Source organism: Oncorhynchus clarkii, chromosome 7 (genome assembly GCF_045791955.1).
Source record: "Oncorhynchus clarkii lewisi isolate Uvic-CL-2024 chromosome 7, UVic_Ocla_1.0, whole genome shotgun sequence".
Taxonomy (NCBI): domain Eukaryota; kingdom Metazoa; phylum Chordata; class Actinopteri; order Salmoniformes; family Salmonidae; genus Oncorhynchus; species Oncorhynchus clarkii.
Window position 1 is genome coordinate 77,164,816 of NC_092153.1, and position 288,358 is coordinate 77,453,173.

The 288,358-nt window shown below is 42.6% G+C and overlaps 9 protein-coding genes across 12 annotated transcripts; 4 read left to right on the forward strand and 5 right to left on the reverse strand.

Annotated features, from left to right (window-relative positions):
• Positions 1–29,013: 29,013 nt before the first annotated feature.
• LOC139414464 (protein APCDD1-like) lies at positions 29,014–55,031 on the forward strand. Its single transcript, XM_071162378.1, has 4 exons — positions 29,014–29,530; positions 48,431–48,608; positions 50,540–51,059; positions 52,915–55,031. The coding sequence occupies exons 1-4, from the start codon at positions 29,485–29,487 to the stop codon at positions 53,695–53,697; spliced, it is 1,527 nt and encodes a 508-aa protein (XP_071018479.1). The 5' UTR covers positions 29,014–29,484; the 3' UTR covers positions 53,698–55,031.
• An 8,525-nt stretch (positions 55,032–63,556) lies between these two features.
• LOC139413870 (vesicle-associated membrane protein-associated protein B-like) lies at positions 63,557–104,762 on the reverse strand. Its single transcript, XM_071161698.1, has 6 exons — positions 104,442–104,762; positions 95,082–95,234; positions 79,731–79,834; positions 76,841–76,921; positions 66,332–66,514; positions 63,557–65,179 (listed from the first exon to the last, which is right to left on the reverse strand). Exons 1-6 carry the CDS (start codon positions 104,497–104,499, stop codon positions 65,021–65,023), a joined length of 738 nt encoding a protein of 245 aa, XP_071017799.1. The 5' UTR covers positions 104,500–104,762; the 3' UTR covers positions 63,557–65,020.
• Positions 104,763–105,566: 804 nt separating this feature from the next.
• On the reverse strand, positions 105,567–126,467 carry LOC139413871 (ras-related protein Rab-22A). Of its 3 annotated transcripts, XR_011634839.1 has the most exons (9): positions 126,135–126,454; positions 125,550–125,629; positions 123,351–123,432; positions 115,478–115,549; positions 114,871–114,977; positions 113,048–113,157; positions 111,973–112,806; positions 111,846–111,937; positions 109,537–111,810 (listed from the first exon to the last, which is right to left on the reverse strand). XR_011634839.1 is itself a non-coding variant. In XM_071161699.1 (7 exons), the coding sequence occupies exons 1-7, from the start codon at positions 126,168–126,170 to the stop codon at positions 112,706–112,708; spliced, it is 588 nt and encodes a 195-aa protein (XP_071017800.1). In that variant the 5' UTR covers positions 126,171–126,467; the 3' UTR covers positions 105,567–112,705. The 3 variants fall into 3 exon arrangements, 1 of the variants encoding a protein (XP_071017800.1); XR_011634840.1 differs by having other exon boundaries at positions 105,567–111,937; positions 112,007–112,806; XM_071161699.1 differs by having other exon boundaries at positions 105,567–112,806; positions 126,135–126,467.
• Positions 126,468–127,973: 1,506 nt separating this feature from the next.
• Positions 127,974–153,429, forward strand: LOC139413872 (serine/threonine-protein phosphatase 4 regulatory subunit 1-like). Of its 2 annotated transcripts, none has more exons than XM_071161701.1 (20): positions 127,974–128,046; positions 130,393–130,437; positions 132,624–132,753; positions 133,373–133,479; positions 133,754–133,896; positions 134,204–134,350; positions 135,562–135,666; positions 136,102–136,167; positions 138,512–138,670; positions 138,897–139,021; positions 140,867–141,306; positions 141,971–142,308; positions 143,081–143,161; positions 144,029–144,214; positions 144,753–144,914; positions 145,919–146,019; positions 147,000–147,120; positions 149,055–149,189; positions 149,510–149,651; positions 151,126–153,429. In XM_071161701.1, the coding sequence occupies exons 1-20, from the start codon at positions 128,040–128,042 to the stop codon at positions 151,269–151,271; spliced, it is 2,886 nt and encodes a 961-aa protein (XP_071017802.1). In that variant the 5' UTR covers positions 127,974–128,039; the 3' UTR covers positions 151,272–153,429. The 2 variants fall into 2 exon arrangements, with proteins under 2 accessions (XP_071017802.1, XP_071017803.1); XM_071161702.1 differs by having other exon boundaries at positions 143,081–143,134.
• Positions 153,430–157,450: 4,021 nt separating this feature from the next.
• On the forward strand, positions 157,451–161,980 carry LOC139414465 (ankyrin repeat domain-containing protein 60-like). The gene is made up of 4 exons (XM_071162379.1): positions 157,451–157,909; positions 158,189–158,319; positions 158,862–159,027; positions 161,060–161,980. Exons 1-4 carry the CDS (start codon positions 157,603–157,605, stop codon positions 161,503–161,505), a joined length of 1,050 nt encoding a protein of 349 aa, XP_071018480.1. The 5' UTR covers positions 157,451–157,602; the 3' UTR covers positions 161,506–161,980.
• A 2,190-nt stretch (positions 161,981–164,170) lies between these two features.
• LOC139414467 (protein-glutamine gamma-glutamyltransferase 2-like) lies at positions 164,171–174,742 on the forward strand. The gene is made up of 13 exons (XM_071162380.1): positions 164,171–164,249; positions 165,156–165,326; positions 166,274–166,525; positions 167,535–167,653; positions 168,111–168,239; positions 169,275–169,452; positions 169,766–169,901; positions 169,988–170,097; positions 170,277–170,519; positions 170,802–171,092; positions 171,855–172,018; positions 172,427–172,560; positions 173,962–174,742. Exons 1-13 carry the CDS (start codon positions 164,240–164,242, stop codon positions 174,137–174,139), a joined length of 2,115 nt encoding a protein of 704 aa, XP_071018481.1. The 5' UTR covers positions 164,171–164,239; the 3' UTR covers positions 174,140–174,742.
• A 14,410-nt stretch (positions 174,743–189,152) lies between these two features.
• LOC139414468 (protein-glutamine gamma-glutamyltransferase 2-like) lies at positions 189,153–206,766 on the reverse strand. Its single transcript, XM_071162381.1, has 13 exons — positions 206,704–206,766; positions 203,952–204,122; positions 202,741–202,992; positions 201,195–201,313; positions 200,705–200,833; positions 196,963–197,140; positions 196,546–196,681; positions 196,350–196,459; positions 195,930–196,172; positions 195,359–195,649; positions 192,228–192,391; positions 191,684–191,817; positions 189,153–189,771 (listed from the first exon to the last, which is right to left on the reverse strand). The coding sequence occupies exons 1-13, from the start codon at positions 206,711–206,713 to the stop codon at positions 189,597–189,599; spliced, it is 2,112 nt and encodes a 703-aa protein (XP_071018482.1). The 5' UTR covers positions 206,714–206,766; the 3' UTR covers positions 189,153–189,596.
• A 19,180-nt stretch (positions 206,767–225,946) lies between these two features.
• Positions 225,947–246,063, reverse strand: LOC139412684 (protein-glutamine gamma-glutamyltransferase 2-like). The gene is made up of 14 exons (XM_071159344.1): positions 246,034–246,063; positions 245,779–245,872; positions 240,505–240,675; positions 239,316–239,567; positions 237,897–238,015; positions 237,311–237,439; positions 234,498–234,675; positions 234,081–234,216; positions 233,885–233,994; positions 233,471–233,713; positions 232,898–233,188; positions 232,128–232,291; positions 231,585–231,718; positions 225,947–226,923 (listed from the first exon to the last, which is right to left on the reverse strand). The coding sequence occupies exons 1-14, from the start codon at positions 246,061–246,063 to the stop codon at positions 226,731–226,733; spliced, it is 2,244 nt and encodes a 747-aa protein (XP_071015445.1). The 3' UTR covers positions 225,947–226,730.
• A 28-nt stretch (positions 246,064–246,091) lies between these two features.
• Positions 246,092–248,849, reverse strand: LOC139412685 (ankyrin repeat domain-containing protein 60-like). Its single transcript, XM_071159345.1, has 5 exons — positions 248,733–248,849; positions 248,044–248,335; positions 247,645–247,775; positions 247,158–247,322; positions 246,092–246,523 (listed from the first exon to the last, which is right to left on the reverse strand). Exons 1-5 carry the CDS (start codon positions 248,847–248,849, stop codon positions 246,092–246,094), a joined length of 1,137 nt encoding a protein of 378 aa, XP_071015446.1.
• Positions 248,850–288,358: the final 39,509 nt, after the last annotated feature.

Below are 288,358 nucleotides of genomic sequence, written 5' to 3' on the forward strand. Positions count from 1 at the left end.
TTACATGTTGCGTTTATATTTATATATTAAATATATTATATTAATATTTATTTAGATTTGTGTTTAGTGTAGTATAAGGGAATGTAAATTGCCATAGCTACGTTCTTCATCTCTACCACAGATTCCCACAAGGTCTCAGACTCCAGGATGGGGAAATGCTTACAGATGAAGACAGAGTCAGAGTTGTCCATTTGCATTGTTACTTGTAATGTTAAAAATGGAAAAAAAAGACGATCCTGTTTCTCTAAATCAGCTAGCTAGACTACTACTCACCACCGCTAGAATAGATATTTTTATTTTATAAAATACGCCTACATCTTTGTTTAATCTAATTAATCCAAATATGAATCTAACAATCTTTGTAATTTTATAAGAAATGTTAATTATTTTTTAAAAGCTGCAATAAAGTTGACTAAAGGAGAAGCTCATCTTCTGTTTGTGTAATGAGTAGTAAATTCCTTCCAGTTCTCTGTCGCCAATGACTGGAACGAACTGCAAAAATCACTGAAGCTGGAGACTCATGTCTCCCTCACTAGCTTTAAGCACCAGCTGTCAGAGCAGCTCACAGATCACTGCACCTGTACATAGCCCATCTGTAAACAGCCCACCCAACTACCTCATCCCCATACTGTATGTATTTATCTTGCTCCTTTACACCCCATCATCTCTACTTGCACATTCATCTTCTGCACATCTACCATTCCAGTGTTTAATTGCTATATTGTAATTACTTCGCCACCATGGCCTATTTATTGCCTTGCCTCCCTTATCTTACCTAATTTGCACTCACTGTGTTGTTGTATGTGGGTTTAAAAAAAAAAAATTACCCCTTTTTCTCCCCAATTTCGTGGTGTCCAATTGTTGTAGTAGCTACTATCTCATACTGGCTTTATATTGGCAAGGAGGAGGACATAGCTGGATTTGTCTCGCTCTTCAATCTTGGGGGTGACTGAAGCCAAGTGGGTTGCTTAATTGATGTGGGGTATATAGTTGGTTGCATTTCCTAAAGCCTAAGTACTCCACCTTCATGTGATATGATATCACATTTTGTATTGTTTTTCTTTCAAGCATTTGGACATTATTTCTCATTCGTGTTCATGTTGATCAATCATTGTAAATGATCAAATAAATGTCAGATCAATACATACAATTGTGAACATATTGTTATTTATAATGCTAATGAAGAGGCACCAATAAATTGTCCAGCACACTTATTGTATGTGTTTTCATGTACATTCCCTGATGTCTACTCTTATAAGATGACTCAGGCTTTACTAATCATTGTGAAGTGCAACAAAAACTGCTAAATCTCCTTGGATTGATGAGGAATTTAAAAATGGTATGGTTGAGAGGGATGAGGCAAAAGGTATGGCAAATATGTCTGGCAGCCCAACCGATTGGCAAACATACTGCAAATTGAGAAATCATGTGACTAAACTAAATAAAAATAAATTATACTATGAAACAAAAATAAATGATATAAAGAATGACAGTAAAAAGCTTTGGAGCACCTTAAATGACATTTTGGGCAAAAAGGCACTCGGCTACATCATTCACTGAATCAGATGGCTCATTCATCACAAAACCCACTAATATTGCCAACTACTTTAATGATTTTAGGCATGACATGCCAGCAACAGACGCTGACACTGCACATCCAATTATATCTCATCAAGTTGAAAGACAAGCATTGTACTTTTGAATTCTGTAAAGTGAGTGTGCAACGCTTAACAAAGAGCTGCAGTTAGTTTCAGAATGGGTGGCAAGGAATAAGTTAGTCCTAAATATTTGAAAAACTTAAAGCATTGTATTTGAGACAAATCATTCACTAAACCCTAAACTTTAACTAAATATTGTAATGAATGTGAAAATTGAGTAAGTTGAGGTGACTAAATTGCTTGTAGTAACGTTGGATTCTAAACTATCATGGTCAAAACATATTGATACAACAGTAACTAAGATGGGGAGTAGTCTGTCCATAATAAAGCGTTGCTCTGCCTTCTTAACAACACTATCAACCAAGCAGGTGCTACAGGCCCTAGTTCTCGCACCTGGACTACTTTTCAGTCATGTGGTCAGGTGCCACAAAAATACTATTGTCTCAGAACAGGGCAGCATGGCTGGCCCAACCTCTTACTTCTACCCCCTCCTTTTTCGAACATTCTGTTAAAAATCGCGCAACTTTTCAGCGTCCTGCTACTCATGCCAGGAATATAGTATATGCATATGATTAGTATGTGTGGATAGAAAACACTCTGAAGTTTCTAAAACTGGTTAAATCACGGCTGTGACTATAACAGATTGTGTGTTTCATTGAAAAACGCAAGAAAAACTGCTCTCTGAAAGCTAAAAATAATTTCCATAAGTCACTTTCATGGGTTGTTAAAAGAGGACAAAATTTAATATCGACCTGCATGCAATTCATACAAATTCCACACGATGTCGTCATTTTGACGACACCATTGTCGTCATTTTCAATTGAATTTTTTGTTGGAAAATCCAAGTATCTGGCATCCGTTTCTTCCAGTCTCCACCAGGACGCTGTAAATGTGGACAATGGCAGCCATTGATTTGAAGACGAGGAGCTATTGAATATACATCGCCCTGTAATCATTTTGATAGATTATAAACGTTTACTAATACCTAAAGTTGGATTACAAAAGGATTTCGAAGTGTTTTGTGAAAGTTTATCGTCGACTTTTTTAATTTTAAAAAATGATGCAGCGTTAAAAAACGATGTTTTTTTCTGAATGACACAGCTTCCATAGAAAGCTATTTTGGGTATATATGGACCGATTTAAACGAAAAAAAGACCCAATAGTGATGTTTATGGGGCATATAGGAGTGCCAAGAAAGAAGCTCGTCAAAGGTAATGAATGTTTTATATTTTATTTCTGCGTTTTGTGCTGCGTCGGATAAGCAGAGTCTTTGTTTACGTCGCATTCAGGCATTTTCAGGTGGTGCATGCTATCAGATAATACCTTCTCATGCTTTCGCCGAAAAGCATTTTAAAAATCTGACTTGTTGGCTAGGTTCACAACGAGTGTAGCTTTAATTCAATACCCTGCTTGTGAATTTTGATCAAGGTTTGAGTTTTAACGAGTACATTTAGCATTTAGCGTAGCGCATTTGCATTTCCAGGTGCCTACTTGAGACATATGCGTCTCAAGTAGAATCAAGAAGTTAAAAGAAAACAGAGAGCTAACATTAATAATATTAATTATATGCATGGCAATCTCTCATGGCTCGAAGTGGAGGAGAGTTTGACTTCATCATTACTTGTTTTTGTAAGGAGTGTTGCACCAAGCTGTCTGTTTAAACTACTAGCCCACAGCATGCATACCCCACAAAATATGCCACCAGAGGTCTCTTCACAATCTCCAAGTCAAGAACAGACTATGGGAGGCGCACAGTACTAAATAGAGCCATGACTACATTGAACTATTCCACATCAAATAACTGATGCAAGCAGTAGAATCTGATTGGAGAAAAAAACTGGTAAAAATACACCATTTGGAACTGTGTGGACTGTGAAGAGACACACACATATTTCCAGTGCCTTGCAAAAGTATTCATCCCCCTTGGCGTTTTCCCTATTTTGTTGCATTACAACCTGTAATTTAAATGGATTTTAAATGGATTTCATGTGATAGACATACACAAAATAGTCCAAATTGGTGAAGTGAAATTTTAAAAATTACTTGTTTCAATGTATTATTTTTTTAAACGGAAAAGTGGTGCATGCATATGTGTTCACCCTCTTTGCTATAAAGACCCTAAATAAGTTCTGGTGCAACCAATTACCTTCAGATGTCACATAATTAGTTAAATAAAGTCCACCTGTGTGCAATCTAAATTTCATATTATCTGTCACATGATCTCAGTATATACACACACACACACACATGTTCTGAAAGGCCCCAGAGTCTGTAACACCACACTAAGCAAGGGACACCATGAAGACCAAGGAGCTCTCCAAACAGGTCAGGGACAACGTTGTGGAGAAGTACAGCTCAGTGTTGGGTTATAAAAAAAATTATCAGAAACTTTGACCATCTCATGGAGCACTATTAAATCCATTATTAAAAAATTTAAAGAATAAGGCACCACAACAAACCTGCCAAGAGAGGGCCGCCCACCAAAACTCACAGACCAGGCAAGGAGGGCGTTAATCAGAAAGGCAACAAAGAGACCAAAGATAACCCTGAAGGAGCTGCTAAGCGCCACAACGGAGATTGGAGCATCTGTTCATAGGACCACATTAAGCCCTATACTCCACAGAGCTAGGCTTTACTGAAGAGTGGCCAGATAAAAGCCATAGCTTAAAAATAAAAAAAATAGGCAAACACATTTGGTGTTCACCAAAAGGCATGTGGGAGACTCCCCAAACATATGGAAGAAGGTACTCTGGTCAGATGAGACTAAAATTGAGCTTTTTGCCATCAAGGAAAATGCTATGTCTGGTGCAAACCCAGCACCTCATCACCCCGAGAACACCATCCCCGCAGGGAAGCATGGGGGTGGTAGCATCATGCTGTGGGGATGTTTTTCGTCATCAGGGACTGGGAAACTGGTCAGTATTTAAGGATTGATGGATGGTGCAAAATACATGGAAATTCTTGAGGGAAACCTGTTTCAGTCTTCCAGACATTTGAGACTGGGACGGAGGTTCACCTTCCAGCAGGATAATGACCCTAAGCATACTGCTAAAGCAATACCTGAGTGGTTTAAGGGGAAACATTTACATGTATTGGAATGGTGTAGTCAAAGCCCAGACATCAATCCAATTGAGAATCTGTTGTATGACTTCAAGATTACTGTACACCGGCAGAACCCATCCAACTTGAAGGAGCTGGAGCAGTTTTGCCTTGAAGAATGGGCAAAAATCCCAGTGGCTAGATGTGCCAAACTTATAGAGACTTGCAGCTGTAATTGCTGCAAACGGTGGCTCTACAAAGTATTGACTTTGGAGGGGGGGATAGTTATGCACGCTCAAGTTTTTTTGTTGTTGTCTGATTTCTTGTTTGCATCTTCAAAGTGGTAGGCACATTGTGTAAATAAAATTATTCACCCCCCCAAAAAAATATATTCTAATTCCAGGTTGTAAAGCAACAAAATATGAAAAATGCCAGGGGGGGTGAATACTTTCGCAAGCCACTGTACAGACACATGCATACGAAACAAGCACTCTACACACACACATGTACATTGTAATATTGTTGTATGGTGGTATTATACATTTTGTATTGAAGATATGTACTGTAGTGGTAATAATGTTATGCACTGTTTTATCTTTTGTTTTGTATGTAACGTAAGCGTCTTAATGTGTTTGGACCCTTGGCAGCAGCTAATGGGGATCCCTAATAATTTTAACAATAAGTGATCTGTATTCTGTATTTAGTTACAAAACAATCTAAATGCAATTGTGTATTTCTGCCGTTTGTCTGATATCCAACAGTCTATTATCAGCTCTTGACTATGAGAGCATTTTGCAGAGAAATGGGTTGAAGCATACAATTTAGGCTCCGAATTTACCATTCCCATTGTTTACCTTGTTACCTCAAAGAGCTGTCATTCAAGGTGAGCTCATGAATATAAGCTCCCCGCCCACTCAGGTACAATGTCTTCAATTCTGAGCCTTTAATAGTGTAAAATATTATGTTTCAGTGGTTCAAAGGCTAAGGTTAAAACATTTTGAGTAATGGGTCCACCACTTGGATCAAACACACAACCTTCTGATCCAAAGTCTGGGGGCAAACCCAAACAGAATCTGCAGGGATTTTTCTATTTTCTGCAGAGATTTCTCCTGAAAATCTGTGCAAAGGTTTTTTTTTGCCTCTACTGTAGTAACAGTATTTAATTACACTGGGAACATGGTTTTATGTAACTGAATGCTTAATGCTGTGTATAAGATGACAATGAACCTACAGTTATCCTTCTACTAAAGTTTAATAAAAATACATTAAAAAAACTCTACACAGACCCTTTAAATTATAATTCTATTGGAAACGTTTCCTTATGGAAAAACATGATAGATAGAGCGTCATCAACAAAGTGCAAAGGCAAATAAAATGATGATTCCATCTACTGTATAAATACAAACACCAAATAAATAAGATGAACAATTCTCTCTCTTCATTCCATTCACCATATAAACTAACCGTTCATGAACAATTATCTAATATCTTCAAAACAAAACACGGAGCGTGGTATAGTTGGTGTCTGTGTGACTGACATGCTTTTAAGTGCTCAATGCTATTATACTTTGCAATCAACAACATTAGCATTTCTCTGTGAGGCTCCTTCTAAGCTAAGTGAACAGGCAGTTAACCCACTGTTTCTAGGTCGTCATTGAAAATAAGAATTTGTTCTTAACTGACTTGCCTAGTTAAATAAAGGTCAAATAAAATAAGATGACTAAATAACATCGGATAATGTGAGAAAAGTCTCTATACCTACACTGAGGTAATGGGGGGACACAGATGTATCGCCGCAATGTGAGCTAAGGCTGTCATCTTATCCTGACGAGCAGCCCACCAGCCCACTGCACTCACTTCTATAGCATCTGCCTTGGCGATGCCTATTTATCTGTGCCATTCTTCTGCAGACACCTGGCTCAGAGCAGGGTTGGCATGGACATAGTCCGTAATGTTCTTTCTTGCCTGGGCTGGACCTAGAACAGTTAGAACAGTTGGTGATGTGAACATGTGAAGGCAGGGGTCTCCAGAACATTCTGCAACTTGATGGAGCCACGGCAAAACTGTGATATTGTGGGCTGTTGGCACAGAGTTGTCTTCCAGCTCTGTCAGGTTAGCCACTCCACACAATGAACACTGCCTGGGCCATCAGCTGGGCCTTGTGTTCCCTCCGCAGCTCACAAAGGTCCTGGACACAATTCACCGTCTCTGGTAAGGTTGTAGTAAAGACGGTGAGCACATCCATGTACTCTGACAGATACTCCACAACACAAATCCAGGAGCCCCACCTGGTCTGCACAGCAGACAGGCACCACAGGAGAATGGCCATGTTCCAGGATGAATGCTCTCAGCTCCAGACGACGCTGGGTTGCCTCACAGAACCCATTCTTCACCAAACACAGCCTATTCACGCCCTCAAACACCTCTGGAAAAACCTCCAGCGGCAGGCTCACAAGATGGGCAAAACAGGTGACACGTCCGGAGTTTGGGAAGAGGCCCTTCAAATCAAATTGTATTGGTCACATACACATGTTTAGCAGATGTTAATGCGAATATAGTGAAATGCTTGTGCTTCTAGTTCCGACTATGCAGTAAAATCTAACAAGTAATTTAACAAATTCACAACAACTACCTTATACACACAAATGTAAAGGGATGAATAAGAATATGTACATATAAATATATGGATAAGCGATGGCTGTGCGGCATAGGCAAGACACAGTAGATGATGTAGAATACAGTATATACATATTTGATGTAGGATATGTAAATGTAGGATATGTAAATATGATTAAAGTGGTTTTAAAGTGACTAGTGATACCTTTATGTAAACATTATTAAAGTGGCATTATTTCAAGTGACTACTGATACCTTTATAGTCCATATGACACAGAGGAGCGGCCCATGGATCCCACTCCCATACTCCCCGCCTCCTGCCTTGTGGCGCCTGTAGTGTGGGAGCTGGACACGGATAATTGAGCAGGCGTTACGTGCAGAGCCCGCTCCCGTCCAGTGTCCCGCTGGGCATCTGCTGTTCGTGACCGGTTGATCTTTTGGGCCCACACGTCATCCTCCTCTGGTCATCCTGGGATCGGTCGGACAGTGCGCTGTTTGAGCGGGAGGTACTGGTGGCCTACCTTGGCTAAGGACATGAGGGTTTATGTTTCCTCCTGCTCAGTGTGCGCCCAGTGTAAGGCTCCTAGGCACCTGCCCGGTTCTCGAAGTCCTGTCCTACAGACTGCGGAGGCCTTATTTACGCACGTCTTCCGGCACTACGGGGTGCCTGAGGATATAGTGTCTGATCGAGGTCCCCAATTCACGTCCAGGGTTTGGAAGGCATTCATGGAGAGTCTGGGGGTCTCGATCAGCCTTACTTCAGCTTTTCACCCTGAGAGTAATGGGCAGGTGGAGAGAGTAAACCAGGATGTGGGCAGGTTTCTGCGGTCCTATTGCCGGGACGTGCCCTGGGCCAAGATGGCACAGAACTCGCTTTGCCACTCCTCCACTAACCTCTCTCCCTTCCAATGTGTACTGGGGTACCAGCTGGTTCTGGAACCTTGGCATCAGAGTCAGACCGAGGCTCCTGCGGTGGACAACTGGTTTAGGCACACAGAGGAGAAATGGGAAGATGTCTGTGTTCACTTTCAGTGGGCCGTGCTTCGCCAAAAAGAGAACGCAGACCGCCCCCGCAGTGAGGCCTCGGTGTTTGCACCGGGGGACCGGGTCTGGCACTCGACCCGAAACCTGCCCCTCCACCTGCCCTGCCGGAAGCTGGGTCTGCGGTTTGTGGGGCCATTTAAAGTCCTGAGGAGAGTGAACTAGGTTTGTTATAGGTTACAACTTCCCCCCGATTACCGTATTAACCTCTCATTCCATGTGTCTCTCCTCAGGCCGGTGGTGGCTGGCCCGCTCCAGGAGTCTGAGTTGCGGGAGGTTCCTCCGCCCCCTCTGGACATCGAGGGGGCCCCGGCTTACTCCGTTCGCTCCATACTGGATTTGAGGCGTCAGGCGAGGGGCCTTCAGTATCTCGTGGAGTGGGAGGGGTACGGTCCGGAGGAAAGGTGCTGGTTCCGGTCGAGGACGTGTTGGACCCTTTAATGCTGCAGGAATTCCACCGTCTTCGTCCGGATCGCCCTGCACCTCGCACTCCGGGTCATCCCCAAGGCCTGTGTCGACGCGCTGCTGGAGCCGCGCATCAAGGGGGGGTACTGTCACGACTTCCTCCGAAGTCGGTCCCTCTCCTTGTTTAGGCGACGTTCGGCGGTCGACGTCACCAGTCTTCTAGTTATCGCCGATCCACCTTTCATTTTCCATTTGTTTTGTCTTGACTTCCCACACACCTGGTTTCAATTCCATCAATTCCATGTTTGTGTATTTAACCCTCTGCTCTTCACATGCCCTTGTTTATTGTAAGTGCTTGTGCACGTTATGTCTGGGTTTTTTGTCCCATTGTATATATTGTTTTTATTCACTGTGATTTTTATCATTAAACTCCGCCGTTGTAACACAGTCTTTGTTCTCCTGCGCCTGACTTCTCTACCGCCAGTACGCACACCTTAGAGTCATTGTATATAAGAATTTGTTCTTAACTGACTTGCCTAATTAAATGAAGGTATTAAAAAAAATGGTTTATCGGCAAGTCAAATCAAATCAAATCAAATGTATTTATATAGCCCTTCGTACATCAGCTGATATCTCAAAGTGCTGTACAGAAACCCAGCCTAAAACCCCAAACAGCAAGCAATGCGGGTGTAGAAGCACGGTGGCTAGGAAAAACTCCCTAGAAAGGCCAAAAGTCCCACTGCACAATGTAAAATGTCCTAGAGGTTAAGAGTGTTGGCCCAGTAATCCCGAGCCAACTAGGTGAAAAGTCTGTTAAATCGACTAAATCAAATCAATAAGGGTGCCAAATAGTAATTAAAGACAACAGTTAAATCGGTAACTAAATCTAAAACTCAGTTGCTCCCAGTGCTGTCAAAGAAACACAACCATGCACATCAGAAATTATACCAGCAACGCCACAACTACAGCAAATCTTCCCTTCACGTTACATATACGTTGGCCTCCACTCTTCCACCACACATAGTAACGTTTGGGACAAGCTCACCGGACGCCCGGGAGTTGACAGGCTCTGTCGAACTCCCAGTAATACGTGGCCGCTGCTTCTCATCCGTACTTCGTAGCTGACTGGATTGGTAGCTGACTGGATTGGTAGCTAACTGGATTGGTAGCTAACTGGATTGGTAGCTGACTGGATTGGTAGCTGACTGGATTGGTAGCTAACTGGATTGGTAGCTGACTGGATTGGTAGCTGACTGGATTGGTAGCTGACTGGATTGGTAGCTAACTGGATTGGTAGCTAACTGGATTGGTAGCTGACTGGATTGGTAGCTGACTGGATTGGTAGCTGACTGGATTGGTAGCTAACTGGATTGGTAGCTGACTGGATTGGTAGCTGACTGGATTGGTAGCTGACTGGATTGGTAGCTAACTGGATTGGTAGCTGACTGGATTGGTAGCTGACTGGATTGGTTGCTGACTGGATTGGTAGCTGACTGGATTGGTAGCTAACTGGATTGGTAGCTGACTGGATTGGTAGCTGACTGGATTGGTTGCTGACTGGATTGGTAGCTGACTGGATTGGTAGCTGACTGGATTGGTAGCTAACTGGATTGGTAGCTGACTGGATTGGTAGCTGACTGGATTGGTAGCTGACTGGATCGGTAGCTAACTGGATCGGTAGCTGACTGGATCGGTAGCTGACTGGATTGGTTGCTGACTGGATCGGTAGCTGACTGGATTGGTTGCTGACTGGATTGGTAGCTGACTGGATTGGTAGCTAACTGGATTGGTAGCTGACTGGATTGGTAGCTGACTGGATTGGTAGCTAACTGGATTGGTAGCTGACTGGATTGGTAGCTGACTGGATTGGTAGCTGACTGGATTGGTAGCTAACTGGATTGGTAGCTGACTGGATTGGTAGCTAACTGGATTGGTAGCTGACTGGATTGGTAGCTGACTGGATTGGTAGCTGACTGGATTGGTAGCTGACTGGATTGGTAACTAACTGGATTGGTAGCTGACTGGATTGGTAGCTGACTGGATTGGTAACTAACTGGATTGGTAGCTGACTGGATTGGTAGCTGACTGGATTGGTAGCTGACTGGATTGGTAGCTGACTGGATTGGTAGCTAACTGGATTGGTAGCTGACTGGATTGGTAGCTGACTGGATTGGTAGCTGACTGGATTGGTAGCTGACTGGATTGGTAGCTAACTGGATTGGTAACTAACGGCTGTGGAAATGTAGTGTTCATCGTCTGCCAGGAGCATGGAGTGTGTGATCAATCACTGTTACCAACATTTCTAAATCCTCCTACCTAACTTCAGAGAAAAGAAAATAAATCTCATTTCTAATAGACCCTCCCACATCCCCAAAATCACTTCCAACCACTCCCCCCCAACCCTGTCCAACCTCATTGACCCTACACTTAAATCTTTCCCTCTTTTCAACATACTTACAACAATATAACATGCTCCACCATTTCATCGATCATACATTCCAGACACAAACCATTCACATGCCTGCCAACCAGATGTGATGACGAGTTCAATGTACGATGTCCTAAGCGCAATCAAGCAAACACTACCTCTTCCATCCCTAATCTGACCTTTGAATCTTGGTCCACTGACCTTTCTTTGTAGGGCATAAAAATTCCAGAGTTTGCGCTTGGGTCTCTGTCAGAATGATTCAGTCTCTTCTATTTCAAGGGAACTGCCACTGGCTGCAGGTGTATCAACTCAGGAAATCACCACGCAACCTAACTATAAGACGGGGCTCACGTCCAGGGATGAAAAGGGGGCAGGTCAAACAGAACGAAAGACACGTAACTCGCACATGCAACACATCATATCCCCCTTTTTATCAGTGGTGTAAAGTACTTAAGTAAAAATACTTTAAAGTATTGCTTAAGTAGTTTTGGGGGTATCTGTACTTTATATTACTATTTATATTTGTGACAATTTTTACTTTTAGTTCACTACATTCCTAAAGATAATAATGTACTTTTTACTCCATACATTTTCCTTGACAACCAAAAGTACTCATTAGATGTTGAATGCTTAGCAGGACAGGAAAATGATCAAATTCATGCACTTATCAACAGAATACATGGCCACCCATACTGCCTCTGGCAGACTCAAATGCATCTTTTATAAATGATGTCTGAGTGCTGGAGTGTGCCCCTGGCTATCTGTAAATTTAAAAAAATAATAATAATTAACAGGGTAGCCTAGTGGTTAGAGCGTTGGACTAGTAACTGGAAGGTTGCAAGTTCAACTCCCTGAGCTGACAAGGTAGAAATCTGTCGTTCTGCCCCTGAACAGGCAGTTAACCCTCTGTTCCTAGGCAGTCATTGAAAATAAGAATTTGTTCTTAACTTGCCTAGTAAAATAAAAAATATCCATTTTTTCTAGCACCACAGGCTTCTTTTTCTAGCTCCTTGGGTTTCTGTTGCTCCTTGGGTTTTTGTTGCTCCTTGGGTTTCTGTTGCTCCTTGGGTTTCTGTTGCTCCTTGGGTTTCTGTTGCTCCTTGGGTTTCTGTTGCTATTTGGGCTTCTGTTGCTCCTTGGGCTTCTGTTGCTCCTTGGGCTTCTGTTGCTCCTTGAGCTTCTGTTGCTCTTTGGGCCTCTGTTGCTCTTTGGTCTTCTCTGTTGCTCCTGATATTTAACATCTGTCAGGTCAGAGACCACTCAGGTAACCATCTTTCCTGGATATATCAGTTCCTCATACTTCTTTAAAAGAAGTGGTCCTCCACTGCCAATCAGCCACTGTCTTAGTTAAGGCAGGGGGATCTTCTCTAGTCCAAGGAGAGACATGGTCTACTCTACAGTCACCACTATCCATCTTCTGAAAATGTTTATTTTATGAAGAGAGTGCTATTGACTTCAGGACTTTTTATTTTGAATCAGTGTTGATGGACATTTACAGAGGTCCTCTCTTACCCATATTTGACAGAGATTGAGAGGTACTTTTTACAGGGTTGCTGGTCCAAACAACTACCTCTTCCCCTACTGTATTTATTAATTTTGTTCCTTTACACCCCATTATTTCTCTCTCTACTTTGCACATTCTTCCACTGCAAATCTACCATTCCAGTGTTTTACTTGCTATATTGTATTTACTTCGCCACCATGGCCTTTTTTGCCTTTACCTCCCTTATCTCACCTCATTTGCTCACATTGTATATAGACTTATTTTTCTACTGTATTATTGACTGTATGTTTGTTTTACTCCATGTGTAACTCTGTGTTGTTGTGTGTGTTGAACTGCTTTGCTTTATCTTGGCCAGGTCGTAAATGAGAACTTGTTCTCAACTTGCCTACCTGGTTAAATAAAGGTGAAATAAATAAATTCAAAATTTAAAAAATGTAGAACCAGAGTTAACAATACTATTGTTTGATGATTAATTATGTTTGTTGTCATTCTAGAAAACCAACTTAGCGGTGACACTCATTAGTTAGATTACATGATTGAAAAGTACTGTATTTGAGGGGAGACAGCGAAATCAGAGTAAGAGACTGTGGTGTGTGGTTTGCTATCTCCATTATCCAGAGACTGAGCAGATACCAGCAACAGACCAGAGACATGCCCCAAATGACTTGATACCCAACTCATACTCAGTTTTGTCTGTCTGTCTGTCTGTCTGTCTGTCTGTCTGTCTGTGCGTGCGTGCTCTGGTGGGGTCTCTGGAACATCAGCTCTCATCCTGCGTCCCCTAACAACATCTTGTATCACCCAACCCCAGACAAACACAGCATTCGGGAGAAAGTCAGCACAAACGAACCATGTGGTTTGAGACAAACATTTTAAGAGGTTTGTTCCGTATTGGGTTCAATGTCCAGGGTTCGTATTCACTGAGAGTAAACGTATGGAACTGTTTGCAGAAATCGACAAGTCTCTACTGGTGTCGCTACTTTGTAACATTTTGCCCACGTGATAACGTTGTACAGTAGGCAGCTAGAACAGTCAGTTGCAGAACTCGGTGAACAAATCACAACAGAACAGCACCTGCCTTATCAGCAAGATGGAGGGAGCATTTATTCAGCATTTAGTGTTAGCTGGTGCTGTAAGCATCCCTTTTGGATTGGAGACTGGCTCAGCTAGCAAGGAAACCCAATTTTCATAAATACTGGTCCTACAACTGAAAAACTCCTTAGCTAGATGTTGGATTAGGTAGTTAAGACTTGCTCAGGAAAAAAACTTCAACATTTTGCCCCTTTTCAACTTTTAAGGGGGGCTGAACTTCCTGATTTGGGGATGTGGTTGTATGTGAGTGTTTCTTGTGTGTGTCTTTGCCATTCATTCACAACAAACAAGGGCATTCGTGAGTAGTGACAGCGAGATAAGCTAATAGCGTTACTATTGAGAGAAGTTTTGAAGTTGACTGACTCGCCATCTCAAGATGATCAGCTAATTCAGTTCTATGTGTAGGCTAAAGCCTGACATCGTGACAGCAGCTAGTTAGCATACTGCAGCTGGCTAGCCTATCAAGCTAGATTATATTTCTATGTCAAATTCAATTATTCCAACATAGCAAGAACCAGTCTCTGGAATGTGTTTCCAGAGACATTGGTTCTACAACACCTTGATACGAAAGTAGCTTGCAACTTCAAGTTTCATCATGGCATGTAAATAAATGTTACAGTGGAAACGATGTCAACAACTGCGAGTTGAATGCCCGGTCTTCAGTCAACTTAGCTGTCTACACAATATTCTAGAACTGGCTAGTTTTGTCTCATCTCAAGATTCCGTTTTGAGACCACTATTGTTTTCACTATATATTTTAATGTCAACATTCACTGCTATGCAGACGACACACAGATGTACATTTCGATGAAACATGGTGAATCTCCAAAATTGCCTACAGTGGAAGCCTGTGTTTGAGTGGATGGCGGCAAATGTTTTACTTTTAAACTGGGACAAAACAGAGATGAGTTCTGGGTCCCAAGAAACAAAGAGATCTACTGTTTGATCTGACAAGGTACAGTCGTCTCAAATAAAACTGTGAAGGACCTCAGCGTTACTCTGGACCCTGATCTCTCTTTGACGAATATATCAAAAATATAGGGCAGCTTTTTTCCATCTTCGTAACATTGCAAAAATCGTAAACTTTTTGTTAACAAATTATGCAGAAAAGCTAATCCACGCTTTTGTCACTTCTAGATTAGACTACTGCAATGCTCTACTCTCTGGCTACCTGTACAAAGCACTAAATGATCTTCAGTTAATGATAACAAGTTTTGCAATGGAGCCCTTTTCGGCTGAAGAAGTAAATGAACGTTTCCAGCGCTATAGGAGCTGTATCTACTACGCTTCCTTTCGGGACAAGCTGGATCACTCAGATTTCCAATGTGACAATTGTTTTCTTGCCGAGGTTTATAGGATTGAAGTGGCTTCCTTGATCAAGCAGGTCATCAGTCTATGTAAGAAACTGGGTAAAACGCAGAGTGTAAAGTTTACAGGTGCAGTCAAAGGTGCACATTAAGAGGAGCATGCCAATCAACGATGGTCACATGTCATGAGCCATGGAAGCCGGAGACAGTGGCCTCCCGCAAAGCAGGCTACAATCCCAACGAGAGACAACCTTCATTGCTGGGGGTACCTGTGTCTGCTGTGCCTACTCTTTCACTTACGATTTCTAATTAGATGTTGGCCACCTTCCGTCCCTGCTTTGGATCAAGCGGGGCTTCTCCATCTGTCGGAGGCCTGCACCAGACGCCGGGAACTACGAGCTCAAGTTATCCTGCCTCTTGCCCCTCCTTAAAGGTTTCTCAGAATCCTGTGAAGCATACGAGTCTGGGTATTTCCTTATCCTTCTCACCAGCCGTGATTTTGGACAGCTCCATGGAAAGAAATGTCACTGTTCCTCGTGCAAAACAATGTCCTATCCTGGAGCTCAAGTAAATGCCATTACTAAGCTGCTCCCGAATGTTCTACATCATGGACATGGAAATCAATTTTATTGTAGTCTTTGTGGGCTTTAATAACATTACGAAGGGCAGCTAGGAACAGTTGAAACAGGATTTTAAAGAGCTGATTGATTTCACTAATAAAAGACCCATCATATCTGGCCCTGTGCCGTCTCTGAATTGTGGCATTGAACGCTTTAGCAGGATTCTTTCTCTTCACAACTGGCTACGTGAATATTGCAGCTCAATGTGTGTAACTTTTGTTGACAATCTTGATACATTTTGGAAATAAAACACATTTTATAAGGAGGAATCCACACAAATAATTTGGGTTCCTGGATCCTTCACAGCATTATAAGGCAGCCCTGAAAAAGTGACTGTCAGCACCAAGATATGCTAAGGTAATCAGTGACATTTACCCCGAGTGCTACTTTTCAGCTTCTGTTTTCAATACTGATAAGTGTGTTGAAAATAGTTCTCCCGTGCCTGTTAATTGACCACCCTGCAATGGCTCTGTTAATTCCAATATTGAACCTACTGATTTTGTCAATAGTTTTGACAACAGTTATCTTTTGATTTCTGACCTAAATTCCACAAATAGTTATGTTAGCTACAATAGGGATACCACTGTTAAGTCTTCTGTTAGCGGCTAAACCACAAATCCAATATGTAATGATCTGGCTCGTGTTGATACACTACTGGAATACAAAGAGCGTAAAGGTTTGAAAAAGATGCACTTAAACATGTCTAAAATGGATCGCAATAAGATCTGGCCCTTTCAAGCAGATTCAGATGTATTTTTCTTGTCAGAGACATGGGCAACAGAGAAAAGAATGGATTCTGAGATTGCTATAGATGGTTCTAGAGTATTCGGGGCAGATTGGAAGGGTAAAGGGGGCAGTGTAGCCATTTATGTAAAATATCACTTTTCTGTTTCAATGTTAGTCTGTCACCATCCCAAAGCAATTAGAAGTTTTGGCCTTGAAAGTCTCCAATTAGGAAGTAACTCTACAATAACAATCCTGGGAGTTCACCGTCCACCGTTGGCTAACAAATGTTTGCTATTAGAACTGATTGACTTCATAGCCTCCTTTTCAGCCTCTGAAGTGTTAATCATTGGGGACTTTACATTGCCTGGGGAAACCATGCCTCTGATTGTTTAAAGGATTTTTGTGTTAAATTAAATTTGACCCAGATAATTAATGAGCCCATGTGTCCAAATCTGAAGGACACTACAAAATCAACCTTGACCATCCTTATATTTACAAATACCCCAGAAAAAATATGTTGTAAGTGGGGTGGGGTGTTTTCCTTAGATATAAGCTGTCCTGTTGGATGTATCAGGGATGTGTGAATACCTAGATCCAAATCCTGTCTTATTTGAAAGAGGAATTTGAAACAGATTTTTTTTTACATGATCTCCAATGTAATGACATTGACTGTATCAAATCAAATTGTATTTGTCACATGCGCCAAATACAACCTTACCGTGAAATTCTTACTTACAAGTCCTTAACCAACAGTGCAGTTTTAAGAAAAATATGTGTTATGTAAAAAATAGATAAGTAAAAAAAATAAAAAATAAATAAATCATAAACCAAAAATAAACAAATAATTAAAGAGCAGCAGTAAAATAACAATAGCGAGGCTATACACAGGGGGTACCGGTACAGAGTCAATGCGCTGGGGGCACCGGTTAGTCAAAGTAATTGAGGTAATATGTACATGTAGGTAGAGTTAAAGTGACTATGCATAGATAATAAACAGAGAATAGCAGCAGCGTAAAAGAGGGGGTGGGGGGCAATGCAAATAGTCTGGTTAGCCTTTTGATTAGCTGTTCAGGAGTCTTATGGCTTGGGGGTAGAAGCTGTTGAGAAGCCTTTTGGACCTAGACTTAGTGCTCCGGTATCGCTTGCCGTGTGGTAGCAGGGAGAAAAGTCTATGACTAGGGTGGCTGGAGTCTTTGAACATTTTAGGGCCTTCCTCTGACACCGTCCGGTATAGAGGTCCTGGATGGCAGGAAGCTTGGCTCCATTGATGTACTGGGCCGTACGCACTACCCTCTGTAGTGCCTTGCAGTCGGAGGCCAAGCAGTTGCCATACCAGACAGTGATGCAACCAAGATCTGAGGACCCTTCAGTCTCCTGAGGGGGAATAGGTTTTGTCGTGCCCTCTTCACGACTGTCTTGGTGTGCTTGGACCATGTTCGTTTGTTGGTGATGTGGACACCAAGGAACTTGAAGCTCTCAACCTGCTCCACTACAGCCCCGTTGATGAGAATGGGGGCGTGCTCGGTCCTCCTTTTCCTGTAGTCCACAATCATCTCCTTTTGTCTTGATCATATTGAGGGAGAGGTTGTTGTCCTGGCACCACTCGGCCAGGTCTCTGACCTCCTCCTTATAGGCTGTCTCATCGTTGTCGGTGATCAGCCCTGTTGGTGATCATTGACACTGTTGTGTCATCAACAAACTTCATGAGAGTGTTGGAGTCGTGCCTGGCCATGCAGGCATGATTGAACAGGGAGTACAGGAGAGAACTGAGTGTTGAGGATCAGTGTGGCGGATGTGTTGTTACCTACCCTTACCACCTGAGGGGGCCATCAGGAAGTCCAGGATCCAGTTGCAGAGGGAGGTGTTTAGTCACAGGGTCCTTAGCTTAGAGATTAGCTTTAAGAGCACTATGGTGTTGAACGCTGAGCTGTAGTCAATGAATAGCATTCTCACATATGTGTTCCTTTTGTCCAGGTGGGAAAGGGCAGTGTGGAGTGCAATAGAGATGGCATCATCTGTGGATCTATTGGGGCGGTATGCAAATTGAAGTGGGTCTAGGATTGTTAGGGTAATGCTGTTGATGTGGGCCATGACCAGCCTTTCAAAGCACCTTATGGCTACCGATGTGAGTGCTACGGGTCGGTAGTCATTTAGGTAGGTTACCTTAGTGTTCTTGGGCAGAGGGACTGTGGTGGTCTGCTTGAAACATGTTGGTATTACAGACTCAGACAGGGAGAGGTTGAAAGTGTCAGTGAAGACACTTGCCAGTTGGTCAGCGCATGCTCGGAGTACACATCCTGGTAATTTGTCTGGCCCTGCGGTCTTGTGAATCTTGACCTGTTTAAAGGTCTTACTCACATTGGCTACGGAGAGCGTGATCACACAGTCATCCAGAACAGCTGATGCTCTCATGCATGTTTCAGTGTTACTTGCCTCAAAGCAAGCATAGAAGGCATTTAGCTCGTCTGGTAGGCTTGTGTAACTGGGTAGTTCACGGCTGTGCTTTCCTTTTATAGTCTGTAATTGTTTGCAAGTCCTGCCACATCCGACGAGCGTCGAAGCCGGTGTGGTACGATTCGATCTTAGTCCTGTATTGATGCTTTGCCTGTTTGATGGTTTATTGGAGGGAGTAGCGGGATTTCTTATAAGCTTCTGGGTTAGAGTCCCGCTCATTGAAAGCGGCAGCTTTCCCCTTCAGCTCAGTGCAGATGTTGCCTGTAATCCATGGCTTCTGGTTGGGGTATGCACGTACAGTCACTGTGGGGACAACTTCATCCATGCACTTATTGATGAAGCCAGTGACTAATGTGGTGTACTCCTCAATACTATTGGAAAAATCCCAGAACATATTTCAGTCTGTGCTCGCAAAACAGTCCTGTAGATTAGCATCTGCTTCATCTGACCACTTTCTTTTGTACTGAGTAACTAGTGCTTCCTGCTTTAGTTTTCACTTGTAAGCAGGAATGAGGAGGATAGAATATCGGTCAGATTTGCCAAATAGAGGGCGAGGGAGAGCTTTGTATGCATGATCCAGAGCTGGCTCTAAAACATTTCTCAAATGTCTTCAATGTTATTGTCGATAAGCATAATCCCTTAAAAACCATGAGAGTTAAAATTAGGTCTAACCCTTAGTTCACATCAAAGCTAGCCAAAGTTATTCACAATAGAGACACTGTCTGAGCCAAAGCTAGATTTACAGACTCAAGCCCAGATTGGCAATCATTTAGGATATTGACAAATCTATGTGTAAATCTAGTTAGAAAAGCTAAATCTGATTGTGCAGGGAATTCAGACAAGTTCTGAAAAAGTGTTAAATCTCTTAACTCTTCTTCTCCATCAAATGAATATAGTTTCTGGCACCATTACTGATCAAAATGTATATAATCAATGCATAAATGTGTATATGTTTGACTCCGTTTCTAGCCAACTCAAGTGTGGTCTGGATATTAATAGATGTACAGTTGAAGTCGGAAGTTTACATACACTTAGGTTGGAGTCATTAAAACTCATTTTTCAACCACTCCACACATTTCTTGTTAACAAACTCTAGTTTTGACAAGTCGGTTAGGACATCTACTATGTGCATGACACAAGTAATTTTTCCAACAATTGTTTACAGACAGATTATTTCACTTATAATTCACTGTATCACAATTCCAGTGGGTATGACGTTTACAAACACTAAGTTGACTGTGCCTTTAAACAGCTTTACATTTTTAAACACCAAATTCCAGAAAATGATGTCATGGCTTTAGAAGCTTCTGACAAGCTAATTGACATCATTTGAGTCAATTGGAGTTGTACCCGTGGATATCATTTCAAGGCCTACCATCAAACTCAGTGCCTCGTTGCTTGACACCATGGGAAAATACCTCAAATAAGTAATTCTCTATACTATTTTTCTGACATTTCACATTCTTAAAATAAAGTGGTGATCCTAACTGACCTAAAACAGGGAATATTTACTAGGATTAAATGTCAGGAATTGTCAAAAACTGGGTTTAAATGTATTTGGCAAAGGTGTATGCAAACTTACGATTTCAACTGTAATATGTTGAATGATACTGAAAATGTTTTCTTTCAGGCAATTCTCTGTTAAGGAAGTTAATACGTTAAGAAATCTAAACGGACATATCATTTGGAACCTGATCTGCTAAAGTGTGCAGCGACCCTCAATGTTGCCTCAGTAACTCATATTTGAAATTTGAAATCTGTGTACCTGTATGTGTTGCCACTCCATAAATGTAAACCAATCAGGGTTTAGAACAGGGCATAACACTATTATAGCCACGATATTAGTTGTGAATGACCTTGTCAATGCTTTGGATGCTAAAATGACTTGTTCTGCTTTGTTTGTAGACCTGTCTAAGGCCTTTGATATTGTTGTTCTGGGTATTCTGTTGAAGAAACTGTCATCAACGGGCCTTGGCTCTGCCACGTGTCTTTGTTTTCTGACTATCTTAGAGACAGAACTCAGGCCATTGTGTTGGATGGAGTTAAGTTGAATTTTCTTGAATTTTCTTGAGTTACATAAAGGTGTTCCACAAGGATTCATATTAAGACCTGTTCTTTTTTACGATTAACATAAATGCTATTGGTCAATCTGTTGAAAATGTTGAACTTAATTTGTATGCGCATAATACTATTGTGTATACAATTGCTCTGACTGTTGATTTAGCTGTGTGAAGGTTAACGTCAGATTTTGCAGCTGTTCAGGAAGCCCTTATGAATGTAAAGCTTGTACATAATACAGGCAAAACTAAATACATGCTGTTTTAAAAGTCTTGTAAATCTATCTCAGTTGGGTTACATCTTCACTCCTTGAATGGTAGTGTAATTGAACAAATCCCTGCATACAAATCACTTGGTATTTATGTAACAGTATAACTTTAGACCGTCCCCTCGCCCATACCCGGGCGCGAACCAGGGACCCTCTACACACATCAACAACAGTCACCCACGAAGGATCGTTACCCATCGCTCCAGAAAAGCATCGGCCCTTGCAGAGCAAGGGGAACCACTACTTCAAGGTCTCAGAGCAAGTGACGTCACCGATTGAAACGCTATTTAGCGCGCATCTTCGCTAACTAGCTAGCCGTTTCACATCCGTTACATTTAGATGAACAATGATCTATCTTTTAAGAAACATACAAATGAGCTTGTTAAGAAGCTTAAATGTAAAGGGGGTTTCTTTATATAGAAATAGGGCTTGTTTTTAATCTGGCTAGCAGGAAGCAATTGTAGAATCAACTTTTCTATTTTTCCTTGACTATTGTGATACCAACTACTGAAGTGCAACTGACTCTACTCTAGAATCCTTTGATTTGGTTTATAATAGCTCCTTTCGTTTTACTGCATCTGACATTTTTAGTACTCATCACTGCATCCTTTACCAAAAAAGTTGACTGGACCTCTTTGAAGACTTCATTATTCTCTTTTTGTTCATAAAGCCCTACTCCACAAGCTTCCAAAATACAATATCTTTGTTGAAATTTAGAATTTCAAGTTATAATGCAAGGTCACAGGGTTGGTTAACGATGATGTCTCCCTTGGTAACCACAGAGTTGGGAAAATCTGCTTTTTCATATCAGGCACCTCGTGTGTGCAATAGTCTCCAGTTGGCACTTTGTTTGGATGACATGGTGTCCCTGGGTCAATTTAGGAAATTGGTTAAGGATTTAATGGTGATAAATGTGTTTGTTTTATTTGATTGTAATGGCTGATGTGTATATTGTATATATTTTGTGTATATGTTGTGTATTTTGTATATAATTGTCTGTGTGCTAATGTGACTGTTGCTCCCGAATGAGACCTAGGACTCAATGTGTCTCCCTGTTTACATAAAAGTTCAATAAAAAAATATGGCTGCTAGAATCTTGACTAGAACCAAAAGAATGTGTTCCATTTTCCTGTGCTAGTCTCCTGTTAAGGTTAGGGCTGATTTCAATGTTTTACTGCTAACCTACAAAGCATTACATGGACTTGTTCCTGCCTATCACTCCGATTTGGTCCTGCCGTACATACCTACACGTATGGTACGGTCACAAGACGCAGGCCTCCTAATTGTACCTAGAATTTCTAAGCAAACAGCTTGGGGCAGGGCTTTTTTTCTATAGCGCTCCCTATTGTATTTTTTTATTTATTCTTAGGATCTATTTTAGTCCTCATTTGGAGTAATCTTCCAAGAGTCTTATTAAGGGGCTAAGTCACTGGCTTACTAGTGCTCTCCCAAGCCGTCCCTATGAGGGGTGCATCAAGTTGTGCCAGGCTTTTTTTTAGCTATACTCGACTTTGAGTCGCTGCAGTGATCTTCCTGTCCGGTTTTGCTCTACCTCAGGCTCGTGTGGTGGGGGAGATCTTCGTGGCTATACTCAGCCCTGTCTGATGGTAGTAAGTTGGTGCTGTTGATATCCCTCTAGTGGTGTGGGGGCTGTGCTTATCTGGCTGTGCTTGTCTGGTGTCCTGTGTGATCTTAAGTATGTTCCCTCTAATTCTCCTGTCTTTCTCTCTCTCTCTCTCTCCTCCCTCTCCCGTTGGACCTGAGCCCTAGGATCATGCCTCAGGACTACCTGGCCTGAAGACTCCTGGCTGTCAAAATCCATCAGTTTAAGCTAGAGATATAGCATGAGCTGCGTCTCAATCCACCACATCCGCACTTAAACGGTGGAAGGTGGCAGAGCTACAGCGGTGTGTGTCAGACCATGAAACATTCTGAACCATTTGAGTTGCAAACTAATATTACGTCACTTTGGAAAGGCAAGATTCCTTTCCAAAGTGTTCTCCGTTTTGCTCTACAACCCAAAAGTGTCACAGGACTCATCTTTTAATTTTATTTAACTAGGCAAGTCAGTTAAGAACAAATTCTTATTTTCAATGACAGCCTAGGAACAGTGGGTTAACTGCCTGTTCAGGGGAAGAACGACAGATTTGTACCTTGTCAGCTCGGGGATTTGAACTTGCAACCTTCCGGTTACTAGTCCAGCACTCTAACCACTACTAACCACCCTGCCGCCCCAATCTGAAGGTAACCGGAACCAGTAAAAAAAATATGGAAGTATGGAGGTCGTTTTTTGGACAAAATAGTGGGTAAATATCTGTCCAAAAACTAAAATATTTCCTGAGCTTTATTAGATCTCCTAGATATAGGAAAGACACTTCAAAACCTTATTCCTTGTGATTTATTTGTTGACTGTCAGAATAACACATTCATAAATGGCAAAACAATGTGTTTCTATGGGCTACAGTAGTAAAGGCCAAATACAAACATTTTTTTAATCAATTTTTTAAATATATTTTTTTAGACTTACATGGATCCTAAAATTCTAAATCAAATAGCTAAATGATCCATGGTATGATATCTTAAAACAATTACATGTGTCAGCTTAGAAGTTAACAAATATCAGGGCAGAAAAATGTTGTGTTATTTGAGTGACGTCACATAAATATCCTGTAAATACACAAACCGTTCCAAAGTTTGTCACTTAGACATTTGCTTGTTTTTGAAAGAAAAGCGAATTATTTTTGAACGGTAGTGAAAGTCTATCAGCTGTTGCTCATCTCAACTCTTGACTATCTATCACTATTTTCAGGCTGACACTCACTCTGGAACACGCTTGAAGAATCTATTTCACACTTTTCTCTGGCTTATTCTTCATCACAGCGATATCACAGCTTTGCTTGCCAAATTTCCCGGAGCCAATTTAAGTGTTGGCAGTCAGAATGTGTGTGTCCATGCATGCGTGTGTGTGTGTGTGTGTGGGGGGGTAAGATTGGGGACAGATGGAGGTCCTGTGGAATCCAGTTCCAGATGGAGGATTTTAATTTGATCACCCTGTTGCAGGATAACTTTCCTGCAGGTATTGTAATACTTGTAGTGTATTTAAAGTTTCCAGTTAGACATTTCAGACTTGATTTTCCCTCACGAAAAATGCATCAAAAACACAAAAATATATTTTAATTATAATCCACATAATAATTCACATTTCCTGTTGCAGCAGGATTATTTTCCTGCTGTAGCAAACTGGCTCAAATTATGATCCTACATCTGTAGCAGTGTATCTAAGTATCACCTCCAGAGACGGTGTTTGCTCATGTGTCTGTGTGTGTGTCAAAGTGTGACAGTCAATGACCAAGGGAATGTGTGAAATGGACCCGCTAACTTTTCCCCCCCTCAAGTACGGTGTGAATCTGCAGCTGGCGCACATGCCAACCTCTGGAATGCCAATTGGTGTGCAGGAGGCTAGTTTGGCATTGGTGTATACGTATGGAATGGGGCCACAAACAACGCAATGTTTGTCTAGAGCCTGGAATGGAGTGGTGGGAAAACAGGGCGTAGGGACTCAATCTGCCCCATTAGGAAACATGTGTTTTAGGACTAAATCATTATGACTAGATAGAATTCAGCTTCATATCAAACATCATACTTAGTCCCCCTTGTCCTCCTCAGTGCGGGTGGAACATAAGACCGCAACAATCTTCTACCACTAGAATCCATCTCTGGCCTCAGCTTGTGCACTTTCCCATGAGAGACCCATCTCTTTCAGCTCAGCCACCTCTGTCCTGTCCCATGAGAGACCCATCTCTTTCAGCTCAGCCACCTCCATCCTGTCCCATGAGAGACCCATCTCTTTCAGCTCAGCCACCTCTGTCCTGTCCCATGAGAGACTAATCTCTTCCAGCTCAGCCACCTCTGTCCTGTCCCATGAGAGACCCATCTCTTTCAGCTCAGCCACCTCTGTCCTGTCCCATGAGAGACCCATCTCTTTCAGCTCAGCCACCTCTGTCCTGTCCCATGAGAGACTCATCTCATCCAGCTCAGCCACCTCCATCCTGTCCCATGAGAGACTCATCTCATCCAGCTCAGCCACCTCTGTCCTGTCCCATGAGAGACTCATCTCATCCAGCTCAGCCACCTCTGTCCTGTCCCATGAGAGACCCATCTCTTCCAGCTCAGCCACCTCCATCCTGTCCCATGAGAGACTAATCTCTTCCAGCTCAGCCACCTCTGTCCTGTCCCATGAGAGACCCATCTCTTCCAGCTCAGCCACCTCTGTCCTGTCCCATGAGAGACTAATCTCTTCCAGCTCAGCCACCTCTGTCCTGTCCCATGAGAGACTAATCTCTTCCAGCTCAGCCACCTCTGTCCTGTCCCATGAGAGACCCATCTCTTCCAGCTCAGCCACTTCTGTCCTGTCCCATGAGAGACTAATCTCTTCCAGCTCAGCCACCTCTGTCCTGTCCCATGAGAGACTAATCTCTTCCAGCTCAGCCACCTCTGTCCTGTCCCATGAGAGACTAATCTCTTCCAGCTCAGCCACCTCTGTCCTGTCCCATGAGAGACTAATCTCTTCCAGCTCAGCCACCTCTGTCCTGTCCCATGAGAGACTCATCTCATCCAGCTCAGCCACCTCTGTCCTGTCCCATGAGAGACCCATCTCTTCCAGCTCAGCCACCTCTGTCCTGTCCCATGAGAGACTAATCTCTTCCAGCTCAGCCACTTCTGTCCTGTCCCATGAGAGACCCATCTCGTCCAGCTCAGCCACCTCTGTCCTGTCCCATGAGAGACCCATCTCTTCCAGCTCAGCCACCTCCATCCTGTCCCATGAGAGACTCATCTCTTCCAGCTCAGCCACCACTGTCCTGTCCCATGAGAGACCCATCTCTTCCAGCTCAGCCACCACTGTCCTGTCCCATGAGAGACCCATCTCTTTCAGCTTAGTACATCATAGAAGGTTACAACAATAGAAATATAATCATTGTATTTCTATGAGTTATACAGACCCGGTGGCAGAACCAACACTTCAGCTGGGCATTTAATTGTGTTGCCTGTTTTTTTATGATAGATATATCACTGTTTAGTATAGAGAAATGTGTGTGTGTAGGTATATGATGTTGTGGCATCGCCTAACAAAATACAGACTTTAATATGCAACGGAGAGCATCCTCTAATGTCTTTACCAATAACTCTCCACGCATCAGTAGCCATGCACTCAGGGCCAGGACACTGAGTTGGTTATGACTGTGTAATCGATTATCAGAATCTTGAATTATGAATGTTCTGTTCAACACAATAACCACACCATAACCACATAAAACAAGCAGATGCCGACCTTGACCACCACATTATGTCAAATATACTATTTTAATCCTGATAGGGATTTAGCAAGCAATATAGGCTACCAAGCAATGCACAGTCCATTCAGTCCGATGCTAGCCTGTGTACCAGTCTGTTTGTGCTATCATGCCAAATCAGTTGCAGTTGTCATGCTAACTCCCTCAGAAGTTGAACAGGTAGGTGGTCAAGCTTGCATATGGATATTCTCATTAGCTAGCAACATTTTGAAACAACACCATTATAAATATCTGCTAAACGATGTCAGGACAGGTAATAACCATCAAGCTTGGTAGTTAGCTGGGTTTAATTGGCAGCTAGGTTAGCTAGCTAGAAAAAATACACCTCAATACCTCCTCTAAAATCGTTGATTAAATCTTGCCTGGGAAGATCCTCCTTTCAAATGATATCTGATAATAATTACAAGTGAGGTAATTACATTCCATTTCACAGCTAACTTTAGGTACTACTGTCTAATACCTGTACTGTTCCAGCCTGGGTAGGTAGCCTACTAGCTAACTAGCTGACATGTTCAGTCGATCGGTGCAACAAGTACAACAACAAACAAATGAACAATACTGCTAATTTCCTATAATTTAACATTTGAACATATGACTCTGCATAAGGGAATTGGCTACATATACAAGCAAATTCTGATGATTTCAACAATATCTCAAACAACATGAACAGGTAGGCCTCCATTTTCAGCCACAAACATTTCAGGAGATTAAGGCTGGGCCAGTGACGGAGCGCTTGGAGGTCCACCCATAATGCCGGACCTGGTTATATTGCCTGTTTGAATAATACAATGTGGTGAGATGTAGATTGAGATGTACACTGTATAGAGACAGACACACGGACAGCTCAGATGGCGAGAGACAGACACACGGACAGCTCAGATGGCGAGAGACAGACACGCGGACAGCTCAGATGGCGAGAGACAGACACGCGGACAGCTCAGATGGCGAGAGACAGACACGCGGACAGCTCAGATGGCGAGAGACAGACACGCGGACAGCTCAGATGGCGAGAGACAGACACACGGACAGCTCAGATGGCGAGAGACAGACACGCGGACAGCTCAGATGGCGAGAGACAGACACGCGGACAGCTCAGATGGCGAGAGACAGACACGCGGACAGCTCAGATGAAGAGAGACAGACACACAGACAGCTCAGATGGAGAGAGATAGCAAAAAGAAGAGACAGCTGAACGATTGGGGCTATCGGACTGGAAGCAGAGTGGGCTTAAAGATGCAGCCAGGAGGAGAGATGAGAGATGAGAGGGGAGATAGAGGACCCTCCTAGCGTGCTGATGGGTGGAGAGACAGACTGAGCCCTATGGGGGCGCTGTAAGCACATGTTGGGGCTTGGAGACACGTCTGGTGCTTTTTGAAGGATCTGATTTGATACAGTATCTTAATAAAGTGGACACAGCTAGTACATGAATGAGGGAGGGAGGGAGGGAGGGAGGGAGGGAGGGAGGGACGGAGGGAGGGAGGGAGGGAGGGAGGGAGGGAGGGAGGGAGGGAGGGAGGGAGGGAGGGAGGGACGGAGGGAGGGAGGGAGGGAGGGAGGGAGGGAGGGAGGGAGGGAGGGAGGGAGGGAGGGAGGGAGGGAGGGAGGGAGGGAGGGAGGGAGGGAGAAAATGGACACAGTATGTATGATATGTTCAATAGTGTTTATTTATTTGTGTGTGCTTGTGTATGCATATGTTTGTTCATTAGTGTGTGTGTGTGCGCACGTCCTCAGGGAACCAACTGGCTGATCTGGGATCTGTCCACATCTATTACATATCTACCCCAGTCTGCCTCCTGATCCCAGAACCCTTGCCAACAACGCCCTGACAGCCCCCTTTGAAACCCCCACTTTGCCTCCGCAGTGGTCAGCAATGTCAACTTTGCTGCTTGACCACACGTAAGAGTATTAAACAGCGTGGAGGGTCTGTGTCTGTGTGTCCGTGTCTGTGTGTCCGTGTGTGTGTCCGTGTGCGTATGTCTCAGCAGTAAGGTGTGATTTGGTTGGTGTATAGTGTTGCTATGTAGCTACCACAAATTAGAGGCAAAATTATTTAAGGGAAATGGCAACAACAAAAAAACTCTTCAAACAGAGGAATTCTCTCAGGCATGAAGACACTTCCACCTCATAGATGTGTTGGGCCTTTTAGTGTTTCTCACTTGTTGTACTGTAGCCGTGTAGCTCTTGCTTTGCTCTGCCCTTTTGCACCTTACTCTGAAAACTCCCCTGAGGCTTCAGTTGGAGAAGTCCCCTCCTCCTCTCTCTCTCTCTCTCTCTCTCTCTCTCTCTCTCTCTCTCTCTCTCTCTCTCTCTCTCTCTCTCCCTCTGTGACTGGATGCCCCTGCTCTCTCTCTCTCTCTCTCTCTCTCTCTCTCTCTCTCTCTCTCTCTCTCTCTCTCTCTGCCTCTCTGCCTCTCTGCCTCCTTCCCTCCCTCCCTCTTCTCTGCTCAAATCAACAGTCAGACGGGAGCACACACAGCCACACACACAGCCGCACACACAGCCACACACAGCCACACACAGCACGCAAACAGAGTGCAGCCCAGGAGCAAGTTAGACATCCGAGGGAGGGAGGGAGAGAGAGAGAGAGCGCGAAAGAGAAGAACCCTCTTCTCTACCCTTGCACGCTGAGTTTAGTAGTGTGAGAAGGTTGTATCAAGCAGATGATTCTGACTGAGTGGACTGAATTTCATACCATGGGAGACACAAGCTGAACTAGAAGAGGAAACCAACCCTCACCATCTGATCTGTAAAGGACCCCTGTTCAAATAGGATTATTGGACTTTCCCTTCTCAATCAGTGGCATGGTGATGTCCTAAATGACCAGCACATATTGAAGTGGCTGCTTGTTCTGGACCACAGTGGACTTTGAGAATTTTTTTCTAAGTGTGTGTGGGAGTGTGAATGTGTGAGCGGGATCATGTCAGGAGGACGTTTCAGTCACCTGTTGAGGGTACTGTGGCAAGGTGAGTTCACGCCTGCTGTCTCTGTCCGTCTGTCTGTCCATCTCTCTTTTGACCTGTCTGTCTGTCTGTCTGTCTGTCTGTCTGTCTGTCTGTCTGTCTGTCTGTCTGTCTGTCTGTCTGTCTGTCTGTCTGTCTGTCTGTCTGTCTACCTCTGTCTGTCTGTCTGTCTGTCTGTCTGTCTGTCTGTCTGTCTGTCTGTCTGTCTGCCTCTGTCTGTCTGTCTGCCTCTGTCTGTCTGTCTGTCTGTCTGTCTGTCTGTCTGCGTCTGTCTGTCTGTCTGTCTGTTTGTCTGTCTGTCTGTCTGTCTGTCTGCCTCTGTCTGTCTGCCTCTGTCTGTCTGTGTCCTCTGGTTGACCTCGACACCCAGGGACACAACAGTCTTTGTCCACTCACTTTGCATCTGGACAGTAACATCTTTAACAGCCGAGCCTGATGAAGCTGAAGCCTCATTATGTTTTCATTATGATTCAATTCTAATAGTTGATTTATATTCATGATGTAAATTATGGTGAATTGTCACTCAAATGTAATATTTTCAGAAGTGGATTTTATAGGCTACATGTATTAAATGTCATTGTTTTGGAAAGAAAAGCAATATTTTTGTCCATTAAAATAACATAAAATTGATCAGAAATACAGTAGAGACATTGTTCATGTTGTAAATGTCTATTGTAGCTGGAAATGGCAGATTTTTTATGGAATATCTACATAGGCGTACAGAGGCCCATTCTCAGCAACCATCACTCGAATGGCACGTTGTGTTAGCTAATCCAAGTTTATAATTTTAAAAGGCTAATTGATCATTGGAAAATCCTTTTGCAATTATGTTAGCACAGCTGAAAACTGTAAAACCAGCCCTTTTTAGACTAGTTGAGTACATGGAGCATCAGCATTTGTGGGTTTGATTACAGGCTCAAAATGGCCAGAAACAAAAAACGTTCTTTTGAAACTCGTCAGTCTATTTGTCAGTCTATTCGTCAGTTCTGAGAAATTAAGGCTATTCCACGAGAGAGATCTGAACTGAAGATCTGGTACAATGCTGTGTACTACTCCCTTCACAGAACAGTGCAAACTGGCTCTAACCAGAATAGAAAGAGGAGTGGGAGAGCAAGAGGACAAGTACATTACAGTGTCTAGTTTGAGAAACAGACGCCTCACAAGTACTCAACTGGCAGGTTAATTAAATAGTACCCACAAAACACCAGTCTCAATGTCAACAGTGAAGAGGCGACTCCTGGATGCTGGCCTCTTGTCCTCATGCTCAGTTGTGCACTGGGGCCTCCCACTCCCACAGGATTGGTGAACAGAAATGCAAGGGTTCATAAACAGAAAAATCTGTCTAAAACTTTACACATACACTGCTGCCATCTAGTGGCCAAAATCTCAATTGTGCCTAACCTGGAATAGTACATTATGGCCTTTCTCTTGCATTTCAAAGATGATGGTACAATTTTTTTTCTTTGTATTATCTTTTACCAGATCTAATGAGTTATATTCTCCAAGATTAATTTCACATTTCCACAAACTTAAAAGTGTTTCCTTACAAATGTTATCAAGAATATGCGTATATTTGCTTCAGGTCCTGAGCTACAGATTTGGGTATGTCATAGGTGAAATTTAAATTAGACTAGTAGGATTTCAAAAGGCTCTCATTCTCTCTCCGGAGAGACAAACTGGCATAGTTAGCCTAGGACCCCTTGAAAAAGCCTTGCTGCGCCCAAACAATGGTTCCCCAGGAGCAGGGAAGCGTGGCCCTGGAACTAATGTTGCCATTATGGTAATAGCTGGAATAACAGGACACTACCATTAACTGACCCTACCTCAGGATAGCGTTTAGAGTTGATTTTCCTCCTTGGGGAAGCTAAGCATTTTGCCCGTTAGGGCGGGTTAAGATGACAAGCCAGGAGACAGTGGAAGGCATCTGCCCACTCATAATCACCATAATAGCCTACACCCTGCTGCTTGGGGCAAATAGAATGGTATTTGAAGAGCTGTTTTTCAAGTAGGGGAGACAGGAGCATTTGAGTCCCTTGCCCCAGACACACCCCACGGGCACTTAGCCACAACCCCAGAGGATCTTTGTCATGAGCAACCCATTCATCATTGTTTGTGGATCAAAGATGGTATTCAAGAAACTTCTATTAACTTTCATTAGTGGTTGGACATACATGTTTGAATTTTTTAATTGTGTGCTTTATACAGATTCCTATCCTATATTGATCGTGTGATTTTTGTGTCAATTCCTAAACCTTTTGGAATGATGGTAAAAAAAAAAAAATTGGGGGGAGTGGCTAGGCACAAATTGTGCCTATTGCAAGAACTTAATTCTGTTGATGAACTTTGTCAGGCAAACAATACAAGACTACTTCCTGAAAAGGGTTTCCAGACAGACAATAGCCTAAGGATTGACTTAAGACTCTTCCAAGAATCTTACATATTGATCCAGACTTTTGGGCAACTCTACCTATCTTAATGTTGCAACAACACAGCAACAATGTCAATACTTGGCTTATTTACGTAACACCGAATGACCTTACCTCTTTATTAGTTGTACCCCTCTCCCCTCATCCTGTATCGTATTGGTGAGATATGGCTGAGAAACACTCTGTTTGAATGAGGGTAAATAGAGTCAAATAGAATATTGTATGTGATTTTAAAAAAATCAGATCATATGAGACAAATGTTTGAGATATGACACTACCCAGCGACTGTAAGAATTTCACCAAACCAAAACAGCGAGGGTTGAAAAGAAAGTCAAACATTTTTACAAGTGAACTATTCCTTTAAGATGAAAGCAACCCACTAATCAGCTCAGAGGAATGTATGTGGGTGAATGTTGGTAGTGTTTGGTGAGAAGAATGTCTGTGGGTGGATATTGGTAGAGTTTGGTGAGAGGAATGTGCAGTGTGGTGTTAGGTCAATGGGAGCCAGAGTGAACCACAAAGGAACTGGCATGTCCTAGTGGAAGAACCCCTTCATCCCATGACGAAATCAACAGGGCCACTGGATTAGGTCAAGTTGAACTTTTATGAAAAGACAACAATGGGGGGCGATATGACTCGAGAGGGGAGACTCGAGAGGAGACTCAAGGGGGGAGACACGAGGGGGAGATTTGAGGGGGGAGACTCAAGGGGGGAGACACGAGGGGGAGACTTGAGGGGGGAGACTCTAGGGGGGAGACTCGAGAGGGGAGACTCAAGGGGGTAGACACGAGTTGGAGACTCTAGGGGGGAGACTCGAGAGGGGAGACTCAAGAGGAGACTCGAGAGGGGAACAAATAAAACCATTCCCGGTGCCCCCCGTGAAGAAATACCCTTATGAATGGCTGATGTTGAGGATATCTTTGGGAATGTGAATGGCTGATGTTGAGGATGTCTTTGGGGATGTGAATGGCTGATGTTGAGGATGTCTTTGGGAATGTGAATGGCTGATGTTGAGGATGTCTTTGGGAATGTGAATGGCTGATATTGAGGATGTCTTTGGGAATGTGAATGGCTGATACTGAGGATGTCTTTGGGAATGTGAATGGCTGATGTTGAGGATGTCTTTGGGAATGTGAATGGCTGATGTTGAGGATGTCTTTGGGAATGTGAATGGCTGATGTTGAGGATGTCTTTGGGGATGTGAATGACTGATGTTGAGGATATCTTTGGGGATGTGAATGGCTGATACTGAGGATGTCTTTGGGAATGTGAATGACTGATGTTGAGGATGTCTTTGGGAATGTGAATGGCTGATGTTGAGGATGTCTTTGGGAATGTGAATGGCTGATACTGAGGATGTCTTTGGGAATGTGAATGGCTGATGTTGAGGATGTCTTTGGGAATGTGAATGGCTGATGTTGAGGATGTCTTTGGGAATGTGAATGGCTGATGTTGAGGATGTCTTTGGGGATGTGAATGGCTGATGTTTAGGATGTCTTTGGGAATGTGAATGGCTGATGTTGAGGATGTCTTTGGGAATGTGAATGGCTGATATTGAGGATGTCTTTGGGGATGTGAATGGCTGATGTTGAGGATGTCTTTGGGGATGTGAATGGCTGATACTGAGGATGTCTTTGGGAATGTGAATGGCTGATACTGAGGATGTCTTTGGGAATGTGACTGGCTGATGCTGAGGATGTCTTTGGGGATGTGAATGCGTGATACTGAGGATGTCTTTGGGGATGTGAATGGCTGATGTTGAGGATGTCTTTGGGAATGTGAATGGCTGATGTTGAGGATGTCTTTGGGAATGTGAATGGCTGATGTTGAGGATGTCTTTGGGGATGTGAATGGCTGATATTGAGGATGTCTTTGGGGATGTGAATGACTGATACTGAGGATGTCTTTGGGAATGTGAATGACTGATGTTGAGGATGTCTTTGGGGATGTGAATGGCTGATACTGAGGATGTCTTTGGGGATGTGAATGACTGATACTGAGGATGTCTTTGGGAATGTGAATGACTGATGTTGAGGATGTCTTTGGAGATGTGAATGGCTGATACTGAGGATGTCTTTGGGGATGTGAATGGCTGATACTGAGGATGTCTTTGGGGATGTGAATGGCTGATACTGAGGATGTCTTTGGGAATGTGAATACTGCTGTAAAGAGGAGGAGGATTTAACAGCATGAGGAGAGACAAGATCGTTGGTACATTGAGACTTTTGTACGTCCCAAATGAGAACCTATTTACTTTATAGGGCACGTATTTTGACCAGAAGGTGTCCATATATAATTGGGACATCATTGTAAAGGACAGTGTATTTTCAATAACTTCACTTGTTAAATGAAGGAAATACATACATAAATAAGGAATTAAAAACCTCTTTAAACGTGTGATACAATATGTGATACAAAATGTGATACAATAAAATGTTATAGCAAACATTTGATTGGGCTGTTATATTATGAAATCAGCGCCTGGGAAAGGGAGATAGAAATGTAATGAATAGAGCTGACATTGTTTCCTGATTCTACACGTCAGAGAGGCGTGTTTGTTCCACATGATATATTTCTATCAGTGTGGTGTCCTGCTGAATACATTCATGCATCAATCAATACATGGTGGAAATATTCGAAGCCTTGTCCCTATTTAATACATTTTTTTAAAATTCAACCTTTATTTAGCTAGGCAAGTCAGTTAAGAGCCAATACTTCTTTACAATGATGGCCTACCCCGGCCAAACCCGGACGACTCTGGGCCAATTGTGCACCGCCATTTGGGACCCTCAATCACGGCATGATGTGATACAGGGACTATAGGGACTGTAGTGGACTCCTCTTCTACTGAGATGCAGTGCCTTAGACCGTTGCACCACTTGGAAGCCTATGAGGAGACCTGAGGATATGTTTTCACCTTCAGTACATGGTGGTGAGATACTTTTCTTTCCTCCCCAATTTCATGACGACGATCTTGTCTCATTGCTGCAACTCCACAACGGGCTTGGGAGAGGCGAAGGTCAAGTCATGCCTCCCCCGAAACATGACCCACCAAGCCGCGATCCTTAACACCTGCCCGCTTAACCCTGAAGCCAGCCGCACCAATGTGTCGGAGGAAACACTGTTCAACTGATGACCGCTGTCAGCTTGCAGGCGCTAGAGTCACTAGAGCGTGATGAGCCAAATAAAGCCCCCCCCCCCACCCCCACCCGGCCAAACCTTCTGCTAACCTGGACAATGCTGGGCCGCCTTATGGGACACCCGGTCACGGCCGGTTGTGACACAGCCTGTGATGCAGTGCCTTAGACCGCTGTGCAACTCGGGAGGCCCTAGAGATACTTCTCTCTATAAAAGTGTTGCTGCTATTACAGTGCCTTCGGATAAGTATTCATACCCCTTGACTTAATCCACACTGTGTTGTGTTACAGCCTGAATTCAAAATGGATTAAACTGATTTTCTTTCTCAACCAACTACACACAATACCACATAATGACAAAGTAAAAACATGTCTTTAGAATTGTTGTTGGGGTAAGTCTAATTTACATAAGTATTCCTTTGGTGGTGATTACAGCTTTGAGTCGTCTTGGATATGTCTGTATCAGCTTTGCACATCTGGATTTGGGGATTTTCTCCCATTCCTCCTTGAAGATTTTCTCAAGCTCTGCTAAAACCCCCTAGAGTCAATGTCCACGCCCACGTGGAAATCTCATTAGTAAAATAAAAAAATCCCCATCAAAATCCGTTAGTTTAAGCTAGAGATGTGTTTTTTGCAAGGTCTGCTTCTCAATCCACCGCATCTGACGATGTCACCCTTCCGCATCTGCGGTGAAAGGTACCGATTCTAGAGCAGTGTTTGTAAGACCATGAGACATCCTGTAAATCGGTCTTCTCACGAAAACATCTGTAGCGTCAGAATGGTTTGGTGTACTATTATGTCCACCCAATGGAAAGATGAGACTCTCCCGAAAACGAGGATGTTCCCCATTTTGCTCTAAAAACCCCACAACTGTCATGGAACTCATCTGAAGTTGGCACAGCCGATCTGCCAAGTTCTGTCTGTAGAGTCTGAACAGTTTGGGTTACACACTAAGATGACACCTCTGTGGAAAGGTGAGTTTCTCACGGACACGTCCATGTCACTAGGATGCCCACAAGCCCCACAAGACTAGTTTGATGGTAGCCTGGTACCAGTTTAAGTTAGATGGGGAGCGGCGATGAACAGCAATCTAGAAGTATTTCCACAGATTTTCAATGGGATTCAAGTCTGGGCTTTGGCTGGGCCACTCGAAGACTTTCACATTCTTGTTCTGAAGCCATTCCAGCGTTGCTTTGGATCATTGTCATGTTGGTACGTGAATCTTTGCCCCAGTCTAAGGTCTATTGCACTCTGAAGCAGGCCTGTAATTTTCATCATAGGTACACTTCAACTATGACAGACAAAATGAGAAAAAAAATCCAGAAAATCACATTGTAGGATTTTTAATGAATTTATTTGCAAATTATGGTGGAAAATAAGTATTTGGTCACCTACAAACAAGCAAGGTTTCTGGCTCTCACAGACCTGTAACTTCTTCTTTAAGGGGCTCCTCTGTCCTCCACTCGTTACCTGTATTAATGGCACCTGTTTGAACTTGTTATCAGTATAAAATACACCTGTCCACAACCTCAAACAGTCACACTCCAAACTCCACTATGGCCAAGACCAAAGAGCTGTCAAAGGACACCAGAAACAAAATTGTTGACCTGCACCAGGTTGGGAAGACTGAATCTTTCTGAAAGCACTCCATATCCCCGATCCTTGCTGTGGAAGCCAACACAGCACAGTCTCTGAAAAAGCAGCTGTGCTTGATGGGACCGGAGCCAACTCAACCTGCAGGACAGATTGTATCTGCACTGTACCACTCACACGGTGACGGACGCCCACACACACTGAAGCATGCATCCCATAATTTTTGTCTTCTCAGTGGTTAGTTTATACTTATAGTTCTACTACCGGGCCGGACACCCCTTTGCCTCCAGAACAGACCAAATTTTTTGGGGGCATGGAAATGTTGCTCACTTGGTATCAAGTGACCTGATGTGTGCCGGGTAAACATTCCCCACACCATTACACCACTGCCAGAAGCCTGTACCGTTAACACCAGGCTTAGGGCAAATCCTGACTCTGCCATCAGTATACCATGCTCAAAGTCGCTTAGGTTACTTGTTTTGTCCATTCTAATGTTTAATTGAACAGCAACTGAATGCTTCAATGCTTCAACCTAGCTAATGCTTCAACCTAGCTAATGCTTCAACCTAGCTAATGCTTCAACCTAGCTAATGCTTCAACCTAGCTAATGATTCAACCTAGCTAATGCTTCAACCTAGCTAATGATTCAACCTAGCTAATGCTTCAACCTAGCTAATGCTTCAACCTAGCTAATGATTCAACCTAGCTAATGCTTCAACCTAGCTAATGCTTCAACCTAGCTAATTTCCGATTCATACGAAATTCTTTGACTATAGAGGTAGCAAAACTGTACTTCAAATCTATGGTACTCCACCACTTAACATACTGCTTGACTAGTTGGGCCTAAGCTTGCTGTACAACATGAAAAAAAAACATTCAGTCTGTCTACAAGCAGGCTCGCAAAGTGCTTGATAGGAAGCCCAATAGCCATCATTACTGTTACATCGTCAGAAAACATGAGCTCCTGAGATGGAAAAATCTTGTGCAAGATTCAAAATTCTAAATGGCCTGGCTCCCCCTCCACTCAGTACTTTTGTTAAACAGAAAACCCAAACATATGGCAGCAGATCCACAAGGTCTTCCATGAGATGTGACTGGATGTAAGGAAAAGCACCTTTAGTCAATCTGCTTTCTCTGTGAGAGCGTGCCATGTCTGGAACACACTGCCATTAGACACACACAACTACACCACCTATCACACCTTCACAAAAAAACATGAAGACATGGACAAAGGCCAATCAGACTTGTGAACATAATCCCTAGCTGTGTGTTGTCTCTTTCCATGTTATATGTTGTCTGTAGCTTGTGTGGAAACACTTTGTTGCTTTTATGTATTTTGTTTTGTTACTTTTTGTGCTGTTTCTCTGTCTGCATGCTGTGTTGTTGTCCTATGTTCCTCTGTCTGCATGCTGTGTTGTTGTCCTATGTTCCTCTGTCTGCATGCTATGTGTTGTTGTCCTATGTTTCTCTGTCTGCATGCTATGTGTTGTTGTCCTATGTTGCTCTGTCTGCGTTCTATGTGTTTCTTGTCCTATGTTTCTCTGTCTGCATGCTATGTGTTGTTGTCCTATGTTCCTCTGTCTGCATGCTATGTGTTGTTGTCCTATGTTCCTCTGTCTGCATGCTATGTGTTGCTTGTCCTATGTTGCTCTGTCTGCGTTCTATGTGTTTCTTGTCCTATGTTTCTCTGTCTGCATGCTATGTGTTGTTGTCCTATGTTCCTCTGTCTGCATGCTATGTGTTGTTGTCCTATGTTCCTCTGTCTGCATGCTATGTGTTGCTTGTCCTATGTTGCTCTGTCTGCGTTCTATGTGTTTCTTGTCCTATGTTTCTCTGTCTGCATGCTATGTGTTGTTGTCCTATGTTGCTCTGTCTGCGTGCTATGTGTTGTTGTCCTATGTTTCTCTGTCTGCATGCTATGTGTTGTTGTCCTATGTTGCTCTGTCTGCGTGCTATGTGTTGTTGTCCTATGTTTCTCTGTCTGCATGCTATGTGTTGCTTGTCCTATGTTGCTCTGTCTGCATGCTATGTGTTGCTTGTCCTATGTTTCTCTGTCTGCATGCTATGTGTTGCTTGTCCTATGTTGCTCTGTCTGCATGCTATGTGTTGCTTGTCCTATGTTGCTCTGTCTGCATGCTATGTGTTGCTTGTACTATGTTGCTCTGCATGTGCTCACTTCTCATTGATTGTCTGTATTGTTATTGTAATTGATTTTAATAACCTGCCCAGGGACTGTGGTTGAAAATTAGCCGGCTGGCTAAAACCGGTACTTTTACTGAAACGTTGATTAACGTAAAATAAAAAGAAACTCAAACTCAAACTCGGCCTGCTTTATACAGCAAGCCACAGCCACCTGACTCACTGTCTGTAGAAGTGAATAGGGTGTACATACATTTTCAGATGCATTTAGATGCAGATGCATCTATACTGTCAAAAGTTTGGACACCTACTGCAGCAGAGGTAACACTGGGTCTTTTTTCCTGTGGCGGTCCTCATGAGAGGCAGTTTCATCATAGTGCTTGATGGTTTTTGCGATGGCACTTGAAGAAACTTTCAAAGTTCTTGAAATTTTCCAGAATGACTGACCTTCATGTCTCAAAGTAATGATGGACTATCATTTCTCTATGCTTATTTGAGATGTTCTTGCAATAATAAGGACTTGGTCTTTTACCAAATTGGGCTATCTTCTGTATACCACTCCTACCTTGTCACAACACAACTAATTGTCTCAAATGCATTAAGAAGGAAAGAGATTCCACAAATTAACTTTTAACAAGGCACACCTAATTGAAATGCATTCCAAGTGACTACCTCATGAAGCTGGTTGAGAGAATGCCAAGAGTGTGCAAAGCTGTTGTCAAGGCAAAGGGTGGCTACTTTGAAGAATCTCAAATATAAAATATACTTTGAATTGTTTAACACTTTTTTGGTTACTACATGATTCCATGTGTTATTCCATGTGTTATTCCATAGTTTTGATGTCTTCACTATTATTCTACAATAATTCTACAATAATAGTACAAATAAAGAAAAACCCTTAAATGAGTATGTGTCCAAACTTCTGACTGGAACTGTATATTGTGGTATACAGTGGGGCAAAAAAGTATTTAGTCAGTCACCAATTGTACAAGTTCTCCCACTTAAAAAGATGAGAGAGGCCTGTAATTTTCATCATAGGTACACTTCAACTATGACAGACAAAATGACAAAAGAAATCCAGAAAATCACATTGTAGGATTTTAATGAATTCTTTAGCAAATGATGGTGGAAAATAAGTATTTGGTCAATAACAAAAGTTAATCTTAATACTTTGTTATATACCCTTTGTTGGCAATGACAGAGGTCAAACGTTTTCTGTAAGTCTTCACAAGGTTTTCACACACTGTTATTGGTATTTTGGCCCATTCCTCCATGCAGATCTCCTCTAGAGCAGTGATGTTTTGGGGCTGTTGCTGGGCAACACGGACTTTCAACTCCCTCCAAAGATTTTCTATGGGGTTGAGATCTGGAGACTGGCTAGGCCACTCCAGGACCTTGAAATGCTTCTTACCAAGCCACTCCTCCGTTGCCCGGGCAGTGTGTTTGGGATCATTGTCATGCTGAAAGACCCAGCCACGTTTCATCTTCAATGCCCTTGCTGATGGAAGGAGGTTTTCACTCAAAATATCACGATACATGGCCCCATTTATTCTTTCCTTTACACGGATCAGTCGTCCTGGTCCCTTTGCAGAAAAACAGCCCCAAAGCATGATGTTTCCACCCCCATGCTTCACAGTAGGTATGGTGTTCTTTGGATGCAACTCAGCATTCTTTGTCCTCCAAACACGACGAGTTGAGTTTTTACCAAAAAGTTATATTTTGGTTTCATCTGACCATATGACATTCTCCCAATCTTATTCTGGATCATCCAAATGCTCTCTAGCAAACTTTAGACGGGCCTGGCCATGTACTGGCTTAAGCAGGGGGACACGTCTGGCACTGCAGGATTTGAGTCCCTGGCGACATAGTGTGTTACTGATGGTAAGCTTTGTTACTATGATCCCAGCTCTCTGCAGGTCATTCACTAGGTCCCCCCGTGTGGTTCTGGGATTTTTACTCACCGTTCATGTGATCATTTTGACCCCACGGAGTGAGATCTTGCGTGGAGCCCCAGATCGAGGGAGATTATCAGTGGTCTTGTATGTCTTCCATTTCCTAATAATTGCTCCCACAGTTGATTTCTTCAAACCAAGCTGCTTACCTACTGCAGATTCAGTCTTCCCAGCCTGGTGCAGGTCTACAATTTTGTTTCTGGTGTCCTTTGACAGCTCTTTGGTCTTGGCCATAATGGAGTTTGGAGTGTGACTGTTTGAGGTTGTGGACAGGTGTCTTTTATACTGATAACAAGTTCAAACAGGCGCCATTAATACAGGTAACGAGTGGAGGACAGAGGAGCCTCTTAAAGAAGAAGTTACAGGTCTGTGAGAGCCAGAAATCTTGCTTGTTTGTAGGTGACCAAATACTTATTTTCCACCATTATTTGCAAATAAATTCATAAAAAAACCTACAATGTGATTTTCTGGATTTTGTTTTCTAATTTTGTCTGTCATAGTTGAAGTGTACCTATGATGAAAATTACAGGCCTCTCTCATCTTTTTAAGTGGGAGAACTTGCACAATTGGTGGCTGACTAAATACTTTTTTGCCCCACTGTATATACATTCGAAATGTAAGATATGTTGGAATGTATTTAAAATGTATTAAATATTATTTATTTTGAAATACATTATTTTTAATATATCTCACATCCATTTATATATCTCTATCCATTTTAGTTTATCTAAAAGTATATTTAATTGTTTTAAAAAAATTATGAGACACACACACACACACACACACACACACACACACACACACACACTCCCCCCAGTAATCAGGAAACTGGGAGGCTCATTACACCAGATGAAGAAGCTTTCCTTCTTCTCCTTCCGACCAACTGCACCTCATCAGGCCTGGACACACACGCAAAAAAATGAAAAGAAACCACGAAAGCAAGAGAGAAAAAAGAATCTGAAATCCATCCAAAAGACATGAGGCATAAACATGGCTTTTTCATCAAGGGAGAGCTAACCAGGAGGAGATGGGCATGGCATGTGTTCGCTCCACACAATAGCCATGTAGCAGTGTATGGAGTCATTCAGGGTTTTGTCATCAAGCTTTGGAGCAGTGAGAGAAGAAGAGAGAGAAGAAGAGAGAGAAGAAGAGAGAGAGGCAAACTACAGAACAGTAGCCACAGGCTCTGGGACGCAGTCGAGTCTGACGGGCTGGCAGGCTTAATGATTGATTGACTGACTGGTTGGCTGGCTGATTAGCTGACTGACTGGCTGGCTGATTAGCTGACTGGCTGGCTGGCTGATTAGCTGACCGACTGGCTGGCTGGCTGATTAGCTGACTGAATGGCTGGCTGATTAGCTGACTGACTGACTGGCTGGCTGATTAGCTGGCTGACTGGCTGGCTGGCTGATTAGCTGACTGGCTGGCTGGCTGATTAGCTGACTGGCTGACTGGCTGGCTGATTGGCGGACTGACTGGCTGATTAGCTGACTGACTTGTTGGCTTACTGACTGCCTGGATCCTTGTGTGTGCATTGCAGTTCCAAATAGAGAGGTACACAAAAAATGATTTTTGCTCGGTGGAAATTATACTTTTAATATTACGTGTTTTGCTTTTCCATTATTTATCTTTGGTCTTTCTCTCTGCATTGTTGGGAAGGAATATGGTGTAAGCATTTCACTGTTAGGCCACACCTGTTGTTTACTAAGTATGCGCCAAATACAATTTGATTTGATTTAAAGGAGACATGATATGGAGAGGCTCTTTTCCTCCAGCAGTAGAGGAGACATGATATGGAGAGGCTCTTTTCCTCCAGCAGTGGAGGAGACATGAGGTGGAGAGGCTCTTTTCCTCCAGCAGTGGAGGAGACATGAGGTGGAGAGGCTCTTTTCCTCCAGCAGTGGAGGAGACATGATATGGAGAGGCTCTTTTCCTCCAGCAGTGGAGGAGACATGAGGTGGAGAGGCTCTTTTCCTCCAGCAGTAGAGGAGACATGATATGGAGAGGCTCTTTTCCTCCAGCAGTGGAGGAGACATAATATGGGGAGGCTCTTTTCCTCCAGCAGTGGAGGAGACATGATATGGGGAGGCTCTGTTCCTCCAGCAGTGGAGGAGACATGAGGTGGAGAGGCTCTGTTCCTCCAGCAGTGGAGGAGACATGAGGTGGAGAGGCTCTTTTCCTCCAGCAGTGGAGGAGACATGAGGTGGAGAGGCTCTTTTCCTCCAGCAGTGGAGGAGACATGAGGTGGAGAGGCTCTTTTCCTCCAGCAGTGGAGGAGACATGAGGTGGAGAGGCTCTGTTCCTCCAGCAGTGGAGGAGACATGAGGTGGAGGAGAGCGAGCTGCCAAACCCTAATCACAAACACAAACAAACAAATAGGAGCCCGGAGGTCCATCATAAATGGCATCCCTTCTATAAATCAATGTCTGCGGTGTGTGTGTGAAAGATCCTGCGATGGAATATCCAGGCAGGTAGATGACTTTGGCCAGGGTTCAGACATACATGTCTGTCCGGATGGCAGTGGTAGGGCCGGGCCGGTGTCCCAAATTGAGCCCTCTTCCTTTTAAACTGCACTACTTTTGACTAATGAGCCCTGTTCAAATAAAGGAAATAGGATGTAATTTAGGATGCATCCTGGGGGTTAGACCACACACGATTCACTGCACTGCCCCCTGGTGGGTCTAACTGTAACCACATACGGGTCACACTGCAGGTGAGGCCATTGATGAGCAGAGGCTTAGCGGCAGTACAGTGGCACCCTCCATAGGTTACAGACAGGACTGTGTACAAGTCTTTTGTAGACAAGTCTTTGGGCGCGTCCCTCTTCCCAGGTGTTGCTGACGCATGCCAGATCTTACAATGCCCAGATAGCTATTTTAAAGGTGGAATGTGCAGAAATCTCTCCACCATATAAAATTCTAATAGTTTGTCTAATTTCAGTTTGCGTGACAAAACAGGCAGTCATAGTGTAGAGAATCACTGTACCATCTGAACCGCTGTGAAATATATTTCCCATAACTACAAATATTGTATTTTACGCTGTTTGAAGCTGGTGTACAAAACCAAAAGTAAAAGACGCAAAGATGAAACTTGAGAACGGGAAGCATAGAACTCTTAGACTTGCTTTCAATGAGAATGACTGATCTATAACTCACAGTTCTATGTGAATTTGGTTGGTTCACCCCCCAAAAAAGTGACATATTCCAGCTTTAAGTATCATCTAACCACAGCATATGTTATAGCAGTCTGTCAGTCGATGACACAGTCCATGACGTGGCATGCAGCCATTGGTTGACGCGTGTAACGTCTGAGCGACCTTACTCTGGTGGTCAGCCAGAAATGACAGCAATTGGATGAGGCTGCAGAAATGTAACCATTCTCAAATTCATGGACCTCAGAGCTTTGGATACAAAGAGTGAACCTCCTGAATCTAAATGATAGTTTTAACCATTGTTTTGAGGCTATGCATGGTCTGTTTACAATTACAATGTTTACTAACAAAGGAGTAAAACGAGCTTATATTTTGGGTGATGATGGGGTACGACAGTTGAACTACACTAATGAGGCACTACACTAATAAGTTATATTCTTCAAGGATCAATGGGTATATCATATATTTAAAAGTATAATAATGAATGTAGCAATTGCAGATTGGCTCTTTAAGGTACAATCTGCATTATGTACAGCTGTTTCAACTAAAGGGAAAATCTGGGATTGGTACATCTATTTTTTGGGGACTTATAAGATAATTCTTTCTAGCCATAAATTCCTAAGGAATATAAGTTCTACATACCTCATGACATTAGAAGTCCAATAGTCTCAGATCATAACCCAAACGATGTATGGTTTCAAAACATGTTTATTACTTTAATGTTCATCTCATGGACTATCAGTCCTTGCATCCATAGCTCCAAATTAAAAGTGGTTACATTTGTCCCCATTCATTCATAGCACACCAAGTGGTAGGGTTGCTGATTGAATAACAAAATGGCCACAGGTGAATAATCAGTGGTAATTATTGAATTATTCTAACAATAGATTACGGAAAACTACTAGGTTGCCTGGTAACACTAAGTCTAAAGTCAAGCTATGATAGTCTTTTGTTAAATGAAACCATATGTCCCATTGGCATGAGATCCATGGAAGGAGAGAAACGGAATGACAACTCCATACAAAACTCTGGCAAAACGGCCCAAATATCGCACCCTAAAAGATTCTTCATAGTCATATCACATAAGGCTTGTGCATTCATTGGCGTTTGGTGAGTAACTGTTTGGCAATTCACATTTTCTCTACTAATGCGAAACAGACCTGTCAAATGACCAAAGAGGAACAAATTAATTAATCATGATTCGTATTTCAGCAAATCCCTCTCTCGGGAACAAAATGCGTCACTTTGACGCTTAACCAATAACAGAGACACGGAGAATATATACATACATCTTTGGGAAAATTGCAAACATGTTTTTCTGCTTTGGACAATTATTTTGTATATTAACAAATTGACTTTAATCTCAATTTTAAAAAAGTGCCTCTAGACAAATCTGGGTAGTGCCTCCACAAACCACCCAAACAAAACATGGTGCTGAGTAGAGAGAGTGTCTGAGTGAGTGTCAGACAGTGCTTATAAGGCAGCTGCAACGGCACGCAGAAACCATTCCAACATCTAAAGAACAAACATCCCCAGGCTGACTTTAAGAAGTAGACGAAAAATCGAGTAGGATGCCTTGGGGCGACTCGGGCGGCCCTCTCTCCTCGTCCCCCTAAACCCTTGATGAGCTATACATGAGTGCAATGTAATTTAACCAGATGCTTTCGAGCCAGAGCCTTCACATTGACACTTCCACAACCAACTCCCACTTCAACCTCAACTGGTGACGTCCCCTCGCAAACAGCAGAAGGTCGGGGAGCAAAGTGAGCTGTATCAGAGACAAACATGGGACGGGGGACGAGCTTCCCGGAGCAGACCCAGATAACATCCGTAAAGCTGTCCACGGGGCCATGACGAAGCCCACCAACCCCCGGTCCTGAGGGGACAGACTAAGAGACAGGCGGATTGAAGACAGAGATGGGCTGATTGAAGACACAGACACTGACTGATTGAAGTGACAAGCCAACCCCAGAAGCTATCGCCTAGGTGCATGTGGCCAGGGTCTGATTAAAATCGATATGTGCTTTGTAATGGAGGGAGAACAGACACAACACAGGGACAGAGAAAGAGATAGAGAGAGAGAGAGAGAGAGAGAGAGAGAGAGAGAGAGAGAGAGAGAGAGAAAGACAGAGAGAGCGAGAGAGAAAGAGAGAGAAAGAGAGAGAAAGAGAGAGAGCGAGAGAGAGAGAGAGACAGAGAGAGAGAGAGAGAGAAAGAGAGAGAGAGACAGAGAGAAAGAGAAGGTCTAAGCAACGGAAATAAAAACACAGACAAAAAGGAGACATAGAAGAAGAAAGAGAGGGAGAGCAGGGGGGTGAGGGAGAGCAGGGTGGGTGAGGGAGAGCAGGGTGGGTGAGGGAGAGCAGGGGGGTGAGGGAGAACAGGGTGGGTGAGGGAGAGCAGGGTGGGTGAGGGAGAGCAGGGTGGGTGAGGGAGAGCATGGTGGGTGAGGGAGAGCAGGGTGGGTGAGGGAGAGTAGGGTGGGTGAGGGAGAGCAGGGTGGGTGAGGGAGAGCATGGTGGGTGAGGGAGAGCAGGGTGGTTGAGGGAGAGCATGGTGGGTGAGGGAGAGCAGGGTGGTTGAGGGAGAGCATGGTGGGTGAGGGAGAGCAGGGTGGGTGAGGGAGAGCAGGGTGGGTGAGGGAGAGCAGGGTGGGGGATCGAGAGCAGGGTGGGGGATCGAGAGCAGGGGGGGTGAGGGAGAGGAGGGGGGTGAGGGAGAGCAGGGTGGGTGATCGAGAGCAGGGTGGGTGAGGGAGAGGAGGGGGGTGAGGGAGAGCAGGGTGGGTGAGGGAGAGCAGGGGGGTGAGGGAGAACAGGGTGGGTGATGGAGAGCAGGGTGGGTGAGGGAGAGGAGGGGGGTGAGGGAGAGCAGGGTGGGTGATGGAGAGCAGGGTGGGTGAGGGAGAACAGGGTGGGTGATGGAGAGCAGGGTGGGTGAGGGAGAGGAGGGTGGGTGAGGGAGAGCAGGGTGGGTGAGGTAGAACAGGGTGGGTGAGGGAGAGCAGGGGGGTGAGGGAGAGCAGGGTGGGTGAGGGAGAGCAGGGTGGGTGATGGAGAGCAGGGTGGCTGAGGGAGAGCAGGGTGGATGAGGGAGAACAGGGTGGGTGAGGGAGAGCAGGGGGGTGAGGGAGAGCAGGGTGGGTGAGGGAGAACAGGGTGGGTGAGGGAGAGCAGGGGGGTGAAGGAGAGCAGGGTGGGTGAGGGAGAGCAGGGTGGGTGAGGGAGAACAGGGTGGGTAAGGGAGAGCAGGGTGGGTGAGGGAGAACAAATGGGTGTCTGTGGAGACTCGTCCCCTTGCTGTTTCAACATTTAACTGGGGAGATTGAAACCGGAGCCATAGTGTCTCTCTATCAAATAGCCATCCTCCTGCTGGATCCCGGTCCATCTCCTCACACTCGAGGCATTTGGGTTCAATCAAAAATCTACTAGGGCACGGTTGTCTTGGTCTCTGCTGAAATTAAATGGATGTGGGCCTTGCCCCATCAAAAGCCAGTCTATACACATAAACAAGTACATAACAATATGTGGGTATACAGTAGCAGTCAACAGAAATATAGAGATTGCAGATGTGCATGCGTCAGATCCCTTATGCTGATAAATTAGAGAAAAATGTACTGCTTTTGGTATGAATCAATGCACCATGCTAATGTTTGTTGTTCTCGGTCGAGCTACGATTATATCAACATTGGGAAAGTAATTCAAAAGTGCCAAAGAAGGGCCTAATTCATCTAATTTAATCTCCTTAGTTGCAGCCATTAGATGTAGTTCTTTATCACACACACACACACACACACACACACACAAACATTTTGTAGTTTGGGGGATATATATGTGTGTGTGTGTGTGTGTGTGTGTGTGTGTGTGTGTGTGTGTGTGTGTGTGTGTGTGTGTGTGTGTGTGTGTGTGTGTTGGAGTTCGAGGCCAGCTGTTGGCTGATTGAGGTGACAAGCTAACCCTAGAAGCTATCCTCTTGGTGCATGTGGCCAGGGTCTGATTCAAATCAATATATGGCCTATAATGGAGCCCATCACATATCATTACATGGAAAATTACAGAAATGTGAACCCTTAAACTGCTTCCAGTCAACCCGAATCTTGTTCGCAGCTGAAACAGGGGCGGACAAGAACCAGAAATTGGCATTTCCAACACACCGACTGTGTTTTCCTATTGGCCTACTTTATAAGCCAAGTTAGATGGGCCCAATGGGCTGAAAATGTACCAGCCTATCTGGCATTTGCACGAAATGCCAGATGGCCAGTCCGGCCCTGACCTGAAAAACTCAGGGAGTGAATAATTTCCATTGGCTATTAATTGTTCTGTGTGTCACCCCCGATTTGTGATGGATGAGGTTGATAATCATCTTCCAAGCATATAATTTTGTGTTTCTGTTTCGTGTAATGAACAGTACTCGGTGGATCGTTGATGTTATGTTTGAGATCTGAATTATTGAAATAATGATTGAAATAGTGATAACCGGGAGTGTTCTTGTTTTCTTGGTTCTAGCTGTGCTTGTGTCAGGGAGCAAGCTATGGGAGGTACCCACAGCCCCCTTAGGATTTTCCTCCAACCATACAACCAGCCTGGAATGGGAGCCACAGTGTCAGTATCGCCACTTGCAGGATGGCGTCAGAATCACAGCCGACATTCCCCCAAAACTGGAGGGCAACTGGGTGTCAACCAGGCAAGTTCTCTGCATTGTTCAAAGAAATGCTCTGAATATTCACTTTTTTCTAAAATATCAGGTTCAGACAGTGTTGAGGAAGCTACTCTGAAAATATAGTTTATCGAGCTACCAATTCCTTCACACTGGAAGAAGTTAAGCTAAACTTTAAGCTACCCTTAAGAAAAATATAATCTACTTAACTAAAGTTACTTTTAAAAAGTAGTTCACTACATCCAAACTACTTGGTGATACATTATCATATCTAAATCAGAAATGTCATAGACCTACAGAAGTCCAGACAGGAAATGAATATAAAAATCCTGCTTTATGTCGAGATCACAACTTATTTATCTCATGATCACGACTATGGGATGATACATTTCATTGTAACATCATGCTAGTTGGAGTTCATTATCAGTTTATAAGTAGAGAATGTTAGCATGCTAAATGTCCTTTACCTTGAGCTAAGAGTTGGTGGGCATTTAAGCCCTGAACAATGGCTGACAGGCAACCCTGTCTCCCACCTGTGTGCCACCCACAAGACCACTTGGCTAGTCTTGCGAGTGAGCGAGCTAGATAGTTAGCTAGGTCTTGTTAGCTTGTTATCAATGCTTGTTGTTAGCTAGCTGACTACTGTAGCTAGCTAGCTTGTTATCTATGCTTGTTGTTAGCTTGCATAACTGGTATGTGTATAATTGTAAGGGACACTTCCTGTTTTATGGATAATATTTACATGTACAGAGTGGATGAGCTCCATTCCTGACTGGCTGATCAGATTCAATAGCAGCCTCAGAGGCCGATAAGCCAGTATGCTGCCTTGCAGGCTGTCTGCAACGTGCCTTACATACGGCCTACAAGGCAGCATCCTGATTTATCAGCCTCTGAGGCTGCTATTGAATCTGATCAGCCTGTCAGGAATGGAGCTCATTCACTCTGTACATTTAAATCTATACATTTAAATATATACATTTAAATTATACACATACCAGTTATGCAAGCTAACAACAAGCATTGATAACAAGCTAGCTAGCTACAGCAGTCAGCTAGCTAACAACACTACCTATGTCCTCTCTGGACTTCTGTATAGACTACAAATTGCAAGAACACATCACTCTGGAGACAGATGTTATTAACAGAAGGTGTAATTAGGCATATTAAATTCAAAAAAATTGTTTCAAGTGAGAATTAGGCAAGTCTGATGCTGAAAAAGAAAGGAAATTATTTCCTACTTCACCCATATTTTCTCTTCTTTTTGCAAAAAAAAGTAATGTGTAGTTCCAGTAGTTTGCGACACCGCTACATGGTAAAACAGTAGTGTATAGTTACAGTAGTTAGCTACATCGCTACATGGTAAAACAGTAGTGTGTAGTTCCAGTAGTTAGCTACACCGCTACACGGTAAAACAGTAATTAACTACTGAAAACACTATCTAGAGTTGAATTTAGTTCAAGTACCACCAAGCTACTGCAAAATGTTAAATTACTAGTTGAACTGCATGTAGTTCACTACTCCCCAACACTGGCTTCAAGTCATGTAACATGTCCTGGTTAACCAAATGTAATGATAAATAGGGAAGCTCTTCTATAGGCCTTCTTTGGATTTGTGAAGGTGCTGCTCGGTCTTGGTGTCCTCCCAGGTGATTCAGACATCATTGTTTGCGCAACAATTCCATATAGTGAATTGATATATCAATCATGTATCCATCCATCTATCATTTTAGTAATTCATTCATCCATCTATCTTTTTAGTCATTCATTCATTCATCCATCCATCCATCATTTTGGTAATTAATTCATCCATCCACCATTTTAGTAATTAATTAATCCATGCATCCATCCATAATTTTAGTAATTCATTCATCCATCTACCCAGCCATCATTTTATTCACCCATACAGTACATCCATCGTTTCATTCAATAATTGTATTTCAATCTCTTCATCCTGTGTAGATGTGAAGTTCGGCCTGGTCCTGAGTTTCTGACCCGGTCCTACACCTTCTACCCGAGCCACCTGTTCAAGGCACTGCAGCACTATTACACTGACAGCGGGTGCGAGGAGCCCACCTACTCTCTGGTGGTATGGGGCAAGCTCCGTCTACGCCAGGCGTCCTGGATCACCCGGGGTGCCACCGAGACAGAGCACCACCTTCACAAAGTGGGCATCGTCATCCACAGCCAAGGCGCTATGCACAGGCCGGCCGCCCGTCTACCCTCTGTGTGTGTGGGCCTCACCCAGGGCAGCATGGTGCCCGGGCACCTGTATGAGCTGTATAACGCCCAGGCAGGGAGGGCCTGTCTGGGTGCCCTGGGGTTCTCGATGATGGAACTGGGCTTGGTGAGAGTGGAGACCCAGCATAAGCCCCATGGAGGTCTGGTTCAGGAGCTCTTCTTTGGGGACGTGCACACGGACTGGACAAAGAGGACGTACTATCGACCAACGGGTTACCAGCAACCACTGCAGAACGCTATGGTGAAAATATGAACACTCCATTAAGATACTGTACAGTTATGGGAGGGGGTGGTAGGGTTAGGGAATAATAATAAAGGAAAATGTATTTATATATACTGTTTACAAAAAAATATATGGGGAATTGGAAATGATGCAGACAATTACATTGATGGAATCTACAATCTATCTGTAATATTAAAGCTGATCACCCCCCCCCCCCAAAATACATTTTTAAAAAGTAACTATCCTGTACATGTACAGTCGTGGCCAAACGTTTTGAGAATGACACAAATATTAATTTTCTCAAAGTCTGCTGCCTCAGTTTGTATGGTGGAAATTTGCATATACTCCAGAATGTTATGAAGAGTGATCAGATGAATTGCCATTAATTGCAAAGTCCCCTCTTTGCCATGCAAATGAACTGAGTCCCCCCCAAAAAAATCCCCTGAATTTCAGCCCTGCCACAAAAGGACCAGCTGACATCATGTCAGTGATTCTCTCGTTAGCACAGGTGTGAGTGTTGACGAGGACAAGGCTGGAGATCACACTGTCATGCTGATTGAGTTCGAATAACAGACTGGAAGCTTCAAAAGGAGGGTGGTGCTTGGAATCATTGTTCTTCCTCTGTCAAACATGGTTACCTGCAAGGAAACACGTGCCGTCATCATTGCTTTGCACAAAAAGGGCTTCACAGGCAAGGATATTGCACCTAAATCAACCATTTATCGGATCATCAAGAACTTCAAGGAGAGCGGTTCAATTGTTGTGAAGAATGCTTCAGGGCGCCCAAGAATGTCCAGCAAGCGCCAGGACCGTCTTCTAAAGTTGATTCAGCTGCGAGATCGGGACGCCACCAGTACAGAGCTTGTTCAGGAATGGCAGCAGGCAGGTGTGAGTGCATCTGCACGCACAGTGAGGCGAAGGCTTTTGGAGGATGGCCTGGTGTCAAGAAGGGCAGCAAAGAAGCCACTTCTCTCCAGGAAAAACATCAGGGACAGACTGATATTCTGCAAAATAAAGAATGGTACCAACACATCCTCCGAGAGCAACTTCTTCCAACCATCCAGGAACAGTTTGGTGACGAACAATGCCTTTCCAGCATGATGGAGTACCTTGCCATAAGGCCAAAGTGATAGCTAAGTGGCTCGGGGAACAAAACATTGATATTTTGGGTCCATGGCCAGGAAACTCCCCAGACCTTAATCCCATTGAGAATTTATGGTCAATCCTCAAGAGGCGGGTGGACAAACAAAAACCCACAAATTCTGACAAACTCCAAGCATTGATTATCCAAGAATGGGCTGCCATCAGTCAGGATGAGGCCCAGAAGTTGTTTGACAGCATGCCAGGACGGATTGCAGAGGTCTTGAAAAAGAAGGGTCAACACTGCAAATATTGACTCTTTGCATCAACTTCATATAATTGTCAATAAAAGCCTTTGACACTTGTAATTGTACTTCAGTATTCCATGTTAACATCTGACAAAAATGTCTAAAGACACTGAAGCAGCAAACTTTGTGAAAATTAATATTTGTGTCATTCTCAAAACTTTTGGCCATGACTGTAGATCAAGGCAGGGATTTTAATTCAACGGTGTCTCAGGACATTATAAAGGAATGTAGTCATTCTCTCCATCCATTCTTCATCTGATGCTGAATGCCTTCCATGGTGATAAACTAACTAACTCAAGCATAAAACTGTGTCCCAATATCCAAACGAGCATACTATTTAGTATGTCTGGTCAATACATGGCTTCATACTACAGTATTTAGTAGATCTGGTCAATACATGGCTTCATATTAAGTAGCGTGCCATTTTGGATGACAGTTATATTGTATAATCCTAACCATTACTATTCCATATCTATTTCCACCAGCACCACATCCACCCCTGCCCGGCGTGCGCCCTGGTCTTCCGGGCCTCAGAACAACGCCCCCCGGTGTTGCCCCATGTCCCTGCGTCGGCCCCTCCATCTCTGCACGGCCGCTGGGTGAGCCAACGCTGTGAAGCCCGGCCTGCCGTCCTCTTCCTCACCCGAGACTTCACCTTCCGCCCAGATGAGCACTCCTGGGAAGGCTTCTACCACCACTACTCGGACCCCTCCTGCAGCCAGCCGACCTTCACCCTGCAGGCCTCGGGCCACTATGCTCAGGGAGACCCCTCGGCCAAAGTGGCGGGAGGCACCGAGTTTGTCTTCAAGGTGACCCGGGTCAGTGTCACCATCCTTGAGGGGGCCACGGCCAGGGTGCTCAACGAGACCCGGCCAGGAAGCTGCGGGAAGGTGGGGGGCTGGGAGGTGGGGGTGGAGCAAGACGTGACCCCCACGGATGGGTGTACCGTCTTGGGAATCAAGCTGCCACACAAGGAGTACGAGCTGTTCAAGACGGAGATGGACTATCGACGGCGCCCTCTGCTGTTCATAGGGGAGAGGCCGACGGATGGCTCCAGCCCCGACCGTCCCCAGAAGAGGCCCACGTCTTACCAGGCCCCCATGGTGCATTGTGGCGAGGAGGACACCCCCACGTCGTATCACCACACCAACCAGCTCAAGCTAGCAGCTAGTGGAGCCAAGAACATACCATGGCAGCCAAGCTTTGTCCTAGTGCTGGTCTCTTTACTGTTGCTTTGGTACGATGGAGGAACTGTTCACAGTGTATGAGGAAGAACCATGTTCTCCTCCTCAATATCAAGATAACGGCAGACCAAATAAAAGATGGCTTTGCAGGAGAGAATGATTTGTAAAGGATGGTACTCTATGTTCAGCAACCTGAATAAGTCAATCCTACGACAATGACATCAGCAGTGTTGATGCCCTTGACATTGTGTAAAAGGAAACTGACGAACATTCAACAAGTGTCAACAACTGTCATTTGAATGGTATTCCAGTGAACAATACGTACAAGAAAACTGTACATACACTGACTGTCTATACAAGTTGCATATCTATCATATTATATACAGTACGTGTATCACTTTGTTTTCTTTTAAACCAGAGATGCCTTTTGGCAAATGCTTAAGGCCCATAAGAGCTCCTTTCTCTAAAGATTTATTTTTCCTTCAAATTATATAAGGCAGTATATTTTCAAACAAAACAAAGGACAATGCTGACCAATAAATTCAATGCACAAGCAACCGACATTCAAATGGACTTCAGATTGTGTAAATCAGGAACTGGATACCAAAGAGGAAACGCAAATGTGTGTCACATCAACAGGTCCTAATCTAATGTGTTCATTTTCGATTGGAGGAAACCCCCAGCTGACAAGTGCACTAATTGGACACTAGTTTACAATGCTATCCTACAAACCATACTTATTGTCATTGTTAAATTAATTGTTATATTAAAAGGGAAGATATGCTGCAATTATTGCATTGTCTGTGTGTTTTTATATGTTATGTACAGTCTGTCCTGCTTCTTTCTCATCTTTTGTATATCTTCACAAAATCTATCATCTTGATTTACTAACCAGCTGCTTGAGAAATAATTTCTATCATTATTCTATCATTGGCTGTAAAATTAATAATGATTTTGACATGAATAATAATGAATCATAAGAATAATTAAGAATATTTAAGAACTGAGTGTGAAAAACTCATCCTTAAGGCAAAATAGTCACTTCAGTACTAAGGTAAATGCTGGATTCTTCAATCTAACAGGCTTTCCAAACAATGGTCCAAGTTTGAAAGCCAAGATGCTGGACATGAGTGCTGCAATGTGAGAACTAACTGGCATATGGCTCACACATGAAGCATTGCTATCCAGCTCCAATTTTTGGAGCATAACTCCCTGAGTAAAACACAGAGTAATATCTGGTTGGATGCATGTTATAGCCAGCCTGTAACACAATGTACCCTACTCAGCAAAATTACAATTATTGCGATTTTGAAATATTGTAGATAATTTTTTAGCTAGAAGATCATTTGTAATAGACAGGAAACTTGGGTAACACTATGATAACTGTCATGAATTAACAATAAATCATGTATAAACAATTAAGTATTTCATTATTTGTAGACCTTTATAAACAATTATAAGCATTACAAATGTATGATGACTTATACTGAGCAAAAATATAAACACAACATGTAAAGTGTTGGTCCCTTGTTTCATGAGCTGAAATAAAAAGTACCAGAAATGTTCCATAGGCACAAAAAGTTTATTTCACTCAAATGTGCACAAATTTGTTTAGATCCCTGTTAGTGAGTATTTCTCCTTTGTCAAGAAAATCCATCTCTCTGACAGGTTCGACATATCAGGAAGCTGATTTAAAAAGTATGATCATTACACAGGTACACCTATAAAAGGCCACTCTAAAATGTGCAGTTTTGTCACACAACACAATGCCACAGATGTCTCAAGTTGAGGGAGTGTGCAATTGGCATGCTGACTGCAGGAATGTCCATCAGAGCAGTTGCCAGAGAATTGAATATTCATCATTCAATTTTAGAGAATATGGCAGTATGCCCAACTGGCCTCAGAACCACAGACCCAGTGTAGCCACTCCAGCCCAGGAACTCCACATGCGGCTTCTTCACCTGCACGCGAGCGATCTGGTCAGCATGTTACAGTGATGATTATCATTTTGGATTGGTAGTTGACCATTTCTATTATTTTTAAGTCTGCATTGGCGTAATAAAATAGGAAAAGACTGAGGTTGTTCTGTGAAAGAACGGACGAAAGATTGAAGCTGGGCTTCGGTGGTGCAGTCATAAAAAGCCCAAGAGGAGAAGATCCATATGAGTCACTTTCAAAGGCAACATACTGTTCAGATTAACTCCTCTCATAATAGTGATGGTGGCTGCTAGACCCATGAGGTCATCGTTCGGGTTTGAGCAAGTGTACTCCAGGCTTGGTTTGAAAATCTAACGAAAAACCAAGAGGGAGAGAAAAAAAGACGGAAAATGACTGGCATTTATCAGAACACTAATGTGCAGGATTGTCATTTAATGGACTCTAAAGCCTCCTAAATCCATGTTCCACAACTGGGCCAATAACAACACATTGATCCACCATGGTTATGTTCCAGCTAGGAGGAGGGCAGTGATGACTGAGGAAGGCTGGGGAACGACCGCTTTTTATAGTCTGTTTGCGGTTTCTGTTGCGCGCCATAAAAGCTGAGCGTCAGGCAAGGGCGAATTACAGGGTAACCTGTTTGCAATCAAGCCAGTGGCTCGTTAAAGGCATCCGTAAAAAAAAAATTATAAAAGTGCTTTTTACTGCTCCCTATTTGGTGAAAGCGACTCCTTCCAGGGACATGCGTTGTTGTGTGCCAATTTGGCTGCGGAGTTAATTGAATGGGCTGTTCGTTGAGCAGTTGACTTTGGACGAACGTTTAGCCAGTGAGTTCTGTTAGCAAAATCAGAACCAAACCATTGTAGTGCCATTGTACCTGATGCACAATGCTAATCTAAATATGTGCTCAGACATTCAATTATCTGGAGAGCTTCCCCAACTGTGGGAAAGTCTGGATTCTGAAGTGGGGTCTCCGAAAAGTGTCATTCTTCGTGCAGGAAAAGAATGCTCCGTAAAATAACTAGAAAAAAGGCAAGCCAAACATGCTGAGAAAGGTTTCCTTTCAGCGAAACAGGGTTTCCAAACCTCAGACATTTCGGTGGGTTTGTCTTACTAATGCCCTGTGAGAGAACACTTGATCCAGTCTTTAGAATGTACAGTCGTGGCCAAAAGTTTTGAGAATGACACAAATACTAGGTTTCACAAAGTCTGCTGCCTCAGTTTGTATGATGGAAATTTGCATATACTCCAGAATGTTATGAAGAGTGATCAGATGAATTGCCATTAATTGCAACGTCCCCTCTTTGCCATGCAAATGAACTGAATCATCCAAAAACATTTGAACTGCATTTCAGCCCTGACACAAAAGGACCAACTGACATCATGTCAGTGATTCTCTCGTTAACACAGGTGTGAGTGTTGACGAGGACAAGGCTGGAGATCACACTGTCATGCTGATTGAGTTCAAATAACAGATTGGAAGCTTCAAAAGGAGGGTGGTGCTTGGAATCATTGTTCTTCCTCTGTCAAACATGGTTACCTGCAAGGAAACACGTGCCGTCATCTTTGCTTTGCACAAAAAGGGCTTCACAGGCAAGGATATTGCACCTAAATCAACCATTTATCGGATCATCAAGAACTTCAAGGAGAGCGGTTCAATTGTTGTGAAGAATGCTTCAGGGCGCCCAAGAATGTCCAGCAAGCGCCAGGACCGTCTCCTAAAGTTGATTCAGCTGCGAGATCGGGACGCCACCAGTACAGAGCTTGTTCAGGAATGGCAGCAGGCAGGTGTGAGTGCATCTGCACGCGCAGTGAGGCGAAGGCTTTTGGAGGATGGCCTGGTGTCAAGAAGGGCAGCAAAGAAGCCACTTCTTTCCAGGAAAAACATCAGGGACAGACTGATATTCTGCAAAAGGTACAGGGATTGGACTGCTGAGGACTGGAGTTATGTATTTTTCTCTGATGAATCCCCTTTCTGATTGTTTGGGACATCTGGAAAAAAGCTTGTCCGGAGAAGACATGGTGAGCGCTACCATCAGTCCTGTGTCATGCCAACAGTAAAGCATCCTGAGACCATTCATGTGTGGGGTTGCTTCTCAGCCAAGGGAGTGGGCTCCCTCACAATTTTGCCTAAGAACACAGCCATGAATAAAGAATGGTACCAACACATCCTCCGGGAGCAACTTCTCCCAAACATCCAGGAACAGTTAGGTGACAAACAATGCCTTTTCCAGCATGATGGAGCACCATGCCATAAGGCCAAAGTGATAGCTAAGTGGCTCGCGGAACAAAACATCAATATTTTGGGTCCATGGCCAGGAAACTCCCCAGACCTTAATCCCATTGAGAACTTGTGGTCAATCCTCAAGAAGTGGGTGGACAAACAAAAACCCACAAATTCTGACAAACTCCAAGCATTGATTATGCAAGAATGGGCTGCCATCAGTCAGGATGCCACGACTGTAGACTACAGAGAAAATGGACAAGGGTCAACGTGCTGAAATTGTTTTTGGAGCATCTCACCTCATCGTATGGATATGGATGGCCGCCTTTACCCCTTCATACGCAGCAGAGCCCACACATTAACCCTCGCCACAAAGCCAAACTGGTGAATACCTTTACATCACTGTTTGTACCCATGACTTCGATAGACTTCCTCTCTCACACTTTTGCTCTCATTTCAAGCTGTTAAGAAAATCCCATTATTTTTTTGTGCGCATATGAGTTAAAAACATCAGCTGCACTTCAGCTTCTCTGGCTCTGAGAATGCATCGCTATTATACAATGTTAACCTCTTTCCTTGTCGAAACAAATGACGTGCTGTGTACGACCACAGATCTGCTGCATTATGGGTACTGTACTGGTGCCTCATCAGCTGCCAGGAACAAGGGCCTGTATATCATGACCTAATGTTAATCTGGAAAAATGGTGGAGAAATCCTCATTAAGTTTACTTTGAACCAACCTATTAGGTCCCACTAGTCAACAACCAGTTATGTTGTCTCCCATTGAGAAACAAGATACAACTTTGTGGATTGAAGGTACCCTAAAACAGCTACTGTTTCTATTGGCCAGGCTCTAAATCACAACATCTGCTTCGAAGAGCCATCACAATGTTACTGGAAAAGCTTCAGCAGTTATTGTTCTCCCTCCCCCTAAAAAAGACGCAGTGAGTGCTAGTTGTCATGACTCCAACAGATCTGGCATACTCCTGCTTTCAAATCCTATTTAGACAGTAATGGTCCCGTGTATCAAAATTGTAACATGGTCTTTGCATATTTACAGGTTGAAATGGGTTGCATGCAATCTGCTTCCTCGTCAGACAAATATTTCTGGCTTGAGGGCCATTAAAAATGTTCGGGGTTACACTTATGTCTGCAAAGGACAACAAATAAAATCTAAACATACGCTGTTTGCTTGTTACTTGCTGCTCAAACTGTTAGAAGCAGGAAGGTGGATTGTTTTCCCCATGTATTTGAACAAGTTACAAACAATGGTCCGCACATTGCCAATGCTAATTATGGCATACAGTTAACACCAAGAAGCCTATTTGATGGTGAATAAGTGTGCTTGATGCATAGTTTAATGTAGTGCACTTGGACAGTTAATGTTTTATTTGTTTTTTTTTTACTTGGAAACTCAGCCAGACCTCCGTTTTATTGAAAATACCTCAATGAGTACCAGATTCATTAAAATAAAGAGGTGATTGAGCTAGACAATAGCACATTAGAGACTGCTGCCCATATACATAGATTGTAATCACTGGCCACTTTAATAAATGGAACACTAGTCACTTTAATAATGTTTACATATCTTGCATTACCCAACTCATATGTATATACTGCATCCTATACTATTCTACTGTATCTTATTCTATGCCGCTCTGACATTGCTCATCCATATATTTTTATATTCTTAATTCCATTCCTTTACTAGATTTCTGTCTATTGGGTATATGTTGTGTAATTGTTAGATATTACTGCACTGTCGGAGCTAGAAGCACAAGCATTTCGCTACACCCGCAATAACATCTGCTAAACACGTGTATGTAACCAATCAAATTTGATTTGACTTGACAGTTGTTGGATTAAAGTCACAACCCTCTATCAAAAGGGGGAGGACAACATTTAAACTGGAGCACAAGTGAATACAGTCCTGACCTGTGACACCTTCACAATGTCTCATCCTACAGTGGATTCTGTTTCTAGGAGGACAGTTACATCTGCACAATCTCTCCTGTGACAGACATTGATTTGAATATAAATTGAGTCGGCTAGCTACGTAGAGTGACATTTGCTGATATGGGTTCAAACATCAGCACAACCTAATTTAGGATTGAATGAATTCAGGCCTAGAAGGCAACGTAGCCATAGACAGGCACTTTCTGGAACTCACTTTGTCAGAGTCTGCCAGCATTCAAATAGCTAATGCCTTCAGAAAGTATTCATACCCCTTGACTTATTACACATTTTGTTGTGTTACAGCCTGAATTCAAATTTGATTCAATATTAATTTGTTCACCAATACCCCATAATGACAAAGTAAAAACATGTTTTTAGAAATGTTTGCACATTTATTTAAAATTAAATACAGAAATATCAAATTTACATAAATAGTAAAATACCCGAATCAATGCTTTATAGAAGTACCTTTGGCAGCGAGTACAGCTTTGCGTTGTCTTGGGTACGTCTGTATCAGCTTTGCACATCTGGATTTGGGGATTTCTTCCGTTCTTCCCTGTAGATTAAATTAGATGGGAGTGGTGGTGAACAGCAATCTTCAAGTCCTTCCACAGATTTTCAATTGGATTCAAGTCTGGGCTTTGGCCGGGCCACTCAAAGACTTTCACATTCTTATTCTGAAGCCATCCCAGCATTGCTTTGGCTGTATGGTTGGGGTCATTGTCCTGTAGGAAGGTAAATTGTCACCACAGTCTAAGGTTATTTACACTTTGAAGCAGGTTCTCATCAAGGATTTGCCTATTTTTGGTTCCATTCATTGGTCCCTCTATCTTTACTTGTCTCCCAGTTCCTGCTGCTGAAAAGCATCCCCATAGCATGATGCTGCCACCATGCTTCACGGTAGGGATTGTGTTAGATGGGTGATGAGCTGTGCCTGGATTCCTACAAACATGGCGCTTTGCATTTAGGCCAAAGAGCTACCCTTTTGTCTTATCAGACCACAGCCTTTTGCCTTATGCTCCGAATCGTCCATGTGCCTTTTTGCAAACTCCAGGCGTGCTGTCATGTACCTTTTTCTCAGGAGTGTTTTCCGTCTGGCCACTCTCCCATAAAGCCCAGATTGGTGAAGTGCTGTAGAGACTGTTGTCCACCAGGCAGGTTCTCGACCAAGGAAGTTCTGTCAGAGTGGTCATTGGGTTCTTGGTCACCACCCTGACCATTATCCTTCTTTCCCGGTTGCTCAATTTGGTCGGACGCAAGGTCTAGGTAGTCTCGGTAGTTCCATATTTTTACAATTTCCACACTCTATAATTGTTTTATAACCATCCCCATATATATGCCTCAACACAATTCTCAGCAAGACAGTTTATTGTACTTCATGGTATAGTTTCTGCTCGAACGTGCACACCAACTGTAGGGACCTTATATAGACAGGTGTGTTTCTTTAAATCATGTCCAAATAATTGAATTGGCCACAGGTGGACTCCAATCACGTTGTAGCAACATCCAGGATGATCAAAGGAAATTGGAAACACCTGAGCTCAATTTGGAGTGTCATAGGAAAGGGGTGTAAATACTTATGTAAATTAGATATTTCTCCACTTCATTTTCAATACATTTGCAAAAAATTCCACAAACTTGTTTTGACTTTGTCAATAATACAGTAGGTTATGCTCAGTCACACGTATTGTGTGTAGATGGGTGAGATATAAAAAAATATATATATATTGACTATTTTGAATTTAGTCTGTAACACAACAAAATGTAGAATAGGTCAAGGTGTATGAATAATTTCTGAAGGCCTTGTATGTACACTACAGACACAATTGGAACCAATCCAGTCAAGGGCCAAAACTCAAACGCGTAACATCTAATGTGGTTTTCCTGTGGTGACTCTGGAGTAAAAAACATCTGTAGAGTTTCATCCACCAGACTATAGGTCTGTAAAGGCTGTGAAGAGAATGATTGGAAACCATCCATTTCCTCATAAATCTCTATGACAAGTCTTCTGGTGTAAATTCCTCCTTCCTTAAGTGTATTATAAACATTCTCGATGGAAAATTGGCACACGTCAACACACGGTGTCAATGCATAGGGTATTTCTGAGTTGACCCGTTTTCAGGTGCGTCGTTTAGGGTCGATTATCATTATCACAAGTTTGAGAACATTCCATTGCTATTTTTCTTGGAAATGACAATTCCCTAGCTGAATCGAAAAATGTAAATGAATACGGGGTCATTTCCACCACAGTGCCTCTAGATGTACAGTATCTAGGCCCCACCAACTTAAAACACCACAGTTCCTACTGACTTCAGGTGCACCTCAGGAGGTCAAACCAAAACCTGAAGTGCTGACAGAACATTTACAGGGTGTTAAAGATACAATAACATGAATAAAACAACTTCTCATTTAACACCACGACACATTGAAAGCCAATTACCAGAAGGAAACATCGTTTTCAACATTAAAAAAAATAACATTGCAAGAACCACAGCCAAATAAAGCAAACCATCTATAGCTAATGTAGCAGCAGATGTCAGTGGAGATGTATTGGCTGTGAGGGGAATGCTAATTTCAGATGCTGACATTTCCCTCTCCATTATTTAATCTAGACATGTGAAAGTAGTGACATCCAACTAAGTCCCTCTTCCCTCGGACACGGTGATGAGCTCGGACACTGTGATGAGCTTTTTACAGCTTGACACTTTGTAAAGTAGATGAAACCGGTCAACAAGGCTGTCGGCTTTCTCAGTCAGAGGATGAAAAATGTAATTGTTTTCCGGACCGGTTTGTTGAACAAAGAGGAAATTACTTCACACAGAATTAGGTAGGGTCTTTATTCATTTAAATTATTAAGATGCTACATAGTCCATCAAGGTTTAACACCATAGACTGACTACTTGACTAGGAATAGGAATTTTTCTTAGACTTATTTATATACATACAAAACAGTTGCCGACTGCTTACATGGAGCACGATGGTAGACTGCTTACATGGAGCACGATGGTAGACTGCTTACATGGAGCACGATGGTAGACTACTTACATGGAGCACGATGGTAGACAGGTCAATTTTAGTGTTTTCACAACCATTGGGACAGAGTAGCTCAGCTCAGACCTGTTCTGCCCTCCCTCTAAGTAGTCATGCTTCACACACACATAGATACAGGAGGTTACGCTCAGTCACACGTAGATACAGGAGGTTACGCTCAGTCACACGTAGATACAGGAGGTTATGCTCAGTCACGCGTAGATACAGTAGGTTACTCTCAGTCACACGTAGATACAGTAGGTTACTCTCAGTCACGCGTAGATACAGGAGGTTACTCTCAGTCACACGTAGATACAGTAGGTTACTCTCAGTCTAACGTAGATACAGTAGGTTACTCTCAGTCACACGTAGATACAGTAGGTTACTCTCAGTCACACGTAGATACAGTAGGTTACTCTCAGTCACACGTAGATACAGTAGGTTACTCTCAGTCACAAGTAGATACAGTAGGTTACTCTCAGTCACACATAGATACAGTAGGTTACTCTCAGTCACACGTAGATACAGTAGGTTACTCTCAGTCACACGTAGATACAGTAGGTTACTCTCAGTCACACGTAGATACAGTAGGTTACTCTCAGTCACACGTAGATACAGTAGGTTACTCTCTCCCTCGCTCTTTCCTCAAATCCATACTTCCATCGGCAAGTTATTTTTTGTTATCCATAATCTGCGACAGTGAGATGAAAGAAATTGAGTGTATTGCATTTTTGACATGAATCCCATTAAGGACAAAGCAATCAAAAACAGTAGGGACAAACACAAAAGGCAGAATGGTCCCTTCAGGATATAGTTTAGTATGTTTTAGTTTTCTCGTGAGTTAAATGCAGAGACACGTCAACGAACAAAACAGTTACATTAATAGATACTGGGAAAAAAAACATTCTTGAGAATATAGTGCATTAAAATGAACATGAGTGCAGTGATAACTATAACGGTGAAACAAACAGACAAAGATCCAAAACTATCGATGCTGACCGTAGTGGGGTGAATGACGCCAATGACCATACAGTTGGAGAAATGTTCTTTAAGAGTTACGTGGACAGTCACAGCATGGTGAACGGACTGCATAAACCATTTAAATGACAGTTCTGCCTGACAGATCAACAAATGTACAGCTTGGAGAAGAAAAAAGAAAACCAAGAAAACCTCAACAAAACTCACTTCTACAAGTACCTTTCCTCATTCCCTCTCTCCCTGCTTTCCTTCTAGAATAACGTGCTAATAACAGTCACAAAGTAAGTAGGCTATTCAGTGACTCAGTCCCAACCCATCCGGAGTTCATTTAGCTGCATACATTTTTTAATAATACCTCAAACCCTAAAAACCAAAAAAACTTTATCACAAAAACGAAAAAAAAAACGAAAAAAATCTGAAAGGGGGGAAAAAAAATCTGAAGGTTGAGTTGAGAAAATCTAAGGCTGAAAAGAAACATCACAATGATGAAAGCAATTCAATTAAATGTAAAATGTCCCAAAAAATGCAATGCTCTTTAGTGGACGCATGCAATCAAGAATATACTGCCAACTTAGGTATTTATGATCAAAGGGGGGGAAATGTTCTAGCTTGGAAAAACAGAGAATGGGGAGACGGAGGAGGGGGTTGTTGTGTCGATTAAGGATGTTCCCCAATCACAGAGGAGACGGTCTATACAAAGCCTCTGATTGGAAGAGTCAGTTTGGTTGACAGTAGCCCTGTGCATAATCCCATCTACTTCCTGAAGCCTCCCTGTCAATCATGTTGTAAACGAGGTGAGACAAAAAGAGTGCTGCCCACCTGGTTTTACTTTAATCCAGGGTTACTATGGATTCACTACACAGAGTATGCCTACGGCCTGTGGCCACTTGTGAAGATAAATGACAATCCGTGAAAACATTCATTCACACAACGCAAACTGACTCAATCGCAAGCCCCCCCCCCCCCCGATGTTTAGAAAATCCTTTACGTCAATGACTATCAATGATCTGCATTTGACTCCCTCCTACTGTATCTGTGGCGTAGGCCAGAATGATTATGTTATGATTAAAGAGATCTTGTAACAAGTTGTTGTTGTTTTTTCTCTCGTTGGTTTGTTCATAACATGTAATTTTGATTTGTATCTTTTTTTATTTGTACATAAATGAACGATTCAAAACTACCCCATTGATATGGCATTTCTGAATAAAAAAAAATCCCAAATCCGTTTGTTTCAATCCCCCGAAAGCATGCGGTTGGCCGTCTCTCGCTCGCCGCTTGCTCTTACAAGACCAACTTGCCGATGATGACTCCGACCACGAAGAAGAGCACGATGAGGGCTACTGTGCGCAGGCTCAGCCCCTCCTCCTTCACCATGGAGTGGGGGGAGTGCTGGGAGGAGGACAACACATTGCTCTTCCTCATCCGCAGGCCATCGTCTTCCTGGAGGGGGTGGTAATACCAAAAGAGAGTGAGAGAAGGAGAAAGATGAAATAGGAACAGAGAGAGAGGGTGAAGAGATAGAGAAAGAGAGAAAAAGAGGGGGATAGAGAGGGGAGAGTGATAGATATGGAGAGAGGAGAAAGAGAGAGGGATAGATATGAGAGGAAAGGAAAAAGAGAAAGAGGGGGGAGAGGGATAGATATGGTGAAATAGAGAGAAAGGGGGGGGAAATTACCATCAGTATTATCCACATCCCTCAGTCAAAGATAGGTAATGTAATTTATTCAGTCAAAGATAGGTAATGTCGTCCATTCATTCAAAGGGGATGTGTAAATCATCTAAACCCCCTCAGGACTCCACCAGGCACCAGCTTTTAACACACTTCATTTCCCAACAGCGGGTGGGCGGGCTCTGTTAGTGTTATCTGGATCCAGGGATGGGAGTGGCCAAAAGCAATTCCGCCTCTGGCACTACTTAAAGGGGAGGTGGCGTACTGCTCTTGAAAGGGGAAATCTGTGGCGGGTGGCGTGCTGCTCTTTAAAGGGGAAATCTGGGGCTGCTACATCCATTTTCTGAATTTAAAATGAATGATTTACACTGAGTGTATAAAACATTAGGAACACCTTCAGTTGCACTCCCTTTTGCCTTAAGAACAGCCTCAAATCGACAGGATATGGACACTACAAGGTGTCGAAAGCATTCCACAGGGATGTTGGCCCATGTTGACTCCAATGTTTCCCACAGTTGTGTTAAGTTGGCTGGATAATGAATATCCTTTGGGTAGTGAACCATTCCAAACCCAGCAGCGTTGCAGTTCTTGACACAAACCGGGACGCCTGGTCCCTACTGTACTACCATACCCCGTTCAAAGGCACTTCAATCTTTTGCCTTGCCCATTCACCTTCTGAATGGCACACATACACAATCCATGTCTCAGTTGTCTCAAGGCTTAAAAATCATTCTTTAACCCATCTCCTCCCTTTCATCTACACTGATTGAAGTGGATTTAACAAGTGACATCAACAAGGGATCATAGCTTTCACCTGGTCAGGCTGTGCCATGGAAAGAGCACTGTTCTTAATGTTTTGTCCATCAGTATATAGCCATTGACTGAGTCCTTGATTGAATCCCAGACATCTCCCTGGTTCTCACCCTGATTTGCTTGTTCTCTTCCCGTAGCCGCTGTGCCTCCGTCTGCAACCTCTTACACTCCTCCATGACCTTCTTGACCTCGCCGTCGTCCAGGGTGGAGCTCATGGACTTCATGGACAGTGTGGAGGACTCTGACTTGAGCAGGTTGGATGACATCATCTTGTTGGCATCCGGGTCTTGGTGCTGTGGGTGAAGAGGCGGGAAGAGGGAGAGAGGGCTTAGGTTTATTACAACATCTTGGTACATATGCAGAAACATACCTCAAAGGTAATGTCACAATAAGGAATCAATATGGAGAAAGTGAATGTTGGTAACTTGTTCTGCTGCATGCCTGGCTGGTAGTGATTGCAGTCATGTCGTACACTAAGAGAGAGGCAGGCGAGTGCAGTCAAACACACACACACACACACACACACACACAGACACAGACACACACTCCCCCAATCCCAATACTTCCAAAAAGAGATGCAAAAGCTGGTTTCCATTTTCACTCCCAACTACGTGGCCCGACGATGCTGTTGCTTCCAGCCATATATCTCGCTGATCATAATTAACAAAAACAACAACGGCCCATTTTCCCTGTGGCTTTGTTCATGGGGCTCATATTTTCTGCTCATCCCGGGGGAAGTGATCTTCTACCATCTGTGTGTGCTTTGCAGAGTAATTGCAACAATAATAAACTGTGTGAAAAGTGAGAGTGTGGCCCAGGGAACTATGGTTATGGCTGAGGCTATGGTTACGACTGGGGCTATGGCTAAGGCTGGGGTTATGGCTGGGGCTATGGTTACGACTGGGGCTATGGCTAAGGCTGGGGTTATGGCTGGGGTTATGGTTACGACTGGGGCTATGGCTAAGGCTGGGGCTATGGTTATGGATGGGGCTATGGTTATGGCTGGGGTTATGGCTGGGGCTATGGCTATGGTTATGGCTGGGGTTATGGTTATGGCTGGGGCTATGGCTGGGGCTATGGTTATGACTGGGGCTATGGTTATGGCTGGGGCTATGACTGGGGCTATGGCTGGGGCTATGGTTACGACTGGGGTTATGGTTATGGCTGGGGCTATGGTTATGGCTGGGGCTATGGCTGGGGCTATGGCTGGGGCTGGGGTTATGGCTGGGGATATGGCTGGGGTTATGGCTGGGGCTATGGCTGGGGTTATGGCTGGGGCTATGGCTGGGGCTATGGCTGGGGTTATGGCTGGGGATATGGCTGGGGTTATGGCTGGGGCTATGGCTGGGGTTATGGCTGGGGCTATGGCTGGGGTTATGGATGAGGCTATGGCTGGGGCTGGGGCTATGGCTGGGGCTATGGCTGGGGCTAAGGCTGGGTCTATGGCTGGGGTTATGGCTGGGGCTATGGCTGGGGCTATGGCTGGGGTTATGGCTGGGGTTATGGCTGGGGCTGGGGTTATGGCTGGGGCTGGGCTTATGGCTGGGGCTATGGCTGAGGTTATGGCTGGGGCTGGGGTTATGGCTGGGGCTGGGGTTATGGCTGGGGTTATGGCTGGGGCTATGGCTGGGGTTATGGCTGGGGCTATGGCTGGGGTTATGGCTGGGGTTATGGTCATGGCTGGGGTTATGGCTGGGGCTATGGCTGGGGTTATGGTCATGGCTGGGGCTATGGCTGGGGCTATGGCTGGGGCTATGGCTGGGGTTATGGCTGGGGCTATGGCTGGGGCTATGGCTGGGGTTATGGTCATGGCTGGGGTTATGGCTGGGGCTATGGCTGGGGTTATGGTCATGGCTGGGGTTATGGCTGGGGCTATGGCTGGGGCTATGGTTGGGGCTATGGCTGGGGCTATGGCTGGGGTTATGGCTGGGGTTATGGCTGGGGCTATGGCTGGGGTTATGGGTGGGGCTATGGCTGGGGCTATGGCTGGGGTTATGGCTGGGGCTATGGCTGGGGCTATGGCTGGGGCTATGGCTGGGGTTATGGCTGGGGCTATGGCTGGGGCTGGGGTTATGGCTGGGGTTATGGCTGGGGTTATGGCTGGGGCTATGGCTGGGGCTATGGCTGGGGTTATGGCTGGGGCTATGGCTAAGGCTGGGGCTATGGCTGGGGCTATGGCTGGGGTTATGGCCGGGGTTATGGCCGGGGTTATGGCTGGGGTTATGGCTGGGGTTATGGCTGGGGTTATGGCTGGGGCTATGGCTGGGGTTATGGCTGGGGTTATGGCTGGGGTTATGGCTGGGGCTGGGGTTATGGCTGGGGCTGGGGTTATGGCTGGGGCTATGGCTGGGGTTATGGCTGGGGCTGGGGTTATGGCTGGGGCTGGGGTTATGGCTGGGGTTATGGCTGGGGTTATGGCTGGGGTTATGGCTGGGGCTATGGCTGGGGTTATGGCTGGGGTTATGGCTGGGGCTATGGCTGGGGTTATGGCTGGGGCTATGGCTGGGGCTATGGCTGGGGTTATGGTCATGGCTGGGGTTATGGCTGGGGCTATGGCTGGGGCTATGGCTGGGGTTATGGTCATGGCTGGGGTTATGGCTGGGGCTATGGCTGGGGCTATGGCTGGGGTTATGGCTGGGGTTATGGCTGGGGTTATGGCTGGGGCTGGGGTTATGGCTGGGGCTGGGGTTATGGCTGGGGCTATGGCTGGGGTTATGGCTGGGGCTGGGGTTATGGCTGGGGCTGGGGTTATGGCTGGGGATATGGCTGGGGTTATGGCTGGGGTTATGGCTGGGGCTATGGCTGGGGTTATGGCTGGGGTTATGGCTGGGGCTATGGCTGGGGTTATGGTCATGGCTGGGGTTATGGCTGGGGCTATGGCTGGGGCTATGGCTGGGGTTATGGTCATGGCTGGGGTTATGGCTGGGGCTATGGCTGGGGCTATGGCTGGGGTTATGGTCATGGCTGGGGTTATGGCTGGGGCTATGGCTGGGGTTATGGCTGGGGTTATGGTCATGGCTGGGGCTATGGCTGGGGCTATGGCTGGGGCTATGGCTGGGGTTATGGCTGGGGCTATGGCTGGGGCTATGGCTGGGGTTATGGTCATGGCTGGGGTTATGGCTGGGGCTATGGCTGGGGTTATGGCTGGGGTTATGGTCATGGCTGGGGCTATGGCTGGGGCTATGGCTGGGGCTATGGTTGGGGCTATGACTGGGGCTATGGCTGGGGCTATGGCTATGGCTGGGGCTATGGCTGGGGTTTTGGCTGGGGCTATGGCTGGGGCTATGGCTGGGGTTATGGCTGGGGCTATGGCTGGGGCTATGGCTGGGGCTATGGCTGGGGTTATGGCTGGGGCTATGGCTGGGGCTGGGGTTATGGCTGGGGCTATGGCTGGGGCTGGGGTTATGGCTGGGGTTATGGCTGGGGTTATGGCTGGGGCTATGGCTGGGGTTATGGCTGGGGCTATGGCTAAGGCTGGGGCTATGGCTGGGGTTATGGCTGGGGTTATGGCTGGGGCTATGGCTGGGGCTATGGCTGGGGTTATGGCTGGGGCTATGGCTGGGGCTATGGCTGGGGTTATGGCTGGGGCTATGGCTGGGGTTATGGCTGGGGTTATGGCTGGGGCTGGGGTTATGGCTGGGGCTGGGGTTATGGCTGGGGCTATGGCTGGGGTTATGGCTGGGGCTGGGGTTATGGCTGGGGCTGGGGTTATGGCTGGGGTTATGGCTGGGGTTATGGCTGGGGTTATGGCTGGGGCTATGGCTGGGGTTATGGCTGGGGTTATGGTCATGGCTGGGGTTATGGCTGGGGCTATGGCTGGGGTTATGGTCATGGCTGGGGCTATGGCTGGGGCTATGGCTGGGGCTATGGCTGGGGTTATGGCTGGGGCTATGGCTGGGGCTATGGCTGGGGCTATGGCTGGGGTTATGGTCATGGCTGGGGTTATGGCTGGGGCTATGGCTGGGGTTATGGTCATGGCTGGGGTTATGGCTGGGGCTATGGCTGGGGTTATGGCTGGGGTTATGGTCATGGCTGGGGCTATGGCTGGGGCTATGGTTGGGGCTATGGCTGGGGCTATGGCTGGGGCTATGGCTGGGGCTATGGCTGGGGTTATGGCTGGGGCTATGGCTGGGGCTTAATCCTGGGGTTATGGCTGGGGCTGGGGCTGGGGTTTTGGCTGGGGCTATGGCTGGGGCTGGGGTTATGGATGGGGTTATGGCTGGGGTTATGGCTGGGGCTATGGCTGGGGTTATGGCTGGGGCTATGGCTAAGGCTGGGGCTATGGCTGGGGTTATGGCCGGGGTTATGGCCGGGGTTATGGCGGGGGTTATGGCGGGGGTTATGGCTGGGGTTATGGCTGGGGCTATGGCTGGGGTTATGGCTGGGGCTATGGCTGGGGTTATGGCTGGGGTTATGGCTGGGGCTGGGGTTATGGCTGGGACTGGGGTTATGGCTGGGGCTATGGCTGGGGTTATGGCTGGGGCTGGGGTTATGGCTGGGGCTGGAGATATGGCTGGGGTTATGGCTGGGGCTATGGCTGGGGTTATGGCTGGTGTTATGGCTGGGGCTATGGCTGGGGTTATGGCTATGGCTGGGGCTGGGGTTATGGCTGGGGCTATGGCTGGGGCTATGGCTGGGGTTAAGGCTGGGGCTGGGGTTATGGCTGGGGCTATGGCTGGGGTTATGGCTGGGGCTGGGGTTATGGCTGGGGCTGGGGCTATGGCTGGGGTTATGGCTGGGGTTATGGCTGGGGCTGGGGTTATGGCTGGGGCTGGGGCTATGGCTGGGGTTATGGTTGGGGCTATGGCTGGGGTTATGGCTGGGGCTATGGCTGGGGTTATGGCTGGGGCTGGGGTTATGGCTGGGGCTGGGCTTATGGCTGGGGCTATGGCTGAGGTTATGGCTGGGGCTGGGGTTATGGCTGGGGCTGGGGTTATGGCTGGGGTTATGGCTGGGGCTATGGCTGGGGTTATGGCTGGGGTTATGGCTGGGGCTATGGCTGGGGTTATGGCTGGGGTTATGGTCATGGCTGGGGTTATGGCTGGGGCTATGGCTGGGGTTATGGTCATGGCTGGGGCTATGGCTGGGGCTATGGCTGGGGCTATGGCTGGGGTTATGGCTGGGGCTATGGCTGGGGCTATGGCTGGGGTTATGGTCATGGCTGGGGTTATGGCTGGGGCTATGGCTGGGGTTATGGTCATGGCTGGGGTTATGGCTGGGGCTATGGCTGGGGTTATGGCTGGGGTTATGGTCATGGCTGGGGCTATGGCTGGGGCTATGGTTGGGGCTATGGCTGGGGCTATGGCTGGGGCTATGGCTGGGGTTATGGCTGGGGTTATGGCTGGGGCTATGGCTGGGGTTATGGCTGGGGCTATGGCTGGGGCTATGGCTGGGGTTATGGCTGGGGCTATGGCTGGGGCTATGGCTGGGGTTATGGCTGGGGCTATGGCTGGGGCTGGGGTTATGGCTGGGGTTATGGCTGGGGTTATGGCTGGGGCTATGGCTGGGGCTATGGCTGGGGTTATGGCTGGGGCTATGGTTGGGGCTGGGGTTATGGCTGGGGCTATGGCTGGGGCTGGGGTTATGGCTGGGGTTATGGCTGGGGTTATGGCTGGGGCTATGGCTGGGGCTATGGCTGGGGTTATGGCTGGGGCTATGGCTAAGGCTGGGGCTATGGCTGGGGTTATGGCTGGGGTTATGGCTGGGGCTATGGCTGGGGCTATGGCTGGGGTTATGGCTGGGGTTATGGCTGGGGCTATGGCTGGGGTTATGGCTGGGGCTATGGCTGGGGTTATGGCTGGGGTTATGGCTGGGGCTGGGGTTATGGCTGGGGCTGGGGTTATGGCTGGGGCTGGGGTTATGGCTGGGGCTATGGCTGGGGTTATGGCTGGGGCTGGGGTTATGGCTGGGGCTGGGGTTATGGCTGGGGTTATGGCTGGGGCTATGGCTGGGGTTATGGCTGGGGCTATGGCTGGGGTTATGGCTGGGGTTATGGTCATGGCTGGGGTTATGGCTGGGGCTATGGCTGGGGTTATGGCTGGGGTTATGGTCATGGCTGGGGCTATGGCTGGGGCTATGGCTGGGGCTATGGCTGGGGTTATGGCTGGGGCTATGGCTGGGGCTATGGCTGGGGCTATGGCTGGGGTTATGGTCATGGCTGGGGTTATGGCTGGGGCTATGGCTGGGGTTATGGTCATGGCTGGGGTTATGGCTGGGTCTTTGGCTTGGGTTATGGCTGGGGTTATGGTCATGGCTGGGGTTATGGCTGGGGCGATGGCTGGGGCTATGGCTGGGGTTATGGTCATGGCTGGGGTTATGGCTGGGGCTATGGCTGGGGTTATGGTCATGGCTGGGGTTATGGCTGGGGCTATGGCTGGGGTTATGGCTGGGGTTATGGTCATGGCTGGGGCTATGGCTGGGGCTATGGCTGGGGCTATGGCTGGGGCTATGGCTGGGGCTATGGCTGGGGCTATGACTGGGGCTATGGCTGGGGCTATGGCTATGGCTGGGGCTATGGCTGGGGTTTTGGCTGGGGCTATGGCTGGGGCTATGGCTGGGGCTATGGCTGGGGCTGGGGTTATGGCTGGGGCTATGGCTGGGGTTATGGCTGGGGCTATGGCTGGGGCTGGGGCTATGGCTGGGGCTATGGCTGGGGCTGGGGTTATGGCTGGGGTTATGGCTGGGGTTATGGCTGGGGCTATGGCTGGGGTTATGGCTGGGGCTATGGCTAAGGCTGGGGCTATGGCTGGGGTTATGGCTGGGGTTATGGCTGGGGCTATGGCTGGGGCTATGGCTGGGGTTATGGCTGGGGTTATGGCTGGGGCTATGGCTGGGGTTATGGCTGGGGCCATGGCTGGGGCTATGGCTGGGGTTATGGCTGGGGTTATGGCTGGGGCTGGGGTTATGGCTGGGGCTATGGCTGGGGTTATGGCTGGGGCTGGGGTTATGGCTGGGGCTGGGGTTATGGCTGGGGTTATGGCTGGGGCTATGGCTGGGGTTATGGTCATGGCTGGGGTTATGGCTGGGGCTATGGCTGGGGTTATGGCTGGGGTTATGGTCATGGCTGGGGCTATGGCTGGGGCTATGGCTGGGGCTATGGCTGGGGCTATGGCTGGGGTTATGGCTGGGGCTATGGCTGGGGTTATGGTCATGGCTGGGGTTATGGCTGGGGCTATGGCTGGGGTTATGGCTGGGGTTATGGCTGGGGTTATGGTCATGGCTGGGGCTATGGCTGGGGCTATGGCTATGGTTGGGGCTATGGCTGGGGCTATGGCTGGGGCTATGGCTGGGGCTATGGCTGGGGCTATGGCTGGGGTTATGGCTGGGGCTATGGCTGGGGCTATGGCTGGGGTTATGGCTGGGGCTATGGCTGGGGCTATGGCTGGGGCTTAATCCTGGGGTTATGGCTGGGGCTGGGGTTATGGCTGGGGCTATGGCTGGGGCTGGGGTTATGGATGGGGTTATGGCTGGGGTTATGGCTGGGGCTATGGCTGGGGTTATGGCTAAGGCTGGGGCTATGGCTGGGGCTATGGCTGGGGTTATGGCCGGGGTTATGGCTGGGGTTATGGCTGGGGTTATGGCTGGGGCTATGGCTGGGGTTATGGCTGGGGTTATGGCTGGGGTTATGGCTAGGGTTATGGCTGGGGCTGGGGTTATGGCTGGGGCTGGGGTTATGGCTGGGGCTGGGGTTATGGCTGGGGCTATGGCTGGGGTTATGGCTGGGGCTGGGGTTATGGCTGGGGCTGGAGATATGGCTGGGGTTATGGCTGGGGCTATGGCTGGGGTTATGGCTGGTGTTATGGCTGGGGTTAAGGCTGGGGCTGGGGTTATGGCTGGGGCTATGGCTGGGGTTATGGCTGGGGCTGGGGTTATGGCTGGGGCTGGGGTTATGGCTGGGGCTGGGGCTATGGCTGGGGTTATGGCTGGGGTTATGGCTGGGGCTGGGGTTATGGCTGGGGCTGGGGTTATGGCTGGGGCTGGGGCTATGGCTGGGGTTATGGCTGGGGCTGGGGTTATGGCTGGGGCTGGGGTTATGGCTGGGGCTATGGCTGGGGCTGGGGCTATGGCTGGGGCTATGGCTGGGGCTATGGCTGGGGCTATGGCTGAGGTTATGGTTGGGGCTATGGCTGAGGTTATGGTTGGGGCTATGGCTGGGGCTGGGGTTATGGCTGGGGCTGGGGTTATGGCTGGGGCTATGGCTGGGGTTATGGCTGGGGTTATGGCTGGGGTTATGGCTGGGGCTATGGCTGGGGCTATGGCTGGGGCTGGGGCTATGGCTGGGGCTATGGCTGGGGTTATGGTTGGGGCTATGGCTGGGGCTATGGCTGGGGTTATGGCTATGGCTGGGGCTATGGCTGGGGCTATGGCTGGGGTTATGGCTGGGGTTATGGCTGGGGCTGGGGTTATGGCTGGGGCTATGGCTGGGGCTATGGCTGGGGCTATGGCTGGGGTTATGGCTGGGGTTATGGTTATGGCTGGGGTTATGGCTGGGGTTATGGTTATGGCTGGGGTTATGGCTGGGGTTATGGCTGGGGTTATGGTTATGGCTGGGGTTATGCCTGGGGTCATGGTTATGGCTGGGGTTATGGTTATGGCTGGGGTTATGGTTATGGCTGGGGTTATGGCTGGGGTTATGGCTGGGGTTATGGCTGGGGTTAGGGTTATGGCTGGGGTTATGGCTGGGGTTAGGGTTATGGCTGGGGTTATGGCTGGGGTTATGGCTGGGGTTATGGTTATGGCTGGGGTTATGGCTGGGGTTATGGTTATGGCTTGGGTTATGGCTGGGGTTATGGTTATGGCTGGGGTTATGGTTATGGCTGGGGTTATGGCTGGGGTTATGGTTATGGCTGGGGTTATGGTTATGGCTGGGGTTATGGTTATGGCTGGGGTTATGGTTATGGCTGGGGTTATGGTTATGGCTGGGGTTATGGTTATGGCTGGGGTTATGGCTGGGGTTATGGCTGGGGTTATGGTTATGGCTGGGGTTATGGTTATGGCTGGGGTTATGGTTATGGCTGGGGTTATGGCTGGGGTTATGGTTATGGCTGGGGTTATGGTTATGGCTGGGGTTATGGCTGGGGTTATGGCTGGGGTTATGGCTGGGGCTATGGCTGGGGTTATGGCTGGGGTTATGGCTGGGGTTATGGCTGGGGTTATGGCTGGGGCTATGGCTGGGGTTATGGCTGGGGTTATGGCTGGGGTTATGGTTATGGCTGGGGTTATGGTTATGGCTGGGGTTATGGCTGGGGTTATGGTTATGGCTGGGGTTATGGCTGGGGCTGGGGTTATGGCTGGGGTTATGTTCATGGCTGGGGTTATGGCTGGGGTTATGGCTGGGGTTATGGTTATGGCAAGACAAGGGGAGCTCTGCCTCGACTCCTGATGACAGGGATTTTCTCTACTAAATCACTTGAGTTTTAGAGACGTGTAACAGATGAGACGGAGCGACAGGGAAAGAAAAATACGTGTGTGTGAGAAAAACAAGGAAGAGGGAAGATGACAGAAGATGGTAAATATGCAGTTGAAAAAAATCTGGTTGAGAGAATGGCAAGAGTGTGCAACGCTGTCATCAAGGCAAAGGGGGGCTACTTCTAAAATATATTTAGATTTTTTTAAACACTTTTTAGCTTACTTCATGATTCCATTTGTGTTATTTCATAGTTTTGACGTCTTCACAATTATTCTACAACATAGTCCAAACTTTTTAATGGTACTTTACATTTTAAGTTTGTTCACAGACTGTATTTAACGGCAATTAAATATTTTAGGCTGAAATGATCCCCAACTCCCGATTGTTCACTATGTCCCCTAAATCAGTAAGGCACATTCCGTCATATGATGTGGGAGTGTCATGCTGTTAAATGATTCTGGGACAAGTTACAAAATTAATTTCAAAATTATTCCTGACAAAATATTGGTTCTCACTCTCTCTCTCTCCCATTTAACCAGTGGATATAGCTACTATTAGAATCTCTGGATGTTATGGCGGGAGTCTCAGGAGATGGATGGGTGGGAGGGAGGGAGGACTGACAAGCAACCTCGGTTGCTGGGTGGGAAACATGGTTTTAGGGTGGGGAGGGTGGAAGGAGACTGAGGGTGAGAATGTGTTAGGGTTATCTTTGTATGCATTTCTCTGAGTGTTTTTTTTTGTGTGTGAATTATGAACATATCTGAATGATTATGACTTACACCTGTACCATTAACCCCTCTCCTGAAAACTAAATAAAAAGTTGGTCCCAAACCCCCCCCCGGTAGTTTTGTATTGGAGAGGGCAGTCCATACGCACAGAGGGTCTGGAATGGTTAAGATCCCCCTCCCAATATGTTCTACAACTAATAAAACATTTCAGAAAAAGGCTCAGTGCTGTTATCCTTGCAAAGGTTGAGGTATTGAAAACAGGGGTGTCAATCATTTTGACCCCTACCTTTTTGAGAAAAAACTTGTTTAACAAAATCAATTTATCTGACAAATTAGTATAAAATAATATAAATTCCCCATTTATTTGAGCATACAATACGGCTCAGTAGTTGAATTATGTATTTTATAGTAGGCTGTCATTTTTTTGGGAGGCAACTATATAAATATTGCAAGAGAGAAGTAATAAGAGACTATGAACCCACCGTTTTCTCGTTCTCCGCCGGCAGCTCAAAGACACACCTCAGTTTGGAGTCCATCAGCTCTTCTGGCTTTGCCTCCTTCCACTGCAGAGAGAGAGGGAGAGACCACAGCCAACGTGAGCCCAAGACCGGGGAAAGCAAACTGGACAGTGGTTTACCGGCAGTGAGATTTTTTCCCCCATTGTCTTCCTTCTCCACTTGTGTGAAGTGTTTATCAAACCTTTCTGTTCTGTCACAATCAAGAGGCTTCAGACTCGGCAGTGTTTTGTTTTTCACTACGTTTGGGCCGTATCCATATTTTCATACTGTCCTTGTGTCATCCCGGAGTATGCGGTATTACAGGCACTGAACATAAGGTTGCTATTTTAAAAAACGCAAAAGACCCCACTGAGTCTCTGTAATCCAAAGGTTAGCAATGCTGTTAGCGAATTGCTAATGAGCACATGCAAACATTTTATACAGGACAGACATCCCAGCTCATAAACTTACACATGTAACAAGAAAATGCTACTCACAGTTTTCTGCACAAAACTAATCTTACACAGAAAGGATCTTGATCCAGGTTGGAATTCTCTGCTGTTATCAAGAAAAGCTTGATTTTGCACAAAGATTACCACTTGGATAACTAGCTACTAAGTTAGCAGACCAAATGCACAATTGCAATTTAGACACAGTTAACTTAATAGTTAAGATATCTGTCTGGAAAATATTTAGTTGTGAAGTGTTTCCAGATCATTGCATGCTGCACAACAGTGAGAGTGGCTCACGAACAGGGTGGGGTCAAGTCCATTTAAATTCCAGTCAATTCAGGAAGTACAATGAATTCCAAACTTTAATTCCAATGCCTTTCAATGAGGAAAATCTGGAATTGGAATTTGGTTAACTTCCTGAATTGACAGGAACTGAAATGGAATTGATCCCCAACCCTGCTCACGAGGCTTGGGTCTCTCGTCGTTGTGCGCTTGGAAACAAACAACGTGATGGCTCAGCTGATTCAGGGAACTACTGGTAAGCTTCATAATGAAAAATAATCAAACACATAAATTGAAGAACGCGATCTGATTTATTTCATAACCGAGTGCCCAAGTTGACTGCAGATATTTACTTAAAAAATCTAAATAAATATGACAATTAAATAAAAAACTGATCTTTAGTTACTGCATTGTAGTATTAAAAAACTACAATGTGAGGTAAAGACACACGCAAGTACAGTGCCTTGCGAAAGTATTCGGCCCCCTTGAACTTTGCGACCTTTTGCCACATTTCAGGCTTCAAACATAAAGATATAAAACTGTATTTTTTTGTGAAGAATCAACAACAAGTGGGACACAATCATAAAGTGGAACGACATTTATTGGATATTTCAAACGTTTTTAACAAATCAAAAACTGAAAAATTGGGCGTGCAAAATTATTCAGCCCCCTTAAGTTAATAATTTGTAGCGCCACCTTTTGCTGCGATTACAGCTGTAAGTCGCTTGGGGTATGTCTCTATCAGTTTTGCACATCGAGAGACTGAAATTTTTTCCCATTCCTCCTTGCAAAACAGCTCGAGCTCAGTGAGGTTGGATGGCTTCAGTGTCTTTAGACATTTTTGTCAGATGTTAACATGGAATACTGAAGTTTTGCAGTGGTCTGATACTCCTTCCATTTCAACATTATCGCTTGCACAGTGCTCCTTGGGATGTTTAAAGCTTGGGAAATCCTCTCATCGCTGTTGGTGATCCCACCACCGTCGTGTCGTCAGCAAACTTGATGATGGTGTTGGAGTCGTGCTTAGCCACGCAGACGTGGGTAAACAGGAAATACAGGAGGGGGTTAAGCACCCACCCCTGGAGGGCCCCCGTGTTGAGGGTCAGCGTGACGGATGTGTTGTTGCCTACCGGCCTGTCAGGAAGTCCAGGATACAGTTGCAGAGGGACGTATTCAGTCCCAGGGTCCTAAGCTTGGTGACAAGCTTAGAGGGCACTATGGTGCTGAGGAACAGCATTCTCACAGGTATTCCTCTTGTCCAGGTAGGAGAGGGCAGTGTGGAGAGCAATTCAGATTGCATTGTCTATGGTTCTGTTGGGGCGGTATGCAAATTGGAGTGGGTCTAGCGTGTCTGGGATAATGTAGTTGATGTGTGCCATGACCGGCCTTTCAAAGCACTTCATGATTACAGATGTGAGTGCTGCAGGGTGGTAGTCATTTTGGCATGAAGCCTTAAGAGTTCTTGGAAACAGGAATGATGGTGGTCAACTTGAGACGTGGGGATATCAGTCATATTGGTATTGTCAGATAATTGTTAGAAATGCACAATATATCCGTCATGTTGGTATTGTCAGATAATTGTCAGGTAAGCACAATATATTTGTCATGTTGGTATTGGCAGATGATTGTCAGGTAAGCACAATATATTCGTCATGTTGGTATTGGCAGATGATTGTCAGGTAAGCACAATATATTCGTCATGTTGGTATTGGCAGATGATTGTCAGGTAAGCACAATATATTCGTCATGTTGGTATTGGCAGATGATTGTCAGGTAAGCACAATATATTCGTCATGTTGGTATTGGCAGATGATTGTCAGGTAAGCACAATATATTCGTCATGTTGGTATTGGCAGATGATTGTCAGGTAAGCACAATATATTCGTCATGTTGGTATTGGCAGATGATTGTCAGGTATGTACAATATACTAGTCATATCAGCAGATGTGTTCAGGTAAAAATATCTATGCTATAATTAACGGCCCAGATTTCCATATTGGTGCAATTTCTTCTTTAGTATGCGTGTGTGTGTGTGTGTGTGTGTGTGTGTGTGTGTGAGTGAGTGAGAGAGAGAGAGACAGAGAGAGAGAGACAGAGAGAGAGAGACAGAGAGAGGACGGTGACAGGACAGACACACTCACCACTCCCTCCATGTCTGTCATTTCGGGGGGGGCCAGCATGGACTGCACCATGAACTTGTGTTTGCTTTTCTCGTTGGGGTCGTAGTCAAAAGGCTGCAGCATCACTGGGAGAAGGGCACAGCAGAAAGAAACATAAATATACATACAGAATTGTGTTCCTTAGGCACAAAACTGAAGAAACCTGAAAGAGGAGGGGCCTGCTTGGACCTGTCCATTAAGAAACCCAGATTTTCGTTTTGCATTTCAAAATGTTTTGCTATTGTTTGCCCTAGGTCTATGAGCTTTGGGACAGCAGAGCGTCTCTATAGCGGAGTGGTGCTTATATATGATCCCTTACCAGACAATAGCAAAGTTGTCTGGTGGGTGAAAAGAATATGACTGTTGAAAATGTGCATGCATGTTCAAGGTCAATGAGCGTTATAGGGATAGTGTGAGATTTTGTCAATTGGATGTCTCTGCGTGCAGTTGGATTGAAGTTGCTAACTTGCGTTAGCGTAATGACTGGTAGTCCATGGGATCAGACTTCCACAAACTCCCATTCATTGCGCTAACGCTAGTTAGCAATCACTCGCGAAACTACCTTCAACTTCAATAAAATGCGTGCTTTTGTCAGCACATTCTCCTAATTCTGTGTTTCAGTTGAAGTACTCTGATTTGAAGGAGATTTATTAACAAGTATTCAAACGATAAACGATGTGGTACCCTATTCCTGTTATAGCGCATAAAGGCTCTGGTCAAAAGTAGTGCACTATAAAGGGAATAGGGTGCCATTTGGGGATGTGATATATTCATGTTACCATGACTGCAAAACATTGATGGATCTACATAACTCCCCACTGATGGCAATTTTTCTAACAGCTTCAATGTTTTTCACTTTAACATTACAAATTGCCCTAATAAAAAACAGGTGTGTCTGAAAATGATTTTACCCATCGTCTCTTCACATCATCCAATCAAGAGTTATTTGATGTCATCCCAATGACCAAAAGGTATTTTCAAGCTGTTCAAATGATTTACAATGATCACTTTCTTATGTTGGCGTCTCAACTGCTCTGGCAGGGAATAAAATGGGTATTGATGGGTAATCTTTTTCCTCATATTCATTACTGTTTTAAGAGGAGCGCGTTTGGACTCAAAGGGGCTGCGCGTTTAACATCAATGCCGACTGTGGGAATGATTTCGGGGGAGCTATGGCTAACTTTCATTCAAAACAAATGACCTCTTCATTTCAAAGCCAGTGCTAGCACTCTCAGATGTGGCGAACTAGGACGGCTCTCGTATATGGCACTTGCCAATTCTCTCCGGAGTACAAAAAACTTCACAAGTGTTCTTGTATGCCATTACGGCAATCAAGCAAGTTCAATATTGCAAACCAAAAACAGACGGCTGAAACAGATTGACATCCTGTTGCAGTCAGACCCAATTTGCGCAGCAATCCACCCTGGGTCCAAAGGGAAGGAAAACATGGACGTTCTTGGAGGGTCATTAAATAACCTAAAATAAGTCCCAAATTTGGCAAAAAATATTTTTAAAAACTCACACGCTTTGAATGACAACTAAACCAGTCCTGACAGCTCCTTTTTATCCTGTGATATATTATGGACACCTTCATATGGGGGATAACGTTCCTAATATTCAAAGAAGTTAATTGTAGTAAAAACAGAAAATTATTTGCTCTTTTTCCTTACTGGTTGTTGATTAAATAGAGCTATTAGAAGAGGGAGAGTTGGGAGTGCTTAAATGATTGGCTCCCTGGGGACTAAACTATGGAATTATTATCCATATCAACCTCAAAGTCTGCTAGTGGATCCATTCACAAAGGAAAGACCGAGGGAGGCCATGACTACTGCTAAATACCACAAGCTACGACTGAGAGAACAAGGGCCCCAAGCACTCTGAAAGCTATAGGGATAGACAGAGAAAAAAGGGCCCCAAGCACTCTGAAAGCTATAATGATTGACAGAGAAAAAGGGCCCCAAGCACTCTGAAAGCTATAGTGATAGGATTGTATGGTTAGACCTATAGGCTACTTCCAGCATTCCAGCAGAGATTAGTATATACAGCGGGGCAAAAAAGTATTTAGTCAGCCACCAATTGTGCAAGTTCTCCCACTAAAAAAGATGAGAGAGGCCTGTAATTTTCATCATAGGTACACTTCAACTATGACAGACAAAATGAGAAAAAAAATCCAGAAAATCACATTGTAGGATTTTTTATGAATTAATTTGCAAATTATGGTGGAAAATAAGCATTTGGTCACCTACTAACAAGCAAGATTTCTGGCTCTCACAGGCCTGTAACTTCTCCTTTAAGAGGCTCCTCTGTCCTCCACTTGTTACCTGTATTAATGACACCTGTTTGAACTTGTTATCAGTATAAAGGACACCTGTCCACAACCTCAAACAGTCACACTCCAAACTCCATTATGGCCAAGATCAAAGAGCTTTCAAAGGACACCAGAAACAAAATTGTAGACTTGCACCAGGCTGGGAAGACTGAATCTGCAATAGGTAAGCAGCTTGGTTTGAAGAAATCAACTATGGGAGCAATTATTAGGAAATGGAAGACATACAAGACCACTGATAATCTCCCTCGATCTGGGGCTCCACGCAAGATCTCACCCCGTTGGGTCAAAATGATCACAAGAACGGTGAGCAAAAATCCCAGAACCACACGGGGGGACCTAGTGAATAACCTGCAGAGAGCTGGGACCAAAGTAACAAAGCCTACCATCAGTAACACACTACGCAGCCAGGGACTCAAATCCTGCAGTGCCAGATGTGTCCCCCTGCTTAAGCCAGTACATGTACAGGCCCGTCTGAAGTTTGCTAGAGAGCATTTGGATGATCCAGAAGAAGATTGGGAGAATGTCATATGGTCAGATGAAACCAAAATATAACTTTTTGGTAAAATCTCAACTCGTCGTGTTTGGAGGACAAAGAATGCTGAGTTGCATCCAAAGAACACCATACCTACTGTGAAGCATGGGGGTGGAAACATCATGCTTTGGGGCTGTTTTTCTGCAAAGGGACCAGGATGACTGATCCGTGTAAAGGAAAGAATGAATGGGGCCATGTATCGTGAGATTTTGAGTGAAAACCTCCTTCCATCAGCAAGGGCATTGAAGATGAAACGTGGCTGGGTCTTTCAGCATGACAATGATCCCAAACACACCGCCCGGGCAACGAAGGAGTGGCTTCGTAAGAAGCATTTCAAGGTCCTGGAGTGGTCTAGCCAGTCTCCAGATCTCAACCCCATAGAAAATCTTTGGAGGGAGTTGAAAGTCCGTGTTGCCCAGCAACAGCCCCAAAACATCATTGCTCTAGAGGAGATCTGCATGGAGGAATGGGCCAAAATACCAGCAACAGTGTGTGAAAACCTTGTGAAGACTTACAGAAAACGTTTGACCTCTGTCATTGCCAACAAAGGGTATATAACAAAGTATTGAGATAAACTTTTGTTATTGACCAAATACTTATTTTCCACCATAATTTGCAAATAAATTCATTAAGCCATATTCAAAATCCTACAGTGTGATTTTCAGGATTTCTTTTCTCATTTTGTCTGTCATAGTTGAAGTGTACCTATGATGAAAATTACAGGCCTCTCTCATCTTTTTAAGTGGGAGAACTTGCACAATTGGTGGCTGACTTAATACTTTTTTGCCCCAATGTATAGCACTTTTGCCTCTGAAAGTACCCTTAAACTAAAAAGGGGTCCCCTAAGTGGAAGAAGTATTGTGCAGAAATTATATTGTTAGCTTAGCTAAGGATTGTGTGGTTTCAAGAGTTAAGAAATTGATTGAATTTCCATTTGTACTGTATAGCAATAATTAATATGCAGTTCAAGAAGAAATATCCAAAACTCTGTAATGTTCCTTAGTGGTTTCTTGAGACACACCATCTCAATGACCCGCTGGTGAGCATTAGAGTTGTGGATATTTCTTCCTTCAAGTAATGTCCCATCCAAATGGAGTGAGATGATTCATTAAGCAACTTCATCACTCTAGATACTGATCTACATCTTGATCGGGAGATTGGATCTCTCACAACAATAATGTGGACCAATAATGTGGACCAATAATGTGTCCTGAGGAAAAAATTGGCAAAACATTGGCCAGCCATAAGGAAAGGAATTGCCTAAGCTTTTTCTATAGAATGTTGAAATGTCTTGAGGGCTTAAAACTCCTTCAATTTGTTGACACAAGGCCCCTCTCGGTGCTTTCGAGAGCTCTATAGTTTCTAGGGCTGGGAATTACCAGGGACCTCGCGATTCGATATTAGCACGATACTTAGGTGCCGATACAATATGTATTGCAATTCTCACGATTCTACGTGTATTGCGATTCGATACTGCGATTGTATTGCGATTTGATGTTACAAACATATTGCTCACTATATGTCTGTTGCAGAGGGGCAAGAGAGAGACATGAGAAAACAGAAAATGAGTTGGAAATAAAAAGTGCTGAAACCATGTTACAATATGTAACTGTATCGATCCCCAATCACTAATATTTTATCATAAAACAGCAGCACAATACCAATCAAGTTGAGCATCTCTGTGGTGTGCGTTTAACATATAACGTTTTGTGGGGGTTAACCTAAGCTTTAAAAGCACAGTGTGTGTCTCCAACTGAGCCTGCAAATGACACATTAGGGATTTTAGATATACTTTGGCAAAGTGTTCCCTTTCGGTCTAGGCAAAGCGTTCCCTTTTGGTCTAGGCAAAGCGTTCCCTTTTGGTCTAGGCAAAGTGAATTTCCACATTGCCTTTTGTGCTAATCTGTTTACAATTAGAGAGAAAAGCCTCTGTTGGAGGAGAAGGGCTGTGGCTGTCTGAACCCGGGGTTCTTTGTCGCCCACTACAGATTCCCTTGGCGACTCGAAGTGTGGCCTGAAACTGAATCCAGCCAGTGAAAATGGAGCTGGTGGCAGCAAATAGCCATGTTAGTGGACTCTAGCCAGGTCCTGTCTCCCTCAAAGAGCAGTCCCAGGGTGAGAACACAGCTGTTGGTCCAAGGGGGGCAGAGAGAGAACCCCATCTCAAGCCAACAGAATTTCTCAATCCGTCGTTTTTCCATGCTCTCCTACTATCTAGCTGTTTATTTATTTTTTAACCTTTACTTAACTAGGCAAGTCAGTTAAGAACAAACTCTTATTTTCAATGACGGCCTAGGAACAGTGGGTTAACTGCCTGTTATTAGTGGGCTTGATGTGGTGAAGAGAATGTATATTACTGCAGGGGTTGCCATTAAGCTCTTAAAGGCACCTGCCCATCAGGCAAGTCCAGTTAATGTTTTACTTTTCCAAAGGTCGTGGTCACTTGCCCCAAAAATGTAAATGGTCTGTTACATGGTCAACGGTTAAAATGGCAAGTACCTTTCATTTTAACATTGTTTGAATACGCCAGCACACTTATAACAACATTCAAACCCAATTTTTTAAATAACTTGCATGCAATTCTGTAAGGAAGTTCCATTACTTAGACATACTTCTGTTGAAAGGGGTTAAAGTTACACAGTACCAGTGAAAAGTTTGGACACACCTACTCATTCAAGGGTTTTTCTTTATTTTTTTTACTATTTTCTACATTGTAGAATAATAGGGAAGACATCAAAACGATGAAATAACACATATTGAATCATGTAGTAACCAAACAAATTGTTAAACAAATCAAAATATATTTATATTTGAGATTCTTCAAAGTAGCTACCCTTTGTCTTGATGACAGCTTTGCACACTCTTTGCATTCTCTCAACCAGCCTCATGAGGTAGTCACCTGGTATGCATTTCAATTAACATGTGTGCCTTGTTAAAAGTGAATTTGCGGAATTTCTTTCCTTCTTAATGCGTTTGAGACAATCAGTTGTGTTGTGAAAAGGTAGGGATGGTATACAGAAGATGGCCCTATTTGGTAAAATACCAAGTCCATTTTATGGCAAGAACAGCTCAAATAAGCAAAGAGAAACGACAGTCCTTCATTACTTTAAGACATGAAGGTCAGTCAGTCTGAAAAATGTCAAGAACTTTGAAGGTTTCTTCAAGTGCAGCCACAAAAACCATCAAGCGCTATGATAAAACTGGCTCTCATGAGGACCGTCACAGGAAAGGAAGACCCCCAGAGTTACCTCTGCTGCAGAGGATTAGTTCATTAGAGTTACCAGCATCAGAAATTGCAGCACAAATAAATGCTTCAAAGAGTTCAAGTAACAGACACATCTCAACATCAACTGTTCAGGAGACTGTGTGAATCAGGCCTTCATGGTCGAATTGCCACAAAGAAACCACTACTAAGTATCCCCCTTTCCCAATCCCTTGCTAAAGGACACCATCCTGTAGCACAAACTCCAAAAGGTTATGGGACACTAAAGTCCATGGAGAATAAGAGCACCTCCTCCCAGCTGCCCACTGCACTGAGGCTAGGAAACACTGTCACCACTGATACATCTACGATAATCGAGAATTTTAATAAGCATTTTTCTATGGATGGCCATGCTCTCTACCTGGCTACCCCTACCCGGTCGGTCAACAGCTCTGCACCCCCCACAGCAACTTGCCCAAGCTTCCCTCATTTCTCCTTCACCCAAATCCAGATAGCTGATGTTCTGAAAGAGCTGCAAAATCTGGACCCCTACAAATCAGCTGGGCTAGACAATCTGGACCCTGTCTTTCTAAAATTATCCGCCACAATTGTTGCAACCCCTATTACTAGCCTGTTCAAACTCTCTTTCGTATCGTCTGAGATCCCTAAAGATTGGAAAGCTGCCGCGGTCATCCCTCTCATCAATGGGGGAGACACTCCAGACGCAAACTGCTACAGACCTATATCTATCCTACCCTGCCTTTCTAAAGTCTTCGAAAGCCAAGTTAACAAACAGATCCCTGACCATTTTGAATCCCACCGTACCTTCTCCACTATGCAATCTGGTTTCCGAGCTCAGCCACGCTCAAGGTCCTAAACGATATCATAACTACCATCGATAAAAGACAATACTGTGCAGCCGTCTTCATCAACCTGGCCAAGGCTTTCGAATCTCTGTCAATCACCGCATTCTTATCAGCAGACTCAACAGCCTTGGTATCTCACAAATTACTGGCATCACTACTCTGGACGGTTCTTACTTAGAATATGTGGGCAACTACAAATACCTAAGTGTCTGGCTAGACTGTAAACTCTCCTTCCAGACTCACATTAAGCATCTCCAATCCAAAATTAATTCTCGGCTTCCTATTTCGCAACAAAGCATCATTCACTCATGCTGTCAAACATACCCCCGTAAAACTGACTATCCTACCGATCCTTGACTTCGGCGATGTCATTTACAAAATAGCCTCCAACACTCTACTCAGCAAATTAGATGTAGTCTATCCCAGTGCCATCCGTTTTGTCACCAAAGCCCCATTTCCTACTCACCACTGCGACATGTATGCTCTCGTTGGCTGGCCCTCACTTCATGTTCGTCGCCAAACCCACTGGCTCCAGGTCATCTATAAATCTTTGCTAGGTAAAGCTCCGCCTTATCTCAGCTCACTGGTCACCATAGCAGCACCCACCCGTAGCACGCGCTCCAGCAGGTATATGTCACAGGTCATCCACAGAGCCAACTCCTCCTTTGGCTGCCTTTCCTTCCAGTTCTCTGCTGCCGATGACTGGAACAAATTGCAAAAACCACTAAAGCTGGAGTCTTATATCGCCCTCACTAAATTTAGCATCAGCTGTCAGAGCAGCTTACCAATCATTGCACCTTTTTTTTTTTTTTTTTACCTTTATTTAACCAGGCAAGTCAGTTAAGAACAAATTCTTATTTTCAATGACGGCCTGGGAACAGTGGGTTAACTGCCTGTTCAGGGGCAGAACGACAGATGTCAGCTCGGGGGTTTGAACTCGCAACCTTCCGGTTACTAGTCCAACGCTCTAACCACTAGGCTACCCTGCCGCCCCACCTGTACACAGCCCATCTGTAAATAGCACACCCAACTATCTCATCCCCATATTGTTATTTATTTCTTTGCTCCTTTGCACCCCAGTATCTCTACTTGCACATTCATCTTCTGCACATCTATCAGACCAGTGTTTAATTGCTAAACTGTAAATATTTTGCCAATATGGCCTATTTATTGCCTTACCTCCCTGATCTTACTACATTTGCACACACTGTATATAGATTTTGCTATTGTGTTATTGACTGTATGTTTGTTTATCCCATGTGTAACTGTGTTGTTTGTGTCCCACTGCTTTGCTTCATCTTGGCCAGGTGCAGTTGTAAATGAGAACTTGTTCTGGTTAAATAAAAGTGAAATAAATTAAAATTAAAAAAAGATATTGCTCGTGTTTCTTGGCCCAAACAATGTACATTAGACCGGTGGAAATCTGTCCTTTGGTCTGATGAGTCCAAATTTTTAGATTTTTGGTTCCAACCGCTGTGTCTTTGTGAGACGCAGAGTAGGTGAACGGATGATCTCTGCATGTGTACAGTGCCTTGCGAAAGTATTCGGCCCCCTTGAACTTTGCGACCTTTTGCCACATTTCAGGCTTCAAACATAAAGATATAAAACTGTATTTTTTTGTGAAGAATCAACAACAAGTGGGACACAATCATGAAGTGGAACGACATTTATTGGATATTTCAAACTTTTTTAACAAATCAAAAACTGAAAAATTGGGCGTGCAAAATTATTCAGCCCCCTTAAGTTAATACTTTGTAGCGCCACCTTTTGCTGCGATTACAGCTGTAAGTCGCTTGGGGTATGTCTCTATCAGTTTTGCACATTGAGAGACTGACATTTTTTCCCATTCCTCCTTGCAAAACAGCTTGAGCTCAGTGAGGTTGGATGGAGAGCATTTGTGAACAGCAGTTTTCAGTTCTTTCCACAGATTCTCGATTGGATTCAGGTCTAGACTTTGACTTGGCCATTCTAACACCTGGATATGTTTATTTTTGAACCATTCCATTGTAGATTTTGCTTTATGTTTTGGATCATTGTCTTGTTGGAAGACAAATCTCCGTCCCAGTCTCAGGTCTTTTGCAGACTCCATCAGGTTTTCTTCCAGAATGGTCCTGTATTTGGCTCCATCCATCTTCCCATCAATTTTAACCATCTTCCCTGTCACTGCTGAAGAAAAGCAGGCCCAAACCATGATGCTGCCACCACCATGTTTGACAGTGGGGATGGTGTGTTCAGCTGTGTTGCTTTTACGCCAAACATAACGTTTTTCATTGTTGCCAAAAAGTTCAATTTTGGTTTCATCTGACCAGAGCACCTTCTTCCACATGTTTGGTGTGTCTCCCAGGTGGCTTGTGGCAAACTTTAAACAACACTTTTTATGGATATCTTTAAGAAATGGCTTTCTTGCCACTCTTCCATAAAGGCCAAATTTGTGCAATATACGACTGATTGTTGTCCTATGGACAGAGTCTCCCACCTCAGCTGTAGATCTCTGCAGTTCATCCAGAGTGATCATGGGCCTCTTGGCTGCATCTCTGATCAGTCTCCTTGTATGAGCTGAAAGTTTAGAGGGACGGCCAGGTCTTGGTAGATTTGCAGTGGTCTGATACTCCTTCCATTTCAATATTATCGCTTGCACAGTGCTCCTTGGGATGTTTAAAGCTTGGGAAATCTTTTTGTATCCAAATCCGGCTTTAAACTTCTTCACAACAGTGTCTCGGACCTGCCTGGTGTGTTCCTTGTTCTTCATGATGCTCTCTGCGCTTTTAACGGACCTCTGAGACTATCACAGTGCAGGTGCATTTATACGGAGACTTGATTACACACAGGTGGATTGTATTTATCATCATTAGTCATTTAGGTCAACATTGGATCATTCAGAGATCCTCACTGAACTTCTGGAGAGAGTTTGCTGCACTGAAAGTAAAGGGGATGAATAATTTTGCACGCCCAATTTTTCAGTTATTGATTTGTTAAAAAAGTTTGAAATATCCAATAAATGTCGTTCCACTTCATGATTGTGTCCCACTTGTTGTTGATTCTTCACAAAAAAATACAGTTTTATATCTTTATATTTGAAGCCTGAAATGTGGCAAAAGGTCGCAAAGTTCAAGGGGGCCGAATACTTTCGCAAGGCACTGTAGTTCCCACCGTGAAGCATGGAGGAGGTGTGATGGTGCCTTGCTAGTGAAACTGTCTGTGATTTATTTAGAATTCAAGGCACACATAACCAGCATGGCTACCACAGCATTCTGCAGCGATACGCCATCCCATCTGGTTTGCGCTAAGTGGGACTTTCATTTGTTTTTCAACAATCTCCAGACAACAATCTCCAGGCTGTGTAATGGCTATTTGACAAAGAAGGAGAGTGAAGAAGTGCTACATCAGATGACCTGATCTCCACAATCACCCAACCTCAACCCAATTGAGATGGTTTGGGATGAGTTGGACCGCAGAGTGAAGGAAAAGCAGCCAACAAGTGCTCAGCATGTGGGAATTACTCTGTCAAGACTGTTGGAAAAGCCTTCCAGGTGAAGCTGGTTGAGAGAATGCCAGGAGTGTTCAAAGATGTCATCAGCGCAAGGGTGGCTACTTTGAAGAATCTAAAATCTATTTTGATTTGTTTAAAACTTTTTGGGTTACTACATGGTTCCATATGTGTTATTTCATAGTTTTGATGTCTTCACTATTAGACTACAATGTAGAAAATAGTATCAATAAATATAAACTCTTGAATGAGTAGGTGTTTCCAAACTTTTGACGTGTACTGCATACTGAACAAAAATATAATGAATGTAACGACATTGGGCCTCAGGATCTCAGCAAGAAATCTTTGTGCATTCAAATTGCCATAGATAAAATGCAATTGTGCTCATTATCTGTAGCTTATGCCTGCACATACCATAACCCCACCATGTTTACAACATTGACATCAGCAAACCGCTCGCCCAGATGTGGTCTGCGGTTGTGAGGCCGGTTGGACGTACTGCCAAATTCTCTAAAATGACATTGGAGGTGGCTTTTAGTAGAGAAATTAATATTAAATTATCTGGCAACAGCTCTGGTGGACATTATTGCAGTCAGTATGCCAATTGCACACTTCCTCAAAACTTGAGACATCTGTGGTATTGTGTTGTGTGACAATACCGTATATTTTAGTGGCCATTTATTGTCCCCAGCACAAGGTGCACCTCTGTAATGATTATGCTGTTTAATCAGCTTATTGATATGCCACACCTGTCAGGTGGATGGATTATCTTGGCAAAGGAGAACTGCTCACTAACCAGGATGTAATCAAATTTGTGCACAACATCTGAGAGAAATAGGCTTTTTATTTATTTCAGCTCATGAAAATGGGACAAACACTTTACAGGTTGCGTTTATATTTTTGTTCAGTGTATATGATGGTGAGTATAGACAGTATATGACTAGAAAAGGTTTGTACAGCAGTAGTTATATAGGATTATGCAGGACTAGAATACAGTCGTGGCCAAAGGTTTTGAGAATGACACAAATATTAATTTTCACAATGTCTGCTGCCTCAGTGTCTTTAGATACTTTTGTCAGATGTTACTATGGAATACTGAAGTACAATTACAAGCATTTCATAAGTGTCAAAGGATTTTATTGACAATTGCATGAAGTTGATGCAAAGAGGCAATATTTGCAGTGTTAACCCTTCTTTTTCAGGACCTCTGCAATCCGCCCTGGCATGCTGTCAATTAACTTCTGGGCCACATCCTGACTGATGGCAGCCCATTCTTGCATAATCAATGCTTGGAGTTTGTCAGAATTTGTGGGTTTTTGTTTGTCCACCCGCCTCTTGAGGATTGACCATAAATTCTCAATGGGATTACGGTCTGGGGAGTTTCCTGAACATGGACCCAAAATATTGATGTTTTGTTCCCCGAGCCACTTAGTTATCATTTTTTATCTTTTGGCAAGGTGCTCCATCATGCTGGAAAAGGTGAGTGAGCCCACTCCCTTGGTTGAGAAGCAACCCCACACGTGAATGGTCTCAGGATGCTTTACTGTTGGCATGACACAGGACTGATGGTAGCGCTCACCCTGTCTTCTCCGGACAAGCTTTTTTCCAGATGTCCCAAACAATCAGAAAGGGGATTCATCAGAGAAAATTACTTGACTCCAGTCCTCAGCAGTCCAATTCCTGTACCTTTTGCAGAATATCTGTCTGTCCCTGATGTTTTTCCTGGAGAGAAGCGGCTTCTTTGCTGCCTTTCTTGACACCAGGCCATCCTCCAAAAATCTTCGCCTCACTGTGCGTGCAGATGCACTCACACCTGCCTGCTGCCATTCCTGAGCAAGCTCTGTACTGGTGGCGCCCCGATCCCGCAGCTGAATCAACTTTAGGAGATGGTCCTGGCGCTTGCTGGACTTTCTTGAAGCCTTCTTCACAACAATTGAACCGCTCTCCTTGAAGTTCTTGATGATCCGATGAATGGTTGATTTAGGTGCAATCTTACTGGCAGCAATATCCTTGCCTGTGAAGCCCTTTCTGTGCAAAGCAATGATGACGGCACGTGTTTCCTTGCAGGTAACCATGATTGACAGAGGAAGAACAATGATTCCAAGCACCACCCTCCTTTTGAAGCTTCCAGTCTGTTATTCCAACTCAATCAGCATGACAGTGTGATCTCCAGCCTTGTCCTCGTCAACACTCGCACCTGTGTTAACGAGAGAATCACTGACATGATGTCAGCTGGTCCTTTTGTGGCAGGGCTGAAATGCAATGGAAATGTTTTTTGGGGACTCATTTTGCCATTTGCATGGCAAAGAGGGGACTTTGCAATGAATTGCAATTAATCTGATCACTCTTCATAACATTCTGGAGTATATGCAAATTGCCATCATACAAACTGAGGCAGCAGACTTTGAAAATTAATATTTGTGTCATTCTCAAAACATTTGGCCATGACTGTACAGTATATACATATGAAGTGTGTAAAACGGTATGAACAGTTAATTCGGAAAGTATTCAGACCCCTGGACTTTTTCCACATTTTGTTACATTACAGCCTTATTCTAAAATTGACTAAATAGTTTATTTTCATCACCAATCTACACATAATACCCCATAATGACAAAGCAAAAAAACAGATTTTTTAAAATGTTTTGCAAAAAAAAAGAAGGAAATAAAGTGGAATATCACATTTACATAAGTATTCAGACCCTTTACACGGAACTCAAACCGGCTGCACACGTGCGCCATCGTGTGCTATCGTGCATACATTTATTTTGTCCCCCTACACCAAACGCGATCACGACACGCAGGTTAAAATATCAAAACAAACTCTGAACGCATTACATTAATTTGGGGACAGGTCGAAAAGCATTAAACATGTATTGCAATTTAGCTAGTTAGCTTGCACTTTCTAGCTAATTTGTCCTATTTAGTTATCTTGCTGTGGCCAGCTAATTTGTCCTGGGATATAAACATTGAGTTGTTATTTTACCTGAAATGCACAAGGTCCTCTACACTGACAATTAATCCATGCATAAAATGGCCAACCGAATCGTTTCAAGTCATCTCTCCTCTTCCAGGCTTTTTCATCTTTGAACTTATATGGTGATTGGCATCTACACTTTCATAGTATTACCACGATAACCGTCAAAACATTTCATCTTTCAATCACCAACATTGGTATAACCAATGAGGAGATGGCACGTGGGTACCTGCTTCTATAAACCAATGAGGAGATGGGAGAGGCAGGACTTGCAGTGCGATCTGTGTCAGAAATAGAACTGACTTCTATTTTAGCCCTTGGCAACGCAGATGCTCGTTGGCACGCGCGAGTAGTGTGGGTGCAATAATTGAATTACATGAATTTCTATATTTATTTTGTGACGCTGGTGTCTGGTCTGGTCAGCATGTTACTCAGTACTTTGTTGAAGCAGCGATTATAGCCTCAAGTCTTCTTGGGTATGACGCTACAAGCTTGGCATGCCTGTATTTGGGGAATTTCTCCCATTCTCCTCTGCAGATCTTCTCAAGCTCGGTCAGGTTGGATGGGGAGCGTTGCTGCATAGCTATTTTCAGGTCTCTCCAGAGATGTTTGATCGGGTTCAAGTCTGGGCTCTGGCTGGGCCACTCAAGGACATTCAGAGACTTGTCCCGAAGCCACTCCTGCATTGTCTTGACTGTGTACTTAGGGTCGTTGTCCTGTTGGAAGGTGAACCTTCACCCCAGTTTGATGTCTTGAGGGCTCTGGAGCAGGTTTTCAACAAGGATCTCTCTGTACTTTGCTCCGTTCATCTTTCCCTTGATCCTGACTAGTCTCCCAGTCCCTGCCACTGAAAAACATTCCCACAGCATGATGCTGCCACCACCCTGCTTCACTGTAGGGACGGTGGCATGTTTCTTCCAGATGTGACGCTTGGCATTCAGGCCAAAGAGTTCAATCTTGGTTTCATCAGACCAAAGAATCCTGTTTCTCATGGTCAGTCCTTTAGGTGCCTTTTGGCAGCGGGCTGTCATGTGCGTTTTACTGAGCAGTGGCTTCCGTCTGGCCACTCTACCATTAAGGCCCGATTGATGGAGTGCTGCAGAGGTGGTTGTCCTCCTGGAAGGTTCTCTCCACAGAGGAACGCTGGAGCTGTCAGAGTGACCATCGGGTTCTTGGTCAAGGCCCTTCTTCCCCAATTGCTCAGTTTTACTGGGCGGGCAGCTTTAGGAAGAGTCTTGGTGGATCCAAACTTCTTCCATTTAAAAATGATGAAGGCCACTGTGTTCTTGGGGACCTTCAATGTTGTAGAAATGTTTTGTTACCCTTCCCCAGATCTGTGCATCGACACAATCCTGTCTTGGAGCTCTACGGACAATTCCTTCGACCTCATGGTTTTTGCTCTGACATGCACTTTCAACTGTGGGACACAAGTGTGTGCCTTTTCAAATAATGTCCAATCAATTGAATTTACCACAGGTAATCAATGTCCAATCAAATTGTAGAAACATCTCAAGGATGATAAATGGAAACAGCTACATTTCAAGTCTTATAGCAAAGGGTCTGAATACTTATATAAATAAGGTATCAGTTACATTTTTTTTAATACATTTGCAAAACCTGTTTTCACTTTGTCATTATGGGCAATGGTGTGTAGATTGAGGTTTTATTTAATACATTTTAGAATAAGGCTGTAACGTAACAAAATGTGGAAAAAGGGGAATGAATAGTTTCCAAATACACTGTAAACATTATTAAAGTGACCAGTGCTCATGGAGCAGCAGTCTCTAAGGTGCATATTTGTTTCCTTACATTGAAAACAGTCTATGGAGAAGGAGAGACTGCAATCCACACTCAATTCCTCCAACAAGGAAAAACCTGGGAACATTGGGAAAGTTTCTGGAATTTTGCGACGAGATACACAATATGATCCTTAGGCCTACCTGAGACGTTGATTGAGGTGCCGGCGTCGAGGACGCCGCTGTTCGGCCGGACGCAGTAACGGCGCGGGGCCGTCGTCTTGACTTTGAAGCACACATTCCTGTCTGTAGGGTTGGCGAGCTTTAGGGTGGTGTTGACCACATCCGAGAAGGGACCTGTACAGGGAGAACAAGGTCCCAAAAAGGAAAAGGGTTAGAGAAGCTGGAGCCTCCATCTTTTTATTATTATTCTTTTTTTTGAATCAAACCTAAATATATACTGGGATTTAGACCGACAATAGGCGACTTCACAGACAACAGGCTTTACAGAGGTGGGGCTAAAAGGGACAATCTGCAGTTGCTACATAAATGTTTGGACTTAAATTAATGATGTACCCATTGATTCTTGAAGAAAATAACATATTAATTAATGCCTCATGAGCATAGATACACTGTCATCAGAACCCAAAATATAAGCTGTTTACCAGAGGAAGGGATGAACTTTGTTATTGTTTCAATTGCCGATTGGCCCTTTAAAAAGGTAGATTCAATAATGACATCATTGTACACAGTTGGGCAACTTCCTGATTAACAACAACAACACAATACAAATCTGGATTTGCCCAAAGGGGTCATGATTCACAACTACTTGCTTTGAGACAATGAGAGACGGGCTTAGCGACAAATCAGTTAGTCTACTTTTAAAACCTATGCTGAAGACCGCCAGGCAGGTTACAGACACCTGGGGTTCCAATCACCAGGTTATCACATTCCATACCCCCTGGGGTTCCAATCACCAGACTATAACATTCCATACCCCCTGGGGTTCCAACCACAAGGCTATCCCATTCCATACCCCCTGGGGTTCCAATCACAAGGCTATCACATTCTATATCACCTGGGGTTCCAATCACAAGGCTATCACATTCAATACCCCCTGTGGTTCCAATCACCAGGCTATCACATTCCATACCCCCTGGGGTTCCAATCACAAGGCTATCACATTCTATATCACCTGGGGTTCCAATCACAAGGCTATCACATTCCATAACACTGGGATTGATGGTCGGTAACGCTGACAGAAAGAGAGTGTACAAAATTGCCACAAGCAGACAGACTAATGCATGTGAAAGCTGTGCAAACCGTAGAGAAAACATGGTGAGCTAATCAAATGAATGTTACTGAATCAGCACATCAAAAGGCATGTGTGGAGGTCTGTCATGTGCCGGATCGCCATTTCAGAATGAGGAAATGGTTTGAAGAAAGAGAGGGAAGTTACAATACAAAAATCAGGCTTAAGGCGATGCACATTACGTAACGTAGAGGAACACATCCTAAGGACAACAAGTCTGAATACTAATCCAAGGTTTAGGAGGCCTACTTTTGAGCTATGCTTTTGAGTGGGGACATCTATGAACTGTATTAGTTAATGACCCACATACAGACGTGTAGGCCTATTCACTGAAAGGGCAGTAGGCCTAATTGATACCGTCAAATTATCATCTGGATCAAGGCTTCATCCACATGCGTCTGAGGTGTATGGACGTTGACACATTAGGTCAGATGCCAACACCAAAATAGAACCCCAGACTTGGTTATAGCCTGAACCAAAATACAGTTGCCTCTACTAACCTCAGTCTGGGGTCGTTCCATCTGATTTAAATCCCTTTGATTTGACTGAAACCTTCCATACGTGTTTTTCCCATGGTAGAAGTGGTTAGAAAGGGAGTTTTTGGACATGAATGCCAAAACACTCAGGAGGTTCTCAAAGTTGACCCATTTTGCCTACCCCACCATGTCGTCATCACTGAAAGAGACAAACGGTTGAATTTGATATAATTTTATAGCTTACAAACAGGGTTGTCAAACTATTCTGTGATTTCTTGAAAAAAAAAGAATAATAAAAAATGTCATTTTTTAACCTTTAATGTTAATGATCTAAAAACGCGTAAACTCAGATTTTTCTCATTTTCACAAATGTTGTACTGTAGCTTAGACTCTTTCATATCATCTTAGGTGTTTGTGTTGTGCCAGCCATCGGTTGAGACACAGCATTCTCCTGAATACAGGGTGGCTGTCATTTCAATCATATATAATTCATAGAATGGGCCTATCCTTTCAGACCACTGCAATTTAGCTGGTACACCATTGACATATACATTTAATTGAAACTTTAACTTACAATTACTACCGGAAACATGGCCGTTGGTCCATCCACGGTCGAATGTCAAATTGAATGGGAATATCTATTCCATGATCTATATTTATTATTTCAATAGGGTTCTTATGGAGTATTAACAGTCTAATTTATAACAATGGATAATCCCACTTAAATCAATATTCTCTGATGTGTAAGACCTCCAACCATCTTTGTGGTACCGTTTGGAAGTAAAAAAAAATATTTTACTCACATACTTACATGACACCCACCCTGTATTCAAGAGTATGCTGTGTCTCAATCGATGGCGGGCACAACACAAACACCTCAAATGATGTAACAACAGACTACGCTACAACACATATGAAGATGACCGTTTTTTTTTTTGCGAGTTCCATATTTTTTTTTTTTTTTAGAAAAGCAAAACTTGGGGCGGCTAGTGGTTAGAGCGTTGGACTAGTAACCGGAAGGTTGCAAGTTCAAACCCCCGAGCTGACATCTGTCGTTCTGCCCCTGGACAGGCAGTTAACCCCCAGGCCGTCATTGAAAATAAGAATTTGTTCTTAACTGACTTGCCTAGTTGAATAAAGATAAAATAAATAAATGTCCCTTTCCAAATCATGTACAGTCAATTTAATTTACCACAGGTAAATAAAGGTACAAAAATGTAAAAAATAAAAAAATGGTTCTATTAAAAGGTCCATTGCTATCTCAATATCAAATCATTTCTGGGTAACAATTGTTTTTAATTAAAATGGTCAAAAAAAAGAAACAAATAGCTTCTCAGCAAATAGCAATTTGGGAGTGGTCAGGGGAAAACTGAAAACTAGCTGTTATTACTCATTTTGAATAAGTAGAGCAGCTGATGCAATTAAGGCCATGGCTAATTTAGAAATATAATAATATAATAATAACATGCCATTTAGAAGATGAAATGAAAGCATATATCGTTGGGCCCTATATCCAGGTGCAGTTCCATTAATTGCTCGGTTGTAGTGAATCAAGTCTTTGTTAAACATGTTTTATTTGAAAACACCAGAGTGGGCTTAATATGAGGGCAGGTTTTCTTTCACTTCCAAGAAAGGATTGGCTACCAGTATTACTGTCACTAATGGCTCTCGTTCTACAGAACTATAGAAAAAGTGGCCTTTAAACTGACAGCCTTGATTAAACGTATAGTTTAGCCTACTAGGTTCAGCTCACAAAACATCTAAGAGGAGATAGACCTTCTTAGAGCAGCGTTTCCCAAACTCGGTCCTCAGTGACCCCAAGGGGTGACCCTTTTGTTTTTTGCCCAAACACTACACAGCTGATTCAAATGATCAAAGCTTGATGATTCGTTTATTGTTTGAATCTGCTGTGTAGTAGTAGTGCAAAAAACAAAACGTGCACCACTTGGGGTCCCAAGGACCAAGTTTAAGAAACCCTGTTCTAGAGGAACTGGAAAAAAATGACTTCAGTGCCACAGGGACAATAATTTGGTATTTTTAACCTATTAGGCCTATCAATAAGAAAAGAAGCCTAAACGTATACAACAGCCTGGGCCTAGTAGACCTATCTAAAGGAAAGCAGGGTTTGGAGGAAATAGGAAAATACTGGTTGGGGGAGGAGAATTGGGAAGGACGTAGCTGGCTGTGAGGGTCAACCAACCAGGTGTGGTGCAAATTTATTTGTATCATTTTTTAAAATTTATATATATTTTTTACTTTAAACCCTTTTTCTCCCCAATTTCGTGATTCCCAAATTGGTAGTTACAGTCTTGTCCCATCACTGCAACTCCCGTACGGACTCGGGTGAGGCGAAGGTTGAGAGCCATGCGTCCTCTGAAACAGGACCGCGCCTAGCCGCACTGCTTCTTGACACACTGCTCGCATAACCTGGAAGCCAGCTGCACCAATGTGTCAGATGAAATACTGTCTAGCTGGCGACCGGAATCAGCTTGCAGACGCCCAGACCCCTAACCCGGACGACGCTGGGCCAATTGTGTGCCACCTCATGGATCTCCCGTTCACGGCCGGCTGTGACACAGCCTGGGATCGAACCCGGGTCTGTAGTGACGCCTCAAGCACTGCGTGCTTAGACCGCAGCGCCACTCGGGAGGGCCGTAGGCCTATATTTTTACAGGTTTATTTCATTAGGTCAAAACTGTGTGGAATACCTTGAATCACTGAGGGCTCCAATTACCTTCAATTTGCTTCTAATAATCTCTAATTGTCTAGTCAAGGTAGGCTAATGGCTGTCCTTGAAGAACAAGAAGACATGAGGCACCAGGGGAATGGAAGGAACACTACTAGCCTCAAGTCCCTGCAACCAACCATGGCCTGGTTTCCCAAAAGCATCTTTAAGCTTAAGCTCATCATTAGAAGCATCGTTAAATCTCCAAGCGGTTTCCCAAAAACCATCGTTACTGAAGTTGCACTTGAAAGCGCTCGTTATTTACCAACTGCCTCAGACCACTCATAGAACAGCTAAGTGCATTGTTAGATGCTTGTTTGCCCTTCCGCATCACTTTAAGATCTTATCGTCTCTGTGACTTCTTCAGAATGAAGTTGACTACAATTACAAAGTTGCCAAAGTCTTTGCAATTGTTACAAATACGTGAAGGATAAACATATGCTTTAATAAAATAAAACTGAGATGACTGCATTAAAAGATATAGGCTACATGGGCCCATATATTTCAATAATAATGAAATCAATTTAATGTTTAATCAATTGAAATCTATTTTGCCAATACTGCAATGTTTGCATATTCAGACCCTTTGACCTTTTCCACATTGTTACATTACAGCCTTATTCTAAATGTATTAAAATGTTGTTTTTTCCCCCTCATCATTCTACACACAATACCCCATAATGATAAAGCAAACACAGTTTTTTGTAAACAGAGGAACTCTGGAGCTCTGTCAGAATGACCATCGGGTTCTTGGTCACCTCTCTGACCAAGGCCCTTCGCCGATTGTTCAGTTTGGCGGGGCGGCCAGCTCTCGGAACAGTCTTGGTGGTTCTAAACTTCTTTCATTTAAGAATGATGGAGGCCACTGTGTTCTTGGGGACCTTCAATGCTGCATAAATGTTTTGGTACACTTCCTCAGATCTGTGCCTTAACACAATCCTGTCTTGGAGCTCTACGGACAATTCCTTTGACCTCATGGCTTGGTTTTTGATCTGACATGCACCGTCACCTGTGGGACCTTATATAGTCAGGTGTGTGCCTTTCCAAATCATGTCCAATCAATTGAATTTACCACAAGTCGACTTCAATCAAGTTGTAGAAACATCTCAGGGATGGTCAATGGGAACAGGATGCACCTGAGCTCAATTCATTTTTATTTTTTAATACATTTGCAAAAATGTATAAAAATCTGTTTTCGCTTTGTCATTATGGGGTATTGTGTGTTGATTGAGGCAAAAAAAGTAATTTAATCCATTTTAGAATAAGGCTGTAATGTAACAAAATGTGGAAAAATCAAGGGGTCTGAATACTTTCCGAATGCACTGTATTTCATGATGTGTAACAACATGTGCACAATGACGTGCCCAATCTGTCATTTAGTGCATTACTATTGGGTAAGCATAATAAGCCAGCTAAATATTTGCCGCCATAGGTGGTAATATTTCTCTAGGAGCTGATCAATTGTCAGTATTGTGGAGTATGCCTAATTCGAATGTTAAGGTAAGATTTTAATGGTGTATTATATCAGTATAAAATCAAATTTGATCAAATAAAATATTATTAGTCTCATGCTTCATAAACAACAGGTGTAGACTAAGAGTGAAATGCTCACTTACCTTACCAATGTTAGTTCCACACTTGGTGCACCCTCTATGACTTGGGTGGCTGAAGTCTTAAGCACTTTTTAGGGCCTTGTTTACTTATTTTCCACCATAATTTGCAAATAAATTCATTAAAAATCCTACAATGTGATTTTCTGGATTTTTTCCCTCATTTTGTCTGTCATAGTTGAAGTGTACCTATGATGAAAATTACAGGCCTCTCTCATCTTTTTAAGAGGGAGAACTTGCACAACTGGTGGCTGACTAAATACTTTTTTGCCCCACTGTATGTTTGGAATATCAAATCGCAGTATTGAATTGCAATACATATAGAATCGTGAGAATCGCAATACATATCATATTGGCACTTAAGTATTGTGATAATATCGTATTGTGAGGTCCCTGGCAATTCCCAGCCCTACTAGCTGGTATAGAGGAAACCCTTGTGTTTGAGGGAAACAAAGGTGCATTGTGGATGGAAATGTGGAAGTGAGCTGCCTCGTAGTGTGAATTAGCACATAGACTAAGATAAGGTTTCAGCCCGCAAATGTCCACAGCAACTGACACTTCCCTTCACACACTGAGCCAAGACAAGAGGCAAATTTTAAACCCTCACAACTGGTGAAACATCGTTCAATGAAACGACTCATGCAGCTAACTACTGTAGCCTATACCTTATCTACAACAGCTTTCCAACTGGCAGAAAAGAAATACAGCCACAAAAAGAGAGTTCTGAAGAAAATATTTAATGCTGTTGTGTCGTCTGAAAGGTTTGTTATTGAGAAAGAGCAAGACTGTGTACCTTGAGTGTGCGGTTCCAAATTGATACTAATAAAGAATAAGGAGATTAATAAAGAACCCGAAAGGAACACAGCTGGATTTGTTGTCAACACAGGCCTGCTTTTCAATGGGCAATTTTAGTCTAAGAGGTTAGGTGATTTGATTATCTGTCCAGTCAAAGACTTTAATTAGTAATTTAGGTGTTACCAAACAATGGCAAATGACTGGTTTACAAACCTCCGACTACTCCCCACTTGGCTATAAGTACAATCACTACTAATAGACATTCAAAACTGCTTCAATAGTTTAGCTCAGATGTGTTGCAATCATCTCGAAACATGGCCAGATTTTCATGGTAACATAGTGTAGGGTGTCCACCCACTCTGCTTTGTTGATGCAACTGCACCGCCCACAACCGCAAGACCCTCCTGCACAACGCATCACCCCGGGGGCAAACTACCTGCCCTCCAGGACACCTACAGCACCCGATGTCACAGGAAAGCCAAAAAGATCTTCAAGGACAACCACCACCTGAGACACTGCCTGTTCACCCTGCTACCATCCAGAAGGTGAGGTCAGTACAGGTGCATGCATCAAAGCTGGTACCAAGAGACTGAAAAACAGCTTCTATCTCAAGGCCATCAGACTGTTTAACAGCCATCACTAACACAGAGGCTGCTGCCTACATACAGACTTGAAATCACTGGCCACTTTAATAAATGGATCACTAGTCACTTTAACAATGCCACTTGAATAAATGTTTACATAAGTTGCATTACTCATCTCATAACGAGATAACATAATGAGAGAAAAAGTGCTGATGCAAAACCAAATTTCAGAATTGCACCTATTCTAGTAGAATATCTCCCCTTGAAAAATACAAATAATATACATTTTGGGGGAAATTGATCCACGGACCTACAAAAAGGGGCACCAGTTGCCCATTCCTGCTCTATATTGACAATGACTTTGTAGGCATGCTAGCACTGGGTTCCCCAACTTGTTCATGTTGAGGCCCCGTAAATAACAGAAATAACAATATCAGGCTTATATGAGAGAAACCTGATTGTGATTTTACCTAACAGAAGTCTTGACATTTTAGTTATTTCTGTCACTTTGCTGAATACCCTGAAAGCCCCATGCAGATCTCCAGGGGCCCAGTTTGGGAACCCCTGTACTGGTCTGTGTGGCTTGGGATTTCCTTGAGGTAAACCTATTTCTCCTAGTTATCAATTAGTGGGCTCAGTTTGTTTGCAATGAGCCAAGACAAACAAAATGGCTACCTTCACAACAAGCAGTGCAGTTTAAAGCTGCTTTAACTTTTTCTGGGACCCAACCAAATTCACATAGAAATGTGAGTTAAAGATCTGTCATTCTCATTGAAAGCAAGTCTAAGAAGTGGTAGATCTGTTCTTTGTGCTCTATTTATGTTTCCCTTTCTTAAGTTTAGTTTTTGCATCGCTTACTTTCATTTTTGTAAACCAGCTTTAAAACAGCTGAAAATACAATATTTTTGGTGATTGAAAATATATTTCACAGCGGTTTATATGGTACAATGATTCTCTACACTATATGTTGCTTGTTTTGTCACAAACTGAAATTCGGCGAGGTACTAGAATTTTAGCAACCAGGAAATGGCAGAGCAATGTCTGCATATTGCACCTTTAAGCAATGGATTATATTGGCTTGACAAGGCAATAGGGCATCTCAAATTACTGTGGAAAGACCCTATATATATAATTCAACAAACACAGATGAAAGGCTATTTGTTATTTTGTATCTAAAAAATGGCCTAGAGTCACATTGTGATAATGCTTCATGGAACGTAGCCTATTGAGTGGAGTCAATAAATTAATATTTAACTAACTGGACACATTGTAATTCTTAGGATGCCCAGTACAAAGTGTCCATATGGTATCCTGACCCACATTGCTGCTTTCCACACCTGGTCATGAACAACACTTGCCAATTGATGAGAAGAACCGCCAGATAGCAATATAGCTAACGTTAGCTAGTATTTCATGCCCAGTTCCATCTTGCTAGCTGGTAGACTAACCGCTAGCTAATTACAGTAACTAGCAAACTAGACAAATTAGTTAACGTTAGCTACCTATCATGATGCTTTCAACGTGCATGTTGGGACAATCAGCTGCTATTCATTGTTAACTCATAAATTACACTGACATGATTGTCGTCGGGCATGAACGATAATAGCTGCGATTCAACCAGTAATTGTATTTTGACATTGTGCTTGAAACACAGCTAGCACAATAATAAACAGACTGACTCGCCTAAATTACTGGAACGATATTGCACAATGCACCTGAAACATAATGCACTAACTGACGTTACTAGGCTAGCTACCAGCTAACTAGTTACCTTACTAGAAGGTCAACTCGACATTATTAGCAGTAAAGACTTGTCAGGGAGCTGCAGGAATAGCTAGCTAGCTAGCTAGCAAGCACAGGTTAATGTTCACGCTGCCAGAACATATGCCAACTAGTCGTTTGAAATTATTCTCCTCCCTAGCTCACTGTTATTTTACAAATTAATGGGCATATGGTGTGCCCCCTCCTTATTAAATGGGCCTGTTACTAACTACCCCACTCACAAAAATGGCTCCCCCCCTCCCTTCAGAGTTGGGCCCTCCCCTCCTCAGTAGTATCTTACCTCGGAATTTCAGTTCGTGCTGTGGCTCCAAGAGCAGGACCTGATCTTGTCTGGCCATGACCCAGCGGTTCCAAGCTCAATGTAAATCGTTTCCGTATATTACTCCTGTTGTGGTGATGTTAGCTAGTGTTATCTTTAGAGTTATTATTATGCTAATTAGCTATGCGATTATCCTGTCTCCCGGTCAGTGCAAATAGCCAGGGAGCTACTAGCGGCGGTTGTGATGCAGCAAGAAAGGAGTGAGAGAGAGGCTTTGTGCAACGTCACAGCCCCTGCATAGCCACTCAACGAGGAGTGAAGAGGTGATGCGAGACGGAGTCCGGGCAAAGCTTGGGAGTTGGGACGCCTAAGCCTGGGAGGGAGGGACAGGTGTCTCATGGTCATCAATCTTTCTCAGGACCTTCTTATGTATCATGTTATCACAGTGTTATGGCCTCTTATAATTAATGCCATACATCATGCATTTCTAACGACCTATAATGGCATTCCTGTTAATCCTGTACAGTTTCAGGCAAGTGCAAATTGACAACAATAAAAATCACTTTGATAAAGTATTTACCCAATAAAAGGATATACATTTATGTTTCTGTAAACCATATCTGCAAAAGTAGGAAAAGTGCCAGTCCCAATACACAGCCCTATGGTGCACCTATTCACCTATCACCCTTCACAATGTTCCTTTATAAACATGCATGTGACACACAGGTTTACTTGAAATAACTAACATGATTGACCCCAGTGTTGGCGTGTTGAGAGGTTGTCAGGTGAACGTTCAGCATCCTCAGCACTATTCAAAGTGCAGCATGGAATCCTATCCCAGTGATACACATGCCTGAAGAGTCATGTATTAAATATATACGCACACACACACACACACACACAATATATATATATATATATATATATAAATAACCAGAAGGCTAACTGCCACTGGCGCAAGAGGACCAATTACATAACACCACTTTCACTTTATCTCCCTGACTCGCATAAGCACACAGCCTCCAAGGTACCTCTGGTCCAGGTTGTACCTGTACCTCTTAACTTAGAAGAGGAATGTGCACCAACACCCTGGACCAGAGGTATTCACGGCCCAGCCCAGCAGACAGTATCCCACTCACACACAAATTCCTTCAATATGTTTTTATTTATTAGTAAACTGCTTGACAATTCCCTTTTAGACATTCAACAAAACAATGCTAACATGTTTCAGACTCTTTTTTGGGGTTATTGTTTAGTCATTATGACAAGTATGAAAGATAAATATGACAAAGTAGTGGTGGAGGTACTATACATGTGTGGATCTATGCCTGGTCTAGCATCTCCGACAATGTAACATACATTATATTTAATCTTACAGGCTAAATAGTCATTGATTTTTTTTAAATAGTCATTGATTTGTGTGCATGTTTGGTGGCATCTACATCGAATAAGACAATTCACATAATGTGTTGCTGCAAAATCTCTCAGGACCAGCCTAAGACTGTTGGTATTTTTCCCAAAAATTATTCATGCAACTGGTTGTCTTTCTATGATAGGCCCTTAGCACTCCAATGCCAAATTCAGTAACTATCTTGTCACACACCAGACATAAATGAGTACACCTAGACATTACACTGTTATTTATGTAACAAATATCTACATTTCCAACTGTTAAGCATTAGAACAAATGTGAGTAATGCAATTGTGATGTGTGTTATTGAAATTACATTTTAAAAATGTCACAGAGAAGAAGCTGCCTCATCTTCTACAAAAGATAGAGAGCAAAATAAAAAGTCATACTGTAAAATAATGATTGCTGGAATACAAAAGGCATATGATGCAATGCCATTATAAAGGCTATGAAAGAAAATGATTTACTCAAACAAACAGTACAAGACGTATTGGGACTTGTCTGGTTCATATTTTTTCAGATAGGTTTGCTGCAGAAAAATGGCGGCAAAATAAATCAGCAATAATATACCTAAAAAAGGTAAGGTACACAAATATTTCATCTGAAAGTGCAGTTGTAAAGTACCAGAAATACATTTCCCTTTTTAATAAATGCACTGTCCTGGCTAACTACGATATCATTTCAAGTGGAAATCATTGAGGAACACTTAAAACGCCACAACCATAAACATTGTATTTTTAAAGGCCTTTTGAATAATTGATGCTCAGAATCTCAAAACTTAATCACTAAAAGTAACATGTAAGCATATTATAGCTTGTCACCAAGCTCAGGACCCTGGGACTGAACACCTCCCTATGCAGACCCGACATCAGGCGGTGAGGGTAGGCAACAACACAGTCAACAAGCTGACCCTCAACACAGGGGCCCCCCAAACTGTGTGTGCTTAGCCCCCTCCTATACTCATAGCTCGCCTCCAACTCCATCATCATGTTTGCTAACGACACGACGGTGGTCTGCCTGATCACCAATGACGATGAGACAGCCTACAGCAGCGCTTCCCAAACTCGGTCCTCGAGACCCCAAGGGGTATACATTCTGTTTTTTTCCCTAACACTACACAGCTGATTGAAATGATCAAAACTTAATTATTAAAATAATCAACTAATCAGCTATGCAGTGCTAGGGCAAAAAACGAAACTTGCACCCCTTGGGGTACCGAGGACCGCATTTGGGAAACCCTACAGGGAAGAGGTCAGCACAACAGCCTCTCCCTAAATGTCAGCAAGACCAATGAGCTGATCTTGGAATTGAGGAATAAGGGGCCCCACCAACGGGGCTGCAGTGAAGAGGGTCAAGAGCTTCAAGTTCCTCTGTGTCTACATCACTGAAGACATATCATTGTCCTCCTACAACAGCATAGTCGTAAAGAAGGCACAGCAGTGCCTCTTCTGCCTCTGGAGGCTGAAATGATTTGGCATGGCCCATCAGATCCTTAGGAACTTTTACAGCTACACCACGAGAACATCCTGACTGGTTGTATCACCGTCTGATATAGCAACTACAACGCCCTCGACCGGAAGGCCCTACAGAGGGTGGTACGGACAGTTCCACCTCATCATTGTGGGTGAGCTCCCAGCCATCCAGGACATACATGCCAGGCGGTGACTGAGTAGAAGATACTGGTGTATCAAGGCTCAGACAAACAGACTCATCAGCCCCTGGCCATGTGGTTTCTTAATTACACTGAACAAAAATATAAACGTAACATGTAAAGTGTTGGTCCCATGTTTCATGGGCTGAAATAAAAGATCCCAGATTTTCCATATAAACTTTTAGTGTGTATCTCAAATTTTGTGCAGAAATTGGTCTACATTCCTGTTAGTGAGCATTTCTCATTTACTAAAATAATCCATCCACCTGACAGGTGTGCATATCAAGAAGCTGATTAAACAGCATTATCATTACACAAGTGCAACTTGTTCTGGGGACAAAAGGCCAATAAAATGTGCAGTTTTGTCACAACACAATGCCACAGATGTCTCAAATTGAGGGAGCTTGCAATTGGCATGCTGACTGCGGGGATATACACCAGAGCTGTTGCCAGAGAATTTAATGTTAATTTCAGTACCATATGCCGCCTCCATTTTAGAGAATTTGGCAGTACGTCCAACCGGCCTCACAACCACAGACCACGTGTTACCACGTCGGCCCAGGTCCTCCACATCCGGCTTCTTCACGTGTGGGATCGACTGAGGAGTATTGCTGTCTGCAATAAAGCACTTTTGTGGGGGAAAATAAAAACTAATTCCGATTGGCTGGACCTGGTTCCCAAGTGGGTGGGCCTATGCCCTCCCAAGTTCACCCATGGCTGTGTCCCTAAGCAGTTATGTGAAATCCATAGACTAGGGCCTAATACATTTATTTCAATTGACCGATTTCCTTATGAACTGTAACTCAGTAAAATCGTTGCGTTTATATTTTTTGTTCAGTATATACACACACAAAAAATGAGTTCTACTATTTTGATATTGATTACTGCACTGTTGGGTAGAGCGTGCAAGTCAAACATTTCACTGTACTTGTGCATGTGACAATAAAACTTGAAACTAGATCTTCTCGATACCTAAAAATTATTGTCACATTTTAGTAACCCTTGCCATAAAGACAATTATTGCACTGACATGGTTGTCAAAAAAAAATTAATCCTGAAGAACATTACAGTCAACCCTGCTATTAACACACCTCCCCCATCAACACTGATTATAATGGAAAGGACAAAAGCCCCTTTAAGACAACTTCACCTCAAGAGACCCACCCTGAAACACAATTATCCCCCCCTATCCCTTAAACAGTGTGCAATTGTGTACTCCTCCCCGCTCATTTAAAAGCATTGGGTTAGATTGGTGTCCACTGAACACAGAGAGTTTCCATCATATTTCTTAAACCAGTCGTTTCCTTTAAATCAATGAAAGGAAGTGAACAAATGCACACATTACGAGAAAGGACAGACAATTCAGACGCCAGTCTACAGCTAGAGGCAGGCTGGCCAGTCTACAGCTAGAGGCAGGCTGGCCAGTCCTCAACTGGTGTTAAATGTGGCCCATTCACATGTTTTCGGCAAGAGAGAAAGACACTAGGAGGAAATGAAAAGGAAAGGGGAACGACTACATGGATCGCTCTATGCTAGGCATTATCCCTAAATTGCCTGTCAAATGGAAATAGGTCAGGAACTAAAATGTGAGACTTTACATTACTGTACTACACAAAGGAGCAATTTAAGACAGAGTGAACACATTGCTCAGTGCTCCTTCATTGCTTCTCTTTGTATTTTGGGACAAGGTGTTCCAGATGCACACCATATTCAAGCTTTCCTTAATTGCTTGCTTCACAGCGTAGTGAAGGCAGCCAGCAGAAGAAAGAAGGAGCAAGGGGAACGAATGAAACAGGTCCCCGGAGTAGAGCACATCATTTGGAATTGAAAAGAGAGCACGGTTCATCAGCGGGTCAGCATGTCAATGGAAAGCTGTGCCTGGTTCTCTGCGGGAAACCTTTTCTTTAGAAAGATCTAAAGATTGTCGACTTGTTCTTCTTAGAACAAGTCCAGTTTCCAGATATGGTCCTTTTTTATCTCTGGCCAGGTAGTAAAACTATGTTGGATGTGCGAGCCAGTGCTTATTCTGTAAAGGAATGAGAAAAGAACGATGATTTTTTTTATTTTTATGGGACAATTAAAGAATTGGCAGGACCTCACAAAATCTGTAAAACTGTCATAACAAAAAAAAACTGTGAGAGATCGCAGACGGACGGGGGTTGCCAACTAACACAAACAGTTAAAATGCCATTTCAAAAACATTGAAACGCAATGAACACTGTAAAAGGGCTGGCAGTATACTCCAAGCACCCCAGGGAAATTCATTTACAGAATTTCAGCGATTGGCTAAAAAAAATAAAAATAAAATGTTTTACCTTTATTTAACTAGGCAAGTCAGTTAAGAACAAATTATTGTTTTCAATGACGGCCTAGGAACAGTTAACAGGTTAACTGTCTTGTTCAGGGGCAGAACAACAGATTTGTACCTTGTCAGCTCAGGGGGTTTGAACTTGCAACCTTCCGGTTACTAGTCCAACGCTCTAACCACTAGGCTACCCTGCCGCCCCAACTATCAACTATTAAAGTGGAAAACGTTAGCAGTTATAACCGCACACTTGCTGACTGCCTGCCAGTCTTGTCAGCACTCAAACAGCCTGGCCCTCTAAGAGACGAGGCCTCAATGTAGAAGACAGCAATAAAATTACTCCTTTTCGGTGGTAACTATCAACCAGCCAAGTTAAAATCCCCTTTATCAAACCCATTTTCCCTCCAAAGTGTCAAGGCTAAAGCAGTCACTGAGAGACACAACGATATTGATGAGCACTGAAATTGTAATGAGAAACAATATGACAGAAAAAGAGCACATTACCCCCATTAGGGATTTTCATTACTGTTTCTCAAACGGTTTGGCAAACACCTGCCTTGGCCCTGTGCTGCAAAGCACTGTGTGAAGGTCCTTAAAATGTAACAGACTACACAACTACACTTCCCATCATGCACCTGACTCATCTACCTGGTTCACAAGAGTTAGAGTTGGGGATGTTTCTTCTTAAATTTGGGAAGAAAAATAAAATCGAACAATGACTTCTTTAACACTAGCACAATTTAACAAATAGAACATTCGTATAGAACATTAATTTAGTCTCCTGTTGGAAAACAGATCATGTGGTTGTTCCAAGAGAAGAAGCACTGCATGCTGCAGATCCAATGATGCCATGACCCGTGTAGAGGTTTACAAGATAAGAACGGAAATAAAACTTTTCAGAAGTATTACAAGACATATAAAAAAAAAAAGCCGGGAGGGGAGCTCTTACAACTTGGGGAAACCATAGCAACTGCTGTGGCTTTGGACCACTCGGGGACAATTCACGCAGAAAAGCTTTAAGGACAGGACAGATGTAGGATTCCTCTCAGATGGTACCCCATTTCTCTAAACTGAGTGGACAAATCATTAGGAATACCTGCTCTTTCCATGACAGAGAATGACCAGGTGATCCCTTATTGATGTCACCTGTTAAATCCACTTCAATCAGTGTAAATGAAGGGGAGGAGACAGGTTAAAAAATGATTTTTAAGCCTTGAGACATGGATTGTCTGTGTGCCACAGTGGAGGCTGCTGAGGGGAAAATGGCATCAAAGACCTGGAGACCATGTGTTTAATGTACATGTGACCATTCCACTGACTCCGCTCCGGTCATTACCACAATCCTGTTATTCTTAAATGAAGGTGCCACCAACCTCCTGTGGTGTGCCATTGAGGGTGAATGGGCAAGAGAAAAGATTGAAGTGGCTTGAACAGGGTATGGTAGTAGGTACCAGGTGCACTGGTTTGTGTCAAGAACTGCAACGCTGCTGGGTTTTTCACGCTCAACAGTTTCCCGTGTGTATCAAGAACTGTCCACCACCCAAAGGACATCCAGCCAACTTGACACAACTGTGGGAAGCATTGAAGTCAACATGGGCCAGCATCCCTGTGAAACGCTTTCGACACCTTGTAGAGTCCATGCCCCAACGAAACAAGGCTGACAACTCAATATTAGGAAGGTGTTCTTAATGTTTTGTACACTCGGTGTATAAGGTGCACTACTTTTGACCAGAGCCACATAGGAATCTGGTGCCATAGGCTTGGACGAGCCACAGATCTGGAAAACGGGAGGATGAAGTGAACACAGCAAGGAGGGGGGTGAGACTGCCATAGACCTACTCGGCGATCCTAAAGGATAGCTGCCATAGACCTACTTGGCGATCCTAAAGGATAGCTGCCATAGACCTACTTGGCGAACCTAAAGGATAGCTGCCATAGTCCTACTTGGCGATCCTAAAGGATAGCTGCCATATATCTACTTGGCGATCCTAAAGAATAGCTGCCATAGATCTACTTGGCGATCCTAAAGGATAGCTGCCATAGACCTACTTGGCAAACCTAAAGGATAGCTGCCATAGATCTACTTGGCGATCCTAAAGGATAGCTGCCATAGACCTACTTGGCAATCCTAAAGGATAGCTGCCATAGACCTACTTGGCGAACCTAAAGAATAGCTGCTATAGACCTACTTGGCAATCCTAAAGAATAGCTGCCATGACCTACTTGGCGAACCTAAAGGCTAAATACTGAGATCCAATTTATGCTTAATCCAAAAATGTAGTCGGATGCACCGTATGGATGGCGTGACACAATTCAGCTCCACACCACATCGCTGTGCGCATCTCAAATTTTGTAACAAAACAGAGTGCGCCGTATAACTCCGCAGTGACATGATTGGTAGATGGTAGGAGAGGGTGGGAGGTCCTGCATAAACACAAAACTCACTGCCTTGACAACTTCCTTCACAACAGCTCTGTGCGGCTTGGTTAAGAGCAAGAATAATAAATGCCCTGACTTCTGCAGAGGTCATATCACTGTAAATGCTGCAAGACAAATACAGTGCCTTTAAAGGCTGTGGACTTCATTTGAACCTTTTGGGCTCCAGATAGGCATTAAAAACACAAGACTACAGCTTCACAATAACTAAGCCAAAGTTAGCCGCATAGAACGATGAGATATGGTCATATATCCCAGTGAACTGTAATTTGCTCGGCTGCCCTCTCTTTACAGTGTAGCATTTGTTGCAGGATTCAATGGCGGTAGTAATCAGGGTTTCCTGATGGAGGAGTGGAATTTACAGCTCCCAGGTCTCTGTGACGCAGGTCTGTGGTTAGGGGGGGATTATGGAGGCTGCAAGCAGAGAAGGGTCAGGGGTCAAGGGTCAATGTGGGGACTACGGTCAGGAATCACTGGCAGCATCAGCAGCAGGTCCGGGTCCGGGTCTCTGAGGGCCGCCGGCGCAGTTTGAAGCCATTCCCTGCAGCCCCTCCCCCTGCATCTAGGACAGGGATCCGTTGACCTGCAGGCGGGAACAAAATGTGCAAGAGGGACAAAAAAAAAACAAAGTTACACCCATAAACCATTGGTTAAAATAGGAACACCAGCAGAAGCTCACATAATATTGTTTGGTACACTTAAATAAACAAGGACAATTTCAGCCATTGTACACCACTAGTAATAAAAATGGTATACCATAAAGCATATATTTGGCCTAAAAGATTGGATGCCTCCAAAAGCTAGTGAAAAAAAAAAACACTTACTTATCTCTATAAAGACCTCATTGATGTTAATGGCGTTCTTGGCGCTGGTCTCCACAAAGATGGCGTGGATGGAGTCAGCGTAGTCCTTGGCATCCTTCTCCGAGACCTCCCTATAAAGACGGGTGTGTTCAAGTCTTAACCAGTAACAGACGGGGAAGGGGGTTCTACTAAGCTATGTGCAATTGTTTTAAGAAGATCATACCAAGGATCATTTATCTATTTGATTTAGAATTTCAAGACCACTCGAAGTATCAAAAAAATATATTATACAAAATATTTTTTGTGTCTTGCTGCTATTAGCCCATACGAACGCATTGAATAACAGATTCACTACATGGAACAACAGATAGTCCCCCAAAAAAATCAAATGGAAAATTGTTCTGAAGTCTGTCCTTTATCTGAGAGATATAAGAAAGACCAGGAAACATTTAAAACATTTTTACATGTGTTTAAACACTTATTTTCTTGCCACTAAACAGTCTCCATATGCTAATAAAGGTCCTCTGAGTACATTAAAAAAAGTTTGATATACACTACCAGTCAAAAGTTTGGACACATCTACTCATTCAAGGGTTTTTCTTTATTTTTACTATTTTCTACATTGTAGAATAATAGTGAAGACATCAAAACTATGAAATAACACATATGGAATCATGTAGTAACCAAAAAAAGTGTTCAACAAATCAAAATATATTTTATATTTGAGATTCTTCAAAGTAGCCACCCATTGCCTTGATGACAGCTTTGCACACTCTTGAGACACATCCAATGCAAAATCAAATATCTCTAGCTTAAACAGACAGCTTTTTAATGGGGATTTATGGGTGCAGCTCAATGCTGGGGAGAGGTGCAGGATAGGCAGAGCAATATGGTGGACATGAGCCAAGAATTCACGTCAGCCTGTCCAGTTGTTTCACATCAGTGCAGATGAGAAAGAGGAGGCACGAGGACACACCCCTTCAAACATGAGACGAACCCAACAGGGAGATGAACAGAGAATGGGACCCAAGGTGGCACCACCCCACCAGTATCACAGTGCTCATCTCTGCTAGACTTCTTCCCCCAGTGCTACTGTTCTGTCATTCAATCCAGCTAATGCTCATTTTATTACAATGGACTACATGGAGGCAAACAAGCATCGTACGCTCCAGAGTCCACTCCCGACTGCAAACAATAGCATATCCATGTTTCTCTTTTTCAACCAGACCTGTGCTGTATAACATTTCCATGTACAGTCATGTCTAACAACTGCTTAGATTGTCAATTAAGACTAATACTAATGGATGGTAGATGGAAAAAAATGTCATCGATTTTCAAGCATCAGTTCTCTCCCTTGCTTCAATGCAAATTAAGCTACTCTAGTAGTTAAAGTCCTCTCATCTAAAGCCAGCATGTTTGAGTGACATTAGATAAACTGGGAGAAGTTTATCTCCAGCAGAGAGCTGTATCGGCCGCTTGTTACCGTTTCTCGGTACGTTCAAATTGTTGGAGCCGAAAGTTTGAAGATACACGCTTAGCTCGGCCGATGACGTCCCTTGCACAAACAAAGCGTGGACGAGTCCTTTAACTTTCATTAGAAAATGTAGCACAACCAAATCTCGTGTCAACAATTCAGCGATTTGTCTGGTAAAATGAGAGTATGGAAGCCATGCTGCTGATTTGTAACAATAAACCAGTGTCTGTGTCCCAAATGACACCCTATTCCCTATATAGTGCACTACTTTTGACCAGGACCCTGGTCCAAAGTAGTGCACTATATATGGAATATGGTGCCATTTGGAACACAACCATGTCTTCCTGGGGGACATGAGGGATTTATTTACCTGGCATCGGATAGGTCACACTTGTTGCCAGCGATGGCTACCACGATGTTGGGCGGGCCGTGCTGACGAAGCTCCTTCACCCAGTTCTTTAACGTCTGGAACGAGTCCTGAGAAACAGCGGTTCGAGCCATTCTTACTAACTTTATAGTATACAGTATATAGGCCTAGTAAACATCTTATATTGTAAGATGTCAAGAGTTTGAGAAAATGTTATGCAACGCATGACTGTGTGGGAGTATGTGGTTTAAACAGTCATGAAACATAGGCGATGTAAACATGATATGCAGACAAATGGGTGTGCCTCTCTCCACATGGAATGTGAGAGTGGCCAGTATCAGATGTTTACTGAATATGCCTACATTGGACTCAGTGACCAGTGGGCCCCCATAGTTGCCTACAGTTGACAGCAGAATTCTGTGCACGGATGGATACCTGTGTTTTGCAAAAGGTCAATCTATTTAGAGATTTTTTTTCTGTGGTAAAAAATATAATTTAGCAAAATTACATCACAGGAAAAGAGTAGTACAGTGTCCTTTTAAACATTTGAGGGGAAAAAACAACTAAACAAATGTCATATCACAGCATGTTACCAGAGGGAAAACTTTACCTCTTTAGTGATGTCATAAACAATGATGGCTGCCGCAGAGCCTCTGTAGTACATTGGCGCCAACGCACGGAACTATGGGAAAGCAGAGAGAAGTGGAGAAAGAGCACGGTGAGTAATGGACTGCAGCCATTCTTCAGATAAAGAGGCTGTCCCTCTGGACAGAGAAGATAGTTGGTTTTCTAAAGCTTTCAACAGGGATTTATCTACAGCCAAACCGGTTGCACTGTTACAGTGAGGTCAAGGGGCCATGTATGCATTTGTGGTAGTGTAGATCATAATTAAATTAAGAGTACACGACTTATCTTAAGAGATGCTATGCTTTAAAGAAACAGCCACAGACATTTTTGGCTCATCTTCAAGGATTGTGTATCTAGATCGCTCGTAATTGTTTATTTAGGACATCCATGAGAAAATCAAAGGCTACCAAAATAGCATTGCAATCCGTTCTACCGCCCGTTTTCCAAAACATTACACAGTCAAACTACCCAATCTTTATTAAGCCGTATACGGTTACATTTCGTCAACGTTACATAACTTACTTCACTTTCCCTTTTACCTGAACGTGTCATGAGATAAAACATCCAACTCAAAATGGAGGGGTGAAACTAAAGCAAAGAGAAACGATGGAGCTTCTTGAAAACCCCGAAAGGAATTCTGTTCCAAGCCTATATGCCAAGTGGCTTTCGTTACATGGGAAGTATGGCAAGCCTTTCCACCGAGGGCTCACATGTGGTAAGCATCAGGATAAAGAGGAGCACAATGTGTCAAAGGCAGTTAGCCATTTAATATTAATGGAGAACTATACATTTGGTCTTCACCCAGCAGATCACAAATCCCTGCATAATAAAAACAAGCTGAGTTTACAGCGTTTCCCATTCCATTGTTGGGGGGGGGATTGCCTGATGTTTGCCAGTTCTCCATTTCTTCTGGTATAATATTTTCCAAAAGCTTATGAGTTCTGGCTTGAAAATGCCAACGCAATTAGCATATGCCTGTGTTCATAGAACTCTAAATCAAATGCATATTTCAGACCTTTCCTTACACTGGATGGGTAAATGCAAAAGGTCTCTGCGATGACTGTTTTTAAACCTGTTGTCAAGCTTAAAAAGGATAGTTCACCTAACTATTGGACAAGGAGAGACAGCGATCCATACTTTGGTTTCATTTAAATAGCTGCTGTCACCAAATGCGAACCTAAGAATTCTTATCCAAATACCAAATCCAATATCTCTAAAATGTGCAGGCTACAGCCTAAATTACCCGCAGAAAAGTATCTTCATTCACAATCAACTCTTTCAAATTATGTGAACACAAGTATTTTGATATTGTTGAAAAGGCATACAGGATGTTTGATTTGGTATGATTGTTATCATGTATATTGAGAAGTAACAATGAATGGTATTCAGACCATCTGCAACAAACAAGTGGAAGGTAACACACCTGTCATAAATTAGGCTACCATTTAGGCTAGATCCTCCTACATCTTAGGATAATCTACCACACAAATTTTCTAACATAATTAGCATATTTAACCATGAAAGGAATAATAGGCATGTAATCTATTAGCTAATGAAATAAAGAGATTAGCTTTAAAACAAACAGGAGTGATCCCAGTCAAACATTAACTTGGCACGACCTGGGCCAATTCTCATTTTCCTTTACGATAAAAAGGAATAAACTATCCCAGCTTGGAATGACACGGTTACCTCAGGAAAAGCACACATTCCTTGCAATTATAGTTGTTACTGGCCCCGAGACTACCGGAGGGAGTCCAACTTGGGATACTTGGCAGATGGCGGAAAGGGATGCTGCCTGTCTGACTGGCTAGCGATGTGTAGCTAGACGCAGTACAGCCAGTCTTGTGTGGTCCCCTTCCAAAGTGTATCCAGAGAGCATTTTCACAGTGAGGGCTAGAATCCACAACGCATCTCAAAGTAGGAGTGCTGATCTAGGATCAGGTCCCAACCTGTCCATATAATGTTATTTCATTATGATAGAAAAAGGTGAAACTGCCTACTTCGAGAGGCTTTGTTGATACGGGCCCAGACATCCGACCACACCAGAGCTGTAAAAAAAAAAAAAAAAAACGCCCTTATTTTGCTAAACGTGTGTAGATGAATTACTGAAATTATGAGCCTGGCACCCAATGAAAGGTGCCCGTCCATGCAGAGAGCAAAGGGGAGACCCAGCTTCTGGTGAGATGGGAGGTCTCTGGACAGGGTTGTTGACAAGCACAGCTAAGATGATGCACCCGCCAGGCCATCAGAGGGTGCATCATCACAGCTCTCTCTCATTCCACCGGCTTCTACTAAATCTCTCAACCCAACTCCAATACTGTTAATTACACAAACTGGTTCTGATGACCACAACATCTCCAGAGGCGATCAGCTTCGAAACAAGGCAGCTGCAGATTTACAATGAAGGAAGACAACAGTGAAGCAGGCCAGAAATGTTCCCATCTTCTCGCTCACAGCCGTGGAACACTGGGAGAGTCGGAGTGAGTGTGTGCGAGAGAGTCCCAAATCGTTCCCTACCCCTTCCTTTTGGCTCTACCCTCGGAGTAGATCTGAATGCCTCAGCAATATGGTGTGGGCTTCACCACTACCCTGAATATACCTATGCAGAGAGAGAGAGAGAGAGAGAGCAGGAGAGCTGGCAGTGGCTGTGGATCAGTTGGAACCAGGGAGGAGGCAGAGAAAGTGTCTTATCTTAAGGGAAAATCAAATGTAAGCGTTGTTTCAGGCCAAGCACTCAGACAAGCTCAAAGAACAGAAGAAAAAAACCCTGTTTTATCTCACCACCCCTCTCTAGAAGACAACACAGAGGAACAGACCATTATCTCGCCACCCCTCTCTAGAACACAACACAGAGGAACAGACTAGAGGTCGGCCGATTATGATTTTTCAACGGCGATACCGATTATTGGAGGACCAAAAAAAAAACAATACAGATTAAATCGGCCGATTTAAAAAAAAAATGTATTTGTAATAATGACAATTACAACAATACTGAACACTTATTTTAACTTACATCAATAAAATCAATTTAGCCTCAAATAAAATGAAACATGTTCAATTTGGCTTAAATAATGCAAAAACAAAGTGTTGGAGAAGAAAGTAAAAGTGCAATATGTGCCATGTAAAAAAGCATGAGAACATATGAAAGCTGGTGGTTCCTTTTAACAGGAGTCTTCAATATTCCCAAGTAAGAAGTTTTAGGTCGTAGTTATTATAGGAATTATAGGACAATTTCTCTCTATACGATTTGTATTTCATATACCTTTGCCTATAACAACATCCAATAGTCACTTTAGTATTGCCAGTGTAACAGTATAGCTTCCGTCCTTCTCCTCGCCCCTACCTGGGCTCGAACTAGGAACACATCGACAACAGCCACCCTTGAAGCAGCGTTACCCATCTCTCCACAGAGCAAGGGGAACAACCACTCCAAGTCTCAGCGCGAGTGACGCTATTAGCGCGCACCCCGCTAACTAGCTTGCCATTTCACATCACATCGTTACACCAGCCTAATCTCGGGAGTTGATGTCATAAACAGCTCAATGCTTGAAGCACAGCGACGAGCTGCTGGCAAAACCCACGAAAGTGCTGTTTGAATGAATGCTTACGAGCCTGCTGTGCTGGTGCCTACCATCGCTCAGTCAGACTGCTCTATCAAATCATAGACTTCATTGTAACATAATAACACACAGAAATACGAGCCTTGGGTCATTAATATGGTCGAATCCGGAAACTATCATCTCGAAAACAAGACGTTTATTCTTTCAGTGAAATAAGGAACCGTTCCGTATTTTATCTAACGGGTGGCATCCATAAGTCTAAATATTCCTGTTACATTGCACAACCTTCAATGTTATGTCATAATTACGTAAAATTCTGGCAAATTAGGCGGCCCAAACTGTTGCATATACACTGACTCTGCATGCAATGAACGCAAGAGAAGTGACACAATTTCACCTGGTTAATATTGCCTGCTAACCTGGATTTCTTTTAGCAAAATATGCCTTTTTAAAAATATATACTACTGCGTATTGATTTTAAGAAAGGCATTGATGTTTATGGTTAGGTAGAGTCGTGCAACGATAGTGCTTTTTTAAAATCATCCCCCGTTTGGCAAAGTTGGCAGTCTTTGTTAGGAAGAAATAGTCTTCACAGAGTTCGCAACGAGCCAGGTTAGCAGGCAATATTAACTAAATATGCAGGTTTAAAAATATATACTTGTGTATTGATTTTAAGAAAGGCATTGATGTTTATGGTTAGGTACACATTGGAGCAAGACAGTCCTTTTTCGCGAATACGCACCGCATCGATTATATGCAACGCAGGACACGCTAGATAAACTCGTGGAGTGCAATGTAACCAGGTGGTTAGAGCATTGGACTAGTTAACTGTAAGATTGAATCCCCGAGCTGACAAGGTAAAAATCTGTCATTCTGCCCCTGAACAAGGCAGTTAACCCACTGTTCCTAGGCCGTAATTGAAAATAAGAATGTTTTCTTAACTGACTTGCCTAGTTAAATAAAGGATAAATAAAGGTGTAAACCAATATATATATATATATATTTTTTTTTTAAATCGGCCAAATCTGTGTCCAAAATTACCGATTGTTATGAAAACCTAAAATTGGCCCTAATTAAAATCGGCCATTCAGATTAAATCGGTCGAAGTCTAGAACATACCATTATATCACCACCCCTCTCTAGAACACAACACAGAGGAACAGACCATTATCTCACCACCCCTCTCTAGAACCCAACACAGAGGAAGAGACCATTATCTCACCACCCCTCTCTAGAACCCAACACAGAGGAACAGACCATTATCTCACCACCGTAAACAGGTATGCCAAACGTGATGTTTGTTACGATAACAACCATAAAAAGTTGGCTATATGGCACAAACCCATCCGGAGCCAGACTAGTTGTTGTATATTAACCTGGTTCCAGAACTGTATTCAACAGAGTTGTTGTATATTAACCTGGTTCCAGAACTGTATTCAACAGAGTTGTTGTATATTAACCTGGTTCCAGAACTGTATTCAACAGAGTTGTTGTATATTAACCTGGTTCCAGAACTGTATTCAACAGAGTTGTTGTATATTAACCTGGTTCCAGAACTGTATTCAACAGAGTTGTTGTATATTAACCTGGTTCCAGAACTGTATTCAACAGAGTTGTTGTATATTAACCTGGTTCCAGAACTGTATTCAACAGAGTTGTTGTATATTAACCTGGTTCCAGAACTGTATTCAACAGAGTTGTTGTATATTAACCTGGTTCCAGAACTGTATTCAACAAAGTTGTTGTATATTAACCTGGTTCCAGAACTGTATTCAACAGAGTTGTTGTATATTAACCTGGTTCCAGAACTGTATTCAACAGAGTTGTTGTATATTAACCTGGTTCCAGAACTGTATTCAACAGAGTTGTTGTATATTAACCTGGTTCCAGAACTGTATTCAACAGAGTTGTTGTATATTAACCTGGTTCCAGAACTGTATTCAACAGAGTTGTTGTATATTAACCTGGTTCCAGAACTGTATTCAACAGAGTTGTTGTATATTAACCTGGTTCCAGAACTGTATTCAACAGAGTTGTTGTATATTAACCTGGTTCCAGAACTGTATTCAACAGAGTTGTTGTATATTAACCTGGTTCCAGAACTGTATTCAACAGAGTTGTTGTATATTAACCTGGTTCCAGAACTGTATTCAACAGAGTTGTTGTATATTAACCTGGTTCCAGAACTGTATTCAACATAGTTGTTGTATATTAACCTGGTTCCAGAACTGTATTCAACATAGTTGTTGTATATTAACCTGGTTCCAGAACTGTATTCAACATAGTTGTTGTATATTAACCTGGTTCCAGAACTGTATTCAACAGAGTTGTTGTATATTAACCTGGTTCCATAACTGTATTCAACAGAGTTGTTGTATATTAACCTGGTTCCAGAACTGTATTCAACAGAGTTGTTGTATATTAACCTGGTTCCAGAACTGTATTCAACAGAGTTGTTGTATATTAACCTGGTTCCAGAACTGTATTCAACAGAGTTGTTGTATATTAACCTGGTTCCAGAACTGTATTCAACAGAGTTGTTGTATATTAACCTGGTTCTAGAACTGTATTCAACAGAGTTGTTGTATATTAACCTGGTTCCAGAACTGTATTCAACAGAGTTGTTGTATATTAACCTGGTTCCAGAACTGTATTCAACAGAGTTGTTGTATATTAACCTGGTTCTAGAACTGTATTCAACAGAGTTGTTGTATATTAACCTGGTTCCAGAACTGTATTCAACAGAGTTGTTGTATATTAACCTGGTTCCAGAACTGTATTCAACAGAGTTGTTGTATATTAACCTGGTTCCAGAACTGTATTCAACAGAGTTGTTGTATATTAACCTGGTTCCAGAACTGCATTCAACAGAGTTGTTGTATATTAACCTGGTTCCAGAACTGTATTCAACAGAGTTGTTGTATATTAGTGTACATGTATGATACATTTCTACACCGTGTTATATTACTCATGTGGTGCACCTTTTGAAAGATAATCTATTTCAGTCGTCCGTCTGTGTGGGCTACAAGGCATTCCAGATTTAACATCACAGCAGATCATGTTGCGAGTGGCCCCTAGACTTTCGCCTCACGTTATGACTGCTGATGAGCCACTCGTCTTGACTGTTCAAAGGACGATGCACATGGAAGGCATGATTTAGCATAATGTGGAGTGCGCTCCAATGACACAGTACACATAGATGATAGAGCTGGGAATTACCAGGGACCTCACGATCCTGTATTATCTTGATACTTCGGTGTCGATATGATATGTATTGCAACTCGATATTGCGATTTGATGTTCCAAACATATAGCTCATTATATGTCTGCTGCAGAGGGACAAGAGAGAGCCATGAGAAAATTAGTTTTGATCAGTCATGAAAATAAATGTACTGAAAAATATGGTAGCGGCTTACTATTTAAAAAGAAGATGGAGAACAAAGAAAAATACCAGTTTTGGCACAGGTACAGCCGACTAGCGCTAGTCGACAAAACGCAACTTTACAAATCGATACCTGGAGTCAAAATATCTATATAATACCCTCCAAAAACAATATTGAAATATGAAACAGTATCAATGTCCCCCCCCCCCCCTTCACTAATAGCTAAAAGTAAAACTTTGCTGTGGTAGAGAGTGAGAGAGGAAAGAGAAGCTGATGTTTTGTTGGGGGCAGCTAAATGTAAGCTAAATATCGCCCCCTATCAGGTACAATGACATACTGCACTTGGAGTATGTGCCTTCAACACACATACATACATATATTTAACTAGGCAAGTCAGTTAATAACAAATTCTTATTTACAATGACGGCCTACCCCGGGCGACGCTGGGCCGATTGTGCGCTGCCCTATGCGACTCCCAATCACGGCCGGATGTGATTCAGCCTGGATTCTAATCAGGGAATATGTTGCCTATTGCACCGATGCGCCACTCGGGAGCCCAAACATAGACCTCTAACATAGACCTCTAACATAGACCTCTAACATAGACCTCTAACATAGACCTCTAACATAGACCTCTAACATAGACCTCTAACATAGACCTCTATGGCCCTGGTCAAATTCCTTACAAATGTGTTCTTCTTTCCTTCCTTATGTAATCTCTTATCTGATTGGATAGGTCAGTGAGAGCGATACTTCCAATATGTTGATTTTACCTATCATGTGAGATCAGTAATTAAGCTACCTCAATGAAGTGAGGAATGAAGGATGCATTTTTATTCAAACAAGGCCTATGTCTAACAGGGACCACTTCCTCTGGAGAAAAATATATTGTAAAAGATAGAAGATTACTAACTCTCTCTTGCCCTGCAGTGTCCCAGATGAGAAATTTGTGAAGCTCATTTTGATACTGCACCGTCTTTGTCATGAAGGATGCCCTGGAAAACAAAAATACAATCATACAATACGAGTCACATTTCAAAGTAATGTTAACATGGATTAATACAGCGTTTCCCAACTCCAGTCCTTGACTTCCCCCAACAAAACATGTTGTAGCCCCAGACAAATATACAGTACCTGATTCAACTCAAAGAGGGCCTGATGATAAGTTGACAAGTTGAATCAGGAGTTATTGTCCGGGGATACATTCAAAATTTGTACTGTTGGGGGTACTCGGGGACCGGAGTTGGGAACCACTAGTTTATTACACTGAACAAAAATATAAAATGCAACATGTAAAGTGTTGATGCCATGTTTCATGAGCTGAAATAAAATTGTACATATGCACAAGAAGCTTATTTCTCGCAAATGTTATGCACAAATTTGTTTACATCCCTGTTAGTGAGCATTTCTCGTTTGTCAAGATAATCCATCCACCTGACCAGTGTGGTATATCAAGAAGCTGATTAAACAGCATGATAATTACACAAGTGCACCATACAACTTAATGCCACAGATGTCTCAAGTTGATTGTGCAATTGGCATGCTGACTGCAGGAATGTCCACCAGAGATGTTGCCAGAGAATGTAATGTCCATTTCTCTACCATAAGCCACCTCCGACATAATTTAAAGAATTTGGCAGTACGTCCTACCAGCCTCATAACCGCAGACCACGTGTAACCACGACAGCTCAGGACCTCCACATCCGGCTTCTTCACCTGCGGGATCATCGGAGACCAGCCACCCAGACAACTGATGAAACTGTGGGATTGCACAATGTAATAATTTCTGCACAAACTGTCAGAAACCGTCTCAGGGAAGCTCATCTGTGTGCTCATCATCCTCACCAAGGTCATGACCTGACTGCAGTTCAGCGTCGTAACCAACTTTAGTGGGCAAAAGCTCACCTTTGAAGGGTCACTGGCACGCTGGAGAACTGTGCTCTTCAAGGATGAATCCTGGTTTCAACTATATGGGGCAGATGGCAGACAGCATGTATAGCGTATTGTGGGCGAGAGGTATGGTTGGCGGTGGGGTTATGGTATGGGCAGGCGTAAGCTATGAGCAACGAACACAATTGCATTTTATCGATGGCGATTTGAATGCACAGAGATACCATGATGAGATCCTGAGGCCCATTGTCGTGCAATTCATCCGCCGTCATCACCTCATGTTTCGCATGATAATACACGTTGAACATGTTTGGGATGCTCTGGATCGAAGTGTTTGACAGTGTTCCAGTTCCCACCAATATCCAGCAACTTTGCACATCCATTGAAGAGGAGTGGGACAACATTCCACAGGCCAAAATCAACAGCCTGATAAACTCTATGCGAAGGAGATGTGTCATGCTGCACGAGGTAAACGATGGTCACACCTGATACTGACTGGTTTTCTGATCCACACCCCTATCTTTTTTAAAGGTATCTGTGACCAACAGATGCATATGAGTATTCCCAGTCATGTGTAATCCATAGATTAGGGCCTTGATTTATTTATTTCAATTGAATGATTTCCTTATGAACTGTAAATCAGTAAGATCGTTGAAATTGTTGCGTTTATATTTTTGTTGAGTGTACAATAAGGCTCACCCTTTTACCACATTACAAAAATAAGTACAGAAGTGATACATTGATTAGCTTGTGATAAAATGATTAGCCTGGTCCCAGATCTGTTTGTGCGATCATGTCAACTCCATGCCTCTCACTGTCATGAGTTGACATGATAGCAGAAACAGATCTGGGGCCAGGCTATAAATGAATTAGACTGGGATGACATCACTCCCAGTAAATCCCAATATGTGCATGCATTTTTCTAAATGTATTACTCAATGCATTGGCAGGCAGTACAGTAAGGGGCAGGTTAGAGATGCGAGCCAGCAACCGGAGGGTTGCCAGTTCAAATCCCGGATTCGCTGGAAAAATCTGGCGGGAAGTGAGCTGGCAACCGGAGGGTTGCTGGAATCAAATCCTACATGCCATTGCACTTAACTTCCCACAACAGCTTTTCCGGAGCGGTTGGGTTTAAAAGAGTAAGTCAAATTTCAGTTGGACCTTGTAGGATAGGAAATCATCTTTCCAGAATATTTAGTGGGTGAAGGACTATAACACTTACCCAATAGTTGGATTAATGTTGGGGTCAAAGTTGTCCTCCACAAACCTCCAAACAATGCTTGACTTTCCAACCCCAGTGTCCTGAAGAATCACAAGGGAAGGAGTTTAGTGAATGTTAGAATTCCTCCATACTCGGTTACTGCCAAGACCACACAGACCATTAACTCATCTCAGGATAACATCATTATGTGAAGAGAATACCCCATTGGTTCAAGAAGAAATATTCCTACTACTATGATGCAAATATTTCGCAACACTTGTGCAATACATACACATGTAATGTTTATCAACGTTAGCCTGGACGACTAATCTACTACTGATGAGTAAAATAGAGTCATGTCATTTAAATATTAGCTAACTGACTAAACTCCACGGCCAAGGGAGTTTCTGACGAACTGGTCTCTGCCCCACTCCGTTGGTGGAGTTCATCAGAAACTTGCTTCGCCATGGAGGGGAGTTCAGCCAGCTACATATTAGGTAGTGCGGTGCAGAAAACGTTTAGCAGCATTGCTGTGGCGTCTGTCACTTGACATACTGCAATCTGAATGAACAGATAGTTAGATGAATACAAATCAGATTGTCTTACCCCAAGAAGGCAAACCTTTAACTCTCTCAGCGTCATATCGATCTCCGAATTAATAGAACGTTTATGAACATTCCAACCACTTAACCGATCGCTACCTAGCTAGATGTTTCACTTGACAAGATTTGTAGCAAATAACCTCTTTTCATCAAAGACCTATATTCAAATCCCAAACAGATTGACGAGAAGCAAAGAAAAAATGAACTTCTCAAACTCAGAACTTTAAAAATCACTGATATAATTTGCCATATTATGATTACTGTAGGTGGAAAGCTACAAAATAAGGCGCAGACTCCATCTTGAACTACGGTCCAATGTCGTGTCACGTGACACTCCGTAGTTATTTTTAGTTTAGAAATGTATGTAGCCAACACGCTCTCTTTATGTTCGTTTCAATAATACCAACGTATATCTCCTACATATTTAACTACATTATTGTTTACATTATTATTATTTTAAACTTGAAAAACAAAATCAGGAAGTACTTTCAGGAAGTAGTATTGGCTACGTTGATTGTAAGCCATAGAGATAGATAGGTGACTCGTCTTCGTAACTGTGACAAACTGGCCAGCTGTGGAGTTTCTAAACCCAGAGGCGCAACATCGCGATATTTCCAGAAACGCTTGCCAAACAGACAAGGCTGGGGTTTAAAAAGTGAAAAATGATACCTTAGTTGTTCATTTTCTTAAAATCTATTGGCAAAACCTAGATTTGGCCAATGTAGTTGAAAGGCTTATTACTCCAACCTTGTGAAATTACTTTGTATCGAAGGAGCGACTTTGATTTGACAGCCTGCACATGCGCACTGTTAGCAAGCCAATATTGCCATGCCATTGCCTACAAGTGTGATTGGGGATTTCTATTGGAGAAGTAGTTTTAGCCTATCTTCAAAGGCTGCAGTCCAAATTCAAAGTAGACAATCCTCGGCCCTAAACCCTTAAATAACATTTTACATCGTCACACCCGGGGCGGCAGGTAGCCTAGTGGTTAGAGCGTTGGGCCAGTAATTGAAAGGCTGTTCAATCAAATCCCAGAGCTGACAAGGAAAAAATAAATAAAAAATGTTCTGCCCCTGAACAAGGCAGTTAACCCACTGTTCCCCGGTAGGCAGTCATTGTAAATAAGAATTTGTTCTTAACTGACTCTGAGTTAAATGAAAGTTAAATAAATAAAATGTTTTACCTTAAATGTCCCTTGCCCAAGCGAGGGAGAGTGATCATCGGAGAGGCAACATCCTTGGTGGAAATCTTGAAATTGAGCTTAAAAAACAACCTAAAGCTATTAATGTACCTAGCTAGTTAGCACTCCAGTCAAGTAGCTAGCTACAGTTACTCATAGCTGGCTAGCTAGTTTTATAGTTTGGTAATTTATTCCAATACATTTCAGAATTCCCCAAAATATGTTTATGAAGCTAGCTACGGTTTATAGGCTTCTCACTACAAGACTAAGCCAATTTGCCAACGCAAAAATCTATGTCATATACATTTTTTTAGCAAGCTAGTGTCATAATTTTGTCTGACATGCCGAAAATGCAGCCGTGTTGATTCATTTTCACACTGTGTGGCCTCCGGAGAATGACTCGTGACTACAATTTGCATTGAATTGTGGGTCATATCAACCCCACAAGTGATCAAAGTTCTTCACTCGCGCCCTTGAGCTAAAACGAGGGTGAGGGGATTACGTTAGTGAATTGGACCTTCACTTAAGATGGCAATCAAAGTGGCTAGTGTGAGGGCAGAGGAGATTTTTAAAAAAATGTTGTTTGGACTGCAGCTATACTGTCTTTGTTAAAATGGTGGAAGCCCTCACGGGCATTGCCCCTGCTACGATAGTATTCTGGCCACTATAGGCCTCTATCATTCTCTATGGTGCCAGCCCAAACAATCGATCACCGAGCATATAATCAAGATGGCAGGTATGTGGCTAGCTATGATAATAACGTTTATTCGAGACTTTAACGAAATCGTGTTTGTCCAAATACTGTTTAGGGTGTCTTGTGAAAAGTAGCCTACATTGACACAATTTCTAGATTTGTGTGTTTTCAAGCAATAAGGATAGCTAGCTATCGTTACATGGGCAGCAAGCTGTGTTTTCAAGCGAAAGGGATATCTTAGCTAGCAAGTTCTAGTGTTTTATATCTGCTTGTTGACAACACGAACACTGCACATGTTTCTAGGTATGGGTTGTAGCTATAATGTATTGTGTGTTAGGTCAATTTAAAATGTCATGTTAGTTAAATATGTCAGGTCGACTTGCTTTCATGCCTAAACTACTGTATCTTGCTAGCTAGCTTGCTAGCCTCTACATCGATATCTTGGCATTCCAAATCCATCTTAAAACAATGGTATGCAGCAAGCAAGCTACCTTGTGATTTGGCAACCGTATATAACTTTCCAGTACTAGCGCAAATTAGGTACGTGGCTCATGTTAGTTAGTTATTTTCATTGGCTGAAACAGCATACGTTAAATTGTTATGGGAAAGGTTTGAACATTTCCTAGTTCTGTGTTTTATTAACATTGGCTGGCCACTGCTCTCTTGGTTTTACTTGTTACCACTGGATTAGGCTAAATGCCCCACTAGCCAGCAGATCCGAACCGCTTGTTTACAGCTGTACTAGGGTCAGACCGCATTCCTGTGTGTATTGAGGGGTCCGATTAATCACGCCCTTGAATATGATTTGGAATCTGGCTGCCTCCCAGCTGTGATCCAGGTGCCCCTCTCTGTCCGACAGCGAAGTTGGCTCAAAACAAATGTGAGGTTGTATTAAAAATGTAATCTCAAATGTAATTATTTATAGTTATACAATTGCTGACATGTAGTCACTTGAGGATACAAGCTCAAGTACACAGTACAAATATGATAATTATGAAACCATGAAATATTTTTCCAATTCAACAAAACTGTATGAATACGGCTTGAAATTACTTATGCTTTCTAAATATTGTTTAATCAAATTATAAAATTACTAATATTTTTACCTTAACTGTAAAATACATATTTGTATGCTTAGTGTTAGAGAAAATTGGCATATTTTCTAAAGGTCTCTCTTGTTCAAAACATCTGCCCCCATCACTGTGAACATCTCACAGAGCTATAGTTTGGCTTCCTAAACTCACCTTAGGAACTCACCTTTAATCTTGTTTAAAATCTGAATTATTTTAGACAAATGGCTATAAATCAAGCTCTGAATGTGCTACAGTGATGAAACCAGTCTCTCCTGCTGAGTTACGATGTAAGGATTGCAGGGAATTCAGTGGCTGTGACGTAGGGTTCAAGTGTTTTCAGATTTGACATCCTATGTCACACAGGCCAGAACAAGAATAGACTAACGAGTTTCAGATCAAAGGTCTTTGTTTCTGGCCATTTTGAGCCTGTAATCGAACTCAAATGCTGATGCTCCAGATACTCAACTAGTCTAAAGAAAGACAGTTGTATTTCTTCTTTAATCAGAACAACCGTTTTCAGCTGTGCTAACATAATTGCTAAATGGTTTTCTAATGATCAAGTAGCCCTTTAAAATTATAAACTTGGGTTAGCTAACACAACATGCCATTGGAAAACAGGAGTGATGGTTGCTGATAATGGGCCTCTTGTAGATATTGCATAAATGTTTTGTTGCCGTTTCCAGCTACAAAATGTGATTTTTTTTCAAAAACAATGACATTTCTAAGTGACCCCAAACTTTTGAAAGGTAGTGTACATATTGGTTGTTTAGCTCCAGGACACTCACAAGACCAGTCTGAATGTAGCTGGGTACCAGTTTTAAAAAAATTATATAAGTACAGTGCTTTCGGATAGTATTCAGACCCCTTGACTTTTCCCCTCCCATTTCCTACATTACAGCCTTATTCTAAAATGGATTACATTTGATTTTTTCCTCATAATCTACAAACAACCCATGACAAAGCAAAACCAGGGTTTTAGAAATGTATAAAAAAAATACTTTGTACTTTGTTGAAGCAGCTTTGGGAGTGATTACAGCCTCAAATCTTCTGGTGCACGATATGGCGTGGAAAACATACCTCAATCCAAGGATGAGAAATGCGTTGTACTCCGAATTTTCCCATTATGTCAACTGTTACAGACAAGATTGAATGACTGCAATTTTTTTTGCTAGCTTGCCCCTTTTCTCTCTTACGTAACATAGTAACAGTTGATGTATTTGCTAATCCCCAGGTCGTTGTATAGCTAGCATTTGGCTGACGGTATTAATGATTTTATGTTTGTAAAATCTGTCCTCATCGCCATTCCATTTTGCAGGTCTGTCTTTATATTTTGAAGATAGCCATGATGATTTGGATGACTGTGAGTATTTCCCCCTCACCAATATGTTTCAAATGCCATGTTGAATTCTTGTGAAGTTCATGTAGAAAGATTTACTGAGGCACATACAATGCAGGATTTTACTGACACCTTCCAAAGTGTGGTGAGGGAAGCCTGTAGTTTCTGGTTGACCGTGTTGGTCCACATGAAATGTAAGGCTGTTACATTTTACATTGACATTGTAGTCATTTAGCAGATGCTGTTATCCACAGCCACTTACAGGAACAAGTGCCTTGCTCAAGGGCACATCAACATTGTTTTCTTCACTTAGTCAGCTCGGGGATTCAAACCAGCGACCTTTCGGTGACTGGCCCAACGCTCTTTACCGCTAGGCTACCCCCTAACTTTGTGTCAGATCCCGCCCCCTCTGGGTTCAGGCAAGCTATTATTACCAATATCCCACTATCCCTCTTGTCATAGGCTACTCATTTTGTAACTGATGCAGGCAGTGCAATAGCTGTCACTTTTTCACTTTGCTTACTATGTATATTGAGGTTAAATGTGGTGTCTTACTACTTGCGCCAGTGTTAACCCAAAGCACACTTATATCAACATTATAATTCTAACACTGAGCCTAATCTGACAGCAGTGGTTCCTTGTCCAGGTGAAAGTGCTTACTTGCAGTGCATTCGGAAAGTATTCAGACCCCTTGACTTTTTCCACATGTTGTTACATTACAGCCTTATTCTAAAATATATATATATTTTAAATGTATGTCATCAATCAACACACAAAACCCCATAATGATGAAGCAAAAACAGTTTTTTAGATTTTTTTTTGCAAATGTATAAAAAAATAACCTGGAAATATCACATTTACATAAGTATTCAGATCATTTACTCAATATTTTGTTAAAGCACATTTGACAGCGATTATAGCTGAGATTCTTCTTGGTTATGATGCTACAAGCTTGGCATACCTGTATTTGGTAGTTTCTCCCACTTTTCACTGCAGATCCTCTCATGCTCTGTCAGCTTGGATGGGGAGCGTCGCTGCACAGCTATTTTCAGGTCTCTCCAGAGATCTTTGATCAGGTTCAAATCTGGGTTCTGGCTGGACCACTCAAAAGACATTCAGAGACTTGTCCCGAAGCCACTCCTGCGTTGTCTTGGCTGTGTCATTAGGGTCGTTGTCCTGTTGGAGGGTGAACCTTTGCCCCAGTCTGAGTTCCTGAGTGCTCTGGAGCAGGTTTTCATCAAGGATCCCTCTGTACTTTGTTCTCTTCATCTTTCCCTCGATCCTGACTAGTCTTCCAGGGCCTGCAGCTGACAAACATCTTCAATCTAGGTTTCATCAGACCAGAGAATCTTGTTTTAGGCAAACTCCAAGCGGGCTGTCATGTGCCTTTTACCGAGGAGTTGCTTCGGTCTGGCCACTCTACCATAAAGGAATGATTGGTGGAGGGCTGCAGAGATGGTTGTCCTTCTGGAAGGTTTTCCAATCTCCACAGAGGAACTCTGGAGCTCTGTCAGAGTGGCCATCGGGTTCTTGGTCACCTTCCTGACCAAGGCCCTTCTCCCCCGATTGCTCCGTTTGGCCGGGTGGCCAGCTCTAGGAAGAGTCTTGGTGGTTCTCTTCCATTTAAGAATGATGGATGCTGCTGTGTTCTTGGGGACCTTCAATGTTGCAGAATCTTTTTTGGGTATCCTTCCCCAGCGTTGTGCCTCGACACAATCCTGTGTCGGAGCTCCACGGACAATTCCTTCGACCTCATGGCTTGTTTTTTGCTCTGACATGCGCTATCAACTGTGGGGCCTTTTATATAGACAGGTTTGTGCCTTTCCAAATCATGTCCAATCAATTGAATTTACCACAGGTGGACTCCAATTAAGTTGTAGAATCATCTCAAGGATGATCAATGAAAACAGGACGCACCTGAGCTTAATTTCGAGTCTCTTTGCAAAGGGTCTGAATAGATATGCAAATAAGATTTCATACATTTGCAAAAAAATTCTAAAAACCTGTTTTTGCTTTGTCGTTATGGGGTATTGTGTGTAGTTTGATGAGAAAAACATTTTATTTAATCAATTTTAGAATAAGGCTGAAATGTAACAAAGTGGAAAAAGTCACTTTCCCGACTGCATCGTACCTTGTCTCCACACTCACTCACCTCAGCGTGAACCAAACATGTTTGTGAAGTTGTCTTTTTTTTTTTCTTTCCCGGAAAGTTGGGTTTGATGACTACGGATCAGAGTGCGACGGGATTCGGATCACAGCTTTTCTGGATGCAGGGCAGGACAATCTCACCCCCTTGGGGAGACTAGAGAAATACGCTTTCAGCGAAAATGTCTTCAACAGGTAGGAACGAAAATGATGATGCACTTGCAAACATGGCACAGGGAAGCAAAAGTTTAGACATAATGTGATGCTCATGATGACTGCCATTTGTTTTTTGCAATGTATGACCACAGTACACATTGTGGATTTAAAAGTTCTGGTTCTTGTGAATTCACCAAACCTGGGCTCATGCCATGGCATGGCTGTAATATAGCAAATGTCGGGTGTAGTGTAGGCTGGGCATTCCAAACTACCAGGTCTTTTCACCCTGTGCTTCAAGACATGAACTCACGAGGCGCCACGATTGTTATGACGGGCATGGTTTGACCTAGGTGTTTCTGATTTGGTCTCTTCTTGCTTTCTTCTCAATCAACGATAAAAGCCTGCCTGATGCCCTCAGTGGTTTTAAAGATGTTAGCATGCACATCACCTCTCCAAGCACCTCCATTGCCCCCAGTTGAACTCCACTCATGGGAATGAATTTTTCATGCTCTGCTTGTTGAGTACAAGTCCTCATTGGGGTGATTTCCAAGTGCATGTGTGTAATTTTCTCGTCAGCTACGGGCCGGTAGCGCTGTGTTGTGCTACTTGGGCTAGATGTTGGCACAGGCACTAACTTGGGGCTTGTGTTGCTTTCTAGGCAGATCGTGGCACGCGGGTTGCTTGATGTGCTTCGAGAGTTCAGTGACAATGAGAATGACTTTATCAGTGTCATGGAGACAGTTGCCCGAATGTCTGAAGATGGAGGTAGATGTTGTTTGTTTTTATCTGTCTCATATTATTTGACATCTGTCAATTGTTTGTGACGTTGGGGTCAATTCCATTTGAATTCCTGTCACTTGAATTGGACATGGAAAGTTAACGATCCACTGGAGTAAAATTGAGTAAATTAATTGACAAACTTTTACATGCAATTAACCCCAAATAAAAATGTATTGTTTTGTTAGAACTTTTTTTTGTATGCATGTTTGTGACCATCTCGCTTTGTGTATGTCTGTGTCTTCTTTGTGTGTGTCCTCAGAGCCCACAGTGCGCGCTGAGCTGATGGAGCAGGTGCCCAACATCGCAATGTTCCTACACGAGAGCCAGCCCAACTTCCCAGCAGCCTTCTCCAGATATCTGGTGCCCATCGTGGTTCATTATCTCACAGACCCCAATAACCAGGTAGGAACACATAGGACTCCCAACAGACCACAACAAAACCGTGACATTATCTTAAGCAATTGTGATTACTGACACCCCTTGCTTGTCATTTGTGCCTATGAATTGTAAATGTTAATTGTTATTGGAAATTCAACGAGCTCGTAATACATTAAACACATTCTAGGAAAAAAGGCTACCATAGTGAACTGAACAGAACACGTGCAGCGCACAATCAGTGTGCATTTCCAGGCTAAGTAAACACTATATATTGTATAGCATATTTTGAAGTAAAGCCGTCAGTACTTACAGAGATGGTATTTTTCCCCAGGTGAGGAAGACCAGTCAGGCGGCCCTGTTGGTGCTGTTAGAGCAGGGCCTCATCTGCAAAGGCGACATGGAGACCAAGGTGTGTCCTGTTCTACTGGACCTCACCGAGCCCAGCAGCGACGACGACTACAAGATAGAGGCCGTCGCGGTAATATGACTTTGGCTTTGGGTTTATTGATGATTCAAGCTCACATTTAGTTACGTTTCAGCCTTATTCTAAAATTGATTTTTTTTTAAAGCCTCATCAATCTACACACAATATCCCATAATGACTAAATGAAAACAGATACCTTATTTACATAAGAGACCTAAAATAGTATTTACAGGAGAGACCTGAAAATAGTGGTGCAGCCAACATGACAGAACTTGAGAGGATCTGCAGAGAACAATGGGAGAAACTCACATACAGGTGTGCCAAGCTTGTCGCGTCATAACCCAGAAGACTTTGAGGCTGTAATCACTCCGTAAGGTGCTTCAACAAAGTACCGAGTAAATTATCTGAATACTTATGTAAATGTGATATTTATGGGTTTTATTTTGCATAAATATGCACAAAAAAAAAACATTTGCTTTGCTATTGTGAAAAAAAAACAATAAAATCATTTTTAGAATAAAGCTGTAACGTAACAAAATGTGGGGAAAAAAGGCAAGGGGTCTGAATACTTCCCAAAAGCACAACACAAAGACATACAGGACACATGCAAGAGTAGTGGTTCTGAGGCATTCTACCAAAAACACGTCAGACAAAGATGATATCGGCTAAGACTGATCCCTGGATGGGAAGAATGAGGATATCGGCTAAGACTGATCCCTGGATGGGAAGAATGAGGATATCGGCTAAGACTGATCCCTGGATGGGAAGAATGAGGATATGGGCTCAGAATGATCCCTGGATGTGAAGAATGAGGATGGTTGTTAGTGGACCCTAGCCACAATATTGAAGTCAATATGAGATGCAGCTTCAGAGGAATTTGCAGTGGGTAGACAAGTCAGCATAAATGCAAGGTCACTACCACCAGTACTGTGTTTATAAAAAGGGTTTATTTTTGTAACCTTGATGATGCTTTCTCTAATACGGTTAGCTGTGGAATGGTAAGGCTGTGTGGAATGCCCAGCTGAATCCTCCACCAAGTCCAACAGTGCTGTTTGAGAATCAGGCACTGTGCTTCCTTTGTACTCTGATCCATGTGGAGGTGTAAGGGTGCCCCTAGACGCAGATCTTGGGTCAGTTTAGCATTTTCCCCAGCAAACATTTTTTAAGATTGGGGGAGGGGAAGCTGATCCCAAATCTGTACTCTGGAGCCCCTGTGGATTCCATTAGAATTACATTGATTGTGATCCTCTCTCCCTGCTCTGTAGATCATGTGTAAGCTGGTAACCATGCTGAGCAAAGAGACCGTGGAGCAGCTGTTGCAGCGTTTCTGTGAGCTGTGCAGCGACGCCAGGCTCTTCCAAGTCCGCAAGGTAAACTCAAACACACAGTTCTCCGGATCCAACTAGAGCGCAGTTTTGACAATAAACATGACACACTGTTTATGGTAGTCGCTCAAGTATTGTGTTTCCCATCTTGAATCTTCCGAAATGTTCACAAACTGAATGAGTGTGTTTTGTGATTCAGTATGACGGCTTAAACTATCTGTTTGGAATTGCAATCCCCTTGGGAACTTAGTGCCAGTTGGGGAGGGGTATTTATTTTGGAGATTTTCCTTAGCTTGTAATGACTGTAATGTGCCTTGGTGTGTCCCAATGTTGCCCCTTATTATTCAGAACCAACCGTATTAAGTCTATAAGGCCGACATGGGTAAATACTTTTTGGAATAAAGGTTTTTTGTTGTTTTTTTTCTCCAGTTTTACTGAACAAGCCAGTTTGAACAGGTTTTTGACACTGTTTTCCTTCAGGTGTGTGCAGCCAATTTCGGAGAGTTCTGTTCCATTGTGGGCCGGGATGCCACAGAGAAACTACTGGTGAGTCACTAGGATGTTGCTTTATTTCATCCTCACACTCAAAAATAGAGTATCAATCTATCAATCAATCAAATAAATGTACAGTGCCTTGCGAAAGTATTCGGCCCCCTTGAACTTTGCGACCTTTTGCCACATTTCAGGCTTCAAACATAAAGATATAAAACTGTATTTTTTTTGTGAAGAATCAACAACAAGTGGGACACAATCATGAAGTGGAACAACATTTTATTGGATATTTCAAACTTTTTTAACAAATCAAAAACTGAAAAAGTGGGCGTGCAAAATTATTCAGCCCCCTTAATACTTTGTAGCGCCACCTTTTGCGCCACCTTTTTCTGCGATTACAGCTGTAAGTCGCTTGGGGTATGTCTCTATCAGTTTTGCACATCGAGAGACTGAATTTTTTTCCCATTCCTCCTTGCAAAACAGCTCGAGCTCAGTGAGGTTGGATGGAGAGCATTTGTGAACAGCAGTTTTCAGTTCTTTCCACAGATTCTCGATTGGATTCAGGTCTGGACTTTGACTTGGCCATTCTAACACCTGGATATGTTTATTATTGAACCATTCCATTGTAGATTTTGCTTTATGTTTTGGATCATTGTCTTGTTGGAAGACAAATCTCCGTCCCAGTCTCAGGTCTTTTGCAGACTCCATCAGGTTTTCTTCCAGAATGGTCCTGTATTTGGCTCCATCCATCTTCCCATCAATTTTAACCATCTTCCCTGTCCCTGCTGAAGAAAAGCAGACCCAAACCATGATGCTGCCACCACCATGTTTGACAGTGGGGATGGTGTGTTCAGGGTGATGAGCTGTGTTGCTTTTACGCCAAACATAACGTTTTGCATTGTTGCCAAAAAGTTCAATTTTGGTTTCATCTGACCAGAGCACCTTCTTCCACATGTTTGGTGTGTCTCCCAGGTGGCTTGTGGCAAACTTTAAACGACACTTTTTATGGATATCTTTAAGAAATGGCTTTCTTCTTGCCACTCTTCCATAAAGGCCAGATTTGTGCAATATACGACTGATTGTTGTCCTATGGACAGAGTCTCCCACCTCAGCTGTAGATCTCTGCAGTTCATCCAGAGTGATCATGGGCCTCTTGGCTGCATCTCTGATCAGTCTTCTCCTTGTATGAGCTGAAAGTTTAGAGGGACGGCCAGGTCTTGGTAGATTTGCAGTGGTCTGATACTCCTTCCATTTCAATATTATCGCTTGCACAGTGCTCCTTGGGATGTTTAAAGCTTGGGAAATCTTTTTGTATCCAAATCCGGCTTTAAACTTCTTCACAACAGTATCTCGGACCTGCCTGGTGTGTTCCTTTTTCTTCATGATGCTCTCTGCGCTTTTAACGGACCTCTGAGACTATCACAGTGCAGGTGCATTTATACAGAGACTTGATTACACACAGGTGGATTGTATTTATCATCATTAGTCATTTAGGTCAACATTGGATCATTCAGAGATCCTCACTGAACTTCTGGAGAGAGTTTGCTGCACTGAAAGTAAAGGGGCTGAATAATTTTGCACGCCCAATTTTTCAGTTTTTGATTTGTTAAAAAAGTTTGAAATATCCAATAAATGTCGTTCCACTTCATGATTGTGTCCCACTTGTTGTTGATTCTTCACAAAAAAATACAGTTTTATATCTTTATGTTTGAAGCCTGAAATGTGGCAAAAGGTCGCAAAGTTCAAGGGGGCCGAATACTTTCGCAAGGCACTGTACATATGAGATGAGTAATGTAGGGTATGTAAACATTATATTAAGTAGCATTGTTTAAAGTGGCTAGTGATATATTTTACATAAATTTCCATCAATTCCCATGATAAAAGTGGCCGGAGTTGAGTCAGTGTGTTGGCAGCAGCCACTCAATGTTAGTGGTGGCTGTTTAACAGTCTGATGGCCTTGAGATAGAAGCTGTTTTTCAGTCTCTTGGTCCCTGCTTTAATGCACCTGTACTGACCTCGCCTTCTGGATGATAGCGGGGTGAACAGGCAGTGGCTCGGGTGGTTGTTGTCCTTGATGATCTATGTATATGGCAATTATTTTATGGTCCTACTGCATTCTGTCCCGTATCAACACTTTTCAAACTTTTGGTGCCAGCGAGAATGACATAAGAAAGTAGTCAAGGTGACTAGCCTAATGGAGCCTCCACCATGTATATCTCACTAGGTCAGGACATTTAATCCTCCATATATCCATGATATTTGTGATTTCCTTAAGTGCAACCTACCTTTGTCTAATAAGATATTCTCGTTTTTCATTGGAAAATGTTTTTCTACAGTTTGCAACGATCTCCACTAATGAATACATCCCTTGTAATGATTTTCTTCTGTCACTGCCCAGATGTCCAAGTTCTTTGACCTGTGCTCTGACAGCCTGTGGGGCATCCGGAAGGCGTGCGCCGACTGCTTCATGATCGTCTCTAACTCCACCTCCCCTGAGGTGCGACGCACTAAACTGTCCCCCCTTTTCAGTAGCCTCATCAGTGACCAGTCTCGCTGGGTAAGAGACTGCGCGCACACACACACACACACATATACACACAGTATAAACATCATTATATTCTGGTGTTTGTATGAGATGTTTTTCCGCATGAATGACCACGTATTACAATAATAACAGTGATGATAGATTGACGGTGAACATCATAGAGATGCATATATTATTATGTGTGTTACTACGTTGTTGTATTTAATGACGTGGTCGACATGCTCTCTTGACCCTCCAGGTGCGCCAGGCTGCCTTCCAGTCTTTGGGACGCTTCATCTCCACCTTTGCCAACCCCTCCAGCACGGGCCTCTACTTCAAAGAGGACGGCACCCTGCTGGAGGTCCCCACCATTCCCTCTGACAGGTTAGGACACAAACACAAACCAACAGCAAAACACACACATTGTCACCGCACCACTCTGGGTCCAAAAAAACACTATTTGAAATGTACCATACTAGTAAAATGAACCGATAGCCTTTTCTTGTTTTCACTTTTGAATTTAAAGTTTTGAGTGTTGTGATTTTATTATAATTATAATGAATGTAAGTGTCGATAGGACATCAGTCAATTAATATCATCTTGTGTGCATCTTCAAGCGATGGCATCAGTTGGATTTCATTTAGCTCTTATTAATTCACCGTATGTGTCTATTATATTCTGAAGCTACACTGAACATATCCCAGTGATCAAAACAATCTTAAAGCGTGATTTCCGATTGGTCAGACAAGCGTTGAATAGTCCTCACCCCAGGTGCTTCCTGTTTGAGTTTCAGCCAATAGGAGGGGCGGAGCAAGATGGAATCGTGGTCTGATTTGCTGAATGGAGGGCGGGGGAGGGCATTATATGCATTCCGGAAGGTAGAATAACAATGGTTGAGAGTTTTAGCAGCTGTTATTCCTTGTCCAAACAGTTGACACATATTTGGTAACTTTCACTTGCTTGACACTTTGTCACACCTTAGTTTGGTTGTAGTGCGTAACAGTCTACGGTTCTCTTTATGTTCCCATCTTCTTGACCTTCTTCAGCACTGTTGTACTCCACCATGGCTGTGTAGGTGCTGAATTTTGCGCAGAGGGAGAGAGCTCCTGTTTCACTTTGTTCACGGTGCGACCAGAATTGTTTTCTTTACAAGCCAATTTATTTGCCAATGGCAGTGAAGTGAAGAAATTGTCCATTGTGACATTCGTCCCCTTGCCAGCATAAGGTTCCATAAGCCTCATCACCACATTCTCCCACACTCTCTCACCTGCTGCCTCATGTGGATATTTTCCCAGATATTGAAAGCAGTTCAGCATGTACATTTGCGCACGCTCTCGCTGTCTAGCCTATTCCCTGTAGGCCAGAGTAGACTGATAAGACCGCTCATCAACCGCTCATCAACTCACCCATTCTCCCCAACATACTTCACTTAATTTATTTCATCTGTTGTTATATTTGTGAAATTAGTTTCGGTTCGGTTTCGGTTTCATTATCGGGGTGAATATCAGCTGGGCACTGCACTTTCAACTGTTGGGAGGAGTGGAGCAGGCCCTACTGTTGGGAGGAGCGGAGCAGGCCCTACTGTTGGGAGGAGCGGAGCAGGCCCTACTGTTGGGAGAAGGAGGAAAGGAGCAGACCCTACTGTTGGGAGGAGCGCAGCAGGCCCTACTGTTGGGAGAAGGAGGAAGAAAGGAGCAGGCCCTACTGTTGGGAGGAGTGAAGCAGGCCCTACTGTTGGGAGAAGGAGGAAGAAAGGTCAGGTCCTACTGTTGGGAGAAGGAGGAGCGGAGCAGGCCCTACTGTTGGGAGAAGGAGGAGCGGAGCAGGCCCTACTGTTGGGAGAAGGAGGAGCGGAGCAGGCCCTACTGTTGGGAGAAGGAGGAGCGGAGCAAGCCCTACTGTTGGGAGAAGGAGAAGCAATGGGGGAAAACCATTCAATGAATGACATTACCTCATTCAACTGGTTGTAACTGATATTAAGATTCTAACAACGACAGTGTGTTATATAGACTTATTTTGGAAAAGTCGAGGACAGAGGCCTGCATGAGAAAAAAAATGGAGTAATAAATTAATACAATTCATGAGCAGTCAAAATGACTAGTGTTAAATGGGTTTGAATTAAAGTTGTGTTGTGATTATTTAAAAACAAATGCATTTGGAATAAATGATGTTGATATAGTTAGAGGGAGATAATGGGGCTCTCTGATATTTGTTGGCTCTCTGTTGCAGCAATTCCCCCCTCTGCATAGAGTCCTCCAACGGCCCCACAGTGAGACCCTCACACACACCCATTAACCAAGATGGCCGCTCCACCCCATTCCTAGAATCCATGTCCAGGGGGAACAGCGGCAGCGACTCCACACACACTCATCCCCAAAACCAACACGAAGGCCAGACGCGCAACAACAACAACCTTCCTCCCACAAATAATAAAAACAAGGAGACGGAACAAACAGACCAGAATTTTAACTCTTTCCTCTACTGGAAGCCTCCGTTAGTGGATATCAGCCAGGAGCTGGAGATGCTGAAGGGCCAGGGTCCTCGGACTCGGACAGAGGGAGAAAAGGAGGAGGAGGTGGTGGTGTCCAGTCTGGATCCAGCCACCTGCTCTCAGATCCAGAAGGTATTGGACTGCCTCCAGCCCCACATGGACGACCCTGATGTACAAGGTGAGGATTGAGGGAAACATGTCTCGTCAAAGGTTGTTAATTAAGTAAAGAAATTGGTTTTGGACAAGTTGTGTTTTATGGTGACACAATGCACTGGATATCATCCAACCTTCACAACATTATTTAACACACAGTGAACTTAATAGTCTGGACATTTAGGAGTTTGAGCGTGACCTGTGTATTCAAATCAAATCAAACTTTATTTGTCACATGTGCCGTATACAACAAGTGTAGACTTTACTGTGAAAGCCCTTAACCAACAGTGCAGTTCAAGAAGAGTTAAGATTTATATTTACCAAGTAGACTAAAATAAAAAGTAATAAGAAAAAGTACACAATAAGAAAAACAACAACGAGGCTATATACAGGGGGCACCGGTACAGAGTCAGGGTGCGGTGGTACAGGTTAGTTGAGGTCATTTGTACATGTAGGTGGGGGTGTAGTGACTATGCAGAGATAATAAACAGCGAGTAGCATCAGTGTACAACATTTTTATTAATTGGTGGCGATTTTATTAATTGTTCAGTAATCTTATGGCTTTGGGGTAAAAGCTGTTGAGGGGCTTTTTGGTCCTAGACATGGAGCTCCGGTACCTTTTTTATGTCACATTACAACTGTGTGTGTGTGTGTGTGTGTGTGTGTCTTTCCCCGCATGTGTCTCCCAGCCCAAGTACAGGTGCTCTCAGCCGCCCTAAAGGCTGCCCAGCTGGAGAGCCAGTCTGAGGAGGAGGGTCAGTCAGAGAGCCAGTCTGAGGAGGAGGGTCAGTCAGAGAGCCAGACACCAGAGGGTGGAGAACCAGATGAGGAGTCCTCCCAGAACAGAGTGACCACAGAGGAGACACAGACACCTGAGCCACCAACCCAGCAGGCCAAGGACCTAGCACCCACAGAGGAGCAGAAAGAGAAAGAGGCAGAAGCTGAGACTGAGAAGGAGCCTGAGCCTTATGAGCCACCCCCCAACTCGCCTGTCCTAGTACGGGATGACTCGGACCACAGCAGCGTGGTGAGTCAAAATGACTTTGATTAATTGCTTTTTGACACTGAGAGACTAAATTGAACTTTGACACTGTTAATGAGAATATATTGAACTTTGACACAAAAGCCTAGTGAACAAACAGATCATCGACCATCTTGAATCCCACTGTACCTTCTCCGCTATGCAATCCGGTTTCCGAGCTGGTCACGGGTGCACCTCAGCCACGCTCCAAGGTCCTAAACGATATCATAACTACCATCGATTAAAAAACAGTACTGTCCAGCCGTCTTCATCGACCTAGCCAAGGCTTTCGACTCTGTCAATCACCGTATTCTTATCGGCAGACTCAACAGCCTTGGTTTCTCTAATGACTGCCTCGCCTGGTTCACCAACTACTTCTCAGATAGAGTTAAGTGTGTCAAATCGGACCTCAGACTGGTATATTTGTCTGCTAGCTGACTGGTATATTTGTCTGTGCTAGCTGACTGGTATATTTGTCTGCTAGCTGACTGGTATATTTGTCTGTGCTAGCTGACTGGTATATTTGTCTGCTAGCTGACTGGTATATTTGTCTGTGCTAGCTGACTGGTATATTTGTCTGTGCTAGCTGACTGGTATATTTGTCTGTGCTAGCTGACTGGTATATTTGTCTGTGCTAGATGTTAGTCTGTGCTAGCTGACTGTTATATTTGTCTGTGCTAGCTGACTGGTATATTTGTCTGTGCTAGCTGACTGGTATATTTGTCTGTGCTAGCTGACTGGTATATTTGTATATGTATCTACTCCTGTTGTTGGTCAGGAGCCGGAGCTGATGAAGAGCCTGGAGGGGAAAGAGGACTCTGCTTTCAACCAGGTGTGTGAGGAGAAGTCCAAGGTCCAGGTCAGTTAGTCAGTTCTGTCAAACACTGAATTTCTAATAAACCTTACTGTGCACATAGAGGGACATTTATGATCCAGTCAAGTCTGGTGTACATCTACATTTAAGTTGTTTTGTCTGAGAAAAGTAAAATGATCCAGTGTCCAAGGAATTGCGATTGACAAGATCTAGGGTCAGTGTTCCAGAACCAGATTCAGCCTAGTCCTGGTCTAGTCCTGGTCTAAAATGCGAATCTTCATTGATGGTGCCTTTGAGTCCAGGACGGGCTTAAGCCTGGTACAGATCCAGCAGCCAACAAAAGGAAAGACGAGACAAAACAAGATATAATTGGAATTTTATGTTGTAAAACAGCTGACTGGGGAATTGAAATACAAAAGGTTGAGCACAGTGCTGAAACAAAGTTGCTAGCTACTTGTAGAAAGGTATTTAGCAAACAAGTTTCATGAAATACATGCAGCCACTGGCTAGCTCACCAGCTCACTTTGTGACTTGACAACGAAATATTAGCAAGCCAGGCTAGCTAACTGCAGCTATCCCCACAGAAATGGATATCTGGCTGTAACCTTGGCTGGCTAAACACGGAAGGTTAGCGCACTGTTATCATATTGGCTAAACGGACACATCTAGTCTTTCGCTAAGATTTGACGTGTGGAATTTTGGAAACTCCAGCATCCGACATGAGACGTTCTGAAACTACACCATTTAGATCACGAGCACGTAAAGCAGTCCATTCTCGTCTCAGCTGTTGAATGTGAATCGGGCTTTCGTCCGTGTCTGCGGAAACCAGCTCCTCTTGTCCCTTCTACTGAGAGCTGCTGCCATGGCTATGATAGTAACAAGTTTGAACCACTCTTGCCCCCCCTCCTCCAGAATGTGATTCCCCAGCAGCTGTTGGACCAGTATCTTTCCATGACAGACCCGGCGCAGGCCCAGACGGTGGACACTGAGATCGCCAAGCACTGTGCGTTCAGCCTACCTGGCGTGGCCCTCACCCTGGGCCGACAGAACTGGCACTGCCTAAAGGACACGTACGAGACCCTCGCCACCGATGTACAGGTGGGTGCTTTTGGATTCAAAAGTTTTCCGTTGTGTGCCCAAGAACACGACAGAGAAAAGTCGGGGTCTTCAATGATAAGAGCTTGGTTTGGAACGAAAAGTGAACAACACACTATGTATTGACATCATCTCATCACTGGAGATGGATACGTCAGAAAACAACCGTTACATTTATGTTTGAAATCCTATGCACGTTGCTATGCTAATGGCCAGTCCAGTGACTGCTTGGTCACAGGTCTCATGACGTAATATTGACGTGTTAGTTTGCAACCAAAAGCAATACAGCTTGTCATTTTGACTTGGAGGCTGTACGGAACTTCAGTTACCTCAAATGTTTGCTTATTTCTGGGCAAATTAAATGGGACAGCGGTCGAGAGGAGAGAGTGTGCTGAAGTAGCAGTGGCTATACTCTCAATTACCACCTCTGACCTGACAAAGGTCATGTTGACTTTACTCCTCCTAATTCTCTCTAACATGGAAATGTTTTGTTTTGTGACGAGCCAACCTAACCCCCTGGCTGTACTCATTACCCCTACAGTGGAAAGTGCGCCGGACGCTGGCGTTCTCCATCCACGACCTGGCCCTGATCCTGGGGGACCAGCTGACGGCGGCCGACCTGGTGCCCATCTTTAACGGCTTCCTTAAGGACCTGGACGAGGTGCGCATCGGCGTGCTCAAACACCTCTATGACTTCCTCAAGGTGAGACCACCATACGTGTAACGAGCAACTGTGTAGCGATTCTAAATCGGCCATCTACATAGGCTACACATTAAAATTAAAATGTTTGGTCCACCTGCTGTGCTCTTTTACTAGCCTGGTCCCAGATTTGTTCGTGCTCTTCTTACCAACTCCATTGCTCATTGTCAAGCCAAACATTGACAAGGAGTTGTCATGAGAGCACAAACAGACTGGAACTCTGGCTACCATAATACGTATCACATGGTAAATCTAGAGTGGATTTTAAATGTGGATGTCTGACTGACTTGACCTGTGTACTGAGTTCATATGGTTGTCATTGAACCAATTTCTCTTTCTCAATAACAACATGTTTAGTTTACAGGTACTCTTGTTACTCTTATTTCATTTGTCTCCACTTCTTTTGATACTTGTGCCTAGCGTCACTAATAAATGATAATTTGTTGTCCAGGGGTTTTGTAATGATGGGGAAACATGATGAGGGTGTTTCCACCAATACGGTGCCTTTTGAGATGCGTAACTTTTGGTTTCACCCAATTTTAGCATTCTGTCATAATGAACTCATTTTCCCATCTCAAGTAAGTGTTGAATAAAGTAACTGGGTTGTACATAACAGGGTTGATAATTTCATTTTAGTAATCTTCACAAATGACTTTGTCAAAGCAACACAATAACTAGGGCTTTACAATGGTGGTTTAAACTTGGGGTTATGTGGATTCAAATCTTCCCAGAAGTTAGAGGGTGCACAGAGCGACATGTAAAAATGCCTAATTTTAGCACTTTTGTAAGTCTTTATTTATGTAAACATTTTGACTTCTTGAATTCTCTATTTGGTCTATATTAAGGGGCACTTTAATTGAACAGGCTTTTAAAATTCAATATCGGTGCACAAGTTCTACTGAAAATATCAAAGCAATACAAAGGCCCTCTTTTCGTGGAACGACCCATAACTTGGATCTGTTGCTGTGGTGCTAAAGCTTTCTGTCTTCTGTCTTGTCTTGTGGCAGCTGCTCCATGCAGAGAACAGGAGAGAGTACCTGTACCAGCTTCAGGAGTTCATGGTGACGGACAACAGCCGCAACTGGAGGTTCAGATACCAGCTGGCCGAGTGAGTCTCCCATTCATTTAGATACCAGCTGGCCGAGTGAGTCTCCCATTCATTTAGATACCAGCTGGCCGAGTGAGTTTCCCATTCATTTAGATACCAGCTGGCCGAGTGAGTCTACCATTAATTTAGATACCAGCTGGCTGAGTGAGTCTCCCATTCATTTAGATACCAGCTGGCCGAGTGAGTTTCCCATTCATTTAGATACCAGCTGGCCGAGTGAGTCTACCATTAATTTAGATTCCAGCTGGCCGAGTGAGTCTCCCATTCATTTAGATACCAGGTGAGTCTCCCATTCATTTAGATACCAGGTGAGTCTCCCATTCATTTAGATCAGGGCCAGTCTTTCTCATTCATCTAGGATCAAGGCATCCAGATTTCTCCCAATAGAGGGCGCACTTGCCACCAGACTGTGATGTCATGCACAATTTTAGTATTCCACTTGGATGGGCCTTCCAATGATCACAGGGTTTCATCCAGGTCAGCAGGGTGGATCAGCCAATGAATGATGCTCCTGAGCAGGACGGCATATGGCAGTAAATCACTAACATTGGGCCCGTTTCCTCAGTATCTCAGAGTAGGAGTGCTGATCTAGAATCAGTTTTGCCTTTTTTTTAGATCTTAATAAGATTATATGGACAGATCCTAGATCAGCACTCCTATTCTGAGACAGTTTGTGGATTCAGGTCCTGGCCCCGTATCTGTTTGTCTACTCCATCAAGCCAAACACAACAATGAGTGACAGGGACTTGGCATGATGGCTCAAACAGACTGTCACTCAGGTTAACATGGCGCTCCATGCTGTCACAAAAGCAGTGGTTGGTTTTATTTACTCTGCTCTCCCAATGTATATAGAAGTATTGTTGTACTTCTTTATGGAGTGAAGATATCAGAGAAAGAAAATGTTTACTTTTATTTTTAGGATGACCCCCCTGAAGAGCCAGTGTGTGTTGAACAGAACGTCTTCATGTGTGTGTCCACAGGCAGCTGATCTTGATCATGGAGTTGTACAGCCACGATGATGTGTATAACTACCTCAGACAAATAGCACTGACCCTCTGCTCAGACAAAGTGTCAGAGGTCCGGTGGATCTCTTACCAGCTGGTAGGCATGCCATTTGCACTTGAATTTGTTTGGGGGGGTGAAATGATGTTACAATGTTTTCTTTATTGTTTAACAGCCTCAAGTACTCATATTGTCCTCGATGATATGAGGTGTGCTTGTGTGCTCATGTCTGTATTGTGACAAACTTCTGTGGAAGTGGCAGTCATCTCATCTTCATGCAGTGACCTGCCTTTCTTAAGAATGGGAAGCACCCATTGGCTGAAAATATTCCATTGTCTGTGTCAGGTCCACATTAGGTAGACATCAATAGAAAAATAGGAAACGACTATGAAATAACAAAATATTTCAGTTGTGTATATTACTTAGTTTTTATTTGATCATCTCATCTCTGCTCAGGCGATAGCAGCCAGCCAACCATCTAACGGTATCTCTGTGCTTCCCATTCTCAACAGTCTTTTAGTCCTCCTACTTAGCTAGGCTAGTGGCTAGCTGGTAGCTGCCTAAGTATGCTACAGAGCTGTCTGACAAAACCATTTGACTAGTTCTTTAAAGAAGACGTGGCATAATTTCAAGACTGCTTATTACCAACTCCTCACGAACTGTCTCTATCCCTTTTGTCGTGTTGTGTACATTCCTCTCATGCAGTCTGTTGTGCGGGCTATGTCCGAGCCAGGAAGAACAGGCGCAATGGATTGTGGTCATTGTATTTAATTACCACGTTTATGCGCTGAACTAGTTTGAATATTTGCTTCATGAAAACTACAACTCCATTCAGCCCAGCATCCCACATACACTATATATACAAAGGTATGTGGACACCACTTCAAATGAGTGGATTCGGCTATTTCAGCCACACCATTTCAGCACACAGCCATGCAATCTCCATAGACAAACATTGGCAGTAGAATGGCCTTACTGAAAGGCTCAGTGACTTTCAACGTGGCACCGTCATAGGATGCCACATTTCCTACAAGTCAGTTTGTCCCGATCAACTGTAAATGCTGTTATGTGGAGTGGAAACGTCTAGCGTCAACACCGGCTCAGCCGCGAAGTGGTAGGTCACACAAGCTCACAGAACGGGACCGCCGAGTGTTGTAGCGTGTAATAATCTGTCCTCAGTCGCAACATTCACTAATGAGTTCCAAACTGCCTCTGGAAGCAACTTCCTCACAAGAACTGTTCTTCGGGAGCATCATGAAATGGGATTACATGGCTGAGCAGCCGCACAAAAGCCTAAGATCACTATGCGTAATGCCAAGCGTTGGATGAAATGGTGTAGAGCTCGCCGCCATTAGACTCTGGAACAGTGGAAACGCGTTCCCTGGAGCGATGAATCACGCTTCACCATCTGGCAGTCTGACGGATTAATCTGGGTTTGACGGATGCCAGGAGAACGCTACCTGCCCGAATGCGTAGTACCAACTGTAAAAATGGTCTGGGGCTGTTTTTCATGGTTTGGGCTTGGCCCCTTAGTTCCAGTGAAGGAAAATCTTAATGCTACAACATTCAAGGAATTTCTAGGAGATTTTGTGACAACAGTTTGGGGGCCTTTTCCTGTTTCAGCATGACAATGAAGTCTCCGCAACAATGTTCCACCATCAAGTGGAAAGCCTTCCCAGAAGAGTGGAGGCTGTTATAACAGCAAAGGGGGGGACCACCTCCATATTAATGCTGATGATTTTGGAATAAGACGTTCGACGAGCTGGTGTCCACATACTTTTGGTCATGTATTGTATTTACATACACAGCCCTGATAGGATGATCTCCAGCCCACCCCATTACCCAGATGAACAGTCATTGGTTTATTATGATCAGATCACATTGTGACGTCATGCTGTGGGTCAAAAGAGCCATCCTTCCTGAGCAGGCTGAAATTCCAGGCATTTTCATCAAACGGCTCATACACAATTTCATACTGTTATTTCGACCTCATATTGTGGAAATGTCATCAAATATCATCTTGTCTGTCCCAGGTGGTGGAGATCTTACAGAAGATGTATGCTTGTGGAGCCCACGAGCTGGGCCTGAACTTCAGCAACGAGCTCATCGTCCGCTTCTGCCACTGTCCAAAATGGGTGGGCCGCCAGGCCTTTGCCTTCATTTGCCAGGTCAGGACACACATAGTATTTCTGAAAATAAATCCTTACAAACACTAATCCCAATAGCTGCTGCCTTCAAAATAATGTTTAGTGTGAAATTGCATCAGCCATGCTTGCCATAGAACTATTCTGAAAGAAGGCGGAAGTGAGAATTGTATCCCTGACTGCTTGGTCATGTTCATTAGGCACCAAACAGAAGGGAAACTGATTTTTGAAACATTTTCTGTTGCATTCCCTAATGAACACGAACGGCCCTGCTTACCATCTGTCATCTGTCTTTCTATCTTAATCTGTTTTTCTATTAACTCACTCTCCGCTGTGTTCCCCAGGCCATCGTGGAGGAGGACTGTATGCCCATGGACCAGTTTGCCCAGCACCTCCTCCCCAGTCTCCTCAGCCTGTCGTTGGACCCCGTGGCCAACGTCCGCGTGCTGGTGGCCAAAGCACTGCGGCAGAGTGTCATGGAGAAAGGTAAAGACTGGGCCCTCTTATCAACCCAAGAATATGTTTCATGCATGAGATGCTTTATGCTATTGAGAAAGTCGAGAATGGAATAGAACATAATTTGTCTTCGAGAGGGAATATGTCTCACACATTTAAAAGCCCACACCAGAAATCCACTTTTTCGAGATGAAAGATGATGGTCAGAGCTTACCCATGGTGTTGTAAATGATTTACATCCATAGGTCATCATTTTAGTGAAAGTGTCATATATTTGGCCTTGAAGTGGGAAATCCAAGGTGGGACATTTGCGGAAATCTGTGTCAATGCCATGTCTTTTCCTATGAGATAACGTGCAAATTCTTTTCAAACTACATTTCTTTTCAGGGCTGGGTTTTATTTAAATGTTACCACCCACCAGCATGACATTGTTTATTAATCAGAAACAGCTGCAAAGTTCTTCCTGTTAGCAAATGAGCTGAGCCAAATCATCCTTTTGTCCTAAGCCATGGAGCATGTTAAAATAGGGTGTGAGCTATCTCCTGTTAGTGATATGAGGCAACCTCCAAAGTGTTTCAAACAGAGGGCTTGATTGACATAATGTGTATGGGAATGTTCTTAAACAGATTATAACCTGGGTGGTTCGAACCCTGACTACCGATTGGCTGAACCGTGGTACTGTAATCGGACCATATACCACGGGTATGACAAAACATGTATTTTTACTGCTCTTATTACCATGGTAACCCGTTTATAATAGCAGTAAGGCAGCTCTGGGGTTTGTGATATATGGCCAATATACCACGGCTAAGGTCTGTATCCAGTCACTCCGCGTTGCGTCATGCTTAAGAACAGTCCTTAGCCGTGGTATATTGGCCATATACCACACCCCCTCGTGCCTTTATTGCTTAAATAGAAACAGAAATAGACGTATGATGCAATACACATGAAATGAATAAATAGCAGAAGAAGAGCATAACTACTAATTATATTGAATAGAGCAATAGCAATGGGCAAGTCGAGCACAGTACATGATAATAAATGGTGACTGGTCTTGCAGGTACATTTACATTTGCGTCATTTAGCTCTTACCCAGAGCGACTTCCTGTTAGTGAGTCTTTCCCAGTTCCAACAGATTTTCTCTCTCCGTTGCATGTTGTTGTTTTTGATCCTCCCAAAATGTGTTGTGCCGTATGTTTCTGATATCCAAACGAGCATACCACTTAGAATATTGTTTTTTCCTCTCTCTTCTGTGGACTATTTTCTCCCTTCATTTTGTCGTTAATGTTTTGCCCTCTCTTCCTCATTGTTCCCTATCGTTCTCCATATTTCCCCAGTTTCCTACATTCTTATATTTAATTATGTTAAGTACTGCCCACCGGTCCACCCATTAGGGCCTCACATTGACTTGAATTGGGACACCCATTCTAGTAATTATATTTCTATAGTTGTGACCCATGTAAAATGCAGTTTACATAAATACTGACTTGACTTGTACTTGCAGCGTACTTCAAAGAGCCGGGCAGTGCCTACTTAGAAGAGCTGGAGGAGACGGTGATGACCCTGCAGGCAGACAAGGACAGAGACGTACGCTTCTTCGCCAGCCTGGACCCCGACATGGTGCTTATGGACACTTCTGCTTTAATCTAGAACCTTCTGGCCTGCTCCAACACACAGCCAATAACTATCACCAGCATCAGACCTGACCAGAACACTCGCCTGCAGGAAATAAAGGCACTGATACATAAACATACATAGAATCAGTCATGTGCTCTCTCTCTGTCTCACACACACACACACACACACACACACGATCTGAAAACCGCACCTCGCTAAGCTAAAACAGCCACCGCAAAATGGCATCGGATTCCAGGTGGGAAAACAACCCACCATGCGGCTCGGCTCGCGTCCCGTCGTCGAGTCACCTCAACCCATCTGTATCCAGCTGGTTCTCTCAGGTCCTCTGGTTTCATCACGGTTTCTCTCTCTCTTTTCATCTTGTCTTCAATGACCTCCGTAACCACTACTGCTTAGGAGAAGGAACAACCGCACCACTTGGCACGAAACAAAAATATGTTAATGAACTCGTGGCATCTTCCCTCTGTGTGTTTACTATGTCAATAATGTGATCCAAGTCTCCCAGAGACCAATGAAATACCTCTGATTGGACATAACTCAGGCCAGTTTCGCCATAGGGGCGTTTAGCTCATAGAATGAGGTACAGCGCTTTAGAACATCACAGATAGAAATGGAATGTATAGATAGACGCACTAGAATTGTGATTCTTCTATATACAATGCATCTGTACATTCTGTAACGCTGCTCTCCCCTGAATAAACCTTGGGTGTCAGCGGGACCTCTGGTGTCAGCGGGACCTCTGGTGACAGTCAATTTTCTACCCCAAATGGCACCCTATTCCCTTTATAGTGCACTACTTTTGACCAGGGCCCATAGGGCTATGGTCAAAAAAAGTGCACTGTATAGGAAACAGGGTGCCATATTGGATGCAGCCCTTCAATTGTGTTTTGGGGTTATTTGGGGTGTTCACGACTCAAGGGCTTATGATAAAGTGACAGAGTTTGTTGTAAACCTGTAGAAAGACGAAGCAGAAAAACAGATTGATAGTTTGATAAAGACCTGTGAAGCACTCCCCTTATCCACCGTGTAGTCCGTCATTGTAAATAAGAATTTGTTCTTAACTGACTTGCCTAGTTAAACAAAGGTTAAATTAATTTAAAAAAAAATGTAAATCCACTTCAACATTGTGGATTCCAATCCCATTTTGGCTTTTCAGTCAGACCACTGCACTGACCACAATCAATTGTACAGTATAGGAATGGTTGTGTGGCCTGGGTTTGTGTTCCAAGACGCTCTGACAAGTAAATCTCATTAGTAGTGAAATAAGTATGTTGGAGAATAAATAACTTCCAAGCATTGTATAGCTTAACCTGTATAGCCAGGGGATCCAAGGCCAGTTTTAGGGTTTTCTGTAGAGACATGAATGTGGATATAATGAGAGCTGTCACTTTTGTAGTCTTTTTTTTTCTCTCTCTTTTTTTCTCTCACCTGTTCACATGGCAACCCATTTTTGACCATAAACACGACTTGAGATCCTAAACTGATTGCGGTGGGGCGTGCATCTCAAGTCTGTCTTCCATCTTATGGAAATGTTCACTGCTGTAGACTACCTAACGCATCACATCTGTCAGCAATTTTCCCCATCTTCTTTTTCTTTATGGTAGAACTGTTAATATATATATGCATTTTCTGAAATGTATTTTTCTTTTCAAATATGTACCATTGTTCAAAGATTTTATATCCGAACTTTGCATTTCACAACCTTTGTAACATTCAATAATTTCTTTAAAATATGTTTTATGTAATGTTATTTTTAGCATTCTGTAATTAAATTTATAATATAAATCAGAAAAATCAAGACATGTGTAGCCTGTCTCCAAACTACCTTGTTTAACCAACAAATGAATTGTGCAAATGAGTGTCATATCATTGTCACAAAGGTTCAAAAGACCTGCAGCACAAATTTTTGATAAATATAAAACTCAGCTAGGTGATTATTTTTTTCCATGAAGAAGAATTGTTACTTGCTTCTTTAAAAGTATTTTGTGTGACACTTGAAGTTTGAAAACGTAAAGCGAAGCGGTGAAATATAGTCAGTAAAATCTATGTTCTGATTACTACCGACAGACTACTACACTGAACAAAAATATAAACGCAACATTTAAAGTGCTGGTCTCATGATTTATGAGCTGAAATAAAAGATTCAAGAAATGTGTCATACGCACCAAAAGCTTATTTCTCTCAAATTGTGTGCACATTTGTTTACATCCCTGTTAGTGAGCATTTCATCCTTTGTCAAGATAATTAATCCAGTTTAGTCACACAACAGAATGCCACAGATGTCTCAAGTTTTGAGGGAGTGTGCAATTTCCATGCAGGAATGCAATTGCCATGCAGGAATGTCCACCAGAGCTGATAATTCAATGTTAATTCCTCTACCATAACGTCATTTTGGAGAATTTGGCAGTACGTCCAACCAGCCTCACATCCACAGACCACGTGTTTCCATGCCAACCCAGGGCCTCCACATCCGGCTTCTTTCCCTGCAGGATCGTCAGAGGGGTTGAAGAGTATTTATCTTTGTAATAGAGCCTTTTTGTGGAGAAAAACTCATTCTGATTGGCTGAGCTTTGCTGGAACGTGGATGTGGATTCAAATCTTCCTAGAAGTCACAGAGTGTGCACAGAGCGACATGTAAAAATGCATAATTTTTTAGGTGATTTCTTGAATTCTCTATTTGGTCTATATGAATGGGTACTTCATTTAATATAACAGGCTTTTAAAAATGCAATATCGGTGCACAAGTTCTACTGAAAATATCAAAGCAATACAAAGGCCCTCTTTTCGTGGAACGACCCATAACTTGGATCTGTTGCTGTGGTGCTAAAGCTTTCTGTCTTCTGTCTTGTCTCTGCTCCATGCAGAGAACAGGAGAGAGTACCTGTACCAGCTTCAGGAGTTCATGGTGACGGCTGTCAGTCAATCAGTATTCAGGGCTCGAACCACCCAGGTTATAATTTGTTTAGGAACATTCCCATACACATTGTCAATCAAGTCCTCATTCTGATTGGCTGGGCTTGGCTCCCCAGTGGGTCGGCCTGGCTCCCATGTGGGTGGGCCTATGCCCTCCCAGGCCCACCCATGGCTGCGCCCCTGCCCAGTCATGTGAAATCCATAGATTAGGGCCTAATGAATTTATTTCAATCAACTAATTCCCTTATTTGAACTGTAACTCAGCAACATCTTTAAAATTGTTGCATGTTGCGTTTTATATTTGTGTTCAGTTCAAATATCAACCTTATTACGTTGGTGTGTTGGGGCACTTAGATTACATATTTAATCACAAGTAACTACACTCAGACTACTACACTTTTACTCATAAGGAATAACAAACATTTTAGGCTATTATTTGGGGAGAGAAATATGATGGTGCATAGTGGAAGAAGTTTAGAAGTTTGTTAGTGTTGAAGAATTGATGCCATTGTGGTAGAGGGAGGGACTGTTTTATGCAGGGGTGCAACTTTCACTGGGGATGGGGGACATGACCCCCACACACACACATTCTGATATTGCATTTTTGTACCACCACCCCAGTTTTATCATTGCACTGTTATACATTTTTTAAAACAATATCGGTGTGCTTTAGGACGGTGCGGACGCCAAAGGGCCTGCGAACAGAGGCAGCTGTTGTCTGTGTGTTGTGCTTTTTCTCCAAGTTGTAAAAGCAAGCAGAGCAGAAACTGGCTACTCTGTATTTGACTGATGTAACTGCTGTTTGACTTAACTTCTTATGGTATAGGGGACGCTTGCGTCCCACTCTGCCAAAAGCCAGGGAAAATGCAGCGCGGCGAATTTAAATAAGTTATATAAAAATCTAACTTTCATTAAATCACACATGTAAGATACTCAATTAAAGCTACACTCGTTGTGAATCCAGCCAACATGTCAGATTTTAAAAAGGCTTTTCGGCGAAAGCATAAGAAGCTATTATCTGATGATAGCACAACAGTAAACAAAGAGGGTAGCATATTTCAACCCTGCAGGTGCTACACAAAACGCAGACATAAAATATAAAACATGCCTTACCTTTGACGAGCTTCTTTTGTTGGCACTCCAATATGTCCCATAAACATCACAATTGGTCCTTTTGTTCGATTAATTCCGTCCATATACAGTGGGGCAAAAAAGTATTTAGTCAGCCACCAATTGTGCAAGTTCTCCCACTTAAAAAGATGAGAGAATCCTGTAATTTTCATCATAGGTACCCTTCAACTACGACAGACAAAATGAGGGAAGAAAATCCAGAAAATCACATTGTAGGATTTTTAATGAATTTATTTGCAAATGATGGTGGAAAATAAGCAAACTAAGGTGGGAAAAAGGCTGCCTAAGTATGATCCCCAATCAGAGACAACAATAAACAGCTGCCTCTGATTGGGAACCATACCAGGCCAAACAAAGAAATAGGAAAACTAGATATCCCACCCTAGTCACACCCTGACCTAACCAAAATAGAGAATTAAAAGGATCTCTAAGGTCAGGGCGTGACAGTAAGTGATGATGCATGGCCCGGAGCCTCCAGTGATGATCCATGGCCCGAAGCCTCCAGTGATGATCCATGGCCCGGAGCCTCCAGTGATGATCCATGGCCCGAAGCCTCCAGTGATGATCCATGGCCCGGAGCCTCCAGTGATGATCCATGGCCCGGAGCCTCCAGTGATGATCCATGGCCCAGATCCTCCAGAGATGATCCAAGGTCCGGAGTCTCCAGCGACAGTCTGCAGTCCAGAGCCTCCAACAAGGGTCGGCATTCCAGAGCCTCTAGAGATGGTCGGTAGTCCAGAGCCTCCAGCGACGGTTCCCGGCCCGGAGCCTCCAGCGGGGGTTCCCAGTCCGGAGCCTCCAGCGGGGGTTCCCAGTCCGGAGCCCTCTGCGATGATCTACGGTCCGGAGTCCCCGGCGACAATTCAAGGGTCAGGAACTCCGGTGACGATCCACGGTCACGCCCTGACGTTGGAGAGGTTAGTTTTGTATTTTGTTGTTTTTTCCGGTGTTCATTGTAATGAAAGTAAGATGTTCGCCTACCACGCTGCACCTTGGTCTCCTCATTCAAACGACGAACGAAAGAAAAAGTTGATGGCTCGTATATAAGGTGTCTAGCTGAGTCAAAACATTTGATTTCCCCAGGAGTCCGAGTTTAACTGCGTTGTCTATATGTGATGTACAATTCACATGTTTAGAGACCCTTTCAGACAGATGTTTTAAATCCTTAAACCCAGACTTGGACCACACACACTCTCCATTGAATAGCAGGCAGAGGAATCAAATAGTGATTGCTTTGAGATCCTTGTAGTTAGCCACTGCTTCCTTCCAAACCACCCGTAGTTGAATTTGTGATTTCCGAATTGTTGTGTGATGTTTACGGCAAATGAGCACAGAGACGTTTTATCTCTAATTTCTCTTCATATGATAAGCATGGAAAAGGATTTGCCAGTAGATTGTCAACGTGATTCATGATGATGAATGCTTGTCTAGCTTGCTTGCTAAGATTTTGAAAGTATGACGTTGACATGATCAGTCCAATCAAAGCTACGGTAGAAAAAAATGTGATTTGATGTAATTTTATCTTTAGCCAATGACCTTCAGCCTTCTTGGACGGGCACTTCTACTGTAAATCTATGGCAGAACCCAAATGGGCTTGAACGTTCTAGCTCTAACCACTAGGCAGGTAGCCTAGCCACTAGGGAGGTAGCCTAGTGGTTAGACCATTGGGCCAGAAGCCGAAAGGTTGCTGATTGAATCCCCGAGCTGACAAGTTAATAAAAAATCTGTCGTTCTGCCCCTGAACAACGCAGTTAACACACTGTTCCTAGTCATGGTTGCTACATCAAACATGTTTAACAAAACAAAACACATGTATTAACAAGAAAATACTCCAAAATACACAAAATATAAATAAAATAATACAAAAAATAAACAATTTTTGTGCATTTGTATTCACTCTGAAAATATCTTATTATAATGATTCAGGAAGATGTTATTCTTGTTGTTTTAATAAGATATTTAAATTCAATCAGAATTTTTTTACATTTTGGTATATAATTTTGGAATTTTTGTTTGTGTATAAAGTATTTGGCAACAAGAATTTAAAAAATGAACAATAATTTCAGTGGTCTTATCATCGTTGCAATAGTAACATATTATATCTATCATGTCAAAAACATAGGCATTTTTTTCAACTGTGTGTATGTTACTGTCGCACATCAGCCGAAAGCGCAACAACGTCTATCACCATAGCAACAGTAATAGTCAGACAACATTCCAAACTGAAGAGAATTCATTAATTCATTCTTTTAGAATTCTAAACCCTTTGCAATCTGCAAAAATTACTGAGCGCGTTTCTATGAGCAATCCAATGGCATATGTTTACACCTCAACGAAGAGGATTTCACTTCAGGTACCGAGACCCAAAAGTGCGATGATTAACCGCGACATCGACTCGAAGAGTGTACCGAGACCCAAAAGTGCAGTTTACCGTGACCCGTTGACGAAAGTCAAGTTCAGTCTTGGTGTCAGGCTGCGTGAAACGGGAGAGATGTTCGTTGTGCCCGACTGCCACCACAATATGAGAATCAGAGAGCTAAAAAACACCATGGAATTAGTGGTTGGGATTCCCACAGACTTCCAGAGAGTATGCTACCTGGATAATGGTAAAATATATACCTTTGACATCATTTGCTGGTTTAACTGTTGACATATTTTAATGAGAAATGGGGAGATGTTGTTGATTAATTGATTAGATATGTATTCATAGATTTTTATTGGGTTTAATGACGTTAGAATCACGGACCTTATGAATCTCAAACGTAGGCTAGCAGTGACAGGCCCGTCATGGTGAACATTTTATTGAGGGTGTTTTCCAGTCAGACTAATTATCTAATGATATGCTTCTCTGACCAGACCTAATGTATACTCTCTCCACCCAACAGGTGACCTATGTGATGACACCACTATCCACTGTAATGACATCATCCCTGGAACTACTGTCACCCTGATGATCTGGCCTTATGATGGATGGTCTGAGCTTGTGATAGCTGCAGCTACTGGGGATGTATTCAAGGTGATGTGGCATGAAAGAAGAACCTAGAATAGTCTCTCTATGTCTCAGGTCATTATTGATCATAGTAAAAAAAAAAGTAGGCTTCCGAGTTGTTCAGTGGTCTAAGGCACTGCATCTCAGTGCAAGAGGTGTCACTACAGACCCTGGTTCGATTCCAGGCTACATCACAACCGGCCGTGTTTGGGAGTCCCATAGGGCGGCGCACAATTGACCCAGCGTCGTCCGGGTTAGGGGTTTGGTCGGGGTAGGCCGTCATTGTAAATAAGAATTGGTTCTTAACTGTCTTGCCTAGTTAAATAAAGGTTAAAAACCATCATCACCTAATAGCAATACTGCATTTCTTTACCAGACTTGCTGAAAGATCCACCTCCTTATTTGATCTAATGTGGCTAGCCTGTAAATACTGCACATCAAAACAGCATCTCACAGCTGTTATTACAAACTGTAGACCTTATTTACTTCACTCTTCCCTTTTTTTAGGATGAAAATTTCCATTGACTTTTCACACATAAAAATGACTATTTTCTCTTTATTTCATGTAGCTCAAGAGTGTGATGTCCAAACCAGCACCGCCACGTTCCTCCCATCTCAGTGCTATGAGTTCTATGAGTGGAGCTCCTTCCTGGCTCTCTCACCGTCTCTTCTCTGCTCTGTTCATCAGTGCCCACCGTGGACACATGCCCGCTGTCCGCTTCCTGCTCCAACAAGGTACCCACCACCGCAGAGGCAAAACATCTGGATATCACCGGCACACTGGAAAAACCTTGTATCTCACTTGGGGTGATTTTGATAAATATTATTTTGATATAAATTGAATGTAGACATCCCTCATAGAGGCATGATGCCCATGGGGGGCACAGGGGCAGGTGCCCCCTCAGATATATATTTTTTTGTTGTTGTTTTTTGTTGTTGAAGTTTTACTCCTTTTTCTCCCCAATTTCGTGGTATCCAATTGTTTTTAGTAGAAGGTTGAAAGTCATGCGTCCTCCGATACACAACCCAACCAAGCCGCACTGCTTCTTAACACAGCGCGCATCCAACCCGGAAGCCAGCCGCACCGATGTGTCGGAGGAAACACCGTGCAAGGATATCCCTAAAGGCCAGGCCCTCCCTAACCCGGACGAAGCTAGGTTAGCGCGCACTGCCTGCCACAGGAGTCGCTGGTGCGCGATGAGACAAGGATATCCCTACCAGCCAGGCCCTCCCTAACCCGGACGACGCTAGGCCAATTGTGCGTCAACCCACGGACCTCCCGGTCGCGGCCGGTTACGACAGAGCCTGGGCGCGAACCCAGAGTCTCTGATGGCACAGAGACCCTTGGCCCTTGGCCACTGCGCCACCCGGGAGGCCCCCCCTCAGATATTTAACAAAAAAACATGTAATACTCTCTGTTATACTACTAGCCACTTAGCAATTTTATGAAGTTGGCTTTAACTAGCACAGATTGGTTTCCGATCTCCCAACTACCAAGAAGCCAATTCAGCCTATCTAGCTTGTGTACTGTAACTATCTTAGCTGGCATGCCTGCTGGCAAGGTTGGTAGACATTAGAAACGCAAGCACTAAATGTACTGACTAAGACTCGTATTCATTTCAATCTTTTACCCAGATTTTAGGAAGAAATTCAGAAAAGCATATTTACTTCATTAAAATGAAAGAACCACCAGCTCAAGAGTTATGCTTAGATATGCAGAAATATATTGAGTTGCTATTTTTTTTACATGGAATTAGGCATAATGATTATGGCTGTAGATTGCAGAAAAAAGCTGTTTCAAGTGTTTGAAAAAGCTAAGCTCTCCAATTTATGAACGAGGGAGCTAGCCCCCCTCCAGACTACAGTCGTGGAATATTCTAATCAAGTGAGAGAGACTGTAATTTCTTCAAACAATCGTCTTCATTCAATATCGATTAATTATTGGAATAATGAGACTAGTCAACCCAACACTCTTGACTGTTGGGCCGAGCAACCTAACCTTCACAGAAATGCATAGATCTTTATATAGCTGACACAAAGAATGCTTAGTCATGGGTGGTTTCACCCCTCGATTGCAGATTGGGGGGCACCATAAGCCACTTTGGGTTTAACCTGTGGTCATCTGCACGGGGGTGTTGTTTTAACCCCACCTTGGCTTAGTTTCCCAGATTCCAGGATGATTAGAAAAATAAGGGATGGTTCTAAACTCTTCCAGGCTATCTGGCTTACACTGACCACATCTTATCTCTGGAATGCCAGCTGTAGGTTTTTAGGCTCCTCTCAGTTTACACAGACATAGATGAGAACTATCTAAAAACTCTAAAATATTGCATAAAACAACCATTCATTGCATAAACAATATTATAACATAATCTTGTAATTTTGCTACCATTACCACCCCCAGCCATCCTCACATACTTTGTTCCCCCTCAGATGTGTGTGTGCATGACGCCCCTGATTCCCCTCCATGCTCTGTGAAAGAAAACAATATTTCTGTAGGACTAATAGAAATAATAATAAAAAATGCCTTGTGAACTTCGATTAGTAAATAACAATACGTCTGAAAAAATGATTTATTATTTTTAATTCCTGAACATTTCACTTTTTGGAGATACAGGGTTTTTCTGGTACGCTGGCAATATCTGGGTTATGTTAATTAGGCCATGCAACAGAAAACGTTTGGCAGAAGAAAGCAAAAGTCAAGCCAGTTTGTTGTTTTAGTCCGTTTTCTTTCTGTATGCCTAACAAACTTGACCCTGTTATCTAGGGGCCAACGTTAAGGGCCAGACTCCCCTGGGGCGCGGGGCCCTCCACGCGTCAGCCGCCCAGGGCCAGTTGCAGTCCATCCAGGAGCTACTGGTGCGCGGCGCCCCACACCAACTGGAGGACGCTGAGGGCATGACAGCTCTGAGAACCGCCATGCGCTGGGGCCAGAGGAAGAGCACCCGGCAGCTCTTCCTCTTCCACTGGCAGGAGCGTGCGCAGGGCGTGCGCCTCAAGCCTCACCTGGATGAGACAGAGCTGTTCGCCCACCAGAAACATGACTCCCAGCTACGCACCTGGCACCGCGGTGCCCACGCTCAGAGATACATGGCCCACCTGGGTCGCTGTAGCCGTGGGGTGGAGGGCAGGGTGGAAGTGAGGCAGCTGGGGCCGCCGCAGAACACGGCCATGAGGGCCCAGGCAAGGAGGGCGTGGATGGGGGATGCATGACCAGAGCTGCATGTCAAGAACAGGGCAGATGGCCAAGAGCCTGGTCCTGGAGAGCCGTGTACACAGCATTTTATTCCAGCCCAGCACTAACACACCAGTTCCTAACTACTCTGGATTGAATCGCATGAGCAGTCGGATCATTTGAATCAGATGTGTTATAACAGATAACTGATAACAGACAATGTTTCCCCCTTTAGTCATTTAGTCAGAAGTTTGCCTACCTCTCCCACATCGGACGTTGAGTAAGCACTTTCGCAATGGTTCCGAGCAGCAAAACTCCCTTCATGAAATCATCAAGAAGCAGAAAAGTAGATGAACTGACATTTATAATCAAGATAAACCAGTGAAAAAAAGGTGCAGCTAAAAGGTGTAATCACATTAGTCAGAGATGGGGAAATAAGATGTCTTGAGCAACCTGGACGACAGAATGTGACACTGCTTATTGGTGAATGAAAGTAGAAACCAGAGAAAAAAATATATATAAATACTGTATGATAAAAGCCAATTCAAAGGGAGTTGACAACTGTTAAATGGGGAATAAAGTACCTTTAACGTTTAAATGATTGTAGTCGTGAACTGTTCTATCAAACAAATTCATTGCCGTTGCACCATGGCAGCATACTGTGCCTTCAGAAAGTATTCAGACCCCTTGACCTTTCCACATTTTATTACTTTACTGTTTATTCTAAAAAATGTATTACATCATTTTTTTCTCACATCAATCTACACACAATACCCCATATATGACAAAGTGAAAACAGGTTTTTAGAATTTTTTGCAAATGAAAATTAAAAACAGAAAAAAAAAATGTTCAACTAAATGGGGTCAGCCCTAACCTAGACACAATACCAAAGCGAAAACCAATTAAGAACAGAAATACCTTTTTTTACATAAGTATTCAGACCCTTTGCTATGAGACTCGAAATTGAACTCAGGTGCATCCTGTTTCCATTGATCATCCTTGATATGTTTTTCCAACTTGATTTGAGTCCACCTGTTGTAAATTCAATTGATTGGAAATTATTTGGAAAGGCAAACACGTCTATATATGGTTCCACAGTTGACAGTGCATGTCAGAGCAAAAACCAAGCTATGAGGTTGAAGGAATTGTCCGTAGAGCTCCGAGACAGGATTGTGTCAAGGCACAGATCTGGGTAAGGGTACCAAAACATTTCTGCATCATTGAAGGTCCCCAAGAACACAGTGGCCTCCATAATTCTTAAATGGAAGAAGTTTGGAACCACCAAGACTAGCCGCCCGGCCAAACTGCCCAATCGAGGTAGAAGGGCCTTGGTCAAGGAGGTGACCAAGAACCCGATGGTCACTCTCACAGAGCTCTCCACCAATCAGGCCTTTATGATAGAGTGGCTAGACCGAAGCCAAGATTTTCTGGTGTGATGAAACCAAGATTGAACTCTTTGGCCTGAATGCAAAGCGTCACTTCTGGAGGAAACCTGGCACCATCCCTACGGTGAAGCATGGTGGTGGCAGCATCATGCTGTGGGGATGTTTTTCAGCGGTAGGGACTGGGAGACTAGTCAGGATCAAGGTAAAGATGAACGGAGCAAAGTATAGAGTGATGGTTGATGAAAACCTGCTCCTAGAGCGCTCAGACCTGGCCGGAGGTTCACCTTCCAACAGGACAACAACCATAAGCGCATAGTCAAGACAACGTAGGAGTGGCTTCGGGTACAAGTCTCTGAATGTCCTTTAGTGGCTGAGCCAGAGCCCGGACTTGAACCCGATCAAACATCTCTGGAGAAAGTGAAGAGGTCTTGGAATACTTTCCAAATGCACTGAATACAGGGGAGTGATGGGAGTATTAATATTTGATGTGTCATTTGCCCTGTATAGAAATCAAGATGTATATAGATTTCAATAGTGTCTATTTTTTATTTTGTATAGATATCAATACATTCTCCATGTCATTATATTCTCCATGACAATATATTCTATATGTCAATATATTATCCATATCAATACATTCTCCATGCCAATATATTCTATATGTCAATATATTATCCATATCAATATATTATCCATGTCAATATATTATCCATATCAATACATTATCCATGCCAATATATTCTATATGCCAATATATTATCCATATCAATATATTATCCATGTCATTATATTCTATATGTCAATATATTATCCATATCAATATATTATCCATATCAATATGTTATCCATGTCATTATATTCTACTTGTCAATATTTTCCTGTGTATTTCCTTCATTCTTGTGTACCTTTTTTCATTTCTTGTGTGTATTTATTTTATATGACATAGTATTACTGCAACGTTGAGGAAGAGCATGCAAGCAAGCAAGCATTTTACTATACTGTTTACACCTGCTGTAGTCTGTGCAACTGACAGATACACTCTGATTCGATCTGAAATAGTTGCCAATTTGGCCAGTAGAAGGTCTAAATGTCCATTTGAGCCAGAATCATGGAAGGGGAATGACATTAAGGTCTGAAAGGCACAGAGATTATGATCACTTGCCTAAAAATGTAAAGTAGTTATTTTCACCTATACACAGGGGAGGAATCAGAAAGACCATTCTAGTGAAAGGGTGTGTATTTTTCTGTGTAATTTTTGAGACATTCTTATGACCTGGGTTGGGCTCCCTTTAAAAGCCCTGGCATCCTTGCATTACTTACAGTACTGCAGTACTACAACAAGCAACTGCATCTACTTACCAACACAACCACGTGAGAGACAGCTTCAATGGGTTTTGGTAAGTCAACTAACACTGCTCGTTGCAAGATTTTTCAGATGCTGAAAAATGTGGATATTGCATTGTCAAGGTAGCCTATGTCATGTTTAGTGACAGAGGGTAATTTAGTAGAGTGAATGGGTAATTGGGTAACTTGACTTGTAGAATGGAACTTTTTCTTACAAAGGAAGATCATCCTTGTTGTTGTTTGTTCTTCTGTTAAATTAATATGATTTCTGACAGCTTTTATTATCTATGAGCCATTAGAGAAAATATGCAAAGTTGGCCTGTTGTGTATTGCATAGATAACACGTCAGCAAATGATATAAACATTTACAGATAGGGGCAGATCAGCAAATGTTACAGCTGGACTTGAAGATCTGCTGCTGTCTTTGTACATACAGTATTTGAATACAGGTATACATACTGTACTTTACTATAATGTGTTACCTGTGCAATATACAGGCTTACTTTTGGGGGGGATTCTCCCTGCCTTTAAGGGGCTGTTTTCATCACTAATCTTCTGCCATATTTCACTTGACTTATTGTCATAGGTTCCTCATACCATTTCATACTGGCCCAAGGCTGTCTTTTACATAGAGAACATATTACATTCTAATTTCTAAGTCTATGTATGGTCTTTAACCTATTTTTTATTTTTTTTGCAAGGTCACAAGTGTTTTTACTATCCAGTGGTCTAAACTAGCCCAACTGACGTTCTGTTTCTGCTATGTTGCTGTCAGGAAAAAATGTGACAAACAAACATTGGGAAAGACAAAGGCAAATGCAGAAACAGACACCCACACTAGAAAACAAAAAAGTTGTATTATCAGGAAAAAATTTAAATCTGAATTTTGGGATAATTCAGTTTCAAATTAAAAATGTATAAAGTATCTATATACTTATTAATTTATTTCTTTCTTGAAGACGTTGGAAAATTAGAGCTCCACTGTGAGAAGAACAACAAAGCCCACAAAACCAATGACATCTCAGTGAACAGACTGATAGTCAGGAGAGGCCAGTCCTTCCTGGTCACCTTTGACTTCCATGGCCCCTTCAGATCCACAACAGACTTGCTGGAGCTGACGGTGGAGACAGGTGAGTTAGAATAGAAAATATAATAACTTTATTTATCTCTGCTATTTATTAGTGCTGTTTGTATTAGTTTCCCAGACCCAGATTATGTTAGTCCTGGACTAAAACACACTAGGATGAATCTAGGCTAGGGCAGGGAAACCGGCCCTATGTTAGTCCCCTTTGACAAGACAGACACATGCAGTAATAAAGATATTAAATCCTTGTATGTGTTGTAGATAGCTGAGTTGGGGTCAATTCAATCTTATATAAAGACTGAATTGCACCACTGACAGGATTTGAGATACAGTACAAGTGGAGGTATATGTACTGTACTCCTGACATCAAAGTTACGCTGTCAGAAAATATTGAATCAAATACACAGTGTACAAAACATTAGGAACACCTGCTCTTTCCATGACATAGACTGACCAGGTGAATCCAGATGAAAGTTATGATCCCTTATTGAATCCACTTCAATCAGTGTAGATGAAAGGGAGGAGACAGGTTACAGAAGGATTTTTAAGCCTTGAGACAACTGAGACATGGATTGTGTATGTGTGCCATTCAGAGGGTGAATGGGTAAGACAATAGATTTAAGTGCCTTTGAACAGGGAATGGTAGTAGGTGCCAAGCGCATCAGTTTGAGTGTGTCAAGAACTGCAATGCTTCTGGGTTTTTCACACTAAACAGTTTCCCATGTGTATCAAGAATGGTTCACCACCCAAAAGACATCCAGCTAACTTGACACAACAGTGAGAAGCATTGGTGTTAACATGGACGCTTTCGACACCATGTAGTGTTCATGCCCCGACGAATTGAGGCTGTTCTGAGGGCAAATGGGGACAACTCAATATTAGGAAGGTGTTCCTAATTTTTTGTACTCCCAGTGTATATCACTGTTTCTGAAAGATTTCATCAATTTAATTCTTACTGAAAACAACCCACAACATCCTCCCTTCTCCATCCAGGGCCCCAGCCTTCGGAGGCATTGGGGACCAGGTCAGTGTTCGGGCTACCTGAAGGCCGTTGGAAGCGTTCATCCTGGAAGGTCAAGGTTCACCAGGGCTCAGTGCTCCCGGCGGGTTCAATCACCCTGGACATCACCAGCCCAGCAGACGCCCCAGTGGGAGAGTACAGCCTGTCTGTAAAGACTAGCGCCACCGCCTCAGTGGGCAGCAGCCTGGGCAAGCTCCTTCTGCTGTTTAATCCCTGGTGCCAAGGTAAAGACAATTCAATTCAAAACAACTTCATTATCCCTCATGGGGAATTCTGGGACAATTAATTCACTTCCTGCGAACGAGATTTGAGAGTATGGTAAAGCATATTTAATACTTTAGAATGAAATATAAAGCATTCCTAAAAATGTTAACAAGAACTGTGATAAATTAATCTTTTTAATCACATAAAGGACAACAAATGTGGTGAATGATTCAATACAGCCATGGTAACACACAGTCATTATTTAATACAGTATCCAGAGGGTGTCAAATGCTGCATTCCTGAATGTTCTTATCAGTTTAACAGCTGGAAATGGCTAACTTTACAGAGATTGTTGTAACCCATGTCTCTGTATGGGTTGGAAAGACGCCTCATAACTATTTTGGGACATAATAGACACACAGATACAAACAATGGGCCACAACATCCAGAGCCACATTATATGAATGACAATATGTGGTTATGAATGCTGTTCTCTAATATCAAAATGGTTGCATTGCTGTTGAAACCATGTGATGAGTTCATTGGTAGCACAGCCAATTAGCACAGCTTGGTCACACAGCCTGGTAGCACAGCTTGGTAGCACAGCCTTGCAGCACACCCTGGCAGCACAGATTGGTAGCACAGCCTATTAGCATGGATTGGTAGTGCAGCCTGGTAGCACAGCTTGGTACCAAGGCTTGGTAACGGCTTCGTAACATTCTGGTAACACAGCCTGATAACACAGTCTGGTAACATACTGGTAACAGCCTGGTAACACCCTGGTAACATACTGGTAACACAGCTTGGTAACACTACATTCTAGCATGGGAGACAGTGGTCATAACACAGTAACAGCATGATAACATGTTAAAGTTACTCGCAATTAAAACATTGTCCAGATACCCTTTCATTTAATAATAACAAATAACAATGTATTTTTTATTTATCCTTTATTTAACCATTCAAGTCAGTGGAACAAATTCTTATAATTGATGTTTTAAAACGTCTGTATTTTGTTGCGGGCTGTAGAGGACTGGGTGCATCTACCTGAGGAGGAGGAGAGGCAGGAGTATGTGATGAGAGAACAAGGCCTGGTGTACAAAGGTTCTGACAAATACATCAGCTCTATGGCGTGGAACTTCGGACAGGTACACAGAACAAACAAAACAGTATTGTACCGTTGAAAAGTACTAGCTAGCTGCTCATAACATATAGGGTTTGTTTCCTGGATACAGATTAAATATATTCCTCAACTAAAAAGCAAACTCAATGGGAGAATCTCCATCCAAAAGTATTTTTACTCTGGAGAAGTCCAGGACTAATCTGTTGTCGAGGAAACCGACCAAGTGTCACACGTTATCTTAGTCTACATAATTGGCTAGAGTCCTGTGTGGCTCCATTGGTAAAGCATGGCTCTTGCAACTCAAGGGTTGTGGGTTTCGATTACCGCGGGAGACCAATGCGAACATTTATCCACTCAATACTGTAAGTCACTCTGGATAAGAGCGTCTGTTAAGTGACTTAATTGTAAGTTAGTATAGACAAGACATTTCAGAAATTGTTGTAGGTTGCTAGGTAACCTGCCCTAATGTATTGTTTCTCCAGTTTGAAGACGATATAGTGGACATTTGCCTGAAGCTGCTTGACGTGAATCCCAAGTGTCTGAGTGACCCCGCCAAGGACTTCTCTGCTCGTTGCAACCCCATCTATGTCAGTAGGGTGGTCAGTGCCATGGTAAGATTGGAGATCTGACCCACACTAGTAACAGTGACAACATTATTGAACCCCACTAGTAACAGTGACAACATTATTGAACCCCACTAGTAACAGTGGCATCATTATTGAACCCCACTAGTAACAGCGACAACATTATTGAACCCCACTAGTAACAGTGACTTCATTATTGAACCCCACTAGTAACAGTCACAACATTATTGAACCCCACTAGTAACAGTCACAACATTATTAAACCTCACTAGTAACAGTGACATTAATGAACCCCAATAGTAACCGTGACAACATTATTGAACCAAAGTAGTAAGTGACAACATTATTAAACCCCACTAGTAACAGTGACAACATTATTGAACCAAAGTAGTAAGTGACAACATTATTAAACAACACCAGTAACAGTGACAACATTATTGAACCCCACTAGTAACAGCGACAAGATTATTGAACCCCACTAGTAACAGAGACAACATTATTGAACTCCACTAGTAGCCGTGGCAAGATTATTGAACCCCGCTAGTAACCGTGACAACATTATTGAACCCCACTAGTAACAGTGACAAGATTATTGAACCCCACTAGTAACCATGACAACATTATTGAACCCCACTAGTAACAGTGACAAGATTATTGAACCCCACTAGTAACAGTGACAACATTATTGAACCCCACTAGTAACAGAGACAACATTATTGAACCCCACTAGTAACAGTGACATTCTTTAAATCATCATCAGCTCATAGTTCTGTATGAACAGCACAAGAAAATCCATTGGTTTATTTCTGGCCCTGTTCACTATAAATGGGTCCAGTGCCACTAATTAAGGTGTTGTTACACATATAGGACTGGTTTCCCGGACCCAGATTAAATCTAGTCCTGGACTAAAAGTAACTTTCCACACTGAACATGCTTTTTAGTCCAAGGCTATGCTCAATCTAGATCCAGGAAAGCAACTACATTTTAGATTGTACAAAAACACATTCACTCAGCCAAATGACAGTTCTGGAATCTAATTGTAACATTATTTTCCTTGCCCAGATCAACGCTAACGATGACGGAGGTGTCCTGATGGGGCGGTGGGATGGTCAATACGATGGTGGCGTGTCCCCCACTCACTGGAACGGCAGTGTGGAGGTACTAAGGAGGTGGCTCAAATATGGTGGTAATCCAGTCAAGTATGGCCAGTGTTGGGTGTTCGCCGCTGTAATGTGCACAGGTAGGCTATCACTGTCCAATCTCCCTTCAATTATTATTTTAGTCAATCAATCAATACAATGTTATTTAAATAGCACTGACTATTGCATGCACTCAGACCCAGGGCTGTGATTGGTTTTTGAGAGGGATGGCAAGATTACCCACCATTTGTGTCCGATTCACCTCTGACCAGAGGAGAGAGGCTGGTGTCAATGCCTTTGATGTGTTTATTTTAGTTAACCAGTATGCTTTGAATGTGTTGTTTTAGTTAACCAGTATGCTTTGAATGTGTTGTTTTAGTTAACCAGTATGTCTGAAATGTATTTCCATGTCAGTACTGAGGTGTTTGGGAATCCCATGTCGAGTGGTTACCAACTTCCAGTCAGCCCACGACACCGACAAAAACCTGACAATTGATGAATTCTTCTCCAAGGATGGAGTCAGACTCAAACAGAGCCCCGACAGTGTATGGTAAGTGTAACATGAGGTCATTGTGGCTACAGTATGAAGAGTGATGCCAATAGCATGAAGTTTTGAAGACTGGTGTTTCTGCCCAGGAACTACCATGTGTGGGTGGAGGCTTGGATGAGACGGCCCGATCTCTCAGCAGACTCCTTATACGATGGCTGGCAGGCTGTGGACCCCACCCCCCAGGAGAAAAGCACTGGTACGGTCCAACTTCCATCTCATCTCACACCATCTTACATAATAACACACTTCTGGAGGTTGTATGTACTGTATGTTGTGTTATTGTGCAGATGGTTCTGAGTTCGTGTCCTGGGTCTGGGAGACATGAAGGGAACTCCCTGTATTACGCTCATGTTGTTTTCTCTTCCCCTCCCCCAGGTGTTTACTGCTGCGGCCCTGCTCCAGTCAAGGCCATACTGCAGGGTCACGTTGACCTCAAATACGATGTGCCCTTTGTCTTCGCCGAAGTCAACGCCGACCGTGTAACCTGGATGGTGTTCGCTGACGGCTCCAAGAAAAAGATCTCCACGGACACTGTGTCCGTAGGCCAGAACATCAGCACCAAGGCAGTGGGCAGCGACAAGAGAGTGGACATCACGGCCAACTATAAACATGCAGAGGGTTGGTATTGAATGAACCGAGAGTCTGACTATATCAAGATTCAACTGTTATCAGTTGATTTCAGAAATAATGCAGCGTTACAAGGGTTATGCCTATCATAAGGGTATAAGTGTATTTTATATATTTGAGAACTATGGTTTGTCTGGGAAAAAGTTCTGTACTTTTTAAAGAGATGAGTCAGGAAGGTGCTGTGTCCACTTGTCACGATAATTCTCCCAGGTGAGTGAGAGCAACTGCTTGAGTCACCAGGTACTTATCCAAAATGTCACACATTTCAAACAGGCACGGAAAAGGAGAGGGCTGTGTACAATCAAGCTGTGAAAAGAGTCAACATACCCGAAGAGAATTCAAATGGGATCCATGACGACAAACCTGGCGTTTCCATGAAGATCGTGGAGCTGACCAAGCCGATCAGCGGCAAAGACATCGATCTCAAGCTTGTACTGAACAGCAACGACAGTGTGACTCGGAAATTGGTGATCAATGTCAATGTTCAGGCCATGAGATACAACGGGATCCCATCCTCCCAGATACAGACCGAATTGAAAGAACAGAAGCTCCTTCCCAACCAAGGTAGAGTGAAAATGTTTCAAACTCTTTCCATGAGTAGACCTACAAGGTTTAACTAACACAGTAGTGCACACAGGGAGGCATTTCCATTACAGAACAAAGAGAACTGAAACACTTAACAAAACCAAGAGCACATTGCAGCTCTTCACCTTCATGATTCTTTGTCAACATCCTTGGTATGACACATATATCAATCTCAATGATGGTGTTGTGTTTCAGGAGTGCATATAGTTAGAGTTTAACTGGTCAATTTAACAAAGCTGTAAAGTCTCATGTATAGCTGCCATAGCGTTGTAGCAAATCGACTGACACTTACTCTTATGGCTGTCAGGTTGCTAATGTTGAACTGAGGACGCTACAGAATGTAAGGGTTGCTAACGTGGTACTGAGGATGATACAGAATGTTAGGGTGGCTAACGTTGTACTGAGGATGATACAGAATGTTAGGGTTGCTAACGTGGTACTGAGGATGATACAGAATGTTAGTGTTGCTAACGTGGTACTGAGGACGCTACAGAATGTTAGGGTTGCTAACGTTGTACTGAGGATGATACAGAATGTTAGGGTTGCTAACGTTGTACTGAGGATGATACAGAATGTTAGGGTTGCTAACGTGGTACTGAGGATGATACAGAATGTTAGGGTTGCTAACGTTGTACTGAGGATGACACAGAATGTTAGGGTTGCTACTGTTGTACTGTGGACACCACAGAATGTTAGCATTTGTGATACCTTGACAATCAAATGCATTGTCTCTGTTGGCAGATCTGACTATACCCATCCACATCCCCTTCTCTGTGTATGGGGAGAAAATGCGGGAGAGCAACAGCATCAAGGTTTCGGCTGTGGTCACAGACAAGGACAAGAGTGGGGCAGTGTACATCACAGAGAAAGACTTTGTGTCACAGAGCCCTTCGCTCACCATCAAAGTGAGTACTGCATATTCCCAAACATTGTCATTTCGCAGTCTGTCAGATCCTTAAGCCACTCCAATAACCCACTTAGAACAGCTCTTTCTCTGAGTGACATTCATTGGGGCCATTAGTGAACAAGGGTCTTTACATACTCTTGGGTTACCATTTTAATTTATAGGTGGCAAACACACTAGTAGCGAGAATAGCAATTTGCAAGGATATTAATGGTTCCCCTGTGAATAAACGTGTTGTGAAGATGAAAATCTAAAGTGTTAGACTGTCATCTGAACAGTTGATCTATTAAATACAACGCCAATATCAGTAACAGCCATTAAACTGGAGATGGGGTTTATTCAGTGTGATAGTTCCAATATAATATACTATTTAGCAAATGCTTTTATTCGAATGTGTGTTCTCTTTTAGGCCATTGGATCTGAATTGCAGTATAGTGACATGATGGCAGAGGTTGTGTTTGAGAACCCTCTATCCAAAAGTCTAAGAGACTGCTTCATAACAGTGACCGGCAGTGGCTTGCTGACTGAAACAATGGAAGCCAGGTAGGCCCTGACATTTCTCTGATGTCTTTACTAGCAAGGTTTCAGTTTGTCATAAAACCTGAATCCATCCCACTGTGCAAAAACTGGTTGAATCAACATTGTTTCTATGTGATTTCAACCCAGAAAATCAGTGTGATGATGTTGAATCAACATTGTTTCTATGTAATTCCAACCCAGAAAATCAGTGTGATGATGTTGAATCAACATTGTTTCTATGTGATTTCAACCCAGAAAATCAGTGTGATGATGTTGAATCAACATTGTTTCTATGTAATTCCAACCCAGAAAATCAGTGTGATGATGTTGAATCAACATTATTTCCATGTAATTCCAACCCAGAAAATCAGTGTGATGATGTTGAATCAACATTGTTTCTATGTAATTCCAACCCAGAAAATCAGTGTGATGATGTTGAATCAACATTGTTTCTATGTAATTCCAACCCAGAAAATCAGTGTGATGATGTTGAATCAACATTGTTTCTATGTAATTCCAACCCAGAAAATCAGTGTGATGATGTTGAATCAACATTGTTTCTATGTAATTCCAACCCAGAAAATCAGTGTGATGATGTTGAATCAACATTGTTTCTATGTAATTTCAACCCAGAAAATCAGTGTGATGATGTTGAATCAACATGGAAAACTGATTGGATTTACAAAAAGTCAACTTTTAACCGTTTTTTGTTGGTTTTTAATTCACATTAGTTGATAACTCAACCAAATGTAAATCAGAACTAGACGTTGAACTGACGTCTGTGCCCTGTGAAATGTGTCCAGATTTGAATCCTGGATGTGGACTCAGTTTTTGCCAAGTGGGATGGATTCAGATTTTATGACAAACCGAATCTTTGCTCGTCAAGTTGGCAATTTAGCTCTTAATCTCAGAATCCCAGGCCTAAAATCTCAGGTAATTGTGTAAGATGCTTGATTAGGTTCTGGAGGAAAATGTTTGACCAAAGATACTAATGATACTAGTGAAGTCACCAGTCCCCTAAACAGAAACACTGCCAGCCAAGCCCCCCTTCTGAAAACTTTCACCTTGAAATCATTGTCTGAAATCATTGCTTGAACCCCCCCCCACACTTTCAGCACCACCTCCACCCAATCCTGATATGTCCAGATATCTAGTGAGGACACCAAAGCACCGGAACTACGGTTCCTTGTTAGTTATGGCATCACAGTCTTTTGACAGATGATTCAATACAATTTATGTTACGTAGTCTGTCCAGAGATTATTTAGCTCTTGGCTAAACTAGAAAGTACATGCATTCATGGGCTGTTCATGTGGTTAAAGCTTAGGGATTTTCCATCTGAAATATTTTACACTACCTTGTGTGTTGAAGTTTAGAGATCTATAAAGCTTCCTTGAGGTCTAATTTTTTTTCACGTGTCTCCTCAGAACGCCTTTGATAAAACAAGGGCAACGACTATGTGTGAAGATTCCCTTCACCCCATACAGACCCGGTCCTAAGAAGCTAGTGGCCGGCTTCAACTGTGATCAATTCAGGGACATTAAGGCAAGCTGCAATGTGTACATCAAACCGTCACCAGTGTTGTCCCCCCACTGCCGTTGTTAGTAAAGCCCTTGTGAGAATTACTCTAATAACTCAAATAAGTTCATCAATTTATACCATATTTTCCTGTTATATCCTATATCAGCCTTTCTTAAAGTAGGGGTCGCGAGCCTGACCTGTTAATGGTGGGTCGTGACGTGTCAGAGTAAATGTATCAATATTTCATATATGTCACGTGTCAATACTTCACAGCTTTTTTTTCTCAACATGTGTTTTTTGGGGGGCTGAAATGCCTTCTGGAACATGTGAACTTTCATGTACCTTAATAACAAACATGTATGCCATCCGTAAATATGAATAAAATTGTGAAATTACCAGTCTAGTTGGTTTAGCCACTGAAAAAGGCAGGAACCTTCCCGCTAGTCATGATTGGCTGAGATAATGTAATGGCTGGATATGCCGAGACATGAGTTCGAATTGGTCTGCCATGTAGCACGCTTCTGTCTATAACATGAGCTGGTCAGTATGTGTTGCTCTCCACTTTCTAGAGGAACGAGTTTTGAAATCAGTGGAATGCCCGGTGGAATTAGAGTATGCACGCCCAATTTTTCAGTTTTTGACTTGTTAAAAAAGTTTGAAATATCCAATAAATGTCGTTCCACTTCATGATTGTGTCCCACTTGTTGTTGATTCTTCACAAACAAATACAATTTTATATATTTATGTTTGAAGCCTGAAATGTGGCAAAAGGTCGCAAAGTTCAAGGGGGCCGAATACTTTCGCAAGGCACTGTATCAATGATGTCGCTCTTGCTGCGGGTGATTCTTTGATCCACCTCTACGCAGATGACACCATTCTGTATACATCTGGCCCTTCTTTGGTCACTGTGTTAACAAACCTCCAGACGAGCTTCAACGCAATACAACACTCCTTCTGTGGCCTCCAATTGCTCTTAAATGCTAGTAAAACTAAATGCATGCTCTTCAACCGTTCGCTGCCTGCACCCGCCCACCCGACTAGCATCACTACTCTGGACGGTTCTGACTTAGAATATGTGGACTACTATAAATACCTAGGTGTCTGGCTAGACTTTAAAATCTCCTTCCAGACTCACATTAAGCATCTCCAATCCATAGTTAAATCTAGAATCAGCTTCCTATTTCACATCAAAGACTCTCATGCTGCCAAACATACCCTAGTAAAACTGACTATCCTACCGATCCTTGACTTTGGCGATGTCATTTACAAAATAGCCTCCAACACTCTACTCAGCAAATTGGATACAGTATATCACAGTGCCACCCGTTTTGTCACAAAAGCCCCATATACTACCCACCACTGCGACCTGTATACTCTTGTTGGCTGGTCCTCGCTACATATTCGTTGCCAAACCCACTGGCTCCAGGTCATCTATAAGTCTTTGCTAGGTAAAGCTCCGCCTTATCTCAGCTCACTGGTCACAATAGCAACACCCACCCGTAGCACGTGCTCCAGCAGGTATATTTCACTGGTCATCGCCAAAGCCAACACCTCCTTTGGCCGCCTTTCCTTCCAGTTCACTAACTTTAAGCGTCAGCTGTCAGAGCAGATTGCCGATCGCTGCAGCTGTACACAGCCAATATGTAAATAGCCCATCCAACCAACTACCTAACGCGTCCCCATAATTGTTTTTTGTTTTTTCTGCTCTTTTGCACACCAGTATTTCTACTTGCACATCCTAATCTGCACATATATCACTCGTGTACATTTCTAAATTGTAATTACTTTGCCACTATTGGCCTATTTATTGCCTTACCTCCTTACTTAATTTGCAAGCAGTGTACACATATTTTTCTATTGTATTATTGACTGTACGTTTGTTTATCCCATGTGTAACTCTGTGTTGTTTTTGTCACACTGGTCAGGTTGTAGTTTTACCTGGTTAAATAAAGGTGAAATAAATACAATTTTAATTCAATAAAAATGTCCCACTAAAATACAAAGCATCTGGCTGTATGATGTTCCACTAAAATACAAAACATCTGGCTGTATGTCCCCTAAAAATACAAAATAAAAGTGATGAAGCCCAAATGAATCTGTAAATATTCATACACTCATGAAGAAAAATTTATGTTTGTCAAATATTTGTCTTGCAGTAATGTAATATATCTGCTGTTAAAATGATGTAGAGCATGTGTGTGTGTACACAAGAGGGAAGAACACACACAGTAACATTCAACAAAGTCCCAGTCCATTGAGCTCAGGGTCAGAGAAAAGACCCCCAGTCCTCTTCACACACCTCTTTGTTTTCATTCACCTCATACACACGTACCCACACTGCCACTCATCGTCTAGCTGGACCCTTGAATCAGAGCTTTGATCTTCTGTAGGTTGTGATCCACAGCAACGTCCAAAAACTGCACCCAGTTCAGGTCTGCTTCTAAACACACGTGACAGGCCCTGAGGAGGAAGGAGGAGGAGAAGAGAGAGGGGGCTGTATACCAGTAGAGGAAGGAGAAGAGAGAGAGAGGGGGCTGTATACCAGTAGAGGAAGGAGAAGAGAGGGAGAGGGCTGTGTACCAGTAAAGGAGAAGAAAGGGAGAGGGCTGTGTACCAGTAGAGGAATGAGAAGAGAGAGAGAGAGAGAGAGGGCTGTGTACTAGTAGAGGAAGACAAACATGCCAAGAGAGGGCCACCCACCAAAACTCACGAACCAGGCAAAGAGGGCATTATTAATCAGAGAGGCAACAAAGAGACCAAAGATAACCCTGAAGGAGCTGCAAAGCTCCACAACGGAGATTGGAGTATCTGTCCATAGGACCACTTTAAGCTGTACACACGACAGAGCTGGGCTTTACAGAAGAGTAACCAGAAAAAAAGCCATTGCTTAAAGAAAAGAATAAGCAAACACGTTTGGTGTTCGCCAAAAGGCATGTGGGAGACTCCCCAAACATATGGAAGAAGGTACTCTGGTCATATGAGACTAAAATGTAGCTTTTTGTCCATCAAGGAAAAAGCTATGTCTGACGCAAACCCAACACCTCTCATCACCCCGAGAACAACATCCCCACAGTGAAGCATGGTGGTGGCAGGGACTGGGAAACTGGTCAGAATTGAAGGAATGATGGATGGGGCTATATCCAGGGAAATTCTTGAGGGAAACCTGTTTCAGTCTTCCAGAGATTTGAGACTGGGACAGAGGTTCACCGTCCAGCAGGACAATGACCCTAAGCATACTGCTAAAGCAACCCTCGAGTGGTTTAAGGGGAAACATTTAAATATCTTGGAATGGTGTAGTCAAAGCCCAGACCTCAATCCAAATTGAGAATCTGTGGTTTGACTTAAAAATTGCTGTACAGAAGCAGAACCCATACAACTTGAAGGAGCTGGAGCAGTTTTGCCTTGAAGAATGGGCAAAAATCCCAAGCTTATAGAGACATATCTCAAGAGACTTGCAGCTGTAATTCCTGCAAAAGGTGTCTCTAACAAAGTATTGACTTTAGGGGGGTGAATAGTTAGGCACTCTCAAGTTGTCTGTTTTTTGTCTTATTTGTTGTTTGTTTCTCAATAAAAAAAGAATTTGCATCTTCAAAGTAGTAGGCATGTTGTGTAAATCAAATGATGCAAACCTCCAAAAAATCCATTTTAATTCCAGGTTGTAATGCAACAAAATAGGAAAAATGCCAAGGGGGGTGAATACTTTCACAAGCCACTGTAAATGCAGCCTCAGGATATGTGGTTTCCAGATTGCATAAAGTCCAGTGAAGTTCTTTGAGGGCCGTTGTGGTATCAGCTTGAGGGGGATATAGACCGCCTTGGTAATTATTGCCGAAAATACTCTCTGGAGATAGTACAGTCGGCATTTGATTGTGAGATATTCTATGTTGGGTGAACAGAAGGACTTGAGTTCCTGTATGTTATCACAGTTACACCATAAGTCGTTAGTCTTAAAACATACCTCCACCCTTCTGCTTCCCAGAGACATGTTTGTTGCTGTCGGTGCGATGTACTGAGCACCCAACTGGCTTTACAGAGTTAGACAGTATATCTCAAGAGAGAGCCATGGTTCTGTGAAGCAGAGTGTGTTACAATATCCCTGGTGTCTCTCTGAAAAGCAACTCTCGCCTTGAGCTCATCAACTTTATTTTCCAGAGATTGGACATTAGCGAGTAAAATTTCCGGGAGCGGTGGGTGGTATGCACCCTTCCTAAGTCGGACCAGAATACCACCCCGAGTACCTCTCCTACGCCGGCGTTGTCTTGGGTCAGCCTCTGGAATAAGTTAAATTTCTCTGGGGAGAGCAAACAAAGGATCTGCTCCAGGGAAGTCCTGGTTGTAATGCTGGAAGTTCTGATGAGTTACCGTCGCTCTAATTTCCAATCGTTTTTCTTGGCTGTATGTAATGACACAGAGAGTTTTCATCTGTATTTTCCATAGCTGTCTGCATACCACCACAGAACAGTGCTGGCACTAAAACCACACTCAATGAGCTGTATACCGCCGTAAGCAAACAGGAAAACGCACATCCAGAGGTTGTGTATAGTGGGACTTTAATGCAGGGTAACTTAAATCCGTTTGACCTAATTTCTATCAGCATGTTAAATGTGCAACCAGAGGGAAAAAACCTCTAGACCAGCTTTACTCCACACACAGAGACCCATACAAAGCTTTCCCTCACCCTCCATTTGGCAAATCTGATCATATTTCTATCCTCCTGATCCTTGCTTACAAGCAAAAATTAAAGCAGGAAGCACCAGTGATTCGGTCAATAAAAAAGTGGTCAGATGAAGCAGATACCAAGCTACAGGACTGTTTTGCTAGCACAAACTGGAATATGTTCTGGGATTCTTCTGATGGCATTGAGGAGTACACCACATCAGTCACTGGCTTCATCATTAAGTGCATTAATGACCTCGTCCCCACAGTGACTGTACGTACATACCCCAAAGAGAAGCCATGGATTAAAGGCAACATCCGCACTGAGCTAAAGGGTAGAGCTGCGGCTTTCAGGAAGCGGATGTGGCAGGGCTTGCAAACTATTACAGACTACAAAGAGACGCAAAGCCGAGAGTTGCCCAGTGACACGAGCCTAACAGACAAGCTAAATTACTTCTATGCTGGCTTCGAGGTAAGTAACACTGAAACATACATGAGAGCATCAGCTGTTCCGGATGACTGTGTGATCACACTCTCCGCAGCCAATGTGAGTAAGACCTTTATACAGGTCAACATTCACAAGGCTTCCGGGCCAGACGGATTACCAGGACCTGTACTCCGAGCATGTGCTGACCAACCGGCAAGTGTCTTCACTGACATTTTCAACCTCTCCCTGTCTGAGTCTGTAATACCAACATGTTTCAAGCAGACCACCATCGTCCTTGTGCCCAAGAACACTAAGGTTACCTGCTTAAATGACTACTGTCCCGTAGCACTCACATCTGTAGCCATGAAGTGCTTTGAAAGGATGGTCATGGCTCACATCAACACCATCATCCCAGAAACCCTAGATCCACACAAATTTGCATATCACCCCAACAGATCCACAGATGATGCAATCTCTATTGCACTTCACAATGTCCTTTCACACCTGGACAAAAGGAACACCTATGTGAGAATGCTATTCATTTACTACAGCTCAGCGTTCAATGCCATAGTGCCCTCAAAGCTCATCAATAAGCTAAGGATCTTGGGACTAAACACCTCCCTCTGCAACTGGATCCTGGACTTCCTGACGGGCCGCCCCTAGGTGGAAAGGGTAGGTAACAACACATCTGCCACACTGATCCTCAACACGAGGCCCCCTCAGGGCTGCGTGCTCAGTCCCCTCCTGTACTCCCTGTTTACTCATGACTGCATGGCCAGGCAGGACTCTAACACCATCATTAAGTTTGCCAATGACACAACAGTGGTAGGCCTGATCAACGACAACGATGAGACAGCCGATAGGGAGGAGATCAGAGACCTGGCCGTTTGGTGCCAGAACAACGACTTCTCCCTCAACGTGATCAAGCCAAAGGAGATGATTGTGGACAACAGGAAAAGGAGGACCGAGCACGCCCCCATTCTCATCGCAGTGGATCAGGTTGAGAGCTTGAAGTTCCTTGGCATCCACATCATCAACAAACTAACATGGTCCAAGCACACCAAGACAGCCGTGAAGAGGGCACGACAAAACCTATCCCCCCTCAGGAGACTGAAAAGATTTGGCATGGGTCCTCAGATTCTCAAAAGGTTCTACAGCTGCAACATTAAGAGCATGTCTGGTTGCATCACTGCCTGGTATGGCAACTGCCCGGCCTCCGACCGCAAGGCACTACAGAGGGTAGTGTGAACGGCCCAGTACATCATTGGGCCAAGCTTCCTGCCATCCAGGACCATTATACCAGGCAGTGTCAGAGGAAGGCCCTAAAAAATGTGAAAGACTCCTGCCACCCTAGTCATAGACTGCTCCCTTTGCTACCGCACGGCAAGAGGTCCAAGAGGCTTCTGAACACCTAATCAAATGTCTAGCCAGACTTTTTGCATTGCACCCTCCCCCCACCTCTTTTACACTGCTGCTACTCTCTGTTGTTATCATAGTTACTTTATCATAGTTACTTTAATAACTCTACTTTTTTTCACCTTTATTCAACCAGACGGGCAAATTGAGAACAAGTTCTCATTTACAATTGCGACCTGGCCAAGATAAAGCAAAGCAGTTCGACACATACAACAACAGAGTTACACATGGAGTAAAACAAACATACAGTCAATAATACAGTAGGAAAATATGTCTACATACAATGTGAGCAAATGAGGTGAGATAAGGGAGGTAAAGGCAAAAAAAGGCCATGGTGGCAAAGTAAATACAATATAGCAAGTAAAACATTGGAATGGCTGATTTGCAGTGGAAGAATGTGCAAAGTAGAGATAGAAATAATGGGGTACAAAGGAGCAAAATAAATAAATACAGTAGGGAAAGAGGTAGTTGTTTGGGCTAAATTATAGATGTACAGGTGCAGTAATCTGTGAGCTGCTCTGACAGCTGGTGCTTAAAGCTAGTGAGGGAGATAAGTGTTTCCAGTTAAAGAGATTTTTGTAGTTCGTTCCAGTCATTGGCAGCAGAGAACTGGAAGGAGAGGCGGCCAAAGGAAGAATTTGTTTTGGGGGTGACCAGACAGATATACAGTGGGGCAAAAAAGTATTTAGTCAGCCACCAATTGTGCAAGTTCTCCCACTTAAAAAGATGAGAGAGGCCTGTAATTTTCATCATAGGTACACTTTAACTATGACAGACAAAATGAGAAAAGAAAATCCAGAAAATCACATTGTAGGATTTTTAATGAATTTATTTGCAAATTATGGTGGAAAATAAGTATTTGGTCAGTAACAAAAGTTTATCTCAATACTTTGTTATATACCCTTTGTTGGCAATGACAGAGGTCAAATGTTTTCTGTAAGTCTTCACAAGGTTTTCACACACTGTTGCTGGTATTTTGGCCCATTCCTCCATGCAGATCTCCTCTAGAGCAGTGCTGTTTTGGGGCTGTTGCTGGGCAACACGGACTTTCAACTCCCTCCAAAGATTTTCTATGGGGTTGAGATCTGGAGACTGGCTAGGCCACTCCAGGACCTTGAAATGCTTCTTACGAAGCCACTCCTTCGTTGCCCGGGTGGTGTGTTTGGGATCATTGTCATGCTGAAAGACCCAGCCACGTTTCATCTTCAATGCCCTTGCTGATGGAAGGAGGTTTTCACTCAAAATCTCACGATACATGGCCCCATTCATTCTTTCCTTTACACGGATCAGTCGTCCTGGTCCCTTTGCAGAAAAACAGCCCCAAAGCATGATGTTTCCACCCCCATGCTTCACAGTAGGTATGGTGTTCTTTGGATGCAACTCAGCATTCTTTGTCCTCCAAACACGACGAGTTGAGTTTTTACCAAAAAGTTATATTTTGGTTTCATCTGACCATATGACATTCTCCCAATAAAAAAAATGATGCTTGGAATTACATACCTAAATTACATACCCAAATCTAACTGCCTGTAGCTCAGGACCCGAAGCAAGGATATGCATATTCTTGACACCATTTGAAAGGAAACACTTTGACATTTGTGGAAATGTGAAATGAATGTAGAAGAATATAACACATTAGATCTGGTAAAAGATAATACAAAGAAAAAACGTGTTTTTTTGTGGTTTTGTTCCATCATCTTTGATATGCAAGAGAAAGACCAGTATATGAGGAATCTAGGCGTAATTTAGACTTTGGCCACTAGATGGCAGCAGTGTTTTTGCAAAGTTGTAGACTGATCCAATGAACCATTGTATTTCTGTTCAAAATGTTGTATCAAGACTGCCCAAATGTGCCTAATTGGTTTATTAATACATGTTCAAGTTTATAACTGTGCACTCTCCTAAAACAATAGCATGGTATTATTTCATTGTAATAGCTACTGTAAATTGGACAGTGCAGTTAGATTAACAAGAATTTAAGCTTTCTATGCACCAAATACAACTGTGAAATTCTTTATATGCACCAAATACAACTGTGAAATTCTTACTTACAAGCCCTTAACCAACAATGCAGTTCAAGAAATAGATTTTTCTTCCTACTGTGTCAATGGACGTGCTTCCTTTGGTAAATATAATCTATACTGAACAAAATTATAAATGCAACATGCAACAATTTAAACTATTTTACAGTTACAGTTCATATAAGAAAATAAGTCAATTGAAATACATTCATTAGGCCATAATCTATGGATTTCACATGTCTGGGCAGGGGTGCAGCTATGAGTGGGCCTTGGAGGATATAGGCCCACTCACTTGGGGGCCAGGCCCATCCACTGGGGAACCAGGCCCAGCCAATCAGAATGAGTTTTTTTCACCCACAAAAAGGCTTTATGACATACAGAAATAATCCTCAGTTTCTTTAACTGTCCGGTTGGCTGGTCTCAGCTGATCCTGCAGGTGAAGAAGCCGGATGTGGAGGTCCTGGATGGCATGGTCTGCGGTTATGAGGCCGGTTGGACGTACTGCCAAATTCTCTAAAATTACATTGGAGGCAGCTGATGGTAGAGAAATTAACGTTCAATTATCTGGCAACAACTCTGGTGGACAGTCCTGCAGTCAGCATGTCAGTTGCACGCTGCCTCAAAACTTGTGATATTGTGTTGTGTGACAAACCTGCACATTTTAGACGCCATACTCTACTGTTACACAGCCCTCTCCCTCTCTCTTCTCCTTCCTCTACTGTTACACAGCCCTCTCCCTCTCTCTTCTCCTTCCTCTACTGGTACACAGCCCTCTCTCTTCTCCTCCCTCTACTGGTCCACAGCCCTCTCTCTCTCTCTTCTCCTCCCTCTACCGGTCCACAGCCCTCTCCCTCTCTTCTCCTCCCTCTACTGGTACACAGCCCTCTCCCTCTCTACTCCACCCTCTACTGGTACACAGCCCTGTCCCTCTCTTCTCCTCCCTCTACTGGTACACAGCCCTCTCCCTCTCTCTTTTCCTCTACTGGTACACAGCCCTCTCCCTCTCTTCTCCTCCCTCTACTGGTACACAGCCCTCTCCCTCTCTACTCCACCCTCTACTGGTACACAGCCCTCTCCCTCTCTTCTCCTCCCTCTACTGGTACACAGCCCTCTCCCTCTCTCTTTTCCTCTACCGGTACACAGCCCTCTCCCTCTCTCTTTTCCTCTACCGGTACACAGCCCTCTCTTCTCCTCCCTCTACTGGTACACAGCCCTCTCTCTCTCTCTTCTCCTCCCTCTACTGGTACACAGCCCTCTCCCTCTCTCTTCTCCTTCCTCTACTGGTACACAGCCCTCTCTTTCTCTCTTCTCCTTCCTCTACTGGTACACAGCCCTCTCTTTCTCTCTTCTCCTTCCTCTACTGTTACACAGCCCTCTCTTCTCCTTCCTCTACTGGTACACAGCCCTCTCCCTCTCTTCTCCTTCCTCTACTGGTACACAGCCCTCTCCCTCTCTCTCCTCCTCCTTCCTCCTCAGGGCCAGTCACGTGTGTTTAGAAGCAGACTTGAACTGGGTGCAGTTTTTGGACGTTGCTGTGGATCACAACCTACAGAAGATCAAAGCTCTGATTCAAGGGTCCAGCTAGACGATGAGTGGCAGTGTGGGTACGTGTGTATGAGGTGAATGAAAACAAAGAGGTGTGTGAAGAGGACTGGGGGTCTTTTCTCTGACCCTGAGCTCAATGGACTGGGACTTTGTTGAATGTTACTGAAGTGTGTGTTCTTCCCTCTTGTGTACACACACACATGCTCTACATCATTTTAACAGCAGATATATTACATTACTGCAAGACAAATATTTGACAAACATACATTTTGTTTCATGAGTGTATGAATATTTACAGATTCATTTGGGCTTCATCACTTTTATTTTGTATTTTAGTGGGACATACAGCAAGATGCTAACAGTGGCAGAAGCCTGTTTGGAAATCTTTCTATGAGTGACAGACGTGAATTCTGAAAGAATAATAAGTTAATCAGGATATTTATGCAAGTTATGCATTTGATTTTATTTGACCATTTAAAATGCATGAAGAAGCCACACCAGTCAACAATACATGTACTACAATTACATAGACTGTTAGATTTGTTTTCAACAATAATTTATACAGTAAGATGTACAGTAGGCCTGAACATGTTTCATCTTCATGTGTGACCTACCAGCTCGATTCGGTCTAATGTAGCAAAATATGACATTGTGTTTTTTACATTGGATAAAAGTATAGACTCAGAACTAGAAACTGGTATATCATATACTACAATTGAGGAACAACGGGAAAGTAATTCTGCTTTAAAAGTTGATAAACTTGTAATCTCACTTTTGAGAAAATGGCCCTTGAATGTTTTGGTAAACCTACTAGGAGAGCTCTTCTTTGTCTGCACCCATTCAGCATCGTTCACACCCTCTTAAGCCTTAGTCCCACCTATCTCCTTAAGGATTCACATGTGAGGCCATGTACTAAACAACCAAAGATTTCAAGACTAAAGGCTAGTTTATACTACGTGTATCAACAGTTGTCGCCATGACATCATGAACATTCTATTGTCGTCCGACGTCAAACTTGTCATTGTTGTTATGACAAAGTTTGAACACAGAAACTACAGGCTGCATGACATCAACAGCCTGGGGGTCCAAAATAGCAGAACTAGAAAATAGCTAACGGTTGTGAGTGTGATGAAATAGAAGCAGGACATTCTACCAGAGAATTTGACAACTTGGACACGGTCTCGTTGACCTAACGTTATATCCTAATATGACTTTGATGCAGGTCATGTTCCAACATTTATTCGTCACATGCACAGGATACAGAAGGGGTAGTGAAATGGTAACTTAACCAGCCACCCTAGACATAGACTGTTCTCTCTGGTACCGCATGGCAAGCGGTGAAGAAGCCGGATGTGGAGGTTCTGGTTTGGCGTTGTTACACGTGGTCTGCGGTTGTGAGGCCTGTTGGACATACTGCCAAATTCTCTCTAAAACGACATTGGAGGCAGCTTATGGTAGAGAAATTAATGTTCAATTATCTGGCAACAAATCCGGTGGACAGTCCTGCAGTCATCATGTCAGTTGCATGCTGCCTCAAAACTTGAGACATCTGTGGCATTGTGTCGTGTGACAGAACTGCACATTTTAGAGTGGCTTTTTATTGTCCACAGCACAAGGTGTACCTGTGTAATGATCATGCTATTTAATCAGCTTATTGATATGCCACACCTTATGGGTGGATGGATTATCTTGGCGAAGGAGAATTGCTCACAAACAGGGATGTAAAACAAATTTGACATCCATGTAAATTGTGGGATCTTTTATTTCAGCTCATGAAACCAACACTTTACACGTTGTGTTTATATTTTTGTTCAGTATAGATTCTATTTCTATGACATGTCCTACTAGTAATTTAGGAACGATACTCTATCTGTTTGTCATTATTCCAGGTGTGTGAACTGGTAATGGTGCTGAAGGGAGTGTTGGATATCATCAGGTGAGTACAGTAGTGCTGCTTAACCCACCTGTTTGTCTGTGTGTCAGCCACACAGGGACTTATGTTTTTAACTGTCGCCTACTGAATCATCCACTTGTTAGGGCGTATCTATTAATCCTCTTCAGGAAAGACATGACAGAACTGGCTTCTGCTGTCACGGTACAATGACAGGCAGTGGATGAACAACAGGCTACAGAAAGCCAGTAGTTCCTGTTGCATCATTGTTGTAGGCAGGAAGCCAGCCTTTGCACCCACTTGAGCGAAATAATGACATCACATCACCGTTGACTTAAACCCTGGCTTGTACTCACTCACACGCACACACTCAATGTTAGTCTCCTCTTTTGTTTTCCGTCAAGGTGACGAGTCAGATCATTTAATAGGTGGAAGAATGAGGAAAGGAAGAACATGGTTTTTTGTACTCACTCACACACACACACACACACACACACACACACACACACGTGTGTTTAGTAGCAGACCTGAACTGGGTGCAGTTTTTGGACATTGCTGTGGATCACAACCTACAGAAGATCAAAGCTCTGATTCAAGGGTCCAGCTAGACGATGAGTGGCAGTGTGGGTACGTGTGTATGAGGTGAATGAAAACAAAGAGGTGTGTGAAGAGGACTGGGGGTCTTTTCTCTGACCCTGAGCTCAATGGACTGGGACTTTGTTGAATGTTACTGAAGTGTGTGTTCTTCCCTCTTGTGTACACACACACATGCTCTACATCATTTTAACAGCAGATATATTACATTACTGCAAGACAAATATTTGACAAACATACATTTTGTTTCATGAGTGTATGAATATTTACAGATTCATTTGGGCTTCATCACTTTTATTTTGTATTTTAGTGGGACATACAGCCAGATGCTTTGTATTTTAGTGGGACATCATACAGCCAGATGCTTTGTATTTTAGTGGAACATACAGCCAGATGCTTTGTATTTTAGTGGGACATACAGCCAGATGCTTTGTATTTTAGTGGGACATACAGCCAGATGCTTTGTATTTTAGTGGGACATACAGCCAGATGCTTTGTATTTTAGTGGAACATACAGCCAGATGCTTTGTATTGTAGTGGGACATACAGCCAGATGCTTTGTATTTTAGTGGGACATACAGCCAGATGCTTTGTATTTTAGTGGAACATACAGCCAGATGCTTTGTATTTTAGTGGAACATACAGCCAGATGCTTTGTATTTTAGTGGGACATACAGCCAGATGCTTTGTATTGTAGTGGGACATACAGCCAGATGCTTTGTATTGTAGTGGGACATACAGCCAGATGCTTTGTATTGTAATGGGACATACAGCCAGATGCTTTGTATTGTAATGGGACATACAGCCAGATGCTTTGTATTTTAGTGGGACATACAGCCAGATGCTTTGTATTTTAGTGGGACATACAGCCAGATGCTTTGTATTGTAATGGGACATACAGCCAGATGCTTTGTATTTTAGTGGGACATACAGCCAGATGCTGTGTATTTTAGTGGGACATAAGCCAGATGCTTTGTATTTTAGTGGGACATTCAGCCAGATGCTTTGTATTTTAGTGGGACATTCAGCCAGATGCTAACAGTGGCAGAAGCCTGTTTGGAAATCTTTCTATGAGTGACAGACTTGAATTCTGAAAGAACAATAAGTTAATCAGGATATTTATACAAGTTATGCATTTGATTTTATTTGACCATTTAAAATGCATGAAGAAGCCACACCAGTCAACAATACATGTACTACAATTACATAGACTGTTAGATTTGTTTTCAACAATAATTTATACAGTAAGATGTACAGTAGGCCTGAAAATATTTCATCTTCATGTGTGACCGACCGGGTCGGTCCAATGTAGCAAAATTTTTACATTGGATAAAAGTATAGACTCAGAACTAGAAAGTGGTATATCATACACTACTATTGAGGAACAATGGGAAAGTAATTCTGCTTTAAAAGTTGATAAACTTGCAATCTAACTTTTGAGAAAATGACCCTCCTTAGTACTACTATTGAGGAGCTCTTCTTTGTCTGCACCCATTCAGCATCGTTCACACCCTCTCAAGCCTTAGTCCCACCTATCTCTTTAAGGATTCACATGTGAGGCCATGTACTAAACAACCAAAGATTTCAAGACTAAGGGCTGGTTTATACTACGTGTATCAACAGTTGTCACAGCGATATCATTGGGGCGGCAGGGTAGCCTAGTGGTTAGAGTGTTGGACTAGTAACCGGAAGGGTGCAAGTTCCCCTGAGCTGACAAGGTACAAATCTGTCGTTCTGCCCCTGAACAGGCCACTGTTCCTAGGCAGTCATTGAAAATAAGAATTTGTTCTTAACTGACTTGCCTAGTAAAATATAAAATAAAAATTATATTTTCGTCCGACTTGTCATTGGTGTTATTCCAACTGTATGGCATCAACAGCCTGGGGGTCAAAAATAGCAGAACTAGAAAATAGCTTACGGTTGTGAGTGTGATGAAATAGAAGCAGGACATTCTACCAGAGAATTTTACAACTTGGACACGGTCTCATTGACCTAACGTTATATCCTAATTTGACTTTGGTGCAGGTCATGTTCTTCTCATTATCTCTACATACTATACATACTATATAAAATAAAACCAACATTTGTCACATGCACAGGATACAGAAGGTGCAGTGGAATGTTTACTTGAATAGTGGAGTCTAGCTATTTAGCTAAACAATTAACCATAATCCCAACTCATAACGTTACTACCCTACATGAACCTTCAGGGTAGTAGAACCAACCAGGTTCAATGTTAGCTAGCTAGCTAACATTAGGCTATAACTAGCAATGCAAGTGGTTCTGAGATACAAATAATATTACTACACAGATCATAGCTAACAGTACGCATATAAATTGGTAAATACAGTATAAATTGCAGAACTTATTTCACTTGCAATCAAAGCGATTTTCTGACTAAATTAGGAATGAATAATATCTGAAAATATTCAGTGCCTTTGGAAAGTATTCTAATTCCACTGATTTCAAAACTCGCTCCTCTAGAAAGTGGAGAGCAACACATACTGACCAGCTCATGTTATAGACAGAAGCGTGCTACATGGCAGACCAGTCCGAACTCATGTCTCGGCATGTCCAGCCCTTCCATTATCTCAGCCAATCATGGCTAGCGGGAAGATTCCTGGCTTTTTCAGTGGCTTAACCAACTAGGCTCGTAATTTCACAATTGTATTAGTATTTACAGATGGCAAACACATTTGTTATTAAGGAACATGAAAGTTCACATGTTCCAGAAGGCATTTCAGACCAAAAAAAAAACAAATGCTGATAAAAAAAACATTTATGTTCAAATCCCTCTCCTGTGAAGTATTGACGCGCAACATATATGAAATATTGATACAGTTACTCTGACACGTCACGACCCACCATTAACAGGTCAGGCTCGCGACCCATACTTTAAGAAAGGCTGATATAGGATATAACAGGAAAATACGGTATAAATTGATGAAATTATTTGAGTTATTAGAGTAATTCTCACAAGGGCTTTGCTATCTACGGCAGGGGGGGGACAACACTGGTGAAGGGTTTGATGTACACATTGCAGCTTGCCTTAATGTCCCTGAATTGATCACAGTTGAAGCCGGCCACTAGCTTCTTAGGACCGGGTCTGTATGGAGTGAAGGGCATCTTCACACGTAGTCGATGCCCTTGTTTTAGGAAAGGCGTTCTGAGGAGACACGTGAAAAAAAATTATACCTCAAGGAAGCTTTAGATCTCTAAACTTCAACACACAAGGTAGTGTAAAATATTTCAGATGGAAAATCCCTAAGCTTTAACCACATGAACAGCCCATGAATGCGTGAACTTTCTAGTTTAGCCAAGAGCTAAATAATCTCTGGACAGACTACGTAACATAAATTGTATTGAATCATCTGTCAAAAGACTGTGATGCCACAACAAACAAGGAACCGTAGTTCCGGTGCTTTGGTGTCCTCACTAGATATCTGGACATATCAGGATTGGGTGGAGGTGGTGCTGAAAGTGTGTGTGTGTGTGTGTGTGTGGGGGGGGGGGGGGGGGGGTTCAAGCAAATGATTTCAGACAATGATTTCAAGCTGAAAGTTTTCAGAAGGGGGGCTTGGCTGAGAGTTTCTGTTTAGGGGACTGGTGACTTCACTAGTATCATTAGTATCTTTGGTCAAACATTTTCCTCCAGAACCTAATCAAGCATCTTACACAATTACCTGAGATTTTAGGCCTGGGATTCTGAGATTAAGAGCTAAATTGCCAACTTGACGAGCAAAGATTCGGTTTGTCATAAAATCTGAATCCATCCCACTTGGCAAAAACTGAGTTCACATCCAGGATTCAAATCTGGACACATTTCACAGGGCACAGACGTCAGTTCAACGTCTAGTTCTGATTAACATTTTGTTGAGTTATCAACTAATGTGAATTAAAAAACCAACAAAAAAGGTTAAAAGTTGACTTTTTGTATATCCAATCAGTTTTCAATGTTGATTCAACATCATCACACTGATTTTCTGGGTTGGAATTACATGGAAACAATGTTGATTCAACATCATCACACTGATTTTCTGGGTTGGAATTACATGGAAATAATGTTGATTCAACATCATCACACTGATTTTCTGGGTTGGAATTACATGGAAACAATGTTGATTCAACATCATCACACTGATTTTCTGGGTTGGAATTACATGGAAACAATGTTGATTCAACATCATCACACTGATTTTCTGGGTTGGAATTACATGGAAACAATGTTGATTCAACATCATCACACTGATTTTCTGGGTTGGAATTATATGGAAATAATGTTGATTCATCATCATCACACTGATTTTCTGGGTTGGAATTACATGGAAATAATGTTGATTGAACATCATCACACTGATTTTCTGGGTTGGAATTACATGGAAATAATGTTGATTGAACATCATCACACTGATTTTCTGGGTTGGAATTACATGGAAATAATGTTGATTCATCATCATCACACTGATTTGCTGGGTTGGAATTACATGGAAATAATGTTGATTCATCATCATCACACTGATTTTCTGGGTTGGAATTACGTAGAAACAATGTTGATTCATCATCATCACACTGATTTTCTGGGTTGGAATTACATGGAAATAATGTTGATTCAACATCATCACACTGATTTTCTGGGTTGGAATTACATATAAATAATGTTGATTCAACATCATCACACTGATTTTCTGGGTTGGAATTACATAGAAACAATGTTGATTCAACATCATCACACTGATTTTCTGGGTTGGAATTACATGGAAATAATGTTGATTCAACATCATCACACTGATTTTCTGGGTTGGAATTACATGGAAATAATGTTGATTCATCATCATCACACTTATTTTCTGGGTTGGAATTACATGGAAATAATGTTGATTCATCATCATCACACTGATTTTCTGGGTTGGAATTACATGGAAATAATGTTGATTCAACATCATCACACTGATTTTCTGGGTTGGAATTACATAGAAACAATGTTGATTCAACCAGTTTTTTCACAGTGGGATAGTTTCAGGTTTTATGACAAACTGAAACCTTGCTAGTAAGGACATCAGAGAAATGTCAGGGCCTACCTGGCTTCCATTGTTTCAGTCAGCAAGCCACTGCCGGTCACTGTTATGAAGCAGTCTCTTAGACCTTCGGATAGAGGGTTCTCAAACACAACCTCTGCCGTCATGTCACTATACTGCAATTCAGATCCAATGGCCTAAAAGAGAACACACATTCGAAGAAAAGCATTTGCTAAATAGTATATTATATTGGAACTATCACACTGAATAAACCCCATCTCCAGTTTAATGGCTGTTACTGATATTGGCGTTGTATTTAATAGATCAACTGTTCAGATGACAATTTAACACTTAAGATTTTCATCTTCACAACACGTTTATTCACAGGCCAACCGTTAATATCCTTGCAAATTGCTATTCTCGCTACTAGTGTGTTTGCCACCTATAAATTAAAATGGTAACCCAAGAGTATGTAAAGACCCTTGTTCACTAATGACCCCAAAGAATGTCACTCAGAGAAAGTTGAGCTGTTCTAAGTGGGTTTTTGGAGTGGCTTAAGGATCTGACAGACTGCGAAATGACAATGTTGGGAATATGCTGTACTCACTTTGATGGTGAGCGAAGGGCTCTCTGGCACAAAGTCTTTCTCTGTGATGTACACTGCCCCACTCTTGTCCTTGTCTGTGACCACAGCCGAAACCTTGATGCTGTTGCTCTCCCGCATTTTCTCCCCATACACAGAGAAGGGGATGTGGATGGGTATAGTCAGATCTGCCAACAGAGACAATGCATTTGATTGTCAAGGTATCACAAATGCTAACATTCTGTGGTGTCCTCAGTACAACATTAGCAACCCTAACATTCTGTATCATCCTCAGTACCACGTTAGCAACCCTAACATTCTGTATCATCCTCAATACCACGTTAGCAACCCTAATATTCTGTATCATCCTCAGTACAATGTTAGCAACCCTAACATTCTGTATCATCCTCAATACCACGTTAGCAACCCTAACATTCTGTATCATCCTCCGTACAACGTTAGCAACCCTAACATTCTGTATCATCCTCAGTACAACGTTAGCAACCCTAACATTCTGTATCATCCTCAGTACCACGTTAGCAACCCTAACATTCTGTATCATCCTCAGAACCACGTTAGCAACCCTTACATTCTGTATCGTCCTCAGTACAACATTAGCAACCTGACAGCCATAAGAGTTAGTGTCAGTCATTTTGCTACAACGCTACGGCAGCTATACATGAGACTTATAGTGGGAATTTCCTGTATTTACCAAATCATGAGAGCAAACCACACACAAGTCAGAGTTATCATAAAGTCCATCTTTAATTATATGAGCTCCATCACAACCCTGTGACTCTCAGATCAAATCAGTGTCTATAAATGAATTCCCTGAGAGTCCTTACACATTGCAACTGAGATCCTTTATAGCAAAGACACACATAGCCAGACAGCATTGGCTATACATTATCGTTCAGCTTTGTCTCCTAAACTATATTCTTATCTCGTTCTCAGGACCATAAAACAAAACCTCATCAACAGGAATATATCAAATACACCCCTCCTGGTCAAGATCACAGAGACACAGTGACTGGCACACAGACATTGTGGAGCCAAGAGATAATTGGTTCCCCCTCAATCATCCCTTAACATGGTTTAAAATATATGTTTACATATGAAGACAAGCTTGACCCCTCCCCTCTCTGCAGCCCAAGTAACTGAACCCATGACAGAGAAAGGATAACTGCAAATGGTCACCAATATAGTACAACAAGATACATTCTAAATGAGAAGTAACTCACAAGCATATCATGAAAATAAAACATCTTATCTATGTTACCCCAACTGTTCTGATTAATCCCCAACAGACTTTACGGCTTTGTTAAATTGACCAGTTAAACTCTAACTATATGCACTCTTGAAACACACCACCTTGTCTAAATATACAGTGGGGAGAACAAGTATTTGATATACTGCCGATTTTGCAGGTTTTTCTACTTACAAAGCATGTAGAGGTCTGTCATTTTTATCATAGGTACACTTCAACTGTGAGAGACGGAATCTAAAACAAAAATCCAGAAAATCACATTGTATGATTTTTAAGTAATTAATTTGCATTTTATTGCATGAAATAAGTATTTGATCGACCTACCAACCAGTAAGAATTCTGGTTCTCACAGACCTGTTAGTTTTTCTTTAAGAAGCCCTCCTGTTCTCCTCTCATTACCTGTATTAACTGCACCTGTTTGAACTCGTTACCTGTATAAAAGACACCTGTCCACACACTCAATCAAACAGACTCCAACCTCTCCACAATGGCCAAGACCAGAAGGACCAGTAAGGACATCAGGGATAAATTGTAGACCTGCACAAGGCTGGGATGGGCTACAGGACAATAGGCAAGCAGCTTGGTGAGAAGGCAACAACTGTTGGCGCAATTATTAGAAAATGGAAGAAGTTCAAGATGACGGTCAATCACCCTCGGTCTGGGGCTCCATGCAAGGTCTCACCTCATGGGGCATCAACGATCAGAACTACACAGCAGGACCTGGTCAATGACCTGAAGAGAGCTGGGACCACAGTCTCAAAGAAAAGCATTAGTAACACACTACGCCGTCATGGATTAAAATCCTGCAGCGCACGCAAGGTCCCCCTGCTCAAGCCAGCGCATGTCCAGGCCTGTCTGAATTTTGCCAATGACCAACTGGATGATCCAGTGGTGGAATGGGAGAAGGTCATGTGGTCTGATGAGACAAAAATAGGGCTTTTTGGTCTAAACTCCACTCGCCGTGTTTGGAGGAAGAAGAAGGATGAGTACAACCCCAAGAGCACCATCCCAACCGTGAAGCATGGAGGTGGAAACATCATTCTTTGGGGATGCTTTTCTGCAAAGGGGACAGGACGACTGCACCATATTGAGGGGAGGATGGATGGGGCCATGTATCGCAAGATCTTGGCCAACAACCTCCTTCCCTCAGTAAGAGCATTGAAGATGGGTCGTGGCTGGGTCTTCCAGCATGACAACGACCTGAAACTCACAGCCAGGGCAACTAAGGAGTGGCTCCGTAAGAAGCATCTCAATGTCCTGGAGTGGCCTAGCCAGTCTCCAGACCTGAACCCAATAGAAAATCTTCGGAGAGAGCTGAAAGTCCGTATTGCCCAGCGACAGCCCCGAAACCTGAAGGATCTGGAGAAGGTTTGTATGGAGGAGTGGGCCAAAATCCCTGCTGCAGTGTGTGCAAACCTGGTCAAGAACTACAGGAAACGTATGATCTCTGTAATTGCAAACAAAGGTTTCTGTACCAAATATTAAGTTCTGCTTTTCTGATGTATCAAATACTTATGTCATGCAATAAAATGCAAATTAATTACTTAAAAATCATACAATGTGATTTTCTGGATTTTAGATTTTAGATTTCGTCTCTCACAGTTGAAGTGATGATATGATAAAAATTACAGACCTCTACATGCTTTGTAAGTAGGTAAACCTGCAAAATCAGGCAGTGTATCAAATACTTGTTCTCCCCACTGTATGTGTCACACCAAGGATGTTGACAAAGAATTATGAAGGTGAAGAGCTGCAATGTGATCTTGGTTTTGTTAAGAGTTTCAGTTCTCTTTGTTCTGTAATGGAAATGCCTCCCTGTGTGCACTACTGTGTTAGTTAAACCTTGTAGGCCTACTCATGGAAAGAGTTTGAAACATTTTCACTCTACCTTGGTTGGGAAGGAGCTTCTGTTCTTTCAATTCGGTCTGTATCTGGGAGGATGGGATCCCGTTGTATCTCATGGCCTGAACGTTGACATTGATTACTAGTGTCCGAGTTTCATTGTCGTTGCTGTTCAGTACAAGCTCGAGGTCAATGTCTTTGCCGCTGACCGGCTTGGTCAGCTCCACGATCTTCATGGAAACGCCAGGTTTGTCGTCATGGATCCCGTTTGAATTCTCTTCTGGTATGTTGACTTTTTTCACAGCTTGATTGTACACAGCCCTCTCCTTTTCCGTGCCTGTTTGAAATGCGACATTTTGGATGAGTACCTGGTGACTCAAACAGTTGCTCTCACTCACCTGGGAGAATTATCGTGACAGGTGGACACAGCACCTTTCTGACTCATCTCTTAAAAAAGTACAGAACTTTTTCCCAGACCAACTGTAGTTCTCAAATATATAAAATACACTTATACCCTTATGATAGGCATAACCCTTGTAACGCTGCATTATTTCTGAAATCAACTGATAACAGTTGAATCTTGATATAGTCAGACTCTCGGTTCATTCAATACCAACCCTCTGCATGTTTATAGTTGGCCGTGATGTCCACTCTCTTGTCGCTGCCCACTGCCTTGGTGCTGATGTTCTGGCCTACGGACACACTGTCCGTGAAAATATTTTTCTTGGAGCCGTCAGCGAACACCATCCAGGTTACACGGTCGGCGTTGACTTCGGCGAAGACAAAGGGCACATCGTATTTGAGGTCAACGTGACCCTGCAGTATGGCCTTGACTGGAGCAGGGCCGCAGCAGTAAACACCTGGGGGAGGGGAAGAGAAAACAACATGAGCGTAATACAGGGAGTTCCCTTCATGTCTCCCAGACCCAGGACACGAACTCAGAACCATCTGCACAATAACACAACATACAGTACATACAACCTCCAGAAGTGTGTTATTATGTAATGGTGTGAGATGAGATGGAAGTTGGACCGTACCAGTGCTTTTCTCCTGGGGAGTGGGGTCCACAGCCTGCCAGCCGTCGTATAAGGAGCCTGCTGAGAGATCGGGCCGTGTCATCCAAGCCTCCACCCACACATGGTAGTTCCTGAGCAGAAACACCAGTCTTCAAAACGTCATGCTATTGGCATCACTCTTCATACTGTAGCCACAATGACCTCATGTTACACTTACCATACACTGTCGGGGCTCTGTTTGGGTCTGACTCCATAGTCGGAGAAGAAGTCGTCAATTGTCAGGTTTTTGTCGGTGTCGTGGGCTGACTGGAAGTTGGTAACCACTCGACATGGGATTCCCAAACACCTCAGTACTGATATGGAAATACATTTCAGGCATACTGGTTAACTAAAACAGCATGTTCAAAGCATACTGGTTAACTAAAATAAACACATCAAAGGCATTGACACCAGCCTCTCTCCTCTGGTCAGAGGTGAATCGGACACAAATGGTGGGTAATCTTGCCATCCCTCTCAAAAACCAATCACAGCCCTGGGTCTGAGCGCATGCAATAGTCAGTGCTATTTAAATAACATGGTATTGATTGATTGACTAAAATAATAATTGAAGAGGGATTGGACAGTGATAGCCTACCTGTGCACATTACAGCGGCGAACACCCAACACTGGCCATACTTGACTGGATTACCACCATATTTGAGCCACCTCCTTAGTACCTCCACACTGCCGTTCCAGTGAGTGGGGGACATGCCACCATCGTATTGACCATCCCACCGCCCCATCAGGACACCTCCGTCATCGTTAGCGTTGATCTGGGCAAGGAAAATAATGTTACAATTAGATTCCAGAACTGTCATTTGGCTGAGTCAATGTGTTTTTGTACTATCTAAAATGTAGTTGCTTTCCTGGATCTAGATTGAGCATAGCCTTGGACTAAAAAGCATGTTCAGTGTGGAAAGTTACTTTTAGTCCAGGACTAGATTTAATCTGGGTCTGGGAAACCAGTCCTATATGTGTAACAACACCTTAATTAGTGGCACTGGACCCATTTATAGTGAACAGGGCCAGAAATAAACCAATGGATTTTCTTGTGCAGTTTAAACAGAACTATGAGCTGATGATGATTTAAAGAATGTCACGGTTACTAGTGGGGTTCAATAATGTTGTCACGGCTACTAGTGGGGTTCAATAATGTTGTCACTGTTACTAGTGGGGTCCAATAATGTTGTCACGGCTACTAGTGGGGTTCAATAATGTTGTCACTGTTACTAGTGGGGTTCAATAATGTTGTCACTGTTACTAGTGGGGTTCAATAATGTTGTCACTGTTACTAGTGGGGTCCAATAATGTTGTCACGGCTACTAGTGGGGTTCATTAATATTGTCACGGTTACTAGTGGGGTTCATTCATATTGTCACGGCTACTAGTGGGTTTCAATAATCTCGTCACGGCTACTAGTGGGGTTCAATAATGTTGTCACGGTTACTAGCGGGGTTCAATAATGTTGTCACGGTTACTAGTGGGGTTCAATAATGTTGTCACTGTAACTAGTGGGGTTCAATAATGTTGTCACTGTTACTAGTGGGGGTTAATAATGTTGTCACTGTTACTAGTGGGGTTTAATAATGTTGTCACGGTTACTCGTTTGGTTCAATAATGAGGTCACTGTTACAACAATCATGTTGTCACTAGCTAGAATTTCCATCCAATTGGCGATATATTTTCAGGCGAATGTTGTAAAACAATAAAAATAATATGCGCACATTTTCCCACCAGAGATGTGTTTCTATCAAATTGACTGTTTTCCAGATAAAAGGCTGTGTGTGATGACATTTTGCTGTTAAATTCGCAGTGACTCGTTTCAAGAAACTAGGTGCATGTCGCACGTCACTACTTCACAGGAGCAGCATTTCAACGTAAACATATATATATTATCAAAATAAGTTTTTTGGCCGAAATGCTTTCTAGAACATGTGAAATTTCACAGTTGGTTTAGCCATGGAAAAAGTCAGGAACCTTCCCACTAGCCATGATTGGCTGAGATAATATATGGGCTGGACCTGAGTTTAGATTGATCTGCCATGTAGCATGCTTCTGTCTATGACATGAGCTGTTCAGAATGTGTTGACAGTCATTTCTATTGCGCCGTTTTTGGTAGATATAATGTTAGCCATTGAGAACTACAAAGGTTTTGCTACTTTTCTCAACAACATTGATGTCCTGAATTTATCAAGCGCTATCGACAGGTCAGTAGGAAAAGTGATGGGCTACTTACTGCATACGCCACAGTCAGTGTGAACTGGAGTGACTTGACACAAATCTGGCCAAACAAGATGTAGCTAAAAACATAACCGAGTTAAATGTCTCCAGTCTGCCGTGAAGCATTCATCCATATATACGGGTAAGAGTCTAGCTACATTTCCCAGAAAAAGTTTTCTAATTTTGTAATAAAGTTGTTTTTGTTGCAAGTTAAAGCATACTGTTAGTTAGCTACTAAACGTTAGCTTGCTGGCTCGCTAGCAACGCTATATATATGATCTGCATAGTCAATTTATTTGAATCAGAAAGCCATTTGCATTGCTAGTTGTACTCTATTTTTAGCTAGCTAACATTGAACCTAGTTTGTTAGCTTTAGCTACCAGCAGATTCATTCTACAGCTATGACAATGTTTGTATTGGTAGTAGTTTGACTTGGGGTTATACTAGTTCATTGTTTAGCTAGCTACCTAGCTAGCTACATGTCTAAACAAAAGTCTCCACTTCGGCCATATTATTACATGACCCATCCATTTAGCAAGTGTGTCTGGGGGTGATTATGGCCATTAACTGTATTGACAATAGTGACCCATCCACTTAGCTAGATGTGGGTGAGGGGTGGTTATAGCATTTCTTTCACATGATCCATCAATTTAGACAAGTGTGTCTGGTAAGCGTCATCTAATAACAATTAAATATTTATAAAATATTTTTATCTGGACACTTTCTGTTTTTGATATTGCTACTATGCAAGTACACAAGTACTATAACTATACTGTTTACACCTTCTGTATCCTGTGACAAATAAACATAGATTTTAATTTGATATAGCGTGTGTTTACCACATGGCCTCACATATGAATCCATAAAGAGATGAATGAGGCTAAGGCTTATGAGGGTGTGAACGATGCTGAATGGATGGAGACAAAGAAGAGCTCTCCAGTAGGTGTACCAAAATATTCAAAGGCTATTTTCTCAAAAGTGGGGTTTCAAAGCAGATTATTTCCCCATTATTCCTCAACTGCAGTGCATGATATACCATTTTCTATCTCTGAGTCTCTACTTTTATCTAGTGTTTAAAAAAATGATCTAATTTTGCTACATAAGATCGAGGCGGTCGTTACATTTTAGAATAAAGTTGCAATGTAACAAAATGTAGAAAGTGTCAAGGAGTCTGAATACTTTCCTTGCACATTCACCACCCTGTGAACTTCATCATTTATCTGTAGCCTAATAAACGGCATGCTTTCCCAATGAGTCGTAGTGGGACGACCACACAAGATGTCATTGCGTGATTCCAAGTTGATTCCAAGTTGATTCCAAGTTTACTTCAATATGATGGTTATTAAATCGATATTTGCGCATAAAAGCATTTCCACCAACATTTCTCTCATAGTTATTTTTTTAAATTTTTAAAATTTTACCCCTTTTTCTCCCCAATTTCATGGTATCCAATTGTTGTAGTAGCTACTATCTTGTCTCATTGCTACAACTCCCGTACGGGCTCGGGAGAGACGAAGGTTGAAAGTCATGCGTCCTCCGATACACAACCCAACCAAGCCGCATTGCTTCTTAACACAGCGCGCATCCAACCCGGAAGCCAGCCGCACCAATGTGTCGGAGGAAACACCGTGCACCTGGCAACCTTGGTTAGCGCGCCCGGCCCGCCACAGGAGTCGCTGGTGCACAATGAGACAAGGACATCCCTACCGACCAAGCCCTCCCTAACCCGGACGACGCTAGGCCAATTGTGCGTCGCCCCACGGACCTCCCGGTCGCGGCCGGTTACGACAGAGCCTGGTCGCAAACCCAGAGTCTCTGATGGCACAGTTGGCGCTGCAGTACAGCGCCCTTAACCACTGCGCCACCCGGGAGGCCTCTCATAGTTAATTTTACAGACTCAAAAACATCCCACCTTGTCTAGCGCATTTTGTTTTGTCAACCTTTGTAAAGTTGACTGCCACATTTTCCATCAGCACTTTCATGAAATGTCATAAAATATTTTATCTGACATGTACTTTACTCACATAAAAAGGTTGGATGGAAACCTGTTTACTGTTACTAGTGGGGTTCAATAATGTTGTCACTGTTACTAGTGTGGGTCAGATCTCCAATCTTACCATGGCACTGACCACCCGACTGACATAGATGGGGTTGCAACGAGCAGAGAAGTCCTTGGCGGGGTCACTCAGACACTTGGGATTCACGTCAAGCAGCTTCAGGCAAATGTCCACTATATCGTCTTCAAACTGGAGAAACAATACATTAGGGCAGGTTACCTAGCAACCTACAACAATTTCTAAAATGTCTTGTCTATACTAACTTACAATTTAGTCACTTAACAGATGCTTTACCAATGGAGCCACACAGGACTCCAGCCAATCATGTAGACTAAGATAAAGTGTGACACTTGAGGTCGGTTTCCTGGACAACAGATTAGTCCTGGACTTCTCCAGAGTAAAAATACTTTTGGATGGAGATTCTCCCATTGAGTTTGCTTTTTAGTTGAGGAATATATTTAATCTGTATCCAGGAAACAAACCCTATATGTTATGAGCAGCTAGCTAGTACTTTTCAACGGTACAATACTGTTTTGTTTGTTCTGTGTACCTGTCCGAAGTTCCACGCCATAGAGCTGATGTATTTGTCAGAACCTTTGTACACCAGGCCTTGTTCTCTCATCACATACTCCTGCCTCTCCTCCTCCTCAGGTAGATGCACCCAGTCCTCTACAGCCCGCAACAAAATACAGACGTTTTAAAACATCAATTATAAGAATTTGTTCCACTGACTTGAATGGTTAAATAAAGGATAAATAAAAAATACATTGTTATTTGTTATTATTAAATGAAAGGGTTTCTGGACAATGTTTTAATTGCGAGTATCTTTAACATGTTATCATGCTGTTACTGTGTTATGACCACTGTCTCCCATGCTAGAATGTAGTGTTACCAAGCTGTGTAACCAGGATGTTACCAGGATGTTACCAGGCTGTATTATCAGGATGTTAGCAGGCTGTTACCAGGAAGTGTTACCAAGCTGTACTACCAGGCTGTGCTACCAAGCCGTGCTAATAGGCTGTGCTACCAAGCTGTTACCAGGAAGTGTTACCAAGCTGTGCTACCAAGCTGTACTACCAGGTTGTGCTACCAGGCTATGTTACCAAGCTGTGCTACCAAGCCGTGTTAATAGGCTGTGCTACCAGGCTGTGCTGCAAGGCTGTGCTACCAAGCTGTGCTAATAGGTTGTGCTACCAAGCAGTGCTAATAGGCTGTGCTACCAGGCTGTGCTAATAGGCTATGCTACCAAGCTGTGCTAATAGGCTGTGCTACCAAGCTGTGCTAATTGGCTGTGCTACCAAACTGTACTAATAGGCTGTGCTACCAAGCTGTGCTAATAGGTTGTGCTACCAAGCAGTGCTAATAGGCTGTGATACCAGGCTGTGCTACCAAGCTGTGCTAATAGGCTGTGCTACCAAGCTGTGCTAATAGGCCGTGCTACCAAGCTGTGCTAATAGGCTGTGCTACCAAGCTGTGCTAATAGGCTGTGCTACCAGGCTGTGCTAATAGGCTATGCTACCAAGCTGTGCTAATAGGCTGTGCTACCAAGCTGTGCTAATTGGCTGTGCTACCAATGAACTGATCACATGGTTTCAACAGCAATGCAACCATTTTGATATTAGAGAACAGCATTCATAACCACAGACTGTCATTCATATAATGTGGCTCTGGATGTTGTGGCCCATTGTTTGTATCTGTGTGTCTATTATGTCCCAAAACAGTTATGAGGCGTCTTTCCAACCCATACAGAGACATGGGTTACAACAATCTCTGTAAAGTTAGCCATTTCCAGCTGTTAAACTGATAAGAACATTCAGGAATGCAGCATTTGACACCCCCTGGATACTGTATCAAATAATGACTGTGTGTTACCATGGCTGTATTGATGCATTCACCACATTTGTTGTCCTTTGTGTGATTCAAAAAGTTAATTTATCACAGTTCTAGTTAACATTTTTAGGAATGCTTTATATTCCATTCTAAAGTATTACATATGCTTTACCATACTCTCAAATCTCGTTCACAGGAAGTGAATTAATTGTCCCAGAATTCCCCATGAGGGATAATGAAGTTGTTTTGAATTGAATTGTCTTTACCTTGGCACCAGGGATTAAACAGCAGAAGGAGCTTGCCCAGGCTGCTGCCCACTGAGGCGGTGGCGCTGGTCTTTACAGACAGGCTGTACTCTCCCACTGGGGCGTCTGCTGGGCTGGTGATGTCCAGGGTGATTGAACCCACCGGGAGCACTGAGCCCTGGTGAACCTTGACCTTCCAGGAGGAACCCTTCCCACAGCCCTCAGGTACCCCGAACACTGACCTGGTCCCCAATGCCTCTGAAGGCTGGGGCCCTGGATGGAGAAGGGAGAATGTTGTGGGTTATGTTCAGTAGGAATGAAGTTGATGAAAACTTTCAGAAACAGTGATGGGATACACTGGGAGTACAAAAAATGAGGAACACCTTCCTAATATTGAGTTGTCCCCATTTGCCCTCAGAACAGCCTCAATTCGTCGGGGCATGAACACTACATGGTGTCAAAAGCGTTCCTCAGGGATTCTGGTCCATGTTAACGCCAATGCTTCTCACTGTTGTGTCAAGTTAGCTGGATGTCCTTTGGGTGGTGAACCATTCTTGAAACACACGGGAAACTGTTGAGTGTGAAAAACCCAGCAGCATTGCAGTTCTTGACACACTCAAACCGGTGCGCTTGGCACCTATTACCATACCCTGTTCAAAGGCACTTAAATCTATTTTCTTGCCCATTCACCCTCTGAATGGCACACATACACAATCCATGTCTCAATTGTCTCACGGCTTAAAAATCCCTCTTTAACCCGTCTCCTCCCTTTCATCTACACAGATTGAAGTGGATTCAATAAGGGATCATAACTTTCATCTGGATTCACCTGGTCAGTCTGTGTCATGGAAAGAGCAGGTGTTCCTAATGTTTTGTACACTGTCTATTTGTCCAATAAGATTCACATTTTCTGTCAGCGTAACTTTGATGTCAGGAGTACATATGGAGGTATCTCAAATCCTGTCAGTGGTGCAATTCAGTCTTTATATAAGATTGAATTGACCCCAACTCAGCTATCTACAACACATACAAGGATTTAATATCTTTATTACTGCATGTGTCTGTCTTGTCAAAGGGGACTAACATAGGGCCGGTTTCCCTGCCCTAGCCTAGATTCATCCTAGTGTGTTTTAGTCCAGGACTAACATAATCTGGGTCTGGGAAACTAATACAAACAGCACTAATAAATAGCAGAGATAAATAAAGTTATTATATTTTCTATTCTAACTCACCTGTCTCCACCGTCAGCTCCAGTAAGTCTGTTGTGGATCTGAAGGGGCCATGGAAGTCAAAGGTGACCAGGAAGGACTGGCCTCTCCTGACTATCAGTCTGTTCACTGAGATGTCATTGGTTTTGTGGGCTGTGTTGTTCTTCTCACAGTGGAGCTCTACTTTACCAACGTCTTCAAGAAAGAAAGAAATTAATAAATATATAGATTTGAAACTGAATTATCCCTTAGTCAAAATCCATATTTTAAATTTTTCCTGATTAATATAACTTTTTTTTTCTTCTTCTAGTGTGGGTGTCTGTTTCTGTGTTTGATGTTGTCTTGCCCAATGTTTGTTTGTCACATTTTTTTCCTGACAGCAACATAGCAGAAACAGACTGTCAGTTGGGCTAGTTTAGACCACTGGATAGAGAAAACACTTGTAGCCTATCACCATACATAAGGCATGTAGTAACTTGACATGGAATGCCCACACGCAACGCAATATTACTTTCCTTTACTTACAACCTAATAAAAGGCGCACAGCCATGTACAAACAAACACAGCAAAGTGATACAGCCACATGAATAGTAATCATGCCATACTGCAGGTAAGTACAATAACATATTCTATGTAACTTTTTATGTAGTGTCTACACTATAACACTTCTCCCCCTTAATTTCAATCCTCCTGTGAGAAAAGAACATAAGATTAACAAGTAAACCACATCAGTGTTTTCTTTTCAACACTTTAGAACTTCTGCTAGTGTTACTGTAAATGTAAACAAACAAAAAATGACAGTCCTTATTTATTTTCAACTAAGTCTGCTGTTCCAACAAACACTAACACCAGAAGGCTCTCAGTCTCAACTACAGTTAGTCTTTCAGGAGGCTTGCGACCACGCTGTGATCTGTGCTGTACTCCTGGTGTGCCACAAGACACAGGTAAGTCGGGTCCCAGTGGAGCTGGGTCTGAGGGCACAGGAGCGGGTTGGGTGTTTGTGAGAGGAAGTCCATCACCCTCTGCAGGAACCACTGAATGCTCTGTTTCTCAAATATTGTTTCCTGTGGGGTTTCCACTTGTATACTACCACCCGCACTTGTTCCGTCTGAAAACGTGGAATTTTCTTTGTCATAGCGCAGGCAAATGTGGTCCTGGTGTCTGCTTATGACTAGACCATCAGTCAGTTTGACCACGAAGGAGACTGGGCCACTCTGACAAAGAATGGTACCTGGCAACCAATGTTGGCTGCTTGTGAAGTTGCGGATGCAGACCGTGTCATTGGGTTTTAACGTTCTCTCCCCCCTCGCATGGTGGTCATGTCTCTCTTTTTGTTTCTCCTGCTTCCGTTCTACCCGTGCTTTGATGTGACTCATGTCAAGCTCTGGGAACGTCTTGCCTCCAGCAAGCGTCGCAAACAGGCCCTCCACCCCCGGCAGCGGGTAAGCATCCAGCTTAGAGGCCGTGTTGATGGTTAGGTTGTAGGCCACACATATGCTTGGTTTTTCCTAGCCACCGTGCTTCTACACCTGCATTGCTTGCTGTTTGGGGTTTTAGGCTGACACACGCTCAGGAGAATAGAGCGCTGTTAAGCCTCATCTCTAATTCCATTTGCCAAGAAAAAGGTGTCCCAACCTTTCCACATTTTACTTCCGGTCCTCGTTGTCTTCCACAAACTCAGTGATAGTCCCAAACATTGCCATTATAAAGCCAAATTGTCCTTGATCCTTGTTAGCGTTTTCCAAGTGCCGCTGGTTGTCACCTATGAAGTTGCCCTCTAGCGGCGGCTGCTCTCCGTCGCTCATTAAGCTAGCTAGCTGATTGACTACCTCCACTGTTTCTTAGCTAGCTAGCACATCGCACTGTACATGCCGATCAAGTATTATCCTCGACGCCAAAAATATGTAGTAACTTGACAAGGAATGCCCACACGTAATTCAATACGTTTTTCCTTTGGTAGAGTTGCATTGAACAGGTACAACTCTGGGTGATGACATCAACGGGGAAAGGTCACGGTCAAGGCCAATGCCAATAATAACCATGAACACATGAAGAGTAATCATGCTATACTGCAGGTAAGTACAATAACATATTCCATGTAATTATTTATAAGTGTCTACACTATAACAATGCAGAAAGAAATAGGTGAAAGACCATAGACTTAGGAATTAGAATGTAATATGTTCTATATGTAAAAGACAGCCTTGGGCCAGTATGAAATGGTATGAGGAACCTATGACAATAAGTCAAGTGAAATATGGCAGAAGATTAGTGATGAAAACAGCCCCTTAAAGGCAGGGAGAATCCCCCCCCCAAAAAAAGTAAGCCTGTATATTGCACAGGTAACACATTATAGTAAACTACAGTATACCTGTATTCAAATACTGTATGTACAAAGACAGCAGCAGATCTTCAAGTCCAGCTGTAACATTTGCTGATCTGCCCCTATCTGTAAATGTTTATATCATTTGCTGACGTGTTATCTATGCAATACACTACAGGCCAACTTTGCATATTTTCTCTAATGGCTCATAAATAATAAAAGCTGTCAGAAATCATATTAATTTAACAGAAGAACAAACACCAACAAGGATGATCTTCCTTTGTAAGAAAAAGTTCCATTCTACAAGTCAAGTTACCCAATTACCCATTCACTCTACTAAATTACCCTCTGTCACTAAACATGACATAGGCTACCTTGACAATGCAATATCCACATTTTTCAGCATCTGAATTTGATCAAAAATCTTGCAACGAGCAGTGTTAATTGACTTACCAAAACCCATTGAAGCTGTATCTCATGTGGTTGTGTTGGTAAGTGGATTGAGTTGCTTGTTGTAGTACTGCAGTAGTGTAAGTAATGAAAGGATGCCAGGGCTTTTAAAGGGAGCCCAACCCGTGTCATAAGAATGTCTCAAACATCACACAGAAAAATACACACCCTTTCACTAGAATGGTCTTCCTTGTTCCTCCCCTGTGTGTTGGTAACAATAGCTACTTTACATTTTTGGGCAAGTGATCATAATCTTCATGCCTTTCAGACCTTAATGTCAGTTGCACAGACTACAGCAGGTGTAGACAGTACAGTAAAATGCTTGCTTGCTTGCATGCTCTTCCTCAACGTTGCAGTAATACTATGTCATGTGAAATAAATACACACGAGAAATGAAAAAAGGTACACAAGACTGAAGGAAATACACAAGAAAGTATTGACATGTAGAATATATTGACATGGATGATATATTGACATGGATAATATATTGACAAGTAGAATATATTGACAAGTAGAATATATCGACATGGATAATATATTGACAAGTAGAATATATTGACATGGATAATATATTGATATGGATAATATATTGACATGGATAATATATTGACATGGATAATATATTGACAAGTAGAATATATTGATATGGATAATGTATTGACAAGTAGAATATATTGATATGGATAATGTATTGACAAGTAGAATATATTGATATGGATAATATATTGACATGGATAATATATTGACATGGATAATATATTGACATAAAGAATATATTGACATGGATAATATATTGACATGGATAATATATTGACATAAAGAATATATTGATATGGATAATGTATTGACATGAAGAATATATTGACATGAAGAATATATTGACATGGATAATATATTGACATAAAGAATATATTGATATGGATAATGTATTGACATGAAGAATATATTGACATGAAGAATATATTGATTTCTATGCAGGGCAAATGACACATCAAATATTAATACTCCCATCACTCCCCTGTATTCAGTGCATTTGGAAAGTATTCAGACCTCTTCACTTTTTCCATTTTTTTCCATTACAGCTTTATTCTAAAATGTATTAAATAGTATTTTTTTTTATCTCAATCTACACACAATGTCCCATGATGACAAAGCAAAAAAAGGTTTTCAAAAAAGTATAAATAAATAAAACCTAAAATATCACATTTACATAAGTATTCAGACCCTTTACTCGGTACTTTGTTGAAGCACCTTTGGGAGTGATTACAGCCTCAAGTCTACTTGGGTATGAAGCTACAAGCTTGGCACACCTGTATTTGGGGAGTTTCTCCCATTCTTCTCTGCAGATCCTCTTAAAACTTCTTAGGGATCAAATCCCGTTAACGGATCGATTTGACAACATCCGGTGAAATGGCAGAGCGCCAAATTAAAATTAAATTATTAGAAATATTTAACTTTCATACAATCACAAGTGCAGTACACCAAATTGAAGCTTAACTTCTTGTTAATCGAGCCACCGTGTCAGATTTCAAAAACGCTTTAAGGCGAAAGCAAACCATGCTATTATCTGAGGACAGCACCCCATCAAACAAACACAGACAATCATATTTCATCCTGACAGGCGTGACACAAAACTCAGAAATAACGATATAATTCATGCCTTACCTTTGAAGAGCTTCTTCTGTTGGCACTCCAATATGTCCAATAAACATCACAAATGGTCCTTTTGTTTGATTAATTCCGTCATTATATCTCCAAAATGTCCATTTATTTGGCGCATTTGATCCAGAAAAACACCAGTTCCAACTCGCGCAACATGACTATAAAATATCTAATAAGTTAGCCTTTTGGTTAACTCCAAGCGGGCTGTCATGTGCCTTTTACTGAGAAATGGCTTCTGTCTGGCAACTCTAGCATAAAGGCCTGATTGGTAGAGTGCTGCAGAACTCTGGAGCTCTGTCAGAGTGACCATCGGGTTCTTGGTCACCTCCCTGACCAAGGCCCTTCTACCCCGATTGCTCAGTTTGGCCGGGTGGCCAGCTCTAAGAAGAGTCTTGGTGGTTCCAAACTTTTTCCATTTAAGAATGATGGAGGCCACTGTTCTTGGGGACCTTCAATGCTGCAGAAATGTTTTGGTACCCTTCCTCAGATCTTTGCCTTGACACAATCCTGTCTTGGAGCTCTACGGAACAATTCCTTCAACCTCATAGTTTAGTTTTTGCTCTGACACGCAATGTCAACTGTGGGACCTTATATAGACCGATGTGTGCCTTTCCAAATAATTTCCAATCAATTGAATTTACCACAGGTGGACTCAAATCAAGTTGTAAAAATGTATCAAGGATGATCAATGGAAACAGGATGCACCTGAGTTAAATTTAGAGTCTCATAGCAAAGGGTCTGATTTTTTTTATGTTTATTTGCAAAAAATCTAAAAAGCTTTTTTCGCTTTGTCTTTATGGGGTATTGTATGTAGATTGATGTGGGGGGAAATGATGTAATCAATTTCAGAATAAGGCTGTAAAGTAACAAAATGTGGAAACGTCAAGGGTTTCCGAAGGCACTGCTGCGATGCTGCGACGGCAATGCAATAATTTAAGATTTCAAGGTACTTTATTCCCCATTTAACAGTTTTCAACTCCTTTTGAATTGGCTTTTATCAGATAGTATTAATATATATATTTTCTAGTATTTATATATTTTTACAATATTGTTCTGATTTATCTCTCTGGTAAAACTTTTTTTAAAGGTACTTTAAACATTAAAGGTACTTTGTTCTCATCTCTCTGGTTTCTACTGTTATTCACCAATAAGCAGTGTCACATTCTGTCGTCCAGGTTGCTCAAGACATCTTATTTCCCCATCTCTGACTAATTAGTTTACACCTTTTTGCTGCACCTTTTTTTCACTGGTTTATCTTGGTTATAAATGTCAGTTCATCTACTTTTCTGCTTCTTGATGATTTCATGAAGGGAGTTTTGCTGCTCGGGACCATTGCAAAAGCACTTACTCAACGTCCGATGTGGGAGAGGTAGGCAAACTTCTGACTAAATGACTAAAGGGGGAAACATTGTCTGTTAGCAAGTTTTTGTTCCAACCCAACACTAACACATCTGATTGAAAAGATCTGACTGCTCATGCGATTCAATCCAGAGTAGTTAGGAACTGATGTGTTAGTGCTGGGCTGGAATAAAATCCTGCGTACACGGCTCTCCAGGACCAGGCTCTTGGCCATCTGCCCTGTTCTTGACATGCAGCTTAAAGCTACACACGTTGTGAATCTAGCCAACATTAAAAATGCTTTTCGCCGAAAGCATGAGAAGCTATTATCTGATAGCATATCTGATAGCATACATCTGAACCAGTTGTAAACAAAATAACTAGCGTAGCAGGCGCTACACAAAATGCTGAAATAAAATATAAAACATGCATTACCTTTGACGAGCTTCTTTGTTGCACTCCAATAAACATCACAATTGGTCCTTTTTTTCGATTAATTCCGTCCATGTATACCCAAAATGTTCATTTATAAAGCAGGTTTGATCCTTAAAAAAACAGCTTGCCAAAACACAACGTCACTACAAAACATTTCAAAAGTTGCCTATAAACTTTGCCAAATTGTAGACGGGGCAATCTGTATTCAATAGAGCAAGTAAACAAACCATGCACCTTTTTTCCTCTTGCGTAACTATCAACAGTGTAACGTTGTTCCAGGATGTGCTACATAAGTTCTGTTATAGTCACAGACATGATTGAACCAGTTTTAGAAACTTCAGAGTGTTTTCTATCCACACCTACTAATCATATGCATATAATATATTCCTGGCATGAGTAGCAGGAAGTTGAAATTGTGCACGCTATTTATCCAAAAGTGAAAATGCTGCCCCCTATCCTTAAGAACTTCACTAGGGTAGGGGGCAGCATTTGGAATTTTGGATGAAAAGCGTGCCCAAATTAAACTGCCTGCTACTCAGGCGGAGAAGCTAGGATATGCATATAATTAGTAGATTTGAATAGAAAACACTCTAAAGTTTCCAGAACTGTTAAAATAATGTCTGTGAGTATAACAGAACTGATATGGCAGGCGAAAACCTGAGGAAAATCCAACCAGGAAGTACAATTATTTTGAAAGGCTGTTTTTCCATTGAAAACCTATCCACCATACAAAGACTTAGGATCCAGTTCACTATCTCTATGGCTTCCTCTACATGTGGCCAGTCTTTAGGCATTGTTTCAGGCTTTTACTCTGAAAAATGAGGGAGATACAGCACTTTCAATGAGTGGACAGTTGAAATTTCCAGACATGAGCCTTTCTTGTTTCTCATTTTCTATTGACGAAGCTTTTGTCCAGTTGAAATATTATTGATTATTTATGACAAAAACAACCTGAGGATTGATTTTAAACATTGTTTGACATGTTTCTACTAACTGTTATTGTACTTTTTTGACTTTTCGTCTTGATGTTGAGAAAGCGCATTGTGCCTTTGGATTTCTGAACTAAACGCACCAACAAAACAGAGGTTTTTGGAGATAAAGAGGGACATTATCGAACAAAACAAACATTTATTCTCTAACATGGAGACCTGGGAGTGCCACCAGATGAAGATCATCAAAGGTAAGTGATACATTTTAACACTATTTCTGACTTTTGTGACACCTCTCCTTGGTTGGAAAATGGCTGTATGGTTTTTGTGGCTAGGTGCTGACAAAACATAATCGCAAAGTGTGCTTTCGCTTTTTTGAAATCTGACACAGCGGTTGCATTACGGAGAAGTTTATCTTTAAATGTATGTTAAGCTCTTGTATCTTAGATCAATGTTTATGATGAGTATTTCTGTAATTCGATGTGGCTCTCTGCACTTTCACCGGATCTTTGTTTGAGACAATGCAATTCTGAACTTAACACGCCAATGTAAACTGAGATTTTTTTATATAAATATGAACTTTATCGAACAACACATAAATGTATTGTGTAACATGAGGTCCTATGAGTGCCATCTGATGAAGATCATCAAAGGTTAGTGATTAATTTAAAAGCTATTTCTGACTTTGGTGAGCCCTCTCCTTGGCTGGAAGCCTTTTTGAAATCGGATACTGTCGTTGGATTTACAAGACGTTTATCTTTAACATGGTATATAATAATTGTATGTTTGAGGAATTTTAATTGTGGGATTTCTGTTGTTTTGAATTTGGCGCCTTGCAATTTCACTGGCTGTTGTCGAGGTGGGACGCTACCTTCCCACTTGTACCAGAGAGGTTAACCGCTTATCCTTACATACAGTATGACATAGTTTGTACATCGGCATTGTTATATTGCTTGTATAGGTGTATCACATTAGTATGTTATTCATCATTTTAGACAATGTTATAAGGATGAATTTAATTAGATTGCTTTCTTTGTGTGTTATAATTAGCTCAGGTGTTTTTTGCTACGAGGAGGGTGGTAAGTTACAGACCAAACAACATTATATTATAGTATCCCCTCCTTATAACCATGGTTGCCAGTGACAGTCTCTTCCCATTCAGGTATTTGTGTTCAACAGAGAGTTCAGTAATAGAGCCATGAAATTCCAGTTCTTATTTCGAGGGTTGTTTTGTTTGCTCAATGCGCTGTCAGTGGGGGTCCTCCCTCAGAATTATGTTGGCCATCTAAAGCTCATTTCTTGCATTTAAAAAAATTTGCACTATTATTATTTTTACCCCTTTTCCTCCTCAATTGGTAGTTATCCTCTTGTTCCATCACTGTTTCCCCTGTCTCCGAAACACGACCCTTCTAATCCACGCTGCTTCTTGACACACTGCTCGCTTAACCAGGAAGCCAGCCGCACAAATGTTTCGGAGGAGTGCGATGCAGTGACTTAGACCGCTGCACCACTCGGGAGGCCCATTTCCTGCATTTCTACACAATGTAATATGACACTTTTGGGGGTTACTTTGATTGTAAATAAGAATATAATCTGTTTCTAAACACGTCTCCGTGAATGTGGATGCTACCATGATTATGGATAATCCTGAATGAATTATGAATAATGATGAGTAAGAAAGTTATAGACGCACATGTTTTCAATACAGTGTACTTTGTCGCACAGTATACTTTTAAATCTTGTAATAAATCAAATCTAGTGATACATAACTTGACATTTCTGTCATCTATTGTGACATTGTAGGAGGATAACAGAGGAATTACATTTCTGAGTGCATGATATTCAGTTTCACTGGCATATAGTACATTCTACTGATGATCTTAAACTGCAGTAATTTATGTCTGAGATTATATGAACATGACGGCATTCAAACACATCTGTATCCATTCATCATCAATAGTGTCTCCTAGCTCTTCCTCACATTTTTGTGTGATTTTAACACGCTGCGGTCCCGTTCTGTGAGCTTGTGTGGCCTACCACTTCGCGGCTGAGCTGTTGTTGCACCTAGACGTTGCCACTTCACAATAACAGTACTTACAGTTGATCGGGACAAACTGACTTGTAGAAAATGTGGCATCCTATGACGGTGCCACGCTGAAAGTCACTGAGCTCTTCAGTAAGGCCATTCTACTGTCAATGTTTGTCTATGGAGATTGCATGGCTGTGTGCTCAATTTTATACACCTGTCAGCAACGGGTGTGGCTGAAATATCCGAATCCACTCATTTGAAGTGGTGTCCACATACTTTTGTATATATAGTGTATGTGGGATGCTGGGCTGAAGGGAGTTGTGGTTTTCATGAAGCAAATATTCAACCTAGTTCAGCGCATAAACGTGGTAATTAAATACAATGACCAAAATCCATTATGCCTGTTCTTCTTGGCTCGGACAGAGCCCGCACAACAGACTGCACGAGAGTAATGTACATAACATGACGAGAGGGATAGAGACAGTACGTGAAGTAGCTCTACCCGATTGATAGTTATAGGAGCTGGATATAAGCATTCTTGAAATTATGCCACGTCTTCTTTAAAGAACTAGTCAAATGATTTTGACTAGACTGTTGAGAATGGGAAGCACAGAGATACCGTTAGATGGTTGGCTGGCTGCTATCGCCTGAGCAGAGATGAGATGATCAAATAAAAACTAAGTAATATACATAACTGAAATATTTTGTTATTTCATAGTCGTTTCCTATTTTTCTATTGATGTCTACCTAATGTGGACCTGACACAGACAATGGAATATTTTCAGCCATTTGTGAGGCAAACAATGTTTGGATGCTTCCAACTCTTAAGAAAGTCAGGTCACTGATGAGATGACTGTCACTTCCACGGAAGTTTGTCACAATACAGACATGCGCACACGAGCACACCTCATATCATCGAGGACAATATGAGTACTTGAGGCTGTTAAACAATAATAGCAAAACATTGTTACATCATTCCACCCCCCCATAAAATTCAAGTACAAATGGCATGCCTACCAGCTGGTAAGAGATCCACCGGACCTCTGACACTTTGTCTGAGCAGAGGGTCAGTGCTATTTGTCTGAGGTAGTTATACACATCGTCGTGGCATGATCAAGATCAGCTGCCTGTGGACACACACATGAAGACGTTCTGTTCAACACACACTGGCTCTTCAGGGGGGTCATCCTAAAAATAAAAGTAAACATTTTCTTTCTCTGATATCTTCACTCCATAAAGAAGTACAACAATACTTCTATATACATTGGGAGAGCAGAGTAAATAAAACCAACCACTGCTTTTGTGACAGCATGGAGCGCCATGTTAACCTGAGTGACAGTCTGTTTGTGCCATCATGCCAAGTCCCTGTCACTCATTGGTGTGTTTGGCTTGATGGAGTAGACAAACAGATACGGGGCCAGGACCTGAATCCACAAACTGTCTCAGAGTAGGAGTGCTGATCTAGGATCTGTCCATATAATCTTATTACGATCTAAAAAAAAGGCAAAACTGATTCTAGATCAGCACTCCTACGCCGAGATACTGAGGAAACGGGCCCAATGTTAGTGATTTACTGCCATATGCCGTCCTGCTCAGGAGCATCATTCATTGGCTGATCCACCCTGCTGACCTGGATGAAACCCTGTGATCATTGGAAGGCCCATCCAAGTGGAATACTAAAATTGTGCATGACATCACAGTCTGGTGGCAAGTGCGCCCTCTATTGGGAGAAATCTGGAGGCCTCGATCCTAGATGAATGAGAAAGACTAGCCCTGATCTAAATGAATGGGAGACTCACCCGGCCAGCTGGTATCTAAATGAATGGGAGACTCACCCGGCCAGCTGGTATCTAAATGAATGGGAGACTCACCCGGCCAGCTGGTATCTAAATGAATGGGAAAATGAGTTCATTATGACAGAATGGTAAAATTGGGTGAAACCAAAAGTTACGCGTCTCAAAAGGCACCGAATTGGTGGAAACACCCTCATCATGTTTCCCCAAAGTTACCATTATTCATCATTACAAAACCCCTGGACAACAAATGATCATTTATTAGTGACGCTAGGCACAAGTATCAAAAGAAGTGGAGACAAATGAAATAAGAGTAACAAGAGTACCTGTAAACTAAACATGTTGTTATTGAGAAAGAGAAATTGGTTCAATGACAACCATATGAACTCAGTACACAGGTCAAGTCAGTCAGACATCCACATTTAAAATCCACTCTAGATTTACCATGTGATACGTATTATGGTAGCCTGAGTTCCAGTCTGTTTGTGCTCTCATGACAACTCCTTGTCAATGTTTGGCTTGACAATGAGCAATGGAGTTGGTAAGAAGAGCACAAACAGATCTGGGACCAGGCTAGTAAAAGAGCACAGCAGGTGGACCAAACGTTTTCATTTTAATGTGTAGCCTATGTAGATGGCCGATTTAGAATCGCTACACAGTTGCTCGTTACACGTATGGTGGTCTCACCTTGAGGAAGTCATAGAGGTGTTGGAGCACGCCGATGCGCACCTCGTCCAGGTCCTTAAGGAAGCCGTTGAAGATGGGCACCAGGTTGGCCGCCGTCAGCTGGTCCCCCTGGATCAGGGCCAGATCGTGGACTCAAATGCACCACCAATGAAGATTCGCATTTTAGACCAGGACTAGACCAGGACTAGGCTGAATCTGGTCCTGGAACACTGACCCTAGATCTTGTCAATCGCAATTCCTCGGACATTGGATCGTTTTACTTTTCTCAGACAAAACAATTTAAATGTAGATGTACACCAGACTTGACTGGATCATAAATGTCCCTCTATGTGCACAGTAAGGTTTATTAGAAATTCAGAAATTCAGTGTTTGACAGAACTGACTAACTGACCTGGACCTTGGACTTCTCCTCACACACCTGGTTGAAAGCAGAGTCCTCTTTCCCCTCCAGGCTCTCCATCAGCTCCGGATCCTGACCAACAACAGGAGTAGATACATATACAAATATACCAGTCAGCTAGCACAGGCAAATATACCAGTCAGCTTGCAGACAAATATACCAGTCAGCTAGCAGACAAATATACCAGTCAGCTAGCACAGACAAATATACCAGTCAGCTAGCACAGACAAATATACCAGTCAGCTCGCACAGACAAATATACCAGTCAGCTAGCACAGACAAACATACCAGTCAGCTAGCACAGACAAATATACCAGTCAGCTAGCACAGACAAATATACCAGTCAGCTCGCACAGACAAACATACCAGTCAGCTAGCACAGACAAACATACCAGTCAGCTCGCACAGACAAACATACCAGTCAGCTAGCACAGACAAACATACCAGTCAGCTAGCACAGACAAACATGAGGGAACTTCTGGACCATATCTCTACATTTAGTGGAACCCTTTTGGCTCAAGAGCAGCCCCAGTGTCAAAGTTACATATAACGTTAGTATTTTTAACAGTGTGAATGTTCCGTATATTATCTTTAACAATGTAAACGTTCCATATAGTCCCTCAGTGTCAAAAAGCAATTAATCAAAGTAATTTTGACTCCACTCCTTCCAAGTCATCCCGTACTAGGACAGGCGAGTTGGGGGGTGATTCCTGAGGCTCAGCTTCTGCCTCTTTCTGTTCTTCTGTGGGTGCTGGGTCCCTGGCCTGCTGTGTTGGTGGCTCAGGTGTCTGTGTCTCCTATGTGGTCACTCTGTTCTGGGAGGACTCCTGATCTGGTTCTCCATCCTCTGGTGTCTGGCTCTTTGACTCGCCCTCCTCCTCAGACTGGCTCTCCAGCTGGGCAGCCTTTAGGGCGGCTGAGAGCACCTGTACTTGGGCTGGGAGACGCATGCGGAAAGACACACACACACAAAACACACACACACAAAAAAACACACACACAAAAAACACACACACACGGTTGTGAATACACAGGTCACTCTCAAACTCCTAAATGTCCAGACTATTAAGTTCACTGTGTGTTAAATAATGTTGTGAAGGTTGGATGATATCCAGTGCATTGTGTCACCATAAAACACAACTTGTCCAAAACCAATTTCTTTACTTAATTAACAACCTTTGACGAGACATGTTTCCCTCAATCCTCACCTTGTACATCAGGGTCGTCCATGTGGGGCTGGAGGCAGTCCAATACCTTCTGGATCTGAGAGCAGGTGGCTGGATCCAGACTGGACACCACACCACCTCCTCCTCCTTTTCTCCCTCTGTCCGAGTCCGAGGACCCTGGCCCTTCAGCATCTCCAGCTCCTGGCTGATATCCACTAACGGAGGCCTCCAGTAGAGGAAAGAGTTAAAATTCTGGTCTGTTTGTTCCGTCTCCTTGTTTTTATTATTTGTGGGAGGAAGGTTGTTGTTGTTGCACGCCTGGCCTTCGTGTTGGTTTTGGGGATGAGTGTGTGTGGAGTCGCTGTCGCTGTCCCACCTGGACATGGATTCTAGGGATGGGGTGGAGCGGCCATCTTGGTTAATGGGTGTGTGTGAGGGTCTCATTGTGGTGCCATTGGAGGACTCTATGCAGAGGGGAGAATTGCTGCAACAGAGAGCAAACAAATATCAGAGAGCCCCTTTATCTCCCTCCAACTATATCAACATAATTTATTCCAAATGCATTTAAAAAAAATCACAGTTGGGACCCTTTGGATTGCAAATCAGAATATATATATTTTTAAAGTAAGTGAATATTTAATTGCTATTTGTGATTTTATGAAGCCTGTGCCGGTGGAGTGTGTTGATGTGGGGCAACGTCCTCAAACAATCGCATGGCATGCTTTCGCTGTAAAACCTATTGTAAATCAGACAGATGAACAAGAATTTAAGCTTTTAACCGATATAAGACACTTGTATGTACCTAAATGTTTAATATCCATAGTTTTTATGATTATTTATTTGAATTGCGCACCCTCCAATTTCACTGGAAGTTGTCGACAGGTGTTGCGCTGGCGGGATGCCTAGCCCGAAGAAATGTTAATGAAGGAATGTCATTATTTGAATGAATTTCCCCCATTGCTCCTTCTTCTTCCAACAGTAGGGCCTGCTCTGCTCCTACTCCCAATAGTAGGGCCTGCTCCGCTCCTACTCCCAACAGTAGGGCCTGCTCTGCTCCTCCTCCCAACATTAGGGACTGCTCCACTCCTACTTCTTCCAACATTAGGGACTGCTCCACTCCTACTTCTTCCAACAGTAGGGCCTGCTCCGCTCCTACTCCCAATAGTAGGGCCTGCTCTGCTCCTCCTCCCAACATTAGGGACTGCTCCACTCCTACTTCTTCCAACATTAGGGACTGCTCCACTCCTACTTCTTCCAACAAATCAAATCAAATCTTATTTGTCACATACACATGGTTAGCAGATGTTAATGCGAGTGTAGCGAAATGCTTGTGCTTCTAGTTCCGACAATGCAGTAATAACCAACGAGTAATCTAACCTAACAATTCCAAAACTACTACCTTTACACCACAAGTGTAAAGGGATAAAGAATATGTACATGAAGATATATGAAAGAGTGATGGTACAGAACGGCATAGGCAAGATACAGTAGATGGTATCGAGTACAGTATATACATATGAGATGAGTAATGTAGGGTATGTAAACAAAGTGGCATAGTTTAAAGTGGCTAGTGATACATGTATTACATAAAGATGCAGTAGATGATATAGAGTACAGTATATACAGATACATATGAGATGAGTAATGTAGCGTATGTAAACATTATATTAAGTAGCATTGTTTAAAGTGGCTGGTGATATATTTTTCCATCAATTTCCATCAATTTCCATTATTAAAGTGGCTGGAGTTGAGTCAGTGTGTTGGCAGCAGCCACTCAATGTTGGTGGTGGCTGTTTAACAGTTTGATGGCCTTGAGATAGAAGCTGTTTTTCAGTCTCTCGGTCCCTGCTTTGATGCACTTGTACTGACCTCGCCTTCTGGATGATAGCGGGGTGAACAGGCAGTGGCTCGGGTGGTTGTTGTCCTTGATGTTCTTTATGGCCTTCCTGTGACATTGGGTGGTGTAGGTGTCCTGGAGGGCAGGTAGTTTGCCCCCGGTGATGCGTTGTGCGGAACTCACTTCCCTCTGGTGATCCTTACGGTTGTGGGTGGAGCAGTTGCCGTACCAGGCAGTGATACAGCCCGATAGGATGCTCTCGATTGTGTATCTGTAGAAGTTTGTGAGTGCTTTTGGTGACAAGCTAAATTTCTTCAGCCTCCTGAGGTTGAAGAGGCGCTGCTGCACATTTTTCACAATGCTGTCTGTGTGGGTGGACCAATTCAGTTTGTCCGTGATGTGTATGCCGAGGAACTTAAAATGTACTACCCTCTCCACTACTGTCCCGTCGATGTGGATAGGGGGGTGCTCCCTCTGCTGTTTCCTGAAGTCCACAATCATCTCCTTTGTTTTGTTGACGTTGAGTGTGAGGTTATTTTACTGACACCACACTCCGAGGGCCCTCACCTCCTCCTTGCAGGCCGTCTCGTCGTTATTGGTAATCAAGCCTACCACTGTAGTGTCGTCCGCAAACTTGTTGATTGAGTTGGAGGCGTGCATGGCCACGCAGTCGTGGGTGAACAGGGAGTACAGGAGAGGGCTCAGAACGCACCCTTGCGGGGCCCCAGTGTTGAGGATCAGAGGGGTGGATGTGTTGTTACCTACCCTCACCACCTGGGGGCGGCCCGTCAGGAAGTCCAGTACCCAGTTGCATTTCGAGCTTGATGACGAGTTTGGAGAATACTATGGTGTTAAATGCTGAGCTGTAGTCGAAGAACAGCATTCTCACATAGGTATTCCTCTTTTCCAGATGGGTTAGGGCAGTGTGCAGTGTGGTTGCGATTGCGTCGTCTGTGGACCTATTTGGGCGATAAGCAAATTGGAGTGGGTCTAGGGTGTCAGGTGGGGTGGAGGTGATATGGTCCTTGACTAGTCTCTCAAAGCACGTCATGATGACGGAAGTGAATGCTACGGGGCGGTAGTTGTTTAGCTCAGTTACCTTAGCTTTCTTGGGAACAGGGACAATGGTGGCCCTCTTGAAGCATGTGGGAACAGCAGACTGGGATAAGGATTGATTGAATGTGTCCGTAAACACACCAGCCAGCTGGTCTGCGCATGCTCTGAGGATGCGGCTGGAAATGCCATCTGGGCCTGCAGCATTGCGAGGGTTAACACGTTTAAATGTTTTACTCACTTCGGCTGCAGTGAAGGAGAGACAGGTTTTTGTTGCGGGCCGTGTCAGTGGCAATGTATTGTCCTCAAAGCGGGCAAAAAAGTTATTTAGTCTGTCTGGGAGCAAGACATCCTGGTTTTCTTTTTGAAATCCATGATTGACTGTAGACCCTGCCACATACCTCTTGTGTCTGAGCCGTTGAATTGCGACTCTACTTTGTCTCTATACTGATGCTTAGCTTGTTTGATTGCCTTGCGGAGGGAATAGCTACACTGTTTGTATTCGGTCATGTTTCCGGTCACCTTGCCCTGGTTAAAAGCAGTGGTTTGTGCTTTCAGGTTCACGCGAATGCTGCCATCAATCCATGGTTTCTGGTTTGGGAATGTTTTAATCGTTGCTATGGGTACGTCATCGTCAACGCACTTTCTAATGAACTCGCTCACCGAATCAGCGTATTCATCAATGTTGTTGTTTGACACAATGCGGAACATATCCCAATCCACGTGATCGAAGCAGTCTTGAAGCGTGGAATCAGATTGGTCGGACCAGCGTTGAACAGACCAGAGCGTGGGAGCTTCTTGTTTTAGTTTCTCTCTGTAGGCTGGGAGCAACAAACTGGAGTCGTGTTCAGCTTTTCCGAAAGGAGGGCGGGGGAGGGCCTTATATGCATCGCAGAAGTTTGAATAGCAATGATCCAGGGTTTTACCAGCCCTGGTTACGCAATCGATATGCTGATACAGTTTAGGGAGTCTTGTTTTCAGATTAGCATTGTTAAAATCCCCAGCTACAATGAATGCAGCCTCAGGATATGTGGTTTCCAACAGTAACGCCTGCTCCGCTCCTCCTTCTCCCAACAGTAGGGTCTGCCCCGCTCCTTCTTCTCCCCACAATAGGGCCTAATCCACTCCTTCCTCTCCCCACAATAGGGCCTAATCCGCTCCTTCTTCTCCCCTCAATAGGGCCTAATCCACTCCTTCTTCTCCTCACAATAGGGCCTGCTCCGCTCCTTATTCTCCCCACAATAGGGCCTGCTCCGCTCCTTCTTCTCCCCACAATAGGGCCAGCTCCGCTCCTTCTTCTCCCCACAATAGGGCCAGCTCCGCTCCTTCTTCTCCCCACAATAGGGCCTGCTCCGCTCCTTCTTCTCCCTACAGTAGGGCCTGCTCCGCTCCTTCTTCTCCCTACAATAGGGCCTGCTCCACTCCTTCTTCTCCCTACAATAGGGCCTGCTCCGCTCCTTCCCCCAAAAGTAGGACCTGTTACGTTCCTTTTCACAGTATTGGGGCCTGCTGCGCTCCTTATCATAACATTAGGGCCTGCTCCGTCCCGGCTCCAAACATTAGGGCCTGCTCCGTTCTTCCCACCAGAAGGACGTGTTCCGCTCCTCCCACCAGTATCGCCTGCTCCGCTCCGTCTTCTCCCAACAGTAGGGCCTGCTCCTCTCCTTCTTCTCCCAACAGTAGGGCCTGCTCCTCTCCTTCTTCTCCCAACATTAGCGTCGCTACTGGCGGAACGCTCCTCCCACCAGTAGGGCCTGCTCCGCTCCATCTTACAACAGTAGGTCTGCTCTGCTCCGCTCCTTCTTACAACAGTAGGCCTGCTCTGCTCCGCTCCTTCTCCCAACAGTAGGGCCTGCTCCGCTCCTTCTTCTCCCAACAGTAGGGCCTGCTCCGCTCCTTCTCCCAACAGTAGGGCCTGCTCCGCACCTTCTTCTCCCAACAGTAGGGCCTGCTCCGCTCCTTCTTCTCCCAACAGTAGGGCCTGCTCCGCTCCTTCTCCCAACAGTAGGGCCTGCTCCGCTCCTTCTTCTCCCAACAGTAGGGCCTGCTCCACACCTTCTTCTCCCAACAGTAGGGCCTGCTCCGCTCCTTCTTCTCCCAACAGTAGGGGCCTGTTTCGCTCCCTCTTCTCCCAACAGTAGGGCCTGCTCCGCTCCTTCTTCTCCCAACAGTAGGGCCTGCTCCGCTCCTTCTTCTCCCAACTGTAGGGCCTGCTCCGCTCCTTCTCTCAACAGTAGGGCCTGTTTCGCTCCCTCTCCCTACAGTAGGGCCTGCTACGCTCCTTCTCCTCCCAACAGTGGTGCCTGCTCCTCTCCTTCTCCTCCCAACTGTAGGGCCTGCTCCTCTCCTTCTCCCAACAGTAGGGTCTGCTCCACTCCTTCTCCCAACAGTAGGGCCTGCTCCGCACCTTCTCACAACAGTAGGGCCTGCTCCGCTCCTTCTTCTACCAACAGTAGGGCCTGCTCCGCTCCTTCTCCTCCCACCAGTAGGGCCTGCTCCTCTCCTTCTCCCAACAGTAGCGCCTGCTCTGCTCCTTCTCCCAACAGTAGGGCCTGCTCCACTCCTCTCAACAGTAGGTCCTGCACATTTCCTCCCAACAGTAGCGCCTGCTCCTCTACTCCCTACAGTAGGGCCTGCTCCTCACCTCCCTCTCCCAACAGTAGGGCCTGCTCCGCTCCTCCTTCTCCCAAAAGTAAGGCCTGCTCCGCTCCTCCTTCTCCCAACAGTATGGCCTGCTCCCCTCCTCCCAACAATTGGGCCTGCTCCACTCCTCCCAACAGTAGGTCCTGCTCCACTCCTTCTTCCAACAGTTGAAAGTGCAGTGCCTAGCTGATAATCACCCCGATAATGAAACTGAATCTAAACTAATTTCACAAATATAACAACAGATTAAATAAATGAAGTAAAGTATGTTGGGGAGAAAGGAGGAGAATGGGTGAGTTGATGAGCGGTTGATGAGCGGTCTTGAACTGCTTTCAATATCTGGAAAGATATCCACATGAGGCAGCAGGTGAGAGAGTGTGGGAGAATGTGGTGATGAGGCTTATGGAACCTTATGCTGGCAAGGGGACGAGTGTCACAATGGACAATTTCTTCACTTCACTGCCATTGGCAAATAAATTGGCTTGTAAAGAAAACAATTCTGGTCGCACCGTGAACAAAGTGAAACAGGAGCTCTCTCCCTCTGCGCAAAATTCAGCACCTACACAGCCATGGTGGAGTACAACAGTGCTGAAGAAGGTCAAGAAGATGGGAACATAAAGAGAACTGTAGACTGTTACGCACTACAACCAAACAAAGGTATGCTAAAGTGTCAAGCAAGTGAAAGTTACCAAATATGTATCAACTGTTTGGACAAGGAATAACAGCTGCTAAAACTCTCAACCATTGTTATTCTACCTTCCGGAATGCATATAATGCCCTCCCCCGCCCTCCATTCAGCAAATCAGACCACGATTCCATCTTGCTCCTCCCCTCCTATTGGCAGAAACTCAAACAGGAAGCACCTGGGGTGAGGACTATTCAACGCTTGTCTGACCAATCGGAAATCACGCTTCAAGATTGTTTTGATCACTGGGATATGTTCAGTGTAGCTTCAGAATATGATAGACACACACGGTGAATTAATTTTTCAGGGTTGTGACTATTAAAACCTACCCAAACCAAAAACTGTGGATAGATTGGAGAATTCGCACAAAACTGCGAACCACCACATTTAACCAGGGCAAGAAGACTGGGAATATGGAAGAATACAAACAGTGTAGTTCTTCACTCCGCAAAGCAATCATGTAGGCTAAACGTTGGTATAGGGACAAAGTTGAGTCCCAGTTCAACGGCTCAGACATGAGACGTATGTGGCAGGGTCTACAGACAATCACGGATTATAAAAAGAAAACCAGCCACGTCGCGGACACCAACGTCTGGCTTCCTGACAGGCTGAACACCTTCTTCGCTCGGTTATTCGTTAGCTCAAATATTTTGGTGGATTGTACACTATTGTTACATACAGTGCCTTGCGAAAGTATTCGGCCCCCTTGAACTTTGCGACCTTTTGCCACATTTCAGGCTTCAAACATAAAGATATAAAACTGTATTTTTTTGTGAAGAATCAACAACAAGTGGGACACAATCATGAAGTGGAACGACATTTATTGGATATTTCAAACTTTTTTAACAAATCAAAAACTGAAAAATTGGGCGTGCAAAATTATTCAGCCCCCTTAAGTTAATACTTTGTAGCGCCACCTTTTGCTGCGATTACAGTTCTAAGTCACTTGGGGTATGTCTCTATCAGTTTTGCACATCGAGAGACTGACATTTTTTCCCATTGTCCTTGTGGACAACAGGCCCTCCGATTTGACATACTGAACTCTATCAGAGAAGTAGTTAGTGAACCATGCGAGGCAGTCATTAGAGAAACCAAGGCTGTTGAGTCTGCCGATAAGAATACGGTGATTGACAGAGTCGAAAGCCTTGGCCAGGTCAATGAAGACGGCTGCACAGTACTGTCTTTTATCGATGGCGGTTATGATATCATTAAGGACCTTGAGCATGGCTGAGTTTCACCCGTGACCAGCTCGGAAACCAGATTGCATAGAGGAGAAGGTACGGTGGGATTCAAAATGGTCGGTGATCTGTTTGTTCACTTGGCTTTGGAAGACTTTAGAAAGGCAGGGCAGGATGGATATAGGTCTGTAACAATTTGGGTCAGAGTGTCTCCCCCTTTGAAGAGGGGGAGAACCGCGGCCGCTTTCCAATCTTTAGGAATCTCAGACGACATACAGCCAGATGCTGTGTATTTTAGTGGAACATACAGCCAGATGCTTTGTATTGTAGTGGGACATACAGCCAGATGCTTTGTATTTTAGTGGGACATACAGCCAGATGCTTTGTATTTTAGTGGGACATACAGCCAGATGCTTTGTATTTTAGTGGGACATACAGCCAGATGCTTTGTATTTTAGTGGGACATACAGCCAGATGCTTTGTATTTTAGTGGGACATACAGCCAGATGCTTTGTATTTTAGTGGAACATACAGCCAGATGCTTTGTATTTTAGTGGGACATTCAGCCAGATGCTTTGTATTTTAGTGGGACATACAGCCAGATGCTTTGTATTTTAGTGGGACATAAGCCAGATGCTTTGTATTTTAGTGGGACATACAGCCAGATGCTTTGTATTTTAGTGGGACATAAGCCAGATGCTTTGTATTTTAGTGGGACATAAGCCAGATGCTTTGTATTTTAGTGGGACATAAGCCAGATGCTTTGTATTTTAGTGGGACATAAGCCAGATGCTAACAGTGGCAGAAGCCTGTTTGGAAATCTTTCTTTGAGTGACAGACTTGAATTCTGAAAGAACAATAAGTTAATCAGGATATTTATGCAAGTTATGCATTTGATTTAATTTGACCATTTAAAATGCATGAAGAAGCCACACCAGTCAACAATACATGTACCACAATTACATAGACTGTTAGAATTGTTTTCAACAATAATTTATACAGTAAGATGTACAGTAGGCCTGAAAATATTTCATCTTCATGTGTGACCGACCGGGTCGGTCCAATGTAGCAACATTTGAAATGGTGTTTTTACATTGGATAAAAGTAGAGACTCAGAACTAGAAAGTGGTATATAATACACTACAATTGAGGAACAATGGGAAAGTAATTCTGCTTTGAAAGTTGATAAACTTGTAATCTCACTTTTGAGAAAATGGCCCTTGAATGTTTTGGTAAACCTGCTAGGAGAGCTCTTCTTTGTCTGCACCCATTCAGCATCGTTCACACCCTCTTAAGCCTTAGTCCCGTCTATCTCTTTAAGGATTCACATGTGAGGCCATGTACTAAACAATAAGAACAATAAGTTAATCAGGATATTTATACAAGTTATGCATTTTATTTTATTTGACCATTTAAAATGCATGAAGAAGCCACACCAGTCAACAATACATGTACTACAATTACAGAGGATTACATAGACAAAGTCAAGCCTTGTTAGACTTGTTTTCAACAATAATTTATACAGTAAGTTGTACAGTAGGCCTGAACATGTTTCATCTTCATGTGTGACCAACCAGCTTGATTCAGTCTTTTGAAAAAAATGTTTTGGGACATAGATAAAACTAGAGACTCATAATTAGAAAATGGTATATCATACACTACAGTTGAAGAACAATGGGAAAGTAATTCTGCCTTGAAAGTTGATAAACTTGTAAACTCACTTTTGAGAAAATGACCCTCCTCAGTACTACTATTGAGGAGCTCTTCTTTGTCTGCACCCATTCAGCATCGTTCACACCCTCTCAAGCCTTAGTCCCACCTATCTCTTTAAGGATTCACATGTGAGGCCATGTACTAAACAACCAAAGATTTCAAGACTAAAGGCTGGTTTATACTACGTGTATCAACAGTTGTCGCCATGACATCATGAACATTCTATTGTTGTCCGATATCAAATTTGTTATTGGCTTTATGAAAATCTATAAACACAAAAACTACAGGCTGCATGACGTCAACAGTCTCGGGGTAAAAAATAGCAGAACTAGAAAATAGCTAACGGTTGAGTGTGACAAAATAGAAGCAGGACATTCTACCAGAGAATTATAGAACTCCGACACTGTCTCGTTACCCAAACTTTATATCCTAATTTGAAAATAAGGTATAAATTGGAGAAACTATTTGAGTTAGATTTATTCTCACAAGGGCTTTACTAACAACGGCAGTGGGGGGACAACACCGGTGAAGGGTTTGATGTACACATTGCAGCTTGCCTTAATGTCCCTGAATTGATCACAGTTGAAGCTGGCCACTAGCTTCTTAGGACCGGGTCTGTATGGGGTGAAGGGCATCTTCACACGTAGTCGTTGCCCTTGTTTTAGGAAAGGCATTCTGAGGAGACACGTGAAACAAATTATACCTCAAGGAAGCTTTAGATCTCTAAACTTCAACACGCAAGGTAATGTAAAATATTTCAGATGGAAAATGGAAAATGCTTTGGTGTCCTCACTAGATATCTGGACATATCAGGATTGGGTGGAGGTGGTGCTGAAAGTGTGTGTGGGAGGGGGGGGGGGTTTCAAGCAATGATTTCAGACAATGATTTTAAGCTAAAATTTTTCAGAAGGGGGGCTTGGCTGAGAGTTTCTGTTTAGGGGACTGGTGACTTCACTAGTATCATTATTATCTTTTGTCAAAAAAAAAAATTCAGCCAGAACCTAATCAAGCATTTTACACAATTACCTGAGATTTTAGGCCTGGGATTCTGAGATTAAGAGCTAAATTGCCAACTTGACGAGCAAAGTTTTGGTTTGTCATAAATCCTGAATCCATCCCACTTGGCAAAAACTGAGTCCACATCCAGGATTCAAATCTGGACACATTTCACAGGGCACAGACGTCAGTTCCACGTCTAGTTCTGATTTACATTTGGTTGAGTTATCAACTAATGTGAATTAAAAATCAACAAAAAAGGTTCAAAGTTGACTTTTTGTAAATCCAATCAGTTTTCAATGTTGATTCAACATCATCACACTGATTTTCTGGGTTGGAATTACATGGAAACAATGTTGATTCAACATCATCACACTGATTTTCTGGGTTGGAATTACATGGAAACAATGTTGATTCAACATCATCACACTGATTTTCTGGGTTGGAATTACATGGAAACAATGTTGATTCAACATCATCACACTGATTTTCTGGGTTGGAATTACATGGAAACAATGTTGATTCAACATCATCACACTGATTTTCTGGGTTGGAATTACATGGAAACAATGTTGATTCAACATCATCACACTGATTTTCTGGGTTGGAATTACATGGAAACAATAATGATTCAACATCATCACACTGATTTTCTGGGTTGGAATTACATGGAAACAATGTTGATTCAACATCATCACACTGATTTTCTGGGTTGGAATTACATGGAAACAATGTTGATTCAACATCATCACACTGATTTTCTGGGTTGGAATTACATGGAAACAATGTTGATTCAACATCATCACACTGATTTTCTGGGTTGGAATTACATGGAAACAATGTTGATTCAACATCATCACACTGATTTTCTGGGTTGGAATTACATGGAAATAATGTTGATTCAACATCATCACACTGATTTTCTGGGTTGGAATTACATGGAAATAGTGTTGATTCAACATCATCACACTGATTTTCTGGGTTGGAATTACATAGAAACAATGTTGATTCAACATCATCACACTGATTTTCTGGGTTGGAATTACATAGAAACAATGTTGATTCAACATCATCACACTGATTTTCTGGGTTGGAATTACATAGAAACAATGTTGATTCAACATCATCACACTGATTTTCTGGGTTGGAATTACATGGAAATAATGTTGATTCAACATCATCACACTGATTTTCTGGGTTGGAATTACATGGAAACAATGTTGATTCAACATCATCACACTGATTTTCTGGGTTGGAATTACATGGAAACAATGTTGATTCAACATCATCACACTGATTTTCTGGGTTGGAATTACATGGAAACAATGTTGATTCAACATCATCACAATTATTTTCTGGGTTGGAATTACATAGAAACAATGTTGATTCAACATCATCACACTGATTTTCTGGGTTGGAATTACATGGAAACAATGTTGATTCAACATCATCACACTGATTTTCTGGGTTGGAATTACATGGAAACAATGTTGATTCAACATCATCACACTGATTTTCTGGGTTGGAATTACATAGAAACAATGTTGATTCAACATCATCACACTGATTTTCTGGGTTGGAATTACATGGAAACAATGTTGATTCAACATCATCACACTGATTTTCTGGGTTGGAATTACATAGAAACAATGTTGATTCAACATCATCACACTGATTTTCTGGGTTGGAATTACATGGAAACAATGTTGATTCAACATCATCACACTGATTTTCTGGGTTGGAATTACATGGAAACAATGTTGATTCAACATCATCACACTGATTTTCTGGGTTGGAATTACATAGAAACAATGTTGATTCAACATCATCACACTGATTTTCTGGGTTGGAATTACATGGAAATAATGTTGATTCAACATCATCACACTGATTTTCTGGGTTGGAATTACATGGAAACAATAGTGATTCAACATCATCACACTGATTTTCTGGGTTGGAATTACATGGAAACAATGTTGATTCAACATCATCACACTGATTTTCTGGGTTGGAATTTCATAGAAACAATGTTGATTCAACATCATCACACTGATTTTCTGGGTTGGAATTACATGGAAACAATGTTGATTCAACATCATCACACTGATTTTCTGGGTTGGAATTACATAGAAACAATGTTGATTCAACATCATCACACTGATTTTCTGGGTTGGAATTACATAGAAACAATGTTGATTCAACATCATCACACTGATTTTCTGGGTTGGAATTACATAGAAACAATGTTGATTCAACATCATCACACTGATTTTCTGGGTTGGAATTACATGGAAACAATGTTGATTCAACATCATCACACTGATTTTCTGGGTTGGAATTACATGGAAACAATGTTGATTCAACATAATCACACTGATTTTCTGGGTTGGAATTACATAGAAACAATGTTGATTCAACATCATCACACTGATTTTCTGGGTTGGAATTACATGGAAACAATGTTGATTCAACATCATCACACTGATTTTCTGGGTTGGAATTACATGGAAACAATGTTGATTCAACATCATCACACTGATTTTCTGGGTTGGAATTACATAGAAACAATGTTGATTCAACATCATCACACTGATTTTCTGGGTTGGAATTACATAGAAACAATGTTGATTCAACATCATCACACTGATTTTCTGGGTTGGAATTACATGGAAACAATGTTGATTCAACATCATCACACTGATTTTCTGGGTTGGAATTACATGGAAACAATGTTGATTCAACATCATCACACTGATTTTCTGGGTTGGAATTACATGGAAACAATGTTGATTCAACATCATCACACTGATTTTCTGGGTTGGAATTTCATAGAAACAATGTTGATTCAACATCATCACACTGATTTTCTGGGTTGGAATTACATGGAAACAATGTTGATTCAACATCATCACACTGATTTTCTGGGTTGGAATTACATAGAAACAATGTTGATTCAACATCATCACACTGATTTTCTGGGTTGGAATTACATAGAAACAATGTTGATTCAACATCATCACACTGATTTTCTGGGTTGGAATTACATAGAAACAATGTTGATTCAACATCATCACACTGATTTTCTGGGTTGGAATTACATGGAAACAATGTTGATTCAACATCATCACACTGATTTTCTGGGTTGGAATTACATGGAAACAATGTTGATTCAACATAATCACACTGATTTTCTGGGTTGGAATTACATAGAAACAATGTTGATTCAACATCATCACACTGATTTTCTGGGTTGGAATTACATGGAAACAATGTTGATTCAACATCATCACACTGATTTTCTGGGTTGGAATTACATGGAAACAATGTTGATTCAACATCATCACACTGATTTTCTGGGTTGGAATTACATGGAAACAATGTTGATTCAACATCATCACACTGATTTTCTGGGTTGGAATTACATGGAAACAATGTTGATTCAACATCATCACACTGATTTTCTGGGTTGGAATTACATGGAAACAATGTTGATTCAACATCATCACACTGATTTTCTGGGTTGGAATTTCATAGAAACAATGTTGATTCAACATCATCACACTGATTTTCTGGGTTGGAATTACATGGAAACAATGTTGATTCAACATCATCACACTGATTTTCTGGGTTGGAATTACATAGAAACAATGTTGATTCAACATCATCACACTGATTTTCTGGGTTGGAATTACATAGAAACAATGTTGATTCAACATCATCACACTGATTTTCTGGGTTGGAATTACATGGAAACAATGTTGATTCAACATCATCACACTGATTTTCTGGGTTGGAATTACATGGAAATAATGTTGATTCAACATCATCACACTGATTTTCTGGGTTGGAATTACATAGAAATAATGTTGATTCAACATCATCACACTGATTTTCTGGGTTGGAATTACATGGAAACAATGTTGATTCAACATCATCACACTGATTTTCTGGGTTGGAATTACATGGAAATAATGTTGATTCAACATCATCACACTGATTTTCTGGGTTGGAATTACATGGAAACAATGTTGATTCAACATCATCACACTGATTTTCTGGGTTGGAATTACATGGAAACAATGTTGATTCAACATCATCACACTGATTTTCTGGGTTGGAATTACATGGAAACAATGTTGATTCAACATCATCACACTGATTTTCTGGGTTGGAATTACATGGAAACAATGTTGATTCAACATCATCACACTGATTTTCTGGGTTGAAATTACATAGAAACAATGTTGATTCAACCAGTTTTTGCACAGTGGGATGGATTCAGGTTTTATGACAAACTGAAACCTTGCTAGTAAAGACATCAGAGAAATGTCAGGGCCTACCTGGCTTCCATTGTTTCAGTCATTAAGCCACTGCCGGTCACTGTTATGAAGCAGTCTCTTAGACCTTCGGATAGAGGGTTCTCAAACACAACCTCTGCCGTCATGTCACTATACTGCAATTCAGATCCAATGGCCTAAAAGAGAACACACATTCGAATAAAAGCATTTGCTAAATAGTATATTATATTGGAACTATCACACTGAATAAACCCCATCTCCAGTTTAATGGCTGTTACTGATATTGGCGTTGTATTTAATAGATCAACTGTTCAGATGACAATTTAACACTTTAGATTTTCATCTTCACAACACGTTTATTCACAGGCCAACCGTTAATATCCTTGCAAATTGCTATTCTCGCTACTAGCCACCTATAAATTAAAATGGTAACCCAAGAGTATGAAAAGACCCTTGGGGCTTGTTCACTAATGACCCCAAAGAATGTCACTCAGAGAAAGTTGAGCTGTTCTAAGTGGGTTATTGGAGTGGCTTAAGGATCTGACAAACTGCGAAATGACAATGTTGGGAATATGCTGTACTCACTTTGATGGTGAGCAAAGGGCTCTCTGGCACAAAGTCTTTCTCTGTGATGTACACTGCCCCACTCTTGTCCTTGTCTGTGACCACAGCCGAAACCTTGATGCTGTTGCTCTCCCGCATTTTCTCACCATACACAGAGAAGGGGATGTGGATGGGTATAATCAGATCTGCCAACAGAGACAATGCATTTGATTGTCAAGGTATCACAAATGCTAACATTCTGTGGTGTCCTCGGTACAACATTAGCAACCCTAACATTCTGTATCATCCTCAGTACAACGTTAGCAACCCTAACATTCTGTATCATCCTCCGTACAACGTTAGCAACCCTAACATTCTGTATCATCCTCAGTACAACGTTAGCAACCCTAACATTCTGTATCATCCTCAGAACCACGTTAGCAACCCTTACATTCTGTAGCGTCCTCAGTTCAACATTAGCAACCTGACAGCCATAAGAGTTAGTGTCAGTCGATTTGCTACAACGCCATGGCAGCTATACATGAGACTTTACAGCTTTGTTAAATTGACCAGGTAAACTCTAACTATATGCACTCCTGAAACACAACACCATCATTGAGATTGATATATGTGTCATACCAAGGATGTTGACAAAGAATCATGAAGGTGAAGAGCTGCAATGTGCTCTTGGTTTTGTTAAGTGTTTCAGTTCTCTTTGTTCTGTAATGGAAATGCCTCCCTGTGTGCACTACTGTGTTAGTTAAACCTTGTAGGCCTACTCATGGAAAGAGTTTGAAACATTTTCACTCTACCTTGGTTGGGAAGGAGCTTCTGTTCTTTCAATTCGGTCTGTATCTGGGAGGATGGGATCCCGTTGTATCTCATGGCCTGAACGTTGACATTGATCACTAGTGTCCGAGTTTCATTGTCGTTGCTGTTCAGTACAAGCTTGAGGTCGATGTCTTTGCCGCTGATCGGCTTGGTCAGCTCCACGATCTTCATGGAAACGGCAGGTTTGCCGTCATGGATCACATCTGAATTCTCTTCGGGTATGTTGACTTTTTTCACAGCTTGATTGTACACATCCCTCTCCTTTTCCGTGCCTGTTTGAAATGTGTGACATTTTGGATGAGTACCTGGTGACTCAAGCAGTTGCTCTCACTCACCTGGGAGAATTATCGTGACAGGTGGACACAGCACCTTTCTGACTCATCTCTTAAAAAAGTACAGAACTTTTTCCCAGACCAACTGTAGTTCTCAAATATATAAAATACACTTATACCCTTATGATAGGCATAACCCTTGTAACGCTGCATTATTTCTGAAATCAACTGATAACAGTTCAATCTTGATATAGTCAGACTCTCGGTTCATTCAATACCAACCCTCTGCATGTTTATAGTTGGCCGTGATGTCCACTCTCTTGTCGCTGCCCACTGCCTTGGTGCTGATGTTCTGGCCTACGGACACACTGTCCGTGGAGATCTTTTTCTTGGAGCCGTCAGCGAACACCATCCAGGTTACACGGTCGGCGTTGACTTCGGCGAAGACAAAGGGCACATCGTATTGGAGGTCAACGTGACCCTGCAGTATGGCCTTGACTGGAGCAGGGCCGCAGCAGTAAACACCTGGGGAAGGGGAAGAGAAAACAACATGAGCGTATAACAGGGAGTTCCCTTCATGTCTCTCAGACCCAGGACACAAACTCAGAACCATCTGCACAATAACACAACATACAGTACATACAACCTGTGTTATTATGTAAGATGGCGTGAGATGAGATGGAAGTTGGACCGTACCTGTGCTTTTCTCCTGGGGAGTGGGGTCCACAGCCTGCCAGCCGTCGTATAAGGAGCCTGCTGAGAGATCGGGCCGTGTCATCCAGGCCTCCACCCACACATGGTAGTTCCTGAGCAGAAAAAACAGTCTTCAAAACTTCATGCTATTGGCATCACTCTTCATACTGTAGCCACAATGACCTCATGTTACACTTACCATACACTGTCGGGGCTCTGTTTGGGTCTGACTCCATAGTCGGAGAAGAAGTCGTCAATTGTCAGGTTTTTGTCGGTGTCGTGGGCTGACTGGAAGTTGGTAACCACTCGACATGGGATTCCCAAACACCTCAGTACTGACATGGAAATACATTTCAGGCATACTGGTTAACTAAAACAGCATGTTCAAAGCATATTTGTTAACTAAAATAAACACATCAAAGGCATTGACACCAGCCTCTCTCCTCTGGTCAGAGGTGAATCGGACACAAATGGTGGGTAATCTTGCCATCCCTCTCAAAAACCAATCACAGCCCTGGGTCTGAGTGCATGCAATAGTCAGTGCTATTTAAATAACATTGTATTGATTGATTGACTAAAATAATAATTGAGGAGAGATTGGACAGTGATAGCCTACCTGTGCACATTACAGCGGCGAACACCCAACACTGGCCATACTTGACTGGATTACCACCATATTTGAGCCACCTCCTTAGTACCTCCACACTGCCGTTCCAGTGAGTGGGGGACACGCCACCATCGTATTGACCATCCCAGCGCCCCATCAGGACACCTCCGTCATCGTTAGCGTTGATCTGGGCAAGGAAAATAATGTTCAAATTAGATTCCAGAACTGTCATTTGTCTGAGTGAATGTGTTTTTAAAATGTAGTTGCTTTCCTGCATCTAGATTGAGCATAGCCTTGGACTAAAAAGCATGTTCAGTGTGGAAAGTTATTTTTAGTCCAGGACTAGATTTAATCTGGGTCTGGGAAACCAGTCCTATATGAGTAACAACACCTTAATTAGTGTCACTGGACCCATTTATAGTGAACAGGGCTAGATGATGTTCCAGAAATTAATGTATTTTCTTGTGCTGTTTATACAGAACAATGAGCTGATGATGATTTAAAGAATGTCACTGTTACTAGTGGGGTTCAATAATGTTGTCACGGTTACTTGTGGGGTTCAATAATGTTGTCACGGCTACTAGTGGGGTTCAATAATGTTGTCACGGTTACTAGTGGGGTTCAATAATATTGTCACTGTTACTAGTGGGGTTCAATAATGTTGTCACGGCTACTAGTGGGGTTCAATAATGTTGTCACGGTTACCAGTGGGGTTCAATAATGTTGTCACTGTTACTAGTGGGGTTCAATAATGTTGTCACTGTTACTAGTGGGGTTCAATAATGTTGTCACGGCTACTAGTGGGGTTCAATAATGTTGTCACGGTTACTAGTGGGGTTCAATAATGTTGTCACTGTTACTAGTGGGGTTCAATAATGTTGTCACGGTTACTAGTGGGGTTCAATAATGTTGTCACGGCTACTAGTGGGGTTCAATAATGTTTTCACGGTTACTAGTGGGGTTCAATAATGTTGTCACGGTTACTAGTGGGGTTCAATAGTGTTGTCACTGTTACTAGTGGGGATCAATAATGTTGTCACGGCTTCTAGTGGGGTTCAATAATGTTGTCACGGTTACTAGTGGGGTTCAATAATGTTGTCACTGTTACTAGTGGGGTTCAATAATGTTGTCACGGCTACTAGTGGGGTTCAATAATGTTGTCACGGCTACTAGTGGGGTTCAAAAATGTTTTCACGGTTACTAGTGGGGTTCAATAATGAGTTCACTGTTACAACAATACAATACTGTAGAATTTCCATCCAATTGGCGATAGATTTTCAGACGAATGTTCTAAAATCATAAAAATAATATGTGCATAATTTCTAATTTTGTAATAAAGTTGTTTTCGTTGCAAATTAAAGCGTACTGTTAGTTAGCTACTAAACGTTAGCTTGCTGGCTTGCTAGCAACGCTATGTATATGATCTGCATAGTAAATTTATTTGAATCAGAAAGCCATTTGCATTGCTAGTTGTACTCTATTTTTAGCTAGCTAACATTGAACCTAGTTTGTTAGCTTTAGCTACCAGCAGATTCATTCTACAGCTATGACAATGTTTGTATTGGTAGTAGTTTGACTTGGGGTTATACTAGTTCATTGTTTAGCTAGCTACCTAGCTAGCTACATGTCTAAACAAAAGTCTCCACTTCGGCCAGATTATTACATGACCCATCCATTTAGCAAGTGTGTCTGGGGGTGATTATGGCCATTAACTGTATTGAATGAACATGTGTACATGTCTAGACAATAGTGACCCATCCACTTAGCTAGATGTGGGTGAGGGGTGGTTATAGCATTTCTTTCACATTATCCATCAATTTAGACAAGTGTGTCTGGTAAGCGTAATCTAATAACAATTAAATATATATAAAATATTTTTATCTGGACACTTTCTGTTTTTGATATTGCTACTATGCAAGTACACAAGTACTATAACTATACTGTTTACACCTTCTGTATCCTGTGCATGTGACAAATAAACAGATTTTAATTTGATATAGTGTGTGTTTACCACATGGCCTCACATATGATCCATAAAGAGTTGTATGAGGCTAAGGCTTATGAGGGTGTGATATGAATCCATAAAGAGTTGAATGGGGCTAAGGCTTATGAGGGTGTGAACGATGCTGAATGGATGGAGACAAAGAAGAGCTCTCCAGTAGGTGTACCAAAACATTCAAAGGCTATTTTCTCAAAAGTGGGGTTTCAAAGCAGATTATTTCCCCATTGTTCCTCAACTGCAGTGCATGATATACCATTTTCTATCTGAGTCTCTACTTTTATCCAGTGTTTAAAAAAATTATCTAATTTTGCTACATAAGATCGAGGCGGTCGGTAACATTTTAGAATAAAGTTGCAATGTAACAAAATGTAGAAAGTGTCAAGGAGTCTGAATACTTTCCTTGCACATTCACCACCCTGTGAACTTCATCATTTATCTGTAGCCTAAGAAACGGCATGCTTTCCCAAAGAGTCGTAGTGGGACGACCACACAAGATGTCATTGCGTGATTCCAAGTTTACCTCAATATGATAGTTATTAAATCGATATTTGCGCATAAAAGCATTTCCAGCAACATTTCTCTGATAGTTAATTTTACAGACTCAAAAACATCCCACCTAGCGCATTTTGTTTTGTCAACCTTCGTAAAGTTGACTGCCACATCAGCACTCCATCAGCACTTTCATGAAATGTCCTAAAATGTTTTATCTGACATGTACTTTACTCGCATAAAAAGGTTGGATGGAAACCTGTTTACTGTTACTAGTGGGGTTCAATAATGTTGTCACTGTTACTAGTGTGGGTCAGATCTCCAATCTTACCATGGCACTGACCACCCTACTGACATAGATGGGGTTGCAACGAGCAGAGAAGTCCTTGGCGGGGTCACTCAGACACTTGGGATTCACGTCAAGCAGCTTCAGGCAAATGTCCACTATATCGTCTTCAAACTGGAGAAACAATACATTAGGGCAGGTTACCTAGCAACCTACAACAATTTCTAAAATGTCTTGTCTATACTAACTTACAATTTAGTCACTTAACAGACGCTCTTATCCAGAGTGACTTACAGTATTGAGTGGATAAATGTTCGCATTGGTCTCCCGCGGTAATCGAAACCCACAACCCTTGAGTTGCAAGAGCCATGCTTTACCAATGGAGCCACACAGGACTCTAGCCAATTATGTAGACTAAGATAACGTGTGACACTTGGTCGGTTTCCTCGACAACAGATTAGTCCTGGACTTCTCCAGAGTAAAAATACTTTTGGATGGAGATTCTCCCATTGAGTTTGCTTTTTAGTTGAGGAATATATTTAATCTGTATCCAGGAAACAAACCCTATATGTTATGAGCAGCTAGCTAGTACTTTTCAACGGTACAATACTGTTTTGTTTGTTCTGTGTACCTGTCCGAAGTTCCACGCCATAGAGCTGATGTATTTGTCAGAACCTTTGTACACCAGGCCTTGTTCTCTCATCACATACTCCTGCCTCTCCTCCTCCTCAGGTAGATGCACCCAGTCCTCTACAGCCCGCAACAAAATACAGACGTTTTAAAACATCAATTATAAGAATTTGTTCCACTGACTTGAATGGTTAAATAAAGGATAAATAAAACATACATTGTTATTTGTTATTATTAAATGAAAGGGTATCTGGACAATTATTACATTGCGAGTAACTTTAACATGTTATCATGCTGTTACTGTGTTATGACCACTGTCTACCATGCTAGAATGTAGTGTTACCAAGCTGTGTTACCAGGATATTACCAGGATGTTACCAGGATGTTACCAGACTGTGTTATCAGGCTGTGTTACCAAGCTGTGTTACCAGTATGTTACCAGGATGTTAGCAGGCTGTTACCAGGATGTTACCAGGCTGTTACCAGGATGTTACCAGACTGTGTTACCAGAATGTTACCAAGCTGTGTTAACATGATGTTAGCAGGATGTTAGCAGGCTGTTTCCAGGATGTGTTACCACGCTGTGCTACCAAGCTGTGCTGCCAAGCCTTTCTAATAGGATGTGCTACCAAGCCGTGCTAATAGGCTGTGCTACCAAGCTGTTACCAGGATGTGTTACCAAGTTGTGGTACCAAGCCGTGCTAATAGGCTGTGCTACGAGTCTGTGCTACCAGACTGTGCTACCAGGCTGTGCTGCAAGGCTGTGCTACCAAGCTGTGCTACCAGGCTGTGATACCAAGCTGTGCTGCTAGGCTGTGCTACCAAGCTGTTCTACGTGGGTATGCTACCAGGCAGTGCTACCAAGCTGTGCTGCTAGGGTGTGCTGCAAGGCAGTGCTACCGAGCTGTGCTACCAGGCTGTGCTACCAAGCTGTGCTAATAGGCTGTGCTACCAATGAACTCATCACATGGTTTCAAAAGTAATGCAACCATTTTGATATTAGAGAACAGCATTCATAACCACAGACTGCCATTCATATAATGTGGCTCTGGATGTTGTGGCCCATTGTTTGTATCTGTGTGTCTATTATGTCCCAAAACAGTTATGAGGCGTCTTTCCAACCCATACAGAGACATGGGTTACAACAATCTCTGTAAAGTTAGCCATTTCCAGCTGTTAAACTGATAAGAACATTCAGGAATGCAGCATTTGACACCCCCTGGATACTGTATCAAATAATGACTGTGTGTTACCATGGCTGTATTGAATCATTCACCACATTTGTTGTCCTTTATGTGATTAAAAATATTAATTTATCACAGTTCTAGTTAAAATTTGTTGGTATGCTTTATACTTCATTATTTGTCCCAGAATGCCCCATGTGGGATAATTAAGTTGTTTTGAATTGAATTGTCTTTACCTTGGCACCAGGGATTAAACAGCAGAAGGAGCTTGCCCAGGCTGCTGCCCACTGAGGCGGTGGTGCTGGTCTTTACAGACAGGCTGTACTCTCCCACTGGGGCGTCTGCTGGGCTGGTGATGTCCAGGGTGATTGAACCCGCCGGGAGCACTGAGACCTGGTGAACCTTGACCTTCCAGGAGGAACCCTTCCCACAGCCCTCAGGTACCCCGAACACTGACCTGGTCCCCAATGCCTCTGAAGGCTGGGGCCCTGGATGGAGAAGGGAGAATGTTGTGGGTTATGTTCAGTAGGAATGAAGTTGATGAAAACTTTCAGAAACAGTGATGGGATACACTGGGAGTACAAAAAATGAGGAACACCTTCCTAATATTGAGTTGTCCCCATTTTCCCTCAGAACAGCCTCAATTTGTCGGGGCATGAACACTACATGGTGTCAAAAGCGTTCCTCAGGGATTCTGGTCCATGTTAACGCCAATGCTTCTCACTGTTGTGTCAAGTTAGCTGGATGTCCTTTGGGTGGTGAATCATTCTTGATACACATGGAAAACTGTTTAGTGTGAAAAACCCAGCAGCATTGCAGTTCTTGACGCACTCAAACCGGTGCGCTTGGCACCTACTACCATACCCTGTTCAAAGGCACATAAATCTATTGTTTTGCCCATTCCCTCTGAATGGCACACATACACAATCCATGTCTCAGTTGTCTCACGGCTTAAAAATCCTTCTTTAACCCGTCTCCTCCCTTTCATCTACACAGATTGAAGTGGATTAAATTAGGGATCATAACTTTCATCTGGATTCACCTGGTCAGTCTGTGTCATGGAAAGAGCAGGTGTTCCTAATGTTTTGTACACTGTGTATTTGTCCAATAAGATTCAATATTTTCTGTCAGCGTAACTTTGATGTCAGGAGTACATATACAGTACAAGTAGAGGTATCTCTAATCCTGTCAGTGGTGCAATTCAGTCTTTAGATTAGATTGAATTGACCCCAACTCAGGTATGTACAACATATACAAGGATTTGTTCTAATGTCATTATTACTGCATGTGTCTGTCTTGTCAAAGCCTAGATTCATCCTAGTGTGTTTTAGTCCAGGACTAGCATAATCTGGGTCTGGGAAACAAATACAAACAGCACTAATAAATAGCAGCGATAAATAAAATGTTATATTCTAGATAGCTCACCTGTCTCCACCGTCAGCTCTAGTAAGTCTGTTGTGGGCCTGGAGGGGTCATGGAGTTCAAAGGTGACCAGGAAGGACTGGCCTCTCCTGACTATCAGTCTGTTCACTGAGATGTCATTGGTTTTGTGGGCTGTGTTGTTCTTCTCACAGTGGAGATCTATTTTACCAACGTCTGCAAGAAAGAAAGAAATTAATAAATATATAGATTTGAAACTGAATTATCCCTTAGTCAAAATCCTGATTTTCAATTTTTCCTGATTAATATAACTTTTTTTTGTTGTTCTAGTGTGGGTGTCTGTTTCTGCATTTGTTGCTGTTGTCTTGCCCAATGTTTGTTTGTCACATTTTTGCCTGACAGCAACATAGCAGAAACAGACTGTCAGTTGGGCTAGTTTAGATCACTGGATAGTAAAAACACTTGTAGCCTTTCACCATGCAGAATGCATAATAAATATGCAGAAAGAAATAGGTGAAAGACCATAGACTTAGGAATTAGAATGTAATATGTTCTCTATGTAAAAGACAGCGTTGGGCCAGTATGAAATGGTATGAGGAACCTATGACAATAATTCAAGTGAAACATCTATTTTTCTAGTTTGCTTATGTGTTATCTTTGCCAGTGGTTCCCAAACTTTTTATATTCCCGTATCCTTTCAAACATTCAACCTCCATCTGTTACCCCCTCTAGCACCAAGGGCAGCGCACTCTCAAATGTTGTTTTTTGCCATCATTGTAAGCCTGCCACATACACACTATATGATACATTTATTAAACATAAGAATGAGTGTGAGTTTTTGTCACAAACCGGCTCGTGGGAAGTAACAAAGAGCTCTTATAGGACCAGGGCACAAATAATAATATAATAATTATCAATAATTCTGCTCTTTATTTAGCCATCTTACATATAAAACCTTATTTGTTCTTCAAAATTTGTGAATAACTCACCACAGGTTAATGAGAAGGGTGTGCTTGAAAGGCTGCACATAACTCTGCAATGTTGGGTTGTATTGGAGAGAGTCTCAGTCTTAAATCATTTTCCACACACGGTCTGTGCCTGTATTTAGTTTTCATGCTAGTGAGGGCTCACATAGGTACGTGGTTGCAAAGGGCATCAGTGTCTTAACAGCACGATTTGCCAAGGCAAGAAACTCTGAGCTCAGCCCTATCCAGAAATCTTGCAGTGCTCGTCTCTCAATTTAAAAAAAAAACATGTCAATACTTTGCCCCTTGAGAACCAGCACACTTCTGTATGTTTTAAAAGCATTACATGGTCGCTGCCCATATCATTGCATAATGCAAAAAATACACAAGAGTTCAGGGGCCTTGCTTTAACACAGTTAACCATTTCCTCTCATGTTGTCCTGGTTTCCAGTGGTTTGCAGAAGAGGATGTCTTCCTTAATTGACCCCCCATAAACGTAACAGACATATACCAGGAGCTGTGCCAGGCCCGCTACGTCTGTTGACTCATCCAGCTGTAACGCATATAATTCACTGGCTTGTATGTGAAACAGTAATTGTTTCAAAACATCTCCAGCCATGTCACTGATGCGTTGTGAAACAGTATTGTTTGATAAAGGGATTGTCTGTATGGTTTTTGGGCTTTTTCCCCCAGCATTGTCCCAGCCATATCCGCAGCAGCAGGAAGAATGAAGTCCTCCACAATAGTATGGGGCTTGCCTGTCCTAGCCACTCGGTAGCTCACCATATAAGACGCTTCTAGCCCCTTCTCATTAATCGTATTTGTTGCTTTTATACATGTCTATCTACTCAAAAAAACTCCTGTGGCTTATTTTTCAAATTGTCATGTTTCGTTTCTAAATGTCTGCACAAGAGTGAAGGTTTCCTGCGAGAGAGTAACAGTTAATATGATTGGATGTTAATTATTTGACTAGGCTACCTGTATTTGACATTGTGTTGTTATTTCACTGAACACTAGATGGTTGAATTTTATTTTTGGCAGTTAAACGAGGCTACTCAGGCAAGAAAACAACCTCACCCAAATGAATAGCACCTTTGGAAAACATAAATGTATTGTTTGAAAATGTTATTTTTTAGTATTTTTTTTCTTTTTTTATGTGAATCACATTTTTTTTTTGGCGTACCCCAATTTGGGAATACCTGATCTATGCATTACATTACAGGCCAACTTTGCATATTTTCTTTAATGACTCATAAATAATAAAAGCTGTCAGAAATCATATTAATTTAACAGAAGAACAAACACCAACAAGGATGATCTTCCTTTGTAAGAAAAAAGTTCCATTCTACAAGTCAAGTCACCCAATTACCCATTCACTGTACTAAATTACCCTCTGTCACTAAACATGACATAGGCTACCTTGACAATGCAATATCCACATTTTTCAGCATCTGAAAAATCTTGCAACGAGCAGTGTTAATTGACTTACCAAAATCCATTGAAGCTGTCTCTCACGTGGTTGTGTTGTTAAGTGGATTCAGTTGCTTGTTGTAGTACTGCAGTAGTGTTAGTAATGAAAGGATGCCAGGGCTTTTAAAGGGAGCCCTACCCAGGTCATAAGAATGTCTCAAATTTCACACAGTTACAAATGTACACACCTTTTCTTACTTTCAGGAAAATGTGTCATTAGATAGTCATCATTACCACATCAGCATCTACATGAAACCAGAAATGTGAGTTTATGTGCTGCGTTGAGATTGAACTGCTGTAGTTAGCACCCTCTTGACTGTTTGAGTTGTATTACATTGTTCAGTGTGTTTTTCTATCATATGGTGACTTTAACCACAGACAATCAGCATGGCAGTGAACCAGCACCAGTGACTACTACTATCATGAGTGTCATCTTGAGGTTCAAAGGTGGTTATCCCACAGTACACTGATAGAAAACAGGACACAGTCATCGTACATTTGGGATTGATATTAAGGGTTACGCTATTGCCCAGGCTAAGAGACTTGAGCAGTCACACAATTTGAGCCTGCTCTGAGGTCGCCCCATTGGGGAGGGGATTTGTATTTACTGATAACCGAAACACAAATAATTGCAGTAGTCTGGTCTTTCTGGTTCCTCCCCTGTGTATAGGTGAAAATAGCTATTTTAAATGTTTGAGCAAGTGATCATAATCTTCATGCCTTTCAGACCTTAATGTCATTCCCCTTCAATTATTCTGGTTCAAAATGGACATTTAGACCTCCTATTTGCCAAATTGGCATCTATTTCAGATCCAATCAGTGTATCTGTCAGTTGCCCAGAATACAACAGGTGTAAACAGTACAGTGAAATGCTTGCTTGGATTCTCTTCCTCAACGTTGCAGTGCTACTATGTCATATAAAATAAAAACACACAAAACATTGTTTAAAGTACAATGTATTGACATGCAGAATATATTAACATGTATGCAAGAGTATTGTGACTATCAGAAATATACACTATTGAAATCTATATACATCTTGATTTCTACACAGGGCAAATGACACATCAAAGATGAATACTAGTCTCAGTCCCCTGTATACAGTGCATTCGGAAAGCATTTAGACCCCTTGACTTTTTTCACATTTTGTTACGTTACAGCCTTATTCTAAAACGGATTAAATTGTTTTCCCCCCTCATCAATCTACAAGCAATGCCACATAGTGACAAAGCAAAAACAGTTTAAACATTTTTGTGGGGGCAAATGTATAAATAAATAAAAACTAAAATATCACATTTACATAAGTATTTAGCAATTTACTCAGTACTTTGTTGAAGCACCTTTCACAGTGATTACAGCCTTGAGTCTTCTTGGGTATGACGCTACAAGCTTGGCACACCTGTATTTGGGGAGTTTCTCCCATTCTTCTCTGCAGATCCTCTCAAGCTCTGTCACGTTGGATGGGGAGCGTCGCTGCACAGCTATTTTCAGGTCTCTCCAGAGATGTTTGATCAGGTTCAAGTCTGGGCTGTGGCTGGGCCACTCAAGGACATTCAGAGACTTGTCTTGAAGCCACTCCTGCGTTGTCTTGGCTGTGTGCTTAGGGTTGTTGTCCTGTTGGAATTTGAACATTCACCCCCAGTCTGAGGTCCTGAGCGCTCTGGAGCAGGTTATCATAAAGGATCTCTCTGTACTTTAATCCGTTCGTCTTTGCCTCGATCCTGACTAGTCTCCCAGTCCCTACCGCTGAAAACATCCCCACAGCATGATGCTGCCACCACCATGCTTCACCGTAGGGATGGTGCCAGGTTTCTTCCAGATGTGATGCTTGGCATTCAGGCCAAAGAGTTCAATCTTGGTTTCATTAGACCAGAGAATCTTGTTTGTCATGGTCAGAGTCCTTTCGGTGCCTTTTGGAAAACTCCAAGCGGGCTGTCATGTGCCTTTTACTGAGGAGTGGCTTTTGTCTGACCACTCTACCATAAAGGCCTGATTGGTGGAATGCTGCAGAGATGGTTGTCCTTCTGGAAGGTTCACCCATCTCCACAGAGGAACTCTGGAGCTGTGTCAGAGTGACCATCGGCTTCTTGGTCACCTGCCTGACCAAGGCCCTTCTCCCCCGATTGCACAATGTTTTGGTAGCCTTTCCCAGATCTGTGCCTCGACACAATCCTGTCTCAGAGTTCTACGGACAATTAATTTTACCTCATAGCTTGGTTTTTGCTCTGACATGCACTGTCAACTGTGGGACTTTATATAAACAGGTGTCTGCCTTTCCAAATCATGTCCAATTGAATTTACCACAGGGGGACTCCAATCAAGTTGTAAAAACATCTGAAGGATGGTCAATTTAAACAGGATGCACCTGAGCTCAATTTTGAGTCTCATAGCAAAGAGTCTGAATAACTATGTACTGTAGATAAGGAATCTGTTTTTTTTAATACATTTGCAAAAATTTGCTTTGTCATTATTAAGTATTGTGTGTAGATTGATGAGGAAAAAAATAATTGTATACATTTTAGAAAAAGGCTGTGAAAAAAAGTAAAGGGGTCTGAATACTTTCTGAAGGCACTGAATGCTGCCATGGTGCAACGGCAATGCATTTGTTTGATAGAACAGTTCACGACTACAATCATTTAAACGTTAAAGGTACTTTAAACGTTAAACTTTTTTAAAACTTTTTTTAAAGGTACTTTAAACATTAAAGGTACTTTGTTCTCATCTCTCTGGTTTCTACTGTTATTCACCAATAAGCAGTGTCACATTCTGTCGTCCAGGTTGCTCAAGACATCTTATTTCCCCATCTCTGACTAATGTGATTACACCTTTTAGCTGCACCTTTTTTTCACTGGTTTATCTTGATTATAAATGTCAGTTCATCTACTTTTCTGCTTCTTGAGAATTTCATGAAGGAAGTCTTGCTCCTCAGAACCATTGCGATGTAGGAGAGGTCCGATGTAGGAGAGGTAGGCAAACGTCTGACTAAATGAACAAGGGGGAAACATTGTCTGTTATCAGGTTTTTGTTCCAACCCAACACTAACACATCTGATTCAAATGATCCGACTGCTCATGCGATTCAATCCAGAGTAGTTAGGAACTGGTGTGTTAGTGCTGGGCTGGAATAAAATCCTGTGTACACGGCTCTCCAGGACCAGGCTCTTGGCCATCTGCCCTGTTCTTGACATGCAGCTCTGGTCACGCATCCCCCATCCACGCCCTCCTTGCCTGGGCCCTCATTGCCGTGTTCTGCCTCACTTCCACCCTGCCCTCCACCCCACAGCTACAGCGCCCCAGGTGGGCCATGTATCTCTGAGCGTGGGCACCGCAGTGCCAGGTGCGTAGCTGGAAGTCATGTTTCTGGTGGGTGAACAGCTCTGTCTCATCCAGGTGAGGCTTGAGGCGCACGCCCTGCGCACGCTCCTGCCAGTGGAAAAGGAAGAGCTGCCGGGTGCTCTTCCTCTGGCCCCAGCGCATGGCGGTTCTCAGAGCTGTCATGCCCTCAGCATCCTCCAGTTGGTGTGGGGCACCGCGCACCAGTAGCTCCTGGATGGACTGCAACTGGCCCTCGGTGGCGGCCACGTGGAGGGCCCCGCGCCCCGGGGGAGTCTGGCCCTTAGCATGGGTCCCGACAGAGATGACAGGGTCACATTTGTTAGGCAGGAAGAAAGAAACCAGTCTGAAACAAGGAGGGACTGGCTTGACTTTTGCGAAACGTTTTCCGTTCATTTTCCGCCTAATTAACATGACCCAGGTGTTGTCAGCGTACCGGGAAAACCCTGTATCTCCAAAAAGTTAAATTGCCAGGAATTAAAAATAATAACAGACCTATTGCTATACATTAATTGAAGTTCACTAGGCAATTTAGAATTATTGATATTAATCCTAGAGAAATATATTTTTTTATTACTGCTTGCTTTTCTGAAGTCTACCAACCTTGCCAGCAGGCATGCCAGCTAAGATAGTTACACAAGCTAGCTACTCTTACTTGGTTGATAGGCTGAATTGGCTTCTTGGAAGCTGGGAGATCGGGAACCAATCTGTGCTAGTTAAAGCCAACTTCATAAAATTGCTAAGTGGCTAGTAGTATAACAGCGAGTATTACATGTTTTTATGTTAAATATCTGAGAGGGCACCTGCCCCTGGATGTCTACATTCAATTTATGTCAAAATAATATTTATCAAAATCACCCCAAGTGAGATACAAGGTTTTTCCAGTGTGCCGGTGATATCCAGATGTTTTGCCTCTGCGGTGGTGGGTACCTTGTTGGAGCAGGAAGCGGACAGCGGGCATGTGTCCACGGTGGGCACTGATGAACAGAGCAGAGAAGAGACGGTGAGAGAGCCAGGAGGGAGATCCACTCATAGAACTCATAGCACTGAGATGGGAGGAACGTGGCGGTGCTGGTTTGGACATCACACTCTTGAGCTACATGAAATAAAGATAATTTATATGTGTGAAAAGTCTATGGAAATGTTCATCCTAAAAAAAGGGAAGAGTGAAGTAAATAAGGTCTACAGTTTGTAATAACAGCTGTGAGATGCTGTTTAGATGTGCAGTAATTACAGGCTAGCCACATTAGATCAAATAAGGAGGTGGATCTTTCAGCAAGTCTGGTAAAGAAATGCAGTATTGCTATTAGGTGATGATGGTTATTTTTTTACTATGATCAATAATGACCTGAGACATAGAGAGTCTCTGTGTATGACTGCTGTAGACTATTCTAGGTTCTTCTTTCATGTCACATCACCTTGAATACATCCCCAGTAGCTGCAGCTATCACAAGCTCAGCCCATCCATCATAAGGCCAGATCATCAGGGTGGCAGTAGTTCCAGGGATGATGTCATTACAGTGGATAGTGGTGTCATCACATAGGTCACCTGTTGGGTGGAGAGAGTATACATTAGGTCTGGTCAGAGAAGCATATCATTAGATAATTAGTCTGACTGGAAAACACCCTCAATAAAATGTTCACCATGACGGGCCTGTCACTGCAAGCCTACGTTTGAGATTTATAAGGTCCGTGATTCTAACGTCATTAAACCCAATAAAAATCTATGAATAAATATCTAATCAATTAATCAACAACATCTTTTAACATATGTCAACAGTTAAACCAGCATATGACATCAAAGGTATTTATTTTACCATTATCCAGGTAGCACACTCTCTGGAAGTCTGTGGGTATCCCAACCACTAATTCCATGGTGTTTTTTAGCTCTCTGATTCTCATATTGTGGTGGCAGTCGGGCACAACGAACATCTCTCCCATTTTACACAGCCTGGCACCAAGACTGAACTTGACTTTCTTCGACGGGTCACGGTAAATTGCACTTTTGGGTCTCGGTACACTCTTTGAGTCGCTGTTGCAGTAAATCATTGCACGTTTGGGTCTCGGTACGTGAGGTGAAAACCTCTTTTTTGAGGTGTTAAAATGACACTTGCATTCATTATAATGAGGTTTTCGGAGTGGACTTCTAGTCCGACTCAGGCGCACACACCATCCACTGCTTCCGAGTATATTACTCGCTAATGTTCAGTCTCTGGATAATAATGTAGACGAGCTCAGGGCGAGAATCTCCATCCAGAGAGACATCAGCGATTGTAACATACTCTGTTTCACGGAAATATGGCTCTCTCGGGATATACTGTTTTTGTCCATACAGCCAACTGGGTACTCTGTATCTCGTGCGGACAGGAATAAAGCAGTCTCCGTGAAGAAGAAATGCGTGGTGTATGTTTCATGATTAACCACTCATGGTGTGATTGTGATAACATACAGAAACTCAAGTCCCTTTGTTCACTCAACCTAGAATACCTTACAATCAAATGCCAACCATATTACCTCTCAGGAGGTATTCTCTTCGGTTATAGTCACAGTTGTGTATATTTCCCCTCAAGCCGATACCACGACGGCCCTCAAAGAACTTCACTGGACTTAATGCAAACCACATATCCTGAGGCCACATTTATTATAGCTGGGGATTTTATCAAAGCAAATTTGAGGAAAACGCTACCAAAATTCCACCAACACATTGACTGTAGCACTCACTCTGAGAAAACATTAGACCACTGCTACTCAGCTTTTCGAAATGCCTACAAGGCCCTCTCCCGCACTCCCTTCGGCAAATCTAATCACGACTCGATTTTGTTCCTCCCAGGAAGTACCCGAGCTAAAACAGGAAGTACCTGTGCTACGGACTATTCAACGCTGGTCTGACAAATTGGAATCCACGCTTCAAGATTGTTTTGATTACGCGGACTGGGATATGTTCCGGGTAGCCTCTAAGAATAACATTGAAGAATACACGGACACAGTGACTGATTTTATCAGGAAGTGTATAGGAGATGTTGTACCAACTGGGACTATTAAAAACTACCTTAACCAGAAACCGTGGGTAGATGGCAGCATTCTCGCAAAACTGAAAGTGCAAACCACAGCATTTAACCATAGCAAGGTGACTGGGAATATGGCCGAATACAAACAGTGTAGTTATTCCCTCCGCAAGGCAATCAAACAGGCAAAACGTCAGTATAGAGAAAAAGTGTCACAATTCAACAGCTCAGACACGAGACGTATGTGGCAGGGTCTACAGACAATCACGGACTACAAAGGGAAAACCAGCCATGTCGTGGACACCGACGTCTTGCTTCCGGATAAGCTAAACACCTTTTTCGCCCCCTTTGAGGATAACACAGTGCCACAGCGCAACCAAGGCCTGTGGGTTTTTCATTGACTATAGCTCAGCATTCAACACTATAGTACCCTCCAAGCTCATCATTAAGCTCGGGGCCCTGGGTCTGAACCCCGCCCTCTGCAATTGGGTCCTGGACTTTCTGACGGGCCACCCACAGGTGGTGAAGGTGGGAAACAACACCTCCACTTCGCTGATCTTCAACACAGGGGCCCCACAAGGGTGCGTGCTCAACCCCCTCCTGTACTCCCTGTTCACCCAAGACTGCGTGGCCACGCACTCCTGCAACTCAATCATCAAGTTTGCTGACAACACAACAGTAGTAGGCCTGATTACCAACAATGACAAGACATTCTACAAGGAGGTGGTGAGGGCCCTGGCGGAGTGGTGCCAGGACAATAACCTCTCACTCAATATCAACAAAACAAAGAAGCTGATCGTTGACATCAGAAAACAGCATAGGGAGCATGCCCCTATCCACATAGATGGGACCGCAGTGAAGCAGGTGGAAAGCTTCAAGTTCCTCAGCGTGCACATCACTGACGATCTGAAATGGTCCACCCACACAGACAGTGTGGTGAAGAACCTCAGGCTGAAGAAATTTGGCCTGGTACCTAAAACCCTCACAAAATTTTACAGATGCACAATTCAGAGCTTAATGTCTAGCTGTATCACCGCCTGGTATGGCAACTACACCGTTCGCAACCGCAGGGTTCTCAAGAGGGTGGTGCGGTCTGCCCAACGCATCATCGGGGGAATACTACCTGCCATCCAGGACACCTACAGCACCCGATGTCATAGGAAGGCCAGAAAGATCATCAAGGACAACAACCACCCAAGCCCACTGCCTCTTCACCCTGCTATCAACCAGAGTCAAGGTCAGTACAGGTACACCAAAGCTGGGGCCGAGACTGAAAAACAGCTTCTATCTCAAGGCCATCAGACTGTTACATAGCCATCACTTGGCAGCTTCCACTCGGTTACGTAACCCTGCACCTTAGAGGCTGCTGCCCCATATACATAGACTTGAAATCCCTGGCCATTTTAATAATGGAACACTAGTCACTTTAATAATGTTTACACATTTTTGCTTTAGTCATCTTATATGTATAGACTGTATTCTATTCTACTGTATTTTAGTCAATGCCACTCCGACATTGCTCATCCTAATATTCCTTTATATTTATCCATTATTTTACTTTAAGGTTGTTTGTATTGTGTTGATTGTTGGGAACTGTTAGATATTACTGCACTGTTGGAGCTAGAAACACAAGCATTTTGCTATACTGCAATAACATCTGCATGTGACAAATAAAATTTGATTTGAGGAGAGGGAGAGGGCTGTGTAACGGTAGAGGAAGGAGAAGAGAGAGAGAGAGGGCTGTGGACCAGTAGAGGAAGGAGAAGAGAGAGAGAGGGCTGTGTACCAGTAGAGGAAGGAGAAGAGAGAGAGAGAGAGGGCTGTGTACCAGTAGAGGGAGGAGAAGAGAGGGATGTGTACCAGTAGAGGAAGGAAAAGAGAGGGAGAGGGCTGTGTACCAATAGCGGGAGGAGAAGAGAGAGGGAGAGGGCTGTGTACCGGTAGAGGGAGGAGAAGAGAGAGGGAGAGGGCTGTGTACCAGTAAAGGGAGGAGAAGAGAGGGAGAGGGCTGTGTACCAGTAGAGGGAGGAGAAGAGAGGGCTGTGTAGCAGTAGAGGAAGGAGAAGAGAGGGAGAGGGCTGTGTGCCAATAGCGGGAGGAGAAGAGAGAGGGAGAGGGCTGTGTACTAGTAGAGGAAGGAGAAGAGGTGTACCATTTGCTGGGGACAATAAAAGGCCACAACACAATGTCACAGATGTCTCAAGTTTTGAGGGAGCGTGCAATTGGCATAATGACTGCAGGACTTTCCACCAGAGTTGATTTCAGAGAATTGAATGTTCATTCTCTACCATAAGCTGGCTCCAACATCGTTTTAGAGAATTTGTCAGTACATCCAACGGGCCTCACAACTGCAGACCACGTGTAGCCACGCCAGCCCAGAACCTCCACATCCGGCTACTTCACCTGCGGGATCATCTGAGACCAGCCACACGGACAGCTAATGAAACTGAGAAGTATTTACGTCTGTAATAAAGCCCTTTTGTGGGGAAAAAAATAATTCTGATTGACTGGGCATGGCTCTCATGTGAAATCCTTAGATTATGGCCTAATTTATTTATTTCAATTGACTGATTTTCTTATACAGTGAGGGAAAAAAGTATTTGATTCCCTGCTGATTTTGTACTTTTGCCCACTGACAAAGAAATCATCCGTCTATAATTTTAATGTTAGTTTTATTTGAACAGTGAGAGACAGAATAATAACAAAAAAATACATAAAAACGCATGTCAAAAATTGTATAAATTGAAGCTAGGGGGCACCATTTTTATTTTTGGAAAAATAACGTTCCCAAAGTAAACTGCCTATTTCTCAGGACCAGAGGCTAGAATATGCATATAATTGACAGCTTAGGATAGAAAACACTCTAAAGTTTCCAAAACTGTAAACATATTGTCTGTGAGTATAACAGAACTGATATTGCAGAGAAAAATCCAATCAGGAAGTGACTCTTATTTTGAAACCTCTGTCTTTCTATGCATCCCTATTGCCCATTGAAAGGGATATCAACCAGATTCCCTTTTCTATGTCTTCCCTAAGGTGTCTACAGCCTTTAGACGTAGTTTCACGCCTTTATGTTGAAGAATGAGCGTAAACGTCCACATTTCGTAAGTGGTCAGTTGTTGGCTCTCTGTGTGATTTTTGCGCTAGTGAAAAGCAAACTGTCCCGGTTGATATATTATCAAATAGATATTTGAAAAACACCTTGAGGATTGATTATAAAAAACGTTTGCCATGTTTCTGTCGATATTATGGATATAATTTAGAATTTTTGTCTGCGTTGTTGTGACCGCTATTTCCTGTGGATTCCTAGGCATAACCCATCAAACTAACAGAGGTATTTGGATATAAAAAATATCTTTATGGAACAAAAGGACGTGACCAAGTTACCTGCCGCTAGGTGTACATAATGTTTTGTTAGTATATCGATAAACTTACACAAACGCTTGTATTGTTTTCGCTGTAAAGCATAATTTCAAAATCTGAGACGACAGGGTGATTAACAAAAGGCTAAGCTGTGTTTTGCTATATTTCACTTGTGATTTCATGAATATGAATATTTTCTAGTTAGATTATTTGACTGTTGCGCTATGCTATTTAGCGTAGTTGATGACAATTATCCCGGATCCGGGATGGGTGGTTTCAAGATTAATTAATGAGGGAAATAAGTATTTGACCCCCTCTCAATCAGAAAGATTTCTGGCCCCCAGGTGTCTTTTATACAGGTAACGAGCTGAGATTAGGAGCACACTCTTAAAGGGAGTGCTCCTAATCTCAGTTTGTTACCTGTATAAAAGACACCTGTCCACAGAAGCAATCAATCAATCAGATTCCAAACTCTCCACCATGGTCAAGACCAAAGAATTCTCAAAGGATGTCGGGGACAAGATTGTAGACCTACCCAAGGCTGGAATGGGCTACAAGACCATCGCCAAGCAGCTTGGTGAGAAGGTGGCAACAGTTGGTGCGATTATTCGCAAATGGAAGAAACACAAAAGAACTGTCAATCTCCCTCGGCCTGGGGCTCCATGCAGGATCTCACCTCGTGGAGTTGCATCAATGATCATGAGAAGGGTGAGGAATCAGCCCAGAACTACACGGGAGGATCTTGTCAATGATCTCAAGGCAGCTGGGACCATAGTTACCAAGAAAACAATTGGTAAAACACTGCGCCGTGAAGGACTGAAATCCTGCAGCGCCCGCAAGGTCCCCCTGCTCAAGAAAGCACATATACATGCCCGTCTGAAGTTTGCCAATGAACAACTGAATGATTCAGAGGACAACTGGGTGAAAGTGTTCTGGTCAGATGAGACCAAAATGAAGCTCTTTGGTATCAACTCAACTCGCCGTGTTTCTTGGACCCCAAGAACACCATCCCCACCGTCAAACATGGAGGTGGAAACATTATGCTTTGGGGGGATTTCTGCTAAGGGGACAGGACAACTTCAACGCATCAAAGGGACGATGGACGGGAAAATGTACCTCCTTCCCTCAGCCAGGGCATTGAAAATGGGTTCGTGGATGGGTATTCCAGCATGACAATGACCCAAAACACACGGCCAAGGCAACAAAGGAGTAGCTCAAGAAGAAGCACATTAAGGTCCTGGAGTGGTCTAGCCAGTCTCCAGACCTTAATCCCATAGAAAATCTGTGGAGGGAGCTGAAGGTTTGAGCGGCAGCTCTACCCTTTAGCTCAGTTCAGATGTTGCCTGTAATCCATGGCTTCTGGTTGTGGTATGTATGTACAGTCACTGTGGGGACGACGTCATCGATGCACTTATTGATGAAGCCAGTGACTGATGTGGTGTACTCCTCAATGAATCCCAGAACATATTCCAGTCTGTGCTAGCAAAACAGTCCTGTAGCTTAGCATCTGCGTCCTCTGACCACTTCCTTATTGAGCGAGTCACTGGTACTTCCTGCTTTAGTTTTTGCTTGTAAGCCAGAATCAGGAGGATAGAATTATGGTCAGATTTGTTAAATGGAGGGCGGGGGGAGCTTTGAACGCGTCTCTGTGTGTGGAGTAAAGGTGGTCTAGAGTTTCTTTCCTCTCGTTGCACATTAAACATACTGGTAGAAATGATGTAAAACAGATTTAAGCTTCCCTGCATTAAAGTCCCCGGCCACTAGGAGCGCCGCCTCTGGATGAACATTTTCCTGTTCGCTTACGGCCCTATACAGCTCGTTGAGTGTGGCCTTAGTGCCAGCATCGGTAAATAGACGGCTCCGAAAAATATAGATAAAAACTCTCTTGGTAAATAATGTGGTCTACAGCTTATCATGAGATACTCTACCTCAGATGAGCAAAACCTAGAGACTTCCGTAATATTCGATTTTGTGAACCAGCTGTTATTGACGAATAGACACAGACCACCACCCCTTGTCTTACAGCTGTTCTATCTTGCTGATGGACCGAAAATCCAGCCAGATGTATATTTTCCATGTATTCGTTCAGTTACAACTCAGTGAAACATAAGATATTAGTTTTTAATGTTAATGTTGGTAGGATATCATTGATTCAATCTCATCCATTTTGTTGTCCAAAGATTGCACGTTGCCTAATAGGACTGATGGTAGGTTAACTCACTCGCCTACTAATTCTCAGGAGGCAGCCTGACCTCCTCCCCCTTTTCTCCGTCTTTTCTTCACGCAAATGACGGGGATTTCGAGGTGAGTAATTGCTGTTCTGATGTCCAGAAATTATTTTCCGTCATAAGAGACAGTAGCAGCAACACTATGTACAAAATAAGTAAACAAATAAGTTAAACACAAAAAAAACGAACAAAATTGCACAGTTGGTGAGAAGCCTGTACAACGGCAGCCATCCCCTCCAGCACCATTCTTAACTCTGTGTATGACTGTATTGCTATTAGGTGATGATGGTTTTTAACCTTTATTTAACTAGGCAAGACAGTTAAGAACCAATTCTTATTTACAATGACGGCCTACCCCGGCCAAACCCCTAACCCGGACGACGCTGGGTCAATTGTGCGCCGCCCTATAGCCTGGAATCAAACCAGGGTCTGTAGTGACACCTCTTGCACTGAGATGCAGTTCCTTAGACCACTGAACCACTCGGAAGCCTACTTTTTTTTTTACTATGATCAATAATGACCTGAGACATAGAGAGTCTCTGTGTATGACTGCTGTAGACTATTCTAGGTTCTTCTTTCAAGCCACATCACCTTGAATACATCCCCAGTAGCTGCAGCTATCACAAGCTCAGACCATCCATCACAAGGCCAGATCATCAGGGTGGCAGTAGTTCCAGGGACGATGTCATTACAGCGAATAGTGGTGTCGTCGTAAACAGTGCATTCAGAAAGTATTCAGACCCCTTGACTTTTTACACGTTTTGTTACGTTACAGCCTTATTCTAAAATTGATTAAATACTTTTTTCCCTCATCAATCCACACACAGTACCCCATAACAACAAAGCAAAAACTGTATTTTTTACGTTTTTGCTTGCAATAAAAAATGGAAATATCACATTTACATCAGTATTCAGACCCTTTAGTCAGTACCTTGTTGAAGCACCTTTGGTAGCGATTACAGCCTCGAGTCTCCTTGGGTATGACGCTACAAGGTTGGCACACCTGTATTTGGGGAGTTCCTCGCATTCTTCTCGTTAAAGGACCAGACCCTTTCCTCAGTACATTGTTGAAGCACCTTTGGCAGGAATTACAGCCTCGATTATCATTGGGTATCATGCTACAAGCTTGGCACACCTGTATTTGGGGAGTTTCTCCCATTCTTTTTGGTCAGAGAAGCATATCATTAAATAATTAGTCTAACTGGAAAACACCCTCAATAAAATGTTCACCATGACGGGCCTGTCACTGCTAGCCTATGTTTGAGATTCATAAGGTCCGTGATTCTAACTTCATTGAACCCAATAAAAATCTATGAATAAATATCTAATCATTTAATCAACAACATCTCCCCAGTTCTCATTAAAATATGTCAACAGTTAAACCAGCAAATGAGATCAAAGGTATATATTTTACCATTATCCAGGTAGCATACTCTCTGGAAGTCTGTGGGAATCCCAACCACTAATTCCATTGTGTTTTTTAGCTCTCTGATTCTCATATTGTGGTGGCAGTCGGGCACAACGAACATCTCTGCCGTTTCACGCAACCTGGCACCAAGACTGAACTTGACTTTCTTCAACGGGTCACGGTAAACTGCACTTTTGGGTCTCGGTACCTGAAGTGAAATCCTCTTCTTTGAGGTGTTAAAATGACACTTACATTCAGTATAAAGACATTATTGCTTACAATGCCGAGTTTCACTATGGAGATTAAAAATGATTAGGCCTACTGTACATCCTACTGTACATCCTACTGTATAAATTATTGTTGAAAACAAGTTTAGGTTGGAACTGTTGCTGTTAAAATACAACTAATAATTGTTCTTCTTAACTGGAATAAACTGATTGAAGCAAGATGCTTTTTGAGGCAAACACAGTTCTGGGTTGCTCAGCGATAGCAGGACGAGGTTTCCTGCCTGACTGAGAAAGCAGTAGATGTTCTGATCCAGTTTGGCACCACATACCTCAACTCAGAAACAGACTCAATGCTGAGCATGACCTCAGGGTTGCACAGTCAAAAACTTATCCCAGAATAGACATGATTGTTGAAAACCTCTCATTAGGACTGTGTATTTTTTCTGGTCTACATCTGTTCAGAATAAAAATGACTTATTGTATTTTAACAGCAACAGTTCCAACCTAGACCTTTTTTTCACCTGTACTTTTTACAGTAAGATGTACAGAAGGCCTGATAATTTTTCATCTGTACTGTTACTTAGGGTTGCACTATCAAAACGCCTGTGTGTGTTCTGTTATACATCTGTGTGATGTGATCAATGAGTTTTATTGTATTTTAACAGCAACATTTCCAACCAGGACAGATATGTAAGAGAGTTTTTAATGTGGAAAAATAAACATGAATTGCTATTTATATGGGTATTTAATTTCATTGTTATTTGTTTTTGTCTGTATTGCATTTGTTTTAGGCATAAGGGAAATTAAATGTACCGATATTTACGTATCGCATGTTTTCATAAGCTTGGGTCCTAGGAAAACACAGAATTTCTCATTAGGATCCCAGGCTGAAAAAGTTCATGAATCCCTGTCCTTTAATTAAATGCTGTTTAATTCCGTTATATCCTCCACCCACTATGTTTGAGTGTAAGGCTAAGGCCAGTACATATTTGTTGTTGTTGATACATTGTGCATTTCATTGAGATTTAATAAAATCACTTTATATAGCATGGTTTTTATTACTGTTGATAGTCAAATTGTTGAACAATAATCTGCAAAAAGTCAAATGATTCAAGTGTGGGCAGCAGAAGTACACAGAAATCTCTTTCCTTCATAATGGACCACAATGGGAACAAGGCTTGACTTTGTCTATGTAATCCTCTGTAATTGTGGTACGTCTATTGTTGACTGGTGTGGCTTCTTCATGCATTTTAAATTGTCAAATAAAATAAAATGCATAACTTGTATAAATATCCTGATTAACTTATTGTTCTTTCAGAATTCAAGTCTGTCACTCAAAGAAAGATTTCCAAACAGGCTTCTGCCACTGTTAGCATCTGGCTTATGTCCCACTAAAATACAAAGCATCTGGCTTATGTCCCACTAAAATACAAAGCATCTGGCTTATGTCCCACTAAAATACAAAGCATCTGGCTTATGTCCCACTAAAATACAAAGCATCTGGCTGTATGTCCCACTACAATACAAAGCATCTGGCTGTATGTCCCACTAAAATACACAGCATCTGGCTGTATGTCCCACTAAAATACAAAGCATCTGGCTGTATGTTCCACTAAAATACAAAGCATCTGGCTGTATGTCCCACTAAAATACAAAGCATCTGGCTGTATGTCCCACTAAAATACACAGCATCTGGCTGTATGTCCCACTAAAATACAAAGCATCTGGCTGTATGTCCCACTAAAATACAAAGCATCTGGCTGTATGTTCCACTAAAATACAAAGCATCTGGCTGTATGTTCCACTAAAATACAAAGCATCTGGCTGTATGTCCCACTAAAATACAAAGCATCTGGCTGTATGTTCCACTAAAATACAAAGCATCTGGCTGTATGTTCCACTAAAATACAAAGCATCTGGCTGTATGTCCCACTAAAATACAAAGCATCTGGCTGTATGTTCCACTAAAATACAAAGCATCTGGCTGTATGTCCCACTAAAATACAAAGCATCTGGCTGTATGTCCCACTAAAATACAAAGCATCTGGCTGTATGTCCCACTAAAATACAAAGCATCTGGCTGTATGTCCCACTAAAATACAAAGTATCTGGCTGTATGTCCCATTACAATACAAAGCATCTGGCTGTATGTCCCACTAAAATACAAAGCATCTGGCTGTATGTCCCACTAAAATACAAGCATCTGGCTGTATGATGTCCCACTAAAATACAAAGCATCTGGCTGTATGTCCCACTAAAATACAAAGCATCTGGCTGTATGTCCCACTAAAATACAAAGCATCTGGCTTATGTCCCACTAAAATACAAAGCATCTGGCTGTATGTCCCACTAAAATACAAAGCATCTGGCTGTATGTCCCACTAAAATACAAAGCATCTGGCTTATGTCCCACTAAAATACAAAGCATCTGGCTGTATGTTCCACTAAAATACAAAGCATCTGGCTGAATGTCCCACTAAAATACAAAGCATCTGGCTGTATGTCCCACTAAAATACAAAGCATCTGGCTGTATGTCCCACTAAAATACAAAGCATCTGGCTGTATGTCCCACTAAAATACAAAGCATCTGGCTGAATGTCCCACTAAAATACAAAGCATCTGGCTGTATGTCCCACTAAAATACAAAGCATCTGGCTTATGTCCCACTAAAATACAAAGCATCTGGCTGTATGTTCCACTAAAATACAAAGCATCTGGCTGTATGTCCCACTAAAATACAAAGCATCTGGCTGTATGTCCCACTAAAATACAAAGTATCTGGCTGTATGTCCCACTAAAATACAAAGCATCTGGCTGTATGTCCCACTACAATACAAAGCATCTGGCTGAATGTCCCACTAAAATACAAAGCATCTGGCTGTATGTTCCACTAAAATACAAAGCATCTGGCTGTATGTTCCACTAAAATACAAAGCATCTGGCTGTATGTCCCACTAAAATACAAAGCATCTGGCTGTATGTCCCACTAAAATACACAGCATCTGGCTGTATGTCCCACTAAAATACAAAATAAAAGGCCAAAATGAATCTGTAAATATACATACACTCATGAATCAAAATGTGTGTTTGGCATTAAAAAAAGTTTTCCTTTTTAGATGAAACTGTAATGAATATATTCATATGTCACCAAATAATTGATTAAAATACTGTTTTGCAATGAAGGTCGGCAGTAACTTCAACAGCACTATCTGGGGAAGCACCATGGTGTAGCCGGGTGACAGCTATCTTCAGTCATCCTCTGTCCACATTGACTTCAATACAAAACCTTTTGAAGGCCCCACCCCTTTCCATAGACAAACATGGTAATTATGACCACTTCCGGAGGACGTCCTCCAACCAATCAAAACTTTTGCAGTTTAAACTGACATGTTGTCCATCCAATCATAGAATTTTGGATCAGAGAATGAACCTAGTGAGTTGTTTTGGGATTGTGCCACAGAGCATTATGGGGGTTCTACTAAACAAAAAACCCAGTTCATTCTCTGGGATACACGGTGCAAATTAAAAAGCGAGGGTCGATCTCTTGCCTGCGATCAGTTTCCTGAAGAAGGATGAAAAGGTGAAGGCGTTCAATACCAACTGGAATCAAAAGTATAACGTTAGCTGCTAAACAAGAAGTCTTCCATCAACCCACCTTTATTGCTTTGCTGAGCCTTGGGTACAGCGACCTGAAGAACATCGATCGTTCCGCAGGCAGCATATAAATGCCCACATCAGATTCAAGTTTTTGGGTAAAAACTGCATCGATCATGACGAAGGTCTGCATATTCAAACTGTGCGACACAACGAGAAAGTTAGAAGAAACAGGGATGTTCTCAAGCGGTTTATCAACACCACTGCGTTTTTTGGGGCCTGAAAGCTTTTAGAGGACACTACGAGAGGGAACGTTCCGCCGACAAGGGAAACTACAATGAGCTTGCAGAGGTAATTGCACGTAACTTTACTTGCTGAACATATCTATTTTTCAACTATCTTTTCTGGGATGTCGAAATCAATTACGAATGATTTTACAGCTTCCATCGCATTATCCATTAAAAGTTAGAGTAAAAAGAGGTTGATGCGTGGCATTTTTTCCGTGTGCGCTCAAGTAGGCTTTCCACTTTCCTCAGGTATTTATTTAACAAAGATGAGAACGCAAGCAAAAACTCATGATCTGACATTCTGTATGGGATGAAAACACGACAATTTTTTCAGTCTGATCAACTGTAGGTTACTAATAAGAGCAGATGTATACAGCCTATGTGCGCTGTCCATTTGGTCAGGGTAAACTAATTGGTAACATTATGCATTTATAGTCCATTTGTGTGTCAGGAGAAAATGTGAATGTGATCAAATTTGATTTATATTCAAAATTGTGCTGGCTAGGCTGTATACGTTTTCAATCCAAAATTATTTACTGGAATTAATCAATCAACATAATAGTGATGACATACATGAGCTCATAAAAAAAAGGCCTAGAATTGCATAGAACTGCATGATTGCAACATGCATAAAGCAAGCTCAGCCCTGTGAGTTGTATCGTCTATCAGTTGTTGTCTCTGTGTCTGTGAAGAGGAAATCCCCTTCCTAATCTAGTCTAAATATTATTAATGTGAACAAGTATAAGGTTGGTGCTGTTTGACAGGGTTTTCAGCCCTCCAGGATGAAAGGCCAGGAGTTTTTTTTCTTCAGTTTTTTAAAACCATGTGACGGGATTAGGAAAAACTGGTCCAATCATCGACCATATAAAACCTTTTTACAACTGATTAATCACTGTCATAGGGTCCAGAGTTTTCCTGGTTAGGTTACCAGATATGGAAAAACTCCAGGTCCCAGGGGAGAACCTGCCATTGTACTGTGACAGTAGTAGCTGTTTTGGCATTGTACTGTCTGACAGTAGTAGCCAGCAGTGGTGGAAAAGTACCCAATTGTCATACTTGAGTAAAAGTAAAGATACCTTAATAGAAAAGGATTGAAGTAAAAGTCACCCAGTAAAATACTACTTGAGTAAAAGTCTAAAAGTATTTGGTTTTAAATATACTTAAGTATCAAAAGTAAAATGTGAAATAATTTCAAACCAGACTGCATGATATTTATGATTAAATAAAAAGGAAACTCATAGCCAGGGGGACACTCCAACACTCAGACACAATTTACAAATGAAGCATTTGTGTTTAGTGAGTCAACCAGATCAGATGCAGTAGGGATGACCAGGGTTGTTCTCTGTTTAGTGAGTCAACCAGATCAGATGCAGTAGGGATGACCAGGGTTGTTCTCTGTTTAGTGAGTCCACCAGATCAGATGCAGTAGGGATGACCAGGGTTGTTCTCTGTTTAGTGAGTCAACCAGATCAGATGCAGTAGGGATGACCAGGGTTGTTCTCTGTTTAGTGAGTCAACCAGATCAGATGCAGTAGGGATGACCAGGGTTGTTCTCTGTTTAGTGAGTCAACAAGATCAGATGCAGTAGGGATGACCAGGGTTGTTCTCTGTTTAGTGAGTCAACCAGATCAGATGCAGTAGGGATGACCAGGGTTGTTCTCTGTTTAGTGAGTCAACCAGATCAGATGCAGTAGGGATGACCAGGGTTGTTCTCTGTTTAGTGAGTCAACCAGATCAGATGCAGTAGGGATGACCAGGGTTGTTCTCTGTTTAGTGAGTCCTCCAGATCAGATGCAGTAGGGATGACCAGGGTTGTTCTCTGTTTAGTGAGTCAACCAGATCAGATGCAGTAGGGATGACCAGGGTTGTTCTCTGTTTAGTGAGTCCACCAGATCAGATGCAGTAGGGATGACCAGGGTTGTTCTCTGTTTAGTGAGTCCACCAGATCAGATGCAGTAGGGATGACCAGGGTTGTTCTCTGTTTAGTGAGTCAACAAGATCAGATGCAGTAGGGATGACCAGGGATGTTCTCTGTTTAGTGAGTCTGCCAGATCAGATGCAGTAGGGATGACCAGGGATGTTCTCTGTTTAGTGAGTCTGCCAGATCAGATGCAGTAGGGATGACCAGGGTTGTTCTCTGTTTAGTGAGTCAACCAGATCAGATGCAGTAGGGATGACCAGGGATGTTCTCTGTTTAGTGAGTCTGCCAGATCAGATGCAGTAGGGATGACCAGGGTTGTTCTCTGTTTAGTGAGTCAACAAGATCAGATGCAGTAGGGATGACCAGGGATGTTCTCTGTTTAGTGAGTCTGCCAGATCAGATGCAGTAGGGATGACCAGGGTTGTTCTCTGTTTAGTGAGTCCCCCAGATCAGAGTCAGTAGGGATGACCAGGGTTGTTCTCTGTTTAGTGAGTCTGCCAGATCAGATGCAGTAGGGATGACCAGGGTTGTTCTCTGTTTAGTGAGTCTGCCAGATCAGATGCAGTAGGGTTGACCAGGGTTGTTCTCTGTTTAGTGAGTCAACCAGATCAGATGCAGTAGGGATGACCAGGGTTGTTCTCTGTTTAGTGAGTCCTCCAGATCAGATGCAGTAGGGATGACCAGGGTTGTTCTCTGTTTAGTGAGTCTGCCAGATCAGATGCAGTAGGGATGACCAGGGTTGTTCTCTGTTTAGTGAGTCTGCCAGATCAGATGCAGTAGGGATGACCAGGGTTGTTCTCTGTTTAGTGAGTCCACCAGATCAGATGCAGTAGGGATGACCAGGGTTGTTCTCTGTTTAGTGAGTCTGCCAGATCAGATGCAGTAGGGATGACCAGGGTTGTTCTCTGTTTAGTGAGTCCACCAGATCAGATGCAGTAGGGATGACCAGGGTTGTTCTCTGTTTAGTGAGTCCACCAGATCAGATGCAGTAGGGATGACCAGGGTTGTTCTCTGTTTAGTGAGTCCACCAGATCAGATGCAGTAGGGATGACCAGGGTTGTTCTCTGTTTAGTGAGTCCACCAGATCAGATGCAGTAGGGATGACCAGGGTTGTTCTCTGTTTAGTGAGTCCACCAGATCAGATGCAGTAGGGATGACCAGGGTTGTTCTCTGTTTAGTGAGTCCACCAGATCAGATGCAGTAGGGATGACCAGGGTTGTTCTCTGTTTAGTGAGTCCACCAGATCAGATGCAGTAGGGATGACCAGGGTTGTTCTCTGTTTAGTGAGTCCACCAGATCAGATGCAGTAGGGATGACCAGGGTTGTTCTCTGTTTAGTGAGTCCACCAGATCAGATGCAGTAGGGATGACCAGGGTTGTTCTCTGTTTAGTGAGTCAACAAGATCAGATGCAGTAGGGATGACCAGGGTTGTTCTCTGTTTAGTGAGTCAACAAGATCAGATGCAGTAGGGATGACCAGGGTTGTTCTCTGTTTAGTGAGTCAACCAGATCAGATGCAGTAGGGATGACCAGGGTTGTTCTCTTGATAAGAATGAATTGGACCATTTTACATTCAAAATGTAACGAGTACTTTTGGGTGTCATGGGAAAATGTATGGAGTAAAAAGTGCATTATTTTCTGTAGGAATGTAGTGAAGTAAAAGTTATCAAAAATATAAATTGTAAAGTATTTTTACTTAAGTACTTTACACCACTGGTAGCCAGTTCTGTCATCGTAGTCTCTGACACTACTAGCCAGTTCTGTCATGTCCTTCCTGAAGAGGATTAATAGATACGCCCTAACAAGTGGATGATTCAGTAGGCGACAGTTAAAAACATAAGTCCCTGTGTGGCTGACACACAGACAAACAGGTGGGTTAAGCAGCACTACTGTACTCACCTGATGATATCCAACACTCCCTTCAGCACCATAGCCAGTTCACACACCTGGAATGATGACAAGCAGACAGAGTGTATCGTTCCTAAGTTACTAGTAGGACATGTCATAGAAATAGAATCTATACTGAACAAAAATATAAACACAACGTGTAAAGTGTTGGTTTCATGAGCTGAAATAAAAGATCCCACAATTTACATGGATGTCAAATTGGTTTACATCCCTGTTTGTGAGCAATTCTCCTTCGCCAAGATAATCCATCCACCTGACAGGTGTGGCATATCAATAAGCTGATTAAATAGCATGATCATTACACAGGTACACCTTGTGCTGGAGACAATAAAAGCCACTGTAAAATGTGCCGTTTTGTCACACAACACAATGTCACAGATGTCTCAAGTTTTGAGGGATCGTGCAATTGGCATGCTGACTGCAGGACTGTCCACCAGAGTTGTTGCCAGAAAATTTAATGTTCATTTCTCTGCCATAAGCCACTGCCAAGGTCGTTTTAGAGAATTTGGAAGTATGTCCAACCGGCCCTACAACTGCAGACCACGTGTAACCACGCCAATCCAGGACCTCCACATCTTCAAAGTGGAAGGCATGTTGTGTAAATCAAATGTCACAAACCCCCCAAAAATCCATTTTATTTCCAGGTTGTAAGGCAACAAAATAGGAAAAATGACAAGGGGGTGAATACTTCCGCAAGCCACTGAAGTTAGGGACCATCAGTAAATTACACAATGTACATGGTACAATATTTTTTTTATGTCAATAACTCCAAATTGAAAAACTTAGACTTAAAAACCTTAAGCCAACTATAAATTGTAGAAATGTATATACAAATATTGAAAGCATTTAATGAGACAACTAAAAGGTGTGCAACATGAAAATACTGTCCAATTTCCATTGTGTAATTTATTGATGGTCCCTAACTTGCCCCGGAGCTAGGCAAACCCACTCTACCACGGTTGCACACCAACTGGCTGAAGCTAATTATTTTGCTAACTCTTCCCTCCTGCGAACACACACACACACAGACACACACAGACACACACACACACACACACACACACACACACACACACACACACACACACACACATCAAACCACACCCTGAAACCAACTCACTTTTAAATTCAGTCATGGCCGCTACTACTTCTTAATGAACCAAATCTAAAACGAGACCAAATCAGGAAGTATAGTCGTCCTTTTAAGCAAAAACTGAAACTTAAAGTGATACTTGGGGGATTTTCACAATTAAGCCCTTTATCTACTTCCCCAGAGTCAGATGAACACATGGATACCAGTTTTATGTCTCTGCATGCAGTTTGAAGGAAGTTGCTAACTAGGTTTAACGGAATGAATGATGATTGGCTGTGTCGAATACCCATTCTAACCGCACTAACTGTACTATTTGTGATGTGAATTGAGTATATAGTATGCTTATTGGTCATAGTATGGGACAATAAGGCTATTTGTATTTTTTAAGAACTGGTTCAATAATCATTTTTTATTTATTTTAATTTTATTTCACCTTTATTTAACCAGGTAGGCAAGTTGAGAACAAGTTCTCATTTACAATTGGGACCTGGCCAAGATAAAGCAAAGCAGTTCAACACATACAACAACACAGAGTTACAAAAATATACAGTCAATAATACAGTAGAAAAATAAGTCTATATACGATGTGAGCAAATGAGGTGAGATAAGGGAGGTAAAGGCAAAAAAAAGGCCATGGTGGCGAAGTAAATACAATATAGCAAGTAAAACACTGGAATGGTTGATTTGCAATGGGAGAATGTGCAAAGTAGAAATAAAAATAACGGGGTGCAAAGGAGCAAAATAAATAAATACAGTAGGGGAAGAGGTAGTAGTTTGGGCTAATTATAGATGGGCTATGTACAGGTGCAGTAATCTGTGAGCTACTCTTGACAGCTGGTGCTTAAAGCTAGTGAGGGAGATGTGTTTCCAGTTTCAGAGATTTTTGTAGTTCGTTCCAGTCATTGGCAGCAGAGAACTGGAAGGAGAGGCGGCCAAAGGAGGAATTGTTTTTGGGGGTGACCAGAGAGATATACCTGCTGGAGCGCGTGCTACAGGTGGGTGCTGCTATGGTAACCAGCAAGTTGAGATAAGGGGGGGCTTTACCTAGCAGGGTCTTGTAGATGACCTGGAGCCAGTGGGTTTGGCAACGAGTATGAAGCGAGGGCCAGGCAACGAGAGCGTACAGGTCGCAGTGGTGGGTAGTATATGGGGCTTTGGTGACAAAACGGATGGCACTGTGATAGACTGCATCCAATTTATTGAGTAGGGTGTTGGAGGCTATTTTGTAAATGACATCGCCGAAGTAGAGGATCGGTAGGATGGTCAGTTTTACGAGAGTATGTTTGGCAGCATGAGTGAAGGATGCTTTGTTGCAAAATAGGAAGCCAATTCTAGATTTAACTTTGGATTGGAGATGTTTGATGTGAGTCTGGAAGGAGAGTTTACAGTCTAACCAGACACCTAGGTATTTGTAGTTGTCCACATATTCTAAGTCAGAACCGTCCAGAGTAGTGATGCTGGACGGGTGGGCAGGTGCAGGCAGCGATCGGTTGAAGAGCATGTATTTAGTTTTACTTGTATTTAAGAGCAGTTGGAGGCCACGGAAGGAGAGTTGTATGGCATTAAAGCTCGTCTGGAGGGTTGTTAACACAGTGTCCAAAGAAGGGCCAGAAGTATACAGAATGGTCGTCTGCGTAGAAGTGTATCATAGACTCACCAGCATCAAATTACTGGTATAAGAACACTCCATCTAGCCCTTGTCTCCACCAATACAATGCTTAAATATATGTGGGTAGTAGTGAATGAGTGTACACTTCAGACTATATAATAAATTATTGGGATGCACATGAGAACAGTAGGATACAAATGGATACAAATGGACATGAGATGACAGGAGGAACTCAGTGAAAATACAAATGAAGAAATGTCAAAAGTGTACAGCCATTCTTAGCTAGCAAGAACTACAACTAGAAAAGGGTCATTTTCCTGAAGGAAAATTGGTGAGAAGTAAAATCAAGATGTCATTAGTGAGGGAGTGAGGGCTCACGTTCCATCTCCTCTATGGCACCTTCACCACCCCAATATGGGAGGCCAAGAGCCCCAGCACTGCTGCCTGGTTATCTGGATGGACAACCGTGACAGGCTCAAACGTGCAGAGGTTATCTGGATGGACGAACACAGACATGTAGAGGTTCTTTGGATGGAAGAACACGACAGGCACAGACATGGAGGTTATCTGGCTGGATGACAACGACAGGCACAGACATGCGGGGGTGTGTGCATCATGATTAACGACTCATGGTTTAATCATAAGAACATACAGGAACTCAAGTCCTTCTGTTCACCTGACCAAGAATTGCTTACAATCAAATGCCGACCACATTATCGCCTAAGAGAATTCTCTTCGATTACAGGCACAGCTGTGTATATCCCCCCCAAGCAGATACCTCGACGGCCCTCAAGGAAAATCACTGGACTCTATGTAAACTGGAAACCATACAGTGCCTTGCGAAAGTATTCGGCCCCCTTGAACTTTGTGACCTTTTGCCACATTTCAGGCTTCAAACATAAAGATATAAAACTGTATTTTTTTTGTGAAGAATCAACAACAAGTGGGACACAATCATGAAGTGGAACGACATTTATTGGATATTTCAAACTTTTTTAACAAATCAAAAACTGAAAAATTGGGCGTGCAAAATTATTCAGCCCTTTTACTTTCAGTGCAGCAAACTCTATCCAGAAGTTCAGTGAGGATCTCTGAATGATCCAATGTTGACCTAAATGACTAATGATGATAAATACAATCCACCTGTGTGTAATCAAGTCTCCGTATAAATGCACCTGCACTGTGATAGTCTCAGAGGTCCGTTAAAAGCGCAGAGAGCATCATGAAGAACAAGGAACACACCAGGCAGGTCCGAGATACTGTTGTGAAGAAGTTTAAAGCCAGATTTGGATACAAAAAGATTTCCCAAGCTTTAAACATCCCAAGGAGCACTGTGCAAGCGATAATATTGGAATGGAAGGAGTATCAGACCACTGCAAATCTACCAAGACCTGGCCGTCCCTCTAAACTTTCAGCTCATACAAGGAGAAGACTGATCAGAGATGCAGCCAAGAGGCCCATGATCACTCTGGAAGAACTGCAGAGATCTACAGCTGAGGTGGGAGACTCTGTCCATAGGACAATAATAAGTCGTATATTGCACAAATCTGGCCTTTATGGAAGAGTGGCAAGAAGAAAGACATTTCTTAAAGATATCCATAAAAAGTGTCGTTTAAAGTTTGCCACAAGCCACCTGGGAGACACACCAAACGTGGAAGAAGGTGCTCTGGTCAGATGAAACCAAAATTGAACTTTTTGGCAACAATGCAAAACGTTATGTTTGGCGTAAAAGCAACACAGCTGAACACACCATCCCCACTGTCAAACATGGTGGTGGCAGCATCGTGGTTTGGGCCTGCTTTTCTTCAGCAGGGACAGGGAAGATGGTTAAAATTGATGGGAAGATGGATGGAGCCAAATACAGGACCATTCTGGAAGAAAACCTGATGGAGTCTGCAAAAGACCTGAGACTGGGACGGAGATTTGTCTTCCAACAAGACAATGATCCAAAACATAAAGCAAAATCTACAATGGAATGGTTCAAAAATAAACATATCCAGGTGTTAGAATGGCCAAGTCAAAGTCCAGACCTGAATCCAATCGAGAATCTGTGGAAAGAACTGAAAACTGCTGTTCACAAATGCTCTCCATCCAACCTCACTGAGCTCGAGCTGTTTTGCAAGGAGGAATGGGAAAAAATGTCAGTCTCTCGATGTGCAAAACTTATAGAGACATACCCCAAGCGACTTACAGCTGTAATCACAGCAAAAGGTGGCGCTACAAAGTATTAACTTAAGGGGGCTGAATAATTTTGCACGCCCAATTTTTCAGTTTTTGATTTGTTAAAAAAGTTTGAAATATCCAATAAATGTCGTTCCACTTCATGATTGTGTCCCACTTGTTGTTGATTCTTCACAAAAAAATACAGTTTTATATCTTTATGTTTGAAGCCTGAAATGTGGCAAAAGATCGCAAAGTTCAAGGGGGCCGAATACTTTCGCAAGGCACTGTATATCCTGAGGCTGCTTTTATTGTAGCTGGGGATTTTAACAAAGCGGTTTGACTGTAGCACTTGCGCGGGCAATACACTGGACCACTGCTATTCTAACTTCCGCATTGCATACAAGGCCCTCCCTTCGGCAAATCTGACCACGACCTCCATTTTGCTCCTACCGTCCTATAGGCAGAAACTCAAACAGGATGTACCAGTGACTAGAACCATTCAACACTGGTCTGACCAATCGGGATCCATGCTTTAAGATGATTTTGATCATGCGGATGGGGAAATGTTCCGGGAAGCCTCTAAGAAAAACATAAATGTATACGCTGATGCGGTGAGTGACTTTATAAGGAAGTGCATTGGAGAGGTTGTACCCACTGTGACTATTAAAACCTACCCTAACCAGAAACCATGGGGGTAGATGGCAGTATTCGCACAACACTGAAAGCGTGAACCACCGCATTCAACCATGGAAAGATGTCTGGGAATATGGCAGAATATAAACAGTGTAGTTCTTCTCTCCGCAAAGCAATCAAACAAGCAAATTGTCGGTATAGGGACAAAGTGGAGTTGCAATTCAACGGCTCAGATACGAGACGTATATGGCAGGGTCTACAGGCAATTACGGACTACAAAAAGAAAACCAGCTCGTGGACGCTGACATCTTGCTTCCAGACAAACTAAACACCTTCTTTGCCACCGACACGGCCCGCTACCAAGGACTGCAGGCCCCCTCTCCTTCTTCGTGGCCGACGAGAATAAGACATTTAAACGTGTTAACCCTCGCAAGGCTGCTGGCCCAGACGGCATCCCTAGCCGTGTCCTCAGAGCATGCGCAGACCTGGCTGGTGTGTTTATGGACATATTCAATTGCACCCTATCCCAGTCTACTGTCCCCACATGCTTCAAGATGGCCACCATTGTTCCTGTACCAAGAATAGCACTAATTTCTGTCATCCTGAAGTGCTTTGAGAGGCTAGTTAGGACCATATCACCTCCACCTTACCAGCCACCCTAGACCGACTCCAGTTTGCATACCGCCCCAACAGTTCCATAAATGATGCAATCGCCATCAGACTGCACACTGCCCTATCCCATGACAAGAAGAATACCTATGTAAGAATGCTGTTCATTCACTACAGCTCAGCATTCAACACCTGTTGCATTTATGCACTGAAGGTAGGTGAGGAGTCAAACACAGGAGAGCAGGGATGTCAGTGGATGCAGGGATGTCAGTGTAGTGTATATTTTAAGTCCACAAACACGGTACAGTACAATAACCCCAAAACAAGGTGCAAAAACACAACGGATCTAACTATAATAACCACACGCAAAATACACTGAGGAAAGCCTCCATAAGCAACAAGAAAAATAATCCTGCACAAACCTAAGCGGGGAAACAGGGGTAAATATACACACAGAAATGAAAGCAAATGAAAACCAGGTGTGAAAGAACCAAAGACAAAACAAACGCAAAAGGAAAAATGGGCCGGTGATGGCTAGTAGGCCGGTGATGACTAGTAGGCCGGTGATGGCTAGTAGGCCGGTGATGACTAGTAGGCCGGTGATGACTAGTAGGCCGGTGATGACTAGTAGGCCGGTGATGGCTAGTAGGCCGACCGCCGAACACCGCCCGTACAAGGAGAGGAACCATCTTCGGTGGAAGTCGTGACAACACCATAGTACACTCCAAGCTCATCATTAAGCTTGAGGCCCTGGGTCTCAACCCCGCCCTGTGCAATTGGGTCCTGGACTTCCTGATGGGCCACCCCCAGGTGATGAAGGTAGGAAACAATATCTCCACTTCACTGATCCTAAACGCTGGGGCCCCACAAGCGTGCGTGCTCAGCCCCCTCCTGTACTCCCTGTTCACCCATGACTTTAAGACCATGCACGCCTCCCACTCAATCATCAGACGACACAACAGTAGTTGGCTTGATTACCAACAATGACGAGACAGGGAGGAGGTGATGGCACTCGGAGTGTGGTTTCAGGAAAATAACCTCTAACTCAACATCAACAAAACAAAGGAGATGATCATGGACTTCAGGAAACAGCAGAGGGAGCACCCCCTATCCACATCGTTGGGATAGTCGTTGAGAAGGTGGAAAGTTTTAAGTTCACTGAACTTAAAACTGAAATGGTCCACCCACACAGACAGAAGGCTATCCAGAAGGCGAGGTCAGTATCCAGTATCACACTATCCAGAAGGCGAGGTCAGTACAGGTGCATCAAAGCTGGGACCGGGAGACTGAAAAACAGCCTCTATCTCAAGGCCATCAGACTGTTAAACAGCCATCACTAACACAGAGAGGCTGCTGCCTCCATACAGACTCAAATCATTAGACACTTTAATAAATGGATCACTAGTCACTTTAAATTGTGCCACTTTAATAGTGTTTACATATATTACATTACTCATCTCATATGTACAGTGGGGAGAACAAGTATTTGATACACTGCAGATTTGACAGGTTTTCCCACTTACAAAGCATGTAGAGGTCTGTAATTTTTATCATAGGTACACTTCAACTGTGAGAGACGGAATCTAAAACAAAAATCACATTGAATGATTTTTACATTGTATGATAATTTGCGTTTTATTGCATGACATAAGTATTTGATCACCTACCAACCAGTAAGAATTCCGGCTCTCACAGACCTGTTAGTTTTTATTTAAGAATCCCTCCTGTTCTCCACTCATTACCTGTATTAACTGCACCTGTTTGAACTCGTTACCTGTATAAAAGACACCTGTCCAAACACTCAATCAAACAGACTCCAACCTCTCCACAACAGCCAAAACCAGAGAGCTGAGTATGGACATCAGGGATAGAATTGTAGACCTGCACAAGGCTGGGATGGCCTATAGGACAATAGGCAAGAACTACAAGCACAAGCATTTCACTACACTAGCATTAACATCTGCTAACCATGTGTAAGTGACCAATAAAATGTGAACGAACACGACAGGCACAGACATGAGTTTATCCTTATGGCAACAGGGCAGTCATGTCATTTTGTCCACCAGTCTCACGGTAATTTACCATTAATTAACATAAACATATTTACAAGCCACAGATGCAGACCTTTGGAACATCTACATTTTATCAAGTCAAATGAATCCATTCAATATAGCATATACACCATCAAAAATAAATCTAGAACACAATAGCATGTCCTGAGTCTTCCTCATGTTAGGCCCTGACCTGGCTATGCCATATGTCTGTGGGCTACACTAGTTCATTTAGCAGAAACGATTTGCTTAGATTTGGCATTATTTTATAGTAAGAATAATACAATTGAACATACCGTAGGTGAATAAAATAGAAAGGATATTGTCAGAGGGAGTGCTGTGTTGAGCGGTGAACAAAGGGATCATTTTAAACAGGTCCTCCTATATGCTTTATATAGAGGTATTTATGCAACATTAGTTGTTATACAAACCTTAGAATGTTTTAGAAATCAGAACATATAGCCCCAGGCTGCATGAGGCGACTTTAACGATGATTCGGAAAAAAGTTGCATGAAAAAAATGCATTCTGCCGTTTCTCCCACAGGCTGCACACCCAGTCTCTCTTTGACAAGCACTTGATCATATTACTGTCAGTCTATTCTCAGTTTAATCTAGTCTTTACAGATAGGCCACAGCACTAATATGACTGCAGACACTAGCCGTCATTCACAAGTGATAATATTGTCACTCATCAGACTATTCTCAGTTTAATCTCGTCTTTACATATAGGCTATGGTATTAATATTTGTGGAATTATTTATTTATTTAGGCCCACAAAAAAAGTCATCTTTAGCCTGCACTGGAACAGAGAATGGAGTAAGCACTTCCTGTGGTCAAATGTTCATCTGCCAGATAGGCTGCTCCGGTTGTAAAGCGAATTAATGCGCTTCATTTCAACATTTGATCAATAAATATAACAGCAAGAGAAAGCTGGGATCCTCTTCAACATAGTGGCCAGTTTTCACACGCGATTGTGCAAATGACTGGGCTTCTCTAAGCACTCTAGCCTATTGTAGGCTATAGCCTATAGGCTACCCTTAAGAATAATTTGGCCACTTTGTGATAAAAACATTAGAACATGAAGGCCAATGTATGACATGATGCCTGCCACTATGATTTGAAAAAGTTGTAAAAAAAAATGCATGTGCTGTTTCTTGCCTTAGACTGCAGACACTAGGCATCATGTACAAGTGCTAATATTGTCCCCCATCAGACTATATTCTCAGTTTAATCTTGTTATGCATATTACGTAATAGATGTGTTAAATTCGTTTTGGTTTAGAATGAGCCATCAAGCACCTGTCAGAACAGGTGCAGGGGAGGGGGAAAAAATACCCATAATCCATATGTACTTAAATAGCAAATGGAGGGCGTGGTTCATTTAAATGCCAGCCAGGTAGGCTACTCCGGTTGTAAAGTGAGGCCATCAAAACTCTGTTTTCTCATGCAATTAGCCTATACAAGTGTTGGCTTATAGAAACTCTTATTTCAATCCACGCATCAACCAGCTATGAGGAGCTGGCTATCGCTGCACAACAGGTTTTATTTTATTTTATTAGGATCCTCATTAGCTGATGCCAGTGGCAACAGCTAGTCTTACTGGGGTTCGACATGTAAGGAAAAGCAGCCAACAAGTGCTCACCATATGTGGGAACTCCTTCAAGACTGTTGCAAAAGCATTCCTCATGAAGCTGGTTGAGAGAATGCCGAAAGTGTGAAAACCTGTCATCAAGGCAAAGGATGGTGTGACGACGTGCGCTGAGAGTCGGGAAGCAAGTTCAGGGAGTGAGAGTTTTAATAAATATACGGAACGTAATACAAAACAAGAACCTCAAACAGCACACAGACAAGAAACAGAAACAATGACGCCTGGGAAAGGGACCAAAGGGAGTGACATATATAGGGAAGGTAATCAGGGACGTGATGGAGTCCAGGTGAGTTTGACGACACGCAGGTGTGTGTAACGATGGTGACAGGTGTGCGCCATATCGAGCACCCTGGTGACCTAGAGGCCGGAGGGAGCACACGTGACAGGTGGCTACTTTGAAGAATCTCAAATGTAAAAAATAAATTTTAAAAATGTACTACATGATTCCATATGTGTTATTTCAGAGTTTTGACGTCTTCACTATTATCGTACAATGTAGAAAATAGTACAAATAAAGAAAAACCCTGGAATGAGTGAGTAGGTGTGTCCAAACTTTTTGACTGGTACTGTATATCCCTGTAATATCATTCCTACATGACCCCAACCCTCAATATCCCTGTAATATTACTTATTGTAGATTACCATTGCTTTTGGGCAACCAGTAATACACATTGGATAGCGCCACTCTTCTGGATGGATTCAGCAAGCTTCTCACCATTCAGCAAGCTTCTCACCATCCTGAGGAAGAGGAAGACGGGGAAACATTTAATAATGACGACATGTATTGTATTTGTATTTATTATGATCCCCATTAGTTCCTGCCAAGGCTTCAGCTACTCTTCCTGGGGTCCAAGAACAATTAAATATACACTTCTCAAAAAAATAAAGGGAACACTAAAATAACACATCCTAGATCTGAATGAATGAAATATTCTTATTAAATATTTTTTCTTTACATAGTTAAATGTGCTGACAACAAAATCACACAAAAATTATCAATGGAAATGAAATTTATCAACCCATGGAGGTCTGGATTTGGAGTCACACTCAAAATTAAAGTGGAAAACCACACTACAGGCTGATCCAACTTTGATGTAATGTCCTTAAAACAAGTCAAAATGAGGCTCAGTAGTGTGTGTGGCCTCCACGTGCCTGTATGACCTCCCTACAACGCCTGGGCATGCTCCTGATGAGGTGGCGGATGGTCTCCTGAGGGATCTCCTCCCAGACCTGGACGAAAGCATCCACCAACTCCTGGACAGTCTGTGGTGCAACGTGGTGTTGGTGGATGGAGCGAGACATGATGTCCCAGATGTGCTCAATTGGATTCAGGTCTGGAGAACGGGCGGGCCAGTCCATAGCATCAATGCCTTCCTCTTGCAGGAACTGCTGACACACTCTAGCCACATGAGGTCTAGCATTGTCTTGCATTAGGAGGAACCCAGGGCCAACTGCACCAGCATATGGTCTCACAAGGGGTCTGAGGATCTCATCTCGGTACCTAATGGCAGTCAGGCTACCTCTGGCGAGCACATGGAGGGCTGTGCGGCCCCATACACATTTGTGGCCTGCTGGAGGCCATTTTGCAGATCTCTGGCAGTGCTCCTACTGCTCCTCCTTGCACAAAGGCGGAGGTAGCGGTCCTGCTGCTGGGTTGTTGCCCTCCTACGGCCTCCTGCACGTCTCCTGATGTACTGGCCTGTCTCCTGGTAGCGCCTCCATGCTCTGGACACTACGCTGACAGACACAGCAAACCTTCTTGCCACATCTCGCATTGATGTGCCATCCTGGATGAGCTGCACTACCTGAGCCACTTGTGTGGGTTGTAGACTCCGTCTCATGCTACCACTAGAGTGAAAGCACCACCAGCATTCAAAAGTGACCAAAACATCCGCCAGGAAGCATAGGAACTGAGAAGTGGTCTGTGATCCCCACCTGCAGAACCACTTCATTATTGGGGATGTCTTGCTAAATGCCTATAATTTCCACCTGTTGTCTATTCCATTTGCACAACAGCATGTGAAATGTATTGTCAATCAGCGTTGGATTTCATAGAAGTGTGATTGACTTGGAGTTACATTGTGTTGTTAAAGTGTTCCCTTTATTTTTTTGAGCAGTGTATTATAAATGACCAGCTAGATCTACTGTCTCTATTATATTATGACAGACCAGCTAGATCTTCTGTCTCTATTATATTAGGACAGACCAGCTATATTTACTGTCTCTATTATATTATGACAGACCAGCTAGATCTACTGTCCCTATTATATTATGACAGACCAGCTAGGTCTACCCTCTCTATTGTAATATGATAGACCAGCTAGATCTAATGGCTCTATTATATTAGGACAGACCAGCTATATTTACTGTCTCTATTATATTATGACAGACCAGCTAGATCTACTGTCCCTATTATATTATGACAGACCAGCTAGGTCTACCCTCTCTATTGTAATATGATAGACCAGCTAGATCTAATGGCTCTATTATATTATGAATGACCAGCTAGATCTACTGTCTCTATTATATTATGACAGACCAGCTAGATCTACTGTCTCTATTATATTATGACAGACCAGCTAGGTCTACCATTTCTATTGTAATATGATAGACCAGCAATATCTACTGTCTCTATTTTATTACGACAGACCAGCTAGATCTTCTGTCTCTATTATATTATGAGAGACCAGCTAGATCTACTGTCTCTATTATATTAGGACAGACCAGCTAGATCTTCTGTCTCTATTATATTAGGACAGACCAGCTATATTTACTGTCTCTATTATATTATGACAGACCAGCTAGATCTACTGTCTCTATTATATTATGACAGACCAGCTAGATCTTCTGTTTCTATTATATTATGACAGACCAGCTAGATCTTCTGTCTCTATTATATTATGACAGACCAGCTAGGTCTACCCTCTCTATTGTAATATGACAGACCAGCTAGATCTACTGTCTCTATTATATTATGACAGACCAGCTAGATCTACTGTCTCTATTATATTATGACAGACCAGCTAGGTCTACCCTCTCTATTGTAATATGACAGACCAGCTAGATCTACTGTCTCTATTATATTATGACAGACCAGCTAGATCTACTGTCTCTATTATATTATGACATACCAGCTAGATATACTGTCTCTATTATATTATGACAGACCAGCTAGATCTTCTGTTTCTATTATATTATGACAGACCAGATAGATCTTCTGTCCCTATTATATTAGGACAGACCAGCTATATTTACTGTCTCTATTATATTATGACAGACCAGCTAGATCTACTGTCCCTATTATATTATGACAGACCAGCTAGGTCTACCCTCTCTATTGTAATATGACAGACCAGCTAGATCTACTGTCTCTATTATATTATGACAGACCAGCTAGATCTACTGTCTCTATATAATATGACAGACCAGCTAGATCTACTGTCTAAATTATATTATGACAGACCAGCTAGATCTACTGTCTCTATTATGTTAGGACAGACCAGCTATATTTACTGTCTCTATTATATTATGACAGACCAGCTAGATCTACTGTCTCTATTATATTATGACAGACCAGCTAGATCTACCCTCTCTATTGTAATATGATAGACCAGCAAGATCTACTGTCTCTATTATATTATGACAGACCAGCTAGATCTACCCTCTCTATTGTAATATGATAGACCAGCTTGATCTACTGTCTCTATTATATTATGACAGACCAGCTAGATCTTCTGTCTCTATTATATTAGGACAGACCAGCTATATTTACTGTCTCTATTATATTATGACAGACCAGCTAGATCTACTGTCCCTATTATATTATGACAGACCAGCTAGGTCTACCCTCTCTATTGTAATATGATAGACCAGCTAGATCTAATGGCTCTATTATATTATGAATGACCAGCTAGATCTACTGTCTCTATTATATTATGACAGACCAGCTAGATCTATTGTCTCTATTATATTATGACAGACCAGCTAGGTCTACCATTTATATTGTAATATGATAGACCAGCAATATCTACTGTCTCTATTTTATTACGACAGACCAGCTAGATCTTCTGTCTCTATTATATTATGACAGACCAGCTAGATCTACTGTCTCTATTATATTAGGACAGACCAGCTAGATCTTCTGTCTCTATTATATTAGGACAGACCAGCTATATTTACTGTCTCTATTATATTATGACAGACCAGCTAGATCTACTGTCTCTATTATATTATGACAGACCAGCTAGATCTTCTGTTTCTATTATATTATGACAGACCAGCTAGATCTTCTGTCTCTATTATATTATGACAGACCAGCTAGGTCTACCCTCTCTATTGTAATATGACAGACCAGCTAGATCTACTGTCTCTATTATATTATGACAGACCAGCTAGATCTACTGTCTCTATTATATTATGACAGACCAGCTAGGTCTACCCTCTCTATTGTAATATGACAGACCAGCTAGATCTACTGTCTCTATTATATTATGACAGACCAGCTAGATCTACTGTCTCTATTATATTATGACATACCAGCTAGATATACTGTCTCTATTATATTTTGACAGACCAGCTAGATCTTCTGTTTCTATTATATTATGACAGACCAGCTAGATCTTCTGTCCCTATTATATTAGGAGAGACCAGCTATATTTACTGTCTCTATTATATTATGACAGACCAGCTAGATCTACTGTCCCTATTATATTATGACAGACCAGCTAGGTCTACCCTCTCTATTGTAATATGACAGACCAGCTAGATCTACTGTCTCTATTATATTATGACAGACCAGCTAGATCTACTGTCTCTATATAATATGACAGACCAGCTAGATCTACTGTCTAAATTATATTATGACAGACCAGCTAGATCTACTGTCTCTATTATGTTAGGACAGACCAGCTATATTTACTGTCTCTATTATATTATGACAGACCAGCTAGATCTACTGTCTCTATTATATTATGACAGACCAGCTAGATCTACCCTCTCTATTGTAATATGATAGACCAGCAAGATCTACTGTCTCTATTATATTATGACAGACCAGCTAGATCTACCCTCTCTATTGTAATATGATAGACCAGCTTGATCTACTGTCTCTATTATATTATGATAAACCAGCTAGATCTACTGTCTCTATTATATTATGACAGACCAGCTAGATCTACTGTCTCTATTATGTTAGGACAGGCCAGCTAGATCTACCCTCTCTATTGTAATATGATAGACCAGCTTGATCTACTGTTTCTATTATATTATGACAGACCAGCTAGATCTACTGTCTCTATTATATTATGACAGACCAGCAAGATCTACTGTCTATATTATATGATGCGATACCAGCTACATCTACTGTCTCTAATATATTATGACTGACCAGCTAGATCTACCCTCTCTATTGTTATATGATAGACCAGCTAGATCTACTGTCTCTCTTCTATTATGACAGACCAGCTAGATCTACTGTCTCTATTATATTATGACAGACCAGCTAGATCTACTGTCTCTATTATATTATGACAGACCAGCTAGATATACTGTCTCTATTATATTATGCCAAACCAGCTACATCTACAGTCTCTAATATATTATGACAGACCAGCTAGGTCTACCCTTTCTATTATGATATTATAGACCAGCTAGATCTAATGTCTCTATTATTTTATGACAGACCAGCTAGATCTAATGTCTTTATTAAATTATGACAGACCAGCTTGATCAACTGTCTCAATTATATTACGACAGACCAGCTAGATCTCCTGTCTCTATTAAATGATGACAGACCAGCTAGATCTACTGTCTCTATTATATTATGACAAACCAGCTAGATCTACTGTCTCAAGTATATTATGAGAGAACAGCTAGGTCTACCCTCTCTATTGTAATATGACAGACCATCTAGATCTACTGTCTCTATTATATTATGACAGACCAGCTACGTCTACTGTCTCTATTATATTATGACAGACCAGCTAGATCTTCTGTTTCTATTATATTATGACAGACCAGCTAGATCTCCTGTCCCTACTTTATTAGGACAGACCAGCTATATTTACTGCCTCTATTATATTATGACAGACCAGCTAGATCTTTTGTTTCTATTATATTATGACAGACCAGCTAGATCCACTGTCACTATTATATTTTGACAGACCAGCTAGATCTACTGTCTCTATTATATTATAACAGACCAGCTACATCTTCTGTTTCTATTATATTATGACAGACCAGCTAGATCTTCTGTCTCTATTATATTATGACAGACCAGCTAGGTCTACCCTCTCAATTGTAATATGACAGACCAGGTGGATCTACTGTCTCTATTATATTATGACAGACCAGCTAGATCTACTGTCTCTATTATATTATGACAGACCAGCTAGATCTACTGTCTCTATTATATTAGGACAGACCAGCTATATTTACTGTCTCTATTATATTAACAGACCAGCTAGATCTACTGTCATCTATTATATTATCACAGACCAGCTAGATCTACCCTCTCTATTGTAATATGATAGACCAGCAAGATCTACTGTCTCTATTATATTAAGACAGACCAGCTAGATCTAGCTTCTCTATTGTAATATGATAGACCAGCTTGATCTACTGTCTCTATTGTATTATGACAAACCAGCTAGATCTACTGTCTCTATTATATTATGACAGACCAGCTAGATCTACTGTCTCTATTATATTATGACAGACCAGCTAGATCTACTGTCTCTATTATATTATGACAGACCAGCTAGATCTACCCTCTCTATTGTAATATGATAGACCAGCTTGATCTAATGTTTCTATAATTTTATGACAGACCAGCTTAGATCTACTGTCTATATTACATTATGACAGACCAGCTAGATCTACTGTCTCTATTATATTATGACAGACCAGCTAGATCTACTGTCCCTATTATATTATGACGGACCAGCTAGGTCTACCCTCTCTATTGTAATATGATAGACCAGCTAGATCTAATGGCTCTATTATATTACGAATTACCAGCTAGATCTACTGTCTCTATTATATTATGACAGACCAGCTAGAACTACTGTCTATATTATATTATGACAGACCAGCTAGGTCTACCATTTCTATTGTAATATGATAGACCAGCAATATCTACTGTCTCTATTTTATTACGACAGACCAGCTAGATCTTCTGTATCTATTATATTATGACATTCCAGCTAGATCTACTGTCTCTATTATATTAGGACAGACCAGCTAGATCTTCTGTCTCTATTATATTAGGACAGACCAGCTATATTTACTGTCTCTATTATATTATGACAGACCAGCTATATCTACTGTCCCTATTATATTATGACAGATCAGCTAGGTCTACCCTCTCTATTGTAATATGACAGACCAGCTAGATCTACTGTCTCTATTATATTATGACAGACAAGCTAGATCTACTGTCTCTATATAATATGACAGACCAGCTATATCTACTGTCTCTATTATATTATGACAGACCAGCTAGATCTACTGTCTCTATTATGTTAGGACAGACCAGCTATATTTACTGTCTCTATTATATTATGACAGACCAGCTAGATCTACTGTCTCCATTATATTATGACAGACCAGCTAGATCTACCCTCTCTACTGTAATATGATAGACCAGCTTGATCTACTGTTTCTATTATATTATGACAGGCCAGCTAGATCTACTGTCTCTATTACATTATGACAGACCAGCTAGATCTACTGTCTCTATTATATTATGACAGACCAGCTACATCTACAGTGTCTAATATATTATGACTGACCAGCTAGATCTACCCTCTCTATTGTTATATGATAGACCAGCTAGATCTACTGTCTCTCTTCTATTATGACAGACCAGCTAGATCTACTGTCTCTATTATATTATGACAGACCAGCTAGATCTACTGTCTCTATAATATTATGAAAGACCAGCTAGATATACTGTCTCTATTATATTATGCCAAACCAGCTACATCTACAGTCTCTAATATATTATGACAGACCAGCTAGGTCTACCCTTTCTATTGTAATATTATAGACCAGCTAGATCTAATGTCTCTATTACATTATGACAGACCAGCTAGATCTAATGTCTTTATTACATTATGACAGACGAGCTAGATCTATTGTCTTTATTACATTATGACAGACCAGCTAGATCTATTGTCTTTATTATATTATGAGAGACCAGCTAGGTCTACCCTCTCTATTGTAATATGACAGACCAGCTAGATCTACTGTCTCTATTTTATTATGACAGACCATCTAGATCTACTGTCTCTATTATATTATGACAGACCAGCTAGGTCTACTGTCTCTATTATATTATGACAGACCAGCTAGATCTTCTGTTTCTATTATATTATGACAGACCAGCTAGATCTTCTGTCCCTACTATATTAGGACAGACCAGCTATATTTACTGTCTCTATTATATTATGACAGACCAGCTAGATCTTTTGTTTCTATTATATTATGACAGACCAGCTAGATCCACTGTCTCTATTATATTTTGACAGACCAGCTAGATCTACTGTCTCTATTATATTATAACAGACCAGCTAGATCTTCTGTTTCTATTATATTATGACAGACCAGCTAGATCTTCTGTCTCTATTATATTAGGACAGGCCAGCTATATTTACAGACCAGTTAGATCTACTGTCCCTATTATATTATGACAGACGAGCTAGGTCTACCCTCTCTATTGTAATATGACAGACCAGGTAGATCTACTGTCTCTGATATATTATGACAGACCAGCTAGATCTACTGTCTCTATTATATTATGACAGACCAGCTAGATCTACTGTCTCTATTATATTAGGACAGACCAGCTATATTTACTGTATCTATTATATTAACAGACCAGCTAGATCTACTGTCTCTATTATATTATCACAGACCAGCTAGATCTACCCTCTCTATTGTAATATGATAGACCAGCAAGATCTACTGTCTCTATTATATTATGACAGACCAGCTATATCTACTGTCCCTATTATATTATGACAGATCAGCTAGGTCTACCTTCTCTATTGTAATATGACAGACCAGCTATATCTACTGTCTCTATTATATTATGACAGGCCAGCTAGATCTACTGTCTCTATATAATATGACAGACCAGCTAGATCTACTGTCTCTATTATATTATGACAGACCAGCTAGATCTACTGTCTCTATTATGTTAGGACAGACCAGCTATATTTACTGTCTCTATTATATTATGACAGACCAGCTAGATCTACTGTCTCCATTATATTATGACAGACCAGCTAGATCTACCCTCTCTACTGTAATATGATAGACCAGCTTGATCTACTGTTTCTATTATATTATGACAGACCAGCTAGATCTACTGTCTCTATTACATTATGACAGACCAGCTAGATCTACTGTCTCTATTATATTATGACAGACCAGCTAGATCTACTGTCTATATTATATGATGCCATACCAGCTACATCTACAGTCTTTAATATATTATGACTGACCAGCTAGATCTACCCTCTCTATTGTTATATGATAGACCAGCTAGATCTACTGTCTCTCTTCTATTATGAAAGACCAGCTAGATCTACTGTCTCTATTATATTATGACAGACCAGCTAGATCTACTGTCTCTATAATATTATGAAAGACCAGCTAGATATACTGTCTCTATTATATTATGCCAAACCAGCTACATCTACTGTCTCTAATATATTATGACAGACCAGCTAGGTCTACCCTTTCTATTGTAATATTATAGACCAGCTAGATCTAATGTCTCTATTACATTATGACAGACCAGCTAGATCTAATGTCTTTATTACATTATGACAGACCAGCTAGATCTATTGTCTTTATTAAATTATGACAGACCAGCTTGATCAACTGTCTCAATTATAGTACGACAGACCAGCTAGATCTCCTGTCTCTATTAAATTATGACAGACCAGCTAGATCTACTGTCTCTATTATATTATGACAAACCAGCTAGATCTACTGTCTCTATTATATTATGACAGACCAGCAGATCTACTGTCTCTATTATATTATGACAGACCAGCTAGATCTACTGTCTCTATTATATTATGACAGACCAGCTAGGTCTACCCTCTCTATTGTAATATGATAGACCAGCTAGATCTACTTTCTCTATTATATTATGACAGACCAGCTAGATCTACTGTCTCTATTATATTATGACAGACCAGCTAGGTCTACTGTCTCTATTATATTATGACAGACCAGCTAGATCTACTGTCTCTATTACATTATGACAGACCAGCTAGATCTACTGTCTCTATTATATTATGACAGACCAGCTAGATCTACTGTCTATATTATATGATGCCATACCAGCTACATCTACAGTCTCTAATATATTATGACTGACCAGCTAGATCTACCCTCTCTATTGTTATATGATAGACCAGCTAGATCTACTGTCTCTCTTCTATTATGACAGACCAGCTAGATCTACTGTCTCTATTATATTATGACAGACCAGCTAGATCTACTGTCGCTATTATATTATGAAAGACCAGCTAGATATACTGTCTCTATTATATTATGCCAAACCAGCTACATCTACTGTCTCTAATATATTATGTCAGACCAGCTAGGTCTACCCTTTCTATTGTAATATTATAGACCAGCTAGATCTAATGTCTCTAATACATTATGACAGACCAGCTAGATCTAATGTCTTTATTACATTATGACAGACGAGCTAGATCTATTGTCTTTATTAAATTATGACAGACCAGCTTGATCAACTCTCAATTATATTACAACAGACCAGCTTGATCTACTGTCTCTATTATATTATGATAAACCAGCTAGATCTACTGTCCCTATTACATTATGACAGACCAGCTAGGTCTTCCCTCTCTATTGTAATATGACAGACCAGCTAGATCTACTGTCTCTATTATATTATGACACACCAGCTAGATCTACTGTCTCTATTATATTAGGACAGACCAGCTATATTTACTGTCTCTATTATATTATGACAGACCAGCTAGATCTACTGTCTCTATTATATTATCACAGACCAGCTAGATCTACCCTCTCTATTGTAATATGATAGACCAGCAAGATCTACTGTCTCTATTATATTATGACAGACAAGCTAGATCTACCCTCTCTATTGTAATATGATAGACCAGCTTGATCTACTGTCTCTATTATATTATGACAGACCAGCTAGATCTACCCTCTCTATTGTAATATGATAGACCAGCAAGATCTACTGTCTCTATTATATTATGACAGACTAGCTAGATCTACCCTCTCTATTGAAATATGATAGACCAGCTTGATCTACTGTCTCTATTATATTATGATAAACCAGCTAGATCTACTGTCTCTATTATATTATGACAGACCAGCTAGATCTACTGTCTCTATTATATTATGACAGACCAGCTAGGTCTATCCTTTCTATTGTAATATTATAGACCAGCTAGATCTAATGTCTTTATTACATTATGACAGACCAGCTAGATCTATTGTCTTTATTAAATTATGATAGACCAGCTTGATCAACTGTCTCAATTATATTACGACAGACCAGCTAGATCTCCTGTCTCTATTAAATTATGACAGACCAGCTAGATCTACTGTCTCTATTATATTATGACAAACCAGCTAGATCTACTGTCTCTATTATATTATGACAGACCAGCAGATCTAATGTCTCTATTATATTATGACAGACCAGCTAGATCTACTGTCTCTATTATAGTATGACAGACCAGCTAGATCTACTGTCTCTATTATATTATAACAGACCAGCTAGATCTACTGTCTCTATATAATATGACAGACCAGCTAGATCTACTGTCTCTATTATATTATGACAGACCAGCTAGATCTACTGTCTCTATTATGTTAGGACAGACCAGCTATATTTACTGTCTCTATTATATTATGACAGACCAGCTAGATCTACTGTCTCTATTATATTATGACAGACCAGCTAGATCTACCCTCTCTATTGTAATATGATAGACCAGCAAGATCTACTGTCTCTATTATATTATGACAGACTAGCTAGATCTACCCTCTCTATTGAAATATGATAGACCAGCTTGATCTACTGTCTCTATTATATTATGATAAACCAGCTAGATCTACTGTCTCTATTATATTATGACAGACCAGCTAGATCTACTGTCTCTATTATATTATGACAGACCAGCTAGATCTACCCTCTCTATTGTAATATGATAGACCAGCTTGATCTACTGTTTCTATTAAATTATGACAGACCAGCTAGATCTACTGTCTCTATTACATTATGACAGACCAGCTAGATCTCTATTATATTATGACAGACCAGCTAGATCTACTGTCTATATTATATGATGCCATACCAGCTACATATACTGTCTCTAATATATTATGACTGACCAGCTAGATCTACCCTCTCTATTGTTATATGATAGACCAGCTAGATCTACTGTCTCTCTTGTATTATGACAGACCAGCTAGATCTACTGTCTCTATTATATTATGACAGACCAGCTAGATCTACTGTCTCTATTATATTATGAAAGACCAGCTAGATATACTGTCTCTATTATATTATGCCAAACCAGCTACATCTACTCTCTCTAATATATTGTGACAGACCAGCTAGGTCTACCCTTTCTATTGTAATATTATAGACCAGCTAGATCTAATGTCTCTATTACATTATGACAGACCAGCTAGATCTAATGTCTTTATTACATTATGACAGACCAGCTAGATCTATTGTCTTTATTAAATTATGACAGACCAGCTTGATCAACTGTCTCAATTATATTACGAAAGACCAGCTAGATCTCCTGTCTCTATTAAATTATGAAAGACCAGCTAGATCTACTGTCTCTATTATATTATGACAAACCAGCTAGATCTACAGTCTCTATTATATTATGACAGACCAGCAGATCTAATGTCTCTATTATATTATGACAGACCAGCTAGATCTACTGTCTCTATTATATTATGACAGACCAGCTAGGTCTACCCTCTCTATTGTAATATGACAGACCAGCTAGATCTACTGTCTCTATTATATTATGACAGACCAGCTACATTTACTGTCTCTATTATATTATGACAGACCAGCTAGATCTTCTGTTTCTATTATATTATGACAGACCAGCTAGATCTTCTGTCCCTATTATATTAGGACAGACCAGCTATATTTACTGTCTCTATTATATTATGACAGACCAGCTAGATCTTTTGTTTCTATTATATTATGACAGACCAGCTAGATCCACTGTCTCTATTATATTATGACAGACCAGCTAGATCTACTGTCTCTATTATATTATAACAGACCAGCTAGATCTACTGTCTCCATTATATTATGACAGACCAGCTAGATATTCTGTTTCTATTATATTATGACAGACCAGCTAGATCTTCTGTCTCTATTATATTAGGACAGACCAGCTATATTTACTGTCTCTATTATATTATGACAGACCAGCTAGATCTACTGTCCCTATTATATTATGACAGACCAGCTAGGTCTTCCCTCTCTATTGTAATATGACAGACCAGCTAGATCTACTGTGTCTATTATATTATGACAGACCAGCTAGATCTACTGTCTCTATTATATTATGACACACCAGCTAGATCTACTGTCTCTATTATATTAGGACAGACCAGCTATATTTACTGTCTCTATTATATTATGACAGACCAGCTAGATATACTGTCTCTATTATATTATCACAGACCAGCTAGATCTACCCTCTCTATTGTAATATGATAGACCAGCAAGATCTACTGTCTCTATTATATTATGACAGACAAGCTAGATCTACCCTCTCTATTGTAATATGATAGACCAGCTTGATCTACTGTCTCTATTATATTATGACAAACCAGCTAGATCTACTGTCTCTATTATATTATGACAGACCAGCTAGATCTACTGTCTCTATTATATAATGACAGACCAGCTTGATCTACTGTTTCTATTATATTATGACAGACCAGCTATATCTACTGTCTCTATTATATTATGACAGACCAGCTAGGTCTATCCTTTCTATTGTAATATTATAGACCAGCTAGATCTAATGTCTCTATTACATTATGACAGACCAGCTAGATCTAATGTCTTTATTACATTATGACAGACCAGCTAGATCTATTGTCTTTATTAAATTATGATAGACCAGCTTGATCAACTGTCTCAATTATATTACGACAGACCAGCTAGATCTCCTGTCTCTATTAAATTATGACAGACCAGCTAGATCTACTGTCTCTATTATATTATGACAAACCAGCTAGATCTACTGTCTCTATTATATTATGACAGACCAGCAGATCTAATGTCTCTATTATATTATGACAGACCAGCTAGATC

What these genes read in the sequence shown, in the direction of transcription:
- LOC139413872 (XM_071161701.1), top strand. An exon ending in CCATGATGATTTGGATGACT is followed by an intron (nt 130,438 to 132,623) that starts GTGAGTATTTCC and finishes TTTCCCGGAAAG; the next exon opens with TTGGGTTTGATGACTACGGA. An exon ending in ATGCCACAGAGAAACTACTG is followed by an intron (nt 136,168 to 138,511) that starts GTGAGTCACTAG and finishes GTCACTGCCCAG; the next exon opens with ATGTCCAAGTTCTTTGACCT.
- LOC139414465 (XM_071162379.1), top strand. Translation starts at nt 157,603, where the DNA reads ATGAGCAATCCAATGGCATATGTTTACACCTCAACGAAGAGGATTTCA. An exon ending in CTACTGGGGATGTATTCAAG is followed by an intron (nt 158,320 to 158,861) that starts GTGATGTGGCAT and finishes TATTTCATGTAG; the next exon opens with CTCAAGAGTGTGATGTCCAA. An exon ending in CCGCTTCCTGCTCCAACAAG is followed by an intron (nt 159,028 to 161,059) that starts GTACCCACCACC and finishes CCTGTTATCTAG; the next exon opens with GGGCCAACGTTAAGGGCCAG.
- LOC139413871 (XM_071161699.1), bottom strand. Translation starts at nt 126,170, where the DNA reads ATGACGCTGAGAGAGTTAAAGGTTTGCCTTCTTGGG. An exon ending in TGTGACCTATCCGATGCCAG is followed by an intron (nt 113,158 to 114,870) that starts GTAAATAAATCC and finishes CCGTCTTTATAG; the next exon opens with GGAGGTCTCGGAGAAGGATG. An exon ending in TGAGGTCTTTATAGAGATAA is followed by an intron (nt 112,807 to 113,047) that starts GTAAGTGTTTTT and finishes TCCCGCCTGCAG; the next exon opens with GTCAACGGATCCCTGTCCTA.
- LOC139414468 (XM_071162381.1), bottom strand. An exon ending in TGGCGTGGAACTTCGGACAG is followed by an intron (nt 200,834 to 201,194) that starts GTACACAGAACA and finishes TTGTTTCTCCAG; the next exon opens with TTTGAAGACGATATAGTGGA. An exon ending in GCCCTTCGCTCACCATCAAA is followed by an intron (nt 191,818 to 192,227) that starts GTGAGTACAGCA and finishes GTTCTCTTTTAG; the next exon opens with GCCATTGGATCTGAATTGCA.
- LOC139414467 (XM_071162380.1), top strand. An exon ending in CAGAGCCCCGACAGTGTATG is followed by an intron (nt 169,902 to 169,987) that starts GTAAGTGTAACA and finishes GTTTCTGCCCAG; the next exon opens with GAACTACCATGTGTGGGTGG. An exon ending in CCCCCAGGAGAAAAGCACTG is followed by an intron (nt 170,098 to 170,276) that starts GTACGGTCCAAC and finishes CCCCTCCCCCAG; the next exon opens with GTGTTTACTGCTGCGGCCCT.
- LOC139412684 (XM_071159344.1), bottom strand. Translation starts at nt 246,063, where the DNA reads ATGGCCAAGAGCCTGGTCCTGGAGAGCCGT. An exon ending in GCCTGGTCCTGGAGAGCCGT is followed by an intron (nt 245,873 to 246,033) that starts GTACACAGGATT and finishes TCATTTAGTCAG; the next exon opens with ACGTTTGCCTACCTCTCCTA. An exon ending in ACTGAAACAATGGAAGCCAG is followed by an intron (nt 226,924 to 231,584) that starts GTAGGCCCTGAC and finishes GTGTCTCCTCAG; the next exon opens with AATGCCTTTCCTAAAACAAG.
- LOC139413870 (XM_071161698.1), bottom strand. Translation starts at nt 104,499, where the DNA reads ATGGCCAGACAAGATCAGGTCCTGCTCTTGGAGCCACAGCACGAACTG. An exon ending in GCACGAACTGAAATTCCGAG is followed by an intron (nt 95,235 to 104,441) that starts GTAAGATACTAC and finishes CTCCCTGTACAG; the next exon opens with GTCCCTTCTCGGATGTGGTC. An exon ending in AAGAGAACAAGCAAATCAGG is followed by an intron (nt 65,180 to 66,331) that starts GTGAGAACCAGG and finishes CACCCCCTCCAG; the next exon opens with GAAGACGATGGCCTGCGGAT.
- LOC139414464 (XM_071162378.1), top strand. Translation starts at nt 29,485, where the DNA reads ATGTCAGGAGGACGTTTCAGTCACCTGTTGAGGGTACTGTGGCAAG. An exon ending in GTTGAGGGTACTGTGGCAAG is followed by an intron (nt 29,531 to 48,430) that starts GTGAGTTCACGC and finishes TCTTGGTTCTAG; the next exon opens with CTGTGCTTGTGTCAGGGAGC. An exon ending in GGCAACTGGGTGTCAACCAG is followed by an intron (nt 48,609 to 50,539) that starts GCAAGTTCTCTG and finishes CATCCTGTGTAG; the next exon opens with ATGTGAAGTTCGGCCTGGTC.
- LOC139412685 (XM_071159345.1), bottom strand. Translation starts at nt 248,849, where the DNA reads ATGTGGTTTGCATTAAGTCCAGTGAAGTTCTTTGAGGGCCGTCGTGGT. An exon ending in ACCTCCTGAGAGGTAATATG is followed by an intron (nt 248,336 to 248,732) that starts GTTGGCATTTGA and finishes AATGAATGCAAG; the next exon opens with TGTCATTTTAACACCTCAAA. An exon ending in AGTGTGCTACCTGGATAATG is followed by an intron (nt 247,776 to 248,043) that starts GTAAAATAAATA and finishes TCCACCCAACAG; the next exon opens with GTGACCTATGTGATGACACC.